At 44.2% G+C, this 237,828-nt stretch overlaps 4 protein-coding genes, 4 long non-coding RNA genes and 2 pseudogenes across 22 annotated transcripts; 7 read left to right on the top strand and 3 right to left on the bottom strand.

Annotated features, from left to right (window-relative positions):
• Positions 1-1,236: 1,236 nt before the first annotated feature.
• On the top strand, positions 1,237-14,149 carry Rbx1 (ring-box 1). The gene is made up of 5 exons (XM_004845534.4): positions 1,237-1,443; positions 3,341-3,419; positions 9,956-10,026; positions 13,031-13,116; positions 13,986-14,149. The coding sequence occupies exons 1-5, from the start codon at positions 1,366-1,368 to the stop codon at positions 13,996-13,998; spliced, it is 327 nt and encodes a 108-aa protein (XP_004845591.1). The 5' UTR covers positions 1,237-1,365; the 3' UTR covers positions 13,999-14,149.
• Positions 14,150-34,479: 20,330 nt separating this feature from the next.
• LOC110349368 (uncharacterized) lies at positions 34,480-64,273 on the top strand. 4 transcript variants are annotated; one of them, XR_015452277.1, is made up of 7 exons: positions 34,480-39,652; positions 42,132-42,195; positions 44,789-44,842; positions 46,222-46,373; positions 61,258-61,496; positions 61,572-61,613; positions 63,451-64,273. It is a non-coding gene; the product is annotated as an uncharacterized LOC110349368 (long non-coding RNA). The 4 variants fall into 4 exon arrangements; XR_015452276.1 differs by having other exon boundaries at positions 61,258-61,613; XR_002395273.2 differs by lacking the exon at positions 63,451-64,273 and having other exon boundaries at positions 61,572-63,254.
• Positions 64,274-79,290: 15,017 nt separating this feature from the next.
• Positions 79,291-158,825, top strand: LOC101711512 (histone acetyltransferase p300). Of its 2 annotated transcripts, XM_004845532.4 has the most exons (31): positions 79,291-80,624; positions 95,695-96,332; positions 105,348-105,524; positions 106,930-107,191; positions 108,230-108,343; positions 114,599-114,844; positions 119,612-119,705; positions 120,300-120,437; positions 123,072-123,189; positions 124,086-124,260; positions 127,007-127,084; positions 127,532-127,641; positions 129,662-129,799; positions 130,314-130,751; positions 132,873-133,052; positions 133,260-133,404; positions 135,258-135,376; positions 137,059-137,298; positions 137,930-138,018; positions 140,135-140,215; positions 142,416-142,472; positions 143,146-143,223; positions 146,244-146,311; positions 147,963-148,113; positions 148,228-148,374; positions 149,101-149,214; positions 150,149-150,314; positions 150,944-151,108; positions 152,695-152,856; positions 155,009-155,290; positions 155,531-158,825. In XM_004845532.4, the coding sequence occupies exons 1-31, from the start codon at positions 80,531-80,533 to the stop codon at positions 157,727-157,729; spliced, it is 7,263 nt and encodes a 2,420-aa protein (XP_004845589.2). In that variant the 5' UTR covers positions 79,291-80,530; the 3' UTR covers positions 157,730-158,825. The 2 variants fall into 2 exon arrangements, with proteins under 2 accessions (XP_004845589.2, XP_004845590.2); XM_004845533.4 differs by lacking the exon at positions 120,300-120,437.
• A 22,717-nt stretch (positions 158,826-181,542) lies between these two features.
• Positions 181,543-183,387, bottom strand: LOC110349303 (uncharacterized). The gene is made up of 3 exons (XR_002395166.2): positions 182,602-183,387; positions 182,339-182,378; positions 181,543-181,812 (listed from the first exon to the last, which is right to left on the bottom strand). It is a non-coding gene; the product is annotated as an uncharacterized LOC110349303 (long non-coding RNA).
• Positions 183,388-183,397: 10 nt separating this feature from the next.
• On the top strand, positions 183,398-203,877 carry LOC110349365 (histone acetyltransferase p300-like; annotated as a pseudogene). The gene is made up of 3 exons (XR_015452269.1): positions 183,398-183,521; positions 199,939-200,160; positions 200,560-203,877. The product of XR_015452269.1 is annotated as a histone acetyltransferase p300-like (transcript).
• Positions 185,397-191,752, top strand: LOC110349366 (histone acetyltransferase p300-like; annotated as a pseudogene). The gene is made up of 2 exons (XR_015452268.1): positions 185,397-188,266; positions 188,604-191,752. The product of XR_015452268.1 is annotated as a histone acetyltransferase p300-like (transcript).
• On the bottom strand, positions 190,891-224,696 carry LOC110349367 (uncharacterized). Of its 5 annotated transcripts, none has more exons than XR_015452270.1 (8): positions 220,866-224,696; positions 218,874-218,945; positions 214,594-214,653; positions 213,816-213,876; positions 197,742-197,790; positions 196,350-196,492; positions 191,810-192,130; positions 190,891-191,033 (listed from the first exon to the last, which is right to left on the bottom strand). It is a non-coding gene; the product is annotated as an uncharacterized LOC110349367 (long non-coding RNA). The 5 variants fall into 5 exon arrangements; XR_015452274.1 differs by having other exon boundaries at positions 190,906-191,033; positions 192,017-192,130; XR_015452271.1 differs by lacking the exon at positions 190,891-191,033 and having other exon boundaries at positions 191,890-192,130; positions 196,350-196,489.
• On the bottom strand, positions 207,205-208,508 carry LOC110349364 (uncharacterized). The gene is made up of 2 exons (XR_002395270.2): positions 208,151-208,508; positions 207,205-207,953 (listed from the first exon to the last, which is right to left on the bottom strand). It is a non-coding gene; the product is annotated as an uncharacterized LOC110349364 (long non-coding RNA).
• Positions 208,592-214,576, top strand: LOC101711143 (histone acetyltransferase p300-like). Its single transcript, XM_004845531.4, has 3 exons — positions 208,592-208,722; positions 210,933-211,062; positions 211,565-214,576. The coding sequence occupies exons 2-3, from the start codon at positions 210,952-210,954 to the stop codon at positions 212,003-212,005; spliced, it is 552 nt and encodes a 183-aa protein (XP_004845588.1). The 5' UTR covers positions 208,592-208,722; positions 210,933-210,951; the 3' UTR covers positions 212,006-214,576.
• Positions 224,697-225,496: 800 nt separating the features above from the next.
• On the top strand, positions 225,497-235,746 carry LOC101710779 (uncharacterized). 5 transcript variants are annotated; one of them, XM_004845530.4, is made up of 5 exons: positions 225,497-225,643; positions 226,060-226,261; positions 230,781-231,025; positions 231,461-232,099; positions 232,577-235,746. In XM_004845530.4, exons 3-5 carry the CDS (start codon positions 230,882-230,884, stop codon positions 233,015-233,017), a joined length of 1,224 nt encoding a protein of 407 aa, XP_004845587.1. In that variant the 5' UTR covers positions 225,497-225,643; positions 226,060-226,261; positions 230,781-230,881; the 3' UTR covers positions 233,018-235,746. The 5 variants fall into 5 exon arrangements, with proteins under 5 accessions (XP_004845587.1, XP_087069966.1, XP_087069967.1 ...); XM_087213840.1 differs by having other exon boundaries at positions 225,502-225,687; XM_087213841.1 differs by lacking the exon at positions 226,060-226,261 and having other exon boundaries at positions 225,516-225,643.
• The last annotated feature ends 2,082 nt before the right edge of the window (positions 235,747-237,828 follow it).

Genomic DNA, 237,828 nt, shown 5'->3' with positions numbered 1-237,828 from the left:
AAAATTTTGGCAATTTTGGGCCGGGGATTTAGCTCAGTGGTTTCGCCGCCTGCTGCGCAAGCACAAAGACCCGAGTTAGATTCCCCGGTACCAAAAAAAAAAAAAAAAATTCGGCAATTCTTCTACCTCAGCCTCTTGGGTGCTGAGATTTCAGGTGTGCACTATTACACCTGGCCTGAACCCTGGACTTTCAACAGAGCTACTTGCCCAGCCCTTTTAATTTTTTGAGACAGTGTCTTGCTGTGTCAACAGGATTTGAATTTGAGATCCTCTTGCCTCAGCCTCCCACACTGATGGGATTACGGACCTGTGGCACCATGCCCAGCTTTTTAATCAGAAACTCTCTAAATTGCCCAGGCTGCTTTGAATTTAGCACCTTCCTGCCTCCGCCTCCGGAGTAGCTGGGATTAGTTGTGTGCCACTTCAGGGCTCTCCAACTATTTCCAACTGAGAGAGCATGTGATTTCAGAAAAGTTGTGCATGATTTAAGAATGACCTAGCAGAGTCATGCTCTGCAGGGTTAGAGATGTACAAAGATCCAGGTGGGACAGCGGCTTAGTGCTGGTGCTCTGGCCAGAGGTTATGGCCAGCAGGAACACAACCCGAAACGACGCTCGACAAATGCAGAGAGGCCGGTTTACAATGGCGCAAGGAGCAAGTACGGGGCAGAAATGAGGGAGAAAGAACCCTCTACAGATAACCAGGGGAGGCAAGGGGATGTACTCGAATACATTAAAGAGAAGTCGAGCGGGCACGCTTGTAACCCAAACTACGAAGGCTGAGATGGGAGGAAATCCGAGAGCTCCAGCCCATCCAGAACTACATAGCGAGACCCTGTCTCAAAAAAATGGAAAAATAAAATCAGGAAATCACACGATGCCTGGGCCCTGGCCTCGGGCTTCCCGAGTCCCGAGCCTGGGTTGGAAGCTCGGAAACGGGTCAGATCTGCGGAAGGCTACTGTGGAAAACCGAGTTTCGGGGGAGACGGGGGCGGGGGCCCCGGAGCGGCGTAGTAAGCTCGACGGGAGGAGGGCGGGAGCGACCACCGCCCCGCGGAGGGAGCGCAGCCGGGGTTCCCGACGGAGGGGCCTGGCGCGAGCCCCGCGAACATCTCCACCCCACCCGCTCACGTCGCAGACCCGCCCCGGCAACGAGGCCGCCGCCTCCTCCCCAGCTGACGCGGGGCGGGGGGCGGGGGCATCGGCGGCAGCACCTTTAAGGGGCGTGGCTATATGCCCCGCCCCTCCGGCCTATCGCGTGCCACTGTGGGAGGGTTGCAGTAGGAGGCGCCCGAGCGTGGAGGGAAAGTGAGGCGTGCGTCGCTGCGCAGGCGCATTGGCGGACGACGGCGCTTCTGTTTCCAAAATGGCGGCAGCGATGGATGTGGATACCCCGAGCGGCAACAACAGCGGCGCGGGCAAGAAACGCTTTGAAGTGAAAAAGGTTGGGTCTCCTCAGTGCCTTCCTCAGGGAAGTTAGAGAGGCGCGGATCAGGCTGGCAGGCCTGAGGGTGACCGAAACGCGGAGGAAAGTGCTTCATTTCAGGGCGTTTCTGAGACCGAGAACCACGCAGGGAAGCCGGCGGGCGGGACTTAGGCTTGATGGGCATGATGACGGCCCACTGTCCTGGGCAGTTGGGTTTCGATGGGGGCGCTCAGGACCCAATCACCGAGGTGCTTCTTGAGATACGCTGGGTTGCGACTTGGCTGCGGGAACCAAGCGCCTGAGCTGTCACTGGACTGGCCGAGGGGTGGGGAAAACACGGCGTTGGGTGGGGGAAAAGGGGAGTCTGAGAGACTGCGGCGGGTGGAGGATGGGGCAGTGCGGTGAAAGCCGGGAACCTGAGCCCTACCGCGTTAGAGGCCCTCAGAAGCCCGGCCGGTGATCTCCCGCCCCCGACCCTTCCTGGAGCTTGGGGTCCTCTGACTCTGGGGGACCCCGACTTGGTCCTCGCCTGTTGGAGTCCTCCATGAGCCCCCTCTCTGGCCGTCGCCCCCGCTGAGTTAAGAGCCGAGAGTAGTAAAGCTTGGCTTGTAGGAGACGTCTCCTGTTGGTTGTCACACCGCCGCCCTGGTCCTTGGTTCTGTCACATCCAGGTCTCTCGTTAAGAACCACACCGCCACAAAAATTTAAAAGCATGATAGAATTTGTTTAAAAGAAAAGAAAAATGCCAGCTCTGATCTTGTGCCTTTTAGGGAGGGTTGAGTACTAGTGGCAAATGACTTGGTCTGAGTGGGAAAGTAGAGACGGGGAACGTGTCTTTTTGCACGAGATGTCTCAGTGATTCGCCAACAGTTCGGGAGAAAAGTGTCGATTCCCGCTTGAGATGAAATAAATCTGTTCCAAATGAAGATCCTAAAATAGGAAGAAAGCTGTTATTCCTGGAACATAGGCTAAACACAGATACTATTCCGTCTCCTTTCTGCGTTTTTTCCCCCCTTTACTTTTTGGCGTCTCATTGTGGTCGCCCCTGTTCATTGAGAGCCAGCAGCCATATTGAAGAATAGGATGGGGGTTTTTCCTCCAAGTTAACGCTGAGGTAGAAAAAGTGCTGGAGAAGTTGCTAGATTCCAAGAATTGGCTCTGAAAACAATAAAGATTTGGGAAGTGACACCAAATTCGTGGATGAAAGGGGTGATTGGGAGTAGATATTCTTGAAGCCAGAAAGTTGAATTATTTAAATACTTTTAGATAAACTTACTGGAATTGTCTTAACTAAGTATGAATCTGAATATGTAATATTTGAGAATATCATTTTATTTGATAAGAACAAAATTCTAATGAGTTCTGCAATGTTATGAAGTAATCTTGTCAGATTTAAATGATGACCTTATGTATACTGACACAGGATGACTAGTTATCAGTTTATCCCGAGAGTACCCACTTTATGATCCAATTATCATCTTAGTTCATTTTGTACCAAGCATTCATCCTCCTGCCCATGCTTCCAAAGCTGCCTTTAAAGAGCAGATATTTATGGGGATTTGAACTCTTCTGCAACTGTCAGGGAAACCTGCACAATAATTCAAGTCTGTGCTGAACCTAAAACAAGTACTTAAAAGTGATTTCTAACTTGCTTAAATTGCTATGGCTAAATTATTTTAAACAATAGGGAAAAAATGAAAAGATGCTTATTCATTTCTGTGTTCATAGACTCTACCTTTTGGGGAATGGGAGAGGAAAAGCGTAGTTTATTGTCATCTAAGAGTAGTATATACCCAAAACTGTTTTTGTGTGGTGGTCCCTGTTGCCAAAGAAATGGTAAGTGCAGTTGTGGCTTGAAGTCCTGAGTGTGTGCCCCTTACAAGGAAAGTGCTTTGTCTCCCTTTTCTCTTTGCAGTGGAATGCAGTAGCACTGTGGGCCTGGGACATTGTGGTTGATAATTGTGCCATCTGCAGAAACCACATTATGGATCTCTGTAAGTAATCAGAGGAGGTTGGGAGGAAGTGGGGAAGGGTACGGAGATTGTAGCTATCCTGTTGTGTATCTCCTTCTTCATAAGGAGATGCGAAGCACAGAGCACATGGAGGTTCTTCGTCTAGGTCAATGGTGTGTTTGAAATAGAGTGGTTTTCATGATGTCCTAGATGCAAACCCAGCTTCCAGAGTAAGTTAATCTAAAGCTGGCAAGGTCATGTTTAGGATGAACGTAGACACAGAAGCACTGTTGATTGGTCCTCTCTATATCCCATCACATATCCAGACCCAAAGGCAGAAATACTGAAAGGAAGAAAATATAAACTTTGAGCTAAAGCAGTCTATCTGGACCAGTTTCTGTTGGGCCAGACTTACTTACAGTTGGAGTTTGGTGTGGTAGTGCATGCCTCTGATGCCAGCATTCTGGAGGCTGAAGCAGAAGGATCGCAGCAAGTTCAGGGACTACCTGAATTAGATAGCAAGGCTGTGTCTCAAAAACCATATACCAAAAAATGAAAGAGTAAATATTAAGGAGTATTATATTTTTGGTATTAGCCCCAAACATAGTCAAAAAGACATCATCATCATCTAACTAGGTAATTATGCTAAAGAAATTTTTTTTGAATCTCTGTGTACTTCATTACACAGTGAACCCAATTATTACTGTTGATAGACTGTCTTCATATCCTTGTGATAATAGGGTAAAAATACTGATCACACAGGAACAATGAGATTATTTTGTTGTTGTTTTTCCTTAAATTCTTTTATTGGTACATTTTACGTGTATAATACATTTACTTTTATCATTGGGAACTTGTACCTTTATATGATGTAACTTGGTTCTTATTTTTTCCCCATTCCCCTGCCCTCCCTTCGACTCCTCCACCCCTCCCTATTTACAAAGACTTGGCTTCCATTTTTTTCCATTTCTCCTATTTTTTCCTTTCCCTTCTTTCCTTTCCCCTACACCTCCCACTTCCCCTAACCTTTTGAATCTTTTCTTCCTATTTCACATTATCAATTATTTATTTTAATCCTTATTTACACTTTCAGTTTCTCACACCAGAGAAACTATTCAGTATTTACACGTGTGTCCTATTTATTTCACTTAAGAGTATGGCCTCAATATGCATCCATTTAGCTATAAATGTCTCTAGTTTGTTATTTTTTGTGGCTGAGTAGTATTCCATTTTATTTTTAAATTTTTTTTAGTACTCCATTTTATTAAAAAAACACACCTTTATCCAGTCTCCAGTTGATGGGTACTTGGGCTTTTTCCAAGCTTTAGCTATTACAAACTGTGCCACTATAAACATGGGTGGGCATATATTGCTGTGGTATGAGTCTTTTAATTCTTTTAGGAAGGTACCCAGCAGAGGAATAGCTGGGTCAAATGGGACCTCCAATCCTAGTTGTTCGAGGTATCTCCATATTGATTTCCACAGTGGTTGCACCAGTCTGCACTCCCACCAACAACGGAGAAGGGTTCCTTTCTCCCCACACCCCTGCCAGCATTTGTTATTGGTTGATTTCTTGATAGCCATTCTTTCTGGGGTGAGGTGGAATCTTAGTGTTGTTTTCATCTGGATCTCTGGAATGACCAGTGATGTTGAACATTTTTTCATATGTTTATTTGCTGCTTTTACTTCTTTGCCTGAGAAATGTCTGTTCATTTCAGATGCCCATTTTTTAATTGGTCTTTAAATTTGGGGAGTCTGATTTTTTTTTTTAAGTTCTTTATATATTCTAGATAGTAGTTCTTTGTCTAAGGTACAGCTGCTAAAAATTTTTTCCCCCATTGTAGGTTGTCAGGTCGGGTACTTAGTGCAGTGGTTTCTCTGGCTGCCTCGCAAGTGCAAGGTCCCAAGTTCGATCCCTGGTAGCAAAAAACAAAATCGAACAAAACACATTGTAGGTTGTCTCTTAGCTCTGTTGGTGGTTTCTCCTGCAGTGCAGAAGCTTTTTTTTTTTTTTTTTGTACCACAAGTACTGCAAGGCAGGAGCAGTGTCACTGAGCTAAATTCCCGGCCCTAGAAGCTTTTTAATAAGATGAGATCCCAGTAGTTGATTCTTTGTGTTAGTTCCCATGCCACTGAGGATTTGTTCATAAAGTCTTTTCCTATGCCAATGTCTTCGAGAGTTCTACCTAACTTATCTTTCAGCAAATTTAGTGTTTCTGTTTTAATATTTAGATCTTTAATCCACTTGAAATTTATTTTAGTGCATGGTGAAAGATAGGGGTCTAGTTTTAATTTCTGGCAAGTTGAAATCCAGTTTTTCCAACACCTTTCTTTCTTTCTTTCTTTCTTTCTTTCTTTCTTTCTTTCTTTATTTATTGGTACCGGGGATCGAACTTGGGTCCTTGTGCTTGCACAGCTCCAACACCATTTATTAAAGAAGCTGTTTTCCAGTGAGGATGGCTGGCTCCTTTGTCAAAGATGAGGTGGCTGAGTATGTTTAGAGTTGTTTCTGCATCTTCTAATCTGTTCCACTGATCCTAACAGTTGAGGTTACTGTTTTGTCTGGATACTAAAATGGTTTCTCATTGGCAAAGAAATGTAAAGTTTCTAGTCTTGGGATCATAGCACTTATTTTTCAGATCACTCTGCTTTGTTTCCACCTTCATCCTGAATCACTCTCCTGCTCATGGTGGTAATTGCTCAGGCCTTCCCTCTTTCCATTCTTCAAGTGCCCTTGCTCTCCCTGTATACCCTGGCCCTTCTTCGGAATATCTTCCACCTTCTCTTCTCCTCACCTTTCTCTAGCCCAGACCTGTCCAGTGGAGATTTAGCCACAAGAGCATGCACATATCCTAGTACCCGCGTTCACAAAGTAAAAACAAACAGGTGGCATTGATTTAACCTGTCATATCTAAAATATTTTCAATATGTACTCAATGTAAAAAAAAAAAAAATCAAGGCCCGGGAATTTAGCTCAGTGGTTTTGCCGCCTGCTGCGCAAGCGCAAGGACCCGATTTCAATCCCTGGTACCCAAAAACAACAACAAAAAAATATCAAGATACATAGTGGAGGATGTAGTTGGGTGGTAAAGTGCTTGCCTAGCATGCTTGAGGCCCTGAATTTGATCTCCAGCACCTCAGATAAAGAGATAGAGGGCCGGGGATTTAGCTCAATGGTTACGCCACCTCAGAAGCGCAAGGACCTGAGTTCAATCCCTGGTACCAAAAAAAAAAAAAGAGAGAGAGAGGAATGCACTACATTATTTTTGGTTTTTTTGGTACCAGGGATCAAACTCAGGACCTTGTGCTTGCAAGGCAGGCGCCAGAACCACTGAGCTAAATCCCCGGCCCTCATTCTTCTTGTTTTTATGTTTTGTTTTTCTGATATGGGGTATCAAACTCAGGACCTTGCACTTGCGTGCCAGGTGTGGTGCTTTGAGCTAAATCCCCACCCCTTACGTTCTTTTCGTACCTTCTCTTGGAAATCCAGTGTTCGTCTCAGTTTCAGCCTGCCACATGTGAAGTATTGGAGACCAGCAGGGTTAGTGTCTGTGTTAGTGGGCCATATAGGACTAGGTGAGAGTTGACCTTCAGCTTTTGGCTTGAACTTGCTCAAAGGTGTTTTTTCCGACCATAGTTCCACATGGCCATAAGCTAGGGCAGTTCTGTTAGCCAGTCCCAAGATATCCTGTAGTTTCTTTCTTTGTTGTTTTTTTGTTTCTTTTTTTTTTGTACAGGGGATTGAACTTGGGTCCTTTCACTTGTGAGGCAGGCGCCAGAACCACTGAGCTAAATCCCTGGCCTTATTGGTATATTTTATATACACACAATGATAACATTCAAGCAAGAATCTTGGCTGTGGCCATTTTCCAATGAGTCTGCTTTGGCATTAAATGAATGATTAGACACATAGCTATAAATAAATAAATAAATAAATAAGAATGATGATGCCCATGCCCTGGTCAGACTCCTGGTCTGAGGGCTTCTCCTTCAAGTCCACATGGATCCTGCAGGCCATCCTGTGGCTTTGTGTGTTTTTGTTGTTGTTTTGTTTTGTTTTTTGAGGCAGGGTCTCCCTTTGTAGTTCAGACTGGCCCTGAACTCACTATGTAGCCCAGGCTGTCCTTGAACTTGCAGCAGTCCTCCTGCTTCAGCCTCCTGAGTGGGCTTTGTGTTTATTTTATGTTGCCTGTGTCTTGTTTGTTTTAAAGACTTGCTGAAATGCAGTCTATAAGCCAATCTTTTCTCCATTATCCCTGCTAACCTTGTGCCAGGTGAAGAGGCTACCTTCACCTTATACCCAGAAGAGTCAGTGTCTTTCCAGACTCCAGTCCCTGGTTTCAGCCTTTGCATCCTCTACAGTCCCTTGGTGGTGCTGTCCGCAGTCACCTTCCGACCCGGCAGGAGTGGGACACCCCATCACCTGCTGCTGCTGTCCACTTGGGTTGCACAAACAGTTCCTGAATTGTCTAAACTTACTGGACTCTGCCTTGGTACTCACTTTCTGCACTAAAAGCCTGAAAATTACTTTTTTTCTTCTTGCAGCACTGGGGATCAAACCCAAGGCCTTATAAATGCTAGCCACGTGCTACACCACTGAACTACACCCCAGCCCTCTGGAAACATTTGAACACATTTTACACTCGTGTTTAATCATCCTGTATGCCATATTCATCATTTCCATGCTGTATCCCTTCCTGCCTGGTGTTCTAGATACATTTCTATGTCTCTTACATACTTTGGTTTTTGGTTAAAAGTTTTCAGATAGAAGGGCTAGGGATTTAGCTCAGTGGTGCTGCCGCCTGCCCACAAGCACAAGGTCCTGAGTTTGATCCCTGGTAGCAAAAAAAATTTTCAGATAGAAAATAAATATATATTGGCCCCCATTCTCTCTCGTAAAAGCAGTTTGGGCTTGTTTACTCGAGTACTGAGAGCTTTGCACTTGGCATAGAAAGACTGGATCTCTGCTCCATGCAAGGTTTGACTAGCAGGAATGAGATCAGGTATGGCCGGGGACCATCGTAATGTTATTGACAAGTGGTAGAATAAGTGACAGTCATGAGTGCCTGAAGGGAAGGAAGAAACTCAGCCCAGGGAGTCAGGAAATGCTCCAGTTCAGAAGTAAGCACTTAGGCAGGTCTTGACGAGTAGGAGGAATTGAAGGTGATATAGGGGGAAAGCGTTCCAGGTATGAAATAAAAAGACAGAGCCCCAAAAGGACTGGGATGGAGGCTTGAGGGACCCTGAGGTGAGTAGCATCATGGCCACAGCAAGACAGAAAGACCTAGTATAGCCGTTTGTATGTGTGATGGTTATGCCTTGAAAGGGTTTTGGCCCTTTAATTGTAGTTCTTGTTTAGCTAATTTCATAATACATAGTCCCCATCTAAGTTAGAGGAGCCAACTTGAAGGACATCAGATTTTATCTATTTTGCCATCTTTGGAATGTAGTAGTTCATTCCCAGCCTCAATAAATCCTGGAATATATTGCTCAGACCCTCAGGCCTGCACTCACATCAGGTGACAAATCAAGTTCTGTTGTTTGCAGTGTGAATCTGAAGAGCAAAACCAAGTTCTGTGATTTCAGAAACTTTGATTTTCATGGTTTTGAAAGAGGGTAGGAACTTCACTATGTTCTGTCTCTTCCTCTGAGACTAATATACTCGTTAACATCTGAATATAATTTTTTTTTTTTGGTACTGGGGATTGAACTTGGGTCCTTGCGCTTGCACAGCAGGCGGTGAAACCACTACTGAGCTAAATCCCCAGCCCTTAATATAATTTTTTTACAATTTTACTCTTTTCCACCAAAGATTGAAGTAAATGTCCCTATTAAATAAAGTCTTTTTGAATCTTTAATCTTAGGAATCCTTATTCTTCAAATATAGTGTTTATCCCCAGTAGAGCTTGACCCAGCAGTTCTCAATCTCAAATTTTTATTCTCTTTAAATTCCCTTCTCTGCCTCTGTGAAACTGATATTGTCGGGTGTGTGTGCAGCAATCTGCTCTCCTTCTGAGACAGAATTACTTCAGGGGTGGTGAGTATCGCAACTCAGTGGGCCACAGACAGAGCTCCCTTGATGGTGTTTGAAGAACTTGAGTTCCTGCTGTACCCAAAGTTCAGTAGGGCATCCTCCCCATCTTCCTTCTATCCATTTCACAGTTTCCTCCTCATTTTTGCAGAGGTTAGAGCCTGTTACTCAGCTTGGCCTGAGGTCTGTGGGGAGAAAGAGTATTTGCCAAGGATCAGGGAGAGGGCAGCTCTGAAAGTCTGGTCATGCTCAGAATTTAAAAGCACTTTTCTGGGCCAGGGATGTAGCTCAGTGGAATAGCGCCTGCTTGGCAAGCTCAAGGTCCTGGGTTTGATCCCCAGTACTGGAAAAAAAATAAAGAAAAAAAAGCACTTTTCCCATTTGTTAACACAGTGTTGAAACAAGGATAGGAAATCGTTGGGAAGCATACCACTAAGTCCTATCTCTGTCTTCTGTTCTTCCCCTTTTTCGCATTCATTAAGAAACTGCCCCTGGCTGCAAGGCTGCTGATCCCGGCCCAGTGACCCTGTTGCTCTTTTCCCCGCAGGCATAGAGTGCCAAGCCAACCAGGCATCCGCGACGTCCGAAGAGTGCACCGTGGCCTGGGGAGTCTGTAATGTAAGTTTGGCAGTCTGAAGTAACTAGGAAAGAAATGACCAGCCTGCCTTTCCCCCAAATATGCAAAAAGCACAAAAGATTTCAAACCCTCACACTGTTCCCTTGGAGGAGGGAAATGTGGCTGGTTATTGCAGAGAGGTCCAGGCTGTGCTGGTGGCCAGGCCACTCTGTTGGAGCCATCAGGATTCTGCACTGGGAGCGGCTCCAAAGTGAGGCCTGGTCTCCAGCACAGCCCTTCATATACCCCTAGGGCAAGTGTCTGTGGAGCTGAGTTGGGTAGATAAGTTAAGGGTTCCAGTCTGTGTGTTTTAAGTGTGGCTGGTGTACTGAGTGGGGATGTTTTAAATAGGCACATGCCAGAAATGTACTATGGAGCATCATTGGACTGAATGTTTGGTCCTGCAGGATGTGACAGCTGTAAAGGATAACAAACATAAAAAATGTTATTTCTAGAGTGTGTTAAAAATTCATCCTTATGCTGTATAGTCCCAGTCATCCAGACACATGCGCTAGAGTTGACCTATTCGGGACTCCTGTGCCTAGGAGACATAGGACCCACAGCTCCTGGTATGACACAGGGGCTCGCTCGCTAAGTGTACTAAGTCAGGACATTTAACACATCTACCCTAGGTTCCCTTGTGCAAAATTGGGCTCCTGGAGCCCACATGCAGTTATAGTCAGGATTAAATGATTTCGTATTAAAAGTGCGAGGAGGGCTAGGGATTTAGCTCAGTGGCGCTGTGCCTGCTTGGTAAGTGCAAGGTCCTGAATTCAATTCCCGGTACCAAAAAAGAAAAAAGTGCTTAGATGCTGATGTGGTGGTGCAAGCCTATAATCCCAGCTACTCTGGAGGCTGAAGCAAGAGGATCACTAGTTATGAGACCAGCTTGGGCAAGCTTAGCAAGACTGTCTCAGAACAAAGAGCTAGAGCTAGGGACATAGCTTGGTGGTAGCATACTCAAGGTCCTGTGTGCGACCCCAGTACCACCCAAAACAGCAGGGGGAGGGACAAAAGCTTAGAATTGCTCCTGCACCATAGTAAGCTAAAGTGTTGAAGCAGTTAAGTAAATACAAATTTGGGGCGGGGTCCTTTTTCCTGTCCCATGCCTGCAGCGAGTGTACCGTCTTCATTCTGTCAGGGCCCTTATGCCGGTTTCCCAGAGCCCACATTGGCCACAGGATGCCTCACTTGACTGGAGTGCTGATTCCCAGTCTTCCACACCAGCTCCCAAGTTAGACGAGTCCCCTCAGCTTCCTGTGTGGACCACACAGATAACAGTATCGGGCACGCCTGCTCATAGGGGCTGCTGTGGGGCTCGAGTGAGGCCGCAGATGTCAGCATCTCTGAACCCGGGACCCAAGGACCTCTGCAAACATTGTTTGCCTAATGTGTCCTCTCCTGTAACTTCCACTGCTGACCCAGAGGGTGTTGGGTAACGGAGGCAAGAGCTGGAGATGGGCACCTTGGGAATACCCGTCCCTAACACCCGAGGGCCGGTAAAAATGGCTCTGACTTCTGCCTCCAGGAAATCTGTTTTTTTCTCTTTTTCACAATGAGCTGTGAGAGTCCGCAGACACATGACCTTCCAGAAGGCTGTTGCTCTGGAGAATACATAGTTGACTTGCTGAGAATTCATAGCTTACCAGCTGTAGATTCTGTTTTTGTTTTTTGTTTGTTTTTTTTTTAATTTTTCAGTTCTGGGGATTGAACCATGGCCTTCCCACTGAGGTATATCCCTAGCCCTTTTATAATTTAAATTTTTTTTTTTTTTTTTTTGGTACCAAGGATTGAACTCGGCTCCTTATGCCTGCAAGACAGGTGGCGGAACCACTGAGCTAAATCCCCGCCCCCTATAATTTAAATTTTAAGGTCTCACTAAGTTGCCCAGGGCATGCTTAAACTTGGCAATCCTCCTGCCTCAGCCTCCCAGACTGCTGGGATTACAAGTGTGCACTGCCACACCCAGCTGGATTCCGTTCTTAATTACAGAATTAAATTTTTTTTGCCAAAAGTCAGTTTGCAAGATAATCCATAATGTCTGATTACTGAAGCTGCATACCTATTGTGGGAGACATACTAACCAGATTTCAGACCCATTGTTAAACCTGGTCCTTGTGCGCTTTTGTTGGAGGGGGACCTCCTGGGCCCCACTGCAGCACAGCAATCACAGCTTACATGAGGGGGACCCTTGCTGCTTCTCTTAATTCTCTACTCACAAGAGCGGCTGGGAGGGGGACAAGTGTCTATTGTGAGGCTGTAACTATGTCCACCTTCAGCTCACCCATACCTGCACATGGATTTTCCTCTCCCTAAATACAAGCCAGCTCCTGGCTCCCTTTCCTTACCAGTGCTGCTAAGAATCTTGCCTTCTACCTTCCTGTCTTGATCATGAAAATTGCCTGTTGATGGCCTTCTAGCTGCTTCTGTGCAGTTTATCGCCAGAATACTTTTACCTCAATTTTTATCTCTTTAAGACAGAGTCACTCACCCATCAAAGGCCTGTTGGGTGCTGGGCTGTTCAGATGTCTTTGAGTAAACCAGGAAGTACCCATCTCAGCCCTGGGTGGTGGCAGTGGCAGGGAGCTGCCCTGGGAACAGCTGAGCAGAGGCTGTGCTTCCAGGGGCCTGTTTCTCAAGGTGGGGCAGGAGGCCAGAGGCTGGTGACCAAGAATGGAGCAGTTTGAAGTTCTGTGTGGTCAGGGTTGCCCCCAGGGAAGTGGACATAGCCCCTTCAGGCCAAGTGCGGCCGGGGCCTCTCATGTTCATGTAAAGAGGAAAAGACTCACTGCTGGGATGCGAACTTGTGCTCCCTGAATCATTCTTCAGCAGCATTGACATTCCTGACCCATGTGTCTGTTGTAAATGCCCTGTACTTACCAGGGACAAGTACCAAGTTACGCTCCGCTAGGGCACTGTGCCTCTGCTTATCTGTCCCGAGGAAGCATCAGCAGCAGAAGATACAGAGCAGAGCAGAGTTGTTTTTAACCACACGTCTTCTTTCAGCATGCATTTCACTTTCACTGCATCTCTCGCTGGCTGAAAACACGGCAGGTGTGTCCGCTGGACAACAGAGAGTGGGAATTCCAAAAGTAAGCGTCCTCACTTTGGGGTGGGCTCGGGCCTGTGGGTGGCAACGTGGCCTGGGCTGTTTTTGAGCCCAGCTCTCGGTTATTGAAACAGTGACTCATTTACAGAATGTGCAGAAAGAATTAGCCAGTATTAAGTTTGCAGCCTGTGCGTTCCCAACCTTCTAGCATCTGTGAAAACAGAAAATACAGGAATCTGCAAGCTCTGAAATATTTCCAACATGACTTCCCCTAAGGAGGTTCCACGGGGCACCTATGTTGTAAACCTGTGCCATTGTGTCTCAGTGGTTTATCCACACCGCTTAGTTCTGATAAAGGATCTGTGGCAATCTTGATGAAACTATCCCCACCTAAAGCATGGCACAGTAAATTCTCAACAGTTCACACCTTCGAAAGGGACTGCCACAAAAAACAAGCCTCTCGCCTTAGACTTCGGAGGTGAACAGCAGCAGCAGCTTCCCAGTAGCTTTTCTGGCTCTCTCTGTAGACACTCGAATGTGTGCTTTTATTAACATATACAATGATTCACCTTGTTTTTCTCATGTGGTAGCTATTTCATATCTACACATAATAAATCGCCCCCTTTCCAGGGGTCAGTTTATCTCTACACAGAAGCACCATAGATTTTAATTAGTCCCTATTGATGGACCTGCAGGCATGGGGGTGGTGAGACCCTGGGAGGGAGGGAGAGGGAGAGGGAGAGTAGAGTGACTGAGCCAGGCCAAGGCCACTTCTGTCCCAAGTTTGGTGCACGCTGTGGTCGCATCTGTCTTTCCAGAGTTTTGCCTAAGGTCGTGCTTGTGTTTAAGCAGGGTTTGTCTCAAATAGGAACCTAGCATGGAATTAATGATGGAACTTGCTTTGTTTTCCAGGTATGGGCACTAGAAGGATTCTTCCACCCAGCCTAACTGTTATTAAGCAACCTGCTTCCTGTTATAGGTTAGATAGGACTGTGTCCTTTCCCCTCCTCTTTCCAGTTTACTGTCCCCCAGCCATGGTTGTACCCATGTCAAATAAAGTTCTGTTGGGTTCTAGAGTGGATGTGGTCTCTTGTGTATGAGAAGGAAGCTGACAAATGAAGAGTCTCCTCTTCAAAGGCTAGAAAGTGTACTTTATAAAGTGAGAGTCCACGAGCTGGAGGGGGAGGGGTCTGAAAGCGAGCCGTTAGCGAGCTGCAGACCGAGCGCCTTACTGTGTCACTGGGCTTGAGGCATTTGCCAGGTTGGGAGAGTGGATCTCGGGCACCAGACATCAGGTGGCTCCTCTTCCTGTGTGACAGTAGCAGGCACTAAGTAGGGAAATCACGGGCTCAATCGTCGAGCCTGACCCAGTCCTGCTTCCCAGCCACTCCTGCCGGCAGCCCTGGGGACTCGGCTCTGCTCAGAGGTGTCCTCTCCCAGGCTCTTGAAGACCACAAAGTGTGAGCTAGGCACTGAAAAAGGCACTGCATGACACTGCTTTCCCATAGCTTAGAAAGATAAACCTGAAAAATAAAATTGTAATATGTAATCTCGACTGGCAAAAGAACAATTGTAAACTCAAGTTAAAAACTGATACTTGGAGCCTGGTGTGGTGAGTGCCTGTGATCACAGCACTCAGAACCTGAGGCAGGAGGCTCGCCAAGAGATAAAGACCAGCCTGGGCAACATAGTGAGACCCTATCTTAACAGACCCTATCTTTTTTTTTAGGTACGGGGAATCAAACTCTGGACTTTGTGCTTGTGAGGCAGGCTGTGGCATCGCTGAGCTAAATCCCTGGCCCTTAATAAAAAAAAAAAAATTATATATATATATATATATATACACACACACACACACGTACATATATGTATTTATTTATTTATTTATTTATTTATTTATTTATTTATTTATTTATTTTGTACCGGGGATCAAACTCTGGACCTTGGCTGCTTGAGAGGCAGTGGAACCACTGAGCTAAATCCCCGGCCCTAAAAAATATATTTTTAAACATCAGGTGTGGTGTTACACACCTGTAATCCCAGCTCTCAGGAGGCTTGAGGCAGAAAGATATCATGAGTTCAAGGCCAGCCTGAACTGTATACCAAGACCCTGCCTCAAAAAAAAAAAATTTGACCAGGGTTTTGGTGTATGCCTATGATCCTAGCTACTTGGGAAGCTGAGGCAGGATGAGCACTTGAGCCAAGGAGTTTGGGACTAGCCTGGGCAACGTAGTGACACCCTGTCTAAAGCGAAAAAAAAAAATAGTTTTGGTGTGGTGCTGTTTAGCTCAGTGGTAAAGTCTCTTTTTCCTAGCATGTGCAAACCCCTAGGTTCAGTCCCCAAGGCCACTAAAAAAATCCGCAAAAACTGATGTCACTTTGGGTTGAATTAATAAGCTTGGGCCGGGGTTTTAGTTCAGTGGTTCCGCCACCTGCCTTGAAGCGCAAGATTCCAAGTTCGATCCCTGGTACCAAAAAACAAAAATTAACAAGCTTAAGTCTCCCTCACTACCACCTGAAACTTCGGGTTCTGATACTGATGAATTGGCTTCATAGATTTCATTGAAGTGGTTCTCAGAGCTTGAGGATCCAGTGGTTCCTGCTGTCCTCAGCAGGTCTGTACAGTCCCCTCCTGCTGTGGGTCCCTGTGAGACTTTCTAAGGTAGGCAGAGCAATGTGTGGAATGACGGCAACTTGAGATTTCAACTGCCTTCTAAAACATGGCAGATTTGCAAAAATGTGGATGCCACTCTAATTTTTTTAAAGTATCGTGATATTTCTGTTCTTTTAAAAACTTAAAATTTCTCAGTTTGATTTGCATTATGGTCAGTATCTATAGATACATCCCACATGGAAACCCTGGGCCTCTCGATTTTAGTATCATAAAAAGGGTCTTGAAAAAAAAATTTAAAAAAAAAAAAGGGTCTTGAAACCAGGCCTGGTGGCACAGACTTGGACTGAGAGGCTGAGGCAGAAGGATTTCAAGTTAGAGGCCACGGTGGCTGATTTAGTGAGGCTGTCTCAAAGGACCAGGGGCTGGGCATGGTGGCACACGTCTGTGATCCCAACACTTGGGAGGGTGAGGCAAGAGGATCACTGAGTTCAAGGCCAGCCTGGGCTACATAGTGAGACCCTGCCTCAAAAAAATGTTGCTTTCTCTGCAAGTGATGAATTGAGAGTGTTCCGCTTGGGTACTACCCAGGATTCTTGGATGCAGGGTGCAGAAATCCAGTTTCTGCTGGGGCAAAAGGGAATATTCTTAGAGCACCCCAGTGCTCTGGGAGGCTGAAGCAGGAAGATCACAGGGTTGACCCCGGCCTGGGTAACTTAGGGACTTGGTGAGACCCTGTCTCAAAATAGATAAAAAAGGGCCAGAGGTGTAGCTCAGTGCAAAGGCCTGGGGTGTATTCCTCAGCAAGTCAATCAATCATTCCTCTAAAGGAAACCCTGCTGTCACTGGGAAGCTTCATTCCCAGGACAATTGCCCCCAGTGAGAGTTGACCCCACCTCCCTGGTGCCCCTCTGATCTGCCCAGTTGCTTCTCAACTGGACCTTTGCTTTCCACCAAAGTCACCTGCCCGACCCCTCCTCACCACTCAGCATGTGGTGCTGTTCACGGGAATAGCTTACTTTTTACACAGGATTTTCACTGTACTTTTTCTAGGTTTAGCTGTATGGATTGTCCGGTGCCTTTACTGGGTTCCCCAGGGGACCGAGCAGAATGCTCCCTCCAAATGAGGACAGAGCCCAGCAGGGGACAGAGCCCAGCAGAGGAGCACCATTCCTGTCCCAGGACAGATCAGGAAACAGACTCAGAACCTAAGCAGTGGCTTAAGTCCCCGGGGGGAATCACAGGGGCTCATCCCCCCTCACTGCAGTCCCCTGACCCTGATGAGCACCCCCTTGGTGTTTACCCCACTGGCTACTGCCACTTGCTCACCAGTCTCCAGCTGGCCCATTTACGCCCTGCCAATTCATCACCCCAAGCCTGGTTCTCATTCTCACTTGTTTTTGGGTTTTTTTTGGTACCAGGGGATCGAACTTGGGACCTTGCGCTTGCGAGGCAGGCAGCAGAACCACTGAGCTAAATCCCTGGCCCTCATTTGTTTGAGGTCAGGATTGGTAAACCAGACTGGGCCAGATGCAGCCCATGCCCAGATCCAGTGTTGGTCTTACCTGGAAAGCTAAAGAGTGGTTTCCACACCTTAAACTTGGAGGAAAAAAAAGAATATAGTATTTCATAGCATCTGAAAATGATATATGGCAGGAGGGTCACCATGAATTCAAGGACAGCCTGGGCTACATAGTGAGACCTTGTCTCAAAAAACTAGGGGTGGGGATTTAGCTCACTGGCTCCGTGCCTGCCTCACAAGCACAAGGTACTGATGTTCGATCCCCTGTACCAAAAAAACCAAAACAAACAATTTTTTTTCTTTTTACTTTGAAATATGGTCTCAATAAGCCACAGAGTTGCCTGGTGCCCAAATGGACTTCAAACTTCTGATCCTCCTGCCTCAGCTTCCCAGAGTACTGGGATTACAGGTGTGCACCACCCAGAGTGGCTTACAGTTCTCTATGCTATGCAAATTTGTCTGTCATATGTGTTGTATATGTTACCATTTGATTGTTGTCTTTTGACTTATTTTTATTTTTTTCATGGAAAAATTTTTGGGTTTTTTTGGTGCTGGGGATTGAAGTCTGGACCTTGTGCTTGCAAAGTAGACAGCAGAACCACTGAGCTAAATCCCCGGCCCTGGAAATTTTTTAAATGTTTCCTGTGGTTAGTTTTGAGTCATGCTTAAATTAAGTCCAGCCCACTACAAGGTTCTTAATTCTTCTTTAGTTAAAATCTGTCTCCCCGAACAGGCTGCCCTTGAACTCTTAGTGATCTTCAGCCTCAGCCTGCCTCCCCATGTGCTGGAATTACAGGTGGATAACTTATTCTTCTTGATGTTCAGATTATCCCCCCTCTGGCCTGTGGAAATCTTTTCAACTTGGCTCCTTTGTCCTCTGCATACACCTTTGACAGACTGATCTGATTCATTTTTTGGGAGGAATGTTAGTACTGGGGATTGAACCTAGGGCCTCCCTACTCAGCTAGCTGCATCTCAGCCTTTTATTTATTTACTTAGAGATAGGGTCTTGGTAAAGGTAAGACTTGAATTTGGGATCCTTCTGCCTCAGCTTCCCAGTGTGGGGATTCTAGATATGAGCCACAGAGCCCAGCTCACAGGCTGATGTTTTTATACTTTTGTTTTGCCTGAGACCTGGAATCATCCTTTCTCTAAGGAGCCCTGGTTCCTTTTAGAGAGACATGATATTTACAGATCACAAGCTGGGTACTTAGAATCAACATTATTATTTTTTTTGGTACCAGGGATTGAACTCGGGACCTTGCGCTTGTGAGGCAGACGGTAGCACCACTGAGCTAAATCCCTGGACCTTGTTTTTGTATGTGAGACAGAGTCTCGCTATGTAGTTCAGCCTGGCCTTGAACTCACTATGGCAGTCCAGGCTGGCCTTGAATTTGAAGTGATCCTCCTGCCTCAGCCTCCCACGTGCTGGGATTACAGCTGTAGACCAGCATGCCTGGCCAGAAAATATTTTTTTGTACAGATCCTGTAAAGGCTGTGCAGAATGTATGTGGTTAAAGCCAGGCAGTTCCAATTTACAGCGCTTTTTTTTTTTTTTTTAATGTTAGTTTCAACATGTAATTGTAGCTTTTCAAACTGTGAAACCCCTAGGCTAGTATGATAGTGTGTGCCTGTAATCTCAGCACACAGGAGGCTGAGGTAGGAGAATCACTACAAGTTAAAGGCCATCTGGCACTACAGAATGAAACCCTGTCTCACAGAAACCAAAATAAGGGGCAGGGATTTAGCTCAGTGGTTCTGCTGACTGCCTCGAAAGTGCAAGGACCCGAGTTCAATCCCCAGTACCAAGAAAAAAATTTTAAAAAGGGGCCCAGGATTCGCTGTGGCTGCTTGGCAAGCGCAAGGTCCTGAGTTCAATCCCTGGTACCACAAAAAACAAAAAGCCCAGGGATTTAGCTCAGTGATTCTGCCACCTGCCCCAAAAGCACAAGTACCTGAGTTCAACCCCCAGTACCAAAAACAAAAACAAAAGGAACTGTGAAACCCTTGAGATATTATACCTTCTAGTTGAAATAAAGTATTTACAGTAGATTGGGGCTTCAAAAAAATTTTTTTTAAATGCGACACAAGGTTCACTGAGTCCGTAAATTGCCCGGGTTGGCTCAAACTTTTGTTTTTGTTTTTGTTTGGTACCGGGAGTGAACTCAGGACCTTTTGCTTTCGAGGCAGGCATCGGAACCACTGAGCTAAATCCCTGGCCCCTGGCTCAAACTTTTGATCTTCCTGTCTCAGCTTCCTAGAGTGCCTGGGGCCCGTAGTCTGGGTAAGGTCTTTTAATGGATGGGCTCAGGTCTCACACACCAGCCTGAAGCCATTTTTTGCTGTTATTTGGGGGTTGTGTTTGTTTATCTTGATACTCCAGGCTGGCCTTGAATTCTTTATGTAACCAGGCCTCCAACTCCTGATCCTCCTGCCTCAGCCTCCCCAGTGCTGGGGTCATGGCCTATGCCACCACACCTGGCCTGAAAGAGGTCTTTCTTTTTCTTTTTCTTTCTTTTTATTTTTGGTACTGGGCATCGAACTCAGGACCTTGCGTTTGTGAGGCAGGCAGCAACACCACTGAGCTAAATGCCCAGCCATATTTTTTGGTTTTTGGCACACGGTCTTGCTAGGTACCTCAGGCTGGCTTCTAACTGATGGTGATTCTCCTGCCTCAGCCTCTTGATTGCTGCGATTAAAGGTGAGCACCACCACACTGGAGACAGGGTCTCACTTTGTAGCCTGGGTTGGTTTTGAACTCAGGGCAATCCTGCCTCAGCCTCCTGAGTGCTGGGATTACAGGCATGTGCCATCACACCTGGCTAAACCATTATTTAGTTACATTTTAAAGCTGCTCCCGGAGTATAATCCCAGCTTTCTGGAAGGCTGAGGCAGGAGGATCAAAACTTCAAGCCCTAACTGGGGGTGGTATCACAGAGGTATAGGGCTGGGGATCTAGCTCAGTGGTTCCACTGCCTGCCTTGAAAGTGCAAGGACCCGAGTTCAATCCCCGGTATGCCCCCCAATCACAGAGCTGTAATCCTAGCACTCAGGATGCTTAGGTAGGAGGAGCCCTGTGAGTTCAAAACCAGCCTGGGCTATCTAATGAGTTCAAGGGCAACCTGAACTGCATAGTAAGACCGGGTCTCAAAAAAAAAAAAAGTTCAAGCCCAGCCTTGGGAATTTAGCAAAACCCTGTGGCTTGGTTCAGAGGCCCTGGGTTCAATCCCTAGTACTAAAAACAAACACCAGAGCCTTGGCCTTGCCCATGCTAGGCCAGCCCTCTGCCACAGAGTGTCACTCGCCCTCGCCCTCCATCTCCTGCTCATCTTGATTCATTCTCACATCCACAGGAAGGAGTTGGGGGCTTTACCGCAACCTCAGGGACCTGATCTGTCCAAGGACAGGAAATGAGAAGGTCCTAGACCTTTTCCCAGCCTGTGAGTCCTCCCTGTTTTGTGGATCTGACCTTTCTGTCTCACCCAGTCCTCTCACAGAGAAGGCCAGAGGTTTGCTGTAAAGTCACAGGCCTTCCGTGGCCTGCCCCACAGTGGTGTGGCCAGGTTAGAACCTGTGAGAATTTTCTTTGGTTTTTTTTTTGGTCAAGGTCTCATTGTGTAGGCCAGGAGGGCCTCAAACACAGGGCAATCCTCCTGCCTCAGCCTCCTGAGTGCTGGGATTACAGGCGTGCGCTACCATGTGCTTCCAGCTCTAAACCTGGAAGAATTTTCTGTCAGTTGTCCTTAGTGGGCCATTTATCCACTGTTGCCAGGCTATGTGAACCACTGGCAGCGCCTCTCAGCCCTCTGTCCCCCCTTTTATTAACCTGGGGCCCTGACACTGAGCTACATCCCCACCCCTTCCCTGGGAGTGCACAGTTGGAGGCAGAGCATCCCACCAAAGTTTCTAAGGGTGGAATTTGTATTTGTAGGAAGAGTCAGAGTAGGGATGGATTAAAATGGGAGAGCTGAGCTGGGTGCGGTGGTGAGGCAGGAGGTTTGCCATGAGTTCAAGCCCAGCCTGGGCTACACATGGTGACCCTGTCTCAAAGAATAAAAAAGAGCACCAGGGATTTAGCTCAGTGGCACTGAGCCTGCCTCACAAGTGAAAGGTCCTGAGTTTGATCCTCGGCACCAAAAAAAAATACAGGCTGTGTGTGGCAATCTGGGGACAAATGATGAGACACAAGGGGCTTGAGGGACATTCAGGAGTACAACTGGTAGGAACTAGAGCCTGGTTTTGTTCATGGTCATCGAAGCACCCAGAACAGTCCCAGCCCTGTGTGAGAAGCACTAGGGATACTAGGCTGCTGGGCCCCCAGTGGGGTTGCACATGCCCAGGAGGGTGAGGTGGGAAGCCCCGTGCCCATGGACCCACTCAACGCCAGGGCAGCCTATGCCTGGCCTCATGTTTTCCATTGGCCCCCGACTCACCAGACACGCTGCTCCCTCCTGCAGCTGGGCACAGGCCCTGCACAGGATGTCTCTCCTAGTGTCACAACTGAGTAAGGGACAGGAAGGCAGGGGGACAGAGCACTCACAGGGCCAGGGAAGTTGGAGAGAAAAGAGGCTCCTCTGGAAACCTCTATCTCAGAAGTATCAAGCAGAAAGGAGTGGCTGCAGGGTCCGGCCTGGGTTCTCACAGGCCACACTGCTTTTCACCATCATTTGGTCACCAGGCCATGCGGGCCTTTTAAAAACATGTTAGATGGGACCAGGAGTAGTGGCACAGGCCTGTAATCCCAGCACTCAGGAGGCTGAGACAGGAGGATTGCCACAAGATTGAGGCCAGCCTGGGATACATAGTTAAAAGCCAGCCTGAACTACATGGTGAGACCTTGTCTAAAATAAAATATTTTAAGAGCCAGATGTGGTGGTGGATGCCTGTAATCCTCATACTGTGGGAGGCTGTGGCAGGAGGATCTCATTCAAGCCCAGACTTGGAAACTGGGCAACATAGTGAACTATGTGTCTTAGTGAATCCCTATCTCAAAATTTAAAATATTAAAATAAAACCCAGCTGTGTAGAAAGCCCTGGGTTCAATCCCCATTACAGAGAAAACAAAACACACACACACACACACACACACACACACACACACACGAATGAAAGGCCTAGGACCTGTATGTCACAGGGGCCCTGGGCAGGCTGGGTTCAGCTTTTATTGGCTTCTCCAGCCTAGGGGCTCTGCCCTCACCTCTGAAGCCTTAGCCCACACAGGCCTGATGCTGGAAGCCTCAGATTCTGTGAAGAGAAGTGGAATGGCTGGGGTGTCCCCATGTACAGGTGCATGACCCCACGTTTGCTAGGTTCCTTTGTGTAGCCTCCTGGGGAGCAGGCAGGCCCAGCTTGTCACCCAGGTGAGCACTGCCGGTGACAAGTACACGCTTTAAAACTGCACTCCTGGGGCTGGAGTTTTAGCTCTGGTTCTGCCACCTCCCTCGCAAGCGCAAGGTCCAGAGTTCGATCCCTGGTACCAAAAAAAAAAAAAAAAAAAGAAAGAAAGAAACTGCATTCCCTAGCGGGGTGTGGTGGCACCTGTAATCCCAGCACTGGGGAGGCTGAAGGAGTACTGCTTCGTTTGAAATTAACCTGGGCTATATAGTATATAGTGAGTTCAAGGCCAGCCTGGACTATATAGGGGGACCCTGTGTGTGTGTGTGTGTGTGTGTGTGTGTGTGTGTGTGTGTGTGTGTAACCACAAAAAACTCTTGCTCTTATTAAACTGACCGGAAAAGCCCTGGTCTTTAGAGGTGACGCTCTGAGGCCACCCCCATCCTGTCCCCCTGCCTTCGACCCCATCCCCAGTTAATAAGAATAGGGCGCACTGGGTGGGCTGGGGGTGTCACCAGCCTGTGTTGTTGGCAACGTATGATCCAGCCGCCCCACTCCCCAAGCGAGGCCGGACACCCAGCGCCGCAAGAGGGGTGGCGGGGGGCGCAGGACCGGGGCTCCCATGCAGGTTGGACCCCCTCTGGTCTCCAGGGGTCCCAGGCAGACACACCTGTCCCCGGAAGGCGCCCTGGCCGGAGCTGGGACCCTGGCGCCATTTCGGTAGCCAGGGAGAGAGGGGCTGCAGGTCTGGTCGTGACAAAGTCCTTCCTCCGACCCCAAGCGTCTCCCGCCGGCACCGCGCGGCGAGGGATAGTGAGCCCCCGCAGCGCACGAGCGGAGGGCGTCCCGGACAGCAAAGGAAGGGACGCGATCGAGAAACCGAGGAGGCAGCTTCGCAACCCAGGGAGGGGACACAAAGGATGGCGCGAGGCGCAGAAATCCCCGGGACTAAGAATCCGGCGCCCGGCCACTTCCGCGGAGGCGGGGACCGGGCGGCCACACCCGGCACCTGGGCCACTACCCTCGCTGTCCCCAGCCAGGTCCCAGAGCGCGTCTCCTGCCGACCTTCCTCACGGTTGAGCACGGGACTCCCACCCCAGGATCCGCCCCGCCTCGAGGCTGTTGCCTGAGCGCTCTCCCCTTCGCTACTGCAGCCCCGCAGCATCACGTGCCCGGGTGGGGGCGGGGAGGGGCCCAGGCTGCACGTGCGGGCGGCGAGGGGCGGGGCTCGGCGGCCACAAAGGTGTCTCGGCGCGGCCGGCGGGGGCAGCCCCCGGCCCAGAGCTCTGTCCTCTGCAACGCTGTGGGGCGCGAGGAGTACTCGCCGAGCTCCGTTGCCGCTGTTGCAGACGCAGAAACTGGGTCTCCTCTGCCGAGCCCCGTACGGAGAATTCCTCCCCAGGAGCCGGTTGCAGAGGCCCTGTTAATCTCGGCTTTTCTGTTCACACACACACACACACACACACACACACACACACACACACACACACAGTCTCTTCCTCTTTCCCTCTTTCTCTCTCTCTCCTCTTCCTTCCTCTCTTCTCTTTCCTTTTTATTTTTCGCTATTGGGGCGTGAACCCAGGGCCTTTGCACTGAGCTACAACACCAGCCCTGGAGAATCGCCACGAGTTGGAGGCCAGCGTGGTCTCCAAAGTGAGTTCAAAGTCAGCCCAAACTGCATAACCAGATCGTGTCTCACAAAAGCCCATCCAGAGCGCCGGCTTCCTGGACCCCCTGCTGGGAACATCCGGCCTTAGGTTCCACCAAATGCTGGTTCCCGGCCCCGCTTTGAAAGCAGGCGGCTTTATTTAGTAGATGATCCCAGGAAGCCCGAGGCGTAGTGAAACAGGGCCCCTGTCCCGTCCACTCGTGGGCTGTCACCGTGGGCAGCTGGGACCCATCTCTTCCTCCACCCAGTCTTGCTCTGCCCCGGAGGAGTAAACTGCTTTTTACTGCTCGCTCCCGCTTCCTCCAAGGTTCGCTCCTGGGCCTCATTTGGGCTGAGCTCGGTCCCATGCCAGAGAAGTCCACAGCCTAGGAGTCCAGGTTGTGAGCGGCGGGAGCCCGCCGAACGCCGGGTGCTGGGAGGGCAGCTGCTTCGAGCTGCACAGCCTTTTCAGGGGTGGTAGTGGGTGACTAAAGAGATTTATGTTTTGATTATGTGGCTGGTTTTTGCCTTGTAGTTCAGGCTGCCTTTGAACTCACAGTGATCCTCCTGCCTCAGCCTCCGGAGTGCTGGCATCACAGGAGTGCACCACCATGCCCTCCTAAAAACATTCTTTGAACTCTCTCAATTTGTTCCTTTGTTTTAAAACCAAGTTTCTGCCCTTTATCAACAAATTAATTTATGGACTACTGTCTTTAAGGGATTTTGGGGTCTAATGGGCCTTAAAAACGCCTAAACACCAAGACTTTGATTCCCTTTTTAATTTTTAATTTTTTGAGACAGCGTCTTCCATGTAGTGCAGGCTGGCCTCAATCCTGCCTCAGCCTCCAAAGTGGTGGAATTACTGGCATGGTTATCACACCTGGCTTGATCCCCTAGTTCATTTTGTTTTGTTTGAGACAGGGTATCACAATGTAGTGCATGTTTCCTTGAACTCACTATGGAGCTCAGGCTGGCCTTGAATTTACAGCAATCCTCCTGCCTCAGCCTCAGTGCTGGGATTACGGGTGTGTGCACCACACCCAGGTGGATCCCATATTTTTTTTTAATTCGTTAAATTTATTGTACATTTTAGGTATACAATATGATGACATTCATCCTTGGGAATTTGTACCTTTACTTGCTATATTTTGGTTCTTACTTTTTTCCCCATTCCCCTGCCCTCCCTTCAGCCTCTCTTCCCCTCTCAATTTACAAAGACTTTGTTTCTATTTTTTCTTTTTCTCATATTTATTCCTTCCCCTTCTTTCCTTTCCCCTACCCCTCCCACTTCCCCTTCCCCTTTGGACCTTTTCTTCCTATTTCACATTATCTATTATACATTTTGATCCTTATGTACACTTTCAGTTTCTCATACTAGAGAAACTTCGGTATTTACACATGTGTGTCCTATTTATTTCACTTAAAGAGTATGGTCTCAGTATGTATCTGTTTAGCTATAAATGTCTCTAGTTTCTTGTCGGTCCGTGTGTCGTCGTCATGTCCCCCCCACACACACACCCCCTGACTGGAGATCAAACTCAGGGCCTTGCAAGTGCAAGGCAGCCACTGAGCTAAATCCCTGGCCCTTAGTTTCTCATTCTTTATGGCTTAGTAATACTCCATTTTATTTTTTAAAAACCCACATTTTCTTTATCCAGTCTCCAGTTGATGGGCATTTGGGCTGTTATCAAGTTTTAGCTATTACAAACTGTCCCGCTATGTGGATCCCATACTCTTAAGGGGTGTCGAAAGGCCAAAAGTATAACTGCTTCAGGCTGAGGAGAGTAATCTTACCTAGTCCGGGGTCAAATGTCTCACACTGGCTGATCCAAAGGAGACAAAGGAAGATAATTTTTTGGTTTGAACTGTCATCTTTTGACAGACTCCTAGCAATTATGGTCAGCATTAGGATTCTGGGTCAGTGTCCTATTTTATCTGTACTGTAGGGGCTGGCCTCCCATCTTATTTTATTTTATTATTTATTTATTTATTTTTGGTACCAGGGATGGAACTTGGGTCCTTGTTGCTTGCACAGCAGGCAGCGAAACCACTGAGCTAAATCCCTGGCCCTCCCATCTTATTTTAATTTGTTTGTTTTGTTTTTAAAATTTTTTTTTTTTTTTTTTGGTACTGGGGATCGGACTCAGGTCCTTGCGCTTGCGCAGCAGGCAGTGAAACTACTGAGGTAAATCCCTGGCCCTGTTTTGTTTTTTTGAGACAGAATCTCCCTCCGTAGCACAGGCTGGCCTCCAATTTATGCCAGTCCTCCTGCCTCAGCCTCCCGGTCTGGCTCCTGGGTGTTGATTTCCTAAGTCTTTCCACAGTGCTCTGCCATGTTGATGTGGAACCTCCCTGTCACTCACATACTAAACAGCCCCATACCCTTTGGATATCCCTTTGCCCTGGTGCACCATATTTTTTATTCTCCATGGTACCAAAATCCTCCCCTCTGAAGATCCAACTAAACTAATCCCCCCTCCATTGCCAGACTGACTTTTCCTTTAAAAAAAGGAAAGTGGCTTTCTCTTTAGAATTTTGTTTTTTGTTTGGATCAAACTCAGGACCTTGCAACTTGCTAGGCAGGCAGCAGAACCGCTGAGCTAAACCCCCAGCTGGAATTTATATAATATAAACTTGTATTACAACTTTCTCTTTCTTTCTGTATTGGGGATTGAACCCAGGGCCTTTGCACTAACCCACATCCCTATCCCCTTTTTTTATTTTTTATTTTGAGATAAGGTCTCATTAAGCCACCTAGTTGTCCAGGCCGGGGCTCCAACTTGTGCCTGAGCCTCTCAGAGTGCTAGGATCACAGGTGTGCACCACCACACCTGGTTTACAACTTTGTTTTTTTCTTCTTTTTTCCCCTGCCTTCCTTTGGGTGCTCATTCATCCCTGTATCTCCATTCATTAATTCATTCATTCAACAGATCTTGAGTGCCTGCCTATCCTGGCGTGGGAGCAGTGCAGTGGGTGTCTGTTAGAAGGATGAATGGATGGGTGAGAAGCTGCTACCCCATGGATGCTGGGTTGCTAGGTTACAGACTCCAGAGTGGATCAGAGAGGAGGGGGCGTGACTGCAGTCATGAGAGAGATTAAGGTCTCCATGTTTTTCTGTGGGTGACAACTCCACACTTTAGGATGACAATCAGTGTGACAGGATTAGGTTTGGGCTTCTGACTCGGATCTTCATTGTGTCTGGGAGGGGTTGGGGAGGTAGGACAGTAGGAGGGAGCTGGGTTCAAATCCTTGTGGTGCAAACTAAAATCCCTACAATAGCTTTCCTGCATTGTTCTGGTTGAGATTTACTGAATTAAAATCTTTCTAAATAAGAATAAGGAGAAGCTGGGTGTGGCAGCTGAGGCAGAAGATTCACTGTAAATTCCAGACTAACTGGGGATACATAGTGAATTCAAGGGCAGCCTACAGCACATAGTGAGACTTTGTCTCAAAAAAAAAAAAACTCAGCCAAGCTGGATGATGCAGGCCTAGAAGCTGAGTACCCTGGGAAGCTGAGGCCAGAGGATCATGAGTTTGACCCCAACTTGGGAAATTTAGCCATTTAGGTTAAACCCTGGTTGTAGTTTATATCAAGATATCCCCTAAGGCCTTGTGTGCTCACAGAAGGAGTTTTTGAAAGGTGATAGGTTTGTGAGGGCTCATAAGTGATTTGCTATTAGGAGGTAGGGCCTGGGTTGAAGAGGCAGGTCAGAGGGGGCATGGCCTGGAAGGATGCATCTCCCTCCCCGGCTGGCTGTGGACTGAAAACTTACAAAGTGTGAAGCAAAATAAACCCTTTCTCCATTAAGGTGTGGCTGTTGGGTATTGTGTCTCAATGATGAAAAGAGACTAAGACACTGTCTCAAAATGAAAAATTACAATCCGGTAGGAGGCCCTGGGCTCAATCCTCAGTGCTGAGAAAGAAAGAAAAGAGAAAAGAAAATCAAGAGTTTTGCGAAGCCAGGAGTTTTCAGATTAAGGTCTCTCCCTGGCCCAGTGCTACTGCTTCTTTCGAGGAAGACACCACTCATGGATGCCCTGCTTTCGGCAGGAAGTCTCTGTTCTCCCCACCTCCACTGTGCACCAACAGGGTGAGGGCCCCCACCGATTTGAGAGCTGCTATGCCCATGTCTTTTATTTCTTGGAGACAGGGTCTTGCTGTGTACCACGGGCTGGCCTTGAACTCACAGCAGTCCTCCTGCCTCAGCCTTCCGAGTGCTGGGATCACAGGCATGCACCACCACGCCCCCCAGAAGGAAACATTTTTTAATTTTTACATTTTTTTAATTTTTAAAAATAAAATTTATTTTGTTTTATAACCCCCCCCCAAGCATTTTAAACAAGATAGATTACCTAGAAGGAAATGAGCTCACCATCCCTTGAAGCATCTGAAGGGACAGGTGCTGACTCCACCTAAGATGCTGTGGAGAGGGGAGCTGCACTGAGGGAGAGCTTGGGTGGCTCACCTGTCCCTGCAGACAGGAGCCGGTGTCTGGCCCTGGCCCTCCCTAGGCACAGTGGGAGAGGGGAGCCGCTCAGACCCATAGCTCTCTGCTGACCTCTCTGGAGAGGCAGAGCACTACACTTCTCCTTCCTGCCCTGGGCCTTCCTACGCCTGGGGCACCTAAGTCTGAAAGGAAGGAAGGAGAAACTAGGCCTACAAAAGAAGAGGGGTAAGTCTCGACAGCCATGGACCAGATATATATTTATTTATATATATAATATTATATATATTACAGAGGTTTGAACCCAGGGTCTTTGCACCAAGCTGGATCCCCAGCTTTTTAAATTTTCAGACAGGTTCTCACTAAGTTGCCAGGCTGTACTCAAACTTGTGATCCCTCCTGCCTCAGCTTCCCAGAATACAGGAGTTATATAGGTCAGCGCCACCACACAAGGGTTCTATGTGCTTTTTTTTTCAGAGCTCGTGGAATCCAGTAGTACAGAATTTACAGAAACACCAAATCCAGCCCCAGACTCCTGCCCCTGAAGCCAGCTTAGGTGGTCGGGTGTCAGGAGACTGCGTTGCCTTGGCAACCAAATTTCTTAGTGTAGGAAACCTGTGAACAGCATCAGAGAGGAACCTGAAGATCTGACCTGTCCTGTCGGGCTGCTGGGTCTCATTAGTGGGAGTGAGGCCAGTGCTGGAGGAGAGCTGGCTGGGAGAGAGCCCAGGTTTCCCTGCTGTGAGGGCGGGGGTTGCTAAGCAGCTCCCCCCAACTCCTTCTCAAGGCAGGCAGCAGGGTGCAGGTGTGCGGCTGCTGGGGCTTCCTGCCCTCCACCTGGTGGGCCTGTCGGCTCACCGCCAGATTCCCAGTCTTTGGTATTTTTTGTTTTGTTTTGCTCTTCCTGTTTTTCCTTTGCCTGTTTTTATCCTCAGAATTCTTCCCTCTGTTTCATACTCTGGGATGTTTCACCTTCTCATCTCCTCTCAGCTGTTTACTTGCGCAGAATACCCTACAAGCAACAAGTTGATACTTTTGGGGGGGGGCATCACTGGGGATTGAACCCAAGGCCTTTGCACTGAGCTTCATTGCCAGCCCATTGTTTACTTTTTATTTTGAGACAAGATCTCCTTAAATCTCTTAATTGCCCACTCTGGGCTTGCATCCTCTTGCCTCAGGCTCCCAGAGTGCTGGTGATATAGACAGCTAAGTCAGTTAGAAATATTGTAGGCAGTCACACAGGGCTAGGCCTTCAAGGAAGTTAATGTACAGGATGAGAACACATCTAAATTGTGGCTGGAGGGCATCTAAAGAGGTTAAAGTCACAATGGCCAGATTTGCTGCTTCCCTGGGGATGAACAGAAGTTTGAGATTATTGGTACCACCCTTTTGGACTTTCCTGTAAAGATAGAACATTCTCTCATTGGGAGTGGGCCATCCTTAGACCAATAAGACTAGGAAGAGGACTAAAACAGCAGATTATCAACCAAGGTACATGATGTCATCCATATGCCATTGTTACCATTGGGTCAATATTACCTAAGTAGGAAAAAAAATCACCTAAGTGAGTATACTTGTAATCTTTTTTTTTTTTTTTTTTGTACTGGGGATCGAACTCAGGACCTCGCACTTACCAGGCAGGCGCTGTGCCACTGAGCTAAATCTCCGGCTATACTTGTAATCTTATTGCTTGATTATAGTTTTTACCCACACTGTACCCACCCCTCATGACTTTGCTCTGTAAAACTTCCTTTGAGAAGTGGGCTCTTGTGCTCTCTTTGGCAGCACATATACTAAAAATGAGAAGTGGGCTCTTGGCAACCCATTTGGGACCCCTCTTGTCTCTCAGGAGCTATTCTTATTCCTCAATAAATTTTTCTACCCTTAACCTCCGTTGTTCCTTAGAATTCATCCTTCCACTTTGGGGAACACGAACTCAGCACCCGACAGCTAGTAGGTGTGGGAGTTACATCTACTCCCCCCATATCACTGGGGTCCCAGACATGCGCTCCCATGCCCTACTCCCTCGCTTGCTTGCTTCCTTCTTTCCCTCCTTCCTTTATCTTTCTTCCCTCCCTCCTTTTTTCTTTTTTTCATACTTTCTTCTTGTGGTGCCAGGCCATGTTATTCCCATGATTGTCATTTTGAGCCCTGCTCCTGTCCCTTCTTTGGATGAGCCCTCACCTCTGGGTGGGAATCTGCTTTCATTACTGTCCCTGGCACACCTGCCACCCGCTCTGTTCTGCTTTATCTCTGACATAAAGGAGCCATGGAGGCTGAATTATGAGGTGAGCTGGACACGGTGAAAGCCATTGCTTTTAAGGCCCTGCTGGCTGCTCAAAGGAGGGAGTTTGGGACAAGTCGCTATATATATATTAGGTCCCAGAAATCCTTCCCAAATCAGAGTGTTGTGCAGTAGTTGTTATGATTGCTTTTCTCTTTTTTTCTTTTTCTTTTTTTTTGGTACTGGGGATCGAACTCAGGACCTTGCAGGCACAGCACCATTGAGCTAAATCCCCAGTCCTATGATTGCTTTTCTTAAAACGTATTATTTGATTTCTTGGTTTCTGTTTTTATAATGCAAGTATTGCATTATAGGAAATTTGGTAACAGCTGTCAATTTTGTGTATTTGTTTTTAGTCTTTTTTCCTTTATTGGCTATATACTTTTTAAATATGATTGCAGTCAGGGCCAGGGATTTAGCTCAGTGGTTCTGCCTCCTGTCTCGCAAGTGAAAGGTCCTGAGTTTGATAACCGGTACCAAAAAAAAAATTTTCACTTAAATATGATTGCAGTCGGATTATGTGCAATTTTAGATTTTTTTGCATTTGATATTATATAAAAGCATTTTTACTTTGACAAGTAAATGAAAATGAGCTTTTCTAAAACAATCTCTGTGTGTGTGTGTGTGTGTGTGTGTGTGTGTGTGTGTGTGTGTGATTGAGAATTGAATCCAGGACCTTCACAATGAGCTACTGTACATCCCCAGTATTTATTTATTTTTAAAAAGTCTTACTAAATAACCAAACTTCCCAGCCTGGGCCCCAAATTTTGATTTGCCTGCTTCAGCCTTCCAGACTGTTGGGACTACAGGTGTGCACCACCATCCCTAGCTCAGGCCAGTCTTGAACTCACTACATAGCCCAGACTGGCTTCAAACTCTTTTTGTTTGTTTGTTTTTGCTTTTTTGAGACAGGATGTGGCTATGTAGCCCAGGCTGGCCTCAAACTTGTGCCAATCCTCCTGCCTCAGCCTCTCAAGTACTGAGATTATAGGTGTGCCCCACCGTGCCCAGCTGGTTTCAAACTCTTGATCTTCCTGTTTCAGCCTCGGGAGGGCAGGAATTACAGGTGACTACCACTGAGCCCAGGGAGGTTTTTTTGTTTTGGTGCTGGGGATTGTGAAGGTCTAGTGAGCACTCTGCCTCCCAACATCACATTTAGCTATGAACTCATCAGAGGATTAGTATCCACACCCCCATGATCCACTCACCGCCCCCCAAGCCCCACTTATGAGTGCATGAGGGTTTGGGGGACATCTAGATATAAACCCCAAAAGACTTATGAGCGTCTGTTTATCCAAACGCATCTAGTCCGTCTCTAAGAGTTGCCAAAGACCTAACAGTTCCCACAGTGCTCACGAGTCCAAATCCAAAGTCTCCTCTTTTTTTTCACTTTTTTTTTTTTTAATGGTACCGGGGGATCAGGTCCTCGCGCTTGTGAGGCAGGTGGCGGAACCACTGCGCTAAATCCCCAGCCCTCCAAAGTCTCCTCTTAAGGTTTAAGGCAAACTCTTAGCTGAGAGCCCCTGTAAAAATCAAAAAGAGAGTTAAACACTTCCAACATACCCAAGCACAGGGCTAACATTCCCACTGTAAAAAGGAGGAACAGGGGCATAAAAAGGACTGGGACAAAAGCAAGGCCAAAACCTAGCAAGGCAAACATTAAATCTTGTCGCTCCATGTCCAGAACTGTGGGTGAGTTTCGGGGAGATGTGAGCTCCCAAGGGCTCAGGTGGCCCCATCCCAGCAGCACTGTAGGTAGCCTTTTCTCTTAGTCCAGCTTTGCTCACTCCTTATGGCTTTTCTCAGATTGTCCACCATTCACGGTTTCTCTAACATCCTGGGATCGCCACCACACCTTCAGCTTCACACTCATAGCTTCACACACTGCGCTCTCAGGGTTATACTGCCTGGCCTTCTATGCCTTCTTCTTAAACCTAGGTGGAAGCCTCCCTAACACCACAACTCTGCATGCCTGTAAAACCAATACCATGTTGATGACACCAAGGTCTGCCACCAGCTGGACCAGTAGCTTGCTTATGGTTGCAGAAGCTTCTGAATGCCTGGCTGGCTGAGCATGGTAAACTGAATCCTAGGAAAAAGATTCAGTAGGCAGCTCTTCTCCAACAGAGTGCCTGCCTACAGATCTCTTCTCAGAGCAGTCTTTCACTTTTGCAGTTTTGAGGAGTGGGGCCTTAATAGTGCCTCATATGACCGTGACCCACTTTTCTTGCTGTCCTGTTCTAAAGTACATGGCTTTTTTTTGTACCAGGGATTGAACTCAGGACATTTCGCTTCCAGGGCAGGCTCGGTGCCACTGAGCTAAATCCCTGGCCCTGACATGGCTTTTTTTAAATGCTAATCTTTTCAGCAACCAAGCTCTCCTCTGCTCCATCTTTGCCTGCTCCAACTTCATCAGAACTTCCTTTCTGGCCAAACTCAACACTTTTAAAATCATTCCCCTGGACCATTTGCTCAATTCTCAATGTAGAGCTGGTTAAAAGCCCCCAATGAGGGCTGAGGATTTAGCTCAGTGGTGCTGTAGCCTACCTCGAAAGTGCAAGGTCCAGAGTTTGATCACCGGTACAAAAAAAAAAAAGCCCCCAATCGTACCCATCCCACAACCTCAAAACTAGGCTGGCTTGAAATTTCCTCCACCAGTTTAATCAGTCCTCTGCCTTTTGTCTCAGTCTCCTACAAAGTCTCAGGACATGAGCAAAATATAGACAAGTTTTCTGCCAGAGCATAATACACATGGTCTGGAGTCCAATTGCCAATAGAGTCCTTGTTCACAACTGAAACCTACTGAGTCTGGCTCTTACCATCTGCCTTTAAAATGAGCATTCTGGTCTTCTGAGCTCTGACTAGAGTCTTTCATCAAGCTCAGCATACAGCATTCTAGGGCTGCTTCTCCAATTGGCATCTCCAAACCTTTCCAAATTCCTGCTGTGAGCCAGTTCCAGAGGCTTCTGAATCACATGGCCAGGTACAGTTACAGCAATGACCCCACTTCTCTGGTACCAAAAATCTTTCTTAGTTACTTCCCTTGTTACAGGGACAAAATACACAAGACCTGCAATTTAAAGGAAGAGAGGTTTATTTTGACTCACGTTTCAGTCCAGGGTCAGCCAGCTTCAAAGCATGGTGGATGGAGTACGGCTGCTCATGGCATGGTGGTGGGAAGCAGAGGAAGGGGAAGGGTGGAGTCAGGGAGGAGCGAAATAAATTCTTCCAGGTCACATTCCCAGTGACCCACCTCATCTAACCAGACCCTACCTCCTAACACCAGCCAACTGTCACCACATAATCCATTCACCTTCTGCAAGCCCTGCCTCTAAGTGCATGAGGCTTTGGGGGGACATCCAGATATAAACTATAACATCTTTTCTTTTGGTATGGGGACCAAACTCAGGACCTTGTGCCTTTGAGGCGGATGCAGAGCCACTGAACTAAATCCCCGGCCCAACATCCCCTATTTAATAAAACAAACATTTTGGGCCAGGGATTTAGTTCAGTGGCTCTGCATCACAAGGTCACAAGGCTCAGCAGGCACAAGGTCCTGAGTTTGATCCCCAGTACCAAAAAAAAATTTAAACCTTTCAGTTACAATGGCTGAATGTTTATAAATATTTCAAGAATATTGGGCTGGGGATTTAAACTCAGTGGTTTCGTCGCCTGCTGCACAAGCGCAAGGACCGGAGTTCGATCCCCGGTACCAAAAAAAAAAGAATATTCATTTGATGCTAAGGTAGGATTCAATTCAGTGTAAGAATTTAATTTAAAAGGGCTGGGGATTTAGCTCAGTGGTTCCAGCGCCTGCCTTGCAAGCGCAAGGTCCTGAGTTCGATCCCCGGTACCAAAAAAAAAAAAAAGAATTTAATTTAAAAATTCAGTTTGAAGATATTACCGATCAGAAATCATGAACAATCTAACCAACGGAAAGGTAACAATTAGAGAACATCTAATTACATGATACCACAGAAGCTATCTGGACATAATGCCAAGCAGCAATTGAAAGTGAGAACTGTAGGTTGGTTTTTTTTGGTACCAAGGATAGAACTTGGGACCTTGTGCTTTTCGAGGCAGGCGGCAGCACCACTGAACTAAATCCCTGGAGAAAGTGAGAATTGTAAAGACATTATTGTACCATGAGCCACCACTCAGGCTACAATGTTATGGGAAGGAGCAGAACTAGAAATTTCATATGCCCTATGATTATTTCACACAATGCCTAACACTGGGGAAATAATAAATAATAGGTACTATTTTTTAGTTAGTTGTACAGAATGCTCTATAAATTGTATTTGTTTTTTTGAGACAAGATCTCACTTGGTAGCCCAGGCTGGGTTTGAACCTGCAGTGATCCTCCTCCCTCAGCCTCCAGAATGCTGGGATTGCAGGCGTGCACCACCACGCTTGGTTTAAGGCAAACATTTTATTGTAGTAAAACAGGAATCCTCAATGCAGTTTAGTAAATCAAAGGGAACACACCCAGGTGACCACACCTAGATGGAAAGTAGAAGATCCCCAGAAATGCCTTGCAGTCACAGATTACAGGGAACCAGGGATTGCCTTTGCCAAAGTCAATTACAACCACCAGGTGGCTGGGAGTGTTGGCCATGCCTGTAATCCCGGAGCTCAGGAGACTGAGGCAGGAAGATCACTGTGAGTTCAAGGCCAGCCTGGGCTACATAGTGAGACCCTGTAACAAATGTACAAACAGTCACTCCTGCTCTTCTTCTTTCCAAGCCCGTGCTGGAAAAAGCCATCACAGGTTTCTAGGCAGTCGCAGGCCAGCAGAGTAAACAGGGAGGGCTGCCGGGAATCCACTTTGATCAGATAAGAGAAGAACCCAGCCTGCGGTGTCCCGTGTCCTCTGCCCGCAGCCCAGGGCAGTTTCCGGTTCACGTGGCCTGCCTAGGCTGCTCCCAGCGAGAGTCTGGAGCCTTGGCGGGTCCCTGGGCTTGGGCCCCTTCTGTTCACTCCTTCGCAGCCAGGGCGCAGGCCTGCCTGAGTGGTGCGGGACAGCCCACGAGCCGCTTTACCGCAGACTTGGACCGCCAGTTTCCAGTATGTCCACTCTGCTTCTGTAGAATAGTGTCTACAGGCCTCCGAGCATATACATATAATCTATATAATATAGATATATAGATATACTTTTTTTTTTTTTGGTACCGGGGATGCAAGGCAGGTGCTTGAACCACTGAGCTAAATCCCCGGTCCAATATGTATATATTTTGAGACAGTATCATCATGTAGTTCAGGTTGCCTTGACCTCATTATGTAGCCCAGGCTGGCCTCAAAGTCACAGCATTCTTCCTGCCTCAGCCTTCCGTGTGCCGGGATTGCAGGCTGTGCCACCACGCCCGGATGGACGGCGGCTTGTGTGAGGAAGTTTGCCCACACAGACTCAAAGGCAAACGCAAAGCCACCCGTGGGGTTTGTAGGGAGGGGCGTCCTGAGCCCCTGACTGCTTCCGCCCCACCCCAGGGCCTGGAGCCACCGCTGACCACACCGGCGGTCTGCTGTCATCCGTGATTTATGGGCCGGCAGGGCCCAGCTGTTGGTGTGACTGCACAGCTCCTCAAGGCTAAGCGGCCCTGGGTAAGGGACAGGGCAGGGGCGGCCTCCTGTGCTAGTTCTGGCTCAGGAGGCTGAGGGCAGTGTGGTGCAAGCTGCAAGCTGATGTCAGCCCAAGAGAAATGCGGGGTTCCCACCCTGGCTCATCCACAATCCCCCACAAAAGCCTGGGTGGCCGGCAGTGCCAGGCTGGCTGAGTGGAGGCCTAGCCCAGTCCTTGTAGGGTTGTCAAAGCTGCTGCCCCCTCACCTGTCTGTCACCTGATTGTCACAGCATCCTGCTCTGTGTCAGGCCCTTCCTGTGCCCCTAGCCCTGTCAACTGCTTCCCCCAATTTTCTCATCTAAGCTCCCTACGGGCCTGCAGGCAGACTCTGCTGATATTCCCTCAAACCTTTGATCAGGAGGATCAGAGAGGGTGAGGACACTGACCAAGGCCACACAGAGAGCCGCCTGCTTTCAGTGGTGACAGTGCCACATGCAGGGTCCAGTATCCCCAGCCACCCCAAAGGGCCAGCCAGAGGGTCCCCATGTGGGCACTGAAACAGCCCCAGCCTTTCTGAAGCTCTCCGGCCAGCATGGTGGCGCTGATTATCCCTGATATGCTGGACCCCAGGCCTGGGCTCTTCCTGCTACTGCTTCTGCTTCCCTCCCTGTCGTTCCCTCCCTGTTGCTGGGGGAGACCTCTGCAGCGCCCTGCTCACTGTTGGCCAGAGGTGCAGGACATCCCAGCCACCTGTGACCCACCCATGCCCTCCACATGGCTTCTTCAACACCCATGGCTTCTTCAACACGCTTGACCCGAGCCTTCTCTAAACACCCCCACCTCTTACTGGGACTGAACCCAGGGCCTTTACACAGGTTTAACCACCGGCCTCTGTTCATGCGACTAGGTCATTAAACGAGGACTTGTATATAATATGTGTATGACAATATTCAGAACAAAGAAATGGTCAAAGGAAACTCCAGTTTGATGACTTTTTATTTACTTAACTCTTTTTTTTTTTTTTTGGTACTGGGGATCAAACTCAGTATTTTTTCATTTTTTGAGACAAGACTTGCTATATAGCCCAGGCTGTCCTCAAACTCATGGCGATCCTCCTGCCTTGGCCTCCCCAGTGCTGGGATTAATATTTGCACAACTCTTACATGCATTACTGTAATATATGACAGAACAAAGCTATAGTAATGTACAGTACAATCAGCAAAAATTATGGTACTATATAAACAAGGTGTACTGTACAAAAAAAGACATTGAGGCTCTATAAACAAGATGTAGAGGGCCGGGGGATTTAGCTCAGTGGTTCCGCAGACTGCCTCTAAAGCACAAGGTCCTGAGTTCGATCCCCGGTACCAAAAAAAAAAAAACAAACCAAAAAACCAAGATGTACAGAACTAAAAAAAAGACAGGTCACAAGTCTGAGTGCAGGGTCATAAGTCCAAACGGCACTCCTCAGTTGTAAGTCTGAACAAACTTTAAACAGGTAGTTAAACAAGGAATATCTGTACTGACGGCCTCCTCCTTTTAAATTTTTTATTTATTTATGTTCATTTTGAGACACGGACTTGCTGAATTGCCCAGGCTGGGTTTCAATTTGCAATCTACCTGCCTTAGCTTCCCAGAGTGCTGGGATTACAGGTGTGTGCTACCGCACAGGCTTTTCCCTGGGTTTCTCTTTCTTCATTGGCTGCTCCTGCTGGGCCTCCCTTCTTGAGTCAGGCTCCCCCCTCCAACAGGGAAAGGCTGCAGGGCTGGACTCCAAACTTGTCTACCTGTCTGTGACTTCACAATGAGATTTCACTCCTTCCCACCTGGGACCTGAAAATTTCCAGTTATTTCACCTGCTCCGAAGCCTCTCCTCTGGGAGGGGCATGCTCAACTGTCACCTTCACTTTTTTTTTTTTAACCTTCACTTTTTTTTTTTGGTACTGGGGATCAAACTCGGGATCTTTTGTTTTCGAGGCAAGCGCTGGAACCACTGAGCTAAATCCCTGGCCCTTAACCTTCGCTTTTATTGTTGTTTGGGACAGGGTCTTGCTATGTAGCCCAAACTGCCCTTCAACTTGCAATCCTCCTGCCTCAGCCCCCTGAGTGCTGGGATTATAGGTGTCACTAACATGGCATGTTTCCTCTGGAAGTTTTAAAACTTTTATTGCGATGCAATTCACATACCATATAATTCACCCACCAGGGGCATACAGTTCAATGTTTTGTTTTGTTTTGTTTTACTACCCACAGACTTGGGCACCTGTCACCTTGATCAACATTAGAACATTTTGGGCTGGGGATTTAGCTCATTGGTTCCACCACCTGCCTTGCAAGCGCAAGGACCCAAGTTTGATTCCCGGTACCAAAAAAAAAATTAGAACATTTTTATTACCCCAAAGGGACTCTATACCCAGTCACTTCCTCTTTCCCCTCAACTCTATGGACCCTGGCAATTACTTATTGGCTTTCTGTCTGTATGGTTTTGATTTTTCTGGACAACTTCGATAAATGGGATCACTCAATATGATCCTTTTATGACTTTTTTTTCCGGTACTGGGGATCGAACTCAGGACCTTGCACTTGGAGGCAGGCTCAGTGCCACTGAGCTAAACCCCCAGCCCTGTGACTGGCCTTTTTTCCCTTAGTATGATATTGTCAAGGATCATCTGTGTTGTCACATGTATCAGCGGTTCCTTCTTCTAAGTAGCCAACCAGCCACACCTGTAATCTCAGCACTGGGGAAGCTGAGACAGGAGGATCAGTGCAAGTTGGAGGCCAGCCAGAACTACCTAGTGAGAACCTGTCTCAGAAAAAAAAGAAGAAAAAGAAGAAGCAGCACATAAGTTTTAATTTTTTTTAAGATAACCAGGCAGGTTTTATTAAAGGGAGGGCTGTGGTCATAGGCATAGAGACTGCTACAACAGTCCTGGGAGAGGAGAGAGGATGGCCTCAACTCAGGAAGGTGTGTATGTGCATGTGCATGCCTGTGGGAGCATGGTGTGCGCCTGCGCGTGGGCTGTACTGAGGATTGGACCAAGGCCTTCCTGCCGATCTTTATCCCAACCCCTTTTAATTTTGTCTTTTTTTCAAGACAGGACCTCACTAAGTCACCCAGGCTGGACTCAAACCCGTGATCCTCCTGCTTCAGCTGCTCAAAGCACTGAGGTTACAGGTATGTACCAACACACTCAGTTCAATGTTTTTCTTGCTTTTGGTACTGGGGATTGAACCCAAGGCCTTACCACTGAACTACATTCCCACAGGTCTCCACACACACTTTTTAATTTTTTTTTTTTGGAAATAGGGTCTTGCTAACTCTCTAAATTGCCCAGGCAAACCTCAAACTTGTGACCTTCCTGCCTCAGCCTCCCAGACTGCTGCCATTATAGGTATATGCCACTACTCCTGAATATGTCTGGAGTTGTTTCTGTATCTTCTAATATGTTCCATCCATCTTCAGGTCTGTTATTTTGCCAGTACCATGCTGTTTTTATCACAGTAGCTCTGTAGTATAATTTCAGGTCAGGGATTGTGATGCCCCCTGCCTTGCCTTTGTTGCCCAGAATTGACTTTGCTATTCTAGGTCTCTTCTGGTTCCAAATGAAGTTTAGGATTGTTTTCTCTAATTCTTTTGGGATTTTGATTGAGATTGCATTATATTTGTATAATAATTTTGGAAGTATGGCCATTTTCACTATATTGGGTCTTCCTACCCAAGAACAAGGGATATCTTTCCATTTTGTGATATCCTCTTTGATCTCCCTTTTTCAGAGTACTGTAGTTTTCCATGTAAAGGTCTTTTACTCCTTTCATTAGATTTATTCCTAGGTATTTCATTTTCTTGGTGGCTGTTGTGAAAGATGCAGTTTCCCTAATTTCTCTCTCAGCGAGTTTGTTATTTGTGTACAGGAATGCTACTGATTTTTGAGTGTTGATGTTGTATCCAGCTAAGCTACTGAATTTGGTTATCAAATCTAGAAGTCTTTTGGTGGAGTTTTTGGGGCCTTCTATGTAGAGTATCATGTCATCTGCAAATAATAATAGTTTGCAAGCCAGGCGCCGGAATGCCTGAGCTAAATCCCCGGACCGCTCCTTATTCTTTTTAGTTCTTTCTCTTGTCTAATTGCTCTGGTTAATGTTTCCAAAACTATATTGAACAGGAGTGGTGACAGTGGACATCCTTGTCTTGTTCCTGATTTTAGTGTGAAAGCTTTCAGTTTTTGACCATTTAGTATGATGTTGGCTGTTGGTTTGTCATAGATGACTTTTATCAAATTGAGATAAAGACCTTCTATTCCAGTTTTATGTAGGGTTTTTATCATGAATGGGTGTTGGACCTTGTCAAATGCTTTTTCTGCATCTATTGAGATGATCATATAGTTTTTGTCCTTGACTCTGTTAATACAGTGTATTACCTTTTTATGATTTACATAAATCGAACCATCCCTGCATCCCTGGGATGAATCCAACTTGGTCAGGGTGTATGATCTTCTTGATGATTTGCTGCCTTTTGGTTGCCAGTATCTTATTGAGGATTTTTGCATCTATGTTCATTAGGGAGATAGGCCTGTAGTTCTCTTTTTTGTTTGGGTCCTTCTCTGGTTTTGGTATCAGGGTAATCCTTGCTTCCAGGAATGAATTTTGGATGTGCCACCACTCCTTAGCCTGACAAAAGTGTTTTAAAAATTTGTTTTGGTGGGGAGTGGTACTGAAGATTGAACCTAGGGCATTTGGACTCAGCTACATCCCCACCCTGTTTTTATTTTTTATTTGGAGACAGGGTCTTGCTAAATCTTTAAGTTGTCCAGGCTGGGCTCAAACTTGTGATCTTCCTAATTTAGCCTCTTAGACTGCTGGGATTACAGGTGTGCACCACCATCCCTGGCTGAAAGTTTTTCATTTCATTTGTTTATTTATTTTGAGACAGGGTCTGTTATGGTTTATATCTATTTTTTATTTTTGGTACTGGGAATGGAACTCAGGGCCTCAAGGTTGTCAGGCAGGCACTGCATTGCTGAGCTACATCTCTGGCCCTATGGTTTATATCTAAAATGTCTCGGGCTGGGGATCTAGCTCAGTGGCAGTGCACCTGCCTTGCAAGTGCAAGGTCCTGAGTTTGATCCCTGGTACCAGCAAAAAAAAAAAAGTAATAAAATGTCCCCCAAGCTTCTTGTGCTCCCAGGTGGGGCTTTTGGATGAGACTGGACCATGGATGTGATACTGGATAGCAGTGTGTGACACAGGATCATGGATGAGTGATAACTGGATTAGCTGGATACAATGTCAACACTCAAAAATCAGTAGCATTCCTGTACACAAATAACAAACTCGCTGAGAGAGAAATTAGGGAAACTGCATCTTTCACAACAGCCACCAAGAAAATGAAATACCTAGGAATAAATCTAATGAAAGGAGTAAAAGACCTTTACATGGAAAACTACAGTACTCTGAAAAAGGGAGATCAAAGAGGATATCACAAAATGGAAAGATATCCCTTCTTCTTGGATTTGCTAAAGGCAGAAGCCCCACTCTGGGTATGTGTGGCACCAGCCAATCAACTTGTAGCCTGGATGGACTAAAGAGGAAAGGGGAGGGTCCTTGCTGCTGCTTTTTCCTGCCTGCCCGGCCATGAGCTCATTCTCCTCTACCAGGACAGTCTGCCAGGCCACCCTTGGAGCCAGCCGACTATGGACTGAACCCTCTACAAACTGTGAGGTAAAGTAAACTTTTCCTCCTTTCACTTCTGGGTGTCTGGTATTGTGTCCCAGCAATGAAAAAGAAAATAAGACAGGGACTCACAGTGTAGTTCATGCTGGCCTTAAACTCTCTATGTAGCCCAGGCTGGCCTTACACTCAGTCATTCTCCTGCCTCAGCCTCCCCAGTACTGGGATTACAGAGTGTGCCACCGGGCCTGGAAGTTTTTCATTTTTGTGTACTTCTTCTTTTTTTTTTTTTTTTGGTACCAGGGATCGAACTCGAGTCCTTGCGGTTTTGAGGCAGGCGGTGGAACCACTGAGCTAAATCCCCGGCCCTAAGTTTTTCATTTTTAATGAAGTCCAATTTGCCTATTTTTTTCTTTGGTTGCTTGTGCTTTAGGTGTCTTATCTATGAAACTATTTCCTAAGCCAAGGTTGTGAAATGTAGTCCTCCTTTTTCTTCTAAAGTTTTATAGTTTTAGCTTTTACAGTTAGTTTTGTGGTCCATTTTGAGTTCATTCATATATAGCGTGACATAGAATTCAACTTCATCATTTTGCACATATGTGTCTTGTTGTTGAAAAGATTATTTTTCCTCTCCTGAGTTATGCTGCCATCTTTGTTGAAAATCAGTTAGTTTGTTTGTTTGTTTTGAGACAGGGTCTTGCTTTGTAGTTCCGGTGGCTTCAAACTCATTATGTAGCCCAGGATGGCCTTGAAGTCCAGCGATCCTCCTGATTCAGCCTCCCAAGTGCTGGGATTACAGGTGTGCATCACCACAACCAGCTTGTTTCATTTTAAAAGCCGGTTAGGGCTGGGGATTTAGCTCAGTGCTGCCGCTGCCTGCCTTGCAAGCACAAGGTCCCGAGTTCGATCCCTGGGACCAAAAGCAAAACAAAAACAAAACAAAAAACCAGAAGCAAGTCTTCCTTCTTTAAATTCAAAAAAAAAAAAAGCCAGTTAGGGCATGTACCTGTAATCCCAGAATTTGGGAGACTGAGGCAGGAGGATTCCTGGGAGTTGGAGGCCAGCCTCAAACTGGTCTAGGCTGGCCTTGAACTTACTATGTAACCCAGGCTTGCCTCAAACTCTTGACAATCCTATTGCCTCGGCCTCCTAAATTCTAGGAATACAGGCATGCACCACTATGTCCGTCTTTGTTTTGGTTTGGTTTGTTGAGATAGGGCCTTATTATGTAGTCTGGACTGGCCTTAGAGTGTGTGTGGGGGTGGGGGGGTTACTGGGGACTGAACCCAGGGCATTTGCACTGAGGAATGTCCCCAACCCTTTTGATTTTTCTTTTGCTTTGGTTTGGTTTATTTGGTACTAGAGATCAAACTCGGGACCTTGCGCTTGCAAGGCAGGCACCCGAACCACTGAGCTAAATCCCCAGCCCCTTTTGATTTTTTTTGAGTCAGGGTCCCACTAACCCACTGAGTAGCTCAGGGTGGGCCTGAACTTCCAATCCTCCTACCTGTCCCCATCCCAAGTGCTTGGATTATGGACCTGCCCCACTCCTGGCTAGGATCTTATTTTATTTTGTTTTTTTTGTACCGGGGATCAAACTCGGGTGCTTGTGCTTGCAAGGCAGGCGACGGAATCACTGGGCTAAATCCCCGGCCCTGATTTTATTTTATTTTATTTTATTTTATTTTATTTTATTTTATTTTATTTATTTTTGGTACCAGGGATCGAACTCTGGTCCTTGAGCTTTCGAGGCAGGTGGCGGAACCACTGATCCAAATCCCTGGCCATGGCTAGGATTTTAATAGAGATTGCATTGAATCTGCAAATCAATCAACCCTACTGGATTCTTACAGTATGAAGATTTTTGATCCAAGATGTCTTTCCATCTTCTTTTATTTCTTTCAGCAATGTTTTAGTTTCCAGTGTACAACTCTTACATACCTTCAACTAAATCTATATCTAAGTATTTTATTTATTTATTTTTTTGCTTCTTTTGAGGTTCTCAGAATTAATAATTCACAAGAAGGACTTGCTATGTAGCCCAAACTGGCCTTAAACTCACAATTCTCTTGCCTCAGCCTCCTAGGTGCTAGGATTACAGGTGTGCACCACCACAGCCAGCCCAAGTATTTTTTTTTGTTCCTGTTATTGGAATTCTTTTTTTAAGTTTCATTTTTGGAATGATCATTGCTAGCATATAGGAATATAATTTTTCATGTATTCATCTTGTAGCCTACAACTTTTCTGAACTCATTGATTAAGTCTAATAGTTTTTCAGTGAGTTAAGGTTTTCTAATAAAAAAAGATTTTTTTCTATGCACTGGTAAGATTCATGTCATCTGAGGTTTTATTTCTTCCTTCTAATATGGATACTTTTCTTTTTCTTTTTTGTACCGGGGATTGAACTTGGGACCTCTCGCTTGTGAGGCAGGTGCTGGAACCACTGAGCTAAATCCCTGGGCTGGATACTTTTCTTTTTTCCAGTAGTAGGGTTGCAACTGAGGCTCTCACACATGCTAGACAAGTGCACTACCACTGAGCTGTGCTCTGGTCCTGATGATTTATGTATTTATTAATTTACGTGGTACAGGATCTCACTATATTGCCAAGGCTGTCCTTGAACTTGTGACCCTTCTACCTTCAGGTTTCCAAGTAGCTGGAGTTGTAACCATGGAGCAGCGCACACAGCTAGTAATAGGTACCTTTTATTTCTTTTTCTTAGCTGATTACCTTAGATAGGACAACATTAAATAAAAGTGATGACAGTGAACATATTTTTCTATTCTTTCTTTTTTTATTAAAAAAATTTTTTTTGCAGTACTGGAGATTAAATGCAGAACCTTTACACTGAGCTACATCCCTTTTCAATTTTGTTTTGATTTGTTTTTGTTTTTCTGAGACAGGGTCTGGATATGTACTCCACGCTGGCCTCCAGCTTGCAGTGATCCTCCTGCCTCAGTCTCCTGAGTGCTGGGATTACAGGTGTATGCCACCACACCTGCCTTTGTCTTGTTCTTGTTTTTTTTTCCCAATACCAGGGATCAAACTCAGAACCTTGGGGTTTCAAGGCAGGCCCAGTGCCAGTAAGCTAAATCCCCAGCCCATCTTTGTCTCATTCTTAATCTTAGGAGGACATCAGTCAGTGTCTGGCCATTAACCATGCTGTTAACTATGGATTTTTCATAGATTCTTGTTATCAGGCTGTGGAATTTCCCTTCTATTATTAGTTTGTTGGGTGTTTTTTTTTTTCTCAATCATGTTGAGCTCTTTCTATGAGCTCTGTGTTTTTTATCCTGTTAGGGTGATGGATTATATGAATTGATTCCTGTTAGAGTGATGGATTATATTAATTGATTGTCACATGTGTGCCGGGGGTCCCCATGGCCACCCTTGGGACACACAGAGTATCATGCACTGCTAAGATTCATTACAGTGATAGAGAACAAAGCAAACCCAGCAAAGGGAAAAGCCACCGGGCAAAGTCCATGCCTGGCTTCCACAGTGTTCTTTTGGGGCATTGGCAGATGACAGATGACATGCCTGATTCCTCTAGTGGTGACAGCCAGCACAAGATGTCCACCAGAGACACCCGCTAGAGAATTCAGGCTTAAGTTTTCTAACTGGCAGCCTGTGGAGGCTCCTTCTGCCTGGCATAGATCAAAGTCATGGATTTCCAGAGGGAAATGGATTTAGCATAAATCACCTGTTTATAGAAATAGCTTAGGGACTGTTATTGTTTATGTCTAGATGTCCCCCCTAAAGCCTCATGTCCTCATTAGTGGGACTTTTGGGAGGTGACTAGATCATCGGTGTGTGATGCTGATTAGTCCACAGACAGGTTTATAGCTGGGTATGATGTTGGGAGGTCAAGCCTGGTGGGAAGAAGTGGGTCATTGTGGGCGTAAACAGAAGTCTAGCTCCCTCGATCTCTCTCTGCTTCCTGTCTACCCTGCCATGGACTGTTTCTTCTCTGCCAGCCCCCTCTGCAATGCTGCCTTGCCTTAGAGCCAGCCCATTATGGGCTGAAACCTTTACAAAGTGTGAGCCAAAATAAACTTCTTTTTCTTTAACTTACAGGTGTCAGATGTTATGTCCCAGCAATGAGAAAGTAACTAAGGCAGGTACAGTGAGCAGCTCTTCGCAGTCCTGAAGTCCATGTTCCCAGGCACCAGCCACAGGTCAAGCTCAGAAGTGGGTATTTGGAGGACAGCAGTCTCAAGCTTGCCATGGTAACTGCTTTCTACATAGTATGTTAAGCCAGTTTAGTGTTCCTAGGCAGTGTCCCATGGAATTATGGTACAGAATTTTGTTCTATGTATTTTTTTTTTTTTTTTTAGTACCGGGGATTGAACTCTGGTCCTTGTGCTTGCGCAGCAGGCAGCGAAACCACTGAGCTAAATCCCCAGCCCTCTATGTAATTTTTTATGTATTGTTGAATTAGGTTACTTAGTGTTGTTTTGTTTTGTTTTGTTTTTCTATTTACTTTTGGTAGTACTGGGGATTGAAACCAGGGCCTTGGCACTGAGCTACATCTCCAGCCCTTTCTTTAGTTTTTATTTTGAAACAGAGTCTTGCTAAGTTGCCAAGTTATCCAGGTAGGGCCCAAGCTTGTGATCCTACTGCCTCAGCCTCCCAGAGTGCTGGGATCACAGTCATATACATGGGACCATAGACCTAGCTTTTTGTTCAGGACTTTTGTGTCCAAATTAATTAGGGTTTTTGATTTGTAGTTTCTCTTCTCATGATGTCTTTATTTGGTTTTACTATGGGTAAATACTGGTTTCATGCAGTGTTTGGAAGTATACCCTTACAAGAAAAAACAAGAGAAAATAGAAGGAAAAAATGGAAGTGTACCCTCATCTATTTTTTGGGAGAGTTTGCAAAAGATTGGTATACATTAGTTTTCCACTGCTGTGGTAATAAATTGCTATAAACTTTATAGTTTAAAATAACACAAATTTATTCTTTTTTAGGGTATGGTAATGCATGCCTGTAATCCCAGAACTCAGGAGGCCGAATCAGGAGGATTACTGCAAGTTTGAGGCCAGCCTGGGCTACATATGAGTTCAAGGCCACCCTGGAATACATAGAGAAACCCTATCTCAACTCCCTCCCCACAAAAAAAATCACACATTTATTCCTTTACAATTCTGGAATTTTAAAATTCAAAATGAGTCTTACAGAAATAAAAGAAGGTGTCAGCAGATTTCCAGAAAGAATCCAGCTTCTAGAGGCACTCATAGCTCTTTCCTCCATCCTTAAAACCACGTAGGCAGTAGCTTCTTTTCTTTTCCTTTTTTCCCTTTTTTTGCAGTGGCCAAATTTATTTGAGAAAGAAAAAGTAAAGAGTTGGGGAGAAAGAAACAGGCTCTGCAGAGCAAAATTGGGCTCAGTAAAAGAGGAAAAAGCAAGAGGAGAAAGCAGAGTGGGCTATCGTGAGGAAAAGTCACCATAGCCTTCTTTCTTAGACTATTTCCCTCTTTTTTTTTTTTTCCTCAACACTGAGGACCAAACCCAGGGACACTTTACCACTGAGCTACATCCATAGCCCTGTTTTGGTTCCGGGGATCGAACTCAGGTCCTTGCGCTTGCGCAGCAGGTGCTGAAACCACTGAGCTAAATCCCTGGCCTCATAGCCCTGTTTTGTGTTTTGAAACCAGGTCTTGCTAAGTTGTTCAGGCTGACCTCAAACTTGCAATCCACCTGCTTCAGCCTCCTGAGCAGCTGGGTTCACAGGCATGTGTCAGTGTGCCTGGTCCTGGATTCCCTCTTATAAAGATGTAATCACATCAGGTCCACCCACAAAATCTAGGATAATCTCCAAATTTTAGCATTCTTAACTTAATTTCATCTGGCAAATCACTTTGCCAAATACATTAACACCATTGGTTTGGTTTGGTGGATTAGGACATAGATATCCTTTTTTTTTTTAAGGGGAAAGGTTTATTTGGCTTATAGTTTGTAGAGATTTCAGTCCATAATCAGCTGTCTCCAAAGCTGGGTGACAAAGGGGCAATAGTGAATGGCAGCAGAAGATAGCACAAAAGCAACAAGGGCTGGACGTAGATATCTTATTTTTGTTTTGTTTTGTTTTTTGAGACAGGGTCTCACTATGTAGGTTAGACTGGCCTTGAGCTCACTATGTAGACCAGGCTAGTTTAGAATTTGTAGTGATCTTCCTGCCTCAGCCTCCCAAAAGGACATGGATATCGTTAGGGAGTCATTTTATTCAGCATTCTGTAATTGATAGTAATTCCTTGAATGTTTGATGGTATCATCAGTGATTCTTTCTGGGCCCAGATTGTATGGTAAACTTTTAATGATTAATTAATTCAGTCTCTCTACTTGTTATAGGCCTATTTAGATTTTCAATAACTTCAAAAAATTTTTTTTGGTTTTTTGAGGTAGGATCTCCCTGTGTAGCCCAGAGTGGCCTTGAACTCATGGTGAACCTCCTGCTTCAGCCTCCTAAGTGTTGGGATTACAGGACTGTGCCACCATGCTGGACATAGATTTTCTTTTTCTTTTTCTTTTTTTTTTTTGGTACCAAGGATTGAACTTGGGACCTTGCACTTGCAAGGCCGGCAGTGGAACCACTGAGCTAAATCCCCAGCCTTAGATTTTTAATAACTTTATGAATCAGTTTTGGTAATTTGTGTTTTTATAGAACTTGTCTATTTCATCTAAGTTGTCTAATTTATTGTATAGCTATTTATAGTATTTCTTTATGATCTATAAGTATGTCTTAATCCATTTTTATTGCTATAACAAAATAATTTTTTTGTTGTTGTTGGGGTTTTTTTGGTACCGGGGATTGAACTTGGGTCCTTGCGCTTATGCAGCAGGCGGTGAAACCACTGAGCTAAATCCCCAGCCCTAAGCTTGTACATGATATATCTTGATTCTTCTTTTTTTCCCATTCCCCTCCCCTCCCTTCAACCCCTCTTCCCCTCCTTATTTACAAAAGCTTTGTTTCCATTTTTTCTTCTATTTTTTTGTCCCTTCTTTCTAATTTCTTATTTTCCAAACTAAAATTGTTATTATTATTGCTTTTTTTGAGACAAGATCTTGCTATGCAGTCCAGGCTGGCTGTGAACTCACTATGTAGCCTGGGATTGAACTCATAATCCTTCTGCCTCAGCCCCCCGAGTGTTAGGATAACAGCCATATGCCACCACACCCAGCCTTTTCTTTTCTTTCTTTCTTTCTTTCTTTCTTGTTTCTTTCTTTCCTTCTTCCTTCCTTCCACTTCCTTGCAGTGCTGGAGATTGAACCCAGGACTTTGCGCTTGCCTAGTGCTTGCTTTACCACTAAGCTACACCTTGACTAGGTCTTTTCAGTAACTTCCTGGGGCCAAGAGTGCAGCTCAGTGGGAGAACTTAAGAACACATGAGGTTTAGTCCCTAACACCAACGAAGAATAAATGCAAAATATGTAAGTAGATGACATTACAGGCTCCAGAGCCTGGCTGTTCCATAATATATATAGGGCCAGGGATTTAGCTCAGTGGTGCCACTGCCTGCCTCACAAGTGCAAGGTCCCGAATTCGATCCCCAGTACCAAAAAAACCCCAGAAAAACTATATATATATATATATATATAGTACCGGAAATTGAACTCAGGGCTTTGTACTTGCCAGGCAGGCACTGTGAGGCTGAGCTACATCCCTGGCCCCTGTTCCATAATTTTTAAGTATTCTCTTATTTACAGTTATTTCCAATTTGTTCTCATTACAAACAATGCTACTGGGTGCACTTTTGTGTGATCACTGGACTCTGGGATAGATTCTTAAAGGTGGAATTGTTGAGTTGTATTACTTTTTTTTTTTTTTTTTGCGGTACCAGGAATTGAAGTCAGGACCTTGCACTTGCCAGGCAGGCACCGGCACCACTGAGCCACATCCCCGGCCCCAGTATTACTTTTTAATTGGAAAAATGTTCTGAAAAATAAATAAGAGGGCCCGGGATGTAGCTCAGTGGCACCGCGCCTGCCTCAAAAGCACAAGGTCCTGAGTTTGATCCCTGGTACCAAAAAAAAAAAGTGACCATGTAATGGAAAATAAGTTTGGCTAGCTATACCATAGCCACATTGTAAAAGATTCTCTTGAGGCCAAGTATGTGGGCACACATCTGTGGTGCTCAGGAAGCTAAGGCAGGAGGACATCACAAGTTCAAGACCAGCCAGTCTACATAGTGAGTTCAAGGGCCCGGATTTATCTCAGTGGTCCTGCCGCCTGCCTCACAAGCAGAAGGTCCCAAGTTCGATCCCTGGTACCAAAAAAAAAAAAAGGAAAACCAAAACAAAACATAGTGAGTTCAAAGCCAGCTTGTGCTACATGGTGAGACCCTGTCTAAAAAGAAAACAATTCTCTTTATGCTTTTTTTTTTTTGGCAGGCAGCAGAAGAACTGAGCTAAATCCCCAGCCCAGAAAAAGATTCTCTTGTGCCAAGAACTTTAGTTTTAAGTGTGGTGGCTCATGCCTATAATCCCAGCAGGCTGAGGCAGGAGGATTGCCATGAGTTTGAGGACAGCAAGGGTCACATAGACTGGTCTTGAACTATGGAGCGTGACGCTGTCTCAAAAAAAACACACAAAAAAAACCACCTTTAGCCTTAGGGCAGTAATGAGCTACTGAGTAATAAATCAGAATTATCAAGCCTGCTGTGGTGGCACAGGCCTGTAATCCCGGCACTTGGGAGGCTGAGGCAGGAGGATTGCCTTGAGTTCAAGGCCAGCCTGGGCTACATAGTGAGCTTAAGGATAGCTTGAACTACAGAGCAAGACCCTGTCTCAAAAAAAATTTATCATTTATTAAGAACTTATCATGTGCCTAGCACTGAACTTGTTTACATGTAAATCCATATCCCATTCTTACAAAAATAGTCTGCTACGGGTGCTATAGGTGTCCATGATTTTATAGCCAAGGAAACTGAAGCTAAGTTTAATTTACCTGCCAACCAAAATTACACAGTTTATTTATTTATTTATTTATTTATTTATTGGTACCAGGGATCAAACTCGGGTCCTTGTGCTTGCGCAGCAACCCCTTGTGCTTGTGCAGCAGGTGTTGAAACCACTGAGCTAAATCCCCAGCCCCTAAGTTACAGTTTGTAACTGGTGTAGTCTGGATTTGAACCCAGGCTTCCTAACTTTACCATTAGATTTCAGCAGTATTTAATCCAGGCTCCCTGGGAGGCTGAGGCAGGAGGATGACAAGTTTGAGCCTAGTCTGTACATCTTAGTGCCATAACAAGACTCTAGCTCAACATTAAATAATAAAAAGGGCTGGGGGGCTGGGGATTTAGCTCAGTGGTGAGCCCCGGTACCCAAAAAAAGAAAAGAAAAAAAAAAGGGCTGGGGACGTAGCTCAGCACGAATACTTGAGTTCAATTGCCACTATTGACAAACATTTTTTATTTTTTTGGTACCAGGGATTGAACTCAGGACTTGGCGCTTGCAAGGCAAGGCGCGGTGCCACTGAGCTAAATGTCCGGCCCTGGAAAAAAATATTAAGAAATATATCTGGTGGTTGACAGTATGGAAATGTGGAAAGACTATAGGTGGGAATGGGTCCAAGGCAGAATAAGAACCCATTAACTGCTTCCTGGTGAGAAAAGCTCCGAGTCTAGAAAGAAATATTTTGTTAAAAAAAAAAAAAGAAATATTTTGTTAACACTTACAATCCCTTGAATTTGAGACTTTAAAAAACCTACACCCACAGATATCCTGTTGCTGTCCAGTGCTATATACCATTTCAATCCCTGAAGGACTATTTTTTTTTTTGGTACCGGAGATCGAACTCAGGTCCTTGCTGAAGGACTATTATACACAGGTGATTGAGGACCCTGTGAGGGACCTGAAAACTTCCTTCCTCCTGGGGAATGTGTAACCAAGAACCAGAGAAAATGAAACTGAAGGAAAAGAAGAAGCCCTGAGAACTTCACACTGAAGGCTTGGTAGGAGCATTTGCAGACCAAAACAAATTCCTTGAAGGTTGGAAACATGGACCCTAAAAATGAAAGGTTTTTATTAGTGGAGAGGAATGCTCACGGTACATTATCTACTCATGAACCAATCCATGATGTAAAAAGGACAGACTAAGGAAATCCCCATGGACAGTGTTACGGTTTATGTCTAAGATGTCCCCCCAAAGCCTTATGCACTCGTTGGTAAGGCTTTTGAAAGATGATTGGATTATGAGCCTTACAGCTGAGTTGCTGTTGGAGGTGGGGCCCGGTTAGAAAAGGCGGAAGGTTGCTGCTTCCCAGTTACCATGCCCCTCTGCTATGCTGTCCTGCCGTGAATCCCCCCAACAACGGAGTGAAATATGAAGCAATAAAAACCTCAGTTTCATTTAGGTTGTGGGTCTTGGCTTTTGTGTCTCAGCAATGAAGAAAGTAAGGCAGATTTTGGTACCAAGAGTAGGCGTGTTGCTGTGACACTACCTGACCATGTGGCTGGAAGCCCTTGGAACTGCTTTGTGGGAGGAGTTTGGAAAGTTTTGGAGATGCTAGCTAGAGAAACAGCCCTAGAATGCTGTAAGCAGAGTTTGTTGGGAGATTGAGGTCAGAACTCAAAAGATCAGAATGCTTTTAAAAAGGCGAACAGTGAAGACCAGGTTCAAGAGCTTTCAATTTCAAACAAGGACTCGTTGGCAGTTGAACTCCAGGCCATGTATATTATGCTCTGGAAGAAAGTTTGTCTACATTTTGCTTATTTGTTGTTGTTATCCTTTTTTTTTTTTTTCCTTTGGTACCAGGGATCGAACTTGGTCCTTGTCCTTGCAGGGCAGGCAGCGGAACCACTGAGCTAAATCCCCAGCCCTGTTGTTATTCTTTTGAGTTATTTTGTTTGTTTGTTTGTTTGAGACAGGATCTTGCTGTGTAGTTCAGGCTGATACAAGGATGTATCACCATGCCCAGCTATATTTTGCTCCTGTCCTGAGACTTTATGGGAGACTGAGATAAAGGATGGAGGACTAATTAATCTGGTGGAGAAAATTTCAAGGTAGCCTAATGATGAGACTGTGGCATGAGTACTGTTGGGGGCTTTTAGCCAGCTCTACATTGAGAATCAAGAGTAGCTAGGTGTGATGGTACATGCCTATAAATCCCAGCACTCAGGAGGTTCAGGCAGGAGGATTGCTATGAGTTTGAGTCCAGCCTGGGCTACATAGTGAGTTCAAGGCCGGCTGAACTACATAGTGAGACTATGTCTAAAAAAAAAAAATGAAAGAAAGATAAAGAAGCAAAGGGCACAGCTGAATAATTTTAAAATTTTTAATAAATTTTATTTTATTTTAGCCCATTCTCCCCCTTAAGCCCCCTCCCCTTCCTATGTACAAAAGCTTTGCTTCCATTTGTTGTTGTTGTTGTTGTTGTTGTTGTTTCCAGTACCCGGGATTGAATTTAGGACCTAGTTCTTGCAACGCAGGTGTGGTGCCACTGAGCTGAATCCCTAGTGCTTTGTTTCCATTTATTCTATTTTCATTTTTTTTCTTGTCCTTTCCTTCCTTTCTCCCTCCCTCCTCCCTTGTTTCCCTTCCAATTTGAACACATTCTTCCCATTTCTCAGCATCCTTTATATATTTCAGTCATTATTTCTACTTTTGGTTTCTCACACCAGAGAAACAAAGGAGTATGTAAACATGTGTGTCCGATTTATTTCACATAAGAGTATGGTCTCAAGGTCCATCCATTTAGCTATGAATGTCTGAAGCTCATCCTTCTTTATGGCAGAGAAGTACTCCATTGTAGAAAAAACCACATCTTTATTCACTTGGATCAGTTGATGGGCATTTGGGCTGTTTCCAAGATTTAGCTATTACAAACTGTGGCACTATAAACATGGGCGTGCATTTATTGCTGTGTTATGATGCTTTAATTCTTTGGGGAAGATTCCAAGAAGAATAGCTGGGTCAAATGGAACCTCTAGTTTTAGTTTTTTGAGAAATCTCCACACTGATTTCCACAGTGGTTGTACCAGTCTACACTCCCACCAACAGTGGAGAAGGGTTCCTTTTTCTCCATATCCCTTCCAGCATTTGTTATTGGTTGATTTCTTTTTTTTTAATTGGTTGATTTCCTAATAGCAGCCATTCTTTCTGGAGTGAGATGGAATCTCAGCGTTTTAATTTGCATTTCATGAGTGACCAGTGATGTGGGACATTTTTTTCATATATTTATTTGATGTTTCTAATTTTTCATCTGAGAAGTGTCTTTTCATTTCAGATGCCCATTTTTCCACTGGGTCTTTAATTTTTTTTTTTTTTTTTTGGTACCGGGGATCGAACTCAGGTCCTTGTGCTTGGGCAGCAGGCAGCAAAACCACTGAGCTAAATCCCCGGCCCAGGGGTCTTTAAATTTGAGGGGTCTGATTTTCTTGAGTTCTTTATATATTCGAGATAATAGTCCTTTATCTGAATAACAGCTTAGTAATTTAAAAAGTTTTGAGAGTCCCCAGAAAGGAAGAGCCTATAAAGCTGAAGCAGAGGAGAGCTTGGTTGCTGAAAAGATTAGCATTAAAAAGAACCCAAGTGGGCCGGGGATTTAGCTCAGTGGTTTCGCCACCAGCTGCACAAGTGCAAGGACTCAAGTTCAATCCCCGGTACCAAAAAAAAAAAAAGAAGCCAAGTGCCATGTGGGGTGGTGCATGCCTGTAATCCCAGCACTTGGGAGCCTGAGGCAGGATGATTGCAAAAAGTTCAAGACCTGCATAGGCTACATAGTGAGTTCAGGGCCAGCCTGAACTACAAAACAAGATCCTGTTTCAAAAAAAAAAAATGCAGGCCTGGAATTTAGCTCAGGGGTTCCATGCCCACCTCAAAAGCACAAGGTCCTAAGTTTGATCCCTGGTATTGAAAAAAAAATGCAATAAAAAGAAGCCAAGAACTTTGTATTAGGACAATAGGATGGACAGCTTGAAGACATGTTAGGAATCAGCAAGGCCTTACTGTTAACAGGCTCAAAATTGCGAAGTAAAAACTTTGCTTTGAGAAGAGAGCCCCAGGGAATTTGAGAATGAGCACCTAGGGAATTGGTTCCCCAGCATTTGGTTCACAGTGCTCAACCATCCAGGCACTTGGAGGCTTCTGTGGCCATGATTCAAGGGGGCCTGACTTTTTTTAAAAAATTTTTTTGTTTTTGTTTTTTTGATACTGGGGATTGAACTTGGGTCCTTGCATTTGTGCAGCAGGCGGTGAAACTGCTGAGCTAATCCCCAGCCCATGACTATTGTGTGACTGACAGCAGACCTTGGCATCATCCTCATGATGCTGGTTTTACAGACATGTAGAATACAACAGTTGTGGGATTAGGGAGGACTCAACCCAGATTTCAGAAGAAGGCCTGGGAGGCCAGACAGTGTGTGCCTGAGAGGGCAGTGCAGGAAACTGAGACTGAAGCCAAAGGTGCAGTGGAAACTCCAGGAATTTGGAGAACCCAGGAATATGGAATGTCTAAAGAATGCAGCAAGAGGGCCAGGGATTTAGCTCAGTGGTTTCGCTCCCTGCTGAGCAAGCACAAGGACCCGAGTTCGATCCCCAGTACCAAAAAAAAAAAAAAGAAAGAAAAAGAAAACAGCAAGGAATTAAGCCATGATGGCCACAACCACTGGCGATGCTATAGGGGTGGGACCACCAACCTTTTTGGAGTTCATATCTTGCCACAGCTTGCTCTGGGTGCTGGACACAGAGCTATAGGAATTAACACTTGATGTTCTGGGCTCTGGTTTTGCTTTGGTCTGATTTCTTTCTATCCCCCCATTCCTCCCTTTTGGAATAGGAATGTTTGTCCTATACCATTGTAGGTAGGCAGTGTTTAACTTTGTTTTTGATTTTTTTAAAAAAAAATTCTTTTGGAGACAGGGTCTCCCTATGTAGTTCAGGCTGACCTTGAACTCACTATGTAGCCCAGGCTGGCCTGGAACTCACAGCGCTCCTCCTGCTTCCTAAGTGCTGGGATTACAGGTGTATTCGACCATCTTTTTGATTTTTATATGGGCTCTTGACTAAGAGTTTGTCTTAAGTCTCAGAGGAGACTTGGACTTGGACTTTTCAGCAATGCTGAATTTTGACAACTCTTAAAGATGGACTACAAGGACCCGAGTTTGATCTCCAGTACCAAAAAAAAAAAAATAAGATGAACTAAATGCATTTTTTTCATAAAGAGATGTGCATAAGTCTTTCGGGGGTCTGAGACAGAATGCTATGGTTTTCTCTAAATGTCCCCCCAAAGCCTCATTCAATCATTGGCAGAGCTTTTGGAAGGGGACTGTGCTTTGAAGGTTTATAGCTGATGCGCTTTTGGAGGTGACAAGAATGGGGGTGTGTGTGGGTGTGGCCTGGAAGGGTTTATCTCCCTTCCTATCTCCTGCCTTGACTTGCTCTGCTTCCCAGATGCCATGCTGTTAGCAGCCCTCCTCTACCGGGCCACTCTGCCATGGACTGAAACCAAAATAAACCTCTTTTCCTTTAAGTTATGGTGTCAGGTATCCTGTCTCCCTGACAGGAAAGTGACTAAGACAGATATATTTCTGAAAAAAGTGCCACCTCCTCAAGAAAAGTCTCAGCAGATCCTTCAGGAAGTGCCACAGAAGTCACTGTCATCACCGGAGATGACAGCCCATGCCTGTCATTTCCCCTTCCAGTGGGACAAGACATGGAGATGGAAGCTGGTGACAGTGATGATCCTGACCCCAAACAGCTCTGACTACTGTGCACCTTTGTGTCTTAGGGTCACCACATGATTTAAATATGGTTTAAAACCCATCTGCTTTGGTATTTCTTTTTTTTGTGTGTGTGCCGGTGATCGAACTCGGGACCTGGCGCTTGTGAGGCAGGCGCCTGAACCACTGAGCTAAATCCCCGGGCCTGGTATTTCAAATTGAGCAATTGGCTGGGTGTGTAGCTCAGTAATAGAATATATCCTTAGTATGCAAGAGGCTGTGGGTTCAATTCCCAGACTATAAAAGAAGAAAGCAAAAAAAAGAAGAAGAAGAAGAAGAAGAAGAAGAGGAGGAGGAGGAGAAGGAGAAGGAGAAGAAGAAAGCACTGGAAAGGCTGAGGCAGGAAGATCATCAGGAGTTTAAGGCCAGCCTGAGCTACACAGCAAGACCCTGTCTTGAAAAACCAAACCAAAACAAAACCCTAAAATTCTATCAGCTGGAAGGTGTGACTGAGGAGCAATATCCTTGGCAAGAGGAGAGGCTAACTTCCCCCAGAATCTGTGAGCCAGGAGGCAAAGATTCCCATCCTGATTCAGAAGGATGGAGGTAGTTGTCCTTACATTAAACTCAGAATCTCAGCTGGGTGTGGTGACACACACCTGAGGTCCTGGCACTCTTGGAGGCTGAGGCAGGAGAAGCACTGGGCAGTTTAGTGGCATAAGGAGAATTTGTGTCAGAATAAAAAGGGCTGTGGATATAGCTCAGTGTGTGAGGGCCACGCTTTCAATCCCCAGTACTGAGGGTGATGGGAGAAACCAAAAAACAGCAGTCTCAATCGTAGAACAAAGCATTTAGGCTTAAGAAGTAGGCTTGGTAGGGCCAGGGATTTAGCTCAGTGGTTCTGCCACCTGACTCGAAAGCACAAGGTCCCAAGTTCAATCCCCGGTACCAAAAAAAAAGAAATAGTCTTGGTGAGCTCATTGGCTGAGGCCATTTGCCAGTGAAGCACTCTGGAAACCTGCTGATGTGTGAAGGAATTAGATTCCCCAGGACACCACAGGCCAGCTGGCAATGTCCTTGAGCGCTCAGCCAGAGTCTTGAGTCGTTCTCAGGCCACAGTGCTATCGTGCTGATCTGATTGCTCCCAACACCTCCCAGAGCACAGGAATCGGGCAGAGCAGCCCAGACTGAATGCTATGTCCTGGAAGGGACCTTCACGTCCCCAGTGGGGACAGCAGTGATGGAGCAACTGTACAAGCGCCCTGCAACCAGCGGCACCCCCAACCCCCAGAGGACCGAGCTGCTCCAAAGGACTGGCCTGGCCATGAGTCGAGGCCCTCAGCTTCAGAACTGTCACTTGTTGTCTTGCTCCTGTGCCACCACTGCGTACTGACAGACAGTTTTTTGTTCATCCGAGCACCCGCATCTGGCCCTGGTAGGTAGTGGGTAGAGACAGTGGAAAGGATGGATGTGAGGATGGGCACTGGGGGATCTGCAGTTTCTTGGGAGGGGCATAGTTGAGGGGTTTACATATTGGAAGAAATAAATATATGTATTTATAGATTTATCAGATGGCACAACTTATCATCCAAACTATGACACTTTAAACAAATCTTGATCTTCAATATTTATTCATATGTTAGTGTAAATATGCCAATTGCTGATCGATAGGTTTTGGGGCTTGAGATTGAACTCAGGGCTTCACTACACTTAGCCAGAGCCCTACCCTGCAGCTGCACCCTGGCCTGTGTCATCATTATAATAGCATCATTTAGGTCCAGTTGATGCATAGTAAACTGTCTCTATTTGGGAGTGTGTGAACAGAATTTCCATATCTGATGCCCATGAAACCACTCCACAATGAAGATGAGGAACATGTCTAGGACCCCTCCAGTGCTTCCTTATGTCCCCTGTTGGTGACCCTCTCTTATCCCTTCCTATACTTTCCTTGCCAGGCAGCCACAGATCGGCCTTTGTCACAACACATCAGTTTTATTTATTTATTTTTTTGGTACCAGGAACCAAACTCAGGGTTTCACACTTGCCAGGCAGCCGCTGTGCTGCTGAGCTACATGCCTGGCCCATTCAGTTTTATTTTTTTTAAAAAAACTCTTTTTGCGGGCTGAGGATTTAGTGCAGTGGTGCCAATGCCTGCCTTGCAAGTGCAAGGTCCCGAGTTTAATCCCTGGCACCAAAAAATACCTCTTTTTTTTTGGTGCCAGGGATCAAACTGGGGTCCTTGCACTTGCAAAGCAGGTGGTGGAACCACTGAGCTAAATCCCCAGCCCAAAAATACCTCTTTTTGAGACAGGGCCTCACTCTGTGGTTCAGGCTGGCCTTGAACTCACTAGACCTAGCTGGTCTTGAACTCCCCGTGATCTTCCTGCCTCAGCCTCCAAGTGCTGGGATTAGTATGCTCAATCACACCCAACTTTTATTTACTTTAAAAAATTTCAAGCCAGAGGCTGGGGATTTAGCTCAGTGATTGTGCCACCTGCCTCAAAAGTGCAAGAACCTGAGTTCAATCCCCAGTACCCCCCAAAAAAATTTCAAGCCAGGCATCGTGGTGGCACACACCTGTAATACCAGCACCTGGGAGGATGAGGCAGGAAGAGCTCTGTGAGTTTGAGGCCATTCTGGGCTACATAGTCAGTTCAGGACCAGCCTGAACTACAAAGTGAGACCCAGTCTCAAAAGAAAAAAAAAAAGAAAGAAAAAAGAAAAGGAAAAGAAATAAACTTTTCCCTTATCCCACATGAAAACTTTGTGCTGTTACACAATGACTTCCTCTTCCTCCCTCCCCAGTCCCTAGTAACCATTATTCTACTTTCTGTCCTTAGGAATCTGCCTATTCAGGGCACTTATTTAAGTAAAATCATAAAATATTTGCCCTTTTGTGTCTGGCCCTTTCATTTATAATATTTTCCAGGTTCATCCATGGTGTACCATGTATCGATCACATGACTAATTTTTTTTTTCTTTTTTGAGACAGGATGTAGTTCAAATTTGCTCTGAACTTGCGATCATCCTGCCTCAGCCCCCTGGGTGCTGGGACTATAGGTTTGTGCCCCCACATTGGACTTGCAATCTTTTTGTTTTTGTTTTGTTTTGGTACCGGGGATCGAACTCGGGTCCTTGCGCTTGCCCAGTGGGCGGCGAAACCACTGAGCTAAATCCCCGGCCCCATGGACCTGCAATCTTAATCTCTCACGTCGCCCTAGTTTTCTCAGTGCCCTACTCCCTCTCCTTAAAAAACCTGTTTTTCCTCTGAATATTTTTTCCTTTCTCTCACTGTTTTCCCTAAGAAAGGAGGCCCAGGCGTAACTCTGACGCGGGCCGGCCGCAATCTTTCCAGCGTTCCTTGCCCCAGCCCCCACCCCCAGGTTGGGCGGAGTCAGCGGCCCGGCTGGTAAAGGGCGGGGAGGAAGGGCTCTGGGCTCGACCTACTCTGGTCCTGGTAGCAAAGCAGCCGCTAAGGCGACAGGTGAATGTGCAGGCCCTGGCGGGGAAGAACTGAAAAGGGGGCAGGAGTTTAGGGAAGGCTTTAGACAGTTCGGGGTTGACCCTAACAGAGAAGGCAGGGGACTGTAATTCCACCAAGAGCAGGCCTTGCCGTCGACGAGAAACCTGCCCCTTACCACTCGGAGTGGCCGCCAGAGCCCCACTGAGAGTACCTGGGTCATACATTAGCTCTGGGTGGCAGAAATGGAACATCCACAGTAGCAATGGCTTAAATAAACAGGAGTTCTTTCTCTCAATAAAAGCTGAGAGGCAGCTGAGCATGGAGACTTACCTGCTTAAGAAACTCTTGGGAAAGTAGGAGCCAGGCATAGTATACTCTCAGCGACTCAGGAGGCTGGGGCAGGAGGGTCATTTGAGCCCAGGAGTTAAAGACCAGTTGGGCAACAGAGCAAGAGCCTATCACAGAGAAAATAAAAATACTGCCCTGGTTCCTCTTCCGTCTTAACATACGACAATTTGGTTTTATCTACTTCTTTGACGCCAGGCCCAATTTATGTGTTGATGATGTCTAAATCAGTGTTTTCAGCTCAGAACTCTGTCTTCACCCACACACACACGCACACACACAGAAATAGGCATATATATGTATATGCCTGTATAGAATGTGTGTGTGTGTGTGTGTGTGTGTGTGTGTGTGTTACTGGGGATTGAACACAGGACCTTTGCACTGAGCTGCATTCCCAGCCCTCCTTATTTATTTATTTAAAGTTTTGAGATAAGGTCTTGCTGAGCTGATAGGTTGCCCAGGATGGGCTTGAACATACAATCCTCCTGCTTCAGGCTCCCAGAGTGCTAGGATTCCAGGACTGCACTGCCATGTCCCACTTCGGGTGCCTACTGCAGTCACCTAGGTATTTTGCAGAAACCTTAAACTCAAATGTCAGCTTTCCCCTTCAAATCTTCTTCCTCCCTTGTGATTTTTCTTAGTGGGAAACATCTATCACTGAGCCGATCGTGCTTGACATGGGCGTCACACTTAGGGGACAGGTTGAGAGCGCAAATACGGAACACGGCCATTAGTGCCATCTCAGTCCCCACCAGCTCCTCGACCTCGGTCAGCTCCTCAAGCTCCAGAGCCTCTGGATCTTCAGACTGTCACCTGGTGGCACCTCCCTTCCTGATCACCCAGGGCACTGGATGACAGATTCCCGCCAAGTGCTGGACAGGTGCTGCATACATTGAATCCGTACAGAATGTTACCTTTCTTCTTTACAAAAAATTAAAAATTATTTTATCAGCAGGTGTTTGCAGAACATAATGCTGACACACGTCACGGGGAGTTGGTGAGTGTACAGAACACATCTGAATACCTTTTATGTCCCCCCCTTCATCTCTTGGTCCCCTTTCATTTGCAAAAGCTCCATCTTCCTGTTTCCCTGTATCTACCTTTTATTTTGCTCTTTATTTACATTTTGGGTTCTCTCATGAGGCAAAGTATGTGACATTCCAGCTCTTATGTCTCTTGGCTCCTGTCACCCTAATGCTCCTCTGTCCCCTGCACCTCATTGCCCATTGGGGAGCAAGTGGATCTCCCAATCTATCCCATCCTTTCAGTCCCCACTGCCAGTCTTAATCCAGGCTCCCTCTGGTCTGACTGGCAACAGGAGTTTCCTAAGCAACCTTCCAGGCTCCAGTCTTGCCCCTCTTCGTTCTCTCCTCATTTCTCGCTGGCTTTTTCTGCAAGGTGGCTGAGTGCAATGGCTCTCAGTTCCTCATGGGGACAAAGCTCTGCTTTGCCTGGAGTCGCTTCCTCTGCCTCCGCCTGCCCAGAGCCACCTCCACAGACCGCCCTCTGCTCTCTGCTGCTGCCCCCCCAGAACGCCTTCCTCTGAGGTGTCTGTGTGAGTCCTGTCCCAGCACTCACTCTGGGACAGGAGCATCACTGAGGAGCCCAGGAGCCTCCAAAGGCTAGGTCTCTGTCCTGTTCCACTCTGCTGCACCTCTGGAACGTAACTCAGGCCTTGGCCATCGCAGGAGATAGTGTCTCAGAGTCTCACGATGTAGCTCATGCTGGTCTGAAACTCCCTATGTGACCCAGGCTGGCCTCAAAACTTTTTTTTCTTCAGTATTGAGGATTGAGCCCAGGGCCTTCACACTAAGCTACATTCCCCAGCCCTTCTTATTTTTTATTTTGAAACAGGATTTCACTAAATTGCTCAGGGTGGGTTTAAAAACTTTCAATTCTTGGGGCCAGGGATTTAGCTCAGTGGTTTCTACACCTGCTGCGCAAGCGCAAGGACCCGAGTTCAATCCCTGGTACCCAAAAAAAACAACAAAAACTTTCAGTTCTCCTGCCTCAGCCTCCCAGAATACTGAGATTACAGGCATATGCCCTTATGCCCTGCTGGCCTCAAATTTTTGATCCTCTTATCTCAGTCTCCCAGAAGCTCATTACATTTTTAAATTAATGATTTAACTTAATGGGTAATACATGGCCATGTCTGGAAATTTAAAAATGCAAAGGAACATACAATAAAAAACAAACAAAGCCTCTCTACCCTGATTTGCCAACTTGCCCACTCATTTTTTCTACCTCTTTTCTTAAGGATTCTGCAAGATATCCCCTGTGAATACAACGAGTATATGTGCCTATGTGCTGTGGGTGTGGTAGCGTATTCTACACAGTATTCTGAACCTGGCTGTCTTCTCACTTGACCATGTATCTGGGGATGTTGTTTGCTTGTGGGGTTTTTTTGTTTGTTTGTTTGTTTTTTCTGGTACTGGGGATCAACCTCAGGACCTTATGCTGGCAAGGCAGGCGTGGTGCCACTGAGCTAAATCCCTGGCCCTGTTTAGTTTTTTTGTTTTGGTAGGTTTTTGTGGTTTTTTTGGTACTGGGGATGGACCTGGGACCTTGCGCTTACAAGGCAGCCAGTGGAACCACTGAGCTAAATCCCCGGCCCTTTTTTTTTTTTTTTTTTAACCTAGCTGCCTGTCTTGCCAGCATTTAGTCAACAATTTATTAGCCAAAGTATTTTTCTCATACATAAATGATAAGGGCCAGACCTATGGGGGGGGGGAGATTCTCCCTTAAACTAAATGTGTTTTGGTCCCTTAAGTGTTGTGCTTATGGAAATAGCTCTCCTTCTGGTTTCACCCAGAAGTCGGTTCTTTCCACAGGGTCTCAGGTACAATCTCCCAAGGAAGACTGTTCCCCAGAGCACTAAGTGGGGACATCAAGTTCATGTGTTCTCCTTGACAGACAAAACCTTGATGTCTCATCTAACCCAGAGATGGGGTATGTTTCCTGATCTAAAATGACTTCCCTATCTTCAGTGTTGGCAAGAACGCTCATTTTCTAAGGACTTAACTTAAAGGTTCTTAGGAGAAAGACATTGAATATTTCAGAGATCCTTTCTGACTTTACATGCCTCTATAAAGGAGAGGATAAGATTGGCAGGAGAGACTGGAAATGAGACCAGGATAGGACGTCTTTTCTTCTCATGCGCTCGTTGAGTTATTGAGACAACTTGCCCCTGAGTCGTCACTCTCAGCCTGGAAAGGCTAGAGTGGGGAATCTCAAGAGCTAAGACTGTCTCCCCACCAGTGGAAGATCAGACCAGAAAGGAAACCGAGGCAGAGCTGGCTCAACATTTTCTCTAGAGTATAGAGAAGGATTGGGCCAGACTTGCTCAGTGAAACCTGTCTCCCAAGTCTTAAGAGGAGCTGCCGGCCTATTAATTGACAGCTGGGGTCCTGAATTTTATCAGTAGGGATGTATATTTTTCAACTATGAACTAGATTTTACAGAGAGACCTATTTTTACTACATTTTCTAATTTACTAGTAATTATTGGTAAAGTCCGTTGGATGACAATCTAACATTACTTTTCTTCAGCATTGTCTAACAAGTCAATCAAGCAATCAATATAAAACAGAAGGGCTGGGGATTTAGCTCAGTGGTTTCACCGCCTGGTGCACAAACCCAAGGACCCGTGTTCTGATCCCCCTTACCAAAAAAAAAAAAAAAAAAAAAGAAATATATATATATATATATATATATATATATATAAAACAGAAACATAAAACCTTGTCTACAAAAGTAAAATGTCCTTTTAAAGATACATCATCATTTTAACAAAACGACAATGTATATGAACTCAAAGTACAAAGCATTTACAAGAGGCACAAGCAGTGACAAACAAGAATGACAATTTTGGTTACTTATTGTAATTGAGCAATCAATAAAAGTAATTCTTACCTCCTATTAATTATTAGCTTGGTGGGACCTCCAATAATGTCACAGGAAATATGAAATGTTATATCTCCCAACCTGTTAACTATATGATATGCTGAGTTCTTGTTCTCTAGAAATCAAAGAATGAGTCCTAGGAGTGACGGAGGTTAAAAGTGGGAAGATATTTATTGATAGGAAAGCTCCTGAGGGGCAGGAGGGGTCCCAAGTGGGTAGCCCCTGTTTGGTTTTCTTGAAACAAGGTCTCCCTGTGTAGTTCAGTCTTGCCTTGAACTCACTATGCAACACAGGCTGGCCTCCAATTCATGGGGATCCTCCTGCCTAAGTCTCTGGAGTGGTGGGATCAAAAAGATCTCACTGTATAGTCCAGGCTGGGCTTGAATTTGAGGCAATTCTCTCACCTCAGGCTCCTGAGCACTGGGATAGCAGGTGTGTGCCACCATGCCTAGCTTACCACGTGTCACAGAGATTTCTTTTTAGCTTATATAAAACTGCTTTTTGTTTGTTTGATTTTTGTTTTTTGAGACAGGGTCTCACTGTGCAGTTCAGGGTAGCCTTGAACTCTATGTAGCCCAGGGTGGCTTTGAACTCACAGCAATCCTCCTTACTCAGCCTCCCGAGTGCTGGGCTTACAGGTATGTTCCACCACGCCTGGCTTATAAAATTGCTTTTTAAAAGAACTCTGCAATCTGCAATTTAGCTCAGTGGTGCCGCCGCCTGCCTCACAAGCACAAGGTCCCAAGTTTGATCCCCGGTACCACAAAAACAAAACAAAACAAAACAGGCCCGGGGATTTAGTTCAGTGGTTCCGCCGCCTGCCTCACAAGCCCAAGGTCCCGAGTTCGATCCCCGGCACACACACACACACAAAAAAAGTGAAAACAAAACAAAACAAAAACCCTCTGTAGCCAAAAAAATAAAAAATAAAAAACTGCAGCCAAGCATGGTGCTACACACTTGTAATCTCATCACTCTGAGAGGCTGAGGCAGGTGATATCAAGTTTGAGTGCAGGCTAGGCAATTTAGCAGCTTGTCAAAATAAAAAAGGTGTGGGGATGTAGTTCAGCACTGGAGCACATACTTAGCATGCAAAAAGTCCTGGGTTCAATTCCCAGTATAAAAGAACAAATTAGAAGACAGATAAATAGGAAGTAGGGAGAGGTTCAAATAATTCCCTTAATTACCTACTCTGCTACTTCAGAAGTATTTTAATGTGTAGCTTACTTCAGCTCATTTATACTATTAATTTTGCTTAGTTCATTGAAAAAACAGTTTTGTGCTATTATGGTTTTTTTTTTGGTACTAGAGATCGAACACAGGACCTTGTGCTTGTGAGGCAGGCACAGTGCCACTGAGCCAAATCCCCGGCCCTCTATTTCTTTTATGTAAGAATGAATCTTGTATGTCTTTGACTTGTACTCCAGCAACTACTTTGAAGATAATGATACAGTGTATTAACTATTCTTATTCTCTTATTATTTTATTATGAAATTTTGTTTTATTTTCACATAAAATAAAAAAGATACATATAGCATAAAATGTCTAACCAATCCTTAGTTGCTAGGGTTTTTGGCTGTTACAGTGTCACTCTGAATGATCTAGAACTTGTCATCTGATACGTCCATGAGTATATCCCAAGGATAAATTCCGAGAAATGAAATGGTTGAGACATACCATACATGCATTTATTTGTTTTGCTTTCTTTTTTTGTTTATTTGTTTTTATGAGGCACGGTCTCAATGTAGTTCAGGCTGGATCTGAACTCATGGAGATCCTCCTGCCTCAGCCTCTCTGTATATGAGTGAAGAGTGTATTAGAGATGCCAAACTCTCTCCGTAGACATTCACTGTTTCTATTCCCATCCATGGTGACCACTCTGCATTCTTCACATGATACCAATGCAGGGTTATCAAACCTCTTGGGCTTTAGCCAATCTAATAGTGACAAAAGTGGTGCTGTTGTGATTTTGTCATTTCTTCATCGTTGAAGGTGAAATGGAAAAAAACCCCAAGAAGTGGGATGTGTCATGTGCAGGTACAAATTCTGTATGATGAATGTTATCATTATATATATCTAAAATGTACCAATAAATATTTTGCTTTTTTTTTCTTTGGTACTGGGGATCAAACTCAGGCCCTTGCGCTTGGGAGGCAGGTAGTGGCACCACTGAGCTAAATCCCTGGGTCAATGTTTTGCTTTAAAAAAAGATTGTTTTCAGCTGGGAAAAAAATAATTGAAGGTGAGCACCTTATTGTGCATTTGAGATCCATTTGCAAAGTAAAGGGAAAAGGACAGAGTGGGTTCTTACAAATCTGATCAATCAAACCAACACAGACAGGTAGGCATGGTGGTGTACCCCTGTGATCCTAGCACTGGGGAGGCTGAGGCAGGAGAACCACTGAGAGTTTGAGGCCAGCGTGGGATACATAGTGAGTTCAAGACCAATCTGAACTACATAGTGAGACCCTGTCTCAAAAAAAAAAAAAAAAAAAAGAAAAATGAAAACCACTGCACGCCCATCAGCATGGTCAACCTTCAGCCATCTGAAGTCTGTGTACCACACTGTGGTTAGAGAAGTTGAGGCCTGGAACTCACACTACTGGTTGCTGAAGATAGTGGTACATGGCTCAGCAAAACAGCATGGTGTGTTCAGAAAAATACAAAATGCTCACATCTGGTGGCCCAGGGATTGCCCTACTAGCTTATGGAGTCCTCAAGGAAGCCTTGGCCCTGAGCACCATGGGTCAGGTAAATCATTGTTCATAACAGAACTGTTTCTAATGCAGCAAAACTGGAAACTTTTTTTTCCCCTCCCTCTTTGGTGTTTTTGAGACAGGGTCTCGCTATATAGCCCAGGCTGGCCTCAGGGCCTCGTGCTTGTCAGGCAGGTGCTATGAGGCTGAGCTACATTCCCAGCCCCCCACCCAGCCTTTGATGCTAGAGATCAAACCTTGTGAGACTCCCAGCCCCCCAAATGGAACCCTTAAATGTCTATCCATGGTAATATAGAAAAATAGCTGGGCATGGTGGTGCACTCCTGTAATCCCAGCCCTCAGGAGCCCAAGACAGGTGGATCACCAAAACTTTGAGGCCAGCCTGGGTTACATGGTGAATTCAAGGCCAGGCTGAACTACATAGCAAGACCCTGTCTCAAAAAATCAAAAAATTAAATAAGGCTTCGGATGGGGTTGAGTGTGAAGGCTCTGAGTTCAATCCCCAGTACTGGGGGGGAAAACCAAAACAGGTAATATAGAAAAATAAATTGTGGTTTATTAATTCAGTGGAAACAGTACAATAAAATGAACAAACGGGAGCCTCATGCATTAGCATGGCTAGATCGCATAAATTTTTTTTTAGACAGGGTCTGCCTGTATAGTCCAAGCTGACCTTGAACTCTCTGTATAGCCCAGGCTAGTCTCAAACTCATGGCAATCTTCCTGCCTTAGCCTCTTGAATGCTGGGATTACAGGCATGCAGCACCACACTTGGCTAAAATAATCTTGAACTAAAGCAGCAAGTCACACAAAAAAACCCTCATAATTCCCTTTCTATAAAGGTCAAAAAGAGGGAGAGGCATGGCTTCTTGGCCTTTTGCCTAAGATCGAGTTACACAGGGGCTGAGGCAGAGGATCACTCCAAGCTGAAGGCCAGCCTGAACTACACAGACCCTGAAAAAAAGTGTCTCTTCAGTTGTCCTTACTTGTTCGTGTTCAGTTTGGGAGGGAAACTAAATGACTTAGGAAGAATCTGTCTCACAATTTAAAAAATAACAACAATAATAAAGGGCTGGGAATGTAGCTCAGTGTGAAGGCCCTGGGTTCAATCCCCAGTAGCACAACAAAATAAAAACAAAAATGCTAGCTCTGACCTTGGACTCCCAGCCTCCAGAAATGTGAAAAATGAATTTCTTTGTTTATAAATTACCCAAGAGCTGGGTGTGGTGGCGCATACCTGTAATGTCAGCACTCCCGAGGCTGAGGCAGGAGGATCACTATGAGTTCAAACCCAGTTTGGGCTACATAGTGAGCTCAAGGCCAGGGTGAACTATGTAAGGAGAACTTGTCCCACCTCCTCCCAAAAATACACATACAAATTACCTATTCTGAGATACTTCATCATAACAGCAATAAAAAAGGTTCAGAGCACCATATATAGTACACAATACCATTTAAATAAAAGCTAAAAAAAGTTTAAAAAGGAAAATTTTTTTTTTTTTTTTTTTGGTACAGGGGATCGAACTCCGGTCCTTGCGAATATAAAGAAGTATCCTTTTGGCTTCTTATCTGTACCAAGATTATCTCTGAAGTATGTGCAAAAACCAGGTGGTGGGAGGGGACAGGAAAGGGAAGAACAATAGACCTTTTGAAGTTTTAAACCATTAAGTAATTATAAACAACTACATTTTTAAAAAAGAAGACTCCTTTTTGTTTCCCTTCCTGAAATGTTACATTCACTTTCTGTGATTGCATAAGGCCTTACCACAACTGCAGCAGCTTCAAGCAGCACAGAGTCTGACTGCCTCACCGTTTGGGTAGACTGGGAGTCCAGGCCAAATTTAGCTGGGCGCTGTGCTCAGGTCTCCCAGGGCCACAATCAAGGTACTGTATCAATTGGTTTGTAATTTCTTTTTTGATGTTTTGAGATAGGGTCTTGATATGTACTTCAAATTGGGCTTGAACTTGCAGTGATCCTCCTGCCTCAGCCTCCCGAGTGCTAGGATTATAGGCCTGCACCACCAGGCCCAATTTGTATATTCATCTGGAGGCTTCCAACCTCATTGGGATTGGTGGCAGTATTATTTCCTTGTGGCTGTGTGACTGAGGGACTGAGTTTCAGGCTGTTTGTTGGCTGCTGGGCTCTGGCACATCCTAAAGACCCCAGAGCTCCTTGACCCCTCAACGTGCAGCGTTGGCCAGCATGGTAGGCACACCTGTGATCCCACCATTCAAGAGGCTGAGTCTGGAGGATTTCAAGTGTGAGTCCAGCCTGGACAACTTAATGATTCAGGGAGACCCTGACTCAGAATAAAAACTAAAAAAGGGGCTGGGGATGTAGCCTCAGTGAGAAGGCCCCAAGTTCAATCCCTAGTACTGAAAAAACAACAAATTAACAAACAAACACCAACCTGCAAGGAGGCTAAATGTAGGAGGCTGAAGCAGGTGCCCTGTGCCCATGTCTCTTGGAGATGCACCTGAAGCCCCATTAAGGTGACATTGCTCAGGCTGCAGGTGTAGATTGGCTCAGGCTTCCTGCCCTGCACACCTCTAGTGACCTCAGCACCCCAAAGCTCTGTCACCATCATACATCACACATTCGGCCTTCCAGCAAACCACATCACCACGTTCCTTGTCAGGGTCCTGGGCTTTGAGGTGTTGCTCCACTTGTTGCTGTACCTGGGTTGCAGAGCCACTGAGCCATCAGATTCATTCACCAGAGCTTTGTCAAGACCACTACTCAGAATCACTTAGGAACCCGCTCCTGGGCTGCTCTTGGAGGAATGGCAGCATTCCCAGGCCATGGGACTTGTCATGTGGTCTTTTGTTGTGGAGGGTGGTAGAGTTTGAGAAGGGCTCTATGTAGTGTAGGCTGGCCTTGAACTCACAGTGATCCTCCTCCATACCCAGCTACATTTCTCTCTTTTCACCAGAAAGCAAGACTGTCCAGAACACAGACTGAGTCTGATTTCCCCAGACTTTATGTCCCCTGTGCATAGGTGATCTCCACGTTGGTGTCTCATAGGCATGTCACTGAGTCCAAGGTGGAACCTGCTAACAGCCCCCCCCCCCCCCCGCAGTGTCTGTGTTACAGCCAAGCCTCTACTATTGCAGCAAGGACCTCACTTCATTGTAGCTTCCCATTTGAGTCTGTCTCTTCCTGCAAACAGTAAGCAGGACAGGCCAGAAGCAATGCGAATTTTTTTTTTTTTTTTTTTTTTGATACCGGGGAATTGAACTCAGGTCTTTACGCTTGCCAGGCGTCAAAACCACTGAGCTAAATCCCCGGCCCTAGCAATGTGAGTTTTATTACCTTTGTATTCCTGGAGCCCAACACAGTGCTCTCCAAATGGGAATTGATAAATGTCCACTGATAGCCAGGTGTGGTGGTGCACACCTGTGATCCCAGCACTCTGGGAGGCTGAAGCAGGAGGATTACACATTTGAACCCAGCCAGGATGATTTAGTGGTTCAGGGAGACCCTGTCTCAAAGTAAAAAAAATAAAAAGGGCTTGGCCCACATTGAGCTGGACATTTCTGTCTTCAGGACTAGGTACGGTGGGTCCCTAAGACGTGGTGAGGATGTGCTGGTTACACTGAATTCTAGGAGGGATGCGTCTCCTGTCTCCCGAGCCCTCTCCAGGCCCCCCTTCACTGGGAGGCTTGGATTAAGACTGAGCCAATAGTCTGTCACATAGCAACAATAATGAGGACTGAGCGGTGCCATGCCAGGGAGAGGGAGCTTTCCTGGGATCCTTTAGGCATTGTCGGAAGTGTGGCCACTGTCACCAGTCACCACCGGCTAGCTCAGGGGTGACAAGGCGGGCTCATTCGCATCTCTGGTTCTTCCACCAACTTCCGAATTAAAGGAGCAGCTTTTGGTCAGATTGTTCTCATTTTGAACTCTCTCCAATTTGTATTTGCAGTAATGCCAGGGCACTGAAATGTTGTACCCGGATGTTGCAAGCAGAGCAGGACCGGGGGCTCAGCTCCACCTCCAGAGTGCCACACCAGGAGCTCTGGCTCGGGTGCTCCCAGGAGCAGGCTCCAGCCACAGCCAGGTAACATCAGTCCCCATTGTTTGCCTTGAGGGTCCCCAACCACAGGCCCTGCACCTGCTGATCTCTCTGCTCCCTCCCAGTTGATGGCTGCCTCCAGGCCAGGTGCCTGGCTTAATGCAGCGCTTAATGAAGTGTGGACTGAAAGTTCCTTGCTCTAAGGTTCTTCGGGCCCACTGTCCTGGTAGTGCCACACCAGGCCTAATAGTATGGAAAACAAGCCGGGTGTGGTGGCGCTGTCCTGTAATCCCAGCACTTGGGAGGCTGAGGCTGGAGGATCGAGGTGAATTTGAGGCCAGCCTGGGTTACATAGTGAGGCCCTGTCTCATAAAAACAAACAAAATTAAATAAATAAAACCCAAAACAATATGGAAGGCCACAAGTTCTTTAGGCTTGACACTCTGTGTTCTAATATCAAAAGGTATTATGTGTGTGCTCACTCCCCCACTCCCCTGCATTGCTGGAGAAAGAACCCAGGGCATTCACACTGAGACATTGAGCTATATCCTCAGCCCTTTTAGTTTAGTTTTTTTTTTTGGTACCGGGGATCAAACTAAGGACCTTGCGCTTGGGAGGCAGGCATGGTGCCACTGAGCTAAATCCCCAGCTCAGCCCTTTTAGTTTTTGAGACAGGATCTCACTAACTCACCAAGTTGCCCAGGCTGTGGTTGAACTTGCAATCCTCCTGCCTCAGCCTCCCAGAGTACTGGGATAACAGGTGTGCATCACCAAGTTCAGGGACCCACCTGCCCAGGCTACAGTCACAAACCCATTTTGTCCACTCATTTGTCCAAGGAGTTTGAGTCGAGTCCCTCTTGTGGGACTGATCGGTCTTAAATTAGGAATCCAGGCGCATTGGATGACACCATCCCCTTCTTTGCTATCACAAGGAAAAGAAAGAACCCAGGCAGCTATGATACAGGGTGCAATCCAGGGCAGATGAGCCAGGACCCAGGACTCTGAAGGTTCAGGGAGTCTGGACTGGAAGGGAGTGAGGGGAGCTGAGACTGAAGGGGAGTGGGAATTTCAGTATGGCCTTGAACTCACAGTGGTATGCACCACTATACCTGGTTCATTTCCTGTCTTTAAATAATTTTTTAGTGGGCCAGGGATTTAGCTCAGTGGTTTCGCTGCCTGCTGCACAAGCACAAGGACCCAAGTTCAATCCCCGGTACCAAAAAAAAAAATTTTTTTTTAGTACTGTACATGTTTGTGATACATAATGAACTTATGTATCTTGAGAATTGGTGCATATACATATCGTCTCTTAGTCCTTCTTACTTCCCCTTCTCCTCCTCTCCTTCCATCCCTAGCTTCTCTTCCCATCTCCAAAAAGTCTACTTCCCTATTTCCAATCTTCTATCTTTTGTTTTTTTTTTGGTACCGGGAATCCAACTCAGGTCCTTGCGCTTGCACAGCAGGCGGTGAAACCACTGAGCTAAATCCCTGGCCCTCCAATCTTCTTTTATTTTGCTCTTAAATTATTCATACTATGCGTTTCTCATATAAATTTTTTTTTGGTACCAGGGATCGAACTCGGGTCCTTGCGCTTGTGCAGCAGGAGGTCTCAGATAAATATTTAAACTTGTGTGTCTGATTTATTTCACTTAACATTATGATCTCAAGGTATATCTGTTTTCCTACAAATTACCCAAATTTATCCTTCTTTATGGGTGAATAGTACTTCACTGCATGTAAATACCACATTTTCCTTATTCATTCACCTGTTGATGGACATACAGGCTGCTTCCAAGATTTAACTATTATGAGTTGTGCTGCTATAAAAATGGATAAGCATGTATCACTATAATATGATGTCTTTAACTCTTTCAGGAAGGTGTCTAGAAGGAATATAGCTGAGTTGAATGAAATTTTTAGTTTTAGTTTTTTGAGATAATTCCATACTAATTTTCATAGTGGTTATACTACTTTACACTCCCACCAACAATATAGAAGGCTTCCTTTTTCTCCACAACTTTGCCAGTATTTATTTATTTATTTATTGTTTTTGAGTCCTTGATGATAGCCATTTTTTTGTGGAGTAAGATGCAATCTCAGTGGTGTTTTTATTTCCATTACTCTAATGGCCTCTCTCTCTCTCTTTTTTTTTTTTTGTCTTTTGAGACAATTAGTCCAGGATGGCCTTGAACTTTCAAACTTGCTATATGGAGAGGCTCTTTCTCTGTCTCTATCTCTCTCTCTTTTTTTTGGTACCAGGATAAAATTTAGGACCTTGCACTTTAGAGGCAGGCTGTGGAACCACTGAGCTAAAATCCCTGGCCCTTTTTTTTGAGACAAGGTCTCACTATGTATTCCATGCTGGCTTTGAACTCACCATGTAGTCCAGGCTGGTCTCAAATTCCCAGTAATCCTCCTGGCTCAGCCTCTCCAGTGCTGGGATCATAGGTGTATGCCACCATAGCTGGTCCTTTTTTGATTTTTTGAGGCAGGATTAGTTTGTCCAGGGAGGCTCTGAATTTGCTGTGATTAGGAGTTTGTGGCCTCAAACTCACAATCCTCTTTTCCCAGCCTCCTGCATGCTGGCAGTATAGGTGCACGCCATCAACCTGATTGATAGGAACCATTTCCTGCACCTTATCCTAACAGCAAAGAGGAAGCACTGAACCACTAAAGGTTAAAGAAAATCCTTTTTGGTGCTCTTTTTTTAAAAAAATTAATTTTGTTTTTGTTGTTTTGGGTTTTTTTGGTACTGGGGATTGAACTCAGGACCTTGGGCTTTCAAAGCAGGAGGTGGAACCACTGAGCTAAATCCCCAGCCCTTTTACATTTAATTTTAATTTTTTATTTTAAAATTGCTACATTCTTTTTTTAAAATTTAATTTTATTTTATCCCATTCCCCACCTCAAGCGCCCGGTGCTCATTTCAAGTACCACAGACTTTTATAATATATAGTGAGTGTCCCCTCAATGCTTCTCTTACTCCAGCACTGTTAACAGTTTGATGCATAATCAATCAAAGTGGAAAAAAGATCTAAATGTTCAAACAAATGCTTACTCTGCTGGAAGATAAAATAGGTAAAACTCTTGAAGTCATAGGCATAGGGGCAAGGATTTTCTCAATAGAACTCCAGTGGCACAAGAAATAATATCAAGCCGGGCATGGTGGCACATGCCTGTAATCCCAGCGTGGGGGGCTGAGGCAGGAGGATCGCTGTGAGTTCGAGGACAGCCTGGGCTACATAGTGAGTTCAGGCCCAGCCTGAACTACAAAGGGAGACCCTGACTCAAAAAACAAACAAACAAACAAACAAACGAACGAACACCAGCAAAAAACCCCCAAAGGAAATAACATCAATAATCAACAATTGGGATCATATCAAATTAGAAAGCTTCTGCAGAGTAAAGGAAACAGCCTATAGAGGGAAGAGACATCCTACAGAATGGGAAATTATTTTTGCCAGCTATACCTCAGAGGACTAAGATCTAGACTACATAAAGAATTAAAAAAAATGAGACATCCCCCCAAATAAAAGACCAAATCAAAAAATGGATGACTGAAATGAATAGACACTTCTCAGAAGAAGTACAAATGGCCAATGAATAAGTGAAAAAATGTTCAACATCTCTGGGCATTAGAAAAATACAAATTAAACAGCACCTAGATTCCATTTTACTTCAGAAAGAATGACTATCATCAAGAAATCAAATAATAACAAATGCTAGAGAGATTGCAGGGGGAAAAGGAGCCTTTCTACATTTTGGTGGGAATGTAAACTAACACAACCATTGTGTAAGTCATCATGGAGATTCCTCAAAGAACTGAAACTAAGCCGGGTATGGTGGTGTATGCCTGTGATCCCAGCACTTGGGAGGCTGAGGCAGGAGAATTGTCATGAGTTTGAGGCCACCCTGAGCTACATAGTGAGACCCTGTCTCAAAAAAAAAAAAAAAGAAAGAAAACAAACAAACAAATAAACAAACAAAAGAACTGAAACTAGAAATTCCATTTGACCCAGCTATTCCCCTTCTAGGTATCTTCCCCAAAGAGTCAAGAGACATCATATTACAGTGATATGTCCACACCCATGTTTATAACAGCACAACTCATAATAGTTTAATCTTGGAAATGACCTATATGTCCATCAACAGATGAATGATAAAGAAAATGTTATTTACACACAATGGAGTACTACTCTGCCATAAAAAGGATAAACGAGTCATTTGAAGGAAAATTAATGCACCTTGAGATCATACTGTTGAGTGAAATAAATCAGACACACAAGCTTAAATATTGTATTTTTTTTAATACAAGAAACTCAAAATATAAGTAAGGAACAAAATAAAAGAAAGAGAATAGGAAATAGGGAGCTAGATCTTTTGGAAAAGAGAAGGGTACCAAGAGTTGGAGGGAGAGGGAAGGGAGAGAAGAGAAAGGGGATGAAAAAGGAATTGCTGTGGGCTGGGGATTTAGCTCAGTGGTTCTGCCGTCTGCCTCGAAAGCACAAGGGCCCGAGTTCTATCCCCAGTACAAAAAAAAAAACCACCAAAAAAAAGGAATCGATGTAATCATTATGTACTGCAACCTTGTGCTAATGAAGAAAATAAGGCAGGCATGGTGGCACATGTCTGTAATCCCAGCACTCGAGAGGCTGAGGCAGGAGGATCACCTGGACTTTGAAGCCAGCCTGAACTGTCTAGGGAAACTGTCTCAAAAAAAATTGGAAAAAAAAATTTAGTGCTTAATCCTTCGTTTCAAACCCATTTTTATGAAAATTTATAAAAATAAAAATATATTTATAAAAATAAAGAAAATTTATAAAAATAAAGACACAAGATGTGTGGTATTCTCCCATTTTCTTTTCAAGCTTGGCAATATATGGCTATTGTTCTATGGTAATTCATGTCGATGCAGTGTTAAATGACTTCAGAACATTCTGTCATCTTAAAGCTGTTTCACTGTTCAGTTTTTTATTGTGATACAATAGCTATTACATAAAATTTACCATTCAATCACTGAAAAATTAAAAAATACATTATGGTAAAATATACATAAAATTTACCATCTTAGCTTTTTTGAGCACACAGTTTAGGGGCTGTAAGTACATCGACATTATCGGCACCCTCCATCCCCAGGACTTGCTCATCTTCCCAAACCTCAGCCCCTGCAGCCTCCACACAGAAACACCAGGCCCTCTCTGCTCCATCTCACTATGGCCAGGCTCTGCAGTGTTTCTAGGAACTTCACCCATTCAGGCACCTGCAATATGCAGAATCACATCCACAGTTCCTTTGCTTTTTTTTGTTGTTTGTTTGTTTGGTACCAGGGATGGAACTCAGGTCCTTGCGCTTGAGCACAGGCAGTGAAACCACTGAGCTAAATCCCCAGCCGTCCTTTGTTTTTTAACCATTCACCTACAGGGGGGGTTCTTTGTTTCCTTAGTTTCGGGGGCTCAGTGGAAGGGAGGGATTGTACAGCCGCAGGAAACACCACCGTCATACTGTGCCCTGGTACAAGGTGTCCTACACATGCTGGAACTCTTCTTTTTTCCTTTTGTGATACTGAGGTTGAATCAAGGTCTTCACACTGAGCTTTGTCCTCAGCTCTCTTTCATTAATTTTTGGTTTTTTTGAGACAGGGTCTCGCCTTGAGGCCCAGGCTGGCCTCAAACTTGTGGTGGTCCTCCTGCCTCAGTCTCAAGAAAACCAAAACCAAAACAAAAGAAATCCCACCTTGTTTCCCTTTGTGTTGTCCATATTTCCTCAGCGAGGTCCATCACAGCACCCTTCGGGCCAGCATCTTAGGTAAAGGGCCAGGTGCTCCAAACCCAGGAAGGAGCACCAGGCATGTGGGTTCCCCGTTATCGTGGCAGGTTGGTGGCCTCTGATTCTCTTTGTGGAATTTTCTCATGGTATTTTCTTTGTCTCCTTGTTCTTTTGGTTTTGTTTTTGAGACAGAGTCTCACTACGTAGCCCAGGCTGGCCTTGAACATGCAGTGAACCTCCTGCCTTAGCCTCCCAAGTGCTGAGATTACAGGTGTGGGCCAGCACACTCAGCTATGTCTCCTTCTTCTTAAACCTAGTATCATAGTATTGTATTGATTGATTGATTGGAGACAGGGTCTTACTAAGAGGCTCATTCTTGCCTTGAACTCACTATGTAGCCCAGGCTGGCCTTGAACTCCAGGTGATGCTCCTGCCTCAGCATTCCCAGTGCTGGAATTATAGATGTAGATCACCATGCCCAGCTTCACAGTATTTTCACAGCAGGTTAGGGGAGAGAGTCTGTTTGAATACTTGCTTCAACTCAAGCTGGAGCCTCTGCACAACTTTAGCCAAATTTTTTTCCTCAAGTCAGAAACTGTTCAGAAAACTCAGCAGGCAACCCCCCACAAGGAAAATACCGCCAAACTCCCAACTTTCTTTTTTTTTTTTTTTTGGTACCAGGGATCGAACTCGGGTCCTTGTGCTTGTGCAGCAGTCGGTGAAACCACTGAGCCAAATCCCCAGCCCTCCAACTTTCTCTTTAAAATTTATTATTATTTTTTTCCAACTTTTCTTTGTCCTACTACGAATGAGGGTCTCTACACTATTAAAAACAACTTGGTCATTTCTGAAGGCCTGCTGCGTCCTTACCCCTACACACAAATCAGTCCTATGACAGCTGTAAGATAAAGAATCACTGTCCCCAGTGTGTCTGCTTTTCTGCTGCAGTTTGGGTGATGGGGATGGAACATCACAGGACAGATTTCACCCTTGGGGGCAACCTGAGTGCTTTAGCAGATTTTCACACCTGGGTTCTGAAGTTATTCATTCACACCATCCCTCATGTAGGAAACAACAAAAACTAAAGAAACTGGAGGGAGGCCAGCCTGGGCTCCATAGTGAGTTCAAGCCAGCCTGAACTTCATAGTGAAACCCTGTCTCAAACAAACAAACACCAAAGTAAGCCCAGCAACATACAAATACCGACTAACAAGCATGAGATATGATATAGGACAAAAAGGGTTTTTACTATGGAGCCCTGGCAGGCCTCGAACTTGCAGTCCTCCTGTTCAGACTTCTGAAGTTTTAATCATCTCCGTAATGGTTTTTTGGTTTCTGTGGGGACCACTTCCAACCTTGTCACTTTGTCCAGTACCAACGTACCCGAGGCCAATGTCTCTAAAACTGTCGTCCCACACACAGTACCTCATATCTCACCATTCCCCCTTGAACCCATGTAGTTTCATGTGTTATATTACCTTTAGCACTTTATATTTTTGCCCTTTCCCTGTATTTATATTATGTTTAAGACACTACATAAAGTGTTCTTTTGGGGGTGAAAATACCCTGATAGATTTTTCGGGTCTCAGGCGTGTTCACAAAATCACTTCAGGTCTCCTTTGGTGACACAGCTCCCTACCAAGGGCATGTTTGTTACTTGGTGGGCAAGGGATGAATTTGGGTTTGGCCCTAAAACATCCTCTCACTGCTGTGGTTTTTCAATTATGAAAGTAATATATGTGCTTGTTAACCAAAAAATTGGAAAATTCGGAGAAAATGCAAACAATTCGTAATTGGACTTGACTCTGGGATGCGAGCCGCTCCCTCCAGGAGGCCGAGGATGCGCTGGGTTTCTGGCGGGTGGTCCCACCGGGTTCTGCTCGGCCACCTGCGCCGTGACTTGGCGCCTTCCAAGGGCATTGCCTGGCCTCCGTCATCCCGCTTCCATCGGTCTTCGGCGCAGAGACCCAGCCCAAGCACATCCACCCGAAACTGTCTACCGACTGAAAATAGGTTCCGAGCCCGCCCCCGACCCCCGCTGCAAAACCTCCCCTTTAAAGGGAGCCACCGGGTAACGCCGGGGGAGTTTGCGGAAGCGCCAACCGCGTTGGGGCCTTGGGCGGATCCCGTGATTAGAAGCCGCCCCGCCCCTAGCTCAGCTTCCCCCATTGTGTGAGCGGCTCGAGCGAGACCACGCCCCATCTCCCCTCCCTCCGGAGGCCCTGCCCCTCCCCCTTTTCACCCCCCCACCACTTTGGCTCATTTCCGGCCGCCGCTACCGCTAGCCTGTAAGGAGGGTTCGGCAGAGGGAAGAAACAACAGCCGCCATCTTGTTTGTGTGCTAGGCTGGGGGGGAGCGAGAGAGAGGGCGAGAGGGAGCGGGCAAGAGTGGGCAGGCGGGACGCCGGGCGGAGTGCGAACTGCGGGTGCGAGGGACTGCGGCGAGGAGCCGGGTCGGAGCGCGGCGGCCGAGGCCGAGACACTGGCCGGGGGACCGGGGCGCACGGGCCGAGGCGACCCCCCAGCCCCCTCCCGCGGCCCGCACACACCCCCACCGCGGCCCGGGAGCCCGACCGACCTCGACGCCTAGGGGAGACCATTACATAACCCCGCGCCCCGCGGTGCCTTCGCCCGCGCCCAGGGCGTCCCGGAGCCGAGCCCCGGGGGGCGGGCTCTCCCGGCACCTGGCTGCCGGGGGTGGGGGCCCGATCCGCGGCCCTGTTGATTAATTTTCCGCGGGAGAAGCAGGCGAAGGCTGCCTGCGCCGCCGCTCGAGCGAGGCCTCGTCGGTGGGCTCGGCATCGGCGCGGGCGGCGCTGCTCGGCCCGGCCCCTCGGCCCCTCGGCCCTTCGCCTCGCCGAACTCAGCGGCCGGCGTCTTCGCCGCGCCTCCGCCGGCCGCCGCGCGATGTGAGGCGGCGGCGGCGCCCGCCTTCTTCTCGGCTCGGGTGAGCTGTGCGCGGCCATTAGGGCCGGTGCGGCGGAGGCAGAGCAGGGCCCGGAGGGTGGGGGCGCAGGCCCGGGAGGGGGCACCAGGAGGAGGTGAGTGTCTCTCGTCGCCGCCTCCTCTCCCCCTTTTCGCCCCCGCCTCCTTGTGGCGATGAGGAGGAGGAGGACAGAGCCGAGGAGGAAGAGGCTGATGGCGGCGGAGCTCCGAGAGACCTCGGCTGGGCAGGGGCCGGCCGTGGCGGGCCCGGGACGGCGTCTCTAGAACCGCGAGTCCTCGGGAATTCGCCGTGGCGGACGCGCTCGGCGGGTCGGTGTCGCTGTGTCCTTCTCCGGGCCTGGCTCAGGCCCGGCCCCTCGCACTTGCCCCTACCTTTCTGATCGGGTCCGCATCCCTCTCCGGCCGCCGCGACCCAGCGAAGAGAAAAAGGAACTTCCCCAACCCCCTCGGAGCCGGCCGAGCCCCCCCAGCCCATCCCGGGGAGCAGGGCGGGGACCCCGGGCCGAAGAAGAGATTTCCTGAGAATTTTTGCTTTCCTCGCCTGTATCTCCGAAAGAATTAAAAATGGCCGAGAATGTGGTGGAACCGGGGCCGCCTTCAGCCAAGCGGCCTAAACTCTCGTCTCCGGCCCTCTCGGCGTCGGCCAGCGACGGCACAGGTTAGTATAGGAGCCCCGGCCTTCCCCACTCCCCTGGAGCCATTCTGCTCGCTGCACCTTTATTCTTCTGGGGTATTTCCTTCTTTATCCTTAGCTCCCTACCCAAGTGTTTGAATGAGCTGGACGAAGGTGTCCAGTAGCCCAACCATTTTCTTTGCCCCAATACATTTGTTGCAACACTGTGTCATGTCGATCTGTTCTGGAATTAGAGCTCGGAAGTGGCTGCTGGATGGAAACGGCCTTTATTGTTGCTTCTATGTAGTGTGATTTGAGAAATGCCAGTGCATTTGTGTGTAAAGTCTTTTATGCAGTTTTAGTTTTAATTTTTTTGTCGTTGCTGTTGGTTAATGAAGGATTTCGAATCCTTTTTCACCATTGCACTTACTCTGTTTTTTCTACTTTCCTACTTTTCCTTTTCAGGATTTTCGCTCCTTTGCAAAAGATTTTCTGCCGAGGAATGTAGTGCAGAATTTTTTAATTTTGTTTATGCTTGTGAGATTCAGGATTTCAGGTTTGATGTGAAATTTGCAAAATTATTTTATCTTATCTACAGCTTCTAGCCCCCCCTATTTGCTTTAAGAATCAATATGGACCGCAGTTCATTTCACATTTCCCAGTTTTTTGGTGTGAGACCAAAATGTCTGAAACTCTGAGTTTTTAGTTGGGAGCAGAGGCATTTTCTGTGCAGTTTATTCATTCTTTTTATTTGGAGGAGAAGAAAAAAGATAAACCATTTTTTGGGAATTGTGTACCTGGAAATCAAGATTAGAAGTTGAGAGAAACATGAAATGATTGTACGAAAGTTTAGAAAGTGTATTAGATTTTGTGTCTGTGAGTGTTTTTATCTGTTTAATAGCTCTCAGGATTCTTTTCTTCACTCAGTTGTGGACAGCCCCTTTGTTAGGAGAAATTCAGGGAGACCTCTTCCATCATTCTCTTCTTCTTCTTACTGTTTAATGGTGCTGTCCCGGTCGCCACTGGTCTTCTCTTTTGCTGTCTTAGTTGTTTGAGATGCCAGGGTAATGAAGAGGAAGAATGGCTGGCCATCTGACAGTCCACAAGATGTTCCCCCTTACTATGAGCATCTCTTTAATTCCCTGAGAACACAGCCTCAACGTCATCCCTCCATCTGCCAGCAAGAGTACATAATGGAGTGAAATGGACCCTTTAAGTTTGTAGAGAACTTCTAGAGCATGTTTCTAAGTAGGTCTCATTTCAAAGGGTGAAAATAGGAAGATGCGACAAATGCTTTGAATTCTTTGCTTTTGTAAGGTAAATGTGTAGTGAAGCAAGAGTTTTAGCTAACCTGCAGAAATTGACAAGGAATATTGCAATGTTTCTTCACCTAAGAATCTAACTACATTGGGTGTGCAAGAACTTTAATCTGTACTTATTTATGCCTTAAGGTTTCTGTAGGCTTCAGGAATTCTTTTCAGGAATTTGTTTTTTTTCTTCAAAATTCATACGCATTACTACATTACTTTGCACTTAATAAAGTGTTATTCAGCTTTTCATCTTTTTCTTTGTTGTTTTTTTTTTTTTTTTTTTTGGAGACTGGGTCTCACTGTTAGATCAGGCTTGCCTCGAACTCACTATGTATCCCAGGCTGGCTTCGAACTCAGGGCAGTCCTGCCTCAGTTTCCTACCATGCCTGGCTCAGCTTTTCATCTTTAGCCACCCATTCATCTAGGTTTTTGTGATGTTTCTTGAGTTTTTCTGTAACATCGTGATGGGTTTTTCATCTTGAGTTAATAACTTCAAATATTATAAGGAAAATTTCATAGTGTTTATATTGAGCTCTACTTGAGCAGCTTAGTGTTGGAGCTCTGTCCCAACACTTCTGTTCAGTTATTCTATTGCATTCTCTATATCTGATCTGTGCTTAGCTATGTTGTATAACTTTGGCTAATTCATTTTGGGTAGTGTCTCACTTAGTTAATAACCAAAACCTTTTACTATGTGAAATATCTTTGAATAATTATGAGCCATAAATGTAAAAAAAAACCACTTTCAACATTGGGATTAATTTATGATTAATACTGAACCTCTTTTAGTATTAGTAACTTTACGCTAAAAAAATTTTTCTTTTTTGGTACCAGGGATCGAACTTGGGACCTCGCGCTTTTGAGGCAGGTGACAGCACCACTGAACTAAATCCCTGGCCCTTCTCTAAAATTTGTAGTGAGGATTAATTGTAATCAGTCTGGGTTCTGGGTTGTGGGAGAGGTGAATGTAAAGATTTTCTTGCCCTATGAACTTCACGTTGGGCACCATTACAATTTGATGTTTTTGCATTTAGCAGTGTATAGTGTTAAGTTTAGAGACAACTTTTTTTTTTTTGGTACCAGGGATCGAACTCTGGTCCTTGTGCTTGGGAGGCAGGGGGCAGAAACACTTGAGCTAAATCCCTGGCCCTACAGACAACTTTTAATGGGAGCACTTCACTTTTAAAATTTTAGATTTCAACCTTAACAATTCTACATTTTGATTTTTGACCTGTCACTTGGTTATTTATTTTATAAATGTAAAAGGAAATTGTTCTTTGTTATTTATGATATGGTTTTTATCTAGAACTGGTTCAAATGAGCCCAAAATTCTAGACCGTAGAAACCTTTTTTTGAGACAAGATCTCACTGTGTAGTTCAGGCTAGCCTTGAACCAGCAGTGATCCTCCTCTCTCGACCTCTGGAGTGCTGGAATCACAGGTGTGCGCCCGGCGACCCCAGAAACTTTCAAAAAGTGAGTTAGGCTTACCAATTTTAAGTGTAAGTATATCTACCAAGAGTGTTGAGTGTGTTACCTTTATAGGAAGGAAAACTGGATCTAGTGGTTAGAGATTCTAAAGCATTACAAAATTAGTATTTAAGTTGCAACTTTCAATTTTTTTTCTCTTTGAAACAGGGACTCACTATGTAGTTCAGACTGGCCAGTGGTCCTCCTACCTCAGCCTCCCAAGTGCTGAGATTACAGGCGTGTGCCGCCACACTTGGCTAACTTTCAGGTTTTCTAAGGTTGGGCACTGATACAGAGTGAAAGTAAGTGACTTATTTAGGTTTTTTGAGACAGGGTTTCACTGTATATATAATAAAGTCAGTATATAGCCCAGGCCGGCCTCAAACCCAAGGTGATTTTCCTGCCTCAGGCAACTGAGTGCTGGGATTACAGGTGTGGTCACCATACCTGGCTGACAATGACTTTTTTGTGGTTTTTTTGGAGACAGGGTCTCACTTGGTAGTTTATGTTGGCCTTGAACTCATTATGTGGCCCAGCCTGGCCTCACACTCATGGGGGACATCCTGCCTCAGCCTCCTGAGTGCTGGGATTATAGGTGTGTGCCACCATGCCTGGCCATAAAAGCTATTTGTAATTTTTTTTTTGAAAAATTTGCCTAGAAAAGTTAGTATCAGGTGAGTTCTGAAAATACTTCTTAAACCTGTTTCTGATAGAAAGATGAAGATCTATTGGCTTCATTGTTCAGGGAACATGTTCTGTCACTGCTTTGTAAGAATTTAAGATTAAGCTGGGTGTGGTGATTCACACAGGAGGCTGAGGCAGGAGCCTCACAAGTTTAAACTCATCCTGGGCAATTGAATGGGACTTTACAATCAGTTTATTTAAATGCCCTGGGTTTAGTCTCCACTGCTACAGAGAGGATATAAAGGAATTTAATGCTGTATACACTTAATGAACAGAATCTGGAAAGGTGTGCTACAGTTTTAGGATCTGGCATGATCAAGTAGGGTAAAGATTCTGTGGCTCTACTGTATGTGTCAGGATTGGCTTGGATTTATGCCTTGTCCTCTAATGTATTTTAATGGCACAGGGGAGATGGTCTATAAAGTATACCTGCATTTTGACCACTAGATTAATGTTTGTTTGTTTTGTGTTTTTGTTACCGGGGATCCAACTTGGTACCTTGCGCTTTCGAGGCAGGCTGTGGAACCACTGAGCTAAATCCCTGGCCCCACCACTAGATTAATGTACATGTTAGAGAAGTGGTAAGGATTTTGAAAATGTCAGTTTTATTTTCTTAGAATTGTGTATTAGTGACTTAGCATTCTTTTTTTTTGATACTGGGGATCAAACTCTGGACCTTGCAGCGGAACCACTGAGCTAAATCCCCGGCCCTGTGTGACTTACCATTCTAATCAGAACATTTTAATGAAGGCCGCCTTTCTCTTCAGCTCTTCAATCTGTGATATTATGCTTTAATTTTAATTTTAGGCATGAATGTTTATAGAGTTCTGTGTCTGGAGTCTTCAGGATACACCCTCTTGGTCTAGTGAGGTAGTCCTGACTTCAGTCAGTTTAGAGAACTTTTTTTTTTTTTGGTGCCGGGGATCGAACTCGGGTCCTTGGGCTTGCGAAGCAGGCGGCGGAACCACTGAGCTAAATCCCCGGCCCAGTTTAGAGAACATTTTCCCAAGTGCCCCCATTTCTCTGGCAAGTCTTTATTTTCAAGGCCCCATACATCCATTGAGAGGACCACATGAAGTCTGTCTGTAAGGTTTCCTTAGGCTGTAAGTTTGTTTGGGCACCCTTTTCCAGCAGGAGCTCAGGTTCTTTTGTCGGGTGGGAAATCCATTGATGTGTTGAGTAACTGAGGGGAGGGAGGATCTCCTTGGTTGCCTTTGGGCATTTTTTGGTTACTTTGGTCTTCTACCTCTTCAAATCTATCCCATAAAAAGGAGAAAAATTGAAATTGTTAAGAACTAGTTCTTAGTGGTGTCTGTAGAGAGATTAAGTGGTTAACTAGGAAAGAGAAAAAGAGTGGGAAGAATGTTGCAGATAGAAGTGGGAGTGCAAAATACTTCTTCCTGGTGTATTTACCAAAACAATTCAGGAGCTATTCTACCAATTTATATACCCAGTGATTAACGGAAAAGTTAGATGACTTTTCTGTGTTTGTCCAGATTTTAGAGTTTCCTTCTTTTTGAAGTTGAATTATTTGAGTGTGGCAAACACTAGCAAAATCTATGGGTGAGAGAAACAAATTATATCAAATGTAAAATTCTTTTTTTTTTTTTTGGTACCGGGGATTGAACTCGGGTCCTTACGCTTGCGCAGCAGGTGGTGAAACCACTGAGCTAAATTCCCTGCCCAAATGTAAAATTCTTAAAACATTGAATTTTGCAGTTAATATTTTTTATGTGATGGAAAATTTTATTTTTTTTCGGTTCTGAAAAGAATAAATTTTTTTTTTGGTACTGGGAATCGAACTCAGGGCCTTGCGCTTATGAGGCAGGCCCCAGAATCACTGAGCTAAATCCCCGGCCCTGAAAAGAACAAATATTGAGGTATTAAGCCTCTTTCAGCAATTAGGATGTAATTTCTCTTTAGATGTAGATCCTTTTAAAAATAAACGTCCAGGGCCGGGGATTTAGCTCAGTGGTTTCGCTGCCTGCTGCGCAAGCACAAGGACCCGAGTTCGATCCCCAGTACCAAAAAAATAAAATAAATGTCCAAAAGGACAAGTAGGAGTTAGTAATTTTGTTGAGAAAGAAAGAAATAGAAAAATTACTGAAAAAAAGTGAGTGATTAAGAGAAAGGATTATTGAATTATCCCATATCTGCATTTGTTAACCGAACCTGAGGCCAGTTAATTTGTATCTCAACTTTCTCAGCTGTAATACCCACCTTATGGGTTATGGTGAGGAATAAATGAGAATTCTCTTTACTTTATAAACTGCTTGGCCATGCATGGTGGTGCATGCCTGTTATCTTACGACTTGGGAGGCTGATGCCAGAGGATCACCAGGAGTTCGAAGCCACCCTGGACTACATAGTGAGTTCAAGGCCAGCCTGAACTGCATAGGGAGAGGCAGTCTCAAAAACAGCCCAGATGCTTAGCTTGCTGCTGCATAGTGTGCTCCTTAAAAGTGTTAACTCTTTAACTTTATTGGTAAATAAACCACAAGGAAAGTAGTGGTAGCTTTATTTTTAAAAATGGATATATTGATTGGAATGGATGAAGATAAAGGCAAGTACATGAAATTCACAGAGTAGTACAAGTCTGATAAGGCAGTTTTACATTGTCTACACATTGATTAAGTTTTATAGTACTGTGTGAGAACATGGAAATAAGCTGGGTGTGGTGATGCACACCTGTGACCCCAGCTACTTGAGAGGCTGAAGCAGAAAGATTGAACGTTTGAGGCTGGCCTGAGCATCTTTTTTTTTTGAGACAGGGTCTAGCTAGGAACTCCTCCTGCCTCAGCCTCTGGATGGCTTGGATTACATGCTTGTGCTACCACCACATCTGGCCAAGTTACAATTTGAAGAATGGTGGTTTAGAAGAGTTGAGAAGATGGCAGTTTTCCTGTATCAAGCCAACATTTTTGTGGGCCAGACATTATCCTCTGTACAGGGAGCACTGTGGTAATCTAAAATCCCTTCTTTCCTTCATGGAGTTTATTTATAGAGAAGAGGAGAAGAGTGGCATCAAACAAATCTCGTGTGACTGAGTCTAGAGTGGAGAGTAGGGATGGGGGGTCTCTTGGGTAGAGAGAGAATAAGAGTGAGCCTGGTTGGGGCAGGAAGAGGAGGTATGGAGCTAGAGTGTATCAGCTTTTCAGGGAACCCGTGAGCTGCACCCAACTGAAATGGATAGTGAGAGATGGGACTGCACAGCAGAGGGCCGATCCTGCAAGATCAGCAATGCTTATAGGAGCACACAGTGTGTGTTTCAGCTGCATTATTGATGGAGCAGAATTACACCTTAGATGATTAAACTGAGGAGTGGTTTGGAAAGAGCAGGAAAAGTAGTCAGGGAGATGAGTGAGATGGTTGTTTAGGATTCCAAGGGTGGGCTTTCCACAGAAATGGGAAGAGATGGAAAGATTGGAGGGAAGATGGGTGGTGGACAGAAGCTGGTGATTGAGTTGATGCAGGCAGCCGGATGGAATTGAGGATAATGTTTAAAGTTTGAGCGGCTATATAGTGGGTGATTTACTAAGTTAGAGAATATTGGAAGAGAAGTATTGGGGTTTGTGGGGATCCATTAAATTGTGGACATACTGAAGTTGTACAGTTCTTTTGAATTGAGTGGTCATTCTTTGCATTTGTTGTGCCTGTATCTCTTTTCAGCCACTAGGCATTGAATACTCTCTTCCCATGTTAGGCATTTGGAATGTGCAGACGAGCTCAGGTGTTTTTTTTGTTTTTTTGAGGCAGGGTCTTCTTACGTATCGTATGCTGGTCTAGAACTCATGTTCCTTCCTCATCCTCCTCTGAGTGCTAGGTTTACAGGTGTGCACCACCATGCCTGGCTAGTTAAATTGGTTTCTGCTCACAAAGTCTTTAGGGTGGGGTTGGTATTCAGATACACAGTTTTCCCCAAATTATATTCTGGTTTGTCTTTTTTTTTTCCTCAGTACTGGGGATCGAACGCAGGAGCTTGTGCTTTTGAGGCAGGTGTGGTGCCATTGAGTTAAATCTCCAGCCAAGTTATGTTCTCATAAAGGGAGAGGATAGGGATCATTTCTGACAGGGTAGGTTTTGGGTGTTGTGGAGAAACCTTCATAGAGAAAAATGTCTTTTAACAGGATTGCTGGAGCTGAAAGTACCTTCTTTTTTCTTGGAAGTAGGAAAAGTTGGAAGACTTTCAAGGGGAGCAATACAAATGGTTCTGATGTGGCAGGGACATTGGCTGTATGGTTGGGGTGTGCTAATAGCGAGATTGAAGAGAATGTTGTGGTCTATTATGGAAAGTCAGAAATAATGCTAAGGGTAAAAATTTAAGGAGCAAGAGAGACCTGGTTTGTGAAAGACTAACCCTCATAATGCTGTACAGAACCAGCAGAAAGAGAATCTAAGGGCAGAAGAAAGGAGAGTGTTGTTTTTTTTGTTTGTTTGTTTTTGTTTTTTGGTACCAGAGATCAAACTTGGGTCCTTACGCTTTCAAGGAAGGCGCTGGAACCACTGAGCTAAATCCCTGGCCCATCATTTCTTACAAATTAATGAGCTGGGGATTTAACTCAATGGTTCTGCCGCCTGCCTTGCAAAAGCAAGGACCCCCAAAGTTCGATCCCCAGTACCAAAAAAAAAAGAAAAGAAAAGAAATTAATGGTAAATTTTAATTACCAAAATCAACTTTTTCTCCCAAAATCAACTATTTATTTTAAAGGTCTGCATTTTGTTCACTAGTCATAAATTCAGAAAATACAGTAGACACCAACTCAAAAGCCATTCACTCTCCCTTTGTTCTTTGCAAGTAGTATGTAATTTTTAGGAGGTTTTTGTTTTTTTAAAGAGATAGTATATATGAGTTCCCTTGGGGCAAGCCCCAAAGTTTACTCAGTCAAGAAATGTTTGATGAGGGCCAGGGATTTAGCTCAGTGGTGCTGCCGCCTGCCTCGAAAGCACGAGATCCTGAGTTCGATCCCCAGTACCAAAAAAAAAAAAAAAAGAAAGAAATGTTTGATGAGCCTGCCGGTAATCCTAGCACTCAGGAGGCTGAGGCAGGAGGATCGCCCTGAGTTCGAGGCCAGGCTGGACTACATAGTGAGACCCTGCCTCAAAAAACCAAAAAAAAGAAACATTTGGTGATAGTTAAGTTAGCACAGTTTAGATTTAATGAACATGGCATTGAGTTGATTTTTAAGGTGGAATGTTATAAATGATAGTATTTTGATATTTTTACACTAAGAAGTATTACTGATAAGTAAAGAGCGAGTCGTATTCAGTGTGAAGCTTTAGAAATGGACCCAGGGTCACATTCTTGATCAGTTGTAGAATCCCATCTTTGCTTAAATTTTAAGACTTAAACCTGTTGATGCAGAAAAATTTCAAGTTACTGTTCCCAAAGTATAAGAATACCTTCTGATGTCATTGTTGTCGGACAAGAGTACATATTTTGAGGATAGGTTAGGGGCACATTACTTGTAATTCCAGCTACTTGGGAGGCTGAGGTAGAAAGGATCAGCTGAGCCCAGAATCTTTTCTTTTCCCTCCGCTCTCCCGCTTGTTCTCTCACATGCTCCCTCTCCCCCCAGGATTTCACTGTGTAGTACAGGCTGATGTTGAATTCACTATGTAGCCCAGGCTGGCCTTACACTTGAAGTGATCCTCCTGTCTCAGTCTCAGTGAGTGCTGGGATCACAGGTGTGCAGCACTACACTTGAAGTTTGAGGCTAACCTGGGCAGTGTTGTGAGACCCTACCCCCATATTTTGAAATTTGCTTGTACTTTTGCCCATTGACTCTATTAGATTTAAAATTCAGCAGTTGCCAGCATGAAAAGCTATGTGATACTGTATAATCAGTTGATTGTCATCTTCACCCAAATTTGGATAAGACTTAGGTTTTTTCAACTGTCTTAGAAGTCTTAACCTTTCTCCCTCCCCCACAGAACCCCTCCCCCCCATACTGGGGTTTGATTTAACCTTTCTTTTCACCCTGGATATTTCACTTTAATTTTCTTTTTTTTTTTGGTACCAGGGATCGAACTCGAGACCTTATGCTTTCGAGACAGGCGGTGGAACCATTGAGCTAAATTCCCAGCCCATCACTTTAATTTTCTTAATGTTGCTTCACATTATGCAATTTGACATGTTTGTATATCTTTCTTTTCTTGATAAGCAGGTTTCATTCATACATACATATTTTTGTTTTGTTTTGGTTTAGTTTGGTTTGGTTTTTTGTTTTTTTTGAGACAAGGTCTCTCTAGGTAGTTCAGGCTGGGTTTGTACTCACTGTGCAGCCCAGGCTAGCCTTGTACTCAAAACAACAGTTCTGCCTCAGCCTCCCAAGTTGGTGGGATTACAGGTGTGTCCCACCACACCCGGCTGATATGCAGGTTTTAAAAATTTATTCTTGGGCTGGGAATTTAGCTCAGTGGTTCCAAGGCCTGCCTCACAAGCACAAAGACCTGAGTTCGATCCCCGGTACCCCCCTCAAAAAAAATTGTATTCTGGTTCATCTATAGAAGAAAATTAAACCTTGTGCTTGCGAGGCAGGTGGCGGAACCACTGAGCTAAATCACCAGGACGCAATAGACTTTACTTTTTTTTTTTTTTATAAGAATAGGAAACTTTTTTTGTTTGGTGTTTTTTGTTTTGTTTTGTTTTGTTTTTTTTGGTACTGGGGATTGAACTCGTGTCTTGCACTTGCTTGCACTTGCGAGGCAGGTGGCGGAACCACTGAGCTAAATCCCCGGCCCCTAAATAGTGTTTTTAATAATACAATTTTGAGGGGGATTTAGCTCAGTGGTTTCACTGCCTGCCTTGTAAGCGCAAGACTTGAGTTCGATCCCCAGTACCAAAAAAAATAATAAATAAAATAAAAATAAAGAGCAAAAAAAAAATACTATTTTGAATAGAGATTAGGAAAGTTGTTTTAACATTAGACACTTGTTTTTTTTTTTTTTTTTGGTACTGGGAATTGAATTCGGGTCTTTGCGCTTGCGCAGCAGGCGGTGAAACCACTGAGCTAAATCCCCGGCCCAGACACTTGTGAAAGTTTGCAAAATTGCCTCATTTAAAGGTACATACTAGTGGGACACTGGTGGGATCTAATTTCAGCTACTTGGGAGGCCAGGGCAGGAGGATCAGGAGCTTGAGTCTGGGTAACATTGCAGGACCCTGTCTCAAAAAGAAAAAACAAACAAACCAAAAAATGATGGGCCGAGGATTTAGCTCAGTGGTTCCAAACGCTGTCTGCCTCGCAAGCAGAAGGACCCAAGTTCGATCCCTGGTACCAAAAAAAAAAAGCTGTGTTGTTTTGAAATTTCATGCTTTTTAAAGTATCCAGTGTAGGAATGCCCTCCAACCAATAAGAACAAGAGATCTTTGTGAGATTGGTAGTTTCAGTGTTTAGTCAAACCATTACCAGAATTACTAGTGTTACAGAGATTTGACTTTCAACTCTGTTCTTATTGTTTTTGAACATTCTGCTATTGGGTTTTTTTGTTTTTTGGGGTTTTTTTTGGTACTGGGGATTGAACTTGGTGGGACCCTTGCGCTTTCGAGGCAGATGCCAGAACCATTGAGCTAACACCCCCCCCACCCCCACCCCCTGCTCATGTTCTTATTTGTTTTTATAAATCCTCAATCCCTTTCCTGGACTAGGGGCTCTTGTTCTGATCTCTGTCCACCTCAGCACTCACTCTACTGCTTCTGGCTCCTCTCATTTTCAAAACAGGTAGAGTTCACCCCTCTACACTTTGTTAGGAGGTTCTCTTGCCCCTTCTTCATCTCCAGCTCCTCTTCATCCTCTGGCCTTACCATCAAGTTAGATCATTGAAATGAAGGTTTTGATGTCTAGAGTGTCCATTCTTTTTAAAAGCATTTAAATGCATAAAAGAGAGGAGAAGCAGTGGATGGATTTTATCCTCTAAAGTGGATACTTGAGTGTTGACTAATTTTAGGATAATTAATAATGAGATTTTTCCTTAATGAACACAGTTTAGGAACAGGATTGAGTAGATTTGACTTCAGTTTATCAAAAGTAGAAAAATAAACCCACTCATTCAACAATGTGTGAGCTTTCTAAAAAAAAATAACTGCAATAGTTACTAATATGATGTAGAATTAGATTTTGATCCAAAATTATTTTAAGTTCACGTTTGCATCCTACTTAAGTGTAAAGGTTTATTTTTCCTAATTTATGCTCAGAAGACAGTGTAGTGTTTTGGGATTCTGTTGCTAATGTCCCTGATTTTATTTTATTTTATTTTTTATTTTTTATTTTTTGGTACCGGGAATCGAACTCCGGTTCTTGCACTTGTGCAGCAGGCAGCGAAACCACTGAGCTAAATCCCTGGCCCTGGCCCTGATTTTAAAGGTTATGCTTTTCTATATTTCATGGTGGGTATTATTTAATCCAGATTCTCCTGTATATATAGAACTGTCTTTTTTTTTTTTAACTTTGAAAAGGCTAAGTGAGCCAGATCTACTTTACAATGGTTATATGGTTAAATTTGCTTTGAGAACCACAAGCAATATAGAAGACACCAAGAATGATGTCTTGTATGTAATAATGAAAGGATATTTTGACTCAACACTGGTTTCCCATATGTTTAACCAAACTCATTTTTGTTTAAATTGCTGCATTTGTAATTCATGGTCCATTGGCTAAATCATTCTTAGGCTAAACTTTTACGGTGTACCTTTCATTCTTGTTTTATTTTTCTACGTGGACTGAATGAACACATAATGGAAAAACATTTTACTTGAAGTCATTTTGTATTTGAGCATTATTGAAGGTTTAAGGAACCTTGTCATAAACTAATTGGTAGAAGTAGCCTGATGATGATATTCATTCGTTTAAGCTTTTATAGGCAAGAATTGCCTTATTGTAGATAGTGTGAATTCATTCATTTCAACAGTCATTTGTGAGGCTGTTTTGTAGTATTTGCTGTAGGTTAGCCCAGGTAGTAAATTTCGGTTTTTATGAATTTCTAATCAAATAGAGAAGGGGCTAAAAAGAAATTAACAAGTCACCATATTATCTAGAAAAAATACTTTTACTTGCTTTACTACAGCTTCTCAGTGTATGACAATCTGCCCCCCTCCTCTACTTACCCACCCTCCCTTCATGTCTGTCTGTCTTGAGAAAGTTTTGCTAAGTTGCCCAGGCAGACCTCAAACTTGGTGATCCTCCTGCCTCAGCCTCCTGAGATTACCAGCATGACTCACCACATCCAGTTTATAATCTAGGTTTTGCTCTCACCACACCACTGAACTGCTCTTAGCTACATCATCATCTCCCATGATTTATGTTCAGTGGATTTTCTTTGGAGCCTGGGACACAACTACAGCTTTGCTTTTGTATTTTATTTATTTATTTATTTATTTATTGGTAGTGGGGATTGAATTCAAGACCTTGCATTTTCGAGGCAGGCATTGGAACCACTGAGGTAAATCTCTGGTCCTAGCTTCGCTTTTGGAGCCCAGTATTCCTGGTGGAATGGGTTGGGGAATGTATTTGATTTTAACATCCTTCGTTGATTAACATTGTTCCTACTGGGGTTTCTGATGGACCTCTGGGTGAGCCTTTTCTTTCTTTTTTGGTACTGGGGATTGAACTCAGGACCTTGTGCTTACAAAGCAGGCAGTGGCACCACTGAGCTGAATGCCACGCCCTGTAGGACCTTTTAATTGACAAATAATTGTTTGTATTTTTTAGTCCAATGCAGTATTTTGATATGTTTGCTTTGGATTTCCTACATGAGAGTTATTTGCAGATAAGCTTTGTTTCTCTCCAGCTTTTTTCATTTAAGATTTTTCTAGTATTACTGCTATAGCTTGAGTTACTGTAGTACAGTATTGAGTAAAAATGGTTGTGATATGGAAGAGACTAAAAATACTGGTCCATTGTACATGCTTGATGTCAGCTTTTAGGTTTTGGAAGAAACTATCAATACAAATTCCCTTTAGTATATGAAAATTACCATAGTGTTTTTATATTGTGATTATCGGATAATGTATTTTATCAGTTGCTTTTCTTTTTTTTGATACTGGGGATTGAACTTGGGACCTTGCGCTTGTGAAGCACGTGGCAGAACCACTGAGCTAAATCCCCAGCCCTGAAAGATTAGTTTCTTTTTTCTTTTCTTTTCTTTTTTGGTACTGGGGATCGAACTCGGGACCTTGCACTTGGGAGGCAGGTGGCAGAACCACTGAGCTAAATCCCCAGCCCTATCACTTGCTTTTCTTGCAATCACTAAGTTGAATCATACTTCCTTTATCTTATGTTATGGTGAATGACAGGTATACTGTTCTAATGTGTTCTGGATTCCTGGGATTATCCCAGTTTGATCACAATATTACATTTTAAAGACATTCACGAATTTTGTTTGCCCTTTTAAGAATTCTTGCTTCCATGTTCACGAAGAAGATTGTCCTGTGGTTTTCTTTTATTGTAGTGGTCCTGTGTAGAATTTAGAAAGTATTTGTATGTAAGACAGTTGTCTTTCTTGAAAGTTTAATGTAGGACATACTTGTAAAACAATTTATGTATGGTGTTTTCTTTGTGGAAACGATTAGCCAAGGATTCATTTTCTCTAATAGTAATAGGATTGCTACAACTTCCCTGTATCTTTGTTTTGGTTTTTTGAGACAGGGTCTCGTCTAAGTTTTGGCTGACCTTTAACTCACTATGTAGCCCAGGCTGGCCTTGAACTTGAAGTGATCTTGCCTCAGCCTCCTGAGTGGTGGAATTATAGGCATAGGCCACCATGTCCAGCTTTATTTATTTTTTAACCTGTATATAATTTATCTTTGGTTTTTTTCCCCGTTCTCCTCCCTTCCCTTCAACCCCTCTTCCTCTCCCCACTTAAAAAAGCTTTGTTTCCATTTTTTTTCTTTTCTTTTTATTTCTTATTTTTTCTCTCTCTCTTTTTTTGTTACCAGGGATTGAACTCGGGTCCTTCCGCTTGTGAGGCAGGTGGCAGAACCACTGAGCTAAATCCCCAGCCCAATATTATTTCTTAATATCACCTACTACTACTTAGTCTACATTTGTAGTTTCCTGATTGTCATTTCAAAATGTTTTTATAGTTGATTCATTTAAATCAGGATCCTATATAAAACAAAGAACTAGTCAGCCCAAAATGCTAATAATAAGTGCCAGTGGTGTCAGTGTAATTTGCACCCCTCTTCTTGGCTGGTGAGAGTGGTTTATATGTTGAGGAGCCAGAGTACTCTGTTAGAGCTGGTTCTTGGTTGAAGAAAACTGTTCTCTGGGCTCCGAATCTGGTAAAAACAAATTCCTTCAGCCGTTGAGGCATTGCTTTGAGGCACATTCTGTGATAGGTGGTAAAGAACAGCACCCTTGGGCCGGGCATTTAGCTCAGTGGTTTCGCTGCCTGCTGCGCAAGTGCAAGGACCTGTGTTCCGTCTCAGATACCAAAAAAAAAAAAGAACAGCACCTTTTGCCTTCCTGGACCTCACGCTGAATTTGTGGGCTGCATTTTACAAATGGCTGGTCTGCAATACAAATAATAAATAGGTAAAATTTCATTTAGTGAGGTTTGGAAATAATATTTAATGTTTATCAAGAACCAAAATACAGACCAGTGTCTGATTTTGGTTGTATCAATCTTTAACTTTTATTTTCCTCTTTGTTTTTAGATTTTGGCTCTTTGTTCGACCTGGAGCATGACTTACCAGATGAATTAATCAACTCTACAGAATTGGGACTGACCAATGGTGGTGATATTAGTCAGCTTCAGACAAGTCTTGGCATGGTACAAGATGCAGCCTCTAAACATAAACAGCTATCAGAATTGCTACGGTCTGGGAGTTCCCCTAACCTCAATATGGGGGTTGGTGGCCCAGGCCAAGTTATGGCCAGCCAGGCCCAACAGAATAGTCCTGGATTAGGTCTGATAAACAGCATGGTCAAAAGCCCAATGGCGCAGGCAGGATTGACTTCTCCCAGCATGGGGATGGGCACTAGTGGACCAAATCAGGGTCCCACGCAGTCCACAACAGGTATGATGAGCAGCCCCGTAAATCAGCCCGCCATGGGAATGAGCCCAGGGATGAATGCTGGCATAAACCCTGGAATGTTGGCTGCAGGCAATGGACAGGGGCTAATGCCAGGCCAAGTCATGAATGGTTCGATTGGAGCAGGCCGAGGACGACCAAATATGCAGTATTCAAACCCAAGCATGGGAAATGCTGGCAACTTATTGACAGAGCCACTGCAGCAGGGCTCACCCCAGATGGGAGGACAGACAGGACTGAGAGGCCCTCAGCCTCTTAAGGTAAGTGCCCTTTTTGGTCTGTCAATACCTGTTGAGTGTTTCAGTGATAGAGGGAGGGCTGGATGTCATTCATTCATTTATTCTTACTGTTCGTGGTTAATCTCGTGTTGTATAGCACTTCCTGCATACTACACACTTAAGGATTTACTTTGTTTTCACAAGTTTTAAGAAAGTCTTAAATTTAGCCGGGGATTTAGCTCAGTGGTTTCGCCGCCTGCTGCACAAGCGCAGGGACCTGAGTTCGATCCCCGATACAAAAAAAAAAAAAAAAGGTCTTAAATTTAAGCAAAATATTTATTTTACTACTGGTATGCTATACTTTTATAGTTTCTTCCAAAAGATTGCCAGCTAATTCCTATTCTCTCTCTGTGGCCTAACTATTGGAATACTTTCATTTCCAAATCCAGATTATAAGCCTCCTTATAAGAATATAATTTTACCGTCTGATACTCAACCACCTGGACCCACTGAACTGGCAACAAAAGGGGATCTGGAAAAAATGAAATCAGAAATAATTTCTTAGATAACAGGAGAAATTGTGCCCTTAGTGCAAGACATGATTAATAAATCTAGAGAGGAGCTGAGGAACATGATGGAATCCCAACATAAGAAACAAATGGAATCCATAAAACAGATGCAAATAGATTTCCAGGACATGAAAAACTCCATTGAAAGTCTACACAGCAGAGTGAGCCAGTGTGAGGACAGAATTTCAGATATAGAAGATAAGATTGCAGTTAGTGACCAGGAAAAGAAAAATTGCTTCAAAATTATAAGGGAACATGAGAAATCAATCCAGCAGCTGCTAGATGATGCAAAAAAGAATAACATAAGACTGATTGGGCTCAATGAAGAAACAGGAGAGAGTGCAGATGACATAAAAAATCTCTTCACAAAGAATATAATTTTAAGGTAGTTACAGACATTACACTGACTCTAGGTTGAGATTTCATTTGTTCATTTGAAGAAACATAGGATATTGTGAATTAAATTAGAATGTATGCCTCTGCTTTTACAAGTTATATTCTAAGAAAATTTTAACTTTTTTTTTTCTTTCTTTTTTGAGATGGGGTCTTGCTATGTAGTTCAAGCTGACCTCGATCTCACAGCGATCCTCCTTCCTCAGCCTCCCAAGTGCTAGGATTGGAATGAAGATGTATTTTTTGGCTATAAAACCTCAACTAACACTCCAAGTATTTGAATTAACCAGATTAAGGGCACTGTTCGGAAGGCTTTTCTTATGAAGTCCACTTACTTACCTTTATTAAGTATAGAATACTAAATACAGTTTTTAAGCCTTTTGATCTTTTAAATGTATAATCTCTGTACATAATTAAGATATAAACACACCATTCCTCATTCATTCATTTATTCATTCATTGCAGTACCAGAGATTGAACTCAGGGCCTCACACGTGCTAGGCGAGTATTCTACCATTGTGCTACATCCTCAGCCACTACCCACCTTTTAAAAATGTTTTTATTTTATTTTTTTTGTACCGGGGATTGAACCTCAGGACCTTGCACTTGTGAGGCAGGCGCGGTGCCACTGAGCTAAATCACCAGCCCAAAATGTTTCTATTTTGAAGTCAGGGTTTTAAGAAGTTGCTCGGTCTGGCCTCAAAATAATTCTTGCAAGTAAGGGGTTACAAGTGTGTGCCACCATGCCCAACTTAATTTTTTCTTTATAGTGGGAAGAAAAGTCTCCTATAAATGTTCCTGTTGAAGATTAAAACAAATTCAAGTCAGAGTATTCACTTTATCGGCCCTGAAATTATCTTGTATGGACTGTGAACAGATTTTGGCCCAGGATATGGAGATGGTGCTTGTAAAAGACTTCAGTTGCATTAATACAGTACTGAATAAATTCAGTGGCAATTTTACCTGTTTAGGAACTAAAGACTTTATTCAAGAAGTGTTTGTTAATATTCTACATATTTTTTTTTTCTGGTACCAGAGATCAAACTCAGGACTTTGCACTTGCCAGGGCAATGCTATGCCTGCTGAGCTACGTCCCTGGCCCTATTCTACATACTTTGAAACAGTTTTTAAAATAAATACCTTTTTTTTTTTTTTTTTTTTTTTGGTACAGGGGACCTTGTGCTTGCGAGGCAGGCGGCGGAACCACTGAGCTAAATCCCCGGCCCTGAAATAAATACCTTTTTAAAAGAAACAAAATTAAGTTAGTGAGAGAACTTGTTATGATTGGGAACACACGGTTAGAATACATGTTATCATGTAATGTCAAACAATGTAATTGTACCAAAATCACTGTTAGAGGCTACTAAGAAGCACGTGGATATTAATAGGTATTTAATATGTCATTGACCATAATAGCAAATATGAGTAGCTGATATTATTCCTGTTATACTATATAGGTGCAGAAACAGTCACAGGATGTGATTGTGAATTAAAAGCTCTCATTTTAATTACTGTAGTTTAATATCATGCTGTTGTTTATGATGATAAATTGATCTAAAGACTATAAAGCTAAAGACAATGTGGTATGGTTGCAGCAGTATGTACTTCCTGGCTGACTTGTAACCTTCTATACAAGTGATCATTGCTAGAGCAACACTAAGAGCAAGAACCATAACTATCTTCTGTAATCCTTTCCATACTTTTGCTTTAATGATGTCCTTGCTCCTTTACAAACATAACTCTAGAGCATCTTTATTATTTTTCGGTTAAGTCTGGGGAAAAAGAAATCCCAACCTAACTTTCCTCTATGGGTACCTCACATGCTTATGATCCAGACAGGTTTGTGTCCAAATTTTCTGTACCTGATGAAATTGGTGTTTGAATCTTGGGACTGGGGAATGTAGCTCAGTTGTAGTGTGCGAGCCTTAACATGTGTAAGGTTTTGGCTTCAGTACCCATCACATACGCATTTAAAAATAAAAAAACCAAATCTGAATTGGCCTTAGGAGTACACCACCCCCACCAAGATGGGGCTCTTAGTGTGTTACGTCAATTTTGGAGTTCTCTTTAATTGACATTAGTTTATGATGACATTTGCCATGCGATGTTGAAGAGACTATAACCTATAATCTGTTGATTCTCTCTTAAAAATTGAGTAGCCTTGCCATAGGCAAGGAGTCCAGCAGGTAGGAAAGACCAGTTAAAAGTCCATTAGGTACAAGGCAGGGAAGAAGAATCTGTATGGAGAGACTGAGAAAATGTTCAGGATTTGGTGTGGGTTTGAGGGCTCTCAGGTGTTCCTTGTTTTTCTTCGGTTCCACAGTGCTTTAACACAGTGGTTGCCATATGATGTGAATATGGATACACAGCATGAGCATCAGGGAACCCAGCAGGTGGTAGGGAATAACTGAAGGTAGTTTGATCCCCACCCCCACCTCCCCCTTTTCAATCTTGGAACCACACATTCAGTATTGACTTTATTACTTGTGGTGCCTGAGTCTCACTGAGATCTGTAGAGATTTTTGTCCGTGTTTCCTGTTCCTAAACTGTTAACGTTCTTTTTGGGGGGGCTCTCCTTTTCTTTCCCATTTGTCAGTGTTTGTCATGTGGGTGTGTGTATTCTATGTTCCTCACCTTTCGGCCTTTAATGTATTGGAAACTAAACTTAGAGGCAGCCTGTAGAGTTAGATTTTTATTTTTTACTTTCATTTCTTTAGAAAAAAGAACACAGTCCCCAAGCATCTTCTTTTCATTTAGCTGTCTAGAAGTGCTGTGGCTTTCTGCTCCTTTGTCTTTTCAGTTTAGGTGGATATCTATGGGTGGTGGGTAATTGGACATCTGGAGAGAAAGAAAGAGATCAAATAACCTGTAGCACAAATTAAAATATATTCTCCTCTTGAGCTGGGGATTTAGCTCAGTGGCTCTGCTGCCTGCCTTGCCAAGCGCAAGGTCCAGAGTTTGATCCCCGGTACCCAAAAAAACCCCCCCATATTCTCCTCTTTTCTTTAGTGGAGGAATAGGACAGACATTTAAGAGACAAGGAAAGAGAAAGAATAGTGATAGGTTGCTTTTATTTTCTAACTCTGGCAGCAGAAGTCTTATGGGGCACAACCCAATCTTTGTTATAAATATCAAGAATAAATTACAGGGGCTGGGGATTTAGCTCAGTGGTTCCACTGCCTGCCTTGCAAGCACAAGGTCCCAGGTTTGAGCCCCAGTACCCCCCCCCCCCAAATAAATAAATAAATTACAGCCAGGCTTGGCGGCGCATGCCTGTAGTCCCAGTACTTAAGAGGCAGAGGCAAGGGCCGGGGATTTAGCTCAGTGGTTCCACTGCCTGCCTTGCAAGTGCAAGGACCTGAGTTTGATCCCCGGTACCAAAAAAAAAAAAAAAAGCAGGCAGGAGGATCACCATAAGTTTGAGGGTAGCCTGCTGGGCTACACAGTGAGTTCAAGGCCAGCCTGAACCACATAGCCACGTAGCGAGACCCTGTCTAAAAAAACAAACCCCTGCAAAAACAAAAAGAATACATTACTGCCATCTGACCAGCAATCAGTGCATCTTGTGAATTTAAGACTATAGTTTGCTGTTGAGTGATCTTGGAGTTTCTAGGTAATGCATCATGATTGAGGGAACGAGCATGTCAAGAAGTGTTTGAAATGCTGCTGGTCTAGGCAGGCAGGCAAGGCAGGGTCCATGCCAACAATTGTGAAGTACCAGATCATATTGGGATCCATCTTAATGAAGACATTAGGCTTATTAACAGACACCATGGTAGCTTACAAATTCTAGCAGTTTTATTTACTCAAATAATGGACTCTTAACAAGTATAATTTATTTAATTTTTTTTTGGTACTGGGGATCGAATTCGGGAACTTGTGCTTTCGAGGCAGGCGGTGGAACCACTGAGCTAAATCCCCAGCAACAAGTATAATTTATTATCTCTTTGGTCTTTTATTGTCTGTCATGCAGATTGTGGTAAAATGGCTTTCATGCTACATCTCTGATGAATTTCTGTGCTAATTAAGAAATCAAGTGAAATATAATTCCCCCAAGTGTAGGCATGTATGTTATTTGAGTTACATTAGTATATTAGTAGTTTAAAAGCATGCATGCCAGCAACACTTGTAGCTGCATTTGAAGCTACCAAAAATAGCCTGAACTCTTATTTCTGTAGTAGATTGTCCTTCCAGTCTTTGTGTATGTGTGTGTTGCTGAGGAACAACCCAAGGGCCTGGTGAATACTAGCTAGGCAAGTGTTCTGCCACTGAGCCATATCCCCAACCTGTTCCTAAAATCTTACAGGCCAGATTTTCATAGAAAATTTCACTTATTGGAGAGGACATTGAATCTGTAAGTTGTTTATTCTGAATGCTTCTCTTTTAGGCCACACTGTTCTTTATGGTTTCACCCAAATTCTGCCACTTGCCCCATTTTTATGTCCCCATCATCCTTAGTGCATTATTGTTATTTTTTTGGTACTGGGGATTGAGCTTAGGTCCTTGTGCTTGTTCAGCAGGCGGCGAAACCACTGAGCTAAATTCCCAGTCCCTTAGTGCATTTTTTTGTTTTGTTTTGTTTTGTTTTTTAAAATTTTTTTGGCATCGAGGATCGAACTCGGAACCTTGCGCTTGCGAGGCAGGCACTGCCTTAGTGCTTTATTAATGACAGGTCTGTCTAATTTCATCTGAAAATGCAAGTGTTTAGTTTTTCTGCCTTTTCATCACATGCAGATCATGGTTATGTTTATATAAATTTGTAGAGTATAGATACTGCTTATGTTTTAAAGAACTGAATTTTATTTGTAGAGGTTCATGTAATTTATTTTGTGCCCTTTTTTTATTTTCTATTTTCCTGAGTAAGGTATGAGATTTTAGGGTGTCTAGATGAGAAGGCTACAAAGATAAATGAATTGAAGTTCTTTCCCTTGTGTACATAGTCTGCCTGCATTAGAGGTACATGTTTTTAAAAAATTAGTTTTTTAAATATAGTTTAAAAATTTTATTAATACATGTTTGTGTTACATAATTACATTCATCATGGGGAGTTGGTACATTAACTTCCCCTTTTAACAAATCATTTTATCACTTAAATTGTATTATGAATAGAGGTATGAATACTTGGGTGGCAAGGTAGGAAAAAGAGCTGTGTAACTAGACAAATGGACAGATGGTTCACAAAAGTTGCAGCAATTGAAATGAAAAGGATGAGTAGACTCTACAGATGGTTCTTCGTTATGGAGGTACTACCTAAGTAAGCAAAAGAAAAGGAAAATTAATTATGTCTCTGTGAGAGTAGTATTTATTTCCTTTATAGGTTAGCATCAGGAGTGAAATGGGAAAGAAAGTGTGCCACTACTCTGTTGTAGGAAAATGGACAGTTTTAAGGCAAATACTAGAGGCTCCAAAGCATGATGCTTTCAGATTTGCAGAAGTGTCTGGGCATGGTATACACCTGTAATCCCAGTACTCAGGAGGGTGACGCAGGAGGATCGTCAGCAGTTGGAGGCCAGCCTGAGCTACATAGTGAGTTCAATGCCAGCCTGAAACACATAGTGAGACCCTGCCTCAAAAAACAAAAACTTCAAAAATTCAAAAGTCTGTCATCCCTCCCACCTTATTAATGGGTACGGATGAGATTGGATTAAGAAAGAGACAAGGGGCAGGGATACACAAGTATGTGTTCTGAGATAGAATTGAAAGATTCTGATAGGATTGAGTCTGGCAGAGATGAGTAGATTTCTGGTATGACTCCTTTCTGATTGGGCAGTAGCTATAGCATTCTGAGTACTTGTTCTATGCAGGAGTTGATTGACTTACAGTCAAGATCCTATATTAGGTGGGAGGGAGAGAGTGGCTTCTAACTTTAAAGGAAAGAGCTGACACCAGTTTAATTCTTCAAACTTTATTTATTTTTTGTTTTTTGATTTTTTTTGGTACCGGGGATCGAACTCGGGACCTTGCGCTTGTGAGGCAGGCGCCAGAACCACTGAGCTAAATCCCTGGCCCAATTTTTTGTTTTTTGAAACAGAGTCTTATGATGTAGTTCATGCTGGTCCTGTGCACCACCACACCTAAACTAGTGTGCACCACCTAAACTAGTTTTTAAATAGTTACCTAGATTTCCACAAACGCTTTCCTCCCCTAACTATAAGTTTCATCACTGTTACCAACAAAACATTTGGCTTTTTTTTTTTTCTCCCCTTGAAGTACTGGGGAATCTAGGACCTCATACTGAGCTACATACCTAGCCCTTTTTATTTTTATTTTTTTTAATTTTTGGTACTGGGGAATCAAACTCAGGACCTTGCACTTACAAGGCAGGCGCAGTGCCACTGAGCTAAATCCCCAGCCCACCTAGCCCTTTTTAAAAATTATTCTTTTTTTTTTTTGGTACCGGGGATTGAACTCAGGTTCTTGCGTTTGCGCAGCAGGCGACAAAACCACTGAGCTAAATCCCTGGAAAAATTACTCTTTTATAAAAAATTTTGAATCGGGGTCTCACTAAGTTGCTGAACTGCTCAGGCAAGACTTGAACTTGTGATCATCCTGCGTCAGCCTCCCAGAGTGTGGGGATTGTAGGTGTGCACCACCATACCCAATTAAACATTTACCTTTAGAGTTATTAAATAATTATTTTCAGTTAATCTTTTTTTTATAAACTTAAAAAAAATTTTTTTTTTTTTTTGGTGCTGGGGACCGAACTTGGGACCTTGCAGTTGTGAGGCAGGTGGGGGAACCACTGAGCTAAATCCATGCCCCTTAGCTAATCTTATATAATATGATGGCTCCAGGTGAACCTAACATAAATACAGAAAAAAGAACCTTTTTTATAAAGTTTATAAGAGTTGGAAATCCAAGTTATTTTAAAGGTCAAACACAAACTTAATGAGTAGAGTAGGTAGTTTTTGTTTTGTTTTGTTTTGTTTTTTTTGGTACTGGGGATCGAACTCCGGTCCCTACGCTTGCGTAGCAGCTGGCAAAACCACTGAGCTAAATCCCCGGCCCAAGAGTAGGTAGTTTTATAGGATAACAAGGAATGGTGTAGTTTTGCTTGCTGTATCTAAAGGATTCTGATTCAGAGGTTGAAAAAAGATTATTACCTGGGTGTGGTGGTGCATACCTGTAATCCCAGCACTTGAGAGGCTGAAGCAGGATCATGAGTCTGGGCTACATAGTGAATTTGATGCCAGCATAGATTACCTAGCAAGACCCTGTCTCAGCTGGGCGTGGTGGTTGCACGCCTGTAATCCCAGCACTTGGGAGGCTGAGGCAGTAGGATTGCCTGAGTTTGAGGCCAGCCTGGGCTGCATAATGAATTCAAGGCCAGGCTGAACTACATTGCAAGACCTTTTCTCAAAAAACCAAAAAAAGAAGAAGGAAAAGACCCTGTCTCAATCTCCACTCACCCTGTCATCAGTCACTCCAACTTAAAAAAAAGTATTTCCCAAAGCATCAGTTTTCTACCTTAAATATTAGAATATACATTTAACTAGTTTCTCATTTGTCAACTCTAGGGATTAGATGACACATGGAAGAGTATTGAATTAGCCTTAGTTTATACATTAAATGAAAGTGCCTTGTGTGCCTTTTAATGGAGATGAATGGCAAATTTTATTTAGTAGATACAGTTACATGAAGATAATTATAATGGTTCTAAAACAACTTTATCTTGAGTATTTATAGAATATAGCTGTAAATTTACTGTACCTCAGTTCTCTTGATCTTAATTTTGAACACACTTTCATTGGCATACTTTATTCACTGTTTTCTTTTTCCTTTTTTTGGTACCAGGAATCAAACTTTCAAGGTCTTGCACTTGCCAGGCAGGTGCTGTGCCACTGAGCTATATTCCTGACCCTATTCACTGTTTCCTAATGAGAGCAGAGGGTTTCTTTTAACATAATCTTTTTTTTTTTTTGGTACCGGGGATCGAACTCGGGACCTTGTGTTTTCAAGGCAGGCGTTGGAACCACTGAGCTAAATCCCTGGCTCTTTTAACGTAATCTTTCTGAATTAGAAATTGAAATAGGAAAGGAAATAACAGTGTGAGGACTAATATGGGAAATAAAATTAATTTGTTTCTTTCTCTTAGATGGGAATAATGAACAACCCCAACCCTTATGGATCACCTTATGCTCAGAATTCTGGACAGCAGATTGGAGCCAGTGGCCTTGGTCTCCAGATTCAGGCAAAGCCTGCACTACCAAATAGCTTATCTCCATTTCCAATGGACAAAAAGGTGGTTCCTGGTGGGGGAATGCCCAACATGGTAAGTACTCAATCAGTTATAGACTTCCCTTTAAACCTGCATTTTAACTAAAGAATTGTGTTAAGCTTTGATGCCTTCTATACATTCTGGGATCTGCCTATACTAGGAGCCCATGTAATGGGGGATCCCTGTGAGAAAGAAAGTGCGTATCTTCCTTCAATTTCATATGGGCTTTTTTTGCTCCCTGTGGTGGTTGTCGACCAGTAAAGGAGGCTGATTCCACAGAAGCAAGTGAACATCTTTGGCTGATAAGCATTTCCAAAGCCTAGGGATGTGGAGCCTTTCTCCTCTTGGTAAAGGACTCTGGCAAAAGATCTCAGCTCTCAAGTACTGCATCTACAACACCAAAGTAATTTCCCAGTAATCCCTGCACTTAGGAGGTTTTGGTGGGAGGATCAAGAGTTCCAGGCCAGCCTGGGCAATTCAGAGACATTGTATCCCACCCCCACCAAAAAAAAAAAAGTGGAGAAATATAGCTCAGTGGTAAAGCTTCCTGGTTCCCAGGGCCACACGAATACGTACATATACATACAGTTAGAATTTTTTGTTTTATAGGTCTAAGGATTGAGCCCAGGGCTCCTCACATGCTAGGCAACGCTAAAATTTTATTTTGAGACAGGGTCTCTTTATGTTGCCCAGACTGGCCTGGAACTTGAGATCTTTCACCTCCACCTCAGCCTCCTAAGTAGCTGAGATTCTAAGTATGTACTATCATGCCAGGTAACCTTGTTTTTAGTCGTTTTTATGCATTTCAAAAAATTGTTCTATAGCAATTTTATTTCTGTGAAATATTTTAAGTTTTTTATGTTCACTGACTGTATTTCAATCTGTTAAGTATTAGAGATGCAAAGATGAGTGAAACATGGAATCCTTGTCTTAAGAAATGCTTATTTTTATCGGAAAAACCAAATTTCTCCCAGAGTTTAATATTTTTTCCACCCATCTAAAAGGCCTCTGCCGAGTCAACCAAGAGGCGTCTTATTCCTTAAAAGCTAAAGTGGGGTTTCTTCTTAGTCTGGACTCCTCTCTCTTTGCTCTCCTACTGGAGTGTGCACTTTTCTTTGCTTTGATTTAGCTGTCTAATCAGAAATACTTTGATTATATCAGTAATGTTATTATTATTATTATTTTTATTTTTTTGGTACCGAGGATCGAACTCAGGTCCTTGCGCTTGTGCAGCAGGCAGCGAAACCACTGAGCTAAATCCCCGGCCCAGTAATGTTATTATTTATCTTAATAAATTGAGCTTTTTCATGGAGCAATCATTTGTGTTTTAATGCCCCTATTAAAATTGGAGTCTGGCATATAGTCAGTTTTGATTGAAAATATCCAGATCCCTATTAAGGGATAGTATACCTTGACACTTACTATTAAATAAATGTATCTTTATTGTTATACCCCTTAGGGCCAACAACCTGCCCCACAGGTCCAGCAGCCAGGCCTGGTGACTCCAGTCACCCAGGGGATGGGTTCTGGAGCACACACAGCTGATCCGGAGAAGCGCAAGCTCATTCAGCAGCAGCTTGTTCTCCTTCTGCACGCTCACAAGTGCCAGCGCCGGGAGCAGGCTAATGGGGAGGTGAGGCAGTGCAACCTTCCTCACTGCCGTACAATGAAGAATGTCCTGAACCACATGACGCACTGCCAGTCAGGCAAGTCCTGCCAAGGTGAGTGAGCTCGCATCAAGAAGGGATGGCTCTGCTTAGTACTTGGGTTGTGGTGGTGGTGCACTGGTTATAGATGTTATGTCCAAATTCATTTAAAATATATACCTTAAATTTGTGCGGGGTTTTAGAATATCATTTAAGGGCTGGGGATTTAGCTCAGTGGCGCTGCCCCTATCCTGCAAGTGCAAGGTCCTGAGTTCCATAACCAGTACCAAAAAAAAAAAAATCATTTATACCCCAGTAAAGTGCTAAAAATGCTGGATTGAATATACTACAGTTTACTCACCTGATAAAGGACATCTTCACTGCATCTAGTTTTTGGTACTGGGATTGAACTCGGGTCCTTGTGGTTTCGAGACAGATGGCGTAGCCACTGAGCTAAATCCCCGGCCCCATCTAGTTTTTGATGATTATGAATAAAGCTGTTTTAAATAAAACTATTTTGAGAAGCCTTGATACTGAAATTTTAACATTTCCTGATGTAGAATAGGACACTATCATTTTGTAAGTGAGCCAGGGATATGGTAGAATAAATGTAAAGGTCTCCCATTTTGTGATGAGCCTCACTGATGTTGATTTGGTCCAGTATACCATCTTTTAAATATTATTGAAGGTTTGTTAATTGCCAGGTAGGGAAATACCTAGTTTAACACAATTTTACACAATCAGTTTTATCCAGTTTAGTAGTTTGTATATGGAGTAGTTAAAAACATTTTTATAAACGTATGTGTCATGGTATTAGCTTAGTCTTAAATTAGGTTAGGTTATATACTTAGGTTAAATTGTAGAGCATGGTGGTGGAAAGGGAGATTCTGGAGCCAGACTACCTGATTTTGAAACCAATTTTGAGTACTCCGGCTTTGTACAAGTTACTAAATCATTTTTGCCTGTTTTTTAAACTTTAGAATCTGAGTATTAATAGGCATCTTGTAGTGTTGTTATAAAGATGAAATGAGTTAATACATTTGTAACACTTGTTAAGTGATAAAGTAGCTATTACTTACGTGAAAAATAAACCTGAAAAACTCTTCTTTGTAGTGGCACATTGTGCATCTTCTCGACAAATCATTTCACACTGGAAGAACTGTACAAGGCATGATTGTCCTGTATGTCTCCCGCTCAAAAATGCTGGGGATAAGAGAAATCAACAGTGTAAGTGACGAAATCTTTTGCAATAAATTTGGTTTTTTATGGGGATCTTTTTGCCGTGGTAATAAATATTGAACCTAGGACCTTCATATGTCCCCAGCTCTTTTTTTATTTTGGGACAAGGACTCACCAGCTTGCTTAGTTGCTCTTGGTAACTTCAAATTCACCACCTTCCTAACTCAGCTTCCTAGAGTGCTGGGATTTCAGGTGTGTACTGCTACACCTGTCCGGTTGAAAGTCTTCTGAGAATCTCATCAGTGCCATTTGATAAGGTTTTAGAGTACTTTTCAATGTTACGAGGTTCTTGTGCCTACCTGGTACTGTCATACTTTGTTGAAAAAAAGTTTTCCTTTCCCCTTTTCTGCTTCCCATTCATCATACCCAGTGCATAGAATTGAACTGCTTGATAAGGTCAGGAACTCTGAATGTTCATTCATTACACTTAATACCTATAATCTTTTTTTTTTGGTACCAGGGATTGAATTCGGGTCTTTGCGCTTGTGAGGCAGGCAGCAGAACCACTGAGCTAAATCCTCAGCCCCAAAACAAATAATCATAAGTAGTCAGATGATTTGAAATTATTTACATAGAAAACAATTGAGATTATTTTTATGATCTTGGGGTGAAAGTGGCTTTTCTTAGAGAAAAGGCCATTGATAAGTAATAATACATTTCTAGCCTCAAAAGATTAAGCATTTACCATTGAAAGAGAAATTTGGAAGTAGATGTAAAACATCTGAAAATGAGATTAAATTCCCTAAAGAAATCACAAAGTACTTGATAGAAAATTGGTAATAGGAAATAATTCATTAGAGGAAACACAGAAAAGATCAGTATTACATAATGATGTAGCTAATCATTTCTCTCCAGTCACACTGGCAGAAGAGATTCTGCCTGGTGTCGGTGTTTCTCTGGCTATAAGGTATGCACACTGTGGTGGTAGGGACATTGATACAGTCTGTGGGAAGGCTTTTTGGTATTCTGGATCAAAATCATTCATGCCCTTGATTCATTTCAATCTTCCCCGCATGTAGAATTTTGTTTATTTTTTGAGATGGCGTCTTGCTATGTAGTTCACTCAGCCTCCTGAGTGCTAGGATTATAGGCATGCAACCACCACACCCAAAATGCATGTTGAAATTGTTTCAAGAGAATAACAGGAGACAAAATACATTTACAAAGATGTTTGATACTCATTTAAGATTCTGGTTTTTGAAATTCACTAGGACATCTTAGTCTTTTTCTCAGCAACTTAATTTTTTTTTATTGGTACATTTTAGTTACACATAATGATAATATTCATCATAGGGAATTGGTATGTGTACCTGATACATCTTGCTTTTTTTTTTTTTTCTGTTCCCTTCAACCCCTCTTTCCCACCTTACAAGAGCTTTGTTTCTATTTTTTTCCTTCTATTTTTTTCTTGTCCCCACCCTGTTCCCTTTCTCATTTGAACATTTTCTTCCCATTTCCCAACATCTTTTATACATTTTAGTTCTTACACTTCTGGTTTCTCACATCAGAAAAGCAATGTGATATTTAAACATATGTGTATGATTTATTTCACTTAAGAGTATTGTCTCAGGGTCCATCCATTTACCTATGAATGTCTGAAAGCTCATCCTTCTTTATGGCAGAGTAGTACTCCAGTGTGTTAAAAAACCTCATCTTCTTTATCCATTCATTGGTTGATGGGTATTTGGGCTGCTTCCAAGGTTTAGCTATTACAAACTGTGGTGATGTAAATATGGGTGTGCATGTATTGCTATGGTATGGTGCTTTTAATTCTTTTAGGAAGATACCAAGAAGGGGAATAGCTGGGTCGAATGAAATCTCTAGTTTTAATATTTTGAAGAATCTCTACACTGACTTTTAACAGTGGTTGTACCAGCCTACACTCCCATCAGTGGAAAAGGGTTCCTTTTTCCCCACATCCCACCAGCATTTGTTGTTGGTTGATTTCTTGGTAACAGCCATTCTTTCTGGAGTGAGATGGAATCTCAGCATTGTTTTAATTTGCATCCTCAAATGACCAGTGATGTGGAATATTTTTTCATATATTTATTTGCCATTTCTACTTCTTCACCTGATAAGTGTCTGTTTATTTCAGATGCCCTTTTTTTTTTTTTTTGGTATCGGGGATCAAACTCGGGTCCTTGTGCTTGCGCAGCAGGTGGCAAAACCACTGAGCTAAATCCCTGGCAAATATGATTGAGGGTTTTTATTTATTTATTTTTGGTATCAGGGATCGAACTCGGGTCCTTCCCGCTTGTGCAGCAGGCGGCAAAACCTCTGAGCTAAATCCCAGCCCTCAGATGCCCATTTTTGAATTGAATCTTTACGTTTGGGGAGTCTGGTTTTTTTAAAAATTATTTTTGTATTCTAGACAGTAGTCTTTGGAGGAAAAGCTGGCAAAATTTTTTTCCCACACTGTGGGTTGTCTCCTCACTCTCTTGGTGTGGTTTCTTTTGCAAAACCTTTTTAATAAGATGAGATCCTAGTGGTTGAATCTTTGTGATACTTCTTTGTGCGATCAGAGTTTTATTCATAAAGCCTTTGCCTACACCAATATCTTCAAGAGTTCTACCTATTCTATCTTCCAGCAGACTTACTATTTCTGTTTTAATATATAGATCTTTGCTCCATTTCAATTTTAGTGCATGGTGAAAGATAATGGGTCTACTTTTAATCTTCAGCATGTGGAGACCCAGTTTTTCCAGCACTGTTTATTAAAGGAGGCTATCTTTCTTCCAGTGAAAGTGTTTGGCTCCTTCATCACAGATAAGTTGTCTGAATATGTCTGGAGTTGTTCCTGCATCTCCTAGTCTGTACCATTGATCCTAGGGTCTGCTTTTTTCTTTTTTTGCCAGTACCTTGCTGTTTTTATCACAGTTGCTTTGTAGTATAATTTCAGGTCAAGGATTGTGATGCCCTCTGCCTTGCCTTTGTTGCCCAGAATTGGTTTTGCTGTTCTAGGTCTATGCTGGTTCCAAATGAATTTTAGGGTTTTCTCTAATTCTGTGGGATAGGTTTTTTTTGGGTTTTTTTTTTTTTTTTTGGACTGGGGATGGAACTTGGGAACCTTGCACTTGCAAGGCAGGCAGCAGCACCACTGAGCTAAATCCCTGGCCCTGTACAATAATTTTTGAAGTATGGCCATTTTCACTATATTAGTTCTTCCTACCCAACAACAAGGGGTATCTTTCCATTTTCTGATAAGCTCTTTGATCTTCTTTTTCAGAGTACGGTAGTTTTTCCATGCAGAGGTCTTTTACTTTCTTCATTAGATGGATTCCCGGGTATTTCAGTTTTTTGGATGCTATTGTGAAAGGTGTTGTTGTTTCCCTGATTTCTCTTGCAGTGAGTTTGTTATTTGGGTTTTTTTGTTTTTTGTTTTTGGTGCTGGGGATCGAACTCAGGTCCTTGTACTTGTGCAGTAGGCGGCAAAACCACCGAGCTAAATCCCCGGCCCGAGTTGTTATTTGTGTACAGGAATGCTGTTGACTTTGTATCCAGCTAAGCTATTGAATTTGGTTATTAAATCCAGATGTCTTTTGGTGGAGTTTTTAGGGTCTTCTAGGTAGAGTATCGTGTCATCTGCAAATAATGATGATTTAACTTCTTCCTTTTCTATCCTTCTTTTTATTTCTTTCTCTTGTCTAATTGCTCTTGCTAATGTTTCCAGAATTATATTGAATAAGAGTAGTAATATTGTTGATTTAGAGTGAAAAGCTTTCAGTTTTTGTCCATTTCGTATGATGTTGGCTGTTGGTTTGTCATAGATGGCTATATCAGTTTGAGATATAAAGACCATGTATTTCCAGTTTTCTGAAGGGTTTTATTTTTATCATGAATGGGTGTTGTACTTTGTCAAATGCTTTTTCTGCATCTATTGAGATGATTATGTGGTTTTTGTCTTTGGCTTTGTTAATATAGTGTATTACACTTATTGAATTGCGTATGTTGAACCATCCCTGCATCCCTGGGATGAATCCTGCTTAGTCATGGTGTATAATCTTCTTGATGATTTGCTGCATTCTGTTTGCCAGTATCTTACTGAGGATATTTGCATCTATGTTCGTTAGGGAGGTAGGCCTGTAGTTCTCTTTTTTGTTTGGATCCTTCTCTGATTTTGGTATCAGGGTAATGCTTGCTTCCAGGAATGAATTTGGGAGTATTGCTTCCCTTTCAATTTCATTAATGAGTTTGAGAAGTAGCGGCATTAGATCTTCTGCAAATTTCTTAAAGAATTTAGCAGTGAATCTGTCAGAACCTGGGCTTTTCTTTGTTGGTAGGTTTTTAAGTATATCTTCAATTTCAATGACTAATAATTGGTTTATTTAGAATTTGTATATCTTCATTCAGCTTTGGTAATTCATAGGTGTCTGGGAATCTGTTCATTTCTTCTGTGTTTTCCATCTTATTAGAATACTGGTTCTTGAAGTAAGTATTGATCTTCTGGATTTCTGCAGGATCTGTTGTGCTTTCACCCTTTTCATTTCTAATTGCATGGATTTGAGTCTTTTCCTTTCCTTTGTTTGATAAGGTTAGCTAAGGGCTTCTCATTTTTATTTGATCTTTCAAAGAATCAACTCTTCGATTCATTGATTTGTTTGTTTGTTTGTTTTCTTAGTCTCTATTGCTCTGATTTTTATAATTTCCTCCCTGGTACAAGCATTAGGCTTGACTTACTCCTCTTTTTGTAGAAGTTAGACGTTCAATGTTAAGTTATTTGAGCTTACTCTGTTTTTCTGATATAAATTTTACTCTTAGGACTGCTTTCATTTTGTCCTATAAGTTCCAGTATGTTGTTTTGGCATTATCATATAATTGTGGAAACTGTCTTAATTTCTTCTGTGACCCATTGGTTGTTTGGGAGGGTGTTATTTAATTTCCATATGTTTATGAAGTTTTTGTGGTTTCTTTTGCCATTAATTTCCAATTTCATTCTGATAATATGCATGGCATAATTTCAGTTTCTTTGCATTTTCTTAAGCATGTTCTCAAGCTAGTATGTGGTCTGTTTTGGAGAACATCCCATGTGCAGCTGAGAAGAATGGTTTTTTTTCATGTCGTGGGGTGGAAAACTCTCAGGACATCTATTAAGTCCATTTGTTGAAAAGTTTGGGTCAGCTTTGATATTTCTTTGTTGATTTTTTGTCTAGTTGATCTGTTTATTTGTGACAGCAGGGTATTGAGGTTTCTCCATTACAATTGTATTAGTGCATATTTGATATTTTATGTCTGTTAATATTTGTGTTATATAGTTGAGTGCATTGGTGTTTGGTGCATATTTATTATTGTTATCTCTTCCTCTTGGATTGTTCCCTTTACAAGGATGTAGTGACCTTTGTTTCTCTTCATCAGGCTTGGCTTGGAATCCACTTTGCAAATAGAATAGCTACCCCTGCTTTTTTCCAGGTTCCTGTCGTATGGATTATTTTGTTTCCATCCTTTTGACTTCAGTCTTATGAATTTCTTTTTTAATTGAATGTGTTTCTTGTATGCAGCATATTGTTGGATCTTGCTTCTTCCGTTCTGTCAGTCTGTTTCTTTTGATTGATGAATTGAGACCATTTACATTGATGGTTATAACTGATTTGTATTGACTTATCCTTGTCGTGTTATTTTCCTGTTGTTGGTGTGTGCCGTCGTGTCCGTGTGTCCCCCCCCCCCCCCCGCCGTTTAATTACTTGTCTTGCCTGGTGGATTCATTGTGTTGGGGTTCATGGAGTTGTAGTCCTTGATAGTTCTTTCTAGAAAGTCCTTCAGAATATTTTGGAGTGCTGGTTTGGTGATCATGATATTTTTCAGGCGTTCTTTGTCATGGAAGTGCCTTATTTCTCCATCAGTTTTGAAAGGTAGTTTGGCAGGGTACATCAATCTAGGTTAGAGATGGTCATCTTTTAGGTCTTGAAATACTTCAAGCTCCCCTTAACTCTAGGGTTTGTGTTTAGAAGTGTCCTGTGATTCTTTTTTTGTTTTTTTTTTTCATCCTCTGATTCTGGTGGGCTTTCCTTTATAGGTAATTTGTTTCTTTCTCTAACAGCTTTTAATATTCTATTCTTGTGTTGAATTTCTGGACTCTTGACTATTGGTGTAGTTTTTTTGGTACCGGGGATCGAACTCGGGTCCTTGCACTTGTGCAGCAGGTGGCAAAACCACTGAGCTAAATCCTTGACCCTGTAGGTTTTTTTTTTTTTATCATGGCTCTCAGCATCTTTAATATTGTAATACCATGCCTTTTGTTTTCTCTAGCGATTTTGACTGGAGCACCAGTTGGGCTTGGAAACCCCAGCTCTCTAGGGGTGGGTCAACAGTCTACCCCTAGCCTCAGCACTGTTAGTCAGATTGATCCCAGCTCAATAGAAAGAGCCTATGCAGCTCTTGGACTGACCTATTCAGGAAACCAGATGCAGCCTCAACCCCAGGTGCAGGCGAAGAACCAGCAGAATCAGCAATCTGGGCAGTCTCCCCAAGGCATCCGGCCCATGAACAGCATGAGTAAGTGGGGGGTCTTCTGGTAACAGAGGGGATATCAGTTGTGTATACAAATGTAATTTTATTTTACTTCTTTCCATGTATTTGTTATATGATTATTTAAATTGTAGCATAAAATGCACTTTTATAATCCACATACTAGAGATAATGGCCACTGGTATATGGATTATATATCCTTTTTATCATTTTTTGCATATGTGAATTTAAATTTCTAGAAATGAGATCCCATGTATTCTGTAACTTTAATAACGTGAACATCTTTTGTGTTCCATATCCTGTACATTCTTTAATGATCATAAACAATGATCTCTTACAAATGGACATTAAGATTTCCAGTTATTTTGGTGGGGGGCAGTTTTAAACTGTTCAAAAGGAATTGTTGTGTTTGGCTTGGGGTATTGTTTGGGCTTGAAATGTATAGAAATTAGTGGTTGCTGTTACTCTAGATGCCAGTGTGCTAATATCCTGATTTGGGACTTATTTCCTGCTCTGTCTGTAATAAAAAGAGCTTTGGCCCATGAGTAACTCTTTGGTGTCAGGCAGTTAAACATCTAAGCCATTGTGTTTAGGTTGATGTTAAGCAACTGTGAGGTCTTTGGCTTTGTATTTCGTTCTGGGATTGTTGGTGGTGATGTCCTCTTGTGGCCAGAGAGCAGTCTGAGGTGAAATTAGCCAGCACACTTTTCTCTGGGAGATCTGTTTACACCTTTCCATTAACATTTGCAGGAAGCCTTAGGCTTTCAGGGTTTTTTTTTTTTTAAATAAATTTTATTTGACTCCATTCCCCCAAATCCCCCTCCCCTCCTTATGTACAAAAGCTTTGTTTCCCTTAGCCCCCCACTCAATTTCATGGATTAAAACCTTGAGCTTGCAAGGCAGTTGAGGTGCCACTGAGTTAAATCCCTGCCGCCATTTTTGTTTTTGTTTTGTGTGTGTGTGTGTGCTGCTACTCACTTTTTTGTGTGTGTGCTGGGGATGGAACCCATGGCCCCATGCATGCCAGGCAGCAGGCTGCCACTGAATTGCCCCCCAACCCTGCTGTTTTACTTTTTTTTCCTTTTGCTCTTTTCCTCTGATGTATTCAGCGGCTCCATTGTTACTTCGTGGATTAATGTTCAGGGCATTTTTCTCCTCCCTCTTTCTTTTTACTAACAAAAGTACAGTCAGTATTGATTTTTACTTCCATAATTTCAGCTCTGCAGTGCAAGGTAACCACCTGGAACTTCTGATTCTTGACACTGAGGTTCATATATCAGTTTGGGGAGGGGGACTGATGCTGCATCCTCTTGATTAAAGATGAGTCAGCCCTGTTTCTTGTTCTTTAGTTAATAATAAATACCTTTGTAGGTAATAATTATCATTTTGAGCCAGATCCTTTAAAATACTATATTTCTTTGATTGTGTTAGATCACATCTAGATGTCTGGTTTTTGAAATTGCATGACTCTGCTTTTACCTTTAACATCCTTTTTTTGTTGGTTCTCATATAACCTGAAGCAAGTACTTATGGAGTATTTTTCCTTTTTTATCAACCCCCTTTTAAAATGTGTTTATGATGGTTCATGCCTGTAATGCCAGCACTTGGGAGGCTGAGGCAGGAGAATCTCCTTGAGTTTGAGGCTAGCTTAGGCTGCTTCCACAGTTGTGGATTCAGCTACTATAAATATGGATGTGTATATATTTCTCAAGAATGATGTCTTAAACTCTGGGAAGAATACCTAGGAGAGGCAAAAATAGAATATGGACGACAATTCCTCAAGTGTTTAGCTGTCTGATTTTTGAGAATGGGCTAAAACCATATGAAGAAAGGATAGTCTCTTTAAAAAATTTTGATGGGAAAACTCTGATTATCCCTGAGCAGATGAATGAATCTACACTGTATCTCTCACCCTATACTAAAATCAAATAAAAATGGATCAAAGACCTAGATACAGAAGTACTGAACCTGCTAGAAGATAAATAGAGAAAACACTTGAAGACACAGGCATAGGTAAAGACTTCTTGAGCAGAACTCTAGTAGCACAAGAAATAGCAGACGGGATTATATTAAATTAAAAGGCTTCTGCACTGCAAAGGAAACAATCTTGTTAACAAGAGTGAAGAAGCAGCCTTTGGAATGGGGGTAGGTTTTTTTGGCCAGCCACTCTTCTGGTAGAGGACTGATATCTAGAATATACTGTATAAAGAAACTCAAAAAAATCAGACCCAGAAAAACCAAATGACCCTATCAGTAGGCAAACCTGTGAAATTTATTCAATGAATGTACAGTCTCCACTTGTACCCTGAAGTACATTGAGATGTTTAATTTTTTTTTTTTTTTTTTTACGTACTGGGGATTTAACTCATAACCTTGCGCTTGCAAGGCAGGTGGCGGAACTACTGAGCTAAATCGCAGGCCCATGAATTGTTTTTAATCTTTTTCTCCCTCTACTGATTCTTCCGTATTGCCAATAATGTCTAATTACCTACATTCTTGTAATCCAAGTGATGCTCACCCTTAGGATCTTTAGTAATTGCCAATATGTACATGTGTAGTTTTTCATTTAGTAGTTTTTTTTTTTTTTTTTTTTGGTACCAGTGATAGAAATCGGGTCCTTGCGCTTGCACAGCAGGCGGTGAAACCACTGAGCTAAATCCCTGGCCCATTGTTTAATAGTTTTTGTATAAAGTCATTGAGAACATTTTTGTAAGCACACATGACATGGTATTTAGTCTATATATACTTATATTAAATTTTACAGCATCGTGGTGGAAAGGGGGGCCCTAAAGCCTTATGACTGACCTGTTCCTTGAAGCCAATGTTAAATGAACCTAGAGAATATGGAGGGAATGTGCTGTGTTTGTTCATGTGCCATCAAAAAGCAGCACATGAGCACATTCATACATAGTGTTATAACATTTCTTTTACCTCATTACATGTACTACATTGTACTTGCCGTCACTAAAACATCCATGTTATGTGCATAATTTTCTATAAAGACATTAGCTGTACGTAAAGTGTGTACGGTGACAAATACAGAATTAAGGACAGCACAGTTCTATTTCAGAAATGACCACTTCTGGCAACTACTTTTTATTTATATTGTCTTACGGATTCTTTGTTGTTTTGGTACCGGGGATCGAACTTGGAACCTTGTGCTTGCGAGGCAGGTGGCGGCACCACTGAGCTAAATCCCCAGCCTTGGATGTTTTTTTAAAAAATGTGTGTCAGTGTGTTGTTTTTGATTTAGCATACACTTTATAGGTATAAGTGGGTTTTTTTGTTTGTTTTTTTGGTACAGGGCATTGAACTTGGGTCCTTGCCGCTTGCGCAGCAGGTGGTGAAACCCCTGAGCTAAATCCCTGGCCCAGTTTAGCATACACTTTATAGATGGCCAGCCTGAATGATATCAGAAGGAAGGTTCTGCCTAAGTGTTTAGGGAGTATAGTGAAGCAAGGCCACAGTTTTTCTCTTCATTAAATATTATTTACTGATCTTACCAATTACCTCTTTTCGTTTTAGTGGGAAGTTTTGTTGTGTGTGTCAAAAAAAGTTTTACATGAAAATCTGGTCTACTGTGAATGTTGTTGTTCGGTGTTCCTGAAGTATTCAAAAAATTCTTCAGAGTAAAAATTAATATATATGCATAGAAATTCAGCTGCTGCCTCCACCCCTCCGCCCCCCCCCACACATCAAACTCAGGGCCTTGCACTTTTGAGGCAGGCACAGTGCCACTGAGCTAAATCCCCAGTTATTCAGGCCATTTTAAAGGTATATTCAATAAAACATCTTTTTCTTTAACCCAAACACTCCTTATGCACGGGGGGTGGGGGGTCACTCAGTTTTTTTCCCATGTCCTTATGTAAAATTTCTGTGCTTATGAAACCTGTGTCTGTGATCAGTTTGGTTTTTCTTTTTTTTTTTTGGTACCAGGGATCGAACTCGGGTCCTTGCGCTTACACAGCAGGCAGTGGAACCACTGAGCTAAATCCCTGGCCTTTTCTTTGCTTTTTAACACATAATTATTAGACAAATTGTCAGAAGTAGAAAATTCTGCGTCAAAGAATATGTGCCATGAGGGTTTTGAGTTTTTATGTATTAGTACTTGCCAGAGTAGTCCTCCCAAGTTTCTCAGTGTGCACAGCTGCATTTGGATTTAGTGTTTTTTTCCTCTCACTCTTGGCAATGCATGGTTTTAGAATATTAACTACTAAAAGTTCTGACAAATTTTTTTTTTTTTTGGTACTGGGGATCAAACTCGGGTCCTTGCCACTTGCGCAGCAGGCGGTGAAACCACTCAACTAAATCCCAGGGCCCCAGTTCTGACAATTTGAGACATTAAAAATACATTGTTTTGGGCCTGAGATTTAGCTCAGTGGTTCACAAGTGCAAGGTAGCAAGGTCCCAAGGTCCCAAGTTTGATCCCCGTACCAAAAAAAAAAAAAAAATTGTTTCACACCAACTGCCTCCAAAGCGCAAGGTCCCCAGTTTGATCTCCAGTACAAAAAACCCCAAACAAAAAAAAAGTTGTTTAAAATTTAAGTGTAGGTACAGTTGAACACTTTCACAATTTTTAAAAGCTGTTTTATTTCGTTTTCTGAATTTCTGTGAATTGCCCATTCCTTTCCTATTGAATTGTTCACTTTTTCTTTATTGGTTTGTAAGGATACCTCATGTATTCATCTTTATGTAGTTAATTGTGTTGCTAATAATTACTGACATTATGATGTTTATTGTATGGCTCATTTTATTCATTTTTGTCTTTTGTTATTTTGCTTTGTTTTGACTTAGGTGCTAGTCCTATGGGAGTAAACGGTGGTGTAGGGGTTCAAACACCGAATCTTCTTTCTGACTCAATGTTGCATTCAGCCATAAATTCTCAAAGGTAAGTTTTAAATTGGTTTGTACTGAGTCACATTTTAAATACTAAAAATTCTTTGAGTTCTTAGTTTTCTTGATTTGAAGATAATCTTTATGAATAAAGAATATCAATATTCTGTCATATTACTAGAAATTATATCAGTTAAGTGAGATAAATAACTTTTCCAAATACAGTAGGAAGTTGCAAGATGGCAGTTGTATAAAATGTTTCTTTTATCCTAAACCTCATTATTCACAGTGTTCCCTGAGATAAGGTTACACCCAAGTGACACCTTAGTCTGATGACACAGTTTCTAGTTTTTCAAATACAATTCTCCATCCTTCATTCTATATCACATGTAACTTTTCCCTTATACAGGTACAAATACAGTGTAACCACACACACATACACACATACATATACATACATACATACATATATGGACTTCCTATAGAGTTTTGGACCCATGGCGGTATAACTCTCAGCAGTAATTGATGAGCTCTTTCTTCTGCCCTTCACTAAAACTATTTTATGCCTTTTGTTTTGTCTTGTTTGTTCATTTGTTTTGGGTTTTTTGTTTGGGTTTTGTTTTTCTTTTGTTTTGGTTACTTTTTGAAGCCCAATGATGAATGAAAATGCCAGTGTTGCCTCCCTGGGCCCTATGCCAACAGCAGCTCAGCCATCCAGTACTGGAATTAGGAAACAGTGGCATGAAGATATTACTCAGGATCTTCGAAATCATCTTGTTCACAAACTGTAAGTAAGATTGTGGACATGTCTCATTGGTAAGAGTTGTTGTATATGGGTGTGGCATCACACACCTGTAATCCCAGCTACTTGGGAGGCAAGAGGATGCAAGTTCAAACCCAGGCCAGCCTGGTCAACTGAATGATTTAGTGAGACCCTGTCTTTAAAAAGGACTGAGCCTGCCACCTCCTCGTAAGTGCAAGGACCCGAGTTCCATCCCCGGTACCAAAAAAAAAAAAAGTGGGGATGTAGCTCAGTGCAGAGGCCCTGAGTTCAGTCCCCAGAAGCACAACAGCAACAACCATAAAAATGTCATGCTTCCAATCTACTAGGCATTTAACAACCAAAAGACTATTATTGATTTTTCTGGCTGTAGATGTTGATAACTCTGCTCTTAGGTCATTTTTGCTGCTGCTTCTCAACTTTTCTTTTCACTATCATTTATAAGAATCTTCCAACTTTGATATCACATCAACTATTCTGGCTATTGCCAATAATTAATAAATTTTAAATTGTTCATTTTAATGTCTTTGTCTTGCACAGCTTACATTTGATAAGAAAAATTAGGCCTCAGCTCTTCAAAAATAGGATAGGAAGGATATTTTTTTGTTAGTCCTGGTAGTTTATTATGTTGACAAGTTGAATCTTTGGTTTTCCTTATGCATTCACAGTAGTTTTTGAAAAACCTTCTACACTGTTTGTTGGGAAGTTGATACATGGCAGTTACTCCTCTTTGTAAACGCCATCTTTTTTTTTTTTTTTTTTTTTGGTACTAGGGGATCGAACTTGGGACCTTGTGCTTGTGAGGTGTAGGAGGCTGGTGGCGGCACCACTGAGCTAAATCCCTGGCCCATCTTACTTAATTTACAGAGTTCTTGTCAGATAGAGGTGAGGGAGATCTACAGATTAATAAAGTGTCATATGCCCCAATCTTTTTTTTTTTTTGGTACCAGGGACTGAACTCGGGTCCTTGCACTGGCGAGGCAGGCGATGGAACCACTGAGCTAAATCCCTGACCCAGAATTCTTTTTTTTTTTTTTTTTTTTTTGGTACTGGGGATTGAACTCGGGTCCTTGCGCTTTTGCAGCAGGCGACGAAACCACTGAGCTAAATCCCCAGCCATATGCCCCAATCTTAAAGGCAGAGAGTACATCTTGCTGATTTGAGTTTGCCCTTTACACAACATGGAACATTTTTTTCTTAGAGAAGAAATAATTTTTTCACTTCAATAGCAAAACCTCCATGTGTGTGCACGTGCTCTCTCTCTCTCCCTCTTTCCCCCTCTTTCTCTTTCTCTCTCCTTCTCTCTTAATTTTATTTTGAGATTTGCTCTCACTTGCCCAGGCTGGGCTTCTACTTTTTATTCTCCTGTCTCAGCCTCCCAGAGTGTTAGGATTATAGGTGTGGGCCACCACACATGGCTCCATTCATATTTTTTCCTCGTCTTGGCAATCATGAGACTTGCCTTATGTTGTCTTACTTTCCTTTTATATTAAAATATTCCTCAGCTTCATTCACAAGTTCTGAAATGTTAGCACTGTTAATGGAATTTGATAAGGGAAGAGCTCTGGTTTAATGAAACACAGAATAACCACACTGTTACTTTGGATAAATATCTTTTATTTAAAAGAGAAGGTAGATTATTTGGGATTAATCATCTGATTTAACAGTAAAAGATTGTTCTATGGTTGCAAATTTTCTCCCAACTCTAGTTATCTTAATCTTCTCAGTCTGGTTCCTTCAGGTATTATGTAGCTGAACATGATGAATCTGAATAAATTTACCACCTTAAAAAAAAATTACTTTTTGCCAGGCTTGGTGGCACATGCCTATAGTTTCAGCACTCAGGAGATTGAGGGAGGATGATTGGCATGAGTTTGAGGCCCCCCTAAACTATACAGAGAGACCCTGTCTCAAATCCCACTCCCTCAAAAAAACAAACTTATTTTGAGTTATGGTGTCACCGTTGTAGTAGTGCTATTGACTGTGTACCCAAGCCTCCTGCTTCATCCTCCCCGGTGCTGGGAATGTAGATGTGTATTTCCACACGCAGCTAAAAATCACATTTTTCAGTCTTAGAAAGAAAAACATTCTGTAGGGAATTCCTAGAGTGTTGGAAACTAGCCAGAACCCTACCTTTTTCTTCCTCTATCTCAAGTTTGTGTTTTAAAACTTTGGAGTAGTTACTGAATTTTATTTAAAAAGCTGAATAAACTTAGGAGCAAAAAAAGGGCCGGGGATTTAGCTCAGTGGTTCTGCTGCCTGCCTGCCTCTCAAGCTCAGGGTCCCGAGTTTGATCCCTGGTACCCAAGAGAAAAGAAGAATCTAAAGCCCTTTGAATCATGATCAAGGCCAGGTTTTCTCTCTTGAAGTAGTGCCATATAATATTTTGCTCTCCATGTAGAGTAACAAGGACCATAAGAGTGTTTTTATGGAGTCATTTCTCATAATCAGGAAAAACCCTTGGTCTATTACAAAAATAATTTTGATGTAATAATTCCTGGCAGTATATGAATAATTTTTTTTCACACTGTGTTATAATGGGCAAACATTAATTAGGAAAATATTTAAAGGAGTGTACATCTTGATGACACGAATGAAAAGCTGACATGGTATTACAGTGGTGGGGTATTCTATTCCCAGTGTTCAAGCCATATTTCCTACTCCGGACCCTGCTGCATTAAAAGACAGACGGATGGAAAACCTGGTTGCCTATGCTCGCAAAGTGGAAGGGGACATGTATGAATCTGCAAATAATCGAGTGAGCATCTGGTTTTTCTTATTTGTTGATAGTCACAGTTGTGGTTATTTAATTTACTCATCCTCTGTAACATGATAGCAAATATTGTACTTCGGAGAAGGACTCTCTTTAGCTATTTTTTTTGTTACTGACTACAGATAAGGTAGCAAAGGGATTCTTCAATGTATGTCGTCAAGAATCTTGTATTTTTCCTCTTGATAAAGTGCATTTGCATGGCACATTACCTAAGTTGTCCTTCTGTCAACTTTAAAATTGGCTGAGCTGTTAGTAGCTCTGAGGTACAGTATTTTCTCTTAAATACGGTGAATCAACTACTTGATATTTTCATCTCAAGTACTATTTCAGTTTTCTATATCAGTTGAACTTTGTAAAATGGCACTATTAGGAAATGCAGGATATTCTGTGTCTTATAAATGCTGGTCTGTATTGTAAACCTTTTCAGAGGGTATGCTTTATTGAGTAAGTTTCTAGGAAGACTGCTGGTCGTATGATCATGTCATACATGAGTTTAATTTTGGAATGTTCTAAAAAGATACATTTTTTCCCCCTTTTAGTTTCTGCCTACCTTTTATTTGTTTTGTTTTTTGGTAATGGGGATCGAACTCAGAACCTTGTGCTTGCAAGGCAGGCATGGTGCCACTGAGCTAAATCCCGGCTCTGCCTACCTTTTTTTTCCTGCCTGTCTTTTACTTTATTTTTATTTTTATTTTTGGTACCGGGGATCGAACTCAGGTCCTTGCGCTTGCGGGGGCAGGCGGCGGAAACACTGAGCTAAATCCCCAGGGGCCCCCCCCCCCCATCTTTTAAATGAAGGTAATAGTCTTTGTATTTTTCTGTTACTCAATGAAAGTTCTTCCTCTTGCCTTATCTCTCTTTTACTTCAAAAATTCAAAAAGGCGGAATACTACCACCTTCTAGCTGAGAAGATCTATAAGATCCAGAAAGAATTAGAAGAAAAACGAAGGACCAGACTACAGAAACAGAACATGATGCCAAATGCTGCAGGCATGGTACCGGTTTCTATGAATCCAGGGCCTAACATGGGACAGCCACAACCAGGAATAGCTTCTAGTAAGTGGTTTTGTTATATTTATGATAGGAGACATTATTAAATAGTTTCTAGCTGAAGCCATCTGTTTGTATAAGCTTCCATAGGTATTTGAGGGATTTTCTTTTTTTTAAAATTTTTATTAGTACATGTTTGTATTACATAATGATTACATTCATTGCAGGGAGTTGATACATGTACAAAACTTACCTTAATTCTTTTCACATCCCCTTCCTCTCACTCTAGGGTTTTTTAGATAGCCTTCTGCCTCTTTATAGAAAATAATTCATCCACTAATTAAAAAATAAAAAGCAACTGAACAGTTTAAGATTTCTAGACATATTATCTAATATAAATCATTAATTTGGCATCATTTTTAGAACTCACGATAGTCTTCTCTAATAGTGACGTCTGGAAGCCGATAGCTCACAGGTTTGCCCTGCCCAACTGCAATACTCATTGGCTTGCATGTGCCAAGCAACTAAGAGAGGTTTTAGGCCAGCCAGGTTCAGTGGTTGCACAGAGGCTTAAATGCTTCCTAAACATAACACAGTATCCTGCTCCAATGTCAGTTTCTTCTTGATACAGTATATTCCAAAGCTAATAAGTCTTTTTTAGAAGCATATAAAATTAGGTCTTGACAGCCTGCTTGTCTTCTTGTGTAGCATCATTTTCGACTTGATAAATTATCCAGATAGCCAAGACTATTCTGCATGGCCTTATTCATTCACTGACTTTACTAGATTCTAAGCAGTGAAATATGGAGTAGGACACAGTCATGAGGAAGAGCACAGGGGTTTAAATGGTGTGAGAAAAACTATAGTAGGAAAGGTCTGTATTTGAGTTAGGGAATACTGACTACCTGTAGGAATTGCCATCAGAGCCAGCAACGGAAACTGTTAGGCCATTGGTGTATTAATGGTAGACTGAGAAATTCATCTCCCTCAGTCCTTGAAGTAGTAAAGTGAAGAACTATTGGTTGCCATTGGCTTTTTTTGTTTGTTTTTTTGAGGCAGGGTCTCCCTTTGTAGTTCAGGCTGGCCCTGAACTCACTGTGTAGCCCAGGTTGGCCTCGAATTTGAGGCGATCCTCCTGCCTCAGCATCCCGAGTGCTGGGATCACAGGAGTGCGACACCACCCCCAGCTTTTGGTCGCCATTGGCATTTATCAACCTTGTTTGTTAATGCCAGTGTCTCAGGTGTACTGTTTTTTAATTGGGAAGAACAGCATTTATGGCAGAAGGAATAGTGTACATGGAGAACTAGTGGCAAGGAAAAAAGTGTGGACTTTTGTTTGGTGGGGGTGGGGTGGTATGTGTTTGTTGAGACCAGATCTTGGCACATAACTCAGGCCAAACTGAAACTTGCAGTGATCCACCATCACACCTAGCAAAAAGCATGTGCTCTTTGAGTATGACTGAGTGATTTCAGGATAAGAAAGTCAAGATTGGGCTGGGGATTTACCTCTGGTTCTGCTGCCTGCCTTGCAAACATAAGGTCCTGAGTTTGATCCCTGGTACCAACAAAAAAAGAAAGTCAAGATTACTTAGGTTGGGGAAACTACTTCAGTACATGATTGAGCTAGAGCAGTGATGGTGAACCAAAAACAGCCCACTACAGTACATGTGCTGCAGGTTCAGCACTACTGAGCTAGAGTAACTAAGGAGGCACTAAGGAGACATATGTGAGATACTTGGGTTTTTTTACTCGATCTACTATCAGAGTAAAAGCAGTATGGTGTTACCCTACAAGCAGGAGTATTAGTGGAGCTGAATAGTGCAGGTCTAAGCTTACCTTTGACTTGTATTAAATCTTACATTTTTAAAGGATGAAATCCCTACTTTATCCTACAGCTTTAAAAGAAAAGTAAAAAGTTAAACTATACAGAATATTCAAGAAAACAGAAAAGAATTAAGGAACATATGAAGGAACAAGTAACCAAATCAGTGGAGACTGTTTGGGGTCTCTGAGAATTCAAATGCTCTTTTACTAAACTGAGCGGGGGAGCCAGGTGTTGTGTTGCATGCCTGTAATGCCACTTCTCAGGAGGCTGAGCCAGGGGAATTGCTGCAAGTTTGAGGTCAGCTTGAACTACATAGTGAGACCTTATCCCCCTCCCCCGCAAAAAACTCAGCTGGTGAGTGTCTCTACCAGTGTGCCTGAGGCTCAAATGCTCAGCACTTGCCAGGGAGGAGCTGAGGCACTGTGGGCTCCTCATTTCTCAGCTGTAGAAATATTTTTCTCTACACCTTTTTAGAACTGCTGTACTAGAGAATTTACAGATAATTCAAGAAGACATTAGGATTTATATAGTATTTCCATTTTAATCTCATTTCAAATATTTTTATTTAAGAGCGACCACAGTTCAGTATCATATCAAGGTGTTTTGTTTCTGTCTCCTATCTAGTTAGAACTTTATTCTTTTTGGTTTTTTGAGACAGTTTCTTGCATTGTAACCCAGGCTGACCCTGGGTTGTGATCCTCCTGGTTCCTCCTCCTAAATTCTGGGTTTACAGGTGTCTACCACCACTTGGCTCAGAGCTTTATTCTGTTTGAGATTCAGGCTGGATTCTTCAAGCTACTTAATGATTTTTTTTTTTTTTTGGTACTAGAGATCGAACTCAGGACCATGTGCTTGCGAGGCAGGCACAGTGCCACTGAGCCAAATCCCTCTGGCCTTACTTAATGATATCTTATAGGTTTTTGTTGTCTTTCTGCAAAGGGTGGTTGGCATGGATACTTTTTAAATCATTTCTCTTTTCCACTCCAGATGGTCCTCTGCCTGATCCAGCTATGATCCGTGGCAGTGTGCCAAACCAGATAATGCCTCGGATAACTCCACAACCTGGTAAATTGTGAATGAAATTTGTGATCATTTTTAACAGTCCCTGGTATACTACCTGCCAAACAAACTGTACTTGCCTCATCAATTCCTGCTTTCTGCCAGCAGCAAGTATCATAATTACCTGATTGAGAAATTAGAAAACCTCTGAGTTGAAGTCCACAGAGGAAGAGAGGCTAAAGAATTAGTTAGCTGACAGGTCAAAGGGTATATTACAGTAAATGATCAGGAAAGCATTTAAAGACAGTTGTAGAATTAGTTCAGAGACCATGTTAGTTATATATGATGTCTTTGTTTAAAACTGCTGTGAAACAAATTTGTTAATTCTTACAAAGTTGAAAGCAGATTACATTGTTAATCCAGAAAATGATGTAGAATCATATATAAAAACTTTTATCTTGTTCTCTGGTTCCATGAAGGCATTCAGAGGTAATATTTTGTTTGTCTTCACAGGTTTGAATCAGTTTGGCCCGATGAGTATGCCCCAGCCACCCATTGGCCCCCGGCAAACCTCTCCTCTTCAGCACCATGGACAGTTAGCTCAGCCTGGTGCTCTCAATCCGGTTAGTTTTGATTTCGTTGGGCAATCTATTTGACTTCTACCTAATAAAATCCTTTTCAAAAGTTATTAAGAATAATTTTTGTTTCTACCTCATAAACAAAAATTCTCACTTCTTTTAAACAGTCTGTAAGACCATATTCTTCAATTCTGTGCAATTAACCTTTAATAATAGAGATGATTAAGTGATGCATGTTTTTGGGATAAAAATAAATAGTTGCAGTATTGAAAAGAAATGGAATGGCAAGAACTAAATTATATACAACAATGAACTAAAGCCAAGTGTAGTGGTGCATACCTGTAATTCTTACATATAATTTTTAGAAATTTGTCGTAACTGATTACTGGGGTACTATGAGGATATAACCTGAAAATACATGTTACAAATGTGGTAGTATATATTTGTATTTTGAAAAAAATGGCCATATCATACACATTGGGAATTCATTCTGGTTAAATTACAGTAAATTGAAGTGCTATGTGGACAAAAACTTGAAGCTTGGATAACAGTGCAAAAAGTTTTAAGTGGATTCAAGACTTGATGGGTGGTGCATTCCTGTAATCCCAGCACTCAGGGCTGAGGCAGGAGGATCACTCTGAGGCCAGCCTGAACTACATAGCAAGACTGTCTCAAAAGGGCCGGGGATTTAGCTCAGTGGTTCCAGCGCCTGCCTCGCAAGCACAAGGTCCCAAGTTCAATCCCCGGTACAAAAAAAAAAAAAAAAAAAAAAAGACTGTCTCAAAAAACAAACAATTTTAAATGGAAAAAAAGTTTTCGTAATATATATATTTCAATCATAGCATCCAATGTAGTTTAAAAATCTCTTGATTAAATACAAAGGTATGTTAATCATTGAACACTAAACAATTTATATCCAAGCAAGTGTTGTTTATAGTTTTAAAAAATCATAATATCAAAAAGCTGATGAGAAAAAAAAGAAAAAGCTGACGGAAAGCAGCTAGCTCCCTTTCCCTGGAGTCTCAGTGTGCAGTAGCTTTTGCGCTCCTCAGACAGCTCTCTACCCTAAGCCTCTCCTTCCCCTCTCCAGGCAGCTTGTATTTTATGCAGTAAGGGAGGGACATTTACTTGTGTCTGGAGACTGGAAGAGTGAACATTTTGCTACTCTTTTTGCAAACTTATAGCCAGCTATCCAGCTCTCCACATTTGCCCCAGCCCTTACCCTGTTCTTTAGATTTAGTGGGTACCTCTGTTAATGGAGCCTTTCTGGAATTCTCTATTATTACTGGTATGTCTCAGAAATCTGCTATATTGATATAGGAGTCCAGTTTTTTAATTTATAAGATAGTTGTTGTTCTTCATTTATGAAGTTGTTGGCTTTTGGTACTTGTCTTCATTTAGTAAATGTCTGGATTTATATAGGCCAGTTTTAGCAACAAAATTACAATCCTAGAGCACAAAGGAGTGCTACCAGATTCTACCACAACATGGAAGATTTTGCATGTTTTTACCCATTTAAAGAGTCTTAGCCAGTGTGGTATTGCATATCTATAATCCCAGCTATTCAGAAGACCATGGCCGGGGGATCACTAGTCCATGGGCAGCCTGGGAAAATTAGAAAGACCTTCTTTCAAAATAAAAAGGGCTGCTGATACAGCTTACTGCTAGAGCACCCTTGTGTTCAATCACTTGTACCACCACCAAAAAAGTCCTGGTGTTGTGTTACTAAAACATCTGACATGAACAAAAAGTTCACACAATTGTAATTCACTCTCCACACATAACAAAGTGGGCAAACAGTTCTTTTCCTTGTCAGAGTCAGAATTTCAGGTATATTTGTATTCTGAGAGAGAGTGTTTGTCCCTATCGTATTACTTCTTGACAGTAGGTTTAGGTAAGTGATGAAGGTGACTGTCAGTTGGTTCTTCCACTTTCTGCCTACCCTGCATCCACCTCCTGTCCCTCTTTACCTGTTCTCAAAAGCCTGACACCAAGCCAGAGTTGTTGTAGAATAACTAACGGAGCATTCTGTGGTTTGTTTTTTTTTTTTTGGATTTTTTTGCAGCCTATGGGCTATGGCCCTCGCATGCAGCAGCCTTCCAGCCAGAGCCAGTTCCTCTCCCAGACTCAGTTCCCGTCACAGGGAATGAATGTAACAAACATGCCTTTGGCTCCATCCAGCGGTCAAGCATCAGTGTCTCAAGTATGTTCACAAATTAGTTCTTACTTGTTTTTGTTCTTCCAGTTTCTCTTGACCTAGATTTTTACAGGAAAAGGTGGTAGCAAACAGTTTGTTGAAAAGAAAAATTTAATAAATTTGAACTTTAAGGTATTCTGCACATGAAGAGACATAACAGTGTTGTTATAAAACAGTAGGAAATAATTTACATTGATCACTTTACCTTTTTTAGGAGTGAACACTTAGAAATAGCCTTAGGGGGGACAAAAAAGAGAAATCAGAACTGCAGTGTAGGAGGAGGACCTCTGGCTCAGCCCCACAGCACTGTACTCTGCCTCCTGCAGCACTGCAGACTGAGGTCACTCTGCTGAATGGTTCAAGACTCCAGTTCGAGATCAGTCATTGTATCCAAAGATGTGCCCCAGTAGTGTGATTGGGGGGGGGGGATGTAAAAATAGAAACATCATTAATATCTTTCAATCAGTTTGTGTCCTGACCAGACATAACCTGCCATATGTATCCCTTGTGTTTTCAACAGGCACAAATGTCCAGCTCTTCCTGCCCAGTGAACTCTCCTGTCATGCCTCCAGGGTCTCAGGGGAGCCACATTCACTGTCCCCCTCTCCCTCAACAAGCTCTGCATCAGAACTCACCCTCTCCCGTACCTAGTCGGACCCCCACCCCCCACCACACTCCCCCAAGCATAGGGGCTCAGCAGCCACCGACAACAGCAATTCCAGCCCCTGTTCCCACACCTCCTGCCATACCACCCAGGCCACAGTCCCAGGGTCTACATCCACCCTCCAGTCAGACACCCACCCCGCCTACAACACAGCTTCCTCCCCAAGTGCAGCCTCCACTTCCTGCTGCTCCTTCAGCTGACCAGGCACAGCAGCAGCCTCGCTCACAGCAGAGTACAGCAGCCTCCATTCCCACTCCAACGGCACCACTGCTGCCTCCACAGCCTACGACTCCGGTAAGCAGAGGTTGGGGCTTGCATAGAGTTGTTTGACCTGCAGTGCTCATTATGTATACCCCGTTGCTAGCCTGTTTCATCTGTTGTCTCGATAGATGCAAATGGAATCTCACTGTCATTTCCTTTCCTCTTTTTCCTTCTGTGGTAATAGCTAGTACAGGAGGAGGTGAAAGATGATGTTTATTTAGGTCTGATGGACTGGGAGTTTAGCTCAGTGGCGCTGCACCTGCCTGGCAAGTGCAAGGTCCTGAGTTTGATCCCTGGTACTAAGAGAAAAAAAAGAAAATATTTAGGTTTGAGGCTTGTATAAGGGACATAACAAAGAGGGGAGAATCTTTTATCTGCTCATTTATGATAACATTTAGTGTATCATGTGAATTTTAAATATACTGGCATCTTTTTGAGACAGTTTATAGTGCTGAGAGGCCCCAAAATTAACAAATTGTAAGTCTCAGTACCTCTAGACAAGGCTAACAAATCATCATCAGGCTGGGTGCAGTGTTACACACCTATAATCCTGAGGACTGAGGCAGGAGGACTTGAAAGTTCAAGGTCAGCTAGGTAATTGAGTGAAACCCTATCAAAAATAAAATTTTAGGGGCTGGGGGTATAGCTCAATGGTAGAGCACTTATCTAATATGCACAAGACCCTGGGTTTAATCCCCAGCACCACCAAAAAAATTTCAAATATAAAAATTTAAAATTGGCTGGGGATGTACCCCAGTGGTGTAGTTCTTGCCTGGCACGTGCAAGGCCTTGTGTTTGGCCTCCTGTACCCTCCTCCACCTCCCGAAAAGGTCATGATTGGACCATGTGTGTCCTAGTAATAGAGCAGTTGGATAGGATGTATGTGCCCTGGGTCTAATCCCTAGCACCACAGTTTAAAAAGTCATGATCTGGGCCGGGGATTTAGCTCAGTGGTTTTGCTGTCTGCTGCACAAGTGCACGGGCCTGAGTTTGATCCCTGATAGCAAAAAAAAAAAAAGTCATGATCTAAGGTGAGAGAATTATAGATCCAAAACAACAAGCAGCCTGCTTTTGAACAGCTAGTTATCTATAAAAATCCAGATTTTCACCTACTAGTTGGGTCTTGATAGCATTCTGTATTAAGGCTTAGACTTTCTAGCCTGATCATTGATAATAATACTTTAGCTCTCAGTCATGTTGGTCATAGTTACCTTATAAAGTACTGTCCATCAGTGATCATTTATCAAGAAATTTTAGGATCTGCTCAGTTCTGCAGATGGAGGGTTTGTGTGTGTGCTCATGCGGCTTGGGGCTTGAGTTCAGGGTTTTGCACATAGTATGCATGTTCTCTGTCAGCTCCATTCCATCCCTAGACCATATAAAATTTTTTATTGAGAGACTTAGGAAAAAGGCTGGGATTGCCAGCTATTTCATTTTAATGTATTTGTTTGATACAATCATTCTGTATGGGAGTTCAGTATATTTATTCTCTCTGCCTTTTTTTTTTTTGGCACGGGGGACCGAACTCAGGACCTTGCGCTTGGGAGGCAGGGGGTGGCACCATTGCTTTTTAATATATTTGAATATTTTCTTAATGAGAAGTTTAAAGCAGAAAGAAGGATTACCAGTTTACCTTCTGATTTCTTGTCCAATTTCTTTTTTTGTTTGTTTTTGTTTTTTGGTACAGGGGATCGAACTCGGGTAATTGTGCTTGCGCAGCAGGCAGCGAAAGCACTGAGCTAAATCCCCAGCCCTACTTGTCTAATTTCTTTTTTCTTTTTTTTTTTGGTACTGGGGATCGAACTTGGGTCCTTGTGCTTGCGCAGCAGGCGGCGAAACCACTGAGCTAAATCCCTGGCGCATTGTCCAATTTCTTAATCTGAGTTTCTGTGATAATGACCTTTGGAACTTCCACTGCTTGCATATTGTCTAGAGAATGGTACCAAACAAAGTTATTTGTTCTTTTATATATAACCAGCCCACCAGTATTAGCAAGTCCTTTATCTCCTGCTCTTAAAATGGGCAGGATAAAAGGAAGTACCACAGATGGGTATTGTGGCACTAGTTCAAAATAAATGCTTAATCCTCTGTTGCTTAAGTTCTAATTGTATAATTGGCAAACTCCGTGCATCACCCTGTCTTTCTTCTCCCCAGCTTTCCCAGCCTACAGTGAGCATTGAAGGACAGGTATCAAACCCTCCATCTACAAGTAGCACAGAAGTGAATTCTCAGACAATTCCTGAGAAGCAGCCTTCACAGGAAGTGAAAATGGACACTAAAATGGAAGTGGATCACCCAGAAACAGCAGATGCGCAGCCAGAGGATATTCAGGAGGTGAGAAGCAGTAACTGCAAAGAATGCACTTTATAAAAAGTCATTATTTCGGGGAAGTGTTCTGATACTTAGGTTTCATTGCAGTGATTTTCCAGTGAGAGAGGGTGTTAAGACATGTCCATGATGCTTAGTAAATACTGTAATGATGAAAATTTTATTGTTTCCCAATAGGGTGTCCTGAGAATACTAAAAATTCTTACCTTTTAGGCTAAAGCAGAGGAATGTAAAGTGGAGCCCACAGAAACAGAAGAGAGAAGTACAGAGTTAAAACCTGAAATAAAAGAGGAGGAAGACCAGCCAAGTACTTCTGCTACCCAGTCTTCTCCAGCTCCAGGACAGTCAAAGAAAAAAAGTAAGTCTTTTGGATGCTCTGTTTCTGCAGATGGCAAAAAAGGCCAATGTCCCACAGCAGAATGGGACTGGGCCTCCTGGGTCTGAGAGATTGACATTAATGTGATTTCCTTACACTTGGAGACCTGGGCCTGATCTATGTGTTATTACTAGTGTTGTGGAAGAATTTATCTTTCATTTAGGTCTATGGACTTACTGGAACTATTGGTCAGTGCATACTCCTTTCTTCGGGGTGACTAACAGGCTCCAAAAACTCGGGCCAGGGATTTAGCTCAGTGGTGCCGCCACCTGCCTCACAAGTGCAAGGTCCTAAGTTTGATCCCCGGTACAAAAAAAAAAAAAGTCTCTCAGGAGAGAGAAATTGTTAAATAATGTCCTTGACTGAAATGCAAGAAAGAATAGCAATAGCAGCAGTTGGATTTATGTTTTGCCTTGTGTGTACCAGTCTCCTACACACTCTCACTTCACAATAATTCTGAGGTTTTTGACCCTTATTCTTACAGGCAAGAAAGCTGAAGCTTAGCCAGGTTAAGGGAACCTCCCCCAACTTATCTGACTCTTAGAGATCCTGCATAGGTGTAGTGGTGTAGATAGGACTTAGCTCAAAGGCAAGTGTGCTAGCTCTTAGAGGTGATATATCATATAAAAGTGTTCTATAAATACAATGTGCTACAAAATGTACGGTTTAAAAATCATTTAAGCCAGGTATGGTGGTGCATACCTGTAATCCTGGCACCTGGGACACAGGGGCAGGAGGATTGCTGTGAGTTGTAACTCAAAATCAAGCCCTTAATCACCACCTTTAATTAATTTCATTTGGGACATGCCAGCAAGCCTTTCTTGACCTTTGGAAGATATTACTGAGACCATATTTGAATAACTAACTCTGTTCTACCAGTAATGATTTAGTTCTTCCTCTTTTTTAGACCAAGAACCTATCATTTGCCATTAAAATAGTGAATGTCTCTTTCTTCTCAGCTCTTTCTTTTTTTTTTTTTTTTTGGTGCCAGGGATCGAACTCAGGACCTTGCACTTGTGAGGCAGGTGGTGGCACCACTGAGCTAAATCCCCAGCCCAGCTCTCTTTTTTTTTAATAGTACATATTTGCCATACATAATGATTACATTCATCATAGCGAACTTGTACCTATATGTAATATGTCTTAAATTTTTCTTTTTTTCTCATTCCCTCTTCATTTATAAAAGCTTTGTTTCCATTTTTTTCCATCTACTCTCCTTGGCTCTTAAAACAAGCATTTAATGAAAGACTCTTCCTTCAGTGCCTTTGATTCCTTTGATAATAAGACACCAGGTCTGGCTGGTGTCATGAAGGAGGCTGTCTTCTGTTTTGCTTGACAACTATTAGCACCTTGGATTGTTATTTTGGGGTCTCTTCTTAAGTTTTTAGAAACTTTTGGCTTCTGTTTGTACTTAGTTAGCCATGCCTGTCATAACTAAACTTGTGACTGGAAAGTTAAAGCTGGTAAGGGTGCTGATAATAAGACAAGCCATTTTGGAGGCAGTGCCTGTAGCAACATTACGTAGAATGAGGAAGTTAGCCCTTAGTCTTATTTCCTGAGGATAGTGTAGTCACTTGTGCATTTTGAGATGCTTGATTCTTTTTAAGCTTCTACTTGAACACTTAAAAAAAATTCCATGGCTTGGAGGGCTGGGGATTTAGGTCAGTGGTCCCCCGTTTGATCCCCAATACCAAAAAGAAATATATATATATTTAGCTCAGTGGTTCTGCTGCCTGCCTCACAAGCACAGGATCCTGAGTTTGATCCCCGGTACAAAAAAAAAAAAAAAATACATGGCTTAATTGTAACTGATTTCAAATGTACTCTTATTAAAGTTTTTAAACCAGAAGAATTACGACAGGCCCTGATGCCAACCCTGGAGGCACTTTACCGGCAGGACCCAGAATCCCTTCCCTTTCGTCAGCCTGTGGACCCTCAGCTTCTAGGAATCCCTGTAAGTATTTAGTGGTTTTTGTTTTGTTGTTGTTATTTTAACTTGGTAACAATTTTATTGAGATACAATCTTATACTCTACCAAGCACTTGTTTTTTGATTTTTGTTTTTAAATTGATACATGTTTGCAGTATGTAATGAAAACATTCCTCATGGGGAGTTGGTATATGTACATAATGCATCTCTTTTTTTCATCTCCTCCATCCATTGCCCCCCCCATCCTATTTGCAAAAGATCTGCCTTCCTGTTTCCTACTATCTATCTTTTGTTTTGCTCTTTATTTTTACTTTGGGTTTCTCGTATAAGAGAAATGATTTATTAAAGCTTGCGTGTCTGATTTTACTTAATGTTTAGTCTCAAGGTATATCCAGTTTCCTACAAATGCCTCAAGTTTATCTTTAGACACAGTAGTACTCCATTGTGTATGAATACTTTATTTTTAATTCATATTTTGATATGGGCATATAGGCTGCTTCCAAGATTTAGCTTCTATGAATTGACACGGCACCTGTTTAAAGTGTACAATTCATTGAGTTTTAGTATATTCACAGAATTATACAATCATCATAATTTTAATTCATTTCCATAACTAGCCTAAAGAAACCCCATGTCCATTAAAATCACTAAATTTCCTTCTATAGCATCCCCTTCCCTAGGCTCATCCTTAGACCTCCATCCCTAGGCCTCACCAGGCTCCCCTTTGCATCTGGTTTAGTTATTCTGGACATTGAGAGAAAACATAAAATACATGGTTCTTATGACTGCCTCCTTTAACTTAGCATGACTTTTTGGTATGGGGGCCTACATTGGGGATTGAACCAGCATCCCACACATGTGTTACCATTGAGCTACAGCCCCAGTTTTAAAGTTGCCCAGTCTGGCCTTAAACTTGGCATCCTCCTGACTTAGCTTCATATGTAGCTGGAATAACGGGCATATGGCAACACATTGTTCCTTTTTATGACCTAGTAATACTGCATTATGTGGATATACCACTTTTTCTTTATCCATTCATTAGGTGATAGACATTTAGGTCATCTCCTCTTTTTGTCTATTGAGGATAGTGCCACTGAATATTCATGTGCAAGTTTGTTTTTAGTTTGGTTTTTTTTGGCGGGGGTGGGGTGGGGTTGTTTTTTGTACCAGGAATCGAACTTAGGACCTTGCGCTTGCTAGGCAGGCCTGGCACCACTCAGCTAAATCCCTGGTATGTTTCTAGTTTTTTGAGACAGAGTCTTGCTATTTATTTAGCCCAGGCTGGCCTCAAACTTACAGTGATCATTTTGCCTAGCCTTCTGAGTGCTGGGATTACAGGCATGCCACCACCACACCCACCTCATGTGCAAATTTTTAAGATGCAATTATGTAACAGGCTACTGGCAGGTTGCATTTGAGGACTTTTAAGACCTTTGACTGTACTTGGAACTGATTTCATCGTACTGTCCATAGTACGTAGGTTTCATTCTGTTGTCCATAGTAGCTGTATTCTCTGAGCTGCTTCATGTATGTGTGGACTAATGATTTAAAGAGGTGATGGGCATCCACCAACTCTTCGGAAATACACACAGGCCAGAAACTCAAAATTATGTGGAAAATTAATGATGATAATAGGAAGATAATGCTGTCCGCTCTAAATATTCAGCCCAAGAGTGGAATAATGTTATTTGGTATCCCTTGTTCTAGGATTATTTCGATATTGTGAAGAGCCCCATGGACCTTTCTACTATCAAGAGGAAGTTAGACACTGGACAGTATCAAGAACCCTGGCAATACGTGGATGACATTTGGCTTATGTTCAACAATGCCTGGTTATATAACCGGAAAACATCGCGGGTATACAAATACTGCTCCAAGCTATCTGAGGTCTTTGAACAAGAAATTGATCCAGTCATGCAAAGCCTTGGATATTGTTGTGGCAGAAAGGTAAGAAGTAGCTTTTGGACCTGCTGTTAACTTCTGGGATATTGACGACTGGGGTAAGATTATTGTGCTTCTGCCATTGACAGTCCTCTACATCCTTTTTATTGTGCTAGGGATTGAGCCCAGGGCCTCAGTATATACTAGGCAAGTACTGTACCCCACTGAGCTATATCCCCAATCCAGAAAGGCCGTTCTCTTGCTACGTTATTTGGGCTTACTTGCACACTGTTCTCTCAGAGTAGGCTTTTTTTTTTTTTAACAGACATGCTCTGTCTAAATGTGAATCGTATTGAACAGCTGAATCATCAGACTAAGCACTTGGAGTGGGGGTTTTACTGTGTTCCCCTCTAGATGAACATTGTCTGGTGTGTGCCCCTTTTCTTGTGGATGCCAAGTCAGTATTAAGCTCCACATATCCCATTGAGGGTGTGTGGAATGGAGGTGGTGGAAGGCTATGACTGCTCAGCTTGCCTCAGTGTGGTGAAATTGTGTAATTGTAGACTTAGAAAGTTTTTGGAAGTGTAACGTATTATGAGAACTAAGACATCAGTGGCTTTTGTTTCTGGTCTGTTGTGATTTTTATAGCTTGTGGATCAGGTCCTTGTGCTCTTTAACAAATGGGTTTTTTTTGCAGTTGGAGTTTTCTCCACAGACACTGTGTTGCTATGGCAAACAGTTATGCACAATCCCTCGTGATGCCACTTACTACAGTTACCAGAACAGGTAAGCCTGATCCTGTGTGAACCATGGTCCATGTGTCCTCTTGCAGAGGAGGAGTGCATGCCGATGGACCAGCACACCTATGTCATGGCTCATGTGTAACTTGCTTGAAAACACCTGTATGACACAAGTTCTACTCTTTGCTTTCTGCCTCTGTTTCCAGAATTATAAAATTTTCTATTCAAAAATAGCCTTGAACGTGTTGTTGGGGCCCTGATTTTTTGTTTTTGTATTTGTTTCGCTTTTTGATCTCAGGATCGAACCTAGGCTTTGTGTGTGCTAGTCAGGTGCTCTACCACTGAACCATACTCCTAGCGCTGGTCCCTCACTTCACAAGGGAAAATCCCAGTCCTTGGGAAGTTGTACAACTTGGGAGTTGTTGGCATGGATAAGACTGCATCCCAGGCCATTTTTCTCTCTGCTGTGATTTTATTGATCACTACAGCCTACATGAAAACTGAAGAATTTTAAACACCCCAGATACTTCAGCTAAAACTTTACCCAAGATAGATTTTTAGAAATATTTTCTTTTTGTGTGTGGCCTATGTTGTTCTTAAAATGTATGAAAACAGGATTCCAGAGTATGCTTTACCTCTGCAAATTAAAAGGAAAATCACCATAATATCTAAGTAACTGAATTCCCTACAAAAACTTGCATATAGTAGAATGATAGGATTCTAATCAACAGAAAACTTGTGCCTTATTTCTCCTACCCAGTCAGTGGCTGGAGTCACATAAGTAGCATTCACTGAACTATATCCTGTTTTCAATATTGAGCCTGCATTGTAGTTTGCACAGGGTGTAGACTGGGGCCTCTGTCACATATAGCAAGGCTGGATAGTTAATACCCTGAGGTTGTTACTAACACAAGCCCCACAGATGATGTTGGCTTTTGTTGAACTTGTGTGCTACAGATGCATTTCTAGCTTCAAAAATTCATCCAGGGCTGGGGATTTAGCTCAGTGTTTCTGCCACCTGCCTCGAAAGTGCAAGATCCTGAGTTCGATTCCTGGTACCCCCCCCCCCCAAATTCATCTGAACTTTTTATTTACGAAAAGTTAGTTTTAGGGCCGGGGATTTAGCTCAGTGGTTCCGGTGCCTGTCTCGCAAGTGTAAGGCCCAGAGTTCGATCCCCAATACCTGCCTCCCCCCAGAAAAGTTTCATGCCTGCTTTGTAGGCTTTAATATCCAGTTTTTTGTTCCTTAAAACAAGGGAAAGGGGGACGAACATTTTTATAAGCACTTTACATTTTTAAAAATGCAGGTAACAACTGACGGGAAGCTTTTCTCATGTTCTGGTCTTGACATAAAACTTTAAAAATTTTAATAGCATATGTAACTATGTACTTGCACACTACTGCCTTTGTTTTGCCTTTTGAAACATGTCACTTGATGGCTGTTATCAGTATTTAATTGTATTGTGCAGGCTATTTAGTGAAAAATTATTTACTTAGGGCTTCCTAATATTGAAGTTTTGTTTCAATCCTTTGTTATTTTTAGATAATTGTTTACTGTTTTTACCTCTATAGAGGATTGATGATTTATTTATGTATTTTCTTGGAAGTGGGAAGTGGTTGCCATGTTTAGGTAAAGGTCAGAGTAGTAGTTCTCCCTGGCATATTTATCATTCTTCTTTCTTTTGATTATTTACATCAAGTAGCACTAATTAGTCAAATGAAAGGTTATGGGTTTTTGTAAGTGAAACTTTTTGTTTTTATTTGCTGTAATCATTTGGTACTTGTGATCCCATTGAGATATTTAATGCTAATCTGTGCTTTGCCTTGGCTTTCTGCTTTGTGTTGTCCTGTCTTGCTTTTGTTTTTTGTTGTCCTGCAATCCCTCATTTCTTCGTTTGTTTTGTGTTTTTTTTTTCTCCCTCATGCTTGTCGTTGTCTGCACTTGGCTTTGATTGCAAAAACAAAAACCAAAAAACCAAAAAACCAAACCAAACTGTGGGGCCCATAAATCTGCATCATTGAATGTCCTTGTCGCCGTTGATGACCTGCTCTCTGCTCCCGTCCCCCTCCTTGGCCTGCTGTGATTGGTGGCTTCGTTGCTTGGCTTGGGCTGTGTTGTGTGAACGGAACAGTTCACCCCAGTATGGCCTTCTTGCCGACAGGTATCATTTCTGTGAGAAGTGTTTCAATGAAATCCAAGGGGAGAGCGTTTCTTTGGGGGATGACCCTTCCCAGCCTCAAACGTAAGTAACTGCAATATTTTGGAGAAATGTTATTTTGTTCTTCCATGTATTTTCAGGTGATTAAGGTTGGGCTTCTAAGTGGTCTTAAGGTATGCTGTCCACTATCATAGCCATTAACCACAGGTGACTATTTAAATACAAATTAGTTAAAAGTAAGAAATCACTTCTCAGATGCATTCTCACATTTCAAGGGACCAGTCTTTTGAAGCTATTGGCTGCCATATTGGTCAACACAGATAAAGAACATACTCAGCATAGCATTAAGTTCTGCTAAACAGTGTTGAATAAGGAATGTCAGCATTGGACTGGCATCCTATAGTAAAATTATTTCTTCTGTATGGAAATAATGTCTCTCCTAAAAATGGAAAGGTTAGTTAGTGCAAGAGTACTTCATTATTAACTGTATTGAGTTTGAAGGAAGTTGCAGTAATTACAACCTTATGCCTTTCTCTTTGTAGGTTATTAGAATACCCAAATCACTGTAATAGGAAATAGAATTTTACAATATGTAGAGCTTTTAACAGACCTGGTGGGTGCCTAAACTAACCACTTACTAGTAGGATTGGAAGGGCTGTGTTTTTTTTTTTTTTGTACCAGGGATCGAACTTGGGTCCTTGCACTTGTGCAGTAGGCAGTGAAACCACTGAGCTAAATCCCCAGCCCTAGGGGGTGTTTGTTTTGTGGTACTAGACATTGAACTCAGGTCTGTCACACTGAGCTACATCCACAGTCCTATTTTATTTTTTTATTTTGAGATAGGATCTGTACAAGGTCACTGAGTTGCCCAGGCTGGGCTCAAACTTGTGATCTTCCTGCCTCAGCCTCCTAAACAGGACTCTGAGAAAACTTGACTATTTTTTCCAAGTTGAGTTGTAAAGTTGCATTTTACTCTTTGCTTCTGAAATATAATATAGTGGGGTCTGGGAGAATAGATGCTGGAATCCCTAGACCCCTAAGGAGATGTCTGACGGGGCTAATCTGGAGAGGCCCATCCACTCTAAAGTAGGTTCCATTGATATAGGAAGGGATTTTGACCTGATTGTTGGAACTCTGGTGTAACCTACCACATGTTTTAAGGCTTGGAGGAGCTGGTCTCTGACTTCAGCATGTACAAATCCCTCCTGATCTTGCACATCTGCATTTCTGCAGGCTCCTCGGCCCCTATGGTGCTATTGGTCTTCAGTTACACTAATTAGCAGGGTCATAGGCTTTTCAGGAAAATGAATGAGTCTTTAGGGTATAAGTTGTGTAATTAGCACCTTTTTTGTTTTTTGTTTGTTTGTTTTTTGGGTACCAGGGGTTGAACAAGTGGCGGAACCACTGAGCTAAATCCCTGACCCAAGAAGCACCTTTAAATGTGGAAATGTTCTCATTTTTGTGAGGGAAAAATCATAATTATTTAAGCTGAGCCACTGAAGTTTCTTCTGAGTAAAGAATGGAGAGACTGCTAGCTTAGTGAGGCCCTGAGTAGTGTGGTACACTAGACTTCTGCATGGGAAGCCATGGGAAATTGTTAAAATTTATACTATGAAATACAGAATTTTTGTCCAAAATTGGCCATTTTAGTTAGCAATAAGTAGAAATGTGTGCATTTAGAGCTTCATTTCTACAGTGGGACAAAAATAAAGGACATGAACATCTATAGATTTTAGTATCTATAAGGGTTTTGGAACCAGTCCTACTCAGAGTGACTGTATTTTTAATGTTGAAATTTTCCTTTGACATCATGTTGTTTGATGAGAATCTCCTGAAAAAGAATATTATTAAATCACGGTTTACTTCCCACTGTATAAAATCTTTTGTACCTCAGTCCAGGAACTAACTAAACCACAAAAAGATGTGGAGAAGGGCTGGGGTTTTAGCTCAGTGGTTTCGCCGCCTGCTGTGCAAGCCCAAGGACCCGAGTTCGATCGCCGGTACCAAAAAAAAAAAAGATATGGAGAGCAATGGACCAGATTTTAAAAGTACAAATGTTTCTTCTTCACCCTAGATTATCCACTTGCTATAAGGAAAATTTGTTCATTATAATAAAGACTATAGAACATTCCTTTAAGTGCATTTATGCACCTAATAAATACATATTCTTAGGGGATCTAAAGCACCCACTTAAAGTTGAGAGTTCGGTTCCCTTTAGGTAGAGCAGTGGTCAGATTGCTCATCTTTATTGCTTTTTCTCACAGTATTCATTTTCTCTCCATAGTACAATAAATAAGGAACAGTTTTCCAAGAGAAAAAATGACACACTGGATCCTGAATTGTAAGTAGTTTCTCTTCAATAGTCAGTACCCTTTGATCTTTCTTTTATTCTCTTTGTTTGCATGGCTAATCCAGTGACTGTATATTCTTATGCTAACGCTTCGTAACATAGATCTAAATAGCTAGTAGAAATATGGAAAACAAGTAATATTTCACTAAATCACCTTCCTGTTTTGGTGTGCTGTATTTACAGGCCACCTTAGCTCAGTGTTATGTGTTGCATTTTGTCCTCTGCATTTTCAGTGTGTACTCACAATTCCTTAGTTTGTAATGAGGCTTTTTGAGCCAGGAGCATTGAAATTATCAGTTTTCTTAGGTGTTCCTAAAATGGTAGAGTGGTATTGGACTCTTCGGGAAGCTTATAGTGGTGATCACTGCCTTTCCATAGTCAAAGTAATAAAAATTGTCAAATTTAATGATTGAAGTTAATTGCCTTTACAGTTTGATTTACCTATAACACTGAAAGGTTTTTGTTAGTATATGTGCTGCCGAAGCGAGCATACACTGAAAGTTTTTTTAAAATCAAAAACTCTATTAAATAAATAGTTTTTCAGTTCTTTTGTATGACCTTGGTTATTTTTTGAATTAAAAACCTCAGGAAATACTGGAAGGTTCTCTTAGTTCACTTGGTTAAAGTTCTGAGATTAAACTTGAAATTGGCTTTGCACTTTCAGGTTTGTTGAATGCACTGAGTGTGGAAGAAAGATGCATCAGATCTGTGTCCTTCATCATGAGATCATCTGGCCAGCTGGGTGAGCCTTTATGCCAATGTTTTATTTGGAATTTTCCTTCATGAATTTTAGGTTTTTCTCCCCATTTTTGCCATGACTGTATCATATCGTCAGAGTTACTTTCTACAAAATGTTTTGTTGGATTGGAAAAAAGATGATCATAATCCGGTTTTGAAACAGTAACCTAAAATTCAAAAATAGATCCTTCTCTTACTTGCATATATATATATATATATATATATATATGTACATGTTTTATTCTGCTGGTTGTGACAATAACATTATGTTGTGTTTATTATATATTAAATGTAATGGGATGGGGATGTAGCTCAGTAGTAGAGTACTTGCCTAGTGTGCAAAAGCCCTGGTTCAATTCCCCAATACAAGTACAAAAGTAAATGCTAGGGGCTGGGGATTTAGCTCAGTGGTTCCGCCACCTGCCTTGCAAGCACAGAGTCCCAAGTTCGATCCCCGGTACAACAACAACAAAAAAAAGTAAATGCTAGCTGGGCATAGTGGTGCATGCCTGTGATCCCAGCACTCAGGAGGCTGAGGGAGGAGAATTGCCACGAGTTCTATAGCAGCCTGGGATATATAGTGAGTTCCAGGCCAGCTTGAACTACAGAGCAAGATCCTATCTCAAAAAAGTAAATACTAGAGGTAATTAGATTTTCCAAATTTTGAATTTTATACTATAGTAGAAAAATTAGAGCATACAGATGTTTGTGGAGTACCCTACCCCTTTATTTCTCCGCACTGTCTTCTGCTCTGTAATTGGATTCCCTGTAGTTGATAGATAAGAGGTCATTAGAAGGGGGGAGCAAATTTAAAATTCTTCCCAAAATGACACTAAGGATAATTGCATGTTTTTGTTTTTTTTTGTGGCTGCGTCTTAATTTTCAATGTGATTTGTTTTTTGAGGGTAGTTTTTTGTTTTTCTACTACTTAATCTTACTATGTAAGAATAAGAGATTTCTTGAGATTCTTGCCCTTAGAATTTAGCATCAGTCAGTGGTTGAAGATAATCTTTACTACTATATAAGCTTGTTTTGTTTTGTTTTTTTGAGACAGAGTCTCACTTTATAATTCAGCCTGGCCTTGAACTCCTGGCGATTCTCCTGCCTCAGCCTCCCAAGTGCTAGGATTGCAGGCATGCACCACCACGCCCAGCTAAGCTTGCTTTTTTTGTAATCAGAAATACAAATTTCGGGCGGGGGATTTAGCTCAATGGTTCCAGTGCCTGCCTCACAAGTGCAAGGTCCTGAATTCAATCCCCAGTACCAATAAAAAAAAAGAGTAGAAATACAAATTTGAACAGTATGAAAGTTTATAAAATAAAAAGGGAGAGTTTTACTTTTCCCCTGCCACCCAAATTCCTCACCACAGGACATGGTTTATGAATAGTAGTTTGTTTTTTTTTCCCCTGCATTCAACCAACATACATCTTAATTATACTATTTCTTTTTAAATTTTTTTGTTTATAGGTTATGGATATACATTGATGTTGGTTTCTGCTTTTTATAAGAAATTCTACTTGTGCACAGATCTTACTTGTAGGTGTAAGAGTATGATCAGAAAATATATCAAAACAAAAAACCCTGCACCGGGGATTTAGCTCAGTGGTTTCGCCGCCTGCTTCGCAAGCGCAAGGACCCGAGTTTGATCCCCGGTACCAAAAAAACCCAACAAAACAACAGAAAATACAGCGGGTATTTGATTATAATAAAAGACACATAGCCATTAATCTCTGTAGTATTCCTACTTGCTGCATACACACTTATCCCACCATTCTTGCCATTTCTGAAGTGATTCTGGAAGTTGCCTTTCAAAAATGTCTTCAGTTATACTGTTGTAACATCCATGGTATGTCCTGCTTCAATTCAAAACATTTAACTTTCTTGGTCATTTTAACTTTAAGCAGAGCCAGAATTCATACGGTGCCAGGTCTGGTGAATAAAGCAGATGAGAACACACCATGTTTTTACAAGCCAAAGTTTCCATTGGATTACACTCAACAGCAGCGTTTACTCTTTTTTTTTTTTTTTTTTGGTACTGGAGATTGAACTCGGATCCTTGCGAGCGAAACCACTGAGCTAAATCCCCGGTCCTGTTTTTGTTTTTTTAGCAATCACATTTTTCATCATGTCTCGTGAAGACAATCAAAAGAGAACTTCAAGAACTACTTTAGAAAGTGGCAACTGTGTTTAAAGTGAGGGGTGGGTTAATGGCACTGTGTCTTATTGTAATTTTTGTTTTTAACTATCAAAATTTTTATATATGCATCACATCCTTCTGTAGAAGTGCATAATTCATATTTATTAAATGAAACATCACATCCTACAATGAAATATTATTCATCAATTAAAATTATTTGAATTTTCTATTATGAAAATATATAACATCCTGCTGGACAAGGAGGAGAGAATAATGTAGTAAGGTTATGCAAAGTGCAAGTTGCTGTGTTCCTAAAGGGGCGACTGCCAGAAGTGATTCAGGATAATTTACCATCTCTTTCCACCCTGGGAAAGAGATTTAAAATAAAATTGTGACTAAACTGTATTTTAAGATTAAGGAAATGAAAACATTAGTTGTAATAGACTCTCATCTTTTTGCAGATGTAGTAAATTATTTTTAAGGATTCACCATATATTTCAATTATACCTGGTACATTTCACATCTCTTGGTTCTGCTTTCAAGATGTACATTTGTACCGTTAGCACTATAACCAGTGTAATTGACTAAGAAAATATTCCTTTTTTTTCTGATTTCCAAAAGCTGTTTGAGTATTGGTTTTATTAACTATTTGTTATATATGCAAACTTGTGACAAGTTGTCTTTTGTGTGTGTGTGTGTGTGGTACCAGGGATTGAACTCAGGACCTTGTGGTTGTGAGGCAGGTGCGGTGCCACTGAGCTAAACCCTGGCCCACCAAGTTGTCTTTTGAATTTTAGCTTTATTCAGATGACAGATTTTGTTACATGAGTATGTCACGTTATATGGTTCTCTATATTGTGCAACCAAAGTCTTGATTTATATTTTAGATTTATCTGTGATGGATGCTTGAAGAAAACTGCACGAACCAGGAAAGAAAATAAGTTTTCTGCTAAAAGTAAGTTTCATTCTTACAGGTAAATCTTGCTAAGACTCTTTAAAGCCTAGTTTAAAAGAAACCATCCAAAATGAGTTAGTTTTAATCTTATTTAAAGTTATTTGACCAGGAGCCGGGGATTTAGCTCAGTAGTTTCGCCGCCTGCTGCACAAGAGCAAGGACCCGAGTCCTATCCCCGGTACCAAAAAAATAAAGTTATTTGACCAAAGTAAAGTAAAGTGATTCTATTAGCTACTGAAAGTTGAGCTGTAATGCGCTTTTGAGAATGAAATTTATTCCTAAGAGTAAGAATTTTCTGGGCTGGGAACATAGCTCAGTGTTAGAGTACTTAGCTATATGTGTGAGGCCTTGCATTCAATCCTCAACACCACACATACAGAAAAATTACCAAGAAAAACATTTGTAAGATACACAAGATGAATAACATGTTTTTTATTTTCCTGTATTCTTTTTTTTTTTTTTGGTACTGGGGATTAAACTCAGAACCTTGGGCTTTCAAGGCAGGCGACAGAACCACTGAGCTAAATCCCCAGCTTCCTGTATTTGTTCTTATTTGGAGCATTTTGTAACATGGGCCATATATGGAAATGAGTGGCCAGCCCCTTCCCCCACCCCTACCCCCAATTGATTGTATTCACTGCTTCTGGCATGCTAGGCAGGCACTATACCATTGAACTACATTCCCAGCCCTTGTTTGTTTCCCCAGGCTGGCCTCAAACTTAAATCCTCCTGCCTTACCCTCCCGAATAGCAGGCACTACAAGATGTGCACTGCTGTACCCAACTCTAGTCTATGCTACTTATTAGGACTACTTGTAGGCCTCACATGACATTTCCTTTCAGAGGAGGGGGTGTCAGAAATTTAACAAGTAATTGACACTAATCTCACTGTAGAATTTGATTTAGTTTTGTAGATGGCTTTGCAATATTTTGCTGACCTATGGGATCACTTTGATTCCTGTAGTGTTTCTTAAAATGCTTAATATATCCCCCTTCTCCCCACCCCCACACTGGTGATCAAACTCAGGACCTTGCATTTGCCAGGCAGGTGCGGCGCCACTGAGCCTAGATCCTTGGCCCACTTAATCATTACTATAATCTAGGAAAAATGCACATGAGTGTTCATTGTTGAACAGTTTCAACACTTCTGAAATCAGAAACTTTTTTTTTAAATGCTGGGAAATAACATTTAGAAATTAATGAGTGTCATGCTTGCTTCAACAGCACATGTACTTAAATTGGAATGATTCAAGGTCGGCATGACCTCGGCACCAGTATGAGACACAAATTCACAAAATGTTCAGTTTTTCAAAAATACGATCTACCTTGATAACTTTTTTAAACTCCAGCTAGTGGGCTGGGCATGGTGGTGTCCACCTATAATCCCAGCACTTGCAAGGCTGAGGCAGAAGGATGACTGAGAGATGAAGGCCAGCCTGGGCTACATAGTGAGAGTGACTCTGTCTCAACCTGATGCCACTTCCCACCTCCCCAAATCCAGCTAGTTATTCTGTTTGTGTTGGAAAAACAGATACACATACAAGATTTGAGTATGGAACTTCAAAAGTGACAGTAAAAATTGAAAGCTTGTTAACTTTAGGAGATATTGAGCCCAGGGCCACCTTGGTAACTTTTAATGTTTACATTCCTAGGGTTGCCATCTACCAGACTTGGCACCTTTCTGGAGAATCGTGTGAATGACTTTCTGAGGCGACAAAATCACCCTGAATCAGGAGAGGTCACTGTCAGGGTTGTTCATGCTTCTGACAAAACTGTGGAAGTCAAACCAGGCATGAAAGCAAGGTATCTAGTAATTTCCCTCTTTTTTGGATCCACACTTACTCATATCTAGATATTACTATTGATGAGTTCAATCTGAATGACATATGACCCTCTCCACCTGTCTGAATTGTATAGGTTTGTAGATAGTGGAGAAATGGCAGAATCCTTTCCATACCGAACCAAAGCTCTCTTTGCCTTCGAAGAAATTGATGGTGTTGACTTGTGCTTCTTTGGCATGCACGTTCAAGAGTATGGCTCTGACTGCCCTCCACCCAACCAGAGGTAGGTAGAACTGACTATGGCTATCTTCTAATTTGTGTGGCGGTTTCAAGTTATAGCAGGAAAGAAAAAGCATAGTAGACAGGAAAACGTTAAGTGTGCTTGGTTTGGAAATGTAAAAATCTCAAGTATCCAGTATTATTAAAGTGAAAGAGATTAACAGAACCAACTCCAAAACAGAAAATAACTCCTCAATACTATTCTTCCATGGATTGAATAGCAGCTAGAAGTTGGAAGTGGAAACGAACTCACTGGTTTCAGAAAATGGGCTTAAATCTGTATTGCTAATGATAGTTATGTGTAAGAATGTTATACAAATGGAGTAGGATATGGTTTAGACAAATTTCTATCTCCAAAAAAAAGTGTAAAAGCCAGGATAGAAATTCTGTCAAAATGTTCTCAGATGAACAAATACTGGTTGGTGTAGTGTGTGTTTATTACTACTGAGTATTTAAAATATAGTGAAGCCAGGGGCAGAGATTTAGCTCAGTGGTTCCGTTGGCTGCCTGCCTTGCAAGTGCAAGGTCCTGAGTTCTATCCCCCCCCCCCCCAAATAATACATATATGTAGAATCCAGAGGCTCACAGAATTTCCTGAAGGGTTCAGTCTAGTTATTTACCAAGCATTACAAATGACAGTATGAGCAAAAGGCACAAGATAAAAGGGGACAGTATTTTTAGCTGCAAAAAATAACAAATTATGTGATTTTTTTCTCCCTGTTTAATATAGGAGAGTATATATATCTTACCTCGATAGTGTTCATTTCTTCCGTCCTAAGTGCTTGAGGACTGCAGTGTATCATGAAATTCTAATTGGATATTTAGAATATGTCAAGAAATTAGGGTAAGTATATCAATAATGACTTTTTTAAAAAACAATGTGGCATTGTGGTGTGGGACATAGGCTAAAATATGTTAATATGTGACTTTTTTATTTCCTCATCTTCATTCTTTTCCTTTGGGGGGAGGGTTACCAGGGGTCGAACACTGAGCTAAATCCCCAGCATCCTCATCTTCATTCTTACATAGGGAAACTATAAACCTAAGTGGACCTCCAATGAAATTAATGTTACCAAGAGAAAGAAAGGACTGTTTCCCTAGTTAATGTATCCTGCTTTAGTTTTTATTGTGTTTTGTTTTTTTAGTTTTTATTCTGTTAAACCATTGGGTACAGTTTGAAGTTTAGTTTGTTACTCACATGAGAGCAGAATTTTAGACACCTTTGATCCCTTAATATTGGGCTGTGATATCAAACTAAGTTCTGGAGGTATTCTTTACCTTTTAAAGTACATACATCCAGGGGAATATTTGCTACATACTTCTCTTGTTAAAATGGACCTGTTTTCCTTTGCTTTGTGTCTTTTGGGTCTTAAAATGCAAATTTGGGATTTTTTTTTTTTTTTGGTACCAGGGATCGAACTCAGGTCTTTGCACTTGCGCAGCAGGCGGCAAAACCACTGAGCTAAATCCCTGGCCCCAATTTGGGATTTTTGATACACAAGACTCTTTTAAAATTCTCAAGAATTTTGATCTGGTACTGACCTGTATATCTAAAGTTGTTATCATGAGGGAAATCACTGCTTTCTGTATTGGCTGCACCTTGTGGATTAAAGTGTAGCATTCTGCCTGGGTGTTGTGGCACAATGGTAGGAAGATATGCTTGAGCCCCAGGAGTTTGGGGTTAGATTCGGCAACATGATGAGACCCTGTGGCCTCCTTATAAAATGTAGCACTCCATGCAGAATAGATGATCTCTTTTAATGCTTCTTTTGTCTCAGATATACAACAGGGCATATTTGGGCATGTCCACCAAGTGAGGGGGATGATTATATCTTCCATTGCCATCCTCCTGACCAGAAGATACCCAAGCCCAAGCGACTGCAAGAATGGTACAAAAAGATGCTTGACAAGGCTGTGTCAGAACGGATTGTACATGACTACAAGGTCAGTCAGAGTCTGGCATTATGCTAATTATCATTTCATTTTAACAAACCTTCTCCTGACTTTACCTCTTTCATGTAATAGGTAAAATTATACTAATTTGACACAGTATTTTTATAAAACATGCTATTAGAATTTTAGATTAACAGATCTGTTGTGAACAATTAAAAATGGATTCTTAATAAGCTGTGCCATTTTAAACATTGATGAATATAAGCTATCTGGTGATCTGAAGTACTAAGTTAAAGTGTCAGCTGGAGATCTTTCTAAGCAGCCTAGCCACTCATTCTGCAGCAACAACATAGTTCTCTGAACTGCTGAAGTTAAGGCTGCTGAAATGTCAGTAGTGGCCTACCCTGCATCCCCTGTCTCTGAGACAAGGGGTAGGAAAGGCCACAGTGTGGATGTGGATGATTTTACCCCTACTTGGGGTCTGGCAGTATAATTTCCCACTTTGTAAAATAAAGGCAGGTAATATCCCTGTCTTCAAGTTTCTCAATGTTCATGACACAATGGCTTAGATATAAAATCTCTGGCAACTTTCAGAAGACATTTTAATCTTATATTTTTCTTGTATCATGTAGTCAATGCTTTAAAAAAACAAATTCCTGTTTGCTTGGATATTTTCATAGGATATTTTTAAACAAGCTACTGAAGATCGATTAACAAGTGCAAAGGAATTGCCATACTTTGAGGGTGATTTCTGGCCCAATGTTCTGGAAGAGAGCATTAAGGAACTGGAACAGGAGGAGGAAGAGAGAAAACGAGAAGAGAATACCAGCAATGAAAGCACTGATGTAAGGGTGTTGTTTTTGTCCAGTGTCTACCTTCATTTTGACAAGTAATCCAGAAATGAGCTTCAACTTCCAACTTATGAAAAGAACTCTTTAAATTGAACAAGAAATGTTGGCTTAGGTTACACCAGAGCCAGGTGTGGTAGCACACACATGTAGTCCCAGCACTTGGGAGGATGAGGCAGGAAGATTTTAAGTGTGAGCCAAAACTTTAGTAACCTAATGAGACCCTGTCTCAAAATAAAAGATAAAGTCTGGGAATGTAGCTCTCTGTGAGGGACCTGGCTTCAATCCCTAGGATCCTTGCCCTGCACACACACACATCCAAGTTACACTTGGCTTATTTTACTGGTTTTCAATCTTTTTAACATCAGATACCTTCTTAATTTTATATTAGTCTTTGAGTAATAAAAAAATGATAAAAAGAAATGGAGAGAAGCCTTGAAAAACTGACAGGAGATTAACCTTGAAGGCATAAATTATGAATATTTTAGCTACTGGCACACGTTTTTTTTTTGGTTCCGGGGATCAAACTCAGGTCCTTGTGCTTGCGTAGCAAGCGGCAAAACCACTGAGCTAAATCTCCAGCCCCACTTTTGTTTTTTTAAACAGTGATAGAACCTAGGGCCTCACATGCTGGGCTAGTGCTCTGGCAGTGAGCTGCATCCCAGTCCTCTCCTCCCACCACTCTTAGCTATTTATTATGCAGTATGAAGGCGAAAATATCCCTGTCTAAATGAGTACAGGAAAGAGAAAACTAAAAATACTGATTTTGGACTGGGCCTTTTCACTCTTCATGACAGTAGGACTAAAGTATAAAATCAAAGAGAGAAACATGGCCTTGTAATTTAAATTAATTGGTTGAATGATTTTCAGGATGGGTTCTGTTTTTTTTTGTTTTTTGGGGGTTTTTTTTTGGTACCGGGGATCGAACTTGGGTCCTTGCGCTTGCGCAGCAGGAGGCAAAACCACTGAGTTAAACCCCTAGCCTGTTTTTGCTTTGTTGTGAAAGGTTATAAAATTCTTTTTTTTTTTCGGTACTGGGGATCGAACTCGGGACCTTGGGTTTGCGAGGCAGGCGCCGGAACCACTGAGCTAAATCCCTGGCCCCTAAGGTTTTAAGATGGAGTAGGAATGGAGGTATTCTCACCCCTTGTCTCCTTGAACTCTTCACCATCCACACTGTTGCATGCTCCTTGATTTCCTAATCTGAATCTCAAATATGTTTCACTCTGGAGCTCTTCCAGGCAAATAAAAATTCGGGCCGAGAATTTAGCTCAGTGGCACCGTGCCTGCCTCACAAGCTCAAGGTCCTGAGTTCTATCCCTCGTACCAAAAAAAAAGCTTTAATGCAGGTTGCTGGTCTTCACAGATAGAAAGTTAGCACAAATACATTAGTAAGCATTAGATCGCTTTTAAATAACAGCTTAAGAAGCAGACAGTGGGTGAACCAAGCCTAGTGAAACAAAATATAAGCATGAGTATAATCTGTAGTTTCAAAAAACAGAATCTTTTTATATTCAGTGTTGTTTACATATTCCTTCCTAACAAAAACTTAATTATTTTCTTCTCTTTGTGCTACCCTGCAGGTGACAAAGGGAGACAGCAAAAATGCCAAAAAGAAGAATAATAAGAAAACCAGCAAAAATAAGAGCAGCCTGAGTAGGGGTAACAAGAAGAAGCCAGGCATGCCCAATGTGTCTAATGACCTCTCACAGAAACTCTACGCCACCATGGAGAAACACAAAGAGGTAGGAGGAAGCCTACAGGAGTTGTGAGCAGCAGAGCAGGGTTCATAAAGCTGCCCATGTCGGTTAGCACTGTTGATGAAAGCACCAGGCTACTGTAACCCCAGAGGCCTGAAATCATTGGAGGGATAATTGGGAATAAAAAGGGTGCTTAGAGTGGGTTGTAAGACGGTGTTCAGTGTTAAACTGTGTGGCTGTGTTATACACCCAAGTGGGGTTGGATTGTGTCTTATTTAAAAGTCTGAGCATGGGCTGGGCAAGCTGCTGCATGCATACACTCCCAACTGTGCTAGAGGATGAGGTAGGAGGATTGTGAATGCAAGGCAGATTAAATCTAGAAATGCAGAATTTTAAAGTTAAAAGATATATATATATATATATATATATATATATATATAATTTTTAATAAACTAAAAAGGGCTGGAGATGGCTCAGTGAGAGACTGTTGAGGCATTTTCCTTGGGGAGAGGAGGTAAAGAAATAAAATCTGTAGTCACAGTTTGACTAACCTTACTACTTACAATAATCCTCTTAGGTAGCATCAGTTTTTCAATAATCATTGCTGAACTTTGGTTTTTTCCCTCAAACATAAGCTCATCTGTCACCTCCCTTTATTGCCAATTATTCCTCAAATGATTTCAGGTCTCTGAATTTTCAGAGGCCTGGTGCTTACAGAAGTGGCAGTTCTGATGGGGACGCTTGATTTTAATTGTCGAATTAGAACTAAATTGGTTAAGCAGCCTCTACAGGTGAGAACTAAGTAGGCACAACCCCCTCCTGGAGAGGAATTTGTTACCATCATGATGGTAGATTTCTCTGGTTAGGGTGCTCGAAGCATCTTTTCCCACAATCCCCTCTGCTACAACCCTCTGTGGTTCAGCACTGGCCACCTGATGTGATCAGCACGGTGCCTGAGGTACAAGAGGCCTGCCAATGGTCATGGCTGGGCCAGTGAAATGGAGAGTCCTGAGGTCCAGTGGGGGGGCCTCAGGAATTAGGTGATAAATGTTAGCAGTTCGTAGTTGTGAGCTTTTTCAAGTAATATTTCATCCCAAAAAATCCTAGCATTCCTGGAACAATGGGGAAAGGCCCTGAGAGTATATTGTGATAGCTTTGACTTCCATGGTGGACATATTCATGGCTTCCATCTTCGGAGCTCGAATCACAGGCTGAGAAGGTCGGTTATAAAGTCAGGCATTCGCTTTGGTGTAGCATAACAGAGAAATGAATGTGCCTGGCTCAGTAATTGCCACTGTTGCTGCCAAGGTGAACAGATTTTCATTCTCCCAAAAGTAGATGAAAATAGTGGGCTCCATGCTAGTTTTTGTACATATTCCTGATTTCTTGAGATAATGCTTTGGATTTGACTAGTTTAATCAGAATTTCTAGTTATGTGCTAATTAATTTCAAATATGTATTACCAGCTTCTTGAGGGGGGTGCTTTTTTGAGACAGGCTTTTGCTATGTAGTTCAGGCTGGCCTTGAACTTACTGTATATCCAGACTGGCCTAGAACTCATGGCAGTCCTCCTGGCTCAGCCTCCTGGGTGCTTTGGTTACAGATGGGCACCAGCACACCTGGTTTCTTGTTGCAGCCTTTATACTAAGCTTAATGGGAACTGGTGGTTGTTACAAGTCTCCAGACTTAATGAACAAAAATTTTACTGCTTCAGCGATAAGGACAAAGAAAATAATTGCTTTTATCTCTCCCAACCCCACTAACTTTATTTTAAAATTTCAAACCTATAGGAAAGCTGCAGAGGAACCCTTATGCCATTTCCTATGTTTTCTTTTTATCTTATTTCAGCAAATAACTTCTAATAAAGAAAGCATGATTTTACATTTATCCAGTTGGTTTCATGTAATTAGATTTGGTTTAAACAATGTGAAGTAGACTTAAGGAAAAATGTCCACTGTACATGCGCTGGACCTGAGCCTCATTCTTCTTGGAAGGAATTACTCAGTGAAGTGGACAAGATAAAAGCATGTGAATTTTAGGTGGATTATACTTAGTCTAGGAGAAAGCAGAGCAAGAAAGGAGAGGGCAGTGTGGTGTAACTCCCCTGTGTCCACACATCCCACCAGGTGCTGTCAAATCCTTTCTGCCTCAGTGGCACTGTGGGTTTAGAGTCAAAGTGAATATGTCTCTTCCACAGGTCTTCTTTGTGATCCGCCTCATTGCTGGCCCTGCTGCCAACTCTCTGCCTCCCATTGTTGATCCAGACCCTCTTATCCCCTGTGATCTGATGGATGGGCGGGATGCATTCCTCACCCTTGCAAGGGACAAGCACCTGGAGTTCTCTTCATTGAGGCGAGCCCAGTGGTCCACCATGTGCATGCTTGTGGAGCTGCACACGCAGAGCCAGGACCGCTTTGTCTACACCTGCAATGAGTGCAAGCACCATGTGGAGACACGCTGGCACTGCACTGTCTGTGAGGTAGGTGGAAGGTCATGAGAGGAGGGGGTTGGCACTGTGTGCACCTATGAGTCTCATGGTCTGAAGACTTTCGCAGACATATGTGAAATGGCCTGGAGTAGAAGGGCCTGACATCATGATAGTAGCAGAGTTTTGCAGTAGTTTTATTCTATAAAAACCTCTAAACTAAGCAGAGTATCTCAAATGATATGAATGATGAAATATTGAGAGTTGATCTGCACCTTCTGTGTTTTTCTTCAGGATTATGACTTGTGTATCACGTGCTATAACACTAAAAACCATGACCACAAGATGGAGAAATTGGGTCTTGGCTTAGATGATGAGAGCAACAACCAACAGGCTGCGGCCACCCAGAGCCCAGGAGATTCTCGCCGCCTGAGCATCCAGCGCTGCATCCAGTCCCTGGTCCATGCCTGCCAGTGCCGCAATGCCAACTGCTCCCTGCCCTCTTGCCAAAAGATGAAACGAGTTGTACAGCACACCAAGGGCTGCAAACGGAAAACCAATGGCGGGTGCCCCATCTGCAAGCAGCTGATTGCTCTCTGCTGTTACCATGCCAAGCACTGCCAGGAGAACAAGTGCCCTGTGCCATTCTGCCTCAACATCAAGCAAAAGCTCCGCCAACAGCAGCTACAGCACAGGCTCCAGCAGGCCCAGATGCTGCGCAGGAGGATGGCCAGCATGCAGCGCACTGGTGTGGTGGGGCAGCAACAGGGCCTGCCCTCCCCAACTCCTGCCACTCCAACCACACCAACGGGCCAACAGCCAGCAACCCCGCAGACACCCCAGCCCCAGCCTACCTCTCAGCCCCAGCCCACCCCTCCCAACAGCATGCCACCCTACTTGCCCAGGACTCAAACTGCTGGCCCAGTGTCCCAGGGTAAGGCAGCAGGCCAGGTGACCCCTCCAACTCCTCCTCAGACTGCACAGCCATCTCTTCCAGGGCCTCCACCTGCTGCAGTAGAAATGGCAATGCAGATTCAGAGAGCAGCTGAGACACAGCGCCAGATGGCCCAGGTGCAAATTTTCCAAAGGCCAATCCAGCACCAGATGCCCCAGATGACTCCCATGGCCCCCATGGGTATGAACCCACCTCCCATGACCAGAGGCCCCAGTGGGCATCTAGAGCCAGGGATGGGGCCAACAGCAATGCAACAGCAGCCCCCCTGGGCCCAAGGAGGACTGCCTCAACCCCAGCAACTCCAGTCTGGGATGCCAAGGCCAACCATGATGTCAGTGTCCCAACACGGGCAGCCTTTGAACATAGCTCCGCAGCCAGGGTTGGGCCAGGTAGGTGTGAGCCCACTCAAACCAGGCACTGTGTCTCAACAAGCCTTACAAAACCTCCTTCGGACTCTCAGGTCTCCCAGCTCTCCCCTACAGCAGCAACAGGTGCTTAGTATCCTTCACGCCAACCCTCAGCTGTTGGCTGCATTCATAAAACAACGGGCTGCCAAATACGCCAACTCTAATCCACAGCCTCTCACTGGACAGCCTGGCATGGCCCAGGGACAGCCAGGGCTGCAGCCACCAGCCATGCCAGGTCAGCAGGGCGTCCACTCCAGTCCAGGCATGCAGAACATGAATCCCATGCAGGCAGGTGTGCAGAGGGCTGGTCTGGCCCAGCAGCAGCCTCAGCAGCCACTCCAGCCACCCATGGGAGGGATGAGCCCCCAGGCACAGCCAATGAACATGAATCATGGCAGCATGTCTTCCCAGTTCCGGGACATGTTGAGACAACAGCAGATGATGCGACAACAGCAGCAGCAGGGAGCAGGGCCAGGAATAGGCCCTGGAATGGCCAACCACAACCAGTTCCAGCAACCCCAGGGAGTTAGTTACCCCCCACAGCAGCAGCAGCAGCAGCGGATGCAGCATCACATGCAGCAGATACAACAAGGGAACATGGGACAGATGGGGCAGCTTCCCCCGGCCTTGGGAGCAGAGGCAGGAGCCAGTCTACAGGCCTATCAGCAGCGACTCCTCCAGCAGCAGATGGGGTCCCCTGGTCAGCCCAACCCCATGAGCCCCCAGCAGCACATGCTCCCAAACCAGGCCCAGTCCCCGCACCTCCAAGGCCAGCAGATCCCAAATTCTCTCTCCAATCAAGTGCGTTCTCCCCAGCCTGTCCCTTCTCCACGGCCACAGTCCCAGCCCCCCCACTCCAGCCCATCCCCAAGGATGCAGCCTCAGCCTTCTCCACACCACGTTTCCCCACAAACCAGTTCCCCACATCCCGGACTGGTTGCTGCCCAGGCCGCCAACCCCATGGAACAAGGGCATTTTGCCAGCCCAGACCAGAATCCGATGCTCTCTCAGCTCGCTAGCCATCCAGGCATGGCAAACCTCCATGGTGCAAGTGCCACGGACCTGGGACTCAGCACCGATAACTCAGACTTGAATTCAAATCTCTCACAGAGTACACTAGACATACACTAGAGACACCTTGTAGTATTTTGGGAGCAAAAAAAAAAAAAATTATTTTCTCTTAAGACTTTTTGTACTGAAAACAATTTTTTGGAATCTTTCTTAGCCTAAAAGACAATTTTCCTTGGAACACATAAAAACTGTGCAGTAGCCGTTTGTGGTTTAAAGCAAACATGCAAGATGAACCTGAGGGATGATAGGATACAAAGAATATATTTTTGTTATGGCTGCTTCCCCAGCCTTTTTTCCCGTGTGTGTGTGGTTCAAGAGTGCACTGGGAGGAGGCTGAGGTCTGAAGCCCCCAAATGCTCCTGCCTTGCACCTCCAATAGGTTTTATTATTTTTTTTAAATTAATGAAAATATGTAATATTAATAGTTATTATTTACTGGTGCAGATGGTTGACATTTTCCCTGTTTTCCTCACTTTATGGAAGAGTTGAAAACAACATTTCTAAAACCAGAGGACAAAGGGGTTAATGTTACTTTAAAATTACATTCTATATATATATATAAATATATATAAATATATATTAAAATACCAGTTTTTTTTTCTCTGGGTGCAAAGATGTTCATTCTTTTAAAAATGTTTAAAAAAAAAAGCCTTTCCTCCCTTCAAGTCAACTTTTGTGCTCCAGAAAATTTTCTATTCTCTGTCTGAGCGTAAAACTTCAAGTATTAAAATAATTTGTACATGTAGAGAGAAAAATGACTTTTTTCAAAATATACAGGGGCAGCTGCCAAATTGATGTATTATATATTGTGGTTTCTGTTTTCTTGAAAGATTTTTTTTTTTTTATTTTTACATCTAACAGGAAAAAAATGAAAAAGAGGGTAAGAAACGATTCCGGTGGGATGATTTTAACATGCAAAGTGTCCCTGGGGTTTCTTCTTTGCTTGCTTTCTTCCTCTTCATCCTGCCCCACCCACCCAACTACCCACACACAAAAAACTTTCTGTAAAACTTGAAAATAGAAAGCAAAAACCCTCAACTGTTGTAAATCATGCAATTAAAGTTGATTACTTATAAATATGAACTTTGGATCACTGTATAGACTGTTAATTTGATTTCTTATTACCTATTGTTAAATAAACTGTGTGAGACAGACACTCAGGCTTTGATTCACTTTTTGAGGGTCCATCTATGTCCTAGATAACACCGGCCTGATGCTTAGGCTGCAAAGGGAAAAGGAAAGGATTTGTTCTCAGTCTCCTCAACTATTCTGTACGATGAATTCTCAAATTGATGTTGATAAATTGGTTCAAAGTTCGGGGAAAAACCAAGCCATTACTCCAAATATGTCAGATTTTGTTATCAGCTAGGTATCAAGGTTGAAGTGATACTAGTCTTCTAACACCTTGATAGGACTTCTGCAGTCCTCCCAGGATAACCTAAAGGTCTAATAACATCTTACAGAAAGGGCAATAAGCACCTAGAATGGAACACTGCCCCCAGTCACAAGGAACTCCAAAAAGCAGTGAAAGCAGAAGATTGATTCTTTTACTTGATACACTTTAATTGGGGGGATCCGGATGAAAGAAAATATGCAAACTCTAGACAGCTGAGTAACATTACAACAAGATGATACAGATAAGATCCCTAGGCTTTTCTGTGCAGCCAACAAATACAATCTCCAGACATGACTTAACTGAAGTGCATGCTCACAATGAAGTTACTCTGTTCAAATGACATATGCCAGTGTCATAAGGAATAAAATGCAAAAAAACTCACTTCAAACTACACATTTTTTTTTGGTTGGCACCAGGAATCAAACTTGGGACCTTGGGCTTGCAAAGCAGGCGGCAGAACCACTGAGCTAAATCCCCAGCCCAGCTACACATTATTGAAGCCAAATACCTAAATAAATGGCACACGTACTTTATAGATCAGAAAACCTAATATTAAACCAATAATTATTGATCTAGAGATTCAATGCAGTCACTATCTGAGTATCTGCTGGCATTGCCAGAATAGCCAGAACAATCCTAAAACAAACCTGGAGTAGCATTTCCTGATTTCAAAACTACTGTGAAGCTATAGTACGAAGAATGGTTCTAGGACAAGGACTCCTAAAGATCAATGGAACAGAACTGACCGCAAGTAGAATTATATTTATGGCCAATTGATTTTTTTTTCAAGGTTGCCAAGACAATTCAATTGAGAATCTTTAAACCAACAGTGCTAGGACAACTAGGATTTACATTTAAAAGAATGAAAGACCTGTACCACATACCAAATGAAAATCCAAAACTAGGTCCAGTGGCACATGCCTGTAATCCTAGCATTTTGGGAGGCTGAGGCAGAATGATTACACGTTGAAAGTCCAGGTAGAGCAATTTGGGACTAAGCAAGATACTGCCTCAATAAATAAATTACATTATGATTTAGATCTAAAATGTCAAACCAAATTTGTCATGATCAGAGGTTGGGCCTGGCTGGAAGGAGCAGGTCACTGGGGGGTGTGCCTTTGGAGAGTATACCTCCCTTCATGCTTTCTGCTTCCTGGGTACCATGTATTGAGCACTTTTCCTCTAATATTCCTCTCTGTCCTGCCACTTCTGCCTTGGATTGAATCTTCTGAAAACTGAGCCAATATAAACCTTTCCTCCTTGAATTTTCAGGTATTGAATATTTTGTCCCAGCAATAGGAAAATAAGACAGATTTTGTTATCGGAGAAGTGGTTCATTGCTGTGAGTTATAGCTGACCATGTGGTTCAGAAACCTTTGGAACTGGTTTGTGGGAAGAATTTGGAAAGCTTGGAGATGCTAGCTAGAGCAGTCCTAGAATGCTTTAAACAGAGGGTAATGGGTGATTATGGTCAGAGCTCAGAAGATTAGAATGCTGATAGGAATACAGATCTTAAAGGTCAGGGTCAAGAGTTTTCAGCAGGGAAGAAGGATCCATTGCCAATTTGACTAGAGCCTATGTGTGTTAAACTCTGGCAAAAGTTTGTCAGCCTTTCACCACGTCCTGAGACTGCAGAAGACTGATGGACTAACTGAGCTGACAGGAACTTTCAAGGCACCCCAGTGTTCAGGGTGTGGCATGGGCACTGCTGGTCTATAGCCAGATATATAGTACAATCAAGAGAAAACACCAAAGCTGAATGATTTGAAGTTAGTTTCATCAGAAACATGATTGCTGAAATAATTAGTATTAAAAAAGAAGCCAAGTAGGCCTGGATTTACCTCAGTGATGCCATACCTGCCTGCCAAGCACAAAGTCCTGAGTTCAATTCCTGGTACCAAGGGAAAGAAAAAAGCCAAATAGCTAGGCATGGTGGCACATGCCTATAATCCCAGCACTCCAGAAGCTGAGACAGGAAGATCATCCCAAATTGAAGGCTAGCCTTGGCTACACGGTTTCAGGCCAGCCTAAATTACATAGTGAGACCCTGTCTCATAACATAAAACAAAACAAAACAAAAGTACTTTGCATCAGGGCAATAGGAAAGATGGTTTGAGAAAGGCATTTAGGAATAAGCAAGAACTTACCCACCCATCACAGGGTCAAAAATGCAAAAATGTAAACATTTCATTTGATAAAGCCCCTGGGCCCCCTGCTGCAGAAGGGCTGGCTAGGAAATTGGTTCCCTGGGATTCATTTCACTATGCTTAGCCATCCAGATAGTCAGCATATATAGCTATGGTCCAAGGTGACCAGGCTACTCCTTGAGCTGGTGGCAGACTTCGGCATCATCCACATGGTGCTAGTTTTTCTGGCATGCAGAATTCAAGAGTTGTGGGGTCATGGAAACCAGGCAGTGTGCCCCTGACAGGGCAGCACATGAAGCAGTGAGAATGACGTGACAGCGTAGTAGAGACCCCAGGAAGTTGGAAATGCCAGGAACATACATACAGAATATAGAAGGGAGGTAGCCCATGAGAGAGGCCATGTGGGCTGCAGCCAGTAATGACATAGAGATGGAGTCACCCAGGCCCTTTGGAGCTCACATCTTGCCACAACCTGCCCTTGGTGCTGGACATGAAACTACAAGCTTTAATGTTTGCCCTGATGGTTTTCAGTCTTGCTGTGATCTGATTTCTTTCTATTTCTCCATTTTGGAATGGAAATATTTAACTTGTATCATTATATGTTGTAAGTATTTAACTTTATCTTTAAATTTTCAGCCAGGCTCATAGCAAAGAGTTTGCCTTGAATCTTAGAGGACACTTTGGATTTAGGCCTTTCAGCAATTCTGGAACTCTTAAGACTTTGGCAACTGTGGTATTTGATAGATTTCCCTCCAATTTAGGGTGGCTGATGTATATAATAGCTACCTTCTTCTTCCCAACATGCCCCTATTCCCGCCAAAAGAGTACATCACAGGCTTCTCCAGTCCCTAGCCACTACCTCACTCAACCCCACCTCAGCTCCTACAAGCCCCATCCCCGCTCCTATAAAAGACTCTCCCTGTCCCAGCCATATTGCTTTTGTCTCTCCTTTGTTCAGAGACAGCCTCGCAGATCGTCTCTGCAATAAAGGCTTGTTGTGGCCTGGTCTGGTCTTGGTTTTCGGCTCTTTTACCGGACAGTATTAGAGATGGACTAAATGCTTTTTGAATGAGTTGGATATGAATCTGTTGGGGACAGGAGTGTAATGTTACAGTGTAGATCTAAAATATCATCCAGAAGTCTTGTGTTTGGATGTGGGGCCTAGTCGGAAGTGGCAGGTCACAGGGGGCATGCATTGGGAGAGAATATCTCCCACCCTTGCCTCCTCCTTTGTCTCTTTGTCTCCTGTCTCTGTGGGTTGAGCACCATTCTTGCTCCTTGTCCCTCTGCCATGTCTTTTCTTTCTTGGAGCCAACCAACCATGGACTAAATTCTCTGAAAACAGTAAGCCAAAAATCTCTCTTTTAAGTTGCATCAGTATTTTGTACTAGCAATGGGAAAATAACTAAGACAATAAAAAAGAGGCTAAAACTACAAAATAAGGAAAGGAGGGAGGGAAGGAAGGAAAAGGAAAAAGAATATACATGGAATAAGAATATATTTTCATATGCAGACTATATAAATATTACATTGAACAATAAAAAGATGTTTGAAATGAGGAAAGGATTAAAATAGACATTTATTCAAAGAAGAAATACAAATGGCCAATAAACATACGAAAAGATGCTCAACATCATTGATCACTAGGAAAATGCAAGTCAAAACTGAGTTACCACCCCACACACCTTAAGATGCCTATTATCAAAGAGATAAGGGCCAGGGATTTAGCTCAGTGGTTCCAGTGCCTGCCTTGCAAGTGCAAGGTCCCGAGTTCAATCCTCGGTACCAAAAAAAAAAAAAAAAGAGAGATAAGACAACAGCAAGTGTTGGTTAGGATGTGGAGAAACAAAGCCTCATACACTGCTGGTGGTTATGAAAAATGAAAAGCAATGTAGCAGTCCCTTTGAAAAGTCAAACACATGCTGGCACTGTGGTGCAAACCTGTAATGCCAGCACTCATGAAACTGAGGCAGGAGGATTGCAAATTCAAGGACAGCCTGGGTTACCAGAAGTATTTAAAAACTGTTTATTGAAATAATATCACAAAACTTTCCAAATAAGAGAAAAGATTTTAACATATAGATAACTGAGGCATATAGAATCTGAAATTGCCATGATTAGAAAATAATTTCTCCATGATACATTATAGTCAAAATCTGGGAAGTCCAACACAAGGACAGAATCTTAAAGGCAGTTAAAGAAAAGCAACAAACTACTTTTAAAGGAAAGCCCATTAAGAATTACAGCAGACTTCTCAACACAAACTTTAAAGGCCAGCAAAACTTGAAGTAAAGTGTTTCATCCCTAAAACAAAACAATTTCCAACCAAGGCTTATATATCCTGCAAAACTATCTTTCAAAATTGATGGAGAACCAGGCATGGTGGTGCATGCCTGTAATCCCAATGCACTCGGGAGGCTGAAGCAGTAGGATTATCATGCTTTCAAGGCCATCCTGGGCTACATAGTGAGTTCCAGGCCAGTCTGAATACACAGCAAGACCCTGTCTCAAAAAACATTTGAGGGCTGGGGATTTAGCTCAGTGGTTTTGCTGCCTGCTGTGTAAGCACAAGGACCTGAGTTCGATCCCTGATACCAAAAAAAAAAAAATTTGATGGGTTCGGGGATGTACCTCAGTGGTGCCACCTCTGGCTGGCAAGCAAGGTCCTGAGTTCGAGTCCTGGTGCAAAAAATTTGATGGAGAAATAAGATATTTCCATGATAAGGAGCACTTAAATTCATGACCATGAAACAAGCACTCCAAAAAATTCTCAAGGATACTCTAGAAAGAGACAATGAAGCTAACAATGACAAAGGGTTTAATAGAATGGATACACCAGGTAGGGTGAGCAGTACGTAGAAGGGAAAGGTAAGGGATCAGCCACAGGAAAGTAAGGCAATAACAGAAATAAGTCAATACCTATCAGTAATAACTCTCAATGTGAATGGTCTCAATTCCCCAATCAATACACAGACTGGCAGATTGGATCAAGAAACAAAATCTGATAGTATGCTGTATACAAGAAACACATTTCACCCAAAAAGAAACTCATAGACTAAAAATCAAAATGATGGAAAACAATATTCCATGCAATGGGGAACCCCCCCCCAAAAAAACCAGGTGTATCTACCCTATATTCAGACATAGTGGACTTCAAGACAAAACTGATTAAAACAGGCAAAGAAGGTCACTACATGTTGGTTAAGGGAACAGTCCAACTGGAAGAAATAATTACTAACATATATGTATCAAATAACAGTGCACTCAACTTTACAAAACAAGTACCATTACTAACTAAGATATATCATGTAAAGGTACAAATTCCCTATGATGAATGTCATCATATTGTATACCTAAAATTTTTGTACCGATAAACTTAATGAATTTTTTTTAAAAAGTACCACTGAACATAAAAGACTAGATAAACATAAACACAATTATAGTGGGGCACCTCAGTGATACCCTACTATCACAAATAGGCTGATTAATCAGACAAAAAAATCAGCAAAGAAGTATCAGAGTTGAACAAAAACTTCAAGCAAATGGATTTAATAGATATGTATAGCCGGGGATTTATCTTAGTGGTGCCACCACCTGCCTCGCAAGTACAAGGTCCCAAGTTCGATCCCCAGTACCAACAGCCCCCCCAAAATAGCTACGTACAGATCCACCCAACAACTGAATACACATTCTTTTCAGCAGCACATAGAACCTTCTCCAAAATAGACCACATACTAGCCAATAAATCAATCTTAAGTAAATATAAAAGAATCGAGGGCTGGGGATTTAGCACAGTGGTTCCAGCACCTGCCTCGAAAGTGCAAGGTCCCGAGTTCGATCCCCGGTCCCCCCCCCCAAAAAAAGAATCGAAATTATACCACACATATTATCAGATCATAGCATAATGAAGTTAGGAACCAACAACAAAAGAAAACACAAGTTATTCAAATGCTTAGAAACTAAACAATACACTCAAATAAACAATGGGTTACAGAAGAAATCAAGGAAGAAATAAGACAGGTTCTAGAACTAAATGATAATGCCTGTACAACATACCAGAACTTGTGGAACACAATAAAAGCAGTCCTAAAAGGAAAATTTATAGCTGTGAATGCCCACATCGCAAAAAACAGGACAAGCTCAAATAAATAACCTAGCAATAAACCTCATGGTCCTGGAAATACAAGAGCAATCCAAATCCAAAGGCATTTCAAGGAAGAAAATTATAAACATCAGAACAAAAATCAATAAAATTGAGACCAATAAAACAATACAAAGGGTACTGAAAATTTGGTTCTTTGAATGAATAAACAAAATCTAACCCCCCCCAAAAGGAAAGACCCAAAATCAACGTAATTAGAAATGCAAAAGGTGGCCAGGCGTGGTGGCACATGCCTGTAATCCCAGCACTAGGGAGGCTGAGGCAGGAGGATTGCTGAGAATTTGAGGCCAGCCTAGGCTAGTGAGTTCAAGGCCAGCCTGAACTACACAGCAAGACCCTGCCTTAAAAAAAAAAAAAGGTGAAATCACAATGGACACTGCCAAAATTAAAAAGATTAACAACTACTTCATAACCTGTCCACTAATAAATTGGAAGATTCCTAATAAATTAGGGATAGATTCCTAGATACATATGAATCACCAGATCTGAACTAATGAGATTTTAAAACCATGAATAATCCAAGACAGGATTGAAGCAATGATAAAAGAACCTATCAACTAAGAAAAGCCCTGGTCTATATGGGTTCACTGCTGAAGTCTACACAATCTTCAGAGAAGTTCTAACACCAATACTCCCCAAGGTTTTTAATGAAATTGAAAGGGAAGGAGCACTCCAAAGAAAGCCTGGAAACTACCATTATCCTGATTCCAAAACCAGATAATGGTCCAACTGAAAAAGAGAACCATAGGCCAGTGATAGTGAACTTTTTAGAGCTTTCAATGATAATGAACAGCAGGCTGCACCACGTGTGCCATATGTTTGCCACCACTGCTGTCAGCCAATCTCTTGAATAAATATAGATGCAAAAATCCCCAACAAGATACTGGCAAACAATGCAACAAATCATCAAAAAGATCATACATCATGACCTAGTAGGCTTCATCCCAGGGATCCAAGGATGGTTCAACATACACAAATCAATAAATGTAATACATCACATAAGCAGAAAGAAGGACAAAAATCATATGATCATCTTAATAGATGAAGAAAAAGTCTTTTACAAAATCCAATGTCCTTTCATAGTAAAAACACTGAAGAAAATAAGTATATAAGGACCTTATCTTAATCTGATAAAAGCCATTTATGACAAACCTACTGCCAACATCATATTAAATGGAGAAAAACTGAAAGCTTTCTGTCTAAAATCAGGAACAACAGGCCAGACTTGGTAGCACATGCACTCGGGAGGCAGAGGCAGAAAATTGCCAGGAGTTCAAGGCCTGGGCTCCATAGTGAGTTCAAGGCCAGCCTGAACTACATAGTGAGACCCTTCCTCAAAAAAAAAAAAAAAAAAGTCCTGTCCCAAGCACAGCCTGGGTCCCTCACCTGGCTCCAAGCTCCCTGGAACCAGCTCACCTGAGGATCGGACTCTGCCTTTGTTAGCAAGGGGCTCAAGGACTGTCCAGTTCCAGCCCTCAGATGATGCTAATTCTCCTTAAAACACTGTGGTGAGTGGATACCCTCGGCTGCTTTGCCTGGTGATTGACTGCACTCACTGGACGGGCTGGGGAGTTTCCCCTGGCCTGTCCCTTGGCACAGCATCTGCCTACATGAGTCTGTCCCCCACGTCTGTGATGCTTAGGGAGGCTCTTTCACTCCTGTCTCTCCAAGACCTAGAATAGAGCATGGGGCCCGCACAGAGTGCAGCTAAATGAATGGCAAATCAAGCTGAGTGAGTGAGTGGATGGATGGATGGATGGATGAAGGCAGGAAGTACACACACTCATTATCTGTTTGGTCCTTCCCTTCTGAAGACTCCTATGAATTTTTTTTCCATTCAATTTCATAATCCACTGAAAATTCTTGTACGAGGCCTCTTGAAGGGATAACCGGGTCAAGCAGTTGTCATGGAAACAGGAGAATTACAGCACAGGCAGCAGGGGACAGACCCTCATACTCCTCGGCCAACCATTCCTTTTCCTCCCCCAGCCAGCAGGATGATCCAAACCTCTGGCCCCAATTTCCCCCCACGATTGCTTAATTCCAGAAAATACTCCTGGAAGAAGCAGTGAAGAGGAAGAGGGGGAGCAGGTGCAGGAAGTCTGGGCCATTTCCCTCGCCGTGAACTTGGGGCTGGAGAGTCAAGGCCGCTTGCCCTGAAGCCCTCACCTTCCTTCTCTGTCTTCCCTGTGCTACAGCAGCAGCAGGAAGCTCTGGCTCACAGGGCCCCTCCACGCATTCCTCTGGTTCCATTCCAGGGCCACAGTGGCCCCCACGGACAGACAGCCTCTGCCAGAGGCTGCCTTCTCTCCCCTGCCACCAACTCCAGCATCTGCATGGTTTCTGTTCACTCTAGAAGGGACTGTGTGTAATGGTGGGAGCACCCCTGACATGTGCTGACCCCTACGCACCACAGGCTACAGGGGCCACTTTGCAGGGGAAGGGTCCAGTGTGAGGAGGTGGATTCACATTTAACTATAGTCAGTTTAGGGGATGTGATTGGAAATATGGTTAATGTTTATTAGTTTGGGGGGGGCGGGTTGAGATAAGGTCTTGCTTTGTAGCCCAGGCTAGCCACCAACTTGTAGTGATCCTCCTGCCTCAGCCTCCCAAGTGCTGGGATTACAGGTGTGCACCACCACCATGCCTGGCATGGTGAATGTTTAAATTTAAAAATTTATTACAATAAAAGACACATAGCTACAAGTCCCCCTCTAAACCCACCCCCTTACTTCAAACTTATTCCATTGTTCTTGTCACTTTCTTTTTTTTTTTCTATCCCCATACCAGGGATTAAACTCAGGACCTTGAACTTGCTAGGTAGGTGTAATGCCACTGAGCTACCTCCTCGGCCCTTCTTGTCAATTTCTGAAACAGTTCTGGAAGTCCCCTTTCTTGAATGTCTTTAGTTGTGTTGTTGTGGCTGCCTTGATGTCCTGAATCCATTCAAAACATTTCCCTTTAATAGTCATTTTGACTTTGAAAAAGAGTCAGAAGTCTCACGGTGCCAGATCCAGTGAATAAGGCAGATGAGGACACACCATTATGTTTTTAGGAGCCTGAATTTCCACTGGATGATGCTGGGCAGCAGCAGTCACCAGGTTTTTGATCAGATCTCATAAACATACACAGGAAAGCGGACTTCCAGGACTGCTTCAGAAAGTGGCAAGAACAATAGGATAAGTGGTTTGAATGGCAGGGGAGTATTTTGTGGAAGATTAATGGCAATGCGTGTTTTATTTTAATAAATTTTTAAAATGTAAATATTCCCTGTATGTTTTGATCACCTCTTCTGAGTCTGAACAGCCAACTGGGGTTGGTAGTGATGGCACAGATCCAGAGCTCCTGGACACAAGGACAACACACTGGGTTTCTGAGCAAGGACACCGTGGCCATGGAGGTTGAGGTATTTTAGGACATGGCAGAAACACTAGGTTCTCCCAACCACTCAGGGAGCAAAAATGGAAAGAGGGGAAATGGATTGTCTCCTAGAGTCAGCTCAAAGATACAAAGATGCTATAAAGACAGGCAGCAGGTCCCAAGCCTCCGCTGTGTGACATGACTTTATTTCTTCATTTTTTCCTGTGCTGGAGTTGAACCCAGGATTGCACATGCTACAAGGTTTTGGCCTGGATTTAAATATCCCCAAGGGCTCATGTGTTAAAACTAGGTACCCAGGTGAGGGCACTCCTGGTGAGCCTGTGGGGTGATGTGTGGAAACATAAGCAGTGGGAAGCGACGTCATGGGGCCATGGCCCTGAGGGGATCTTGAGGATGCAGCTGCCTCTGCCTCACACTCTCCATGGTGTCCTGTGCTGCTGCAGGGGCCCAGGGACCATGGACTGAAAAATGAACCCGAAGCCCAGCCCTGGCAAAGTCAGCCAAGCCTGCTGAGGAGTCTCTGGCTCTAGCGGGGAAATGACACTCAACGGCCTCATGATAACCTGGTGATGCACGTGGCCTGCCCGGGAAAGTGTGTGGGGCTGCAATGCAGCTCTCCCATACAGAATGGACAGTGCAGTTTCCATCCCTGTCCGCACCCTTGCTGGCCATGTAGGTGGCCTAAGGACTCTGGAAGCTGAGGTAGGAGGATCACCTCGAGTTTGAGGCCAGCTTGGGCTACATAGTGAGACTATCTCAAAAACAAAACAAAACAACTATTGGCAAAAAAGAGGCCAGGTGTGTGTGATGGAGCATGCCTGTGGTCACAGCACTCAGGAGGCAGAGGCACGAGTATCACAAGTTTGAGGCCAGCCTAGGTTACACAGTAAGACCGTTTCAAAAAACAAAACGAAACAAAACAAAACCACAAGCCCAAAACTCCACTGCCGGGTAAGAGCCACTGCTATGAAGCTTTCCCCTGAGAGCACTCCCAGCCAAGTGAGCAGACTGAATAGAGCTGTTTTCGTGGCCCCAGCGCCAGAGGTGAGTTGGATTCTAGTGACCAGAAGTAGAACGGTTGGGGAATTCCTGAAATAGCCACAAGAGGGCACCCCCAACCTGTGACTAAACTCACTTCAAATCTGGCTGATAGCAAAGCTGTCCGTGGGTAACAATTCTAAGGGACCCAGAGGGAAGGAGGAAAGTGTGCAGCAAGATTTCACCAGCTACCTGGTGCTGAAGAAGCAAAATTTGGAGGATTAGGGCTGCCTGGTCAGAGGGAGCAGAGGACACTTGGGAGATTTCTTCTACAAGGGCAGCTAAGCTGCACTTGAAGGATAAGAGCTCATCCTAATGTTTAGGGCAAAACCAGAATGGACTGCCCCAGTGAGTCCCACAAGCCAGCCATCACAGATCGAAGTGACCTACTGCAGTGCCACCTCTAGTGCCCACCCCAGTCACTACAACCCGGTATCCATAAGGTCCAGTGTGCGATGAAATATTCCTGGACCACAGAAACCAAGACAACGGCATCCACTTCAAAGAATTATCGGTCAACAGACACAGGCACACGGATCGCACCAAGAGTTGGAATTGGCATAAACGTGTTTACAACTACTGATATCTTTTAAAGTATCATTTACAGCGAGGCATGGTGGCACACACCTGTAATCCCAGCATTTTGGCGGCTGAGGCAGGAGGACTGCCAAAAGTTCAAGGCCAGCCTGAACAACACAGTGAAATGCTGTCTCAAAAATATAAACACAAACAAAATATAATTTACAAAACGGAGGAGGCGGGGGGGGGCAACCCATTTTCCAATCACCCTTCCCTCTCTCTTAGACAGAAGCTATCTTTCACTCAATAAATTCTTTCTACTCTTAACCTCCGTTGTTCCTAGAATTCATTCTTGGATTTTAGAGATCATGAACTCGGCATGTTGGACATCTAGCAGCTGTAGCGTTTTTCAAAGCCACTATGAGCCTCATTCCAGAAGTTCCAAAGATGATAAAAACTGATGGAAAGATGGAGCCATCAGAATCATTCCTTCTGGAATTCCTCTGTAATTTCTTCTCTCCCTCATCGATAGTTCCAGTTCTAGGTTCTCAGGGAAGAGGCTCAGGAGGTCGCGCTCCAGCACAGCAGACCTGGCCACAGGTGGAGGGCGCACCCAGGAGGAGGGGACAATCCAGAGTCAAGTGGGCACAGACTTGGGGCACCTCCAGGATTCCCTCCCAGGATGCATGAGTAGGACTTTGGCATCCTTGGAATAATAAAAGTCTCTCTTCTTGGGTGGGGTGCGGGGAGAGGGGGAGAGGAGGAGAGGAGGAGAGGAGGAGAGGAGAGAGGAGGAGGGGAGGAGGGGAGGAGGGGAGGAGGGGAGGAGGGGAGGAGGGGAGGAGGGGAGGAGGGGAGGAGGGGAGGAGGGGAGGAGGGGAGGAGGGGAGGAGGGGAGGAGGGGAGGAGGGGGGGAGGAGGGGAGGAGGGGAGGAGGGGAGGAGGGGAGGGATCTATGTAACAATCTGCAGAGGATCTTTATGCTGCCAGGTGCAAAACCCTAATCAAAGAAAGGGCTGCAGTGTAGCTCAGTGCTCGGACACTTGCTCAGCATGCTGAGGCACTGTGTTTAATCCCAGCACCGTCAGAAAAGAAAAAAGAAAACGACAGAAATCCAGGAGAGACTCAGTAAGTGGAGAGAAGGGCTACATCTGTGGATTGGAAGATTCAATGTATATATTAGGACTGTCGATTCCATCCAAACTGATCTATAGTTTTAATGTAATGAGGTCTATTTTTTTTATGTACTTTTTTATTAATACATGTTTGCAATACATTATGCTGATGCTAATGTGCACATGGAAAGACAAAGGGATAGGGGAGTCAAAGCTATTTTTGCAATTTTTTTTTTATTTTGTAAAGAACAAATCATCACTATCCAAATGTAAGTCTTATTAACCTATAGTAATCAAGATTTGGAGAAAGAACAGACACATAGTTGAATAGTCCAGAATAGACCCACACAATTGGTCCATGGCTTATCTGTAAGGGTTAATTAATGATTAATACATGGGAGAAAGGATGGTCTTTTTTTTTTTTTTTTTAACAAGGTCTTGTTATGTAGTCTAGGCTGGCCTTGAACTCGTTATGTAATCCAGGTTGGCTTCAAACTCCCCTGGCCAACAATCCTCCTGCCTCAGCCTCTAAAGTGCTAGGATTATAGGTGTGTGGCATCACACCTGGCAGGGCAATCTTTTTAGCAATGGTGCTGAAACACCTGGACAACAAAATTCGAAAAATGCAACAACCACAACCAAAACGCTATACCTTACATCAAATATAAAAATTAACTCAAAATGAATCAGATTTAAATGTAAATCAAATAATGACACTATAAAACTGATAGGAGAAAATCTTTGAGACTATGGGTCAGGCAAAGAATTTTTAGAGACAACTCCATAAAGCACAATTTATGTTTTAAAAAAGGATAGAGAGGGCCGGGGATTTAGCTCAGTGGTTTCGCTGCCTGCTGTGCAAGCACAAGGACTCGAGTTCGATTCCCAGAACAAAAAAAAAAAAAGGATACAGAGCACCGGGCATGGTGGTGCATGCCTGTAATGCCAGCACTTGGGAGGCTGAGGCAGGAGGATCATCTCCAATTCAAGGTCAGCCTGGGCTACATAGTGAGTTCAGGGCCAGCCTGAACTACAAAGGGAGACCCTGCCTCAAAAAACCAAACAAACAAACAAACAAAAATGGATAGAGACTATGGCTACAGCTCAATGGTAGAACACTTGCCCAGCATGCTTGAGGCTCTGGATTTGATCCCCAGCACCAACAATTTAAAGGTTTTTAGAGAAAAATTAGACTGCATTAGTATTTAAAACTTTTGGTGGTGTTGTACTAGGAACTGTAACTCTTGCCAGACAAGTGTGCTACTATTGAACTACCCCCTCCCACCCAAAACTTTTGCCTTACAAAAAGAATTAAAAGACAAGCCATGGACTGAAAGTATCTCTATAATGTATATACAATAAAGGCTTATGTTCAGGATGTATTAAAGACTTGTGTCTAAAAATTTAACACTAACAAAAACCCTAATCTTTCAAAATGAGCAAAAGATCTGAACAGACATTTCACCAAAAAAAAAAAGGAGTTATACAAATAGCCAATAAGCACAGAAAAAGAAGTCCAGCACTGTTAGATATCAGGGAAATGCAAATTAAAACTACAATGAGAGGGCCGGGGATTTAGCTCAGTGGTTTCACCGCCTGCTGTGCAAAGGCAAGGACACGAGTTCGATCCCTGGTACCAAAAAAACCCAAAAAACCCAAAAAACCCCAAAAAACTACAATGAGACATCATTACTCACATGTTAGAATGGGGAGAAACTAATAACACTAGGTGCTGCTGAAGATATGGAACAATTAGAATTCTTATAAACTTCTGGTAGGAATAGGAAATGTACAACCACTCTGGAAAAGTCCGATAATGTTTTTATAGTTGTTTTTTTTTTGGTACCAGGGATCGAACTCGGGTCCTTGCATTTGTGCAGCAGGCAGCGAAACCACTGAGCTAAATCCCCGGTGCAATGTTTTTATAGTTACACACAGGCCCAAGCATGGTGGCACATACTTGCAATCCCAGCTACTCAGGAGGCTGTAGCAGGAGGACCAGGAGTTCAAGCCATCCCCAGGGTACACAGAAGACTCTGTTTCAAAATAATTTTTTTTTTAAGAAAGGACTCAGGATATAGCTCATCACTCCCCAAGTTTAATCCCCAGATGAAAAAATATGTTACACATGAAATTAATGACCCAGAATCTTACTTCTGGATATCTACCCTAGAGTACACTGGGTTCAATCACCAATACTACCAAGAAGAAAGAAGGAGAAATTAAGATATATTCAGAGAAACAAAGGCTGAAATAATTGGTAGCCAGCAGACACTCCAAAAAATGCTGAAGTTCTTCAGGCTAGAGGGAGAGACAGATTCAGGTCAACACGAAGGCAGTAAGCATGCTGGAAATGGCAAATATGTGGGCAAATACAAAATACTATTGTTATTTTTTTCTTAAACTTTGAAAAGCCATCGGCGTTGAGAGTCAATTGTCACAGCCAGCTAGGGGAGGCAGCAGATACCCGGGACAGGGGCTGCAGAGAAAGCCAACTACAAGAGTGTAAAAGGCCAGAGAAGGTAACCAGACCAGAATCCAGGCGCAGGGCATCTGCAGGGGGAAGCCCATGTGCACACCCAGGTGCCCACAGGGGGACCCCGACACCCCTTGCTGGGGCTGCTGCAGGCCCGGAGCCCCGGGAGGGCACAGGCTCCCGGGTTAGAGAGCAACACCCTTGAGAGAGCCACTGAAAAAGACTTCGGGGGGGAAAGGACCCAGAGTGGCCGCAGCGGCCTCTGAGTCCGGTGACTGATGCGCTGAGGCGGTGGGGCGAGAACCCGGGGGTGACGAATATTCAGGAGGCGGCTGTGCATGTGCAAAAGAGAACAAGAATGAACCAGCGCTTTAACTCAATTGGTCCTTTTCAAGGGCGCAGCCAGGGAACCCTTACCCAAACTGTGCAGAGAGGATCCAGATCCGAGCCAACTGCCACCGTATTAACAGGGTCAATCTCTGCCCCTCAAACTCTCCTCAAACTTCCCTCCCTCTGTATCCCTGCTCCCACCCCCACAGGTCTCCTCTCAGGTGTCAACATGAGCCCTTCATCCAGGTGCAAAAATGATTTCAATGGAGTCTGAGCTCCTGTTGGTTTTTCACCTATTGATATTTCTCCTCTCTCGCCGACTTACCTTTTCTTACTTTCCTTTTCCACTTCCTTTTTGTGCCCCCCGCCCCCATCCCTGTCTAACTGTTGTTGACTGCTGTTTGTAAGGAGAACCAAGAAAAGGGGTTTTAATGGGCCTAGTTGATGTACAGTTGGGTCTGGAGTTATTATAACCTACGGGAATTCTCCCCTTGGGACACACTGGCTGGGCCCAATCCTATAAAATGGAGTAGGTTGAGGAGGTAGAAAATACCAGGGGCAAAAAAAGCTAAGATCATGTCACAGGGCAGCAGACACCAGCTAAAAGTGACTCCATACAAGCCACAGGTCTAGCGGATCCTCCACCTTTAGCACAGGAGGACAAGAAGGAGGAAGAAGAGAAGAGAAGGAGAAGGAGGAGAAGGAGGAGGAGGAGGAGAAGGAGGAGAAGGAGGAGAAGGAGGAGGAGGAGGAGGAGGAGGAGGAGGAGGAGGAGGAGGAGGAGGAGGAGAAAAAGGAGAAAATAAGATACCAAAACACCTCTCTGAACTCTCAACTCACCCAAAGCAGATGGACATCAGAGTGGAAATCAATCACTAAATGACTGACTGGTATGAAATGGTCAATCTAGACCCATATCAAAATGGATCAAAGCCTTGGATATTAAAGGAGAGATACCTAATCTGCTGGAAGATAAAATAGGTAAAACTCTGGCAGACATAGGCATAGGTAAAGACTTTTCAAACAGAACCACAACCATACGAGAAGTAACATCAAGAATCAAGAAATGGAATTACATCAAAGTAAAAAGCTTCTGTCCAGCAAAAGAAACAACCAATAGAGTGAAGAGACAATCTACAGAAAGGAAAAAATATTTTGCCAGCTACTCCTTGGACAGAGGACTATTATCCAGAACACACAAAGAACTCAAAAAAATTAGACCCCCAAAATAATAGACCAATTATAAAATAGGCAATGGAAATGAATATACACTTCTTAGAGTACAAATGGACAATAAATATATGAAGAAATGCTCAACATCTCTGGCCATTAAAGAAATGCAAATTAAAACACTGACACTCCAAAGATGATGGTAAACTGGATGAATTGCAAATACGTAATGATAAAATTGAAAATAAAACAACACTGAGATTCCCTGAGATTCCACCTTAACCCAGAAAGAATGCCCATCATCAGGAAATCAAATAATAACAAGGGCTGGCGAGGCTATGGGGGAAAAGGAAACTCTCTACGCTGTTGGTGGAAATATAAACCAGTGCAACCCTACAGAATTCAGGATGAAGAGTCCTCAAAAACTAAAAATTGGAGTTCCTTTCCACTCAGCTATTCCCCTTCTAGGTATCTTCCCAAAACAGTTAAAGATATTATATTACTGTGACATGTGCACACCCATATTATAGCAGCACAACTCATAGTATCTACAGCTCTGAAGCACCCTATATGTTCATCAATTGTTGACTAGACAAAGAAAATGTGGTATCTACCCACAATGGAGTCCTACTCTGGCATAAAGAAGGACAAACTTGAGTCATTTGTAGGAAAATGGATGCACCTTGATATCATAATGTTAAGTGAAATAAATCAGACACACAAACTTAAATGTGGTAATAAAGGTGAACGGTCAGGTATCACATTTGCATTAGATGCAGAAAAAGTACTTGACAACGTTCAATATCCATTCAAGACAAAAATCCTCAGCAAAGGAATTACTGTACCTCAGGCCAATAAAGGCCACCCATTGGAAAGCCACAGCTGCGGGCGTCACATCTATGAATGAAACCAATGGGTGTTGCTGGGAAGCTTGCAGGGCCTTCTGCTCTAACCCTATACTCTCCTGGATAAATGACCTGAGTGCCAGGCAGGCCAGAACCTTCCTCAACACGGCCCTCTTCAGAGAGTTTGAATCATCCAGGAGCTTGATTGCTTTTCTTCTTTTTCTTTTTGTGCTCTTTCATTTTTCCCTTTTTCTTTCTTTTTCTTCCTTCATTCTTTTCTTGTTTTCTCCTTGTAGTGCCAGGGCTCAGACCCAGGGCCCTCTGACACGAGGTAAGCCTCTACTCCAGGCCACATGCCCACCAGCCTCTCAGGGAGGCTCTGCCCGGGAATGGGAGAAGAAAGGGTTTGGAATCAGAAAGAAATGCATTGGAACACTGGCTGCGCCACACACAGCCTGTGTGACCCTAACCCTAACCTGAGACTGTTTCCTTGCACACAAACTAGGAATGAGAAAAAGCGCATCGGTGCTAGGCATGGTGGTGAATACATGTGGTCCCAGCACTCGGAGTTTGAGGCCAGCCTGGGGTACATAGCAAGACCCTGCCTCAAAAGCAACACACACACACACACACACACACACACACACACACACACACACACACACACACACACACACACACACACACACACACACACACACACACACACACACACACACACACACACACACCAGGACAGCGGTTCAGAATCAAGGGAGATTACTTATCTCATATGCTCTGCCGAGTGCCTGGTGCACATCAAACGCTCCAGAAGTGGCAGCCTTAAACAGCACAAAACAACAGAGCCGACTTTCATGTGGCCGTGGGATGGGGAGGGGATACATTTCAAGGGAGTCTAAATTTCCCTCAATTTGTAAAAACACATATTTTCATATATTTTTTGAAAATCAGGAAAATAAAGATACGTTAAAGTGAATAAGAAAAATAAAAACCAATCCTGGTCTCCTAATCCCAAGCCAGTGTTTCTTACATGCTCCCGAGGCCTAGAGGGAAGGCTGAGCCTTGTGACAAGACACCTGGAGTCCGGGCTCCGAGGAATCCGCGCTGCCCAGTGCAGGCGCCGGGTGAGGCGGCAGGTGGCAGCAGAGAGCGCCCACCCTGTGTCCCTGAGCGTCTGGGGCCCGGCAGCCACGCCCGGTGCAGGCTGAGCTCTGCCGAGCTTCGACTCACGCAGGCTCCGTGTGACACAAGGGGACCTCAATCTGCAGACAGCGGAGCCATGGCAGTGTTTGGGAATGGGCAGCGCCATCCTTACCACACGAGGATAAACATCAAAAATGTTTATAGCCGCGCATGGTGCGGCACACAATCCCCGCGCTCTGAGAGGCTGAGGCTGGAGGATCACAAGTTCAAGTCCAGTCCCTGGAACTTAGCAAGACTGTGTCTCAAAATATAATACAAAAGGGGCTGGGGATGTGGCTCGGTGCGAAGGCCCTGGGTTTGATCCCCAGTACTATAAAACAAAACATTTATAACCACTGTGCAGGCCAACAAAGCCCTGTTGCAGTCAGAATTTGGCCCATGAGCCTCCAATTTACAATACTTTTTTTTTTTTGGTACCAGGGATCGAACTTGGGTCCTTGCGCCTGCGGAGCAGGCAGTGAAACCGCTGAGCTAAATCCCCAGCCCTACAATACTTTCTTGAAAAGGATTTTGGCAAGATGAGGGAGCTATAAAATTGAGTACCAGAAGACCCAAGAACTCCACCAAAAGTCTTCTAGACTTTTTTTAAAAATTAAATTCTTTTATTGGTACATTGTAGGTATACAACACAATTACATTTCTCATTGGGAATTGTACCTTTATATAATGCATCTTGGTTCTTATTTTTTCCCCATTAAGTCTTCTAGACTTAATAGCCAAATTCAGTAAAGTAGCTGGTTACAAGGTCAACATACAAAAATCAATAGCTTTCCTCTACACCAATGACAGACTCACTGAGAAAGAAATAGGGCAAATAATTCCTTTCACAATAGCATTCAAAAAACTGAAATACCTAGGAATCAACCTAACAAAAGAAATCAAAGACCTCTTCTCTGAAAACTATGGCACTCTGAAAAGAGAGACTGAAGATGATATCAGAAAATGGACAGACATCCCCTGCTCCTGGGTAGGATGGATTAATATAGTGAAAATGGCCATACTTCCAAAACTGCTATATAGATTTAATGCAATTCCAATTGAGATCCCAGCAGCATACTTCATGAACCTTGAGAAAATAATCCAAAAATTCATTTGGAACAAGAAGAGACCCTGAATAACAAAAGCAATTCTAGGTAACAGAGACACGGCAGGGGGTATCACAATCCCCAACCTGCAACTCTACTACAAAGCTACTGTGATAAAAACACCATGGTACTGGCAAAGAAACAGACCTGAGGACCAGTGGAACAGATTAGAAGATGCAGAAACAATGCCAGACACACTCAGCCATCTCATCTTTGATAAAGGAGCCAAACACCAGCACTGGAGGAAAGATAGCCTCTTTAATAAATGGTGCTGGAGAAATTGGGCTTCAACTTGCCAAAGATTAAAACTAGACCTATATCTCTTGCCATGCACTAAACTAAAATCAAAATGGATTAAAGATCGAAATATTAAAATAGAAACTCTGAACCAGTTGGAACAGAGGTTAGGAAGAACCCTTGAAGACATCGGTGTAGGAAAAGATTTTATGAACAAAACCTCAGTTGCCTGTGAACTAGCACAAACAATCAACAAATGGGATCTCTTATTAAAAGGCTTCTGCACAGCAAGAGAAACCACCAGCAGTGTGAAGAAACAACCCACAATGTGGGAAAAAATCTTCACCTGCTCTTCCTCAGACAAAGGTCTACTATCTTGAATCTATAAAGAACTTAAAAAGATCAGACCTCCCAAATTTAAAGACCCAATCCAAAAATGGGCATCTGAAATGAACAGACATTTCTCACACAAAGAAGTAGAAATACCAAATAAATACATGAAAAAATGTTCAACATCACTGGTCATTTGAGAGATGCAAATGAAAACAACGCTGAGATTCCACTTCACTCCAGAAAGAATGGCTGCTGTCATGAAATCAACCAATAACAAATGCTGGCGGGGCTGTGGGGAAAGAGGAACACTGCTCCACTGCTGGTGGGAGTGTAGACTGGTGCAAGCACTGTGGAAATCAGTATGGAGATACCTCAAAGAACTAGGACTGGAAGTCCCATTTGACCCCGCTATTCCACTGCTGGGGATCTTCCCCAAAGAATGAAAAGAATCATACCACAGTGATATTTGTGCACCCATGTTCATAGCAGCACAGTTTGTGATAGCTAAAACTTGGAAACAGCCCAAATGCCCATCAACTGGAGACTGGATAAAGAAAATGTGGTTTTTTAGTAAAATGGAGTACACTCAGCCATAAAAAATGAGAAATTAGAGACATTTATAGCTAAGTGGATCCACATTGAGGTGATACTCTTAAGTGAAATAAACAGGACACACATGTATAAATACCAAATAGTTTCTCTGGTGTGAGAAACTGAAAGTGTAAATAAGGACTAAAATGTATAATAGGTAATGTGAAATAGGAAGAAAAGGGGCAAAGGGGAAGGAGATGGGAGGGCTAGGGGAAAGGATAGAAGGGAATGGGATTAATATGAGAAAATGGGAAAATAGGAACTAAATCTTTGTAAATAGGGAGGAATGGAGGGGTTGAAAGGAGGGCTGGGCAAGGGTGAAAAATAAGAACCAAGAGAGACTATGTAAAGGTGCACATTTCCAATGATGAATGTCATTATGTTGCATACCTAAAATGTACCAATGATTAGAATGAATAATCGATAATGCAAAATAGGAAGAAAAGGTCCAAAGGGGTAGGGGTAGTGGGAGGGGCAGGGGAAAGGAAAGAAGGGAAAGGAAAAATGATGAGAAATGGAAAACATGGAAATAAAGTCTTTGTAAATAGGGAAGGGTGGAGGGGGTGAAGGGAGGGCTAGGAATGGGGAAAAAATAAGAACCAAGATGCATCATGTAAAGGTACAATTCCCAATGAGAAATGTAATTGTGTTGTATACCTACAGTGTACCAATAAAAGAATTTAATAAAGTGCAAAAAAAAGAAATTGAGTACCTCCAACGAAGGAGTGCTCCTTAACCTTTGCCTGCATGCACGTGAGTCTTCAGATCTGCCTTGGCCAGCAACACAGCTGATGGCTTTGCTCTAACAGACCCGAAACTCCACTTGACATGGGCCACAGCAAATTGAAGAAAGCGGTTTCCACTCGTTCTTTATAACTCAGTTCAGGTGGTATTTGGTCCAGGAATCTTTTGCCCGACCCTAACACGTGTATTGTAGCACTAACAAACGCTACCGGCACAAACTCTTTGAAATATTTAGCCTGTAAACACTCAAGACCTCTACTACTACCATCCCTGTCCTGCATAAGACTGAGGGACCCATCGGAGATCACCAGGCTAAGACCAAGTGGCACCAGCCCTCACCACTGCTGTCTCTGGGACGAGCTGGGGAGCGTATCTTGTCTTAATCATTTTTGTACCCATCGGAAACAACACTTTGGCATTAAATGTTTGTGGGTCAATGGGTAGATGGATCACTCCCATAAAAAGGCATCATGGATGTGGCAGGCTCTGAAGGGTGGTCCTGACCACACAGGCTTTTGTTCACCAAACCTCCTGGGAGCACATTCCCATGATCTCAGCATTCAGGAAGCTGAGGCAGGAGGATCTCAAGTTCCAGTTCGGGGAAAGTTTCCTGACACTGGATCCTCGAACTGAATTTCAAAACTTTGAAGAGAATACATCAGGGGTGGCAAACCTATGGCATGAGTGCCACAGACAGCCACTTGTTATCAGTGAAAGCTCTAAAAGGTCTGCCATCACTGGAACACAGATAAGGGCAGCAAGGAGAACCTAGACAAAGGGGCTGTGCAAAAGGACCAAGGTGATAGAGGCTTTTATCCAAAGATCTGCAGCCAGCTCTAAGTGGCTCATAACCAGGGAACACACAAGGCACGCAGAGGGTAGCTGCAGGAGAGTTTCTGGGTACCCAGGGCCACGACTGAGCAAGCCACGGGGAACAAAGAGGGCCTTTCATTTTGTACAGTTTCACTGAGTTACACATTACACACCATAATATTTGTCTGTGTGATGTGTAAAATGGAATGGCTTTTAGTAAATTTAGAGCTGTGTAACCATCATGACAATCCAGTTTTGGGAGATTTCAGCCACCCCTGAAAGATCCCTTGTGCTCAAGGTGACAACTGATTCGCTTCCTGCCTCCACAAATGCGCCTTCCTGCTCGAAGCAGAAAGAAAGAAAGGAAGAAAGAAAACATACCTGATCAGAGTTCTGTTTTGAAAACTGCTCGGGGCTGCGCAAGGTGGTTAGCCAGAGCAAAGGCTAAAGGATGCCTCCGTCACTACTTCCCACAGCGGAGAGCCTTTCTGTATGAATCCTCTTTCTTCCTGGCTACGTTGGAACTTGCACGAGATGCTTTTCATTAGCAACATCTGACTGGTCCAAGCAGCAGATCAGAAGTTAGTGCCACTAATGAGGGCGATGATGCGCCCTATCACCGGAAACGGGCATGTTTAGATTGCTTTACCGTCCATGGAAGAACAGGCCCTGGCAATTGAGTTTGTTTTGTAAGGCTGATGTTCTTGTTTTGCACCCATTTTGGGATATCAGGGTGTATTAAGTATGTGGCTGACTTGGCTTCCCTGCAGCACCCTATCTTTTCAGGGACAGAGGTTGCAGAATTGCCAAGGATTTTAAAAGCTTATCACCTTGCTTTATATGAGTCCTGGGGGCTGAAAACAGTGTCCTCTTTTGGGGTAGTGCCCATGTTTATGGTGGGGACTGCCACCTGTGCAGGCCTCTCTGCGTGTGCCAGTGAATACATTCCTTCAAGTGGGCATTGATGAGCACCCACCAGCCAGCTTTATCCACCCAGAAATGATGTCACCATGGCAACCACCATTGTTCCGGAAACACACAATCTCTCAGTTCCTTTAACTGAGACTGCAAAATCCCTACTTACATGGCTTTTGTTCCTTCCAATAACTTGCTGGGAGGTAGATCTGCCAATAGAAAGAACAAAAATTATGATTTATGGGCCCATTTCTGAACCCCCCAAATAACTGTCAACAGAAAACCCAACAGAATCAATCCTACCCAACACCTCTCAAATTTCACTCTGCCTAAAGGACACCTCAGAGTTGGTCCAGCCCAAGCCAGTAAGAAACATTCTGAAAAATAATGAAATCTGTGCAGCCATGGTGATGGATGTTGCTGTGTACTTACTACAGTCCTAGCTGGGTTGCTGGTAGCTAGAGAGCTGCAGGTTTGGCAAAACCTTGAGTCTTAAACTAGAAGCCAGGAGCTCAGGTGGCCAAATCACAGGGTATTTGATATGCTGGGGCTTCCTGCTCCTCCAAGGTAGTTTGGTTTCCTGAGAAACATTGGATTCATTCAATAGTATGGCTATGTCACTACACCCTGATCTACACTCTAACCTCTCTAGGACACAAGTTTCTCATCTGTCAAGGCAAATAACAATGCACACTTCAAGAGTTAATTTTCAGGAATTAACAATGACCTTGAAACTGAAAGTGCTTTACAAATTGCAAAGCCCCTCTTACATGTTATATTAGCTTTCATCACTCCAGCCGCTGTGACCGAGGTACAAAAGGGTGGTCTCTCAGGATCCGAGCCTTCCCCAGGTCTTAGCAGCTCATCAGAGCCGAGGGTCTTCAGTTATCTCCACCCATCAACGTCTACCCAACGTTCTAAGTCTGGTCCAAGAACACACTTCCCTCGGCCTAGGGCCAGGGGCCAGCAGAGAATCGACCTGGGTTCCTATCCCAGCTCTGCCCTTTAGTTATCCCACACTAGGACAGACACTGGTCCCCTGGCTGCCTCAGGCGCCACTTTGGGAAGAAGGTCAGTGTTAGGGTTGGAGTCAAAACTTCCAAAGGGCTCCTGTGGCGAGAGGCGGGGGTTTGGAAGGTGGTGAGATCGGGGGCGCTCCTCTCACAGCTGCCTGTGCTGGTGGAGGTGGGGCCGAGGGAGGAAGTAGGTCACTGGGGGTGGCCTTTGAAGGGGGTGTCTCCTCAGACTCTTCCTGCTCTCACTGCTTCTTGGTTGCCTGGGATTGGAGAGATGTCCTTGTCACAGTGTTCTGCCTCAGAGCCAGCTGTGCACGGACTGAAGTCTCTGAAACCGTGAGTCAAAATCAACCTCTCCTCCTTCAGGCAGTGTATGTGAGGGATTCGATCCAGCAACAGAAGCTGACAGTACTGTAGAGAGGCACCTCCCCGTGCCAGGTCCTTAATAGTGGCCATGACCCTGTCCTCCCAGTTGCTCTGTCCTTTGTGCCAGCACTGAGATTGCTACCCAGCCTGGGACATTTTGAGGGCTCTCTCCGTGCCTTGCAAGGTGCCAGTAGTTCCACTGAGTGCAGCCCCCGTCCTCGGCGCGACCCAGCCTCGCAGGGTCCCTGTCCCTCTGCCCAGTGTGGGTGCAGGTCTCCAGCCCGGTGCCCAGCGGGGTCCCGGCGCCCCTTCCTCCTCCACGGACGTCACTGAACCTTGGGCAACCTCGTGCCAGGCTACCCGCAACAGCTGGGGCTGCAGGTTCCCCGCCTAGGGCGTGCGGGGAGGAGGCGGTTGGCGCTGCCAACTCACAGCTGGCCGGCAGGAGGCGCGGAGGAGGCCACCGAGGCCCCAGGGCGCAGGCGGAAGCCGGCTAAACCCAGCCCGCCGTCGTCGCCGCTGCAAAACGCTGGGCCGGCCCTGTTGTGGCGTCGGAATTGTCCTCGAGGTCCCTGGGGGACCCAGTGCCTGGAGCACAGTGCGCACGCGGTGAATTATTTGGAGAAGAAGGCCCACCCTGGCCCAGCCGGGGCTCCAGCCTAAACTGGGTCACCCACCCGTCCCTTGGGGGCTTAGGAAATAACTGGGGGAGGCGACATGGAGGTGGGTGATAGTCTACCTTTTGGCACTGAACTATATCCCTACCCTTTTAAATTTTTTTGTTTTATTGATTGATGCAGTTCTGGGGATTGGCCCTGGGAGTACTGAGCTAAGTCTTTTGGTTGGTTGGTTGATTTTTGGTATTGGGAATTCGAACTCAGGATCTTGCTTTTGCCAGGCAGGTGCGGCACCACTGAGCTACATCTCCGGCCCTTATTTTGTTTTTGAAGATCTCACAATGTATTTCAGGCTGATCTTGAACTCACTATGTACCCTCGACTGGCCTCGAGCCACGGTGATCCTCGTGCCTCAGCCTCCTAAGGAACTAAGCCCCTCCTTTTGTTGTTGTTGTTGCGAAGCCCTTTTTAAAAATTTTTTTTTTTTATTTCAGGCCGGCTGTCACTTAAATTGCCCAGCCAGGGCTCGAATTTAGATCCTCTTGTCTAAGCCTAGAGGGTAGCTGGGATTCCAGGCCTATGGCACCACACCCAATCCAATTTACATTCTTGGGTGGGGGGGTACTGGGGATTGAACTCAGGACCTTGCGCTTGCAAGGCAGGCGCCCAATTTACATTCTTTTTTTTTTTTTTTTCCCAATTTACATTCTAAAACATACTGGTAGAGAGAATCAACAGGATGGGGTGAGAGGGGAGCCGAACTAGGAGGCTGCAGGGGAATCAGTTGCTGGTGGCCAGGATTTAATGAGAGGCAGTGGAAACAGAAAGAAGTGGAAATAATTGAGACAGATTTGGAGAAGTAAAGGGACTCCCTGGTGGAGTGAACAGTGAGGGATGGACAGGGAGAAATGAGCAGGAAGTTCCTGAGTGGTTGGGAGAGCCATGCACTAAAATGGGGAAGCTGGCAGAAAAATAGGTTTGGGGAAGAGGATGAAGTGTTCCACTTGGGAGTTTACACTTCGAAGTGAAGTTGTCAGCCAGACCCATGGGTACTCGGGTCTGGAGCTCAGATGATGAACCGGGCTGGAGGGAAAATTGAGGCACAAAGATGGTATCTACAGCGCTAAGCCTGAAAGACATCAGTTAAGGTGAAAGTAAGGAGAAAGGAGGGCTCAGGACACAGCCAGGGGTGGGGGCGTGGGGGACACCAACACCTAAAGTCGGGGGGGGGGCTGCTGTGGAGAGAGGGCTGCCCAGAGGTAGGAGGATACCGAGAGGGACCTAGGAAAGGACACTGTTTCATGTCATCAGTTCTGCCAGTTGTCTCTGAGAGAAGAAAGGTACATACAGCTGCCTTGGAGAAGCTGCACGGGACTTGTCAAATGGGCTGTTGGGGGGAAGGGAGACAAGGGAGAGCCCAGGCTGGCCTCAACTCGCAGCAATCCTCCTGTGTCAGCCTCCTTGAGTGCTGTGATCACAGTTGTGTACCACCACGCCTGATTGCCCTTTTTATTTTGAAACAGTGTCTTGCTAAATTGCTCGGGAGGGATTTGAACTTGTTATCCTGCTGCAGCCTCTCAAAGTGCTGGAATTATAGGCATGAGCCCCCATACCCAGCTACCATCACTTCCGAATTAAATTTTGAGTTCATTTGTTATATAAATTGTTTATAAACTGTAGGTAGTTGGGGAATAAAATAGTATGTGTTTTTTCCCTTCTACATTGTAATTGCTGAGATAAGGAATGCCAGGAGACTTGAATAATTCCTATCAGTATTTTTCAATATCACAATTGAACTCTTTGTTCTGAGACACACCCTAATTTCTTCTTACAGGAAGTGGCAGTTCTGTGGTGAGGGAACAGGAGGCTTGATTTTAGCTGTGGAATTACAACTAAATTAGCTAAACAGCCTCTTCTGGTGAGAACTAAGTAGGCACAACTCTCTCCTGGAGAGGAATTTGTTACCATGGTGATGGTAGATCTCTCTGGTTAGGGTGCTCAAAGCATAGTTAGGGTGCTCTTCCCATAGGATGCTCTTCCCCAGTCCTCTCTGCCCTAACCCTCTGTGGTTCAGCACTGGCCACCTGATGTGGTCAACATGGTGCCTTGTGATATGAGAGGCCTCCTGCCATGGTCACAGCAGGGCTAATGAAGCAGAGATTCCTGAGGTCCAGTGGGGGCCTCAGAAATTAGGTGGTAAATGTTAGCAGTTCATAGTTATGAACTCTTTCAAGTAATATTTTATGCCCCAAATCCTAGCATTCCTGGAACAATGGGGAAAGGCCCTGAGAGTGTATTGTAATGGCTTTGACTTCCGTGGTGGACACATTCATGGCTTCCATCTTCGGAGCTCCAATCACAGGCTAAGGAGTTTGGTTATAAAGTCAGGCATTGGCTTTGACGTCGCATAACAGAGCAGTGAATGTGCCTGGCTCTGCAGTTGCCACTGTTGCTGCCAAGGTGAACAGATGTCTTTTCAATCCCCTCAAAACTGATTGAAAACAAAGTACTGTGTGGCAGTTTCACACGTTCCTGATTTCTTTCTTTCTTTCTTTTTTTTTTTTTCAGTACCTGGGATCGAACTCAGGACCTTGCTCTTGTGAGGCAGGCATGGTGCCACTGAGCTAAATCCCTGGCCCAACGCTCCTGATTTCTTGATATGATAGTTCACGTTTTATTAGTTTGACAGATTATGGTTACACGCTAATTAATTTCAAATACATATATTCCACCAGCCTCTTGATCCACCCTTTATGCTAAGCTTTAGGAGAAGTAAGGTTACAAGTTTCCAAACTTAAGGAATAAAGCTTTTATGGCTTCACTGGCAAAACTAAGGAGATTTTCCCTTTTATCCACGCACCCCTGGCTAACTTTATTTTATTTATTTATTTATTTATTTTTTTGGTATCAGGGATCGAACTCGGGTCCTTGTGCTTTCGGGGACAGGCAGCAGCACCACTGAGCTAAATCCCCAGCCCTGGCTAGCTTTATTTTAGAATTTCAAACCTATTGGAACGCAGAGGACCCCATACCATTTCCCACGGTCTGTTTATCTCTATTTTAGCAAGCGCCTTCTAAGAAAGACACACTTTGCATAACTCAAGAAACTTGACCTTAACCCAGTGTCACCGCCTAATGAGTCTTTAGGTTCTTTCCGAGCATCAACTATGGATCATCTCACACTGCTGTGGACTCTTTCTCCTTAAGTGACCCGAATATTGTGTTGGTGAGTCTGGGAAAGTTTTTGGCAGAATGTCTTCATTTAGATTTCTCTGGTTATTTGTAATCAAATTCAGGTTAAACCATGGATTACATCTTAAAGTAGACTTGAGACAAAACCTCACCATTGTCCTTTGGTGGGGTTATTGAATGAAAAAATATCCGGATGTAGATTTTAGGTCTGTTATGCTCAGTCTAAAACTGGATAAACAGTGCTCACAGGTAATCCCAGCACACTGGGAGACTGAGGCAGGAGGATAAAAAGTTTTATGTAACTGAGTTCAAAAGTCCTAGGTTCAAGGTGGGGGATGTAGCTCAACTGCACAGCATCTGCCCGGTAAGCATGAGGTCCTGAGTTCAATCCCTAGTACCAAAAAAAAATAATCCCAGCACTGGGGAGGCTGAAGCAGGAGGTCAACCTGAGTTAGATACCAAGACCTTATCTCACAAAACAAAACAAAACAAACAAAAAAACTGAAAAGAAGAGAGAGAGAGCCAAGAGGAGTGAAGGAGGAAAGGAGAGGGCAGTGTTCTGTAGGCTCCCCTGAATCCACACGTCCTGCCAGGTGTGGATCAACTCCTCTCTGCCTCAGCGGCACTGTGTCCAGAGTCAGAGTGAGCCTCTCTTCCACAGGTCAGCTTTGTGATCCGCCTCATTGCTGGCCTGCTGCCAACTCCCTGCCTCCATCAGGGACCCTGAACCTCTTATCCTCTGTGATCTGATCCGTGGCCAGGATGAGTTCCTCTCCCTGGGAAGGGATAAGCGCCTCTAGTTCCTTTTACTCCATCCATCCCTGTGGATCAACCTGCTGCTACCTCTACACCTGCAGTGAGTGCAAGGACCAAGTGGACAGGCGCTGGTGCTACACAGTCTGTAAGGTAGGCGCCAGGTCATGGGCAGGAGGGGAGGGTCCTGCAGGTCCCCATGCTATGAGGGGTGACACAGAAACATTACCTAGACTCATCGGGTGGGACAGCCTGGTCTCCTGTTGAGTGGCAGAGCTGAAGAGGTAATTGTTGATCTATAAAAAGCCCACCTGTAATCCAAGTGCTTCATCAGCTGAGCCAGGAGGAAACAAGTTCAAGACCAGCCTGGACTGCATAGTGACACCCTGTCTCAAGAAAAATAAAAGAAAGAAAGAAAAGCTTTCCTAACTCAACCTATTCAATGCTGAGATCCTGAGAGTTCACCTGCACCTCTGATGTTTTTCCCCAGGATTATGGCTTGTGTGTCTTCTGCTATCACAGTAAACACCATGACCACCCGATGGAGAAACTGGGTCTCAGCTTAGATGATGACCCCAGAAACCAGCAGGCTGCGGCCACCCAGAGCCCAGAACAATCTCACCGCCTGAGCAACCAGCACTGCATCCAATCCCTGGCCCATGCCTGCCAGTGCTGTGATGCTACCTGCTCCCTGCCCTCCTGCCACAAGATGAGTCAGATTGTACAGCACACCAAGGGCTGCAAATGGAAAACCAATGGCAGGTGCCCCATCTGCAAGCAGCTGATTGCTCTCTGCTGTTACCATGCCAAGCACTGCCAGGAGAACAAGTGCCCTGTGCCATTCTGCCTCAACATCACGTGAAAGCGCAGCCAACAGCAGCTGCAACACAGGCTCCAGCAGGCCCAGATGCTGTGCAGGAGGATGGCCAGCATGCAGCGCACTGGTGTGGTGGGGCAGCAACAGGGCCTGCCCTCCCCAACTCCTGCCACTCCAACCACACCAACGGGCCAACAGCCAGCAACTCTGCAAGTGCTAGGCTCATTCCATGGAGCAGCAGGCCAGGTGACCCTTGAGCCCTCTTTCAGGCTGCTCGGCTACTACTTCCAGGGCCCCGACCTGCCACTGTAGAAATGGCAGTGCAGATTCAGACAGCAGCTGAGACACTTGGTTAAATTTTCCAAAGGCCAATACAGTACCTAATGGCCCATGGCTCCCATGGCCCCCATGGGTATGAACCCACCTCCCATGACCAGAGGCCCAGTGGGCATCTGGAGCCAGGGCTAGGGCCCCTGGCAATACAGCAGCAGCACCCTGGGCCCAAGGAGGACTGCCTCAGCCCCGGCAACTCCAGTCCAGTGTGCTAAGGCCAACCATGATCTCTGTGGCCCAACACTGGCTGCCGTTGAACATGGCTCCACAGCCAGGGTTGGGTCAGGTAGGTGTGAGCCCACTCAAACCAGGCACTGAGTCTCAAGCCTTACAAACCCTCCTGTGGACTTGGGCCTCCCAGGTCTCCCCCACAGCAGCAAACCCTTGTGCCCACCCCATGAGTGTTGGCTACACTCACGACACAGTGGGCTGCCAAGTCTGCCAACTCATTCACAGTCTCTCACAGAGCACCCTAGACATACACGAGAGACCTCCTAGTATTCCAGGAACAAGAGTTATTTTCTCTTAATATTTTTTGTTTTGAAAACAATTTTTTGGAATCTTTCTTAGCCTAAAAGATAATTTTCCTTGGAACACATAAGAACTGTGAAGTAGCCGTTTGACCTTTCAAGCAAACTTGCAAGATGAGCCTGAGGGATGGTAGAATACTAAGAATATATTTTGGGGGGCCGGGGATTTCGCTCAGTGGTTTCGCCACCTTCTGCGCAAGCACAACGACCGAGTTCGATCCCTGGTACTAAAAAAAAAAAAAGAATATATTTTTGCTCTGACTGCTTCCCCAGCCTTCGTTCCCCATGTGTGTGATTTGAGTGTGCACTGAAGGAGGGCTGAGGTCATGTCTGAAGGCTCCATAGGCTTCAGCCTTGCACTTCTAATAGGTTTTGTTTTTGTTATTTATTTATTTATTTCTATTTATTTATTTTTTGGTACCGGGGATCAAACTCAGGTCCTTGCACTTGCGAGGCAGGCAGCGGAACCACTGAGCTAAATCCCTGGCCTTATTTTTATTTTTAAATTCATAAAAGTACATAATAGTTATTACTAGTGCAATAGTTGACATCTTTCCCTATTTTGCTTACTTTATGGGAGAGTTTAAAAATTTTCTAAAACCAAAGGACAAAAGTAGTTAATATTACTCTGAAAAGAAATGTTATATATATAATATGTTAAAATCTCAGTTCCTCTTCTCTGGGTGCAAAAATGTTCGTTCTTTTTTTTTTTTTTTTGTACCGGGATCAAACTCGGGTCCTTGCGCTTGCACAGCAGGTGGCGAAACCACTGAGCTAAATCCCTGGCCCAAATGTTCATTCTTTTAAAAATATTTTTTAAAATTCCTCTCCTCCCCTGAAGACTTTTGTGCTACAGAAAATTTTCTCTTCCACAAGTCACAGCTTAAAATTTGAGTATTAAAATGAGTTGTAAAAGTAAAGAAAAAAATGACTTTCACAAAATCTATAGGGCCAGTTGCCAAACTGACGTATCATATACTGTAGTTTCTGTTTCTGGAAAGAATTTTCTTCATTATCTTTACATTTAATAGGAAGAAAATGAATAAGAGGGTAAGAAAGGATTGGGTGGGATGATTTTAACACTCAAGTGTCCTTGGGTTTCTCCTTGCTTGCTTTCTTCCTCCTCCCCCGCTACCGGTTGTGAATAAACTGTGTGAGACACACAGAGGCTCTGACTCACTTCTTCAGGGTGCATCTTGGTCCCAGACAACGCTGGTGTAAGAGCTTCTTGCTTAGGAGTCTGAGGAAAAAGGAAAGAGCCCACAGCCACCTTAATTGTTGCATGTAATCAATTCCCAAATGCACTTAGGTGAATTTGTCCCAAGTTCAGGGAAACCCAAGTCCAGTTCTCCAAGTACCAGCCAGATGTCAAGGTGGAAGCCACATCAGCCATTTCACACCTTGACACAGGACCTTGCTCTGTGCTCCTCTGAGTGACGTCAAGCTCTGATCACCCTCAGCTCCCAGGAAGGCCAGGGCGCACCCTGGACTGTCATCCTGCCCAGTCACAAGAGGCTCCTTGCAAACCAGCACCAAGGTGAGGACAGTGCGCTCCTCTCCCCGGTACACTAACTGTCACCTGAGGGATCCGGGGAAGGAAAATGTGTGCAGATAAATCCTAGACAGCTGAGATGAGCTCACGAGAGCAGTGTGTACTGAGTGTGAGCACAGTGTGAACACTGCAGAGACTGTGAGCAGGGTTCAGCACAAGAGCACTGCTACCAGTGGCATTGGCATCAGCTGCCCTCCTGCCTGGCCCTTGTTGTTCTCAGGGCAACACAGGAAGCACAGGTCCATGCCAGGCCTGCAGGACAGAGCACAGGAACAGGACACAGCCCTGCCCTGGGGCAGCTGCAGGTGCACTGGGCAGAGACATGAAGGGCAGCAGTGAGCATCTGTGCCTGCAGATGGCCATCCGATAGCCAGCTAGACTCGGGGGCCAGGACTGACCAAGCCCCAAAGGGCCATAGAGAAAATTCCATTCCCTCTCTAAGCAGCTTTTCCCAGATCTCATACCACTGCCTCTGGATGAACACAGCTGGGTTGAAGGCTCAGAGCAGCATGTTCTCACTGGGATGTGTCCTCTCTCGATGTAGTGGCTATGTTTGTGGTGGGGACTGCAACCTGTGCAGACCTCTCTGCCTGTGCCAGTAAATACATTCCTCCAAGTGGGCATTGATGAGCACCCGCCAGCCAGCTTTATCCACCCAGAAACAGCATTACCATGGCAACCACCATTGTTCCGGAAGCACACAGTCTCTCTGTTCCTTTAACTGAGATTTCAGAATTCTAGTTACATGTCTCCTGTTCCTTCCAAGAGCTTTCTAGGAGGTAGATCTGTCAGTAGAAAGGACAAAAATTATTATTTACCACCTACACCCTCAAAATAATTGTAAAAAACCCAGAATGCATCAGTTGGAATTTTAGAACAGAATGAACCTCACTCAGCTACCTCCCAGTTTCGATTCTGCCTAAAGGCCTCCTCACAGTTGGTCCACCCCAACCCAGAAGAAACATTTAAAATAATAATAATTAACACGGCAGTGCCATGGTGATGGTTGTTGCTAGGCAACAGTCGTTGTAATTGGAGAGGGATGGATTTGACAAAGCCTTGTGTCTTCACGTAGGAACACTTTCTCTGGACTTGGTAAAGCATTTGTGCATCAGAGGATGAGAAATAAATCCAACTAAAATTCAAGGGCCCTCTCCCTCAGTGAAATTCCTTGGAGTCCAGCGCCGTAGGCATTCTGAGACAGCCCCTCTCAGGGGAAGGATAATTTAGCTGCATCCACAGTGAGTCCAGGCTGCTCTGCCACTTGGGCCACATGACCCAGGAGATCTGATACCAGCAGACAGGGACGTTGTTGGGAGGCTCCATCAGGTCCCCACTGTGGAATCCCATCAGAGGCCCTTAGCATTTTAGATAATGACTCTCCATTTGAGAAAGAGCTTCTGGGCTCCTGCTGGCCTTTAGTGGAAGGAACACAAAGTCAATGTGCAAATTGAGCTGCCCCCCCCACCGTGAGGTCATCTGACCACTGAAGCACTAAAACTGAACCTGCACAGCCACAGCCCATCATCAAGTGGGTGTGCTGTGTATGTGATCCGGCTGAGCAGATCCCAAAGTCACAAGAAGTTGCATGTACAAATGGTGCGAGTGCTCACAATTCCTCCTCTTGCTATACCACTTTCTGTCCCTGACATGTATCTGTGGCTTCACAGCACAGTACCTTATGATCAGTTGACGAAGGAAAAGAAACAGGTCCTGGCTTACAGATGGTTCTGCACGTTACACAGCCCCACCTGATAGTGGACAGCTGCAGCACTACAGCCCTTTGCAGGTCATTCCTGAAGGACAGTGGTGAAGGGAAACCTTCAGATTGCCCAGACTGTGAGCTGTGCAGTTGGTTGTACATTTTGCTTGGAAGTAAAAATGGCCAGGTGTGTGACTATATACCTATTCATGGGCTAACCAATGTGCCAGCTGGATGGTCTGAGACTTAGAAGGAATATGATTGGAAAATTGGTAACAAAGACATTTGGGGAAGGGATATTGTAGTAGATTAACTAATGGTCAACTTAGAACACCCAGCTGAACTGAGTCAGCGTGGTTCTGGGCGAGGAAGACCCACCTGAGAATCACTGCCAATGGCATAAAAGGAGAACTGGAGGGGAAGATTGTGTGCTGTTGATTTTCTTGGAGAAGCTTGCCATGGCTAGTTTTCCTGATATAAACTTGGCTGTTCGCACCATCAGAGGAGCTCGTGTCCTCCCTGTCACTGGGAATGGCTGCTGTTCTCTTCAGAGGAGCTCTGATCTTCCCCTTGAGCATCACTTCCTGGCTCCAGTGCAGATCCCTCAGCCTGGTGACACAGATCCTTCACCTCATCAGCTCAGACCTTCTAGCTTCCACTACTGGCCTTTAGCCCTTCGCAGTGCAGATCCTCGATACAGACTTGCATGAGACATAGCCATGGGCTCTAGGCCTTTAGCTGAACTTGTGTGGGATACTGCTGTGGGATACAGGCATTCAGCTAGATCCTTTGGGTCTCCAGTGTGGGGACAGATCTCTTGCACTCCTCTGCATTTGACTTTTTGGGTGAAAATTATAAAATAATTCTATAAGTTATGTGTCCTGTATTAAATCTAATCCCTTTCAAACCCGGACTACAACAGATATCTCAGAATATGTGTAAAGGAGTTAAAGATACCTGTGGGTATCAGTTAAGCTCTGTCCTCTATCGTAATCATTGCCTAATGGCTTTTCAACAATATGGCTATGGTGGCAGCAATGGAGGTGACACATTGGCTCAGGCACACGGACTTCCACTGACCGAGCCTGACCTGGTGCCAATCTGCCCGCAGCATAGATCAACCCTGAGCCCCCAGTGTGGACCTATTCCCCAGGTTGATCAACCTGTGGCCTGGTAGCAGGTGGATTATATTGGGCTTTTTCTATTGTGGAAGGGGCAGCATTTTTCCTTACTGGAATAAACACTTATTCTGGGTATGGACTTGCCTTCCCAGCGTGTAACACTTCCGCCAAAACTACCATCTGTGGATTTTCAGAATGTCTCATCCACCATCATGGTATTCCACAAAGCATAGCTTCTGAACAAGGAACATAAGTCAAGGCCAAAGAAGTGCGACGTGGTCTTACCATGTTGGCCATCACCCACAGCAGCTACACTGATGGATCAGTGGAATGGCCTTGTGCAGATGCAGCTACAGCATCAGCTAGGTGACAATATCTTGCAGGGCTGGAGCAAAGTTCTCCAGAAAGCTGTATATGCTCCAAATCAATGTCCGATATGTGGTACTATTTCTCCCATAACCAGGATCCATGGGTGTAGGAATCAAGAGGTAGAAATGAGAACAATACCACTGTCCAGTTCCCCAGTGACCCACTGGGAAAGTTTTTACTTCCTCTTCCCGTAGACTTATGCTCTCCTGGCCTAGAAGTCTTACATCCAGGGGGCAGAATGCATCTTGTGGGTGGCACAACAATTCCTTTGAAATGGAAGTTAAGACTTCCCCTGGTTTTGCCTCTGAGCCAGCCTGCTAAAAGGGGAGTCACAGTGTTGGCAGGGATGAGTGAGCCAGACCACCAAGAAGTTGAACTGCTCCCCGACAATGGAGTCCATTAGGGCATTGCCTCATATTACCATGGCCCATTATGAAGGTCCCTGGAAACTAAAACAATGCAATCTAGTCAAAATGGCAAATGGTCCAGATTCTTCTAGCTATGGGTTAGCCTGTGTCTTGGTCATTTTCCTCATTGCTGGGACAAATACCCAAAATCCACAACTTAAAGAAGAAAGGTATATTTTGGCCTATGTTTTTAGTCTATAGCTGGCTGGCTACAAGATATGAAGGGATAGTGGAAGGGCCTGGGTGGAGGAAAGCTGCTCACATTATGGTGGCCAGGAAGCAGAGAGTGAAGGGAGGAGCCAGGTAGGGGGAGACGCCTGTCCAGCTCACAACCTTGAGGCCTGCCTCTTCTGGCCAGACCCCCCTTCCTGACAGAATGTCAGCTCCAGCACCTCTATGATTTCATCTTTTTTCAAAAGCCCCGCCTATGAGTGTGAGGACTAGGGGGTCATCTAGATGTCAATCGAAGCACTCCTCATGAATAGAACCAAGACACATTGAGGTGGTTCCTAAAGGTCAAAGGAATATACAATGCAAAAGACAGTTATAAATACCAGCTAGGACCACATGACCAGTTACAAAGGCAAAAATTGCAATTTTCATGGGTATTTCTCTTTCAGTTTGTTAATATGCTGTGCTTACATATGCACGCACTGGTACCTCAGTTCACGAACTTAATTTGATTCTGGGGAAGATGGCCATGTTTGTGTTTGTCACCAATGCAGAGTTCACTAGTGGAAGCAAAATTTTGCAGAATGTTTCTGTTCACAAACAGAACAGAGGCATTGCTATATATGAAGCAGGTGTCTTTGTTTTCTTTCTTGTATGACTATACTATGATTGAATTAATATCAGCACTGGAATATTGTTATTTCCACATTATAATATTTAAATTGTATAATTTCAGGAGAAGTCTGTTACAAAAAAAATTTGCCTCCTATTCTGGGAAAGGAATTAGAGTGTTTCTAGTTTTATTTATTTATTTATTAATTATTTATTTATTGGTACCGGGGATCGAACTCAGGACCTTGTGCTTTTGAGGCAGGCGCCGGAACCACTGAGCTAAATCCCCGGCCCTGTTTCTAGTTTTATACAGGATGGTTGGATCATGTTAGAATTTTGAACTTGCTGTTATCTTTATTTGGAGGCTAGAAGGGTTTAAGGAGAGGTGTTATGCTGTCAAATTGACAAGGGGTGCGCTGTGACCTTTGATGGAGATTGTCAACCTGACAGGATTGAGAAGCACATAGCAGATGAGCAGAGCGCGTCTGTGAGGTGTCTACACAGATGACGGTCACAGGCAGCAAACTGAGGGCAAGACAAGGCCTGATTGTAAGGAAAGGGGAACAGGAGGAGGAAAGCCTGTAGCCAATATTGGGGAAGTTCCATTCCACTCATCACTTACTACTGTCATTGTGCGTGGATGTCACACTCCAGCTCCTTCAGCCTCTCAGTGTGGACTCAACCAGCAACTCTCCACAGAGCTTCAGGCCTCAGTCTCAGACTGGTGATGCGTCCTCATCTCTCCTCTTCTGGGGCTTCCAGCTTCTGGGACAGAGCAGCTGCTGGATCCCCTGGCTGTGCAGGGTGCAGCAAGCCTCTGTAGGCTGCCCTGGCCTGGTCTGTCAGCCCGGGTCATAAATTCCCTGGCATAATCTTACATATATTTATAAAAATATTCATAATATATGTCCCTATTGACTGTATTCTTCTCGAGGACCCTAACCACTACACTCAATGAGTTTGTTATGAGGAAAGAACAATGATGTTGAAATGGAAAGTGCTTTACAAATTGCAAAGCACTGCTTAAATGTTGTATTAGTTTTCATCACTCCAGCCACTGTGACCAAGGAGAAAAGTGTGACCTCTCAAGATCAAATACATTCCTGATTCCTAGCAGCTAATTAGAGCAGGGGTGTTCAGTTATCTCCACCCTGAAATTCCATAGAAGTTTCCAAGCCTGGTTCTCACAGCCCAGGGGCCTGGGCCAGGAGAGAAACATCATTTAATTTTTACACAACCCTAAAATAGAACTGGTTCCCTGGCTGCTTCGGCCACAGCTTTGGGAAGAAGGGCAGTGTTAGGGTTGAAGTCAAAACCATCTCCCAGGGGCCAGGGATTTAGCTCAGTGGTTTCGCTGCCTGCTTCGCAAGCGCGAGGACCCGAGTTCAATCCCCGGTACCAAAAACCAAACAAACAAAAAAACACCATCTCCCAAAGAGAGGCGGGGGTTTCGAAGGTGGTGAGATCCTGCAGCGCGCTGACCTCACAGCTGCCTGAGCTGGTGGAGGTGGGGCCAAGGGAGGAAGTAGGTCACTGGGGATGGCCTGTGAAGGGGGTGTCTCCTCAGACTCTTCCTCCTCTCACTGTCTCCTGGCCACCAGGGATTGAGCAACTCTCTTTATCCACCACTCTTTGTGCCCATTGGAGCCTTCGAACCATGGGCTGAAACTCTGAGTCAAAATCAAATTTTCCCCCACATGCTGTGTCATGTATGTGGTCCCAGGCAGGAAAAGCTGACCAATCCAGGTGGAACTGCACCTCACCACCGGGTGCTCAGTTGAGGTGCTCCTGTTTTCACCAAGCCGGGGGACTTTGAGAGCCCTCTGGGTCCCAGCCCGGTGCCCACGGCCCTTGGTGTGACCCAGAACAGGAATGTCCCCTCCCTAGGCCCCAGCCCAACCCTGTTCTCAAGGTCTGAGTCCCTCTCCCTCTTTCAGGTTAATGCGCTAGGGATTCAAGGGACCCCAACAGGAGGGAGTGAGGTGGAGGCAGTGGATGGGCAAGGCCTCCTTACCTTCTCTCTTGTCCCCTCCTCTGCCTGTCCCTTTCTGCTCGATGATGCCCTGGGAAGACAAAGAGGCCATGCTGTCACGCGTGTCACAGAGCAAGAGGTCCCTGGGGAACCCAGTGTCTGGAGCAAGTGCTCAAGTGGTGAATTATTTGGAGAATAACACCCACCCTGGCCCTGCCAGAACTCCGGTCTCAGCTGGGTCACCCACTCGGTCCCCGGGGCCTCCAAAATAACTGGGGGAGGAAACATGGAAGTGGGCAATGGAGAGACAAATCCAGGCTGCAGTCCTTTTAGGAGAGAACTAAGTAGGCACAACTCTCTCCTGGAGAGGAATTTGTTACCATGGTGACGGTAGATTTCTCTGGTGAGGGTGCTCAAAGCATCTTTTCTCACAGTCCCCTCTGCCCCAACCCTCTGTGGTTCAGCACTGGACACCCGATGTGGTCAACACAGTGCCTGAGAGGCCTCCTACCATGGCCATGGCCGGGCTAGTGAAATGGAGATTCCTGAGGTCCAGAGGGGGCCTTGGGAATTAGGTGATAAATGTTAGCAGTTCATAGTTGTGAGCTCTTTCAAGTAATAGTTCATGCCAAAAATCCTAGCATCCCTGGACCAATGGGGAAAGGCCCTGAGGGTGTATTGTGATGGCTTTGATTTCCATGGTGGACACATTCATGGCTTCCATTTTAGGAGCTCCAATCACAGGCTGCGGAGGTTGGTTATAAGGTCAGACATTGGCTTTGCTGAAGAATCACAAGAGCAGCAAACATGCCTGTCCCTGTGCCCAATTGCATAGATATTAGTCTTACCCCCAAATGATCAAAAAGTGTGGATTAGCCAAATGTGGTGACCCAGGCCTGTAATCCAGCACTTGGGAAGCTGAAGCAGGAGAATCACAAGTTTGAGGCCAGCCTGGACCATACAGTGTCACTCTGTTGCAAGAAGTAAAATAAAATAGATACTGGGCTATGTGGCAGTTTCATTCAGGTTCCTTATTTTTTCAAGTTTTATTTTATCAGTTTAATGGGTTTATCAATATGTGCTAATTTCAAGCGCAGTACATTTACATTGTCAATTTCTTATTGCAGCTGCAGTCTTTGCTTTAATGCTTATGAGAACTGATAGTTGTTACAAGTTTCCAACTTCATGAACAAAAATTTTACTGCTTCAGCAATAAGGACTAAGGAGATTTTTGCTTTTATCCCTCCAACCCCCACTAATGTTCCATTAAAACTGCAAACCTAGGACAAAGCTGCTCATCACTTCCTATGTTTTTTAAAATCTCTATTTTACCAAGTATGTGCTAAGAAAGAAAACGTACTCAGCATAACCAATCGATGGTTTTTTTTAGTTTTGTTTTGTTTTGGTGTTTGTGGACTTTTGCACTGTACTACATCCACAGTACTTTCTCTAGTTTTTAGTTAGGGTCTCCCTAACTGCTGGGTTGCCCAGGCAGAGCTCCAACTTGCCATCTTCCTGCCTCGGCCTCCCAGAGTGCAAGGCTTACAAGCCCGTGCACCATACCTAGCTCACACTACAGTTTTTTTGTTTCGTTTTGTTTTGTTTTTTAGCGAGGAAAGATTTATTTCTTTTGTATATCCATTTATTGGTACATTTTAGGTGTACAATATAATAACATTCATCATTGGAGATTTGCACCTCACACTACAGGTTTGAATCCAGGAAACTTGACCTTAACCCAGCATCACCCCTTAACATCTGGTCCTCAGATTCCAGTCACAGGTGAAGAATCCTTCTGAGTTGCTGTGTCTCCTCATTCTCCTTCCATTATGGACAGTTCCAGCCTCTTCTTAAATGACACAAGCAATTTGTTGATGAGCTCAGAGCGTTATTGTTCAGAATGTCTCACTTTAGATTTGTCAGATTGGTCTCTTGTAATCAGGTTCAGGTTAAGACATGGATACATCTCATGTAGATTTGAGACAAAATGTCCACTGTACATGCGCTGGACCGGAGCCTGGCCATTCTTCTTTGGAAGGCCTGATTCCATGGGGTAGAAGAGGTCAGAAGATGTGTGTGTCAGGTGGATTATACTCAGTCTCCGAGAGAGCTGAGATGGGTGAAGGAGGAAAGGAGAAGGTGGTGTGGTGAAGCTGCCCGTGTCCCGTTGGGTGACACCAACTCCTTTCTGTCTCAGCCACACTGTGGTCCAGAGTCAGAGTGAGCCTCTCCTCCACAGGTCGTCTTTGTGATCCAACTCCCTGCCTCCATCAGGGACTCTGACCCTCTCATCCCTGTGATCTGATCCGTGGCCAGGATGAGTTCCTCTCCCTTGGAAGGGACAAATGCCTCTAGTTCCCTTCACTCCATCCATCCCTGTGGGTCCACCTGCCGCTACCTCTACACCTGCAGTGAGTGCAATGGCCTAGTGGACAGGTGATGGCGCTGCACAGACTGCCAGGTAGGTGCCAGGTCATGGGCAGGAGGGGAGGGTCCTGCAGGACCCCACGTTATAAGGGGTGACAGAAACATTACTTAGACTCATCAGGTGGGCAGCTGGTCTCCTGTTGAGCAGCAGAGGTGAAGAGGAAGTGTATTTCTATGAAAAGGAGTTTTTCTAACCCCAACATGGTGGCTCACACCAGTAATCCTAGCACTCAGTTGCCTGAGGCAGGAGGACCACAAGTTTGAAGCCAGTCTTGAGAGCTAGCCCAAGGACACCTTGGACTATGTAATGAGACCTTGTCTCAAACAAATAAATGAAGACAATAGGAACTTTTCTAGGCCAGGCAGAGTATCTCAAATGGTTTCCACAATTACGTCCTGAGAGTCCACCCACACCTCTTATGTGTTTCCCCAGGATTATGACTTGTGTGTCTCCTGCTATCACACAAAAGCCATGACCACCCGATGGAGAAACTGGGCCTGGGCTTAGATGATGACAGCAGCAACCAGCAGGGTTTGGCCACCCAGAGCCCAGGAGACTCTCACCACCTGAGCATCCAGCGCTGCAACCAGTCGCTGGTTCATGCCTACCAGTGCTGTGATGGTGCCTGCTCCCTGCCCTCCTGCAAGAAGATGAAACGGGTTGTACAGCACACCAAGGGCTGCAAACGGAAAACCAATGGCAGGTGCCCCATCTGCAAGCAGCTGATTGCTCTCTGCTGTTACCATGCCAAGCACTGCTGAAGAACAAGTGCCCTACACTGTTCTGCCTCAACATCAAGCAAAAGCTCCGGCAACAGCAGCTGCATCACAGGCTCCAGCAGGCCCAGATGCTGCGCACTGGTGTGGTGGGGCATCAACAGGGCCTGCCCTCCCCCACTCCCACTACTCCAACCGCACCGACTGGCCAACAGCCAGCAACCCTACAGATGCCCCAGCTCTTCCCTTCCAGTACCAGCTCTGATGACCCTCCAAGTTCAGCATAGGCTACTCAGCTACCCCACACTCTGCTGCAGGTTACAGCAATAGACGTCACAATGCAGATTCAGAAACAGTACAGAGCCAAATGGCCCAGGTGCAAATTTATCAAGGCCAATTTTGCACCAGAGGCCCAAGATGACTCCCATTGCTCCCATGGGCTTGAACCCACCTCCTATGACCAAGGGTCACATTGGGCATCAGGAGGCAGGGGTAAATCCTACAGAAATGCAGCAGCAGCAAGGCCAATCCAGGTTGCCAAGGCCAGGCATGATATCAGTGGCCCAATACGGGCAGTCCTTGAACATGGCTCCACAGCCAGAATTGGGCCAGGTAGGTGTGAGCCCACTCAAACCAGGCACTGTCTCAACAAGCCTTACAAAACCTCCTGTGGACTCTCAGGCCTCCCAACTCTCCCCTACAGCAGCAACAGATCCTTACTATCCTTCACGCCAACGCCCAGCTATTGGCTGCATTCATAAAGCAGCAGGATCCAAGTATCCCAACTGTAATCCATAGCCTGTTACTGGACAGCCTGGCACGGCCCAGGGACACCCAGGGCTGCAGCCACCAGCCATGCCAGGTCAGCAGGGTGTCCACTCCAGTTCAGCCATGCAGAACATGAATCCCATGCAGGCAGGTGTGCAGAAGGTCTGGCCTGGCCTGGCCCAGCAGCAGCCTCAGCAGCAACTCCAACTGCCCATGCAAGGGATGAGCCCCCAGGTGCAGCCAATGAACATGAATCACAGCAGTGTGTCTTCCCAGTTCTGGGACATGTTGAGACAACAGCACATGATTCGACAGCAGCAGCAGCAGCGGATGCAGCATCACATGCAGCAGATACAACAAGGGAACATGGGACAGATGGGGCAGCTTCCCCCGGCCTTGGGAGCAGAGGTAAGAGCCAGTCTGCAGGCCTATCAGGAGCAACTCCTCCAGCAGCAATGGCGTCCCCGGCTCAGATGAGGTCCCCTCATGAGCCCCAGCAGCACATGCTCCCAAGCCAAGCCCAGTCCCCACACCTCCAACTTGATCTCAGCTCTCTCTCCAATCAAATTCGCTTTCCCCAGCCTGTCCCTTCTCCAAGGCCACAGGTGACCCCCCGCCCCAGCGTGTCTCTAACCCTCAGAATGCAGCTTCAGCCTTCATACCACGTTTCCCCACAGACCACTTCCCCACATCCTGGTCCGGCTACCGCCCAAACCACCAACCACATGGACCGAGGGCATTTTGCCAACCCAGGCCAGAATACAATGTTCTCTCAGCTCACTAGCCCTCTAGCATGACAAAGCTTCATGGTGCACTATTTTCTCTTAACTAGATTTATTTGTACTAACAACAATTTTTTAGAATCTTTTGTAGCCTAAAAACGTTTTTCCTTGGAATATGTAAGAACTGTGTAGTAGATTTCAAGCAAACTTGAAACTTTTGCTTTTTAAGCAAACATTTGAGGTTCCAAGCAAACTTGCAAGATGAACCTGAGGGATGGTAGAATACTAAGAATACATTTTTGCTCTGGCTGCTTCCCCAGCCTTTGTTCCCTGTGTATATGTGGTTCAAGTATGCACTGGAGAAGGCTGAGGTCTGAAGCCCCTATGCACTCCTCCCTTGCACTTCCAATACGTTCCTAGTTTTTTAAATTAATGCAGATATGTAATATTAATAGTTATTTTGTGGTGCAGGTTTTGACACATTTCCCCATTTTCCTCACATTATGGAAGAGTTAATATTTGTTCTTAAAACCATGAGACAAAAATGCCTAATATTACTTTAAAATTACATTCCACAGGGCCAGGGATGTAGCTCAGTGACACAGCGCCTGCCTGGCAACTGTGAGATTCTGAGTTCGATCTCGGTACAAAAAAAAAAAAAAATGAAGGCCGGGGATTTAGCTCAGTGGTTTTGGCACCTTCCTCGCAAATGCAAGGACCCAAGTTCGATCCCTGGTACCAAAAAAAAAAAAGAAAATGATATTCTACACATATAAACATGTTAAATATCAGCTTTTTCCTCTGAGTACAATGATCGATCTTTGTGGGGGAAGGGGTTCCTGGGGTTTGAACACAGAGCTTTCACACAGAGCTACCTCCCTGGCCATTTAATTACTTTGTTTTGACAGAGTTTCTCTAAGTTGCTCAGTTGCTGGCCTCTAACTTGCAGTTCTTCTGCCTCAGCCTTCAAGGGTGTGGGATTACTGACATGTACCTCTACGCCTGGCTAAGATGTTCAGTCTTTTTATTTTTATTTTTTTTTAATTTCAGTGATGAACAGGGGAAACAAATTCCGCTTTCCTTCCTGCAAGTCAACTTTGTGCTCCAGACAGTTTTCTATTCCATAAACTAGATCATGAACCTTCAAGTATTAAAATAATTTGCACATGTAGACAGAAAAACAATTTCAAAATGGGCAGCAGCCAAATTAATGTGTTGTATATTGTACTTTGTACTTCCTGAAAAATTTATTTTAGTTATTTTTACATGTAAGACAGGAAAAAATGAAAAAGAGGGTAAGAAATGAATTTGGTGGGATGTTTTACCTGGAAAGTGGCTTCCTGGAGTCTCCTCTTTGCTTGCTTTCTTCCTCCTCACCCTGCCTACCCCCACCACACAATTTCTGTAGAGTTTAAAATAGAAACCAAAAACCATCACCTATTGTTAATCATGGAGTAAAGCTGATTACTTCTACCTGGGAACTTTGGATCACTATATAGCCTCATAGCCTGTTCAATAAGTTTCTTATTACCTATTGTCAAATAAACTGTGTGAGGCACACTCCTGGTCTTTGTCTCATTCCTTGAGTGCACATGTACCCTATAATGTCAGCGTCAGTGCCTAATGCTTAGGAAACAGAGGAACAGAAAAAACATTAGCTGACAGCCACCTTAGCTGTTACATACAATGAATTCCCAAATAGTTCAGGGAAAAACAGTCCAGTACTCCCAGTAAAACCCAGATGCCAAGCCCTAAGTCAAAGTAGCCATTTAATCCCTTGATAAGGACAGAATCATCTTCTGTGCTCCTCTGAGTGACGTCAAACTCTGATCACCCTCAGCTCCCAGGGAGGCCAGGGCGCACCCTGGACTGTCATCCTGCCCAGTCACAAGAGGCTCCTTGCAAACCAGCACCAAGGCCAGGACAGTGCACTCCTCTCCCCGGTACACTAACTGTCACCTGAGGGATCCGGGGAAGGAAAATGTGTGCAGATAAATCCTAGACAGCTGAGATGAGCTCACGAGAGCAGTGTGTACTGAGTGTGAGCACAGTGTGAACACTGCAGAGACTGTGAGCAGGGTTCAGCACAAGAGCACTGCTACCGAGCAGCATTGCCATCAACTGCCCGCCTGCCTGGCCCTTGTTCTCAGGGCAACACAGAGAGCACAGGTCCATGCCAGGCCTGCAGGACAGCACAGGAACAGGACGCAGCCCTGCCCTGGAGCTGCCAGCTGGGCCTCAAGGCAGCCAGGTCTAACAGAATGACGCTTAAGGAAGACAAAGAGCAAGTGACAAGTGCAAGCAAGACAGAGCAAGCGCTGAGTGACAAGGATGCAGGAGGCCTGGGAGAAGGCTGGCTGGGAGGGGCCTGGGGAAGGGTTCAGGAGAGCAGAGCAGGGAAGCTGTGCCTGGAGGGAGCTGGTGGGGTGGGGCAGAGAGGCGAGGAGGAGCTCAGCCCAGAACAGCAAAGAACTGGACCCTGGTGGGGGCAGCTGCAGGTGCAGGTGCACCGGGCAGGGACCTCATAAAGGGCAGCAGTGAGCGCCTGTGCCTGCAGAAGGCCAGGCTGTGCAGCCTGCTGGACTCAGGCCCAGGACTGACTGAGCCCCAAAGGGACCTAGGGAGAATTTCATTCCTTTTCTGAGCACCCCTTCCCAGATCTCATAGCTCACTGCCTCTGGCTGAACACAGCTGGGTTGAAGGCTCAGAGCAGAGCATTCTCCCTGCAGTGTTGCAAGGAGGAAGCAGAAACAGAAATATTAAATGGAAAGTGAGAAACAAGGCCCTATCTCAAAAAATCACCACAAAGTTGTAGAACTGACTTTGGATGTAACTCAGTGGCAGGGCTATTGCCTAGTATGTTGAAGACCCTGGGTTCAGTTGCCACCACCTCAAAACAAAACAAATAAGTGAACAGATTTGAAGAGAGGGATTTTCAAATTACCCAACTAATGGAAAAGAAAATAGACAAAAAGGAAAAGTAGTACCAAAGAATAGGTAGAAAATGAAACAACAAGGCAGGTGTGATTACACCTGGAATCCCAATGCTCAGGAGCCTGAGCCAGGAGGATCACGGTGAGTCCAGGGACAGCCTGGGCTACTTAGTGAGACCATGTCTCAAAAAGCAAAAGAAGGGCCGGGGATTTAGCTCAGTGGTTTCGATGCCTGCTGTGCAAGCACAAGGACCCAAGTTCGATCCCCAGTACCAAAAAAAAAAAAAAAAAAAAGCAAAAGAAAGAAAGAGAATCGAACAATAAAATGTTCAATTTAAATTGAAATATAATGACAATTACAGTAAATGTTCTGCACACTCCAATTAATGGGTAGATGTTGCCACGTACAATGGCACATGCTGAAATCTCAGTTACTCAGAAGGCTCTGGCAGGAGTATTTCAAGTTCAAAACCTGCCTAGCATCTGTGAAACCCCTGGATTCCATCTCCAGTTCCACACACAAAGGAAGATAAACATTCAAGCTGTGGAAAGAGTGGTCAGTTTAGGGCTGGGGTTTTAGCTCAGTGGTTCCGCTGCTTGCCTCTCAAGCTCAAGGTCCCGAGTTCGATCCCCAGTACCAAAAAAAAAAGAGTGGTCATTTGTATAGCACTTGCCCAACATGCTTGAGGCTTTGTATTTTATCTCCATCACCCTCCACCTCCACAAAAAAGGAAAGGTAGATTTAATTTTTAAGAAGATAAATCCCAACTATGTGCACCCAATACAAAATCTACTTTAAAGAAACAGGTTGATGTTAAAAGAAAACTGAAGAAGAAATATTGATATCCGAAAAAGTATACCTCAAAATGAAGGACATCATGAGGGATAGAGAGGGATATTTCCTCATCATAAAGATGTCAGTTCAAGACCGAGGATATAGCTCAGCCGCACCACAGCTGCCTGGCAAGCACAAGGCCCTGAGCTCAATTCCTGGTACCAAAAAATAAAAAATGTCAGTTCATTGTAAAGATGTTACAATCCTAAATGTGCATGCCAAGATTCCTCACACTTTAAATAATGAAAACAATGGGGCCGGGGATTTAGCTCAGTGGTTCCGGCACCTGCCTCGAAAGCACAAGGTCCTGAGTTCAATCCCCAGTACCAAAAAAACGAACAAACAAATAAAATCAACATTAGCTAAGATTCCAAAATTTTAAATGACAACAAAACTAAAGACCCATTGCCTTCATAAAAATAGATGTAAAACTCCTAAGCACAACATTAGCCAGTGGAGTCCAGCAATATATAAGAGACACTGTACCATGATCAAGTGGGGTTTATCCCAAGAATTTAAATTGCCTCACTATTCCAAAATCAGTCATTCTAAGTCATCACATTTACAGAAAAGAGAGGAAAACAATATGAATTCTCAGCAAAGACACCATTCATGATTTAAAAGCCCTCAGTGAACCAGGTCCTTCCCTGGCAGTGAAGTGGAAGTGCACTTCCCAGCCTGGGACAAAGCCTCCCAGCCCTCAGTAACATCACACATGGGAGGGAGGCCAGTGCTCTCTCCCTCAGCTCAGGGAGCAGTGAGCACCCAGAGCACTGGTTCTTCCCAGCATGGTGCTGGATGCTCTGCTCACAGCACACACTGAGGACAGGAGGCAGAGGCAAAATCCCTGGGAAGGAAGAGGTCAAACTGGTTGGGGTTTGTTGTGTGGTTTTGTGGTGCTGGGGATGGAAGCCAGGGCCCAGCACATGCTGAGCAAGCAAGTGCCCTACTGCTGGGCAACACCCAGACCCCCAAGACTCTTCATTCACAGTGTTATGATAGTGTCAACAGACATCCTAAGGACTCTGTGAAAAATAAAACCATTGGAGGAATTAGTAAGTGAACTTATCAAGGTTGCAGGATTAAAGGATATTTAGAAAGCCTTGTATCTTTTTCACTTTATTGACTTAATATCACAGGCAAGTATTGTTAAATCTACATTATAATATGTAAGTTATGGAATGTCTAAAGAATAAGCATCAGCCACAGAAAACCTTTGCCTTCTGTTGTGGAATAGGAGTTAGGGCATTTCCAGCGGTACGTGGGAGTTGCACAATGATAGGGACAATTATGAACTTGCTCTTGTCTTTATTTAGAGATGTGTTTGGCTGTAAAATTAACTAGGGGTGGGTTGTGACCATTAACAATGATTGTCAACCTGACTGCATTGAGAAACATCTAGCAGATGAGTACAGCATGCCCCTGGGTGTCTGTGGGGTGTTTCCAGAGATGACTGGCATGTAGGCAGCAAACTGAGGGGGAAAACAAGGCCTCACGTGGGTGTCATCTTCCAGCAGGTCCCCAGCCCAGAGAGAGGAGAAAGCAGAAGAAGAAGGAAGTTGGCCTGTGGTTGGGAATGCTCCATTCTGCTAGAGTGGGTGTGTCTTTTGCTACAGCCATTGTCTGTGGGCATCAAATTCCAGCTCCTTCAGCCTCTCAGTGTGGACTCAACCAGCAACTCTCCACAGAGCTTCAGGCCTCAGTCTCAGACTGGCGATGCGTCCTCATCTGTCCTCTTCTGGGGCTTCCAGCTTCTTGGACTGAGCAGCTGCTAGATCCCCTGGCTATGCAGGGCACAGCCAGCCTCTGTAGGCTGCCCTGGCCTGGTCTGTCAACCCAAATAGCAAACCCCCTGGCAAAGATAGAAAGATGTAGATGTATAATCAGATACAGATACAGATATAGATATAGACATGGATAATATAGATTTCCCCTGTTGATTCCGTTCCTCTAGAGGACCTTAAGCAATACACTCAGTGAATTTATACTGAGGAAAGAACAGTGACCTTGAAACTGAAAGTGCTTTACAAATTGCAAAGCCCCTCTTACATGTTATATTAGCTTTCATCACTCCAGCCGCTGTGACCGAGGTACAAAAGGGTGGTCTCTCAGGATCCGAGCCTTCCCCAGGTCTTAGCAGCTCATCAGAGCCGAGGGTCTTCAGTTATCTCCACCCATCAACGTCTACCCAACGTTCTAAGTCTGGTCCAAGAACACACTTCCCTCGGCCTAGGGCCAGGGGCCAGCAGAGAATCGACCTGGGTTCCTATCCCAGCTCTGCCCTTTAGTTATCCCACACTAGGACAGACACTGGTCCCCTGGCTGCCTCAGGCGCCACTTTGGGAAGAAGGTCAGTGTTAGGGTTGGAGTCAAAACTTCCAAAGGGCTCCTGTGGCGAGAGGCGGGGGTTTGGAAGGTGGTGAGATCCGGGGGCGCTCCTCTCACAGCTGCCTGTGCTGGTGGAGGTGGGGCCGAGGGAGGAAGTAGGTCACTGGGGGTGGCCTTTGAAGGGGGTGTCTCTTAGGACTCTTCCTGCTGGCTGCTTCCTGGTTATCAAGAGTTGAGCAGCTCCACTCCTCGTGTTGTTCCTGCCTTGGAGCCTGCGGACCTCGGACTGAAATGTGAGTCAAACCCAAATTTTCCCCCCATAAGCTTGTGTCTCAGGGATGTGGTTCCAGGCAGGAAAAGCTGACTAAACCTGGTGGAACGGCACCTCACCACTAGGTGCTCAGTCGCGGCATTGGCCCTGGGAGCCCTGTTCCCCGCCACCCCCTCTCCTGTTTGCACCCAGCCGGGGGACTTTGAGGGCCTTCTTGGTCCCAGCCTGGTGCCCACTGCCCTCAGCGTGACTGAGACAAGGACAGTCTCCCACCACCGCCGTCGTCCACAGCCCTGGTCGGTGCCGCTGTCTGGCGCCACCTCCTAGTCTGTATGTGGCGCTGGGGACTTGCGGGGCCGGCCCGGCGGGAGGCGGAGGGTGGGCCTCTCCTATACTTTCCTCCCCTCCCCTCTCTCCTAGTCGCCCTTACCCTCCCGTCGTCTCGCCTGTCCCTTCCTGTCCTCAGACCGGGAGACACTCAGGCTGCATCCCGCCCTCACCCAAGGCCCTGGGCCAACTGCACCCAGCCCACCCTGGTGGACCCTGGAAAGCGCCCCCGGCCGGCCCTGGGATGGGGGTGGAGTCAGAATCATCCTCGAGGTCCCTGGGGGACCCAGTGCCCGGAGCACAGTGCTCAAGTGGTGAATCATTTCGAGAATAACACCCACCCTGGCCCTGCCAGAACTCCGGCCTCAGCTGGGTCACCCACCAGGTCCCCGGGATCCTAGAAAATAACTGAAGGAGGCAACATGGAAGTGGGCAATGGAGAGACAAATCCAGGCTGCAGTCCTTTTAGGAGAGAACTAAGTAGGCACAACTCTCTCCTGGAGAGGAATTTGTTACCATGGTGACGGTAGATTTCTCTGGTGAGGGTGCTCAAAGCATCTTTTCTCACAGTCCCCTCTGCTCCAACCCTCTGTGGTTCAGCACTGGCCACCCGATGTGGTCAACACAGTGCCTGAGAGGCCTCCTACCATGGCCATGGCCGGGCTAGTGAAATGGAGATTCCTGAGGTCCAGAGGGGGCCTTGGGAATTAGGTGATAAATGTTAGCAGTTCATAGTTGTGAGCTCTTTCAAGTAATAGTTCATGCCAAAAATCCTAGCATTCCTGGACCAATGGGGAAAGGCCCTGAGAGTGTATTGTGATGGCTTTGACTTCCGTGGTGGACACATTCGTAGATTCCATCTTAGGAGCCACAGGGTGCTGAAGTCGGTTATAAGGTCAGGCATTGGCTTTGCTGAAGAATCACAAGAGCAGCAAACGTGCCTGCCCCTGTGCCCAACTGCACAGATTTTAGTCTCCCCAAACTGGTCCAAAAGAGTGGGCTAGGCCAGTGTGGTGTTGCATTCCTGAAATTCAGCACATGGTCCACAAGGCAGGGGGATCAGAAGTTTGAGGGCAGCCTGTGCCTTATAGTGACACCCTGTCTCTTAAATATAAAATAAAATAAATAGGCTACACGTTGGTTTTATGCATGTTCCTGATTTCATCAGGTGAGATTGTGGATTTTATCACTTTAATGGGTTTATAGTTATGTTCTAATTAATTTCAAGTACATTTACAGTGTCAGCCCTTTGTTGCAACTGCAGCCTTTGCACTGATGCTTGTGGGAACTGATAATTGTTACAAGTTTCCAAACTTCAGGAACAAGAATTTTACTGCTTCAACAATAAGGACTAAGAAGATTTTTGCTTTGCTCCCTCCAACCCCCACTACGTTTAGTTTAAAATTTCAAACTTTTGGGAAAGTGGCACAGAGAACCCCTGTACCGCTTCCTATGTTTTCTTTTTTTAATCTCTATTTTAGCAAGTACCTGCTAAGAAAGAAGACACATAACCATTCTATAGTATTTTGATTTTGCTTTCGTTTTTTGTTTTCTTTAGTTTTTGTGGTACAGGGGGTTGAACCTAGGATCTTTGCACTGTGCCACAATCATGAGCCAGCTTCACCACCTAACATCTGGTCCTCAGATTCCAGTCATGGAGAAGAGGCAGAGGATGTGAGTGTCAGGTAGATTATACTGAGTCTCAGAAAGAGCTGAGATGGGTGAAGGAGGAAAGGAGAAGGTGGTGTGGTGAAGCTGCCCGTGTCCATACATCCTACTGGGTGCCACCAATTCCTTTCTCCCTTGGCACTCTAGTGCCAGAGTCACAGTGAGCCTCTTCCACAGGTCTGCTTTGTCATCCACCTCCCTACCTCCTATTGGTAACCTTGACCCTCTTTTCCTCAGTGATCTGATCGAGGTTGGGATGAGTCCTCTTCACTCAAACCATCCCTGCAGGTTCGCCTGCCAGTTACTCTGCACCTGCTGTGAGTGCAAGGACCGAGTGGACACACACTGGCACTGCACTGTCTGCCAGGTAGGCACCAGGTCTTGGGAAAGAGGGGCAGCCCTTGAGGATCCCCATCACCTGAAAGATGATGTGGAAACATGTTACCTGTGCTGCATCCCCAGCCCTCGGGGTAGGATAGCCTGGTCTCATGTTGAGTGGTAGAGCTGAAGTGTTGCATAAAAAGGAGGTTTTGTAAGCCAGCTTTCTGACACACACCTGTAATCCCTGCACTGGATTGGGCAAGGGTGGAAGATCACAGATATAAAGCCAGCTCTGGGCCACAGAGCAAACTCAAGGACCACCTGGAATACATAACAAGACCCTGTCTCTAAAAACAAAAGGAGCTTTGGGCCAGGGATTTAGCTCAGTGGTTCCGTCACCTGCCTCACAAGCTCAAGGTCCCAAGTTCAATCCCTGGTACCAAAAACAAACAAACAAAAGGAGCTTTTCTAGGCCAGGCCGAGTATCTCAAATGATTTCAACAATTACATCCTGAGCGTTCACCTGCACCTCCTATGTGTTTCCCCAGGAGTATGACTTGTGTGTCTCCTGCTATCACACTAAAAGCCATGACCACCCAATGGAGAAACTGGGCCTGGGCTTAGATGATGACAGCAGCAACCAGCAGGGTGCAGCCGCCCAAAGCCCAGAAGAATCTCGCCGCCTGAGCATCCAGCGAAACATTCAATACTTGATCTTAGCCTGCCAATGCCGCGATGCCAACTGCCCGTTGCCTTCCTGTCAGAAGATGAAGCGAGTTGTACACCATACCAAGGGCTGCAAACGGAAGAGCACTGGCAGGTGCCCCGTCTGCAGGCAGCTCATTGCTCTCTGCTGCTACCATGCCAAGCGCTGCCATGAGAACTTCTGCCCTGTTCCATTCTGCTTCAACATCAGGCAGAAGCTCCGCCAACAGCAGCTGCAGCCCCGGCAGGCCCAGGTGCTGCACAGGAGGATGGCCAGCATGTAGCCTGCCAGTGTGATGGGGCAAAAATAGAGCCAGCCCTCCCCAGCCCCTGCCACACCAACCACGTTGAATGTGTGCTGCCAAAAACTCAGAAGATGCCTGAGCTCACCCCTTCTGGAAAAGCCCTGGTGACCTTCCAACTCCTCCATAGACTACTCAGCACTCTTGACTGGGCACCTACCTGCAGCAGTAGAAATAGCAATGCAGATTCAGACAGCAGTGGAGACAGCCCCAGATGGCCTATGGAAGACCAATACAATCCTTGATGTCCCAGAACTCCCAGCCCTCAGTGGACATGAGCACATCTGCCATGTCTGGAGATCCCAGTGGGCATCTGGAGCCAGGAATGGGGCCCCCAGCAATGCAGCCCTCTGTGTCCAAAGAGCACTGCCTCAGGCCCAGCATCGCCAATCCAGGGTGCGAAGGCCAACCATGACATCAGTAGTTAAACATGGGCAGCCCTTAAACATGGCTTCACACCCAGGATTGGGCCAGGTAGGTGTGAGCCCACTCACGCCACACACTGTGTCTCAACAAGCCTTACAAAACCTCCTTCGGACTCTCAGGTCTCCCACCTCTCCCCTGCAGCAGCAACAGGTGCTTAGTGTCCTTCACATCAACCCCCAGCTGTTGGCTGCAAGATCTAAGTATGCCATAGAACAACAGGATCCAAGTATGCCAATTCTAATCCATGCCTCTCACTGGACAGCCTGGCATGGCCCAGGGACAGCCAGGGCTGCAGCCACCAGCCATGCCAGGTCAGCAGGGTGTCCACTCCAGTCCAGGCATGCAGAACATGAATCCCATGAAGGCGGGCATGCAGAGGGCTGCCACGGCCCAGCAGCAGCCTCAGCAGCAACTCTAGCCACCCATGGGAGGGATGAGCCCCCAGGAACTCATGTGTCCACAGCAGCGTGTCTTCCCAGTTCCAGGACATGTTGAAACAACAGCAGATGATGCAAAAGCAACAGCAGCAGCAGCAGATTCAGCATCACATGCAGCAGATGCAACAAGGGAACTTGGGACAAATAGGCCAGCCCCCCGCCCCCGGCCTTGGGAGCAGAGGTAGGAGCCAGTCTTCAGGCCTATCAGGAGTGACTCCTCCAGCAGCAGACGGGGACCCCTCTCAGCCCAACCCCATAAGCCCCCAGCAATGCTCCCAAACCAGGCCCAGTCCCCACACCTCCCAGTTCTCTCTCCAATTAAGTGTGCTGTCCCCAGCCTGTCCCTTCTCCATGGTCACAGTCCCAGCCCCCCCACTCCAGCCCATCCCCACAGACCTGGACTCAGCACAGATAATACACTTGAGTTCAGACCTCTGACACAGTGCACCACACATACACTCAAGACATCTTTTAATATTTGAGGATCAAAAATTATTTTCCCTTGGGCCAGGGATTTAGCTTAGTGGTTTCATCGCCTGCTGCGCAAGCACAAGGACCCAAGTTCGATCCCTGGTACCAAAAAAAAAATTACAAAAATTATTTTCCCTTAATAAGAGTTTTTGTACTGAAAACAATTTTTTACAATCTTTCTTAGCCTAAAAGGCTGTTTGCTTTAGAACACAAGAACTGTGAAGTAGCCATTTGTGGTTTCAAGCAAACTTGCAAGATGAGCCTGAGGGATGGTAGAAGACTAAGAATATGTTTTTCCCCTGGCTGCTTCCCCAGCCTTCTTTCCCCATGTGCGTGTGGTTCAAGTGTGCACTAGAGGAGGCTGAGGTCTGAAGCCCCCATAGGCTCCTCCCTTGCATCCCTACCAACTTTTCTTTTTATTTTTAAATTCATGAAAATATGTAACATTTCTCACTTACTAGTACAGGTAGTTGGCATTTTTCTCTTTTCCTCACATTATAGAAGAGTATAAAAAATTTCCTGAAACCAAAGGACAAAAGGTGTTAATATGATATAAAATTACATTTCACATATTAATAAGTGAATTTTAATATTAAATATATTAAAATACCATTTTCTCTCCATTTGGTGCAAAGCTGTTCATCCTTATGAAAATATTTTTAAAATTCCTTTTGTACCCAGAAGGTAATTATTGTGGTCCGACATATTTTCTGTTTTGTAAGTCTCACCATAAAATTACAAGTATTAAAAAATTTTACATTGGGCTGGGGATTTAGCTCAGTGGTTCCAGTGCCTGCCTCGCAAGCACAAGGTCCCGAGTTCGATCTCCGGTACCAAAAAAAAAAAAAAATTTTATATATGTAGACAGAAAGATGACTTTTTCAAAATCTGCAGGGCCAGGGCTGGCGATTTAGCTCAGTGGTTCCACCACCTGCCTCATAAGCGCAAGGACCCGAGTTTGATCCCCGGTACCAAAAAAAACAAAAAAATGTGTGCAAAATCTACAGCACCAGTTGCCAAATTGATGTTTTATATATTGTGGTTTCTATTTCTTGAGAGGTTTTTTTTTCATTATTTTTATATATAACTATAAAAACAATAAGAAGATAAGAAAGGATTGGGTGGGATGATTTTAACACTCAAGTGTCCCTGGGTTTCTCCTTGCTTGCTTTCTTCCTCCTCCCCCGCTACCGGTTGTGAATAAACTGTGTGAGACACACAGAGGCTCTGACTCACTTCTTCAGGGTGCATCTTGGTCCCAGACAACGCTGGTGTAAGAGCTTCTTGCTTAGGAGTCTGAGGAAAAAGGAAAGAGCCCACAGCCACCTTAACTGTTGCATGTAATAAATTCCCAAATGCACTTAGGTGAATTTGTCCCAAGTTCAGGGAAACCCAAGTCCAGTTCTCCAAGTACCAGCCAGATGTCAAGGTGGAAGCCACATCAGCCATTTCACACCTTGACACAGGACCTTGCTCTGTGCTCCTCTGAGTGACATCAAGCTCTGATCACCCTCAGTTCCCAGGGAGGCCAGGGCGTACCCTGGACTGTCATCCTGCCCAGTCACAAGAGGCTCCTTGCAAACCAGCACCAAGGTGAGGACAGTGCGCTCCTCTCCCCGGTACACTAACTGTCACCTGAGGGATCCGGGGAAGGAAAATGTGTGCAGATAAATTCTAGACAGCTGAGATGAGCTCACGAGAGCAGTGTGTACTGAGTGTGAGCACAGTGTGAACACTGCAGAGACTGTGAGCAGGGTTCAGCACAAGAGCACTGCTACCAGTGGCATTGGCATCACCTGCCCGCCTGCCTGGCCCTTGTTGTTCTCAGGGCAACACAGAGAGCACAGGTCCATGCCAGGCCTGCAGGACAGAGCACAGGAACAGGACGCAGCCCTGCCCTGGAGCTGCCAGCTGGGCCTCAAGGCAGCCAGGTCTAACAGAATGACGCTTAAGGAAGACAAAGAGCAAGTGACAAGTGCAAGCAAGACAGAGCAAGCGCTGAGTGACAAGGATGCAGGAGGCCTGGGAGAAGGCTGGCTGGGGGGGGCTTAGGGAAGGGATCAGGAGAGCAGAGCAGGGAAGCTGTGCCTGGAGGGAGCTGGTGGGGTGGGGCAGAGAGGCGAGGGGGAGTTCAGCCCAGAACAGCAAAGAACTGGACCCTGGTGGAGGCAGCTGCAGGTGCAGGTGCACCGGGCAGGGACCTCATAAAGGGCAGCAGTGAGCGCCTGTGCCTGCAGAAGGCCAGGCCATGCAGCCTGCTGAACTCAGGCCCAGGACTGACTGAGCCCCAAAGGGACCTAGGGAGAATTCCATTCCCTTTCTGAGCACCCCTTCCCAGATCTCATAGCTCACTGCCTCTGGCTGAACACAGCTGGGTTGAAGGCTCAGAGCAGAGCATTCTCCCTGCAGTGTTGCAAGGAAGAAGCAGGGGCAGGAATATTAAATGGGAGGAAGAACAAAAGCAGAGGCAGTGTTAGGGAGGGGGAGACACTCATTAGTCAGTCAGGAGTGAAGCAGGGATTTCAGTGAGTATGTATAATCCTTCCATCCTTTAACTGCTGATTCTGTGTGGTTTCCAATGTTGAGAATGAAAAATTGAGAAGAGGAAAAAGGAGCCCAAGTCTGAACTGTGCTGGCTCTGATGCCTGCGTCCTAGAAGGGACTGCAGGGAGCCAGCAGTACTCCAGGTGCTTTGCTGATTTAGCTTACAGGTTCTTCAGGAAGAGGCCTGCTTGACAATGAAAAACAAGCTGAGGGGAATAACTGGCTCAGGATGACACAGCCAGCTGGGTGCTGCGGTGCAGGCCTATGATCCCAGGTACTCAGAGGGTGAGCCAGGAGGAGCACAACTTTGAGGACCGCCTGGACTATTAGGGAGTTAAAGGTTAGCCTTGACTACATAGTGAGACCTTGTCTCAAAAAATATATATAAATAGGGCCAGGGATTTATCTGAGTGGTTTCATCACCTGCTGTGCAAGCACAAGGACCCGAGTTCGATCCCTGGTACCAGAAAAAAAAAAAAAAAATATATATATATATATATATATATATATATATGAATTAAAGTGAAATAATGTTCTACAAAGAGTGAATGATTTCTTTCCTGCTGGCCCTCAATGGTAGAGCACTTCCCTAGCATGTGAAAGACCCTGAGTTCAACTGCCAGTGCCAAAAAACTAAAACAAACAAAAAATTGAACCAACTTTGAAAAGTAGAATTTTTTAAATTTCCAGTTTATTTTATTTTTCTTTTTAGCTCCTTTGCCTTTTAGTTGGATTTCTTTTTTTGGGGGGGGTGTTACTTTTTTATATTTTAAAATTAATTTTATTAGTACATTTTAGATATACATAATGATAATATTCATCATATGGAATTTGTACCTGTATATGATATATCTTGATTCTTCTTTTTTCCCCCCTTTCCCTCCCTCCCTTCAAATTCCCATTTTAATGTAAAAGAACGGCAAAGGTAAAAAGTAGTAATGAAAAACAGGTAGAACAACAACAAAATATTAGATTTAAATTAAAATGCAATGATAATTATAGTAAATGTTTTCCACAGTCTAATTAAAAGGTAGATTTTGCTGGATAGAGTGGTACATGCTCATAATCACAGCTACTGGGAAGGCTGGGGTAGGAGGACAGTGAGTTCAAGGCTGGCCTATGTAACTTAGGCGTGGTTACAAAAGGGTTAACATTTTCAGCACCCAAACTTCTTTGACAACCCAATTCTTTCCAGCATGTACTTGGCAGTCATAAAGCACTGTACCAATGAGGAGTGAAAAACAGAAAGAGATAAAAGTGAATACAAAAACCATCCTTTCCTCCCCTAAGCTAATGTTCTATCTTTTTCTAAAAGGCTAAAACATACAGACTTCCTTAGTTAAATCTAAAGAGCCTTTGTGAGGCCTAAGCAAGAGGCCTTGACAATTAGCAACTTTGATGTACAATTCTAGTTACAATACTGGTGTTCTTGAAGATTAACAAAGAACAAGATGCTTCGAAAATGCATTTCTAAGATATCTACATTTGCCAACTCTGACCCTTTCCTATCTCCTCATTCCCTTGTAAAAAAAGTAAATAAATAAAAATTTCTCACCCCTGACTAAGCAATTCCTCTCCTGATGTCCATTTTGACAGGGCACTCAGTGACCTAAATAAACTCCTGTCCTGCCTGTATTCCTTGTCTTTTTTTTTTTTTTTATTCCTTGTCTATTGATAAATTCCTCTACCTTCTGCCTGTGAGCCTTCTGGCCCAGAATTAGAGAGACCTTTCCCCCATCCCCCAAAGCAAAATTAAATGCTGGTCTGGATCTCAATGGCAGAGTGCACCACTAACATACACAAGGCCTTGGATTTCACCTCTTGTACCACAGGAAAAAAGCAAATATTGGGGCTATGGATGTGGTTCAGTGGTAGTGAGCACCTCCCTGACATGCTTGAGGCTCTGCATTTACTATTCATCACCAAAAAAAATTTTTAAAGGAATGGTAGGTAGATTTAGTTTTTAAAAGAAGTCCTAACTATATGCATTCAATAGGACATCCACTTTAAGTGTAAAGACACAATGCAGAATTTTTAAGCAGAAGAAAAAGTATTCATTACATTTGATCTGGTGTAATTACTAAAATCTCAAAATGCATTACAACAAGAAAAATGTCTACTTAATTAATTAAAATTGAAGAGTAATAAAAAGATCTAGGGCCAGGGATTTAGCTCAGCGGTTCCACCACCTGCCCTGCAAGTACAAGGACCCGAGTTTGATCCCTGGTACCAAAACAAAACAAATTTAAAAACACAGTAAGAGTTTTTCCATCTTCAGAGGGTGACATTGCCAGTGTTAAAAGAAAATTGAAAGAGCAACATTCATATCAGAAAAAGCAGACTGCAAGGGCTGGCGATGTAGCTCAGTGGCGCCACGCCTGCCTGGCAAGCACAAGGTCCTGACTTCAATCCCAAGCACCAGAAAAAAAAAAAAAAAAGAACGATCATAAATATATTATGATCCTGCATGTGATGCTAATATTTCTTACAGCCCACTAGAAATGAAAACATTCCTTGAAACATACACATTACCAAGAGAGATACAATAAAAGTAAAAAACCTGAACAGCCCTAAATTCACTAATGTAATAGAATTCAATAGAGTTTTTAATCTCCTGGAAATCTGTTTCCATCTGTTTTATGGATTCCATTTGTTTCCTATGTTGGGATTCCATCGTGTTCCTGAGCTCCTCTATTTTTTTAATCTGTGTCTTCTCTAGATTTATTAATCATGTCTTCTACTATGGGCACAATCTCTGCTATTATCAGAGAAATTATTTCTGATTTCATTTTTTCCAGATCCTCTTTTGTTGCCAGCTCAGAGAGTATCAGAGTGTTCCATCTCCTTTCCCTTTGGGGTTGCTGTAGGTGATCTGGAAGTCTGGTTTTGAGACTTATTTACGTGTCTTCTCATTTCTACCCGGGATGTGGGGGGCGGGGCTGTGGGCAACCGTGCGGCACCGTGCGGCTCACCTCCTCTGGGCTGGGAGCAGTGGAACAGTGGCCTGGAAGCCCCTACCTCTGGGCTGGGAGCTGTGGAACGGCCTGTAATAGAATTCATAACTGTAATTTTCTCACAAAGAAAACTCTAGACCCAGATTATTTCACTGAAGAATTTTATCAAGCATGAGGAAGAAATAGGATCAATTAGATGCAAGTAATTTAAGGAACTAGATGAAAACTTTTCTACTTATGTTTGTTTGTTTTTTGTTTTATTTTATTTTGAGACAGGGTCTTGCTATGTACTTCAGGCTGGCCTTGAACTCACTGTGTTGCCCAGGCTGGCCTTGAATTCACAGCCATCCTCCTCCTGCCTCAAGCTCCTGAGTGCTGGGATTACAGATGTGTGCCACCATGCTCAGAACTACTTACATTTTTATTTTTTATTTTTATTTTTTATTTTTGGTACCAGGGATTGAACTCGGGTCCTTGCGCTTGCGCAGCAGGCGGCAAAACCACTGAGCTAAATCCCCGGCCACTACTTGCGTTTTTAAAACCAACATTGTGCTGATATCAAACTTCTTTAAATAATAAGAAAACTAAAGAGCCATAGCTTTCGTGAAGATAGATGGAAAACTTCTAAGCACAGTATTAGCCAGTGGAGTCCAGCAATATATAAGAGACACTGTACCATGATCAAGTGGGGTTTATCCCAAGGATTTAAATTGTCTCACTATTCCAAAATCAGTCATTCTAAGTCACCACATTTACAGAAAAGAGAGGCAAACAATATGAATTCTTAGCAAAGACACCATTCATGATTTAAAAGCCCTCAGTGAACCAGGTCCTTCCCTGGCAGTAAAGTGGAAGTGCACTTCCCAGCCTGGGACAAAGCCTCCCAGCCCTCAGTAACATCACACATGGGAGGGAGGCCAGTGCTCTCTCCCTCAGCTCAGGGAGCAGTGAGCACCCAGAGCACTGGTTCTTCCCAGCATGGTGCGGGATGCTCTGCTCACAGCACACACTGAGGACAGGAGGCAGAGGCAAAATCCCTGGGAAGGAAGAGGTCAAACTGGTTGGGGTTTGTTGTGTGGTTTTGTGGTGCTGGGGATGGAAGCCAGGGCCCAGCACATGCTGAGCAAGCAAGTGCCCTACTGCTGGGCCACACCCAGACCCCCAAGACTCTTCATTCACAGTGTTATGATTGTGTAAATAAAACATCCTAAAGACTTTCTGAAAAACAAAGCAAAACAAAAAAGATGCTAGAATAAGTGAATTTATCAAGATAATAAGATAGGAAATTTCCATAATCTTGAATTTTTTCACTTGGATTTCTATATAAGCAAATAACAGTTGGAAAATGAAGTTGAACTATTCTAGATTGGAGTGTTTTGTCAGGTATGAGGTTTGCCGATATTTTCTACCAGATTTTGTTTTGCTTTTTGGAGCTGGCGATGCAACCCAGGGAATACTGAGCTATATCCCCAGACTTTTAAAAAAAATTTTGAGATAGGATCTGCCCCAGGTGGCCTCAAACTTATGATCCTTCTACCTCAACCTCCCAGGTGACTGGGATTACAAGTGTATGTCACCTTATCAAGTTATTTTCTTCCACTTTATTGCTTATCTTTTCAAGCCCGCATTTGTAGGGGAAATCTTTTTTTTATTTTTTTTTGGTGCCGGGGATCGAACTTGGGTCCTTGCACTTGCGCAGCAGGCAGTGAAACCACTGAGCTAAATCCCCAGCCCTGTAGGGGAAATCTTTTATACTTGATCTTAGCCAAAAGCCCAAGAAGTGATGGGCAAATTTTTTTTTTTGGTACCGGGGATTGAACTCCAATCCTTGTGCTTGCACAGCAGGCGGTGAAACCACTGAGCTAAATCCCTGGCCCCAATGGGCAAATTTTTTTATGTGATGACATCCAATAATATATTAGTATTTTTTCTTTCATGAAATGTGCTTCATGTATTATGTATAAGAACTCTCAACTAAGCTCCAGGTCCTAGAGATTTTCTTGTACTTACCATCTAAAGTTTTCAGTTTTGGGCTGGGGATTTAGCTCAGTGGTGCCTCAGTGATGCCACCGCCTGCCTCCCAAGCGCAAGGTCCCGAGTTCAATCTCTGGTACAAAAATAAATAAATAAGTTTTAAGTTTCATTTTTACATTTAAATCTATGATTCATTTTGAGTTCAATTTTGTGTCAGAGTGGAAGCTTGAGGTCTTTCACCCTTTCCTTCTTCCTTCCTTCCTACCTTTCTTTTTTCTGTCTTATAGTGAATTGCAGATAGTGTCTTTATTTTAATTACTAGTTTCAATTTTTTCCTACCTTTCGTATTTTACTCTCATTGGTACTATATAGAAATTTAATTGAGTTTTGTATGTTTATCATCTGTACTGCAGGCTTATTGAAAACTAGTGTGAGAGCCAGAAAGTGAGGGCTGTTTTCGGTGGTGATAGTATTGATTTCACAACATTTTCTACATAGACCATCACGTCATCTGCTAAAAGAAATCACTTTCATTTCTTCCTTTCCAATCAGTATTCCTTTTTTTATCTTTTCTTTTTTTTTTTTGGTACCAGGGATCGAACTCGGATCCTTGCACTTGCGAGGCAGGCAGCAGAACCACTGAGCTAAATCCCTGGCCCTGAAGAGTTATGTGTTTTGTTTTTTCTTTCCTGGTACCAGGGATCGAACTTGGGACCTTGCACTTGTGAAGCAGGCAGAGGCACCACTGAGCTAAATCCCGGGCCCTTCCAATCAGTATTCCTTTTATCTCTTTCTCTTGCTTTATGGCACTAACTGGAACTGCCAGTTCTGTGTTGGTGACACAGGTGACAGTGGAAATACATGCCTTTTTCCAGATCTCCAAGGAATCAACTGCTCAAGATTGTGTCCCATTCAATTGGGTACCATACAATCCCAGTGGCAATTTTAGATTTAATTTTCATCAGGGGAAGAACAGGCCCTCCAAATTGAGTTTGTCAAATATGGCCTCCATTTTCATTTTCACACCTCTTTTTCAGACAACAGGACAGTAATAAGGGGTGGCAGTGCTTGGCACGCTCACAGCACCACATCTGACATTGCCACAGATTTATAAATGTTTATGTCCCTATTCCCTATGAGGCACTGAGTACTTTCTTTTTTTTAATGCTAGCTAATTGATTTCAAAGTGACTCATTAGCCCAAGAGAATAAAAGGAAGGATAAGTTGCTATGCATATTACAAAAAAAAATTCAGAAAGGGAAGTGAAAAGGATTATGATACAAGATGTGTATGTACCAACTCCCCAAGATGAATGCTTGTATTATGTATCAAAATATATACTAACAAAAAAAGTTAAATAAAAAAATAATCAAAAAACTCAGAAGCAGATACAGTGGCACAGCCTATAGTCAAAGCTGCAGGGAAGGCTGAGGCAGGATGATGAAGTGAGCCCAAGTCCTCAGGGCTAAACTGGTACCCTGGGCAACATAGCAAGATCCTGTTTCAAAAGAACAAAAATAAGTTTTAAAAAAACTGAAAGAAAATAAAGCTCTGGGGCAAGAGCAGATACTGATTAAATATTTGTTAACTCTGAACTGGATCAATAATGTGAAGAGAGGGACAATGAAAAGCCTAAGTTTCCTTGGCTCCTACAGAGCTGGTTTGCTTCCCTTTCCTGAGCTTCAGCCTCCTCCTTTCAAAGGATAAGAACTCCTAAATTCACTGTGAGATAAACAAGGAAAATGAAAACATCTCGCTCAGTCGCTGTGCACATCAGCCATCAGAACAACAGTCGGCTCCTCTTCTCCTTCAGTCCCAAGGGCTGAAAAAAGTGTCCTTTCTCAGGGTAGTGGCCGTATTTAAATTGGGGGAGCGCCATTTGTGCAGACCTCTCTGCATGTGCCAGTAAATACATTCCTCCGAGTGGGCATTGATGAGCACCTGCCAGCCAGCTTTATCTACCCAGAAATGATGTCACTATAGCAACCACCATTGTTCTGGAAACACACAATCTCTCCATTCCTTTAACTGAGACTTCAAAATCCCTACTTACATTTTTCCTGTTCCTTCCAGTAACTTGCTAAGAGGTAGACTCGTCAATAATTACTATAAAAATTACTATATATAACCTATACCCTCAAAATAATGTCAATTAGAAAACCCAGAGCATCCAGCTGACATTTTCAGAATGTAATTAACCCCATCCAACCACTTCTCAGATTTGACCCTGTCTACAGGACTCCTCACAATTGGTCCAGCTCAAGCCAGGAAGAAACATTTTAAAAAAATAATAATTAACATTTTGGTGCCATGGTGATGGGTGTTGCTAGGAAACAGTCGTTGTTGGAGAGGGGCAGATTCAGCAAAGCATTGTGTCTTAAACTAGGAGCAACCACTCTGGACTTGGTAAAACATTTGTGTGCCAAACGATGGGAAATAAATCCAACTAAATTTCAAGAGGCCTCTACCTTAGTGAAATGTCTAGGAGTCCCGTGCAGAAATGCAAGGGTATCCCATTAAGGTGAAGAATAATTAGCTGCATCCAGCCCCTCCTACAACCAAGAAAGAGGCACAAGGTCTAGTCGGCCTACTTGATTTAGGAGGCAACACCTTCCTCACTTTCTTTCTGCCCCCTTTACCTAGTAAGACAGAATGCTGATAGTTGGAGTGAAGCCCAGAGCAAGAGAAGGCTCTGCAACAGGTCCAGGCTGCTGTGCAGGCTGCTCTGCCACTAGGCCATATGGTCCAGCAGATCTAATGGTACTTGAGGTGTCAGTGGCAGATAAGAGTGTTCTTTGGAGCCTCTGTCAGGGCCCCACAGGAGAACCCCATTAGATGCCCTTAGGATTTGGGAGCAAGGCTCTGCAGTCAACAACTCTCCCTTGGAGAAATAGCTCCTTCCTGTCCTGCTGCTGGGCCTTAATGGGAACTGAATGCTTGACCATGGAGCTCCCAGTTACCATATGACCCGGGCTGCCCATCATATCCTATTCAACACTCCAAGCCTAAAGGCCAAACACGCACAGCAACAATCTATCATCTGGAAGAAGTGGTGTACACATGATGAGACCACAGCAAGTCCTGAAGGCTCCAGTCAGGTGGGTGAAGAAGTGGCTTATATCCCCATGGTTCCTCTTCCTGCTATTCTGCCTTCTGTCCCCCAAGAAGCACCAATGGCTTCTTGAGGCATGTCCTATGATCACTTGAGATAGGAAAAGACTAGGGCCTGATGTACATATGGTCCACATGTTACATGGGCACCTTCTGAAAGTGAACAGCTGCAGCTCTATAGCATCTCTCTGGGACAACCCTTAGACAGTGGTGAACAGATATTTTCACAGTGCCCAGACTTCAACCAGTGCACCTGGTCATATATTTTGGCTGGAAGAGATTGACTGTGACCTTTAATGGTGATTGTCAACTTAACTGGATTAAGATATACCTAGCAAATTATTAAAGAACACTCTGGGTGTATCTATGGGTATTGCCAGAGATGATTGGCATAAAGGCCAGCAAACTGAGGGGAGAAGCCTCCACCTGACTGTGGGAGACACCATCCAATAGGCTTGCATTCTAGATGGAAAGACAGGGAAGAGAGAGAAAGAAAGAAAGAAAGAAAGAAAGAAAGAAAGAAAGAAAGAAAGAAAGAAAGAAAGAAAGAAAGAAAGAAAGAAGGAAAGAAGGAAAGGAAGGAAGGAAGAAAGAAAGGAAGGAAGAAAGAAAGAAAGAAGCTGGCCAGCAGCCTGTGTAGGAAAAGCACCATTCTGCTTCACAGGTGTGTCTTTTGCTACCACCGCTACCACCACCACCACCACCACCACCGCTACCACCACCACCACCACCACCACCACCGCTACCACCACCACCACCACCACCACCACCACCACCTCTGGACATCAGACTCCAGTTTCACGGCCTATCAATGTGGATTCAACGTGTGACTCTCCACAGAGCTTCCAAACCTCAGTCTCAGACTGGTGATGCATCCTTCATCACTCTTGTTCTGTGGCTTTCAACTTTTTGGACTGCATAGCTCCTGGTTCCTCTGGGTATGTAGGTGCAGGCAGTCATTGTGGATTATCCTGCCTCTGATCAAATTCCCTGGCATAATTCTGTATTTTTTCTATAGATTCTGTTCTCTGGAAAACCCTAAGCAATACACTTGGTGAGTTTATTGTGGAATTAACAGTGACACCAAACTTGAAAGTGCTTTACAAGTTGCAAAGCACTGCTTATGTGATTTATTAGTTTTCATCACTCCAGCCACTTTCACGGAGGAGAAAATTGTAACCTCTCAGCATCAAACCCCGTCTCTAAGTCTTAACAGCTAATTAAAGCCAAGACCTTTACAGTTATCTCCACTCATTAAATGTTACCGAAATTTCCAAGCCTCGTTCAAGTACCCATTTCCCTCAGCCCAAGGCAGTGGTGGGCTAAGAAACATCCTGCGTTCCTATCCTAGCTCTGCCATTTAGTTATTACACACTAGGACTGACACTTCTCCCCTGGCTGCCTCGGCTGCCATTTTAGGAACAAGGACAGTGCAAGAGTCTGAATAAAAAATGTCCCCCAAATTTCATGTGTTGAGAGGTTGGGTTTTGAAAGGTGACGAACAGCAAGAGCACTGATCTCACAGCTTTCGGTTCGGGGGGGGAAGGCGGGGCCGTTGGCGGAAGTAGGTCATTGGGGTGGGGCTTGGAGGGGGTGTGGCCTCTGCCTCTTCCTCCTCGAGCGGCTTCCTGTCTGCCCGGGCTTGGAGCTGCTCTGCTCGCCATATTGTTTGCTTTCCAGTCAGCGGATCACGAAGTGAAACCGTGAGTCAACATAAACCTCTCCTGCCTTAAGTTATCCATATCAGGTGCGCCTCGGCACGCCAGGTCCTCAGTCGTGGCAGTGGCTCTGGCAGCCCAGTTCCCTGCCACCCCTTTCCTGTTTGCCTGCAACCCCCGGGGCTTCGAGGGATCGCATCATTCCCGTCCGGTGCCCACTGCGCTCGGCGTGATCGAGACCAGGAGAGGCCCCTTCGGCCCCCAGCTCGTTGTCCGCGGTTCCGGTGCCTCATCAGCCCGGGGGCGACGGTGGCGCTGGAGACTCGCGGCCGGGCGGAGGGGAAAGGGGGGCGGCGGGGGGCGGTGCCTCCTCTCCTCAGCCCTCCTCCCCTCCACTCCTCCACTCTGGTCCCCTCCTCTCCTCACCTCTCCTGTTCTCTCCGCTTTTCCCTTCCCGCCAGCGAACCCGGGGACACAGAGCCCGAGTCCCGCCTCACCTCTCGTTGAGGAGGCCACCGAGGCCCCGGGGCGCAGGCGGAGGCCGGCAGCACCCAGCCCGCCCTGATCGCCGCTGGAAAGCGCCGGTCCCCGGCCCTGGGGTGACGTCGGAATCGACCTCGAGGTCCCTGGGGGACCCAGTGCCCGGAGCACAGTGCGCACGCGGTGAATTATTTGGAGGAGAAGGCCCACCCTGGCCCAGCCGGAGCTCCAGCCTCAGCTGGGTCACCCACCCCGGTCCCCGGGGTCTTATACAATAATGGGGGAAGGCGACATGAAAATGGGTGATAGGCAAACGTTGTACCACCGAGCTACACCCAGGCCCTTTTTGTTTACATTTTAAATTTTATTTTTATATTTGTTTGAACATAATAGTATTGAGTGTTTTTGTTTTGTTTTGTTTTCTTCCCGAGGATTAAACTCAGGGCCTTCACATTGAGCTCCATCCCCAGCCCTTTCTACTTTTTTGAGACAGACTGCCTCATTTGCTCAGCTAGGCTGGAACTTGCAACCCTTCTGCCTCAGCCACCCAGAGTGCTGTGATTACAGACCGATGACACCATGTTGGACCTAATTTACATTTTTAAATTTTATTGGTACATTTTAGGTATACAATATAATGACATTCATCGTTGGAAATTTGTACCTTTACATAATTTATCTTGGTTCTTATTTTCCTAATTTATATCCTTAAAAAGACCAGTAGGTAGGGCTGGGGATTTAGCCCAGTGGCTCCACACCTGCCTCGCAAGCGCAAGGTTCTCAGTTTGATCTCCGGTACCAAAAAAAAAGACCAGTAGGTAGAGAATTACCAGGATAGGGTAAGAGGAGAGTCTAGCAAGTAGAAGGCTTTGGGGGATCCAGATTTGGGCAGGTGATGGCCTGGATTTAAAGGGTAGCAGTAGAGATAAAGAAGTGGAAATATCTAAAACTGAGTTTAGAGAGGTAAAGGTATTCCATGATGGATTGAACAGTGAGGGATGGAGAGGAAGAAATCAACAGGTAGTTCCTGAGTATTTGGTAGTGCCATGCACTAAATGAGGAAACTAACAAAAAAATAGGTTTGGGAAAGGGAATGAAGTGTTCTGCTTGGGGGTTTAGGGTGCAATGTGAAATTGTCATCCAGACACATGGATACTTGAGTCTGGAGCTCAGATGAAGAACACAGGCTGGCAAAGAGAATTTGAGATACGAAGATGGTATTTACAGCACCAAGAATGAAAGGGGATGAGAGTGTATAGTTCATGCAAGAGGCTCTGGCTTCAATTCCATCACTAAGGTCAAAGAAAAAAGAGGGCTGGGGGAATGTGTTAGGGGGCTGAGAACAATGCTTAGAGATAAGGAGAAAGAGGATCCACTCAGGAGATAGGATTGGCCAGAGAGGTAGGTGGAAACCAAGAGAGACCTAAGAAAGGACATTGTTTCAAGGCTTCAGTTATGCCAAAATTATCTGAGAGAAGGGCATACACAGCTCCATCAGAAAAATTGTACGTGAACTTGGCGCAGGAGTGACAGTGGGATGAGACAGATGGAGAATAGTACATGCAGGCAAGTCTTTCCAGAAGTTATGAGGTGTGAAATGGCACAGGGGCACAGGTTAGAGAAGTGAAGAGATTTATTTGTGTAGTACTGATGCAGAATCCCACATTGATACTTTTAGGAATGAAATAGAAGAAAGTGACAGGTCAGAGATCCCAGTAGAGCTGGGTGTGGTGACATACCTCTGAAATCCCAATTACATAGGAGGCTGAGATTGCAGGATGGGAAGCTCAAGGCCAGCCTGGACATCAGAGAGTTTCTGACTCCAAAAAATGAAAATAAAGGGCCTGGGGACATGGCTCAGTGGTAGAGCACTTGCCTAACATGTGCAAGGGCCTATACTGGAGGGACAAAAAGTGGGGAAAAAACTAAAACTATAACCAGTATATCCTTGTAGTTTGTAATCCTTTTAGTTTTGTAATCTTTGTCCATTTTTTCAGACTTTGGGGTTTTGTTTTTTGGTTTGGGGGGTTTTTTTTGATACCGGGGATTGAACTCAGGACCTTGCACTTGGGAGGCAGGCAGCAGAACCACTGAGCTAAATCTCCAGCCTTTTTCTGACTCTTTGAATACCTTTGGTATTTTGTTTTTTTACCAAGCTGCTTACTACTCCATTGGCTATAATAGTCTGTTGTGCTGGTGCTTTGGAAAAAGAAATGAATAAAACTGTTGGCACCCATTCACAAATTATTAGAAAGTAGAGAGAAATGCTGAAAAATTAAACTTTCAGATATGTAGGTTTATAAGCCCTTCTAAGTTAGAACTTTGTTTTTCTGTTTACATTGTTTATTTGTTGTAGGTAGTCTGGAAATATAACTGAGTGTGGATTTTCCCCTTCAACATCATAATTGGTGAGATAAAAGCCATGAGATTTGAATAATTCCTATCAATATATATATATATCTTTTTGGTACTGGGGATCCAACTCCAGTCCTTGCGCTTGTGCAGCAGGCGGCGAAACCACTGAGCTAAATCCCCGGCCCCTGTATCAATGTTTTTTTAATACCACATTTTTGTTCTCAAATATATCTTAAGTTCTTCAAGAAGTAGAAGTTCTGTACAGACATGAAGGCTTGATTTTTAGCTGTGGAATTGCAACTAAATTGGTTAAGCAGTCTGTTTAGGAAAGAAATAAGTACATAAAAGGCTGTCCTGGAGGGGAATTTGCTACCATGGCGCTTAACCTTAGGGTGCATCTTTTCCTATAGTCCTCTCTGCCCCAGCCCTCTGTGGCTGAGCATTAGTAACCTGTTGTTGTCAACATAGTGCCTGAGATATGAGAGGCATGGCCATAGCTGGGCTAGTGAAATGGAGATTCCTGAGTTCTAGTGGGGGCCTCACTAATTAGGTGATAAATATTAATATTGAATAAGTATGAGCTCTTTCAAATAAAATTTAATGCCACAAAATTCTAGCTTTCTGGAGCAATGGGAAAGGCCCTGAGAATGTATTGTGATGGCTTTGACTTCCATGGAGGTTGGTTATAAAGTCAGGCATTGGCTTTGGTGTAGGGTAACAGAACAGTGAATGTGCCTGGCTCTGAAGTTGCCAGTATTGCTGTTAAGAGGCACAGATACCTTTTCAGTCTCCCCAAAGTGGTTGGATGCATACGCATGACAGTTTCATAGAAGCTCCTAATTGGGATGAGGGGGGAGAACACACAGAAGTTTGCTTGGTGGGAATTGAGCCCAGGGCTTTTGCATTGTGAGCTACATCCCCTTTTTTTTGGTACCAGGGATGGAAATCCCTGCCCCAACACCCCTGTCTTCCTCCGTTTTCTCCTCCCCCCTCTGCCACCTCCTCCTTCCTTTTTTTTCTTTTTAATTTTTTTTTTTTTTTTTTTGTACCAGGCATCAAACTCAGGACCTTGTTCTTTTTGAGACAGGGTCTTACTAAGTTGCCCAGACTAGGCTCGAATGTGGAATTCTGGCTCAGCCTCCTAGAGTGCTGAGATTACAGGCAATGAGCCACATGCCCAGCTAAAATCCTGATATCTTGAGGTGATGTTTTTCATTTTACTTGTTCAATAAGAGTTTATAGTTATCTATAATACCAGCTTCTTGTTACACCCTTTATACTAAGGCTTGTGGGAACCTACAAACTTAAGGAACAAAACTTACTGCTGTAGCAACAAGGATTAAGGAGATAATTGCTTTTATCCCTCTCAACCTCGCTAACTTTATTGTAAAATTGCAAACCTATTAGGAATGCTGCACAGAAGAATCTACAATTTTCCATGTTTCTTTTTAATCTCTATTTTAGCAAGTACCTTCTAAGAAAGAAAATATGCTTTGCATAACCACATGATGGTTTACAACCCAGGAAATGTGACCTTAACCCAGAATCATCATCTAACATCTGGTCCTTAGGTTCCTTCAATCAGGGTTTATGACCCATGTCGAGTTGCTGTTCCATTTTGAACAGGGCCTCTTCTTAAATGGCATGAGCATTTTCTTGATGAGTCCAGAGCAACTGTTTTGTATAATGTCTCTACTTAGGTTTGTCTGATTGGTTTCTTTTGGGGGGTGGGGTACTGGGGCTTGAACTCAGGACCTTGCACTTGTGAGGCAGGTGGTAGAACCACTGAGCTAAATCCCCAGCCCTGATTGGTTTCTTTTTTCTTGGTTTCTTATATTTAGATTCAAGTCAAATCAAGGATTACATCTTTAAAAAGTAGGCTCAAATCAAAATGTCCACATGTGCTGGACCTAAACTACAATATCCTCCATTCGGGGGAATTACTCAATGACGTGAAAAGAAACATGATATGAATTTTAACTGTATTATACTTAGTCTTAAGGAGAACAGAGTTAAACCAGATGTGGTGATACATACTTGTAATACCAGCACTCTGGGAGGCTAAAGCAGGAGGATCCCAAGTTTGAGCCCAGCCTGGAGAACTTAGCAATTTTGCAAGACCCTGTCTTAAAATTTAAAAAAATAAGAAAAAAAGTGGTTGGGGATATAGCTCATCGTGAAAGCCTTGGGTTCATTCCTCAGTCACACACACACACAGGAGAGAGAACAGGAAAGGAAAGGGTGGGTATATAGTAAGCTACCCTGGATCCATTTGTGTGCCCCTCTCCACTCCTTCCTGCTTTGGTAGCACTGTGGTCTAGAGTGAGAGTGAGCCTCTCTTCCACAGGTCTCCATTGTGATCCGCCTCTTTGCTGGCCTGCTGCCAACTCCCTGCCTCCATCAGGGACCCTGACCCTCTTATCCGCTGTGATCAGATCTGTGGTCAGGATGAGTTCCTCACCCTCGGAAGAAACAAGTGCCTGGAGTTCCCTTCAGGCTGATGAGCCCAATGACTCCATCTACCGGTTTGTCTACACCTGCACTGAGTGCAAGGAACAAGTGGACACACACTGGCGCTGTACAGTCTGCCAGGTAGGTACCAGGTCATGGGAAGGAGGGAGGTGGACCCTGCAGGTCTCCATCATCTGAGGAGTTACACAGGCCACTGGGGTGAGACAACCTGGCTTCATGTTGAGTGGCAGAGTTGAAGATGCTATTTTTGTTCTGTATAAAGATTTCTAAGCCCAGTGTGGTTGTACATGCCTGTTCCGCCAGCACACGGTTGAAGCAGGAAGCTCACAACTTTGAGGCCACCTGGGCTACATAGAGAGAACCTGTCTCCAAAACGGGGGGGGCTGGTTTTTTTTTTTTTTTTTGGTACTGGGGATTGAACTCAGGACCTTGGGCTTGCAAGGCAGGCATGGTGCCACTGAGCTAAATCCCCGGCCCCAGAGGGCACTTTTCTAATCCAACCTTTGGAGTGACAAAGTTTTAAGAGTTGCCTGTATCTCCTGTGTTTTTCTGCAGGAGTATATCCTGTGTGTCTCCTGCTATCCCACTAAGAACCATGACCACCCAATGGAGAAACTGGGTCTTGGCTTGGATGATGAGAGCAGCAAGCAGCAGATTGGGGCTGCCCAGAACCCAGGAGAATCTTGCTGCCTGAGCATCCAGCGCAACATCCAATCCCTGCTCCATGCCTGCCAGTGCCGCAATGCCAACTGCTCCCTGCCTTCCTGCAAGAAGATGAAGCGGGTCATCCAGCACACCAAGGGCTGCAAACGGAAGAACAGTGCTGGATGTGCTGTCTGCAAGCAGCTTGTTGCTCTCTGCTGGTACCATGCCAGGAACTGCCCAGAAGACGACAGGTGCTTTGTGCCCTACTGCTTCACCATCAAGCAGAAGCTCCAGCAACCACAGCTGCAGCTCCGGATCCAACAAGCCCTGATGCTGCGCAGGATGACGGCCAGCACCGATCCAGACCCTCTGGTCCCCTGCGATCTCAATGATGCTCAGGATGCGGGGACAAGTGCCCGGAGCTCTTTTCATTCCGAGCCCAGTGGCCCACCCCCTGTATTGCGGAGGAGCACCACCCGCAATGTCCCCTACATCTGCAGTGAGTGCAGGCAGGAAGTGGAGACACGCTGGCGCTGCACTGTCTGCCAGGTAGGCAGCAGGCCATGGGAAGGGGGCAATGGACCTGTGAGTCCCAGTCATGTGATGAGTGATCCAGAAGAGTATTATGGTGGCTGGTGGGAGGAGAGGCCCTGGTCATTGAGTTCCAGAGCAGAACAGTCTAGTCAGATCTCTTTTTTTTTTTTTTGGTACCAGGTATCGAACTCGGGTCCTTGGCACTTGTGCAGCAGGCGGCAAAACCACTGAGCTAAATCCCTGGCCCCATAGTCAGATCTTTTAAAAAGTGCTTTTTAGCTGGGTGTGGTGGCACATACCTGTAACCCCAGCTCTCAGGAGGCTGAAGCAGGAGGATCACTGAATTCCTGGCCAGCTTCAACTGCATAGCAAGACCCTGTCTCTAAAAAACAAAAACAATAAAAACACTTTTTTTTTGCTCAGAGTATCTAAAATGCTTTTCAGTGATTAAATCTTGAGAGTTGACCTTCTCTGCCTGTGTTCTTTCCCTAGGAATATGTCTTGTGTGTCCCCTGCTATTACACTAAAAATCATGACCACAAGATGGAGAAAGTAGGTCCTGGCATAGATGGTGAAAGCAGCAACCAGCAGGGTGCAGCCATCCAGAACCCTCGAGATATTCACCGCCAAAGGATCCAGCGAAGCATCCAATCCCTGATCCATGCCCGCCAGTGCCGCGATTCCACCTGCTCCATGCCAACCTGCAAGAAGATGAAGCGAGTTGTAGAACATACCAAGAACTGCAGGCGAAAGGCAATTGGTGGGTGCCCTGTCTGTAGGCAGCTCATTGCCCTCTGCTGCTACCATGCCAAGCGTTGCCAAGAGAACAACTGCCCCGTGCCGTTCTGCTTCAGAATCAAGCAAAAGCTCCGGCAACAGCGGCTGCAACGCCAGCGGTCTAGGATGGTGCGCAGGAGGATGGCCAGCATGTAGCTTACCCATATAGTGGAGTAGCAACAGGGCCTGCCCTCCCCCACCTCTGGCACTCCAACCTTGCCAACCACACAACAGCTAACAACCCTGCAGACACCCCAGCTCACCCCTTTCAGAAACAGCCCTGGTGACACTCCAACCTCTGTACCGATTGCTTGGCCGCCCCTGCTAGGGCCCCCATCTACAACAGTAGAAATGGCAATGTAGATTCAGAAGCTGAGACACTGTAAATTGTTCAAAGGCCAGCCCAGCACCAAATGCCCCAAATGATTCCCGTGACCCAACCTTCCATGACCAGAGGTCCCAGTGGGCATCTGGAACCAGGGATGGGGCCCACAGCAATGCAAAAGCAACCCCCTGGGCCCAAGGAGGACTGCCCCAGCCTCAGCAACTCCAGTCCAGGCTGCCAAGGTCAGTCATGGTGTCTGTGGCCCAATACAGGCAGCCCTTGAACATGGCTCCACAGCCAGGATCGGGCCAGGTAGGTGTGAACCCACTCAAACCAGGCACTGTGTCTCAACAAGCCTTACAAAACCTGTGGACTCGGGCCTCCCAGCTGTCCCCTACAGCAGCAACCCTTGTGCCCACCCCAAGCTGTTGGCTACATTCCTGAAACAGTGGGATCCACATATGCCAACTCTAACCCAGCCTCTCACTGGGCACCCTGGCATGGCCCCAGGGACAGCCCGGGCTGCAGCCACCAGCCATGCCAGGGCACAGGGCGTCCAGTCCAGCCATGCAGAACATGAATCCTGTGCAGGCAGGCATGCAGAGGCCTGGCCTGGCTCAGCAGCAACTCCAGCACCCATGAGGGATGAGCCTCCAGGCCCTTCCAATGAACATGAATCATAGTCACGTGTCTTCCCAGTTCTGGGACATAATTGAGACAACAGCAGATGATGTGACAGCAGCAGCAGACATAGCATCACATGCAGCAGTTGCAATAAGGAAATGTGGGATAGCTGGGACATCTGCCCCAGGCCTTGGGAATGGAGGCAAGAGCCAGTCTGCTGGCCTGTCAGCAGTGACTCCTCCAGCACCAGATGGAGTCCCCTCAGCCCAGCCCTGTGACCCCTCAGCCGCACATGCTCCCAAGCCAGGCCGAGTCCCCGCACCTCCAAGTTGATCCCCAGTTCTCATCAAGTGTGTTCCCCTCCTGCTCATCCCTTCTCGTGGCCACAGTTCCAGATGCCCTCTTCTCCATCTTGTCCCCAACCCTGAGGACATAACTCCAGCCTTCTCCGCACCATGTTTCCCCACAGACCAGGTCCCCATATCCTGGTTTGGCTACTCCCCAGGCCGCCAACCCCATGGAACAAGGGCATTTAGCCAGACCAGACCAGACTCCGATGCTCTCAGCTTGCTAGCCATCCACCCATGGCAGACCTCCATGGTGCAAGCACCATGGACCTGGGACTCAGCACTGATAGCTCAGATTGAATTGAGATCGCTCACAAAATATACCAGACACCTGGTAGTATTTTGGGAGCAGAAAAAAATATTTTCTCTTAAGACTTTTTGAACTGAATGCAGTTTTTTGGAATCTTTCTTAGCCTATGAAACAGTTTTTCCTTAGAATACCTAAGAACTGCAGTAGTCATTTGTGGAGGTTGTTTTTGATTTGTTCTCATTTCATTTGCAGTATTGGGGGATGAACCCAGGGCCTTTGCACTGAGCTACATCCCGAGCCTAGTTATGTTTTGTAGCCAGGTCTCAGTCACTGAGAAGTTGCCCAAGCTGGGCTCGAACTCATGATTGTCCTCCCTCGGCCTCCCAGAGTGCTGGGATTCAGGCATGCCACTATGCCCAGTGCCATTTGCGGTTTAAAGCAAATACGCCAGGTGAGCCTGAGGGATGATAGAATACTAGGAATTTATTTTTGTTCTGGCTGCTTCCCCAGCCGTTTTCCCCCCCGTACGTACGTATGTACGTACGTGTGTGTGTGTATGTGTGTGTGTGGTGTGCCCTGGGAGGAGGCTGAAGTCTGAAGCCCCCATATGCTCCTGCCTTGCACCTCCAGTAGGTTTTCCTAGTTTTTTTTAATTAAGGAGAATATGTAATATCAATAGTAATTATTTACTGGTTCAGAAGGTGGAAACTTTTGCTTATTTTTTTCATTTTATGGAAGAATTTTTTAAAATTCTAAAACCAAAGTTCAGCAGGGGTTAATGTTACTTAAAAATATATATTCCACATACATAATCATTAAAATGGCAGTTTCTCCCTCTGAGTGCTAAAATACTCATTTTTAAAAAAATTTTTGGTGTGATGGTCAGAGGAAAAAAATTTCCCCTTTCCTCCCCAAGTCAATTTTTGTGCTCCAGGAAATTTTCTATATGTCTGAACGTAAAACTTCCAAGTATTAAAATTATTTGTGCATGTAGAGAGGAAAATTACTTTTTAAAAATAGAAGCAACTGCCAAATTGATGTATTATAAGTCGTGGTTTCTTAAACATTTTGTTATACAGGAAAAAAATGAAAAAGTCATCCAAAGGGATGATTCCAATGTGTAGTCTCCCTGGGGTTTCTTGTTTCCCTTCCTCCTCCTGCCCCCAACCCCAAACACAGTATCTCGCTTTCTGTAAAACTTGAAAATAGCAAAAGCTGTCAACTGTTGTAAATCTTGCAATTAAAGTTGATTACTTATAGATAATAAGCTTTGGATTGCTGTATAGCCTGTCCAGTTTGATTTCTTATTACCGGTTGTGAATAAACTGTGTGAGACACACCGAGGCTTTGACTCACTTCTTCGGGGTGCATCTTGGTCCCAGACAATGCTGGTGTAAAAGCTTCTTGCTTAGGAGTCTGAGGAAAAAGGAAACAGCCCACAGCCACGTTAACTGTTGCATGTAATCAATTCCCAAATGCACTTAGGTGAATTTGTCCCAAGTTCAGGGAAACCCAAGTCGAGTTCTCCAAGTACCACCCAGATGTCAAGGTGGAAGCCACATCAGCCATTTCACACCTTGACACAGGACCTTGCTCTGTGCTCCTCTGAGTGACATCAAGCTCTGATCACCCTCAGCTCCCAGGGAGGCCAGGGCGCACCCTGGACTGTCATCCTGCCCAGTCACAAGAGGCTCCTTGCAAACCAGCACTAAGGCCAGGACAGTGCACTCCTCTCCCCGGTACACTAACTGTCACCTGAGGGATCCGGGGAAGGAAAATGTGTGCAGATAAATCCTAGACAGCTGAGATGAGCTCACGAGAGCAGTGTGTACTGAGTGTGAGCACAGTGTGAACACTGCAGAGACTGTGAGCAGGGTTCAGCACAAGAGCACTGCTACCAGTGGCATTGGCATCACCTGCCCGCCTGCCTGGCCCTTGTTCTCAGGGCAACACAGAGAGCACAGGTCCATGCCAGGCCTGCAGGACAGCACTGGAACAGGATGCAGCCCTGCCCTGGAGCTGCCAGCTGGGCCTCAAGGCAGCCAGGTCTAACAGAATGACGCTTAAGGAAGACAAAGAGCAAGTGACAAGTGCAAGCAAGACAGAGCAAGCTCTGAGTGACAAGGATGCAGGAGGCCTGGGAGAAAGCTGGCTGGGGGTGGGGGGTTGGTTGGGGAAGGGTTCAGGAGAGCAGAGCAGGGAAGCTGTGCCTGGAGGGAGCTGGTGGGGTGGGGCAGAGAGGTGAGGGGGAGCTCAGCCCAGAACAGCAAAGAACCGGACCCTGGTGGGGGCAGCTGCAGGTGCGCTGCGCTCGACCTCATGAAAGGCAGTATTGAGAGCCTGTGCTGGACAGAGGGTCAGGACTGACCTGGCCAAGACTTCAAATGTGCTGTGTGTGATGCCTGGATAATGGAAGGGATTGATGGGAGCCAACAGAATTCCAGGTGCTTTGCTGATTTAGCATACAGCATCCTCCATAACATCCCCACTTAACAAGTGAAAAACAAGCTGAGTGGAATAACTCAGGATGACTCAGCCAGCCGGGTGCAGGCCAATAATCCCAGGTTCTCAGGAAGCTGTGTCAGTGGGATTGCAAGTTTGAGGACAGCCTGGGCAGCTTATCAAAACCTTGTCTCAAAATAAAAAGGGCTACCAGTAAAAAGGGCTGGAGATATAGCTTAGCATTCCTTGGATTCAATCCCCAGTGCCAACGCCCCCACCTCGAAAGCATCCCAGGAGTGTCAGTGACTCACAGAGGGAAGGGTCTGAAAAGAGAGGGCATGGAGTCCATGAGAAGAAGGGATGACTTGGAACAATAGAAAGCGCCTTTTGCTGCAGCCTGAGCCCCAGACCCAAGAGCTTTAGCGCACTGGCCACTGTTGCTAAGCAACCAGTGTTAATAAGATGTAAGATGGTTCAGCTGGATTCCTAACAGCCATTTCAACTCAGGTTAATGGCTGCTGTCACTGGGGTGTCTCCTCTGGTTCTTTCTTTCTTTTTTTTTTTCCCCTCCCTGTTTCTTTCCTTCTCCCAAAGCCTTGTGCTTTCCAACTGTGATACTGGAAACCTCAGTATCTACTTTCTTTTTCTTTCTTTCTTTTTTTTTTTTGGTACTGGGGATCAAACTCCAGACCTTGTGCTTGCAAGGCAGGTGGCGGAACCACTGAGCTAAATCCCTGGCCCAGTATCTACTTTCTCATGCTTTTGATATAGTTGTTTGTACTAGTGTGAAAAGTAATACATCACAGAGAAGATGGATTTCAAGACTCATTCAGGCTTTTTTCATTCGTTTGCTTGAGATGGGGACTTACTATGTAGCTCAAGCTGGCCTTGGACTCACTATGTAGCCCAGGCTGGCTTTGAACTTGTGACTATCCTCCTGCCTCAGCCTCCCGAGTCCTGGGAGTACAGGTGTGTGCTA

This window comes from Heterocephalus glaber, unplaced genomic scaffold (genome assembly GCF_053883595.1).
Source record: "Heterocephalus glaber isolate CG9 unplaced genomic scaffold, H.glaber_assembly_v1.0 deba00001444, whole genome shotgun sequence".
Lineage (NCBI taxonomy): Eukaryota > Metazoa > Chordata > Mammalia > Rodentia > Bathyergidae > Heterocephalus > Heterocephalus glaber.
The sequence above is the reverse complement of the archived record's forward strand: the minus strand, read 5'-3'. Positions and strand labels throughout refer to the sequence as shown.

Bases quoted from the DNA above. Each gene is read 5' to 3' on its own strand.
- Rbx1 (XM_004845534.4), top strand. From the start codon at position 1,366: ATGGCGGCAGCGATGGATGTGGATACCCCGAGCGGCAACAACAGCGGC. The intron at 1,444-3,340 runs GTTGGGTCTCCT...TTCTCTTTGCAG, and splicing joins AACGCTTTGAAGTGAAAAAG to TGGAATGCAGTAGCACTGTG. The intron at 10,027-13,030 runs GTAAGTTTGGCA...GTCTTCTTTCAG, and splicing joins TGGCCTGGGGAGTCTGTAAT to CATGCATTTCACTTTCACTG.
- LOC101711512 (XM_004845532.4), top strand. From the start codon at position 80,531: ATGGCCGAGAATGTGGTGGAACCGGGGCCGCCTTCAGCCAAGCGGCCT. The intron at 105,525-106,929 runs GTAAGTACTCAA...TATACCCCTTAG, and splicing joins GTGGGGGAATGCCCAACATG to GGCCAACAACCTGCCCCACA. The intron at 133,405-135,257 runs GTAAGTCTTTTG...CTCTTATTAAAG, and splicing joins AGGACAGTCAAAGAAAAAAA to TTTTTAAACCAGAAGAATTA.
- LOC101711143 (XM_004845531.4), top strand. From the start codon at position 210,952: ATGAGTCCTCTTCACTCAAACCATCCCTGCAGGTTCGCCTGCCAGTTA. The intron at 211,063-211,564 runs GTAGGCACCAGG...GTGTTTCCCCAG, and splicing joins GGCACTGCACTGTCTGCCAG to GAGTATGACTTGTGTGTCTC.
- LOC101710779 (XM_004845530.4), top strand. From the start codon at position 230,882: ATGAGTTCCTCACCCTCGGAAGAAACAAGTGCCTGGAGTTCCCTTCAG. The intron at 231,026-231,460 runs GTAGGTACCAGG...GTTTTTCTGCAG, and splicing joins GGCGCTGTACAGTCTGCCAG to GAGTATATCCTGTGTGTCTC. The intron at 232,100-232,576 runs GTAGGCAGCAGG...TTCTTTCCCTAG, and splicing joins GGCGCTGCACTGTCTGCCAG to GAATATGTCTTGTGTGTCCC.